Source organism: Hevea brasiliensis, chromosome 10 (assembly GCF_030052815.1).
Source record: "Hevea brasiliensis isolate MT/VB/25A 57/8 chromosome 10, ASM3005281v1, whole genome shotgun sequence".
NCBI classification, from domain to species: Eukaryota; Viridiplantae; Streptophyta; class Magnoliopsida; order Malpighiales; family Euphorbiaceae; genus Hevea; species Hevea brasiliensis.
In genome coordinates this window covers 1,119,892-1,391,770 of record NC_079502.1, presented here as the reverse complement: position 1 = coordinate 1,391,770, position 271,879 = coordinate 1,119,892, and the positions used below count along the sequence as shown (strand labels likewise).

Sequence of the window (271,879 nt, the reverse complement as noted above, 5' to 3'; positions counted from 1 at the left end):
AAACCCGGTGTAATTCCTTTACAGAAGCAACTTCTTTCTGAAATTCTTATGGAAAGAAACATAACAATTTGGGATGCTCATAGTGGAACCTATGAGATTAAAAAGAAGCTGCATCATAGAAGTAGGATTATTATTAATTCTTATAGTTCTTGATGATGCATATCGATTGGACCAGTTAAAATCACTAGCTGGCAGTGGAAGTAGGATCATCATAACAACTAGTGATGGACATTTGTTGTGATGACTGTACTAACATGATTTGTACTAGTGATTTCATTCTAGAGCATTTGCAATGTAGTTTATGTGGCCTTTGTAACTGATGTCTTCTATGCGTTTTGTCTGTGCAGAACTGTGATGGGAAAAAAAATATTTGTATGTTAAATTGGAATATGAAAGTTGGAAAGATATAGAAAAAGAAAGTGGAAAGAAGTTAACTAATAAAAGAAATTGATGCATTTGTGGTTTCAACACACGGTTTTGATTTTTGAGTGGCCTAATTCAGATCACAAGAGCTTGTCCACACTCCAATGTACATTTCTTGAATATTATATTATTGATCTGGGAAACTCAGAAAATTTAATCAGGACGCTGGACTTTAAAAAGGTCCCAAATCTTTAGGAGTTGATTCTTGAAGGATGTAGAAGACTGCAAGAAGTTCATCAGTCTATTGGAGTTCTGAAAAGGCTTTCCCAGAGCCCGAAGAACTGTCAAACCCTTGTAGCTCTTCCAAGCAGCATGTGTAATTGAAGTCCCTTAAGATTCTTATTTTGCATGGCTGCTCAAAACTTGAGAAACTGCCTAGGAGGCTAGGCGATATAACATGTTTGGAAGAGTTTGATGCATCTGAAATTGGTACAAGAAAAACCATTAGGATTTTCTTCTGCCTTGATGGCTGTTGCCATGGAATAAGAACATCTCATTGCTTTTGCCTTATCTTCTGTGATGGCTTTACCCTTCTTGAAAGAACTTAATCTAAGTTACTGTAATCTACCAGAAGGAGCAATTCCCAGGAACCTTAGTGGCTTCCCCTCATGGAAACATCTAAAACTAAGTGGAAATGATTTTGTAAGCTTACCTTTAAGCATCTGTCACCTTTCTCAACTTCAGTGTCTTGAACTATCTAATTGGAAGAGGCTTCAGTCATTGCCAGATCTTCCATCAAATATTCTAGGTCCGTTTTTGAGAAATTGCACTTCTCTGGAAAATCTTCCAAATGTGTGTGAAAAGCACAACATGAAGAGTTTTTTACTAGAGTTTCCAAATTGCTCCAAATTGAATGATCATCAAGGGAAAATCAGTATGGCATTTGCATGGCTGAAAAGTTACCTGCTTTCTTTTCTGAAAGTTTGGCTGCTAATACAATATGATAAATTTGCACAAGCCAGGACAGTTTGAAAAAAGTTGTCATAAGGTTTCTCTTTCCCTCTGTATTCCTTTCCTTTATATCTTTGTTAAATTTCCGTATACTAAAACTTTATCGGTAATAACTTTGGTGCAGAAAGGCATTAATTTATGAGACATTTGTGTTACTCTCTGACTTCATATTGCACTTACCTGGAAATGAAATTCCTAAATGGTTCAACTATAAGAGTGTCAAGAGTCCATTGAGAATACGCCTACTTCAATGTGAAAAGTGATGGAACATTGCAGGTTTTTTGGTTTGTGTTGTCATTTCAGGAGACGTATTTTGTATTGAAACGGTTTGTGATTTTACATAGTGAAAACAGGAAGGTCTTGAGCAGCTCCTATCAAGTCAAAGTCCTTGGAAATACATTTCTTTCATCGGACCATCTTTGCCTCTTCTTTGTTACCAATGGCAGAATATATCCTTATGAGCAATGTAGTCCAATTGAAGTGCTGCTAACTTTTGATGAAGCTGAAATCAATGTGTGGAATGCACATTGTACATGAGAAACCAATAGAGGAGTTAATCCAATTCAACAAACCTTTAGAAAATTTGGGTCTCTGTCAGTATGTTGATGAAAATATTCCAAGCCATGAAGGCAGTTCTGACAGTGGAGAACAAGAAAACATGGACGAGGTTAACCTAGGAGAGGAAGATAGTGTGGAGGAAGAGAGAGGAATTTTAACAACACTTGATTACAGTACAAACTCAGCTGCAATATAATATCCTACTTTGTTACATAAAAACTTATGATCTATATAGGGTTGATTTAATGTTCTCTGTTATCCCATTATTTAGTAATTATATGATTCATAACTTCAATTTAATGTTAATAGAGTTGTCTCTCTGCTGAAATTGATGAAATTTAAATTTTGCTGAAGTCGTTTGATGTGTTTGTTGAAAATGAGTGGAGAAATTATTTTGATGTTATGTGTTCTGATGGAAGGAGCGGCTCTCCATGTTTTTAACATTAAATTTAGAAAGTTTGTGTGAGTGTTTGGTGTGTGTTTGTTTACTTGAAGAAGGCACCCTTTCCCTATAAAAAGGAGAGTGATTTGTAGAGAAAGTAAGAGAGAGGGTGTTGAGTAAGTGTGTGGAGAACTGAGAGAAAATGAAGAATAAGGGAAAAAGAAATCTTTGTTATGTGTTTGTATTTTCTATTTGTTTTATTAATAAAGTTTATGTTTTCTTTCAATTTTCAATCTCTTTTGTTGTGATAATGTGAAAATTTTGATTTGTCTTTCATGAAAAATATTTTCTTCTCCTTTATTCTTTTTTAACGTGGTATCAAAGCTTGAGCCTCCATTTTTCAACACTCTCTTAGCATATAGATTTCTAGTTGAAGCTTTTGCCATAACATACGTACATTTTCTGGTAGGAAAAAGGGTGTGCATTAGAATTTTTATGTCCATAAAGGACGTCAATTAAGAGATGTAATGTGACTGGCTTTTGGGCAGTGATGTGCTCCATTATTTTTGAATTAGATATAACTAGTTGGTTGAGTTTTACTACATGTTAAGCAAGGCTTCTACTTCACTAAATCATTCATTGATTTTGATGGTATGTATGTGCTCTTCTTGAAGACTATTCTTAGTATCATGAGACTCATAGCTTGACTAGTGTTGCATATCATTCATCATTTATTGCTTTTAACTTCACAGTTTATCGTCTCTCTCCCAGTAAACTTGTGCTTTTCCTTGATCTTTACTTGGATATTAAATTGGTTCTTTTAGTCCGTATGATTAACACAGCTCTTGAAGATTATTCTTTAATATCATGAGACTTGTAGCTTATTGTTTTTATCTTCACTGTTTATCCTCTCTTTTGCTCTCTCTGAATGCACTTATGCTTTGCTTTGATCTTTACTTGGATATTAGATTTACATTTTTAGTCTATGATTAACACAGCTCTTGAAGATAATTTTTTTGAGACTTATTATAGCTTGACTATTGTCATGTATCATACATTATTTACCGCTTTTATCAGAGTAGGGAACTTATATAAGAACACAATTTTTTATATCGTATAATGAAAGTGCAGAAGATTGAAAGAAATGAAAACGCAGCTGGCTGTGAAACCAGCAAAAGCAAGAAGTGGTTACTTGCAGCATTGAATGTTGGAGACAAGCAATCAAGTGAGAATCTGAGGGCATTTAATGCTATTTTGTGTTGATAGTGAAGGGTCTTATAATCGTACTATTATATTAGATCCAACTAGTACTATTAATAAGTTAATAAATTTACCAATCCACGGCAAAATTATACTGTAATAGGGCATATAATGCTAAATTTGTATTCATAAGCTGACAATTGAAAGCTAAAATGATGTAGATTGTGTTGATTGTGAAGGTTCCAATTGTCGATTAATATTTTCAAAAGATTTCAGGCAATAAATTTAGATATATGTAAATCTAATAGTATGACTAATATCTCATGCAATAAATTCATCTGTCTGTTTCATGACTAAGACAGCAGCATGAGCAGAATCGTATTTTGAACACTATGGCATTAAAGCACCAAAGCAGGGATAGCATGAGAATTGCACTGTGAACTCAGGCACTGTGGAAAAAAAAGTGCTCAAGTGCACTAGTTTTAATGTCTTAGCATAGATATTTAAGGATTTCTTTTGTATTGCAAATGCATATATATAGCTGATTATAGTTTAATGATCGAGAAAAATAATTATTGCTTTTGTAAGTTTTTATTTTTAGTTTATTTGGCTTAAATAAATATAACGTAAATATTACTAATTCTATTTGGGATGTTTGGTTTCGGTTTCAAATCGATTTTAGTTAAGAATTAAAATCAAAATTAAACATTTAGTTCTTTGACTTTTAATAACTAGACTTGAAATTAAATTTCAGTTTTAGTTTCAGTTCAATTTTAAACAATTTCGATATAGTTTCGGTTTTAGTTTTGGTTCTATTTTGACTTTCATTTTGGTTATAATTTTATTTAAATATCAATTTTCATACTTAAAACTACAATATTATTTTGTTCATTTTAAAATAAAAAATACAATTTTAAATTTCTAATATGAAAAAATAATAAAATAATAATATTAACAATAAAATAATAATATTAATATAAAAAATATATTCTTTAATAAAAAGATTTTACTATCTTTTACATATTTCTTAATTATATAGTCTTTAACTAAATAATATATATATATATATATATATATATATATATATATATATATATATATAACACTAAAGGTTAAAAAGTATATTATATAACTTATAGGTGATTTAATCATGTAATTAAGTATTATAAGATGATTTAATGTATTTGAGACTAAATTATTTTTAAAAGTTAGGAAAAATAAGAAATAATATTAAATTTTATGTACTTATAATTAAAGATAAATTAAGTTATATATATATATATATACAATCTTAATTACATAAAAATATATTTAATTTTATTAAAATTATAGCATATATCTCATATATATATATATATATATATATATATATATATATATATATATAATCAGTTTTTAGGCACAGTCCTGGTTCGATTACGATAAAGTTCTGGTTTAATTTTTGCTAAAAAATAAAAATCGATTAAAAACAATAAACATAGGTTTCAGTTTAATCCTACAGTAATTTAATTTTATGATAATGATTCTTTTTCAATTTTGATATAGTTTGATTTTGTTCTTGGTTTGAAACTCAAAAATCATGCACAACCATAATTTTTATAATTAAATATAAAAAAATATTAAATCATTGGTAGAATCTTTAAAAAAATATTAAATGTTGGTTGAATCTTACTTATTTGAAAAAGTATTTGTATGGTTAATACTTATTAGAAATATAAGTTAGAAAAGGGAAATTTTTGTATTGACTTATTTATTATAAACTTAATATATAAAAAATTTATAGATAAATCTCAAATATTTATATTTTTAATTTATAATAAATTAAATTTAAGAAAAACAATTCATTGAAATAATATTTTAAAGGTAGTAAAAAGAACTTGACTGGTTGATCAACACTAGTTTTGGTTTTTGAAAATATTTGTGGGCTAATGTATATCACAATAGGAGTTTGTCCACACTCCACTGTCAAGTCCCTCACATGAAGCCCTATATTCCTCTGACAAGTTAGAGAGAGAAATTTCCTGTCTTTTTTGTTTCTTGGGAGCTTTCCCTTGCCGAGTTAGTGGCTTCCTTTGCCCTATCCGGGCAGGGGTGGCCTCCTCCTCCTGCTGTCCGGTAGTGTGTCTTCATTCCACCTACGGGTGGGATATAAATAGAGTTTTGGTTGTTTAGTTGGTTGCAGATCTAAGCTTCTATGAGAGGGATTTGTTATTTTGATCTCTGCTTATGTTTGTTTCTTCCTAGCGTTTTACTTTACACGCCAATCACTCTTGAGTTGCGGGTTGGTCTGCTGGGTTGTGGTTTCTGTGCTATTGCTGGTGCTAGGTTTCCTATATGATTTTCGGTTCTTGGTGCTGAGTTTAGGGAGGGTCTGATTTTCTTTGGTTGGTGGAAAGTCTAGAAGAAGCTAAAGTGCTCTGTTTCGCCCCCTCTTTTTGGTTCCCTGGCACCTTATGACTCCATGCGTACGTTAGATATCTGAGGCTCAATACTCGGCTCACTGTTATCTAGGTTTGGTTTTTGAGGTCCTATGTTTCCTGCTACGATGTTAGTCTTACATGGACCTGCTGCACTACTCATGTTTAGGGATCCCCAGAGTTAGTCCAATGAAGTAATGTTAGGGATTGCATGTTCTGCTATTTGGTTGTCTTCTGCCATAGCTAACGCTGGAGAATCGGTATGGACATGGGTGTTAATTAGGCCTTTTGGTTTATCAGTTATGAGCTGGAACTGCATGGGAGCTTGGGCTTCACTAGTTTATTGCCTGCTGGTTCAGGCTTGTTTCAGTCTCTGAACTGGGCTTAACCCATATAATATTTTATTCTTAATGAAGTATTTATATTTTTCCAACAGAAAAAAAAAAAAAGTCCCTCACACACACTGTATCTCTGTCTTTCTTCACATTTCTATTCATCACCCTCCTAGACTTTTTTTTTTTTTAATTCCTTATTTTTTTTCCTTTTTAATTCTTTAAGAGATTGTTTGATAAAATTAATTCTTATGGCTTTCTATGAAAAAAGTTATTTGAAAATAAAAAAAAAAAATTCAATTCCATTCTCACCAAATTATATTTTTTAAATGAAATTTTTTAAATTAAAAAAAAATTAAAAACATTTATCTATAAGATTTTCAAACATAAAAAATTTAAAAAAAATCAATTAAATTAAATTCTTATAAAATTTTAATTTGGAAAAAATTTTTTATATAATTTAATTATAAATTTATATTTATTATATTTGGTTAATTACTTACATCTAATTAATGGATATTAAATTAGAATGGATGAAAATTTGACTTATATTTAATTAAAATGAATTTTAATATTTAGTAACTAAACATAAAATTTTATTTATAAATAAATTTTATCAATGAAATGAGAAACCAAAAATACATAAAAATGTTTATTGATTGTCTATTAACTCTTCATTAAGTTTAACAGTAGAACTGAACACTTCTTATAAGAATTCTTTAAATAATAAAAGTAAATAATAATAATAAAATTTAATTAATTGCAATATAAATAGAAACGATAGTTCAAGAAAAGATTTTTGTGATAATTCTAAGATTTGATTCTCCCATTTCATTTTATTAAGAATTAGGCTTATCATAGGACTGGACTCCTCTTTGTCAGGTATAAAGTTCCAATCTTCATTGGAGCTAAGCTAATTGTACCAAAAACAATTTTCTTTAAAATAAAAAATAAAAATTATAGTGCAGGTTAATTAGCTTCTTTGGGCGAGGCAATATCAATAAATGCCTTAACGTACATCACTGCTGTTGAAGTAAAAGTCGTCTTCAAGGCGAAAAGCGAGCTAACAGCATAAAAGCGATGGGAGGATAAGACAGTGAGAAGAAGCGAGTGTGACAAAGCAGCCATTTCTCACCACCTCGCCGGAAAGAGTACGTCCCAAGAATCTCTTCTCTTTCTTTCCGTTTATTTCCTTTTTTTTTTTTTTTAACTAAATAATTAACCATTCTTTTTATTAAAATATCTTTTTCTTATCCTTGCTTCATATATATGCAATCTCTCTCTCTCTCTCTCTCTCTCTCTCAATTCGACTTTTTCTCTCATTTTCCCAAAATAATGACACTCTTCATTTCTGGTCTTCGTCTTCTAATTTCTGTGCTTCTGCTATAAATTTAGTTCTTTTTTTTTTTTTTTTAAAGTTGATGGCAATTTTATGATCAGCTTTACTTGTTCTGTTTTGAGATTCTAGTTTTCTTGAGCAAAATTTGTCTAATGATTAATTTCTTGTTTGCTTTGGCAAGAAAGGAAACTGTTGTATTTTTTTTTTTGTTTTTTTTATCGATGCTTCTTCTTGTATTTTCGTGTTTCTGCTTACGATGTGGCTGGCTAATTTTCACTTTCGTTTGCAGAAATAGTGGCAATAAATTAAGAAATTAGAACTGCTTTGGTTTCGGTATCAGTTCAAACAATAATAATAATAATAATAATAATTACAAATAATGATTAAAAATTATCGGTAAATTAGTTGACTCTGCCACCGTGTGGACCAGTTTACCTGTTTTGGAAAATTATTTCCCAGCACACATAAAATTGAATTTTTCTTTATTTTTCTTCTTCTTCTTCTTCTTCTTCTTCTTCTTCTTCTTCTTCTTCTTCTTCTTCTTCTCGTTTGCAATGGGAATATGATGTCTTTCTTAGTTTCAGAGGCGAAGACTCTCGAAATAATTTTACAAGCCATTTGTATAAAGAGTTATGTCGAAAAGGAATCATTACCTTCAAGGATGACAAAAAGCTTCCAAAAGGGCAGCCTGTTCCCCAAGAACTTCCTAAAGCAATCGAATGCTCTAGAATTTTAGTCATAATTTTTTCAAAAAATTATGCTTCTTCCACTTGGTGCTTGGATGAACTTGTAAAAATATTTGAATGCAAGAAAGGTGGGAGACAGACTGTTTTGCCTATTTTCTATGATGTAACTCCATTTGAGGTGCGAAAACAGAATGGAAAATTTGGACAACCCTTTGCTGAGTACCTTCTCAATGAGAACATTGAGAAGGTTCAACAATGGAGAGTGCATTAAAAGGGGTGGCCAATCTCGCTGGATGGGATTTAAAAGACAGGTCAGAATAATTTCTTTTTTTTCATAAATTTAGATATTACTAGCTTTTCTTTTTCAAATGTACATTATATAAATTCGTTATTTAATATTTTATATATATTTTTAACAATTTTTATAAAATATAATATAATATAATATAATAATTTTTTATTTTTCATTTAAGTTAATTAAAATAAAAATATATCAATAAAAATAAAAAATTATAAAGTTAAAATTCATTATGAAAAATTTATTATCATTATAATATAATTTTATAATTATCAGTATTCTATAAATATATAAATTTATGTATTTATTATTTGTTAGTTCATATATTTTTGTATTAAATTTTTTCAATAAGGAAGTATTGAATTTATTAAATTTAATCAACTTTTAGTATTTTATAATTTTTATAAAACATATATAATTAGCGTGAAAAATTTAAACTTTTTGTCATACTCTTTAAGAGTTTATATATATAATAGTAAAATAAATTTAATTTGGTATAATTTCATATAATGTTAATTTTTTTTATTTTTAATTATTTTCAATTTATTTTTTTAATTTAGTTTGATAAAATTTATTGTACACACTCATATCAATAAGTATTAATATTATTAATTTTTATTTTATATATAAAATTTTACATAATTTTATATTTTTAATGATATAGAGAAAAATTTTAAAAATAAGATTGTTAAATATATTAACACAAATAAATTATTTATAAAAATAATAAATTAATAAGTAAAATTTTCTATTTATATAGCTTGCTATAATTATTTTAAAGATAGTGCCATCTCGCTTCGAACTAATATTTTGATTATCTCTATTTTATTATTATTAGTTTTTCAATAAAATTATTTCCAACTTTTAGTAAATAGCTATATTTTTATATAAAAATTATCTCCTAATTATATTTTGGTACAATAGTAGAATTTCAAAGATAGATGACAAATATGAGTATATCGAAAATTTAACTATAAGTAAAGATAATTGAAAAATTAAAGTTATAATATCAAAATTATGAGATATGTTTTTTAAAAATGGCATGCATTTTTTAATATTTGTTAGATTAATGAAAAATGATGTTATTTTAAAATTTTAATTTTTTTGAAATGTATGTATTTTATATTATAAATTTATGTAAAGCAATATCTATTTTTGGGAAAGAATTATTTTATAACAAAATATATCAGATTAATAAAAACAAAGTTACACTTTATAAAAATTTAAACATATAGAATTTTTAAAAATAATATAATAAAATATTATTTTTAATTAATAATAATGCTATAATTCAATTCATTATAAATAATTTAATATATTTTTATTATATTGATTAAAAAATTATATTTATATATTTTTGAAATAATATTATTTTCTCATCAATTTAATATATTTTCTTGGATCCACAAAAAATAAATATCAATTTATATGAATTGTGAGATAAAATATAAAAATTTTATAAAATTTAAATTATTTTTTAATAAAGTAATTTTATCATACTATAAGCGAAGTAATCATGAAAATTATTATTAATAATATATATATATATATATATATATATATATATATATATATATATATATATATATATATAGGAAGAATTAAATAAGATATTTTAATTAATTATACTATAAATTAATTAAAAAATTATTATTATAATAAGTGAAAATTTATTTAAATTAAATAAAATAAAAAAGAAATTTTAATTAGAAATTAATTTAATAATAATAATAATAATAATAATAATAATAATAATAATAATAATTTATCTTTATTTAAAATGTGTCACGACCCAACCTATAGGCCGGACCGGCACTAGGACCTGGGCCAGCCTAAAGCCTCCGAGGCCCGTAGTAAGCCTAACTATTCACTTAACCCAACTCTAAGGCCCATTTGAGCCCAATTTCAAGAAATCAACCGGACAGAGTCCGACCATAAAATGGACCTTTCAACGGGGAGTTTTTGACTCATCCGACCTGTAAACACAATAAATACTCAATTGGGGAGCTCAACTCACCCTCCACATACTCATTAGCATAAAAATAAATGGGAGCTTAGCTCCCTCATCAAATCCATCAAACATGCATAGAATATTAAGTTTACAGGTCCAAAATAATAATTTAGTTTACAGACCCATATCAAATAAACATTTCTAACACATGCAGAAATTCTAAGATTTAACAAGTTTATGCAAACGTTAATAATCGACCTGCGAGGAAGAAAGCAGGTTAATCTCAAAAATATCCTCCTGTGGCCTGAAAAAAAATATTGAACAGGAGTGAGCGTTCGAGTAAAATATCAATTTTAACCATAATCTCTATAACTATCTAGAACTAGTGCACTCTGTAGAGTGAAATGCAACATCAATAACATTTTCACATCATAACATCAGAAAGGTAATTTGGAGCACTCACACACCCAGTGATATCAATCATAATATATGGGAGCTGATCCCTTATACAGCTCTCTTAAATCCAACCTGGTGCCAGCGAAGAACTCAAGCCGGACTTTCGCTTAATAAACCAAATCGGGGGTCCCAGCGAAGAACTCAAGCCGTGACTACCCCCCGAAGGATCGGGTCCCAGCGAAGATCTCAAGCCGTGACTACCCGTCCTATCCATAGTCCACACCACATCACACGCACGCCAACGCACGCACACTGCTCCAAATTACCACAGCAACATACATGGCACTTTCACAGTTATGAATGCAACATAAATCGTGCCTAAAGTTTATCTACATAGATATATGCATATAAGTGATGCATGGGCATGCTTGAACATATAATAATAGTGAAATTACAATTAAAATTAATATTTTACTCACAGACATGACAACGGTCACTGTGGCGGCTGGGCGGAGGAAGAAGGCTATCCCGGCTCACCTGACAATTACATTACAATTATTTAATACAATTGACTCAATACAAATCATGAAAAGACCAAATACGTCCTAAGTCGTGCCGAAAATCCGGCAGAGTCTCCCCTATACCTAGGACCTACCCAACCTGTAAAATGGCTCAAAACACACTTCTATATTCACAATCCATATATCCACAACTCAAGCACATCACACAGCCCCTCCTGGGCCCATCAAATCAGTCATCCATCACAATATGTAAAATTTCAATTTAGTCCTTATAATTGATCATTTTTGCAAAAACTGCCCAAATAAGCTCTAAAAATTCTAAAACTTTGCCCCGCAGTCCTTAGCAATATTACTAGGCTATTGCAAAAAGAATCATAATTTTCTGAGCTACCATGAATATTTTATGGATTTTTAATCCTATTTAAGCACTAGAAAATTACGAAAAAGCAAGGTTCAGGTTTACCTATGCCGATTTCGACTTCGAGGACGCGCTCGGGACGTCTGACAATGGTGGGGTAGCCAAAACCTCGTTCCAATTCGGAGAATTTTCCGGTAGCCGATCTGTCTGCCCAGAGATTCACAGACCCGGACAACTGTCGAATTTCCGTGAATTGAAGATACCTACACGAAGCCCACAACACAGGGGTTAGAACATAAATTTTATGAAATTTTCTAAGCTCAATTAATGCTCGGAAAAACACTGCGAAGTTCCATGGGACCCACTGAAAAACGGTGTCGGAAAAATTCAAAATTTATGTCGCCGCGAAGCTCTCGACGAGTGGAGCGCTCTGGTACTCTCGGTTTTCTCGTGGGATTCACGGTTTGCGAGAAATCTAGCCCGAAAGTCAAAATGGGCTAAAACTTCCCGGGCAAAAATTGGACAAACCGCTCGATGGATTTCGGTGTTCTTGGTGTCTATGGAAAGCTCTCGACGAGTAGATGAGTTTAGACACAAGACCCAGTCCGATTGGTGGCCGGATCGGCCGGATTTTGGTCGGGAAGACGAACGGTCATGCGCGCGAGGGAGGGACGTTCGCTCGCGTTTTCCAGCCGTTTGGGCGTGGCCGGTGGCTGGGGCTGCACGAGTCGGCCGTGGGAGGCGAGGCGGTGGCGGCGCCGCAAGGGGAGGAGGGAGGAGAGAGAAAAGAGAGAGAGAAGGGAAGGAGGTCGGACGCGCGCGGGAGGAAGAATGAAGAAAAAGAAAAGGCCGGTTCGATTCGGCCGGTCCGATTCAGGATATAAAATTTTGAATATTTACTCTGCCTCGGGATCGAAAACGAGGTCCAAAAATTCCGAAAAAAATTCCAGAAAACTCAGAAAAATTCGTAGATTCCAAATATATTTTTAGTTTTGCCACGTGGTCTTTAAATTAATTTTTAAAAATCATCAAAGTTTATTTTTTCGAAAAATCGAACCCGATTTTCGAAATCCGAAATATCTAAAAAAATTTTCTAAAATTTAAATAAAATTAAAATACCAATAATGCTCATAAAATAATAAAATTTAAAAATCTTGGGGTGTTACATTCTTCCCCCCTTACAGAAAATTCGTCCTCGAATTTTACACAAGGCAGAATAAAGCACATGATTATACATTGAACAGATAAGGGTAATTGCTACGCATGTCCCGTTCTAACTCCCAAGTGCACTCTTCCACTGACTGGTTCCTCCACAAAACCTTAACCATAGAGATCTGTTTTGATCTTAGCTGTCTCACTTGATAGTCCACTATGGCTATAGGTTGCTCCTCAAATGTCAAATTCTCTTTTAGCTCTATTACATCTGGCTGTAGTACATGAGAAGGATCTGGAATGTATTTCCTGAGCATGGAGATGTGAAATACAGGATGAACGTGAGAAAGGTTGGGTGGTAGCTCTAACCGGTAGGCAACTGCTCCAACTCTATCCGTAACCTCAAAAGGTCCGATATACCGAGGTGCCAACTTGCCCTTCTTTCCAAATCTCATGACTCCCTTCATCGGAGAAACCTTCAGAATACATAGTCGCCTCGCAAACTCCACATCCCTCCGTGCTGGGTGCATAACTCTTACGCCTCTTGAAAAAGTTTTCAATCATTCCCTGATTAAAGGAACTATTTCTGAAGTGTACTGCACTAGGTCTACATCATGCACCTTCGCTTCTCCCATTTCCATCCAATACAAAGGAGACCTACACTTTCTTCCATATAGTGCCTCATAGGGTGCCATCCCTATGCTGGAATTGTAACTGTTGTTGTAGGCAAACTCCACCAAAGCTAGCTGATCATCCCATTGACCTCCAAAATCCAAAACACTCATGCGAAGCATGTCTTCCAGTGTTTGTATTGTCCTTTCGGACTGTCCGTCTGTCTGAGGGTGGAAAGCCGTACTAAAGTTCAACTGTGTGCCAAGTGCCTCCTGCAACTTCCTCCAAAACTGAGAAGTGAACTGGGGCCCTCTGTCAGATATTATGGAAGCCGGAACTCCATGCAATCTGACTATTTCTCGAATGTAGAGTCGGACGTACCGTGCCACAGAATATGTACTCTTCACAGGCAAGAAGTGAGCTGATTTGGTTAGACGGTCTACAATTACCCATATCGAATCATATCCTCGCGTGGTACGAGGCAACCCAGTCACAAAATCCATAGTGATTATTTCCCACTTCCATTCTGGGATAGGGAGCTCTTGCAGATTCCCTAACGGTCTCTGGTGTTCAAACTTCACCTTCTGACAAGTCAAGCACCTGGACACGAAGTCTGCTATGTCTCTCTTCATGCCATTCCACCAATAACTATCTTTCACATCATGGTACATCTTGGTGGAGCCTGAGTGGACATTGTACAGTGTATAGTGTGCCTCTTGCATGATTTCATTTATGAGATTGTCCACATCGGGCACACATATCCTAGAACCTTGCATAAGGGCGCCATCATTGGCAAACCCGAACTCACTACCTTCACCTTGCTGTACTCTTTCTATGATCTTCATCAATTGTTGGTCTCTGTGCTGGGAAACTCTAACTCTGTCCCGCAAGTCTGGCCTCACTGAAAAATGAGCCAATAATACCCCCTCATCTGAAAGATCTAGGATTAAACCTTGATCCATCAACTCATGTACTTCCTGAATCAATGGTCTTTTCTCTGCTGAGATGTGCGCCAAACTGCCAGAAGATTTTCTGCTCAAAGCATCTGCTACCACATTGGCCTTCCCAGGGTGGTACTGGATGGTGCAATCATAGTCTTTCAGAAGCTCCATCCATCTCCTCTGTCTCAAGTTTAAGTCCCTCTGTTGGAAGATGTACTTCAAACTCTTGTGGTCGGTTTATATCTCGCACACTTCACCATATAGGTAGTGTCTCCAGATTTTTAGTGCAAAGACTACAGCCGCCATTTCCAAATCATGGGTGGGGTAGTTCTGTTCATGCCTCTTCAGCTGCCTTGAAGCATAAGCCACTACTTTTCCATTCTGCATCAAAATACACCCTAGGGCAACTCTGGAGGCGTCACAGTACACGGTGTATCCTTCACCACTCATAGGTAGTGTCAACACAGGGGCAGTGGTTAGACACTCCTTAAGCTTCTGAAAACTCTTCTCACAGTCATCTGTCCAAATGAATGGAACATTCTTCTGAGTTAACTTAGTTAGGGGAGCTGCTATCCTGGAAAAGTCCTGCACAAAACGCCTATAGTAGCCAGCTAGGCCCAGAAAACTTCGCACCTCAGTGACTGTTGTAGGCCTAAGCCAATCAGTTACAACTTCAATTTTCTTGGGATCCACTTGAATGCCTTCACTAGAAACCACGTGTCCCAAGAATGAGATGCTTTCTAGCCAGAATTCACATTTTGAAAATTTGGCATACAGCTGGTGCTCCCTCAAAGTCTGCAACACCATTCTCAAGTGCCACACGTGTTCCTCCTCGGTCCGAGAGTATACCAAAATGTCATCTATGAATACGATGACAAAACGGTCCAAAAATGGCTTGAACACCCTGTTCATCAAGTCCATGAAGGCTGCTGGTGCATTAGTGAGTCCAAAAGACATCACCAAGAACTCATAATGACCATATCTTATCCTGAATGTCGTTTTGGACACGTCCTCATTCCTGATTCTCAACTGATGGTAGCCTGATCGAAGGTCTATCTTGGAAAAGAATCTAGCCCCTTGGAGCTGATCAAACAGATCGTCGATCCGAGAAAGTGGATACTTGTTCTTCACGGTCACCTTGTTCAGCTGTCTATAGTCAATGCACAACCTCAATGACCCATCCTTCTTTCTCATAAATAGAACAGGAGCACCCCAAGGTGAAGTGCTCGGAAGTATGAAACCTTTGTCCAACAGCTCCTGTAGTTGCTCTTTTAACTCTTTCAATTCTGCTGGGGCCATCCTGTAAGGTGGCATTGATATGGGGTTTATACCCGGAACAACATCAATGCAGAACTCTATTCCCCTTTCCGGTGGCAACCCTGGAAGCTCTTCAGGGAAGACATCCATGAATTCTCTGACAACATGAACATTTTCCATGTTGGCACCTTCTACAGATGTATCTCTCACCAATGCCAAATACCCTTGGCATCCACGCCTCAATATTTTTCTAGCACTAATTGCTGACACCAAATTATATGGAGCCACGCTCCTGTCACCATCAAATCTAAACTCTTCCACACCAGGTATGTGGAAATGCACCTTTTTGTTCCTGCAGTCTAAAGTGGCATAATGAGTTGCCAACCAATCCATCCCCAAGATTACATCGAAATCCATCACTGGTAGAGGAACCAAGTCTGCTGGGAGGATCTTTCCATCCACTACTACTGGGCTACCCGGAAAAATCATATCTACATCTATGTTGTCACTAAGTGGGGTAGCTACCGACAAAGGACATTCTAAGGTTGTAGGGTTTCTACCCAACCTCATGGCAAACACAGGGGAGACAAATGAGTGCGTAGCACCCGGATCTATTAAAACATGAGCCTCATAGGAACAGACCAGAAGAATACTTGCCACAACTGCATTTGAAGCTTGAGCATCCTGGTGGGTTAGGGTAAAAACCCGAGCTTGACCCCTACCCTGAGTGGCAGAACCCTGATACTGACTTCTACCTCCTGATCTGCCTCCAAATCCACGTCCCCCTTGTCCTCGGCCCTGTTGGCCACTAAACTGACTGCCTGCCATGCTGGAAGCAACCGGATACAGCTGGCGAGGAACATTTACAACAAAACCCTGTGACCCCATCTGTGGCTCACTGAACACGGGGCGTTCCCTAGTAAAGTGACCTGGTTGGCCACACCTGAAGCATACTCCTGAACCCATCAAACAAGGTCCTGAATGTTCTCTTCCACACTATGCATAAGGTGCCAAGGAGGATCTGAACTGGACCAGGCTTTGTACCTGAGCTGTGACCACTTCTTTGGATCCGTATCTGAGTGCGAACCCTCGAGGTTTGTGTCTAAAACCACTCTTCTTGTTCCTACTTTTCCTCTGTAATTACTCGCCACCACATGCAGGGTACCCATTTGGGGAACACCGGTAGAACCCTCTGCTCTGTTTTTCTTTGCTCTTCCGCTGTCATCCACAGCATAGCTAATCTCAATCTGTCTGGCTCGATCAACCACCACATCAAAAGACTGATCAGACATCATGGCCAAGTTCGCATACCTTCTGTCAAGCCCCTTTAAGAGCCTCTTCACCTTCATATTTTCTATAGCTACTGCTGTAGGGGCATACCTGCTCAATTCCAGAAATTCTGTAGCATATTCATCCACAGACCTGCCATTCTGTCTTAAGGCCTCAAAGACCCACTGCTTTTGATCTCTGAAACTTTTTGGTACAAACCGATTGATGAACAGTTCCACAAACTGAGTCCACGACAAACCCTCCATCCGAGGTAATATGTAGTCATTCATCCATTGTCTTAGCATAGGCCCCATGACATGCTGCACACACTTAATAAGTCTTCTATCACCAATCGTAATTACTGCTACGCTGCAGGAATCCAAAAACCGATATGCATCGTCTGACACATCATAAGTACCAGGCACCAACTTCTTGAAATTGATTATCTGTTTGTGAGGTTCTCCTCTTGGTGCGGTGGACTGATGCTACTGTGGAGGGTGGACCATATACTGCGCCATCATGTCGATGGTTCTCTGCAACCCAGCTAGAGTAGCTGCCATGGGGTCCATGGGACCCTGTGCCATAAAAGACCGATCTTGAACTGTTGGTAGCTGCTCTTCTACTTGAGCAGCTCTAGGCCTCCTACCCCGCCTCCTCGGGGCAGGCACCTCATCTTGTGCTGATACCTCGTCAAGCACATCTGGCTCTGGTGCAGTGGCAGCTCTCCTGCTTCTACGCATTTTCCTGAAATTCAGGAGCATTAGCCCACAATATTCAAAACAACATGTTACACAGCTCTATAGACTCATATTTATACATAATTATGTGAAGCAGAAACTAGAAGCAAAGAAGACAATGCAAGACGAATATGGACCCTATTTTCTGCATGTGACTCCTAGTAGACTCTTCCCAACACTTTAGACAAACAATCCCTAAGAATCTGGAGCCTAAGCTCTGATACCACCTTTGTCACAACCCAACCTATGGGCCGGACTGGCACTAGGACCTGGGCCAGCCTAAAGCCTCCGAGGCCCGTAGTAAGCCTAACTATTCACTTAACCCAACTCTAAGGCCCATTTGAGCCCAATTTCAAGAAATCAACCGGACAGAGTCCGACCATAAAATGGACCTTTCAACGGGGAGTTTTTGACTCATCCGACCTGTAAACACAATAAATACTCAATTGGGGAGCTCAACTCACCCTCCACATACTCATTAGCATAAAAATAAATGGGAGCTCAGCTCCCTCATTAAATCCATCAAACATGCATAGAATATTAAGTTTACAAGTCCAAAATAATAATTTAGTTTACAGACTCATATCAAATAAACATTTCTAACACATGCGAAAATTCTAAGATTTAACAAGTTTATGCAAACGTTAATAATCGACCTGCGAGGAAGAAAGCAGGTTAATCTCAAAAATATCCTCCTGTGGCCTGAAAAAAAATATTGAACAGGAGTGAGCGTTCGAGTAAAATATCAATTTTAACCATAATCTCTATAACTATCTAGAACTAGTGCACCCTGTAGAGTGAAATGCAACATCAATAACATTTTCACATCATAACATCAGAAAGGTAATTTGGAGCACTCACATACCCAGTGATATCAATCATAATATATGGGAGCTGATCCCTTATACAGCTCTCTTAAATCCAACCTGGTGTTAGCGAAGAACTCAAGCCGGACTTTCGCTTAATAAACCAAATCGGGGGTCCCAGCGAAGAACTCAAGCCGTGACTACCCCCCGAAAGATCGGGTCCCAGCGAAGATCTCAAGCCGTGACTACCCGTCCTATCCATAGTCCACACCACATCACACGCACGCCAACGCACGCACACTGCTCCAAATTACCACAGCAACATACATGGCACTTTCACAGTTATGAATGCAACATAAATCGTGCCTAAAGTTTATCTACGTAGATATATGCATATAAGTGATGCATGGGCATGCTTGAACATATAATAATAGTGAAATTACAATTAAAATTAATATTTTACTCACAGACATGACAACGGTCACTGTGGCGGCTGGGCGGAGGAAGAAGGCTGTCCCCGCTCACCTGACAATTACATTACAATTATTTAATACAATTGACTCAATACAAATATGAAAAGACCAAATACGTCCTAAGTCGTACCGAAAATCTGGCAGAGTCTCCCCTATACCTAGGACCTACCCAACCTGCAAAATGGCTCAAAACACACTTCTATATTCACAATCCATATATCCACAACTCAAGCACATCACACAGCCCCTCCTGGGCCTATCAAATCAGTCATCCATCACAATATGTAAAATTTTAATTTAGTCCTTATAATTGATCATTTTTGCAAAAACTGCCCAAATAAGCTCTAAAAATTCTAAAACTTTGCCCCGCGGTCCTTAACAATATTACTAGGCTATTGCAAAAAGAATCATAATTTTCTGAGCTACCATGAATATTTTATGGATTTTTAATCCTATTTAAGCACTAAAAAATTACGAAAAAGCAAGGTTCAGGTTTACCTATGCCGATTTCGACTTCGAGGACGCGCTCGGGACGTCTGACAATGGTGGGGTAGCCAAAACCTCGTTCCAATTCGGAGACTTTTCCGGTAGCCGATCTGTCTGCCCAGAGATTCACAGACCCGGACAACTGTCGAATTTCCACGAATTAAAGATACCTACACGAAGCCCACAACACAGGGGTTAGAACATAAATTTTATGAAATTTTCTAAGCTCAATTAATGCTCGGAAAAAACACTGCGAAGTTCTGTGGGACCCACTAAAAAACGGTGTCGGAAAAATTCAAAATTTATGTCGCCGCGAAGCTCTCGACGAGTGGAGCGCTCTGGTACTCTCGGTTTTCTCGTGGGATTCACGGTTTGGGAGAAATCTAGCCCGAAAGTCAAAATGGGCTAAAACTTCCCGGGCAAAAATTGGACAAACCGCTCGATGGATTTCGGTGTTCTTGGTGTCTATGGAAAGCTCTCGATGAGTAGATGAGTTTAGACACAGGATCCGGTCCGATTGGTGGCCGGATCGGCCAGATTTTGGCCGGGAAGATGAACGGTCATGCGCGCGAGGGAGGGACGTTCGCTCGCGTTTTCCGGCCGTTTGGGGCAGCGGCCGGTGGGCTGGGACGGCTAGGTCGTGGCCGTGAGCTTGGGAGGCAGGCGGTGGCGGCGCGCAAGGGAGGAGGAGAGAGAAAAGAGAGAGAGAAGGGGAGGAGGTCGGACGCGCGCGGGAGGAAGAATGAAGAAAAAGAAAAGGCCGGTCCGATTCGACCGGTCCGGTTCGATTCGGCCGGTTCGATTCAGGATACAAAATTTTGAATTTTTACTCTGCCTCGGTACAGAAAACGAGGTCCAAAAATTCCGAAAAAAATTCCAGAAAACTCAGAAAAATTCGTAGATTCCAAATATATTTTTAGTTTTGCCACGTGGTCTTTAAATTAATTTTTAAAAATCATCAAAGTTTATATTTTCGAAAAATCGAACCCGATTTTCAAAATCTAAAAAGTCTCAAAAAATTTCTTAAAATTTAAATAAAATTAAAATACCAATAATGCTCATAAAATAATAAAATTTAAAAATCTTGGGGTGTTACAAAATGTAGTTAAAATTTAAATTAAAAAATAAAAATTATACCTATAAATAACGTGGGATTATGATAGTTGGGATATACAAGTTGGAAATATATTGAAAAAGAAGTTGAGTAATATAAGAAATTGATGCATTTGTGGTTTCAACGCTCGGTTTTGTTTTTCGAATGGACTCTCATTCAGATCACAAGATCTTTTCCCCACGCCCTCCCTCTCCACATTTCCATAATTGCAAATTGGGAACAATATATTCATTCAGACCACAGCTGCAATTAAAATAATAAAAATATATAATAGTATTCAACTAATTGCAATATGAAACAGAAACAACAGTCAAACTGAGAACCTGCAACAGAAAGCCCCCACTGTTTCTCCATGCGTGCAGTTGAAAATGACTTTTACATTGGAGTATATGCCCAAACCGCAGAAAAGAAAATAGCTTCTTGCTTTTTTTTTTCATCTTTTCGTGCATATCTAGCTATAATAATGGCTTCTTGCGTTGCTCTTCCATGGAAATATGATGTCTTCCTCAGCTTCAGAGGGGAAGACACCCGCAAGAATTTTACTAGCCATCTTTTTGCTGCACTATCTCAGAAAGGAGTTACCGCGTTCAAGGATGATCGAGAACTTGAGGAAGGGAAAACCCTCTCTCAAGAACTCATTAATGTCATACAAGAATCGAAAATTTCAATTGTTATTTTCTCAAGCAATTATGCTTCTTCCACCTGTTGCTTGGATCAACTTGTGGAGATCTTTCAATCCATGAAAACCAAGGGACACTTGGTGTTTCCAGGTTTCCACGGTGTGGATCCTTCTGAGGTGTGAAAACAGAGTGGGAGATTTGGAGCATCATTTGCTAAGCATCAACAACTTTTTAAACAAAACATTGGCAAGGTGCAAGAGTCGAGAGTTGCAGCCACCCAACTGGCCAATCTCAGTGGATGGGATTCGCAAGACAGGTCAGAAAAGTTTTATTTTTTAGATGATTTTTTTTTTGTTTCTTTTAATAATGACTAATTATTCTTGTAAAATTCAGTTAAATAGGTTTTAGATTACTTAAATCTGCTTGGATGCCATTGTTTTCTCTTACCATTCATGTCATTTTTTGGATTTATTTTCCTAGATATAAAGGGTAGGTGAAAAAATGAGTGAAAATTAATTTTGGCAATATATATGGTTTTTCAACTTGATGTGCTAAATGCTAATTAAATATGGAATAATCACTAATTCATCCAGAATCTATAATCACATCTAAAGTGCTACTTTTGTTGTACCAAATTCTATATTGTCTTGTCTTTATGTGAACCATGGAAGTATTAGTTACTTTACAGGCATGAGTCAGAGCTTGTTCAAGAAATTGTTGAGGAAGTACTGAAAATTTTGAGAAAATCAAACCATAGATTCTCAAGTGCAGCTAAGAATTTTTTTGGAATGAGTTCACGTCTCAAGGAAATGAATTTGCATTTAGTTGAAGGGCAGTTGGATGATGTTCGTTTTGTGGGGATTTGTTGTATGGGTGGTAGAGGGAAGACAACAATTGCTAGAGCTATCTGTGCGCACCTATCTTGTCAATTTGAAGGTAGTTGCTTTCTTGCAAATATTAGAGAAGTTCAGGAGAAACACGGCTTATTTCCTTTGCAGGAGCAACTTCTTTCTGAAATCCTTACGGAAAGAAACGCAACAATTTGGGATGCTCATAATGGAACCTATGAGATCATAAAAAAGCTGCATCATGGAAGGGTCCTTATAGTTCTTGATGATGTAAATCGATTGGACCAGTTAAAATCATTAGCTAGTCTGCCTGATTGGTTTGGCAGTGGAAGTACGATCATCAAAACAACTAGACACGAACATTTGTTGCTGTGCCGTGGAGTACTAAAAATATACAAAGTAGAAGGATTACATCGTGATCAAGCCCTTCATCTCTTTTCCTTGAGAGCTTTTACAAGTGATTATCCTGCAGATGACTATCTGGAGCTATCCAACCACTTTGTGAATTATGCTAATGGCCTTCCATTAGCTCTTGATGTTCTTGGTTCCTTCTTATTTGGTAGATCTATAAATAAGTGGAAAAGTGCATTGGATAAGCTAAAGGAAATTCCCAACAAAGAAATTTTGGATAAACTTTATATAAGTTTTGATGGATTAGAGGAATTAGAGAAGAAAATATTCCTAGATATTGCTTGTTTTTCCAAAGGGGAGGATAAAGATTATGTGATTAAAGTATTGGAAAGTTGTGGCTTTTGCCCAGATATTGGGATAAGAGTTCTCCTTGACAAATCTCGTGTAACCATTTCAAATGATAGAATATGGATGCATGATTTACTTCAAGAAATGCGGCAAGAAATTGTGCGACGATCATGCTATGAAGAACTAGGAAAGCGAAGTAGATTATGGCTTTATAAGGATGTCTATCATATCCTATTGAATAACTCGGTAAATAATTTACTTTTATGCATAATGTATTTGTGAATCTCTTTATGGTTTCTTAGTTAGATTCTTTTCTTCTTAGTCTTCACTATTATATATTGCCTTTTAATGTTTAGGGAACAAAACAAATTGAAGGCATCGTCCTAGATTCTTGTGAACAAGAAGATGAACATCTAAGTGCTAAAGCCTTCATGAAGATGAAAAAGCTCAGGTTGCTTGTACTAAAAATTTACACTTTCATAGGACCTTGAGTATCTTTCCAATAAGTTAAGATATCTTGACTAGGATAGGTATCCTTTCAAATCTCTTCCATCTACTTTCTAGCCAAATGAACTTGTTAAGATGCATATGCACTATAGTTGCATCAAAGAATTATGGAAGGGAATAAAAGTATGTTCATTCTTTCATGTTTATTTCTTTAAATTCATAGTAGAATGTCCTTGTTGCTACATGTTTGAGCTTCAAACATTTTACTTTAAGTTATATATGTCCTTACAGCCTTTGAAGACATTGAAGGTGATTGATCTTAGTTACTTTGTTAACTTGATCAAGACCATGGATTTTGAAAGGTGCCAAACCTTGAAAAGCTGAATCTTGAAGGTTGCGTAAGGCTATTTGAGGTACATAAATCTGTTGGAGGTTTGAAAAGGCTAGTCTTTTTGAATTTAAAGGACTGCAAAGGTCTTATTTTGCAAGATTGCTTAAAACTTGACAAATTGCCTGAAAGGTTAGGGGATATGACAGGCTTGAAGAAACTTAAAATTGATGGAATTGCTAAAAGACAACTTCCATATGGTAAACTATGGGATTTTCTTCTGCCTTCATGGTTATTGCCAAGGAAAAATCCAAATTTGATGGCTTTTATGCCTTCTTTGTCAGTCCTATGCTCTTTGAGAACATTAGATTTAAGCTACTGCAATATGAAAGGAGGACTTCCTAATGGTTTGAGCTGCTTTCCATTGTTGCAGACATTAAATCTAAATGAAAATGATTTTGTTAGCATACCTACATGCATTAATCAACTTTCTAAACTTAAAGATCTACGGTTTATTAATTGCAAGAGGTTCCAATCATTGCCAAGTCTTCTATCAAGCATTTTATATCTTAGTACAGATGGTTGCTCTTCCCTGGTGTCGACACCATATTTTGGCCGATCCCCGAAATCAATAAACTTTGAAACCGATCCCCTGCACTGAGTCTCCCTTTGCCAGCCAATCACATTTCCGATCTCTCCTCAAAAGGAATCGAATCAATACTAAGTCCCCATATCATTTAAAGCCTCACCGATCTCTCAAACCAATTGTCAAGTCTCCTGACCAGTCAATTACATTTCCGATCTCTCTTGTCAAACGAAATTGAACCAACATTAGGCCTTCATGCCACCAGTCTTATTGCCGATCTCCCTTTTAAAAGTTTGGGGATAATCTTCTGATGAAGTTAAGGTTCCAATCCGTTTAATGATGATTCCGATCTTAAGTGTTCAAATCAAGTTCCCAATTTTAATCAAGTCTCGTTTAGCGTTTGTTCTCAGCCGATCTCATGCTTACAATGTTTTCCGACCTTTTACACTTGGATTAATAATCACTTTTAGTTGTTGTAATATGTTCAGACAATCAAGTGCTTATGCAATTCAGATACTTTCCGATCCCATCCATTCATTGAACAAAAAGGGAATTTCATTTCATTTCAAATTAAAATTTATACAAGTCATTCGGCTGGAGGATCACCCCCAGCCTATTCTACATTTTGTTCGCTTTCTCTCTCACCTTCAGCCTCCTCCTCGCTATCCTCTTCATCTTGGGGAGCCAGGTCCACCATCCAGGAGAAGTCCTCCTCGGGATAACGCTTCCTGAGCTCGGCCAAGAGATCCCCATGAGCGTTCACATAAGCACCGGCCTCCCTTGTCACTGCCTCTTCTTCTTTTACTTTAAGCTCCTCAGTGAGGCGAGCGACTTCAGCAGCTCGGAGCCCCTGAACCTCTTCAAGAACATGAGCCTGCTCGGCCAGTTTATCCTCGTAGAATTTCATCCGCCCCTCAAGATATGTAGTTTTGAGCGGACGAAAGTTGAGATCGGAGGGAAGCAGCTTCCTGACCCACCTTCTCGACATCCTGCCTCAAGTGGTGAGCCTTCTCCCGGATAATATGTTGATTCACCAGACTCTCCACGTTCAGGCTCATAGTTTGTGTCAGGATATCGTCGAGGCTGTTCGGGGTTAGCCTATCCCGATCCTCCCGAAGGCAGATGGAGGACCCCAAGACCTTGGCAAAACCCAGATTCTCTCGAACCGTGCGGTTCTTCTCCAGCCAGTGGATCAGGATTTGGGCGCGGCGGGAAAGGGTCCTCACAGGTGGTTGGGAAGGACCCCCTTCCGCACTCGAAGCAACTGGAGGGGGTGGTAGCGGCTCTTCTGGACGAGGAGGAGACCGGACCACTTCTATGTCGGGGATCTGCTGTCCCGAGGGTTGAGACGAGCCTCCTTACATCTCCCCGGGATCATGCCTGGGCGTCCGAAGCAGCTCGGAACGCTTCATTGTAGGAACGGAAGCGTGAAAAATACAAGATTATACCATTGAATTCAAAAAATTTCGCCTAGGGTCACATGCACCATGCAAGATTTATTTTTATCTATTTGATTTCAATGATAAACAACATATTAAAACTCTTTTAATATGTTTTTGGATCTGTATTTGCCATTTAAGATTTTAAAATTAATCAGATTAATTTTAGAACCCTAGATTAAATCAAGAACGATTACACTAACCTCTTGATGCACTGCAGCGTGTCTGCGCCTTTGAGATTCGTCTTCAGGACACCAAATGTTATCCCTCTAGCTTGTCCACACCAAGAACACCTATGGCAGCCCTTGAACAGCCTCTAAAGCTTTTTCTATTAATTAGAAATTCAAGTTCTGCCTTTTAAGAGATTAGAGATGTAAACAGGACACTAGAAACAATTTCTAGTGTTCTTAATTCAAGAGATTGATGGCTAATCTCTTTGAATTGATGAGAGATGAAGAGAAATGGCTGGAGAGGCTCAAAGTGGCGTGACAAATGAGAGGAGAGGCTGCTGGTTATTTTTTCTTTTCATAACCACACTTAAATAGCTAGGTTAACACATTAAACCCTAGCCACATGTCACCTTTTGATTAGCTCTAGGTTTAAGTGACCCAATCACATTGTGCCAAGTGTCAAACCTATATTTAATCTTGATTTTAATCATCTTACATGATTAAAAACATTTGCAAGCTTATGTGTAATCCTATGTGTCACCATCTCATGGTGCCACGTGTCACTGTAATGAAATGACCAAAATGCCCCTGTGTCTTAATTTTGAGTTCTTAACCCAAAATAATTATTTTCTTCTTCTAATTAATTTATATCAAATATAAATTAATTAATTAATCTCTATTAATTAATTTCTCATCAATTAAATTCATATTTAAACACTTTAAATATAAATTTAATTTATACTACACATCCAATAATCTATATTTGGTTTCAAGTCATGCTAGGGACTTTGCAATTTAATTGCAAACCAAACCTATTTAATTAATCAATTAAACTCTTTAATTAATTAATTAAATCATATTTAAATAGGTGATAACTTGTGTATGTGTGTGACTTACTAGGCTCATCACTAATTGGCAATGAGACATGATATCAACTCTTAATATCATCAGAACTCTTTCTTACCATAAATGATTTCTATAAATCATTTTATGAACCTCATAGACTATGGTTAACACCTAGCATATCATGACATGTCAAACAAATTAGTAATAATATTTACATTAAATGAACCTATAATCATATGTTACCATGCACTAGAATCTCTCTGTTAAAAAATCCCAACTCAATCTGGAGTCATGGTTTATGTCAAACTCCATTTGCTATGAATATTATGTTCTCTTTTAATTCCAGTTCTTGATTAAAAGATTTTTCTCATTAGAAACTCTTTTACGAATAAATCTATCTGTCTGGCCAGAACTTGAAACATCAAGAACAATTAAATGAACATAGGATTTTATCTTTATTTACTTAGAGGAACAGATTCCATCTTGATCAACACCTACCTCCATATATAACTAGCGAGAGCCAACACATGCCCATATACCCATACATAGTACAAGTATGAAAGCGATATCAAACTCAAACTACCTATATACAAGATAAGCTGTGCTATCTCAGTCTAAAGATTATATGCATCGATATGATTTATGACAAAACATTGACAAGAGTAAACTCCATGTGCTTGTCATAAGTGTCACAGTTGACCTACTTATCATTTATAAGTGTCTATCATGTTTGTCATATGGCATGAGACTCACCATTCCATCTTATTTATATCTCATATAAATAACTTGGGAACAAATATGAATACAATCTTTCTGGATAAGTCATGTCCTTATTATGAAGTATCCTCGATTGTGAACCTATTTATGATACTTTGTGCTAGAAATATTGTCACTCATATTCTTAACAACTTAAGAATAATATTTCTAACAAAATATCAATGGACCTTTTCTATTACACATAAATATATTATATAAACAGAAAAGTGGAAATGCCATTTATTAATTAAATATGTACAAGATACATACTAAATGATATGCTCTAGGGCATACTACTAACATTCATCTCCCGTACCTTTCGGGAGACCTCTCTCTTCCGCTTCCGGCTTTCCTTAGAAGCCTCGCCGCTTGCCATACCTGCACAGAGAAAAAGTCAGTGAGATCGCTAAGGCCCAAAGATCAGAGATATAGAAAGTACCGAAGCCGAGGTCAGAGAGCTGAAGCCCGCGTTCTTGGTCGGTGACCAGCTGCATAGTCCAATGATGCAGTTCGGCTGTCACTGCATCTAAACAAGAAAATTTCTGTCTGGCCGCCTGATCTTTCAGTTCCATCACCATTAGGCCCTCTTCTCTATTCAGGGTGATGCGCTTTGGAATTAACGGGCCCTGATGCAGCCAGCTGCGTGGGAAACCCTCAAAGCCATTCGGAATTTTGCTCCTCAGAATAAAGAAGCGATTCTTCCAATTCTTCAGGGAGGAGGGCATATCGGTAAAAAGCCTACAATGTGGCTTCGCCTGGAAGAACCAATACTCGTCGTCCTTTCGACGAGTTAGCCTATGTAGTTTGGCGAACACCTTAGTTGCAGGACTGAGTCCTTTGGCTCAGCAAAGGCCTCTGAAGGCTACTAGGATCCGCTATGAGTTCGGGTGAACTTGGGCTATGCACACTTGGTGAAATTTTAGAACTTTCTTGAAGAAGTCGTCAAGAGGGAACCGCAGCCCAGCTTTTAATTGCTCTTCGTATACCATGATCATATCATTCTCTTCGAAGAAGTGATTGGCTCGAAGATCGCCGTGACACTTAATGAGTTCGTATGAATTGGGCTGAATGTTATACTCTTGGCTGAACGACTGCAGGTCGGTTTCTTGAAGAATTGATGGCAGCTCGTCCATGGGGAGGTTTTCTCTCCCTGAAGAATGTGTTTGCCTCGAGGGTGCTGCTTGACTGCGGGCTGGAACAGAAGTCCTAGGAGGTTCAGATCGCCCGCTTGTTCCGACTACCTCTACCTCTTCTGACGACCACGAGACCTGAACGGAAGGGGGGCTTGCCGCTCTCTGACCCTCGGCGCCGCTTATTTTTAAAGAAAAGAGGAAATTTAAACTAAAAGAAAGATCAAAACCCTTACCGGAGTGTGATCGGTGTCGGAAGAACTTGAAAAAACGAGAGGATTTTGGAATCGCTCGCGAAAGGCTGAAAATGACATAAGGGGACAACTGGCGGACTCATCCCCTATTTATACTAGTTTGAGCATTTAATGCTCACGGTGTCCAAAGCGACGCATCGGTTAGCGGGATTTGCCAGTTTTTTCTGACACGTCTCACGAATATTCCAGAAATTCCATAATAAGGAGAGATCGGCTAGTTAGAGATCGGTGAATTAAGGCAGATGTTTGGAAGTGCGGATCGGTTAAGGACTGTTCAGTTAGGAACCGGATCGGATAAACACATCAGAGATCGGAAAATAATCAATGCAATAATAATAAAATGATAGTTATCAAAACAAAATCTTATTTTTGAAAAGTCGGATTACATCATTTGGGCGATCTCTAGAGATCGGATTACATTAAAAGTCGGATTACATCATTTGGGCGATCTCTAGAGATCGGATTACATTAAAGGTCTGATTACTTTACTGGGGCGATCTTTAGAGATCAGTGGAACATCCTATCTAATAAAGGCCTATGTCAAAGCCTAGTCTCGTGGCTGAACCAAAAGATTTGTCCGGCCATAGACAGCGGATAGACGTACAGCTCGGATGGGGTGATTATGACTCTCATGAGGATGGAGAGTCATCTCCGTTGTCATCGATCAGAACCGAGCTGTAGTCGGGACGCCCAATGTGGTGAGGAGCCAAATGAACTTCAAGGGGCAGTCACCGATGTTAAGAGGAATATTAGCAGTCTTCTCGCCCGAAATCAGTTCGCCGATTATATCGGTCGAACGATTCGAGATCGACACGATCGAGGTCCTCAATCCAGGTCGGCAAATTAGTCCGGTTCTCTCATTGTCATCAAATGAGGTTATCATAATTCTCCGATCATTGGGATCGTAAATTTTCAGTCGAGGAATAAAGAGGAAAATCGAAAAAAGATCAAAAGCAACTATCATGGCCGGGATTATTGCCGGAGCAGTTAGAACAGGAAAAGTGAGAAAGAGGAGAAAATCATATGCGGAGGGGTTTCCCGTTGAAGGTATATATATATAGGGAAAGTCTGAGCATTTATTGCAAGCAGAAAACGAAGCGGATGCCTCGGAAATCGAAGGAATAAATGCTTTGACTGAATCGGACCGGATAAAGGAGAAGACCGGAGTAGGAGAGGTCGGAAGAGGGGAGCCCGGCATGAGAGATCGGAAAAGGATCGTGTTAGAAAGATCGGAAGGGAGGGGAGGTCGGAAAACAAAGGGAATAAGACAACTTCCGCTAACTGTCGTCATAATCAGAGCCGAGGTAGTTAAAGCGTTGTAGACGAAATCTCCACTGCACGCCTCAGAATCGCCCACATTACTGACAGGTGCCAGAGTATGTCATGACAATGCTGTACATCCCAATCTCCACCGTTGATCTTGCTTGTAAAGACAAGTCCAGAGCCCTTGGATCAAAGAACAAGACGACAAGACCGGCGGTCTTTATTCTCAGCCTTCGGATCGCCCTTGACAAGAAAATTCTGGGCTGTCAGATTAGAAAGGAGAAAGGACAAATATGCAGAAAAGGATCTCGGTCGTTCGTTTTGATTCTCTTTAATTCCCAACCATCAGATCGTGTCCTTTAAAATCCAAACCTTCCATTCCCTCAAAGGGAATCCTGACCCTTCATTGGGAGCACACGTTCCCTATAAATACTTGCATGAAAAAAACTGTTGAAGAAAAAAAGAAAAAAAGGGTGATGATTATAGTGGAAAGACTCTGAAAATTGATTCAGTCTTGCTACTCTGCTATTTTTAAGCTAGAAAGACTTTAAAAATCAGTTTTCTAAAGTATTTTCTTTGAAGAAATATTGGACACTGAAACTCTTGATTTTCAGTTTGTTCATTGCTCTGCGATACCCTTTCTTAAGTTTCAATTCTGTTTTCACCACCTTTATATCCACTTTTATTTTCTGAAGCTCAATCTCATTCATTATCATTCCGATTTGATTACATGCTAACTAGGCATTCGTCATTTCAAGGCAAGCATTAGTCTCCAGACTATTAGCCCGAAACTTTGCAACATTCGTGACTCCATAGTTAGTTCAATAGGTTCAACTTCCTGCAGGTAAGTGTCTGAACCGTTCCCTCATCCAGTGTTTGCTTTTATTTTCTTTTTACGCTCGTAATTTTTGTTAAAGTTTGTTTTATGTTAGAAGGTCCCACGTGGGTGGTTATTCTCGAGTTTATCTTTGATATCAGTTCATGTTATTTATTTGTTCTTGGACTTTTAGTATTATCTCCTAATGTAGGTGTTCTGTTTACGGGTAACGTACAAGTAGTTTGATAAAACGTTGGTAACAGTGTCTTAACAAAAGAGTTTTTTTAAATAAACGTTCGGATAATAAATCAGAGAGTTATGAAGGCGAACCACTAGACTAGCTCGAGAATATGACTGGGTAAGGTGGGAGGAGGTCGAAGTAAAATCGAGTTTCGAAATAGCAAATGAAATAGGGCAAATGTTGCCTGCCGAAAGGTATTTGTAAGGCGATCACATAGGAGGTTGGTAAAATTCAGTCTGGTATCCCCTATCTAGTCACGAGGTACCAATGAGTTAAAAGAAGTCTTATTCAGGTCCCTGGCATCTTTGAATGCCGGAACCCTTAGTCTTAGACTCTTATGATGTGTAGATGTAATCAGATTTCAAGAGGTCGGAAAAGTCCTTATCCGACTCCCATTCAAGTAAAAGAGATCGGAGGAGAGTTCTTATCCGATTCTCAATCCAAAGAACTTCAATAAATATTTAAAGGAGATCGGAGGAGAGTTCTTATCCGATTCTCAATCCAAAATTTAAAAGAGATCGGAGGAGAGTTCTTATCCGATTCTCAATCCAAAAAAACTTTAATAAAATTTAAAAGAGATCAGAGGAGAGTTCTTATCCGATTCTCAATCCAAAATTTAAAAAAAATCGGAGGAGAGTTCTTATCCGATTCTCAATCTAAAAAACTTTAATAAATATTTAAAAGAGATCGGATGAGAGTTCTTATCCGATTCTCAATCCAAAAATTCTAATAAATATCTAAAAGAGATCGGAGGAGAGTTCTTATCCGATCTCCAATCAAAATTTTAATCTAAAAAGAGATCGGAGGAGAGTTCTTATCCGATTCTCAAATCGAATTTTAACACATACGCAAAACAATCCCATAAATGAAAAATCGCTACGCGACATCAATTCACTAAGGTCGTCTCATTTACTTGTGTATCTGGGTAATCCGAATTAGTGAAAAATCAAATATTCTCTTTTATCAAAAGGATTAACATCTCCGTTCGAACCTCCTAACTATTGATTTTAATTTATAAAGAGCTTAAAGTTAAATCTGCTCACCCTCATTGAGGGACGAGGTGGGGTGCCTAACACCTTCCCCACCCGTTTACGGACCCCGAACCTAGAATCTCTGTTTTTGAAGTGGTTTCATTTTAACTTATTTTCACAAATGGTTTCCTTTAATTTCCCTCAAAATTAAAGTGGCGATTCCTCACTCTTTCCCACTTCGGTGAGTGTTCGTCCAGGCGACCGCAAAACACCTTGCGACACCTGGGAACTTCGCTACCCAAAACCATCAGTAGACATTACAAACTAGAAAACCTTTGCTTTGCTACTTGTGAAAAACTTCAGTCATTGCCAGTGCTTTCGTTAAGCGATGTTCATCTAACAGTTGATGGTTTAATTGCACAGGAAACTTTCCTGAATTCATTTGAGAAAGATGATTCAAAACATTCATCATTAACTTTCGTAAGTAACTTATAGTTGGTTGAGATTCAAGGCAAAAATTGTACTGCTTTTGCAAGGCTGACAAGTTACCTACATTTCCTACTAAAGCATAGCTCTGAGGTCTCCGTCCATGGGCATACCAAGCACTCTTCTCTTCTTATAAATTCTTCAGACATAAATACCATTGACAAATGATTTTCTTTTCCTTTATATAGGGATTCTTTAATCCAAGCTCACATATATCAATGCATTTAGCTAGAAGTGAAGTTCTAGACTGGTTCAACTATTAGGGAATGGGGACATCATTAGATATGCAGCTGCCTCCACATCGGTTTAGTAATAAGTGGATGGGATTTTCTATTTGTGTAGCTTTCATTGGGGCCTCCTATTCTTTTTGTCAGATTTATGACCTAAAATTCTAGTTGATTTGGAAGACCCTTTCCTAATTTGAGTGGAAGAAATATTTCTCAATAGGATGGAAGAATATTTTCTATATAGAATATAACTCTTATTTTAATATTATTCCTAAATTGAGTGGGATTGCTAATCAGATTAGGAATTAACACTATAAATAGGAGAATGGTGGAAAGGTTATTTGGCTTTGCCCATAGACAGTAGCTTTGCCCATTGAAGAGAATGGCTTCGCCCATAGGGAGTGGCATTACCCATTGAAGAGAATGACTTCACCCATAAGAAGTAGTTTTGCCCGTGGAGAGTGACTTTGCCCATGGAGAGAGGTTATCACCCATTGTAGAGAGGATTTTTGCCAATTGTTGAGGATTTAGTTTTGCCCATTGATGAGGGACACTTACCCATAGCAATGAAGAGAGGCTTCAGCCTAAGGTGGAGAAAGGGCATAGAATTTGAGAGGAAAGGATTCTTGTCCATTGATGAGAGGGCTCTTGCCCATGTAGTTGAAGACACTCTTTGTGATATAGAAGTTGTAATAGTAAATATATTGAGTTATGTCTAGAGGAGACTGAAAGGACTAACTAATATATTTACTATGAGCAGTTATGCAGTGTGGGTTATCTTGGGTGTAATTGGGTTTATGAGTAGTATAGTTTGAGCTTATAATTGATAATTTATTATTTGAAGATAGTGGAAAATGGCATGTCCATGAATATAACTCTATGTTGAGAGGGTGAATCATGTAAATATTATTATTTTGTGTGTTTATTTTATTTCTTTATAGTTTACACGCTTTCGCAGTACACAACAATTGGTATCAGAGTATGAAGATGATCTTGGTGAGTTTGGTTGAAGGTGGAGCTGCCGCAACATATGGAAAGTCGTACATGCAAAATTGGTGATAGTGGAGAGCTGAAGTTAAAGTGGAGCCCTTGATGCAAAATCAAGAAAGTTGATGATGCGAAAATTTTCTGAAGTTAGAAATAGGCTATGTCGTAAAAAGGTTTTAGTCATTCTTGATGATGTTGGTGAATTGGAGAAATTAGAATTATTAATCGAAAAAAGGATAACATTTGTTTGGTGTTGGAAGTAGAATTATCATAACAACAAGGGATGAACATCTGTTGAACCAAGATGGAGTAGATGAAAAAAATAAGGTTGATGAGTTGAATTATGATGATGCCCTTCAACATTTTTGTTCATAAGCCTTCAAGAATAATCATTACTTAAATATGCAGAGCTTTCTAACAACGTTGTAAAATATGCCAGTGGTCCCCCTTTAGCACTTATTGTTTTATGTTCCTCTATGGTAAATCTATAAGGGGATGGAGTAGCACATTCAATAGACTGAAAGAAATTCCAAATGGAAAAATTCTGAGCCAGCTGCTTCAACTAAGTTATGATGCACATGATGAAATATTGCAAAACATTTTTTGTGATATTGCATGTTTCTTAAAGGGAGTGAAGGAAGATCATATAATAAAAGTGTTAGAATGTTGTGGGTTCTTTCCAAATAGTGGAATTAGAGAGCTTGTTGATATATCTTTATGTCTATTTCACATGGACACATGCAAATGCAAGATTTGGTTCAACAAATAGGTCAAGAAATTGTTCGTCGAGAATCTTGTGATGAGCTGGGACAATGTAGCAGGATATGGATTTTGTCAAGATGTCTATCAAATCCAAATAAAGGAAATGGTAACTCATAAGTTCCGAATATATACTTTGCTCAAAAAGCTGCCAATTTGAGGGATCTATTTTGTGTTTACTTCTTATTGTTTGTATTCTGACCTTTAAATATTAGGAAACAAAACAAGTTAAAGCTATAGTCCTGCATTCATAGGAACAAGAATAAGAACATCCGAGTGCTGAAGTGTTCTCAAATACGAAAGAGCTAAGATTTCTCATACTTCGAAATTTATCTCTTTCTCAGGACATTGAATATTTTCCAATGAATTAAGGTATTTGGAATGGTATGGATATTCCTTCAAATCTTTACCATTAAAATTTCAACCCGTTGAACTTGTTGCAGTCCACATGCAATGTAGCAGTATTGAACAACTATGAAAGAGACTAATAAAAGTACAATTTCTTGAATTTAATTGTTAACTATAGTGCTATTAATTTTATGGTTTCAACATTCTAATAATTCATTCTTTTGACAGCCGGTGAAGTTCATGAAGATTATTGATCTGAGTAACTCAGAAAATTTAGTTAGGACACTGGACTTCAGAGATGTCCCAAATCTTGAGTTGATTCTTAAAGGATGTATAAGACTGCAAGAAGTTCATCAGTCTATTGAAGTTCTGAAAAGGCACTGTCAAAACCTTATAGCTCTTCCGACAAGCATGTGTAATTTGAAGTCCCTTAATATTCTTATAACTTGAGAAACTGCCTGAGATGGTAGGCGATATAACATGTTTGGAAGATTTTGATGCATCTGGAATTGGTATAAGAGAAAAAAAAAGTGATTTACTTCTGCCTTCATGGCTGATGCCGTGGAACCAAAAAATCCCATTGCTTTGGCCTTCCCTTCTGTGACAACTTTTACCCTTTTTGAGAGAACTTAAAGTTACTGTAAATTACCAGAAGGAGCAATTCCCAGGGACATTAGTGGCTTCCCCTCATTGGAACATCTAAATCTAAATGGAAATGATTTTGTAAGCTTGCCTTCAAGCATCTGTCACCTTTCTCGACTTGAGTGTCTTGAGCTGTCTAGTTGCAAGAGGCTGCAGTCATTGCCAGATCTTCCATTAAAAATTCAAGATATGTATTCGGGAAATTGTACTTCTATGGTAAGTCTTCCAGATGTGTGTGAAGAGCACAACGTGAAGAGTTTTCTACTAGAGTTTCCAAATTGCTCCAAATTGAATGATTATCAAGGGAAAATCTGTAATGCATTTACATGGCCGAAAAGTTACTTGCTTTCTTTTCTGAAAGTTAGACAGCTAATGGGGATACGAGAAATTTGCCCAAGCCAGCATCAGTTTGAAAAAATTTGTCATAAGGTCTCTCTCTCTCTGTTTTACTTTCCTTTTAACTTGAGGAAAATTTTTGTGTACTAAAACATTATAGGTAATAACTTCGGTGCGGAAAGGCATTAATTTACGAGACACTTGTTGTCACTCGCTGACTTCAGAATGCACTTATCTGGAAGTGAAATTCCTGCATGGTTCAGCTATCAGAGTGTGAAGAGTCCATTGTGAAAAGTGGTGGAACATTACGGGTTTTGTTGTTTGTGTTGTCATTTCTGGAGGCATATAACCCCATCGACCAATTTGTGAATTTACAGTCTAACGTAAAAACAGGGAGCTCTGGAGCACCTCCTATAATGTCGAAGTCCCTGGAAATACGTTTCAGTCATCGGACCATATTTGCCTCTTTTGTTAACAATGGCATTATGAGGAATTTAGTCCAACTAAGTTGTTGCTAACTTTTGAGGATTATAAAACCAAGAAGTGCGGGATACGCATTGTACATGAGAAAGAAATAGAATAGTTAATCCAATTCAACAAACCTCTAGAAAATTTGGGTCTCTGTCAGTATGTTGACGAAAATGGTCCAAGCCATGAAAGCAGTACTGTCATCGGAGAGGAAGAAAACATGGACCACGGGAAGAAAGCGTGGAGGAAGAGGAAGATGAATGTTTATCAGCACTCGGTTACAGTACAGGCTGAGGTTCATTTTCCATCTCTCTGTAGTCTGCCGCAAAGTTACACCAATGATCCTACTTTGTCCCATAAGAACTTGGGATCAATGAAATGAAAAGGGTTGATTTTTTTTTTTTTTCTCTCTCCTTTAACCCATTACTGTGAACCGAGTTTTTACATGGAAATTCAAACTTGAGACGTCACGCTATTAAAAATGACTCTAATAAAAATATCATTTGTTTAATATTGAGAGAAGTTAAGCGGCTTAACATGGATAATGTGGATAGGAATAAGGAGTTCCGTAGTGGAAAGCACAATTCCTAAGCATATCCCATTTAGATAGATACCTAGCAGTTTATCCACTTGATATTGGAAGAACCTTCCTGCTCATTCTGGGGCCCTAATCCTCTGCTACCACCTCTACTGCCTGCCTACACTTAAAGTCCCATCAGAACACACGCATCAATCTTCTTTTCCTGGAAAATCCCATGTAAAATGGAATAAAACTTTAATATATATATATATATATATGTATATATATATATATATATGTATGTATCTTCATTACAATTATTCATATACACTTGTTATTCAATAAAATTCCAAGGCTAAATTGTTATTGATTTGCAGTTTGTGTATATAGACTCGGTCGCAGATGATTGTGAGCTACCAGTCATGGTGGAATATATGGCGGTTCGGTACAACAAGTTCAATCCAAAGCTAAATAAATACGTGGCAATTGCTTTCATAAATAAAATCAAACTGTCATATTCTCTTTATTACTCCTAAGGCCCCTCCATTTCCCTTTTTTTTTTTTTAATTTTCTTGCCCTGATCTCTTATTTTACTTATTATCCAACCCCTTTTTTTTTTTCCTTTGGCTAAAAATTTAATGACAAAAATAAAAAAGAGATAGATGAAATTAAATTGTGATTTTAATATTAAATTAATAAAATTAATAATTTCAATCTAAATAATATATAATTTATAAATTAATAGAAATTTATATATATATAAAAACTTGATAAATAAATTAAAATAATATATAATTTAAAAATATTCATGTATAGGAGCCTATTTAAAGAAAGAAATAAATAACAAACGAAATAAATGAAAAAAATCATTAGCACAAGTGCTAAAATGCAAATTCCAATCCACACTCAGTCTTCACATAATTACAAGTATCAGATCAAGGCACGCAGTTCAAACGCTGCAAAGCTTCCAACTTAACTGCCACTTCTTAACCTGTAAGACCCGAAACCCGTTTCACTAAAAGGGTGGAGCCAATCATGGTCGGAGGCTTCTCTTTCTGTCCCTGCTTTGGAAGTCAGAGTACCGTCGATACTGATGTCGACCGCGACCCTGTCCTTCTGGTGTCTGGAATCGGTGGGTCCATCCTGCATTCGAAGTCGAAGAGGAATACGTTCGGGTTTGAGACCCGGGTATGGGTCCGAATTCTCTTAGCTGAGTATGAGTTCAAGAAGAGAATCTGGTCTCTCTATAATCCCAACACAGGTCTTTCTTTCTTCTTCTCTTCCTTCTCACCTTGCATTTACCATTTGTGAGTATACTTATGCACGTGTGCCAGTAGTTAAGTTTTCTGCTGAATTTGGTTTTGTTATGCGGTGGCATTTTTTTGGTATCTCTGATTTCGTTGCTCTGGGAGAGTGTACGAGAGGAAAAAGAATTGGTTTCATGTAAAAATGGGTTGGGTTTATGGATTTTGGTTGCTGGAAGCAAAGAACTTAAAAGTGCCAAAAAGGTGGGTAAAAGAGGTTGGATATTATGCACTGATGTTGTTGCAGTAATATTTATAATTAGCAAAACCCTTTTTTTGTTCAAAAAAGTTTGAATCTTCTGTGAATTTCCCAGATATGTTTTATGTAATGAATACAAGTAGCAGTTTAAATTTTCATTTTGTAATGTTTTCTCAGTTAAAATGTCATTTTCTAGTTATGAATGTGATACCCTTCTATTCAGTCTCTTCTCTTGGGAGGAAGAATTTGGAGACAGTCTTAGCATGAAGCGTGTTCTTTAGAGTTGAATCTGCTCATATCTAATTTAAACAGACTAGTTTGGTAGATACAGTACTGTTTGATTATTAGATGATTTAATTCTGAACTTACTGGCTACATGGTAAGAGGCTTGTCTGTTAAATATATTCCTCTTTAAGTTTCTCCATTTTCTTGTTTCGTGTTTCATGGCAATTTAGTCTTTTAAATCTATTCCTCTGAAGTTTCTCCATTTTCTTTCTCCACAGGTTATACAGAAGTATTGGATGATGGCACTGAACTTGAGGTCCCTGATGATGATTATGGGCTTTATGCAATTGATATTTTAGATCCATCATTGGTAAGATCGATATTGTTGGCAAACATTGTCCTCGACTTAGCAATTACTCAAATTGTTTTTTGTTAAATAAATTTCTTTCTTCTTTGAACTTGATGTCTGTGTTTGGTCTGTGCATTTCAACACATATTCCATTTTGTGTGATATGAATCTATGATTAGATTTTAAACCATATGATTGATCTATGTAAAACAAGCCTAGCCTTGTTGACAATTGGTGCATCAAGAGAGGTCCTGCTAATTGTAGTACATTCATCAAGTAAAATGGAATTTCTTTGTTCTTGTTCTTCTTATTGCTTGTTATCACTGTAGATTGATGAGTCCAGATAATAAATTGAAATTAAATTGCAGAACCAATTGCCCAATTCCCCATAACAATTTAAAATTATTCACATGTTATTGTGTACCATATAGCTTTCTGATTAACATAAATTCTCTTTTTGCCTCCGCATGCATATTCTCTATGTGTTTTGACAGTGTCAGTAATACATAGCCTGTCAATGAACTGGAAGCAAATCAGGTCCTTGTCCATCCTGGGGAATTTTCATGATCATATGAATAAATATATTGAACTTAACCAATTACAAGACAGTCACTGTTGAACCTTTATCGAAATAATGCAGTTGCTATCTGCTGCTGTAATGCTTGTTAGTTCTTGAGATCTTGGAAGTGGTTCACTTTATACTGCCAAAACATGCTGGTGCAAGTTCTATTATTATTTATTCGAACTGTATCATTCTTTGTGTATTCTGTATTTGCCATTATCTTTTTTATTACTCCATCCCAAAACAGTATATATTTTTCCCATTGTATGTTGCTGATATTACATTCCTTGATGTTTCAGTTTGTTAAACTTTTCCATTTGACAGAGGTGTATCATTTCCATGATATGATTAAGATGCTCATTAAATGTGGATATAAGAAGGGAACCACCTTGTTTGGATATGGATATGATTTTCGGCAAAGCAATAGGTAAGCTATTTACCATTCATTTCAATACATGCATGAGTTGTTTTGTTTTCTGTATTTAATCATGTGATTATATCTTTACTGAAGTTCAAAAGAATGTCATTCTGTCTGACTAATATTGAAGGTTCTTGCATATTATCTGTACTTAATGTGAGGACCTTGAAACTTTTATTGTTGGCAGAATTGACAAATTAATGGAAGGTCTTAAATCAAAGCTGGAAACTGCTTATGAAGCTTCTGGGAATAGAAAAATAAATATAATTTCACATTCAATGGGGGGACTGCTGGTGTCATGTTTCATGTTGCTTCATGCAGATGTACGCATACTCTTTTCTTGGTGACTGGAGCAATTTCAAATTTCATGGAACACCATGGACAAAAGTATAATCCCTTCATTTTTCCACAACTACATCATCATTGAATTTAACTTGTTCATTTGCAGGTGTTTTCAAAGTTTGTTAACAAATGGATCTGTATTGCATGCCCTTTCCAAGGTACTATGAATTACATCATGTTTTTATGATCAATAAATGTGCATTAAACAGAGATATTGGTTGCCTAAAAATATTTTTCCCATATTAACATTTGTTTGAGAAATGTTCTTACTTCTTAGTTGTTCATAAGACCTTGTCCTGTTGTTAATCAAACATTCTGCAGTTGTTGCTTGTGGTCATTGATGAATATCAGATGATGCTATCTTATTCAAAAGAGGTAGGAGCTAACTTGCTTTGAAATGTAACATGAAATAATTAATTGTTTGGAAAAGGATTAAAAAGAAGAAGGGTAAAAGAGCTGCGAATTAGACACAATTAAAATGAAAGCTCTTGGGAATGATGGGTTGCATGTATATTTTTCTGGCTCTGTCAATAAATGATACTCTAATCAAACAATGCCCATATAATTATCCTCTTCTTTGGGTTCATTTCTTCATTACCAAATAAATAATTTTAACCATGCGGTTTCTCTGTTGAAAATGAGGATGAAAATGTACAGCAAGGTTAAGGATAGGATCACGTTGAACTTATATACCTCAATGACATTTGTTTATAAGGCAATTAAACTAGAATAATCATGAATAGCCTCTAGTATTTCTGTAAATTTCACTTATCTTTTCTTGTGACTTGAATTGTTGAGATCTCTCTATTTTCAGAATTTGTAATCTGTTGCCTAGAAATTCAAAATTGGCTTGCCCATGTGTACACAATGACTTGGTAACTCTATATAGATGATTCCAGTATCTGGTGGTAATTTATTAACATTGAAACTACCTGACTAAATTGTAGGCAAGGTGAATCAGATTTACCCCAATAATTTAATTACAGGTTTTATTGTTATAATTTTGAATTTTTCCCACTCTCATTTTCTTTGTCATATCTTGTTAAATCAAATTTTCGTTATGATTTTATGTGCTAACAGGTGCACCAGGATGCATCAATGATTCCCTGTTAACTGGGTTGCAATTTGTTGAGGGTTTTGAGAGTTACTTTTTTGTATCTAGATGGACAATGCACCAGCTGGTAATTTCACTTTTCTGAATTACAATCTCATAAATTAAATTTTTATCATATGCTCATATATATAGTGATATAATATTGTGATGTTATAGTGTGAAAACTTCATACTGGTATATGCTTTTCCTTTTGCATATAGTTGGTTGAGTGCCCATCAATCTATGAAATGTTGGCAAATCCGAATTTTAAGTGGGAAAGGCAACCACAAATTCAAGTTTGGCGGGAGCAATCAGATGATGGAGAAAATTCTGTCAAGTTGGAATCCTATGGCCCACTTGACAGTATCACTTTCTTTCAGGAAGCTTTGAGGAATAATGAGGTAACACTTTTGATCTTAAGTCCCATGAAATTTCTGCAAAAATTCTTAGAATTGTTCATCTCATTATATGGTTGTGTTTTGGGGTTTTCAGTAAATTATATAGTTAATGTCAACATTTCCATAACTTCTTCTAGTTGATGCACGGATAAATTAAAGAATAAGCTACAGCTAATTAAACTTTAACTTTTACTCTATAACCCCGAATGAAGGAAAGGACAAAAATCCATTGAAGAATTTGAGGACACAAAAGTGTTCTTTTTATTGAAAAGTGTTTTTTGATCAGATGTTTTAACTAATTTAGGCAAGAAAAATGAAACAAGGGTTACAGGGGGTTTGGGGATGGGAGGGTTGTTCTTATGTAGGTAGTTTAACTACTAGTTTGGAGTTTATCCCCTATCTAAGGTAAATAGCTATATTGGAAGTATTCTTGTGGTAAAATAATAACTCTGCAGCTACCACTGGAGATGCTCTTTTGTGTTTCTCTGGTGCAGGAACATGATCTATCCATGTATGCAATTACACTGTACGGGAAGTGTATTCTAGTGGTAAATGGTAATACCATAACCAATGTAGGTCCCACAAGGGTGCTATTTGTATTTCTCTAATTGGATAATTTTAGTACTGAAACATGAGCTTTCATATCACGCATTATAAGCCATTGTTATAGTAGTTTTCCTTCCCTTGTTACCATGCTCTATAATAATCTTCTTCTTCATGCCCCTAGTACACAAACAGTCTTTGTAATGATGCTCCTGTGACCATTGATTTATTCCTATCAGTATCAGTGGTGGCTCTTCCTGTGTTTATCTTGTTGTAAATTTAAGTTACTGTTTCCAGCATTAAATGGTGAAATGTACCAAACCAAAAAGAAAAAAAGTAAAAAAGGGAGAAGGATAAGAAAACATTTATATCTGAGCTTTTGGTTTCACATTCTGTCTGCATATTTAGTCTGTAATTTGCATTTCTTATTAAAATGCCACCTAAATTGATTATGTTCTCCCTTCTGTTGCAGCTAAATTATTATGGAAATGCAGTTTCTCTGCCCTTCAATTTTTACATCCTCAGATGGGCTGCTGGTACTCGCCAGATTCTAAATGATGTGCAACTGCCAAAAGGAGTTTCCTTCTATAACATTTTTGGGACATCATATGATACACCTTTTGATGTTCGGTATGTAAGAGAATTGATTTGTGGGCTGACTGAGTTAGAGGTTAATTGATGTGAAAAATCTGGCAGACATCTAAATGATTTCCTGTAGTATATACTTGTCTAAAGTGTTTGGAAAAAACACATCATGGAAGTGTTAAGAACCTTTGAGATCACAGTTCATTTTGCCAAGTTCAATGAAATGTGTTTATCTGGTTGTACTTCTCGTATGCATGTATCGTAAGAGTTTGTGATAACTAAATAAACACTTGGTTTAACTTTTTAATTTGACCAAGAGCTTAGATAGTCTATGGTTGAAATTTCTAACAAAACTAAGATACATGGTACTGAATCTGTGGTCTGCCATAGATGCATATACAAATCCTTCATTGAATGATTCATCTCTTTCACAGGAAATAAGTAAACAACATGTGACATGATTATGGAAGAATCTGAAATTCATTTTATCAACAGAGGATGGCATTCATATGATCTATATCCTGTTCTTGAACATTTTGGTTAGATATGCCATGAAAATGTTCTCTACTATGATCCATAACTTTTTCCTATTCTTCAATTTTTTGGTTAAATATGCCATGAAAAATTTTCTCCACTGAAACTGGTCTGATATGTCCACATCTAATGCAGATACGGTACAGAGATGTCTCCAGTCAAAGATTTGTCCGAAGTCTGCCACACTATGGTGAGTGCTTGATTTACTTACGATTACATGATGCTGCTAAAAGTCATCCTACATAAGATTACCATTTCAGCCTTGTTTCTGACTGCCTAGGTCTAGTGGCTTGTTATAACAGTTCTAGATATTGTTATCATTGTAATTCAAACTTAGTTATTAATGTAATTCTCCCAAAACTCTCAGCCTCAGTATTCTTACGTGGATGGGGATGGAACAATTCCTGCAGAATCAGCTAAGGTGTTTCCTTTAACCTTTCACTTCAATTTTTATTCAACCTAAACATTATGCAAGCTTGATTCTTTGATGATTTTGGAATTGTCTTCATTGGCTGTTAAATTGTGAAACATTCAAATGTTTACTTAATAATTGGTCAATAGTACTCAGACCAAAGATGCTTGAAGTTAGCATTTACTTATTTATTTCGCTCAGATGAGAGGGCAAAGTCCTTATCGACTCTAAGACATATTCTAAACCATGATAATCCTAGATACAGCAGTGATCAACCAAGCTCTGATATGATGGTATCTGCAGAATGCATCTTCGCTCTGCATATTGCAAGCATTATTATGGATCAATGGCTTTTATATTACACGGCTTAGATTCCAAATGATGTTTCTATTGCACAGGCGGATGGATTTGAAGCAGTTGAGAGAGTAGGAGTTGCAGCTACTCACCGTGGGCTGCTACAAGACAAGACAGTATTTCAACTTATCCAGAAATGGTTGGGAGTTGATCAGAAGCTTCATAAGCATTCAAGGACGTCCAGAGTAATCGATGCTTCTTCAGTTCCACAGGTTAAAGCATGAATATGTTTTCTGCTTGAATATGTGCTGATTGTAGCATTGAAACCTGGAAAAGGAAAAGGAGAAAAGAAAGGCCGGAATCCTGAATTCCGAAATTGCAGTGTGGTGTAAATACGATTTTGATTGCAAGACTATATGTTGTAAAGTTTGGAAAAAGATTTGTTGTTCATAAAGTACATCAAGAAAATGCTGAAACTAGTTAATAGGTTTAAAGAATCTATACACGCTAGCGAGTAAGTTGACTGTGTAATCTATGTTATTGTAGCACACGTTGATTGAGATGAGATGCGGTATTTGGGCCGTGATTGTAAATTGTTGCAATTAATAAGTACTTAATGGGATTTAAGCTACTGTTAGTTTTATATCGGGAAACACAAACATGGTTACGTGCATTCACCGCGATGTGTATGGAAGTAGGCCTATACAATGCTATACATCTTATGCCTATAGCCTGCCCAGACCAATGTATGTATCAAAGCAAAGTTTACATTATCAAGGTAAATGTGGAAGAAGCCCCTTAACTCACACCTAACAATATGAACCTACTTATTTATATGTACATATGATAAAGAGAAAGAGGATCAACTTAGGGTACCTGTACTCTTAAATCAAAGAAATCCATATTTTTTTTCCCCATTTATCTTCGTATGTAGGTTTTTCAAAGCAAAGAGATGTATAGAGAGAGAGAGAGAGTGAGCAAAGTCCAAGTCAAAATGGTTTGAATCCCAAACAGTTTCTAACCCTACTTAGGGTTTTGGGCTAAAACAAAGAACAACCCCAAAAAAGAGACGAGAATGAGCATTCCTAGGGCTTGTTAGCTTATGAGAGGATTTTATTTCAGAAAGGAGAGACAGTCACAGACACGCATGAGGCTTCCATTATTTTAATTTTTAATTCACCACCAATCACCACAAATAAGCCAAAATCTTTCTCTTCCAGCATTGGCTTCACCCTTGTTAGAAGAAAGAATACAAGTAATGAAGGAAAGGATTGTGTATTTGTACGTGTCTTATTTACAGAGATATTACATCAATTTATACATGAGAATATAAGCTAATTTAGACAAGAATAATAATTATTGTAATTATGCTACACAAATCTCCTGTAATCATGCTAATTACTGTAATTATGCTACCACCCCCCCTCAAACTCAAGGTGGTAGCACAGGTGCCAACTTGAGTTTGCTTAAGAGATCCTAAAAGCGAGCGGGAGGATGCATTTTGGTAAATATATCAGTGGTTTGGCTGACAGAGGAGACGGAATCAAACATATGGTGCCATGAGCAACATGATGACGTACAAAATGATAATTGTCGCAACATAAGACAGGAATCCTTCTCTTAGTTAAACTTCTTTTATTTCTTTGAAAATAAGTGGCGCCGAGGGTCAGAGAGCGGCGAGCCCCCCTTTCGTCCATATCTCTTGGACGTTAGACGAAGTTGAGGTGGTCAGGCCAAGTGGGCGACCTGAGCCCCCTACGATCTCTGTTCAGCCCACGATCAAGCGGCACAATCAAGATGGACACCTTCCTCTGGGAGAGAAAATCTTCCTGTGGGCGAGTTGCCATCAGTCCTCCAAGAAACCGATCTGCAATTCATTAGTCAAGAGTATAACCTTCGGACCGACTCGTACGAGCTTATCAGATGCCATGGCAATCTCCAAGCCGATCACTTCTTTGAAGAAAATGATGTGATTATGGTGTATGAAGAGCAATTAAAAGCCAGGCTTCAATTTCCCCTTGACGACTTCTTTAAGGACGTTCTGAAGTTCCACCACGTATGTATAGCCTAAGTACATCCGAACTCATGGCGAATTCTGGTAGCTTTTAGAGGCTTATGTCGGGCCAAGAAGCTCGAGCCTACAGCGAAGATTTTTGCTGAGCTGCATAGGCTTACTCATCGAAAGGACGATGAGTATTGGTTCTTCCAAGCCAAACCGCACTGTGGGCTTTTTACCGATCTCCCCTTTTCACTGAAGAATTGGAAGAATCACTTCTTATGTTGAGGAGCAAGATTCCTAACGATTTTGAAGGTTTCCCACATAGCTGGCAATATCTGGGCCCATCAATTCCAAATAAGATTGCCCTGAGTAGGGACGAGGGTGCCATGGTAATGGAATTGAAGGATTAGGCAGCCACTCACCAGTATTCGTGCTTATACGCTGTTATGGCCGAACTGAGATGGTGGCTAATGCGGATGATTGCCAATGAAGACTATGAACTGCAGCTCTCTGACCTCAGACCCGAGACCGGTATAACCTAAATCTTTAGTCTCCTGATTTAGGTAATCTCACTAACTGTTTTTCTGTGCAGAAATGGCTGGAGACGAAGGCACAAAGGAGAACCGCAAGCGAAAAAGAGAAGTCTCCCGGAAGGTACGAAAAATGAAGATTGCTGCGGCATCACAGATGCCAAGGCGAGATTCGGGAGAAGTGCTGGGAGACTCATCCCGACCTTCGGGACAACCGGTCCCAGAAGTAGAGGTAGCTCCTTCTCCCCCTTGACAAGAAGAGCCACCACCTCCACCTGTTCCTTCAAGTGCGGAAGGGGGGGTCTTCCCAACCTACTGTGAGGACCCTTTCTCGTGGTGCCCAAGTCCTCATTCATTCTCTGGAGAAGAATCGATCCGTTCGGGAGAATCAGGGCTTGGCCAAAGTTCTGGGTGCTACCATATGCCTCTAGGAGGACCAGAACAGGCTGACCTCGAATAGCATTGACGATCTCCTGGCTCAGACGATGAGTTTGAGCGTAGAGAGCCTAGTGAATCAGCACATAATCAAGGAAAAGGCTCATCTTCTGAGGCAGGAGATTCTGAAAGCGGTCTAGGACACAGCTTTCGCCCGAGCCCAACTTTCATCCGCCCAAGACTATATTACTGAAATCAAAGGTCGGATGAAATCCTATGAGGATAAGCTGGCTGAACAGGCTCGTGAACTTGGGGAAGCTCGGTCACTCCGAACTGCCGATGTTGCTCGCCTTACTGAGGAGCTCAAAGCGAAGGAATAAGAGGCTGTGACGAGGGAAGCTGGTGCTTATGTGAATGCACACAACGATCTTCTGGCCGAGCTCGAGAGATGTTATCCTGGGGAAGACTTCTCCTGGATGGTGGATCTTGCTCCCAGAGACGAAGAGGGGAGCGAGGAGGAAACCGAAAGAGAGAGAGAGAATGAGCAAAATGTTAATGTATAATAGGCTGAGGGTGACCCTCCAACCGAATGACTTGTACTTTTATTTTGAGATGAAATGAAATCCCTTTTGCTCAATTTCTTGATGAGATCAGAAAGTATCCAAATTGTATGAGTGCTTGATTATTTGAACATATTAGAACATCAATCTTAAAAGCGATTATTAATCTAAGTATAAGAGGTTGGAAAAATATTGTAAGCATGAGATCGGCCTAAGCCGGGACCAAACACCGGGTAGAACTTTAGATCATTAAAATTGGTAAGGCTTGATTTGAATTCTTAAGATCGGAATCACCATTAAGTCGGACTGAAACCTTAACTTTGTTTTAAGGAATGTCTAAGACATATAAGTGAGGAACCCGATCTTAGTGTTAGTTAAACGACTTTCAACTATATTTGTAAAGAAGAGATCGGAAATGAGACTGGATGGCATGGAGACCTGATATTGGTTTGATCTCCTTTGACAAGAGATCGAAAAGCAATCGACTAGATGCGGGATCGGTTTATTTCCTGATCGAGTCACTTGTGATCGAAGAATGTCTGCTGGGGGTCCATTTTCAAAGCCTATTGACTTCGGTGATCGGCCAAAATATGGTGTCGACAATAATCAATTTCGATATGTTTGGTACACTCATGAAATACATCATTATGAGAAATCTGTATGGCACTTCTATTATCACAATGAAGCATTGTGGCAGAAGAATAGAATAATGAGTGACACCTAAATCAGTTAATAACCACCGTAACCAAAGTAATTCAGATGTAGCATCAGCAAGAGCACGATATTCAGATTCTGTGCTAGAACGTGCAACAACAGTTTGCTTTTTGCTATGCCAAGAGATAAGAGAATTACCCAAGAAGAAATAATAACAAGTTGTAGAGAGACGATCTGTCAAATCACCAGCCCAATCAACATCAGAGTAGTCAGATAATACTAGGGAGGAGGTAGTGGAAAAGTGCAAACTATGAAAAAGAGTGCCTTTGATATAACAAAGGATTCGAAGTACTGCAGAGAAATGAGTTAAGCGAGGAGTAGACATAAATTGGCTGACTAGATGAACAGCATATGAAATTTCAGGTCGAGTAACTGTGAGATAAACAAGACTCCCGACAAGCTGTCGATATAAAGTAGGATCATCAAGAAGAGTGCCATCAAGAGGTGTAAGTTTGCAATTAATGTAACACCCCTAAGTTCGGTAGTGCGTTCTGCTGTTCCGGTGACCAGCGCTGTCCGGACAGCTAGGATGCCTAGAACTACACTTCAATATGAGTGAGGAGACATAAAATAATGAAATACAAGAAAAGAAAATACAAGAAAAACAAAGGAAAAATAATAGCAAAGAAATGTGATCAAGTTAAGTGAGCCGAGAAACCTAGCGATGGGTGACCGCACCGGGAAGTCACGGCGTGGACCGTTGACTAGCCCTGGACTGCGGAGAACCCTGGAAAACATTTTTAGGACTTAAATAGACCCTTATTGAAGAATAAATATCATTAGAAAGATCAAAGAAAAATTAAATAATTAGTACAAAGAAAAGTGAGAAATCGAAAAACAGACAAAATCCGGTGTTACCGAAAAATCAGGGATGCAACCCGAACAGGGACATTATGGTCATTTGACATCCCGAATTGTCTTTTGACCTAAATGTCTACTAAAAATAAATAATATTACACTTAGAAAATAAAAAGAAAAATTAAATTGGGGGTACCTAATACAAATAGCCAAGAATGGAGTGAGAAATGTGTAAATAACACATTTAAGCTTATTATATGATTTATTTGGAGTTAGTGGACCATTAAGGGATTAATTAAACACTAAATGAGACTGATGTAAGTCCACTAACCAGCTGAACTTCATCTTCCTCAAGGTTCTCTCAACATTGCCGAAATGGAAGATTTGGGAAGCCACCATTGACGTTTCATGCAAGCTCTCTTAACTCTCCATTTTCAACTCCAATCTCTTAGGTTTCTTCATGAAAGTTTGTCTACTCATCACAAGGAAGAGTTTGATACTAAATTTGAGAAGTTTAAGCAAGGTTTAACAAGCTCCAAACATAAGGTAAGTTCATATTTTTGAAGATAGCTTTGTTAAGTTTTGTGTGCATGTTATGGGTATTAGATTTGTGAAGAAAATTTTTGAGTTTGAAGAGTTATTGTTGTGTTCATTTTGGACAGCCATGTAGTCATGTATTTGATGAGATAATTGTGCATATATTTGATGGGAAATGATGTTGGTTATGATGATTTAATAACTTAGTGAATTGCTTCACATGTATATGGTGAATTTTGCACTTGGAATGGGATTTAATGAATTGTAGGACTTTGGTGTTGAAGGACAATTTCGGCAGCCTTGAAACTCTTGGATAAGTGTATGTTTTCATGAAGATATGGGCAGAATTGTGGCATTAAGGATTGAAGGACATGTGTATGAAATTGTTGTGTAAAGTGTATGTAAAAACTAGTGATGTTTATGTGTATGTGTAATGGTATTTGAACTTTGGGAATTAGAGTTATATTTGGTATGTTGAGGATAATTGTAATCTGCCCAAAGTGATGTTAATGTAAAGTAATATATAGTTTTGGTAATGTACCAAAACAGATTTGGTAGGGAAGTAAACATATTGCAAGGTAAATGTGTGTAATTGATGTGTGTTAAGCAAAGTAACCAAGGGCAGTGTACATTTTAGCCAATAAGTTTAAATGTGTAACCTCAATTGGTATGAGACCAATTGGAGGTGGAACTAGGCACAAAATGTGCCAACTTTCATTGAGAAAACATACCAAAATTCTGCTTGCAAGGTGACCTAAGAAAATGACCAATTCGGATTAGGTGCAATTAGGACCTGAAAAATGACCAATTGGGCAGCAGTGAGTGTTTAGGCCATAACTCACTCAAAACAGGTCCAATTGATCTGAAATTTTAACCATGAATAGCTAAGACCCATACCTACAAGTCTTATGAAGACACCAAAGCCCAGAAATGACCATAAGCAAGTCAAACAACTTGCATAAGTTCGGGTCCAAAAACTGGCCGAACCAGAGTTGACCAAATTGACCAAAAATTGACCTAATTTGATACCATTTGACCAGCAATAGTATAATGACCATAACTCGGTCTACTTAACTCGGAATGACCTAAAATTTTGCACCGCAGTCCATAAGACCTAGATCTACAAGTTTTTAGTTTTGACCGAAACCCGAAAATTGAGGGAACTAGGCCGTCCGGCTAGGTCAAACCAGTATCTCGAAATCCAGCAATTTGCAATGAAATGCAAGAAAATGCACTAAACCAGGAAATGAGTTTGGTAACACGTACCAACCCTAAAACCCTATCGAATATGACATATTAATGACACTAAGACCTAATTTACCTAGAAAATATCGAGGGTCGATATATGGGTTGATTAAGCAAATAAAGGTATCCAGTGAATTGTTTATCGAACATTATCGTTAGAGACAGTTTAATTTAGTACTGAAACACTTCAAATTGTGTTTCTCAGTTACTAAAGACTCAGGGAAAGAGAAGGAAACACTGAGTCCAGACCAGGAGACAGTCATCAGAGGTTTGTGCACAACGGCTATTTCTTTTGAATTTTTCAATTGAAATGAATTATGACTATTGTATATTATTATTTTAAATTGTGTTTGTGCACAATATTTATTTCTTTTGAATTATTTTCAATTGAAATAAATTATGACTACTTGTATATAATTGTTTTAAATTGTGGAAATGTACTTGAATGGATATTTATTGCTTGAAAAGCATTGTAAATGATTTGAAACTGTGAGAAACTGTTTGAATGGTATTTGATGGATACTTATTGATTGAAAAACACTGTAAATGGTTTTTGTAGAAATTGAAGTGAATTACGAATTGTGTTGCCATTTTGTGAATGAAATTATAACTTTGGAAATTTATTGGATTCTTACGGATCATTTGAATAAAATGTTTGGAATTATTTTGATTCACAATTGGCATGACACTGTTACTATGTTCCTCCTCCATTAATGGGGTGAGTGTGATATATTCCTCCCTCTTTGACTTATCAGTCTGGGTGAGTATGATTATGTTCCTCCCTCTTTGACTTCCCAGTCTGAGGTGAGTGTGGATGAGTATTCATTATATAGCTAGCTCCCTCCCTCATTGATTTCGATTATTGGGGTGAGTATGTCTTGTCGTGGTGTACAACACGGCATATATGGAAAAATTTGTGTCATGACCTAAATTGTGTTATTGATTGGCAACATTATATTATTCAGTTATTTGATCGAATTGTGTTATTGATTTGCAGAATGGTATTATTCAGTTATTTGATCAAATTGTGTCATTGATTGGAAAAACTGTGTTATTCAGTAATTTGATCAAATTGTGTATGAATTGGCAATACGGTATTCTTAAACTATTTGACTAAATTGTGTTATTATAAATTTTGATAATTTGTGAATTGGAGTTTAAATTCTTGTTGACAATTACTGTCTTGAATTTAACTATGATTTTAAGTATCCACTATTGATATGATTTATGAATTGTGATTTAAAATTGTATTTGGTTAATGTTGTGCACCACTGAGACATTGTCTCAGCGATAGCTTTTTATTGCTGTCGCAGGTAGAGAGAGAGACAGGGCAGCAGACTAGGCTGCTAGTACATCCAGCGAGGGATTACCTGGTATAATGAGTATACCAATATTTTGCATTTTGTACTGTAATGTATGACACTGTATGTACATTTTGTTTTTGGTTTTGAGCAGTTGTAAATTCAAATAGTACCTTGAAGTTGTAAATTAATTATGAGTTATTTGACTTGTAAAAATTGTATTATATTTCCTTATCTCAGACATTTGAAAAATTTCTATGGAATTGAGTTGAGAAATGTGTTGTATTGAGAAAAATGTTGGAGTTGAGATTTGGAAAATAATTGAAGTGCTTCTTACAGGTTTTCTGAAGAACTGTTTTATCCAAAATACAGATGGCATTCTGTCAAGATTTTTTTTTTTACTGAAATTCCAAATAAATCAAATGAGTTAGTTGTTTCCCTTCAGTTCACCAAAGTCTTTAACACCTGTAAATAGTGCTCACCATCAGAAAAGAAGTAAGAAAAGTTTTTAAAATCCCTTGTAGTGTATTTAATGGGTTATCAGTAGACGGAGTTGGTAATTCATTAGGTATACTACGGGATCATGTTATGCCTTACAGAGGGGTAGGGTGTGACATGTTTTAGTGGTATCAGAGCAAAGTTTTTAAATTCTGTTTTCACTTGTTACTTGAATATTCTTTCTTCACAAGATAACAAGCTCAATATCATTGTTTGATACATACAAGACATTACATTATAAAAATGCACTAACGGAGGAAATCTCCTTGTATTATTGTACAGAGGTCTAAAATCCTCGAATTGACTATGGAAGAGGATGGTCGTCATCGATCAATCTATAGAGGCCGAGGTGCAAGGATGCCCCACCTACATAACGTCGATGGTTCAAAGAAGACCTGCGATACCGCAGATTCTGCTCGATTCGCTCGGCCAGCTGCAATGTTCCAACAAATGGATGGTAATGTGCCTACTCAAGCCCCAATACAAACTCGGTGGTACAACCACGATCTTACGCTAGACAATATGACAAATTGATGAAATATGGGGCTACAGAGTTCAAGGGGATGATAGATCCTCTAGAGGCGAGCAGTGGTTAGAAAGGATGGATAGGGTATTCAAGAAACTGCACGCATGCAGGAGCTCGATTTGAATACTCAGATCTTTGCTACTGTGGGGATGCTTATGATCGGTGGAAAACCATTCCCACACCGTAGAACTGCAGATTAATATGGAATGACTTTCTCAGGGAATTGCAGAAATATGTCCCCGATGCTTATGTGGACCGAAGCCGCAAGAGTTCCTAAGTCCAAACAGAGGAGCAGATCGGTCGAGTATGAAAGAGAATTTTTCACTGAGCCATTATGCAAGAAGTCTATTTTCTACCAGCAGGAGAGATGCAAGAGGTTTGAAATCGGCTTGAAGCCCATGTCGATTACAAGTAGTCGGCTTCAAACACACTAACTTCTCTCGAACTTATTTCTCAAGCTCTAGAGTTAGAAAGAATTGAGTCAAGTTGCTCTGAAAAAGAAATCGAGAAGACAGAAAAAGAGGGAAATTCAAGAGAATGAGTTCTAGTGGTCTTATTGGAAAGAGGAAAAACTTTGGGGATACAACAGAGATAGTAAGAAGTCCATTAGAGATAGATCTTCCGGATGAAGCCACCCGATCGATCAAAGAAACTCAACGTAAAACCTAAATGCGCTGTCAGATCGACTTTGTGAAAGTTGTGGTAAACCACATAGTGGGGTATGTTATAGAGCCGTAGGAGCATGTTTTTACTGTGGAGAGACTGGCCATTTTGCTAGGGATTGTGTAAATCCAGGTCGTTCTGGATCATTTACTACACCAAAGGGATCAACCCAAGTTTCTACCCCAAATAGTTCACCATCAGTTAGTAGAGGCAAAGGTAGAGGTAGGGGTAGTACACCTAGAAGTCAGAGTACTATGAATCAGCCAGAACAGGGTGATGCTCCAGCTGGAGTATACGATATACGGCAGAGAGAAGAGGCTTAGACTTTTGATATTATTACTGGTACTTTCTCAATTAGTGACTACGATATATATATGTATTGTTTGCCCTGGAACCTGCATACTTTTATGCTAGTGTTAGAACTATATGTTCTGTTATTATTCCTTTACAAGGGAATAAATTTTGATGCATTAGTGATTAGTCCTTAAGATAAGGATTGTGATAATAAGTGAAATTAGTTTTGAAAGAGTTTATCGGCGAAAAGTATTTCCTGACACACCATAAGTTATAAAGCTAATTGGCGAGCCTATTTAATGTAAAGCAAGAGGACGTAAAGGTAAGATGCAGTAATGGAATTGCTCTAGATGAGGGCAAGGAGGTTACTGTTAGAAATTGCTAATGGATATTGTAATCAAAATAAGATTCGAATATCAGTGAATTCGAAATGGATAAAAGATAGGAAAGTTTGATCTATTGGGATGTATCGTAGTAACTATGCAATGTTCTTGATGTTTATACTGTAAGCTGCAGATTACAGTACTAACTTGAGATTATTGTGTAGAGCTACGTACTACCCGATAGTACACCTAGATGAGAATAGTTGCCAACGGCATCTGTTTTGGTATAGTTATGCCATGACAGAATTTAATTGTTAGAAATAAGTTTGAAAATCCTACTTAGGGATCTAAAACTCAAGAGTTAGAATATCGAAAGGTTATAGTTCAGTACAAAAGGAAGTAAGTTATAGAATATTGACAGATAAAAAGAGTTATGGAAGTAGAGATTTGAACAGTTGATTCATATATAACAAAGAAATATTACGAATGTGAGGAAGACTGTGGACTAGAATGGTCAGAGGACCAATGACTGATGAATGATTCTAACATGACCTCAAGGGTCATTCAAGAAGGAACGTGAACCGAAATATTAGACAACACAATAGTAAGAGGAGATTAGTATTATACAAACAAATTAAACGTGGTATTAGATTGTTAAAAGTCTTATACAAATTTGAGGAAAAGAAGATTATACGATCATATAGACAGGAGAAAATAAACGTATGACTATTGTAAGATAGCTATTGGGTAAAATTTCGTGGACGAAATTTATTTAAGGGGGGGAGAATTGTAACACCCCTAAGTTCTAGAGTGCTCTCATTGCTCGGTGACCACTGTCCTGGACAGACTAGGATGCCTAGAACTATACTTCAATATGAGTGAGGAGACATAAAATAATGAAATACAAGAAAAGAAAATACAAGAAAAACAAAGGAAAAATAATAGCAAAGAAATGTGATCAAGTTAAGCGAGCCGGGAAACCTAGCGATGGTGATCAGACAGGAAGTCACGGCGTGGACCGTTGACTAGCCTCGGATCATGGAGAACCCTGGAAAACATTTTTAGGACTTAAATAGACCCTTATTGAAGAATAAATATCATTAGAAAGATCAAAGAAAAATTAAATAATTAGTATAAAGAAAAGTGAGAAATCGAAAAACAGACAAAATCCGGTGTTACTGAAAAATCGGGGATGCAACCCGAACAGGGGCATTATGGTCATTTGACATCCCGAATTGTCTTTTGACCTAAATGTCCACTAAAAATAAATAATATTACACTTAGAAAATAAAAAGAAAAATTAAATTGGGGGTACCTAATACAAATAGCCAAGAATGGGTGAGAAATGTGTAAATAACACATTTAAGCTTATTATATGATTTATTTGGAGTTAGTGGACCATTAAGGGATTAATTAAACACTAAATGGGACTGATATAAGTCCAGTAACCAGCTGAACTTCATCTTCCTCAAGGTTCTCTCAACATTGTCGAAATGGAAGATTTGGGAAGCCACCATTGACGTTTCATGCAAGCTCTCTTAACTCTCCATTTTCAACTCCAATCTCATAGGTTCCTTCATGAAAGTTTGTCTACTCATCACAAGGAAGAGTTTGATACTAAATTTGAGAAGTTTAAGCAAGGTTTAACAAGCTCCAAACATAAGGTAAGTTCATATTTTTGAAGATAGCTTTGTTAAGTTTTGTGTGCATGTTATGGGTATTAGATTTGTGAAGAAAATTTTTGAGTTTGAAGAGTTATTGTTGTGTTCATTTTGGACAGCCATGTAGTCATGTATTTGATGAGATAATTGTGCATATATTTGATGGGAAATGATGTTGGTTATGATGATTTAATAACTTAGTGAATTGCTTCACATGTATATGGTGAATTTTGCACTTGGAATGGGATTTAATGAATTGTAGGACTTTGATGTTGAAGGACAATTTCGGCAGCCTTGAAACTCTTGGATAAGTGTATGTTTTCATGAAGATATGGGCAGAATTGTGGCATTAAGGATTGAAGGACATGTGTATGAAATTGTTGTGTAAAGTGTATGTAAAAACTAGTGATGTTTATGTGTATGTGTAATGGTATTTGAACTTTGGGAATTAGAGTTATATTTGGTATGTTGAGGATAATTGTAATCTGTCCAAAGTGATGTTAATGTAAAGTAATATATAGTTTTGGTAATGTACCAAAACAGATTTGGTAGGGAAGTAAACATATTGCAAGGTAAATGTGTGTAATTAATGTGTGTTAAGCAAAGTAACCAAGGGCAGTGTACATTTTAGCCAATAAGTTTAAATGTGTAACCTCAATTGGTATGAGACCAATTGGAGGTGGAACTAGGCACAAAATGTGCCAACTTTCATTGAGAAAACATACCAAAATTCTGCTTGCAAGGTGACCTAAGAAAATGACCAATTCGGATTAGGTGCAATTAGGACCTGAAAAATGACCAATTGGGCAGCAGTGAGTGTTTAGGCCATAACTCACTCAAAACAGGTCCAATTGACCTGAAATTTTAACCATGAATAGCTAAGACCCATACCTACAAGTATTATGAAGACACCAAAGCCCAGAAATGACCATAAGCAAGTCAAACAACTTGCACAAGTTTGGGTCCAAAAACTGGCCGAACCAGAGTTGACCAAATTGACCAAAAATTGACCTAATTTGATACCATTTGACTAGCAATAGTATAATGACCATAACTCGGTCTACTTAACTCGGAATGACCTAAAATTTTGCACCGCGGTCCATAAGACCTAGATTTACAAGTTTGTAGTTTTGACCGAAATCCGAAAACCGAGGGAACTAGGCCGTCCGGCTAGGTCAAACCAGTATCCCGAAATCCAGCAATTTGCAATGAAATGCAAGAAAATGCACTAAACCAGGAAATGAGTTTGGTAACACGTACCAACCCTAAAACCCTATCGAATATGATATATTAATGACACTAAGACCTAATTTACCTAGAAAACATCGAGGGTCGATATATGGGTTGATTAAGCAAATAAAGGTATCCAGTGAATTGTTTATCAAACATTATCGTTAGAGACAGTTTAATTTAGTACTGAAACACTTCAAATTGTGTTTCTCAGTTACTAAAGACTCAGGGAAAGAGAAGGAAACACTGAGTCGGACCAGAGAGATCATCAGAGGTTTGTGCACAACGGCTATTTCTTTTGAATTTTTCAATTGAAATGAATTATGACTATTGTACATTATTATTTTAAATTGTGTTTGTGCACAATATTTATTTCTTTTGAATTATTTTCAATTGAAATAAATTATGACTACTTGTATATAATTGTTTTAAATTGTGGAAATGTACTTGAATGGATATTTATTGCTTGAAAAGCATTGTAAATGATTTGAAACTGTGAGAAACTGTTTGAATGGTATTTGATGGATACTTATTGATTGAAAAACACTGTAAATGGTTTTTATGGAAATTGAAGTGAATTACGAATTGTGTTGCCATTTTGTGAATGAAATTATAACTTTGGAAATTTATTGGATTCTTACGGATCATTTGAATAAAATGTTTGGAATTGTTTTGATTCACAATTGGCATGACACTGTTACTATGTTCCTCCTCCATTAATGGGGTGAGTGTGATATATTCCTCCCTCTTTGACTTATCAGTTTGGGGTGAGTATGATTATGTTCCTCCCTCTTTGACTTCCCAGTCTGAGGTGAGTGTGGATGAGTATTCATTATATAGCTAGCTCCTTCCCTCATTGATTTCGATTATTGGGGTGAGTATGTCTTGTCGTGGTGTACAACACGGCATATATGAAAAAATTTGTGTCATGACCTAAATTGTGTTATTGATTGGCAACATTATATTATTCAGTTATTTGATCGAATTGTGTTATTGATTTGCAGAATGGTATTATTCAGTTATTTGATCAAATTGTGTCATTGATTGGAAAAACTGTGTTATTCAGTAATTTGATCAAATTGTGTATGAATTGGCAATACGGTATTCTTAAACTATTTGACTAAATTGTGTTATTATGAATTTTGATAATTTGTGAATTGGAGTTTAAATTCTTGTTGACAATTACTGTCTTGAATTTAACTATGATTTTAAGTATCCACTATTGATATGATTTATGAATTGTGATTTAAAATTGTATTTGGTTAATGTTGTGCACCACTGAGACATTGTCTCGTGATAGCTTTATTCTTTGTCGCAGTAGAGAGAGACAGGCGTGACTAGGTGCTAGTACATCCAAATGAGGATTATCTGGTATAATGAGTATACTAATATTTTGCATTTTGTACTGTAATGTATGACACTGTATGTACATTTTGTTTTTGGTTTTGAGCAGTTGTAAATTCAAATAGTACCTTGAAGTTGTAAATTAATTATGAGTTATTTGACTTGTAAAAATTATATTATATTTCCTTATCTCAGACATTTGAAAAATTTCTATGGAATTGAGTTGAGAAATGTGTTGTATTGAGAAAAATGTTGGAGTTGAGATTTGGAAAATAATTGAAGTGCTTCTTACAGGTTTTCTGAAGAACTGTTTTATCCAAAATACAGATGGCATTCTGCCAAGATTTTTTTTTTACTGAAATTCCAAATAAATCAAATGAGTTAGTTGTTTCCCTTCAGTTCACCAAAGTCTTTAACACCTGTAAATAGTGCTCACTACTGTAAAAGAAGTAAGAAAAGTTTTTAAAATCCCTTGTAGTGTATTTAATGGGTTATCAGTAGACGGAGTTGGTAATTCATTAGGTATACTACGGGATCATGTTATGCCTTACAGAGGGGTAGGGTGTGACAATTAAGCTCCAATGGGGTTGATACTGTTTTGCTATCAGTGATGCTTGCTTGAGAAAGTAAGTCGGATACATACTTGGCTTGAGATAGATAATAGCCATCAGAATTTTGAGAAACTTCAAAACCCAAAAAATAGCTGAGAGAACCTAGGTCTTTCATTTCAAAATGCTAATTGAGATAATGTTGTAACTCCGAAATATCAGATGAATCATCTCCTGTTATTATCATATCATCAACATAAAGCAACAGAAGAACAATACCACTGTCAGTTCGGCGAGTGAATAATGCAGAATCATGTGGACTAGAGAGAAAACCAAGTTGAGCAAGAGTGGAACTAAATTTGGCAAACCAGGACCTGGGAGCTTGTTTTAATCCATATAAGGCTCACCGAAGTTTACAAACCTTATGATGAGAATGATAACTAGGAGGAGGATGCATATAAACCTCTTCTGTTAAATCACCATGAAGAAAAGCATTTTTGACATCCATCTGGAAAAGTTTCCATTTACGAACTGCAGTAATAGCTAAGAGACTGCAAATAGATGTTAATTGGGCCACTGGAGCAAAAGTTTCTTCATAGTCGATACCATACTCTTGAGTGTACCCTTTGGCTACTAAGCGAGCTTTGTAGCATTCAGTAGTTCCATCAGAACGGGTCTTGATTTTGTAAATCCATTTGCAACCAATAGGGGTCTTGTTTGGTGGAAGATTAACTAAATCCCAAGTATGAGTTTTCTCTAAAGCACAAGTTAAATCGGTCATAGCTTGCTGCCAAAGAGGGTCAGTACTTACCTCACGATAAGAACGAGGCTCATTAAGGGTTGCAATAGTAGAGTAACAGTGAAAATCAGAAAGATAATGAGGAGTTTCTCTTACACAGGTAGAACAACGAAGAGTAGTGCTAGGAGGAGATGCAGGCGTAGGTACTGGATCAACAACTGGTACAGATTCAACAGGGGCAGGTGTAGTTGGGCTAATATTGAGCACATCACAATCACCTGAATCAGGACTTGGAAACAGCTCTTTGGAAGAGTCAGTGAAAAATAGAGAGTCAGTATTGACAGAGCAATGAAATTTGGAAAGAGAAGAGAACATAGTATTGTCCCCAAAGGTAACATGACGAGAGATGCGTAACTTATTAGAAACAGGATCCCAACAACGATACCCTTTGTGTTCAATACCATAACCAAGAAAAAAACATAGACGAGCAAGGGGTTCTAATTTGGTATGTTCATGAGGTTGTAAAAAAACAAAAGAAACACATCCAAAAGGTTTAAGGATGGAATAGTCAGGAGGTTGTCCAAATAACTTTTCAAAAGGAGATAAATTATGAAGAACCAAGGTAGAAAGATAGTTAATAATATAAATAGCATGAAGAGCTGCTTCTCCCCAAAATTTTTCTGGACATGAGGCAGAAAGAAGAAGAGTACATACAAAATCAAGAATATGGCGATGCTTGCTTTCGGCTCACCCATTCTGTTGAGAGGTGTGAGGACAAGAATGTTGAACAACGGTGCCTTATTAACTAAGAAACTGAAGTAAAGAAGAATCCCGATATTCCATGGCATTGTCTGTTCGGAGAATTTTAATGTCACAAGAGAACTGAGTTTTAATTATTTTTGCAAATGTGATGTAAATTTGTGATAACTCAGATCGATGTTTCAAAAAATATATCCAAGTAAACCAAGAATAATCATCAATAAATATCACAAAATAACGAAAACCATTTATTGAAGAAATAGGAGAAGGACCCCAAATGTCAGAATGAATTAAACCAAAAGGAGTGTCTAAAGTAGTATTATTATGAGAAAAAGATAATGCAGGTTGTTTTGCAAGCTGACAATTTAAACAATTAAATGACTCAAACTTAGTAGATCCTAATAATCCACGAGAAATTAAAGGTTGAATTTTACTGGCAGAAGCATGATCAAGACGAAGATGCCATTGGTGAATGGAGAAATTAAGGATTGTAGCTGCAGACACAAATCTCTGAGGAAGATGTAAAGATGCAAGCTCAAATAATCGACCCACTCTGCGACCCTCCCCAAGAATCTGTCCCGTTTGTGGATCCTGTACCTGGACACCATAGGGAGAAAAAATAACATTTAGTCCTTTTTCACACAACTGACCAACAGAAATAAGATTGAGTGCCAAATTAGGGATATAATAAGTGTCAGGGAGATGAAGATTTGAGGTAGACACATGACCAGTATGTGTGATGTTCATTTTAGTACCATTTGCAGTATGGATTGGTGGTAAGGAAGATACAGGTTTTGCAGAGGATAAGAATTTAAGATTAGTTGTCATATGATTACAACATGCAGAGTTAAAAAGCCAATCAGAATTACCTGAAGTGGCAGACATGGCAGCAGGAGAATTAGAAGAGATAACCTGTTTGAATAATGCCTCAAGATCACTCATGGTGATGGCAGTAGAACCCTCGATGTGACAGCAAAGATGTGAGAGGAAGATCCAGGCTTTGAGACATTCTTGAATTTAGAATGCCCTCCTTTTGGTCTTGGAGGGCGTATGGGACAATGTTCAAGAATATGACCATAACCATGACAATATTTGCATTCTATAGTAGGACAATATGCAAAAGCATAACCAGTTTGATTACAATTCTTACAGAGTTGATTGCCAGATTTCTGATGTGAGGATCGAGTAGCTGTAAGAGCAGTTTCAAATTGAGGAGTTTTATCCAAACTGAGACGAGTCTCTTAAAAAATAATCTCTTGAACAGTAGTATCCAATGATGGGAGTGGATTTCGATGTAGCAGGGACGCTCGAACGACCTCATATTCTGATCAAAGAGCTATTAGAACTTGAATGAGATGAAGATGATCTTCACTGATTTTGGCCTGAGATATTTGATTCCAAATGGGTTGGACCTGGGCAAGAAAATCATTCACAGATTGACCTGCTTCTTGTTTCAGATTATGAAGAGTAGTCCACAACTGATAATAGTGGGCAAGTCCAGTGATCTGATATCAATTAGCCAAAAAATCCCAGATTTCTTTTGCAGAGTCATAATTAGCAAATTGGATATGGATGGATGAGACTGAGGTATTGCGAAACCAAGTGATGATCTGATGATTTTTACTATCCCAATCCTCAAGACGGTTAGCAAATTTTGCATCAGTTTCATCGTTCTCTCTTGTCGGCGTAGTGATAACTCCGGTAACAATACGCCAAAGCTTGCGACCTATCAAAAAACTTTTCATTACTTGCACCCAAAGATTATAGTTGGAACCAGTCAAAACTGTTGCAATAGGTTTTGAAATATCAGATTTCTCCATTGATAACAAGATGATGAGAAGAAAAAAAATGGTATAATAACAGGAATGAAAGAATGAACCAGAACAGGTTGTAGAGAGATAAGAGAGACCCTATAAACTAGAAATAAAAGTTTTACGGCTCTGATATCATGTTAGAAGAAAGAATACAAGTAATGAAGGAAAGAATTGTGTATTTGTCTGTGTTTTATTTACAGAGATATTACATATATTTATGCATGAGAATATGAGCTAATTTAGACAAGATTAATAATTATTATAATTATACTACACAAATCTCCTATAATCATACTAATTACTGTAATTATGCTAACAATCCTTATTTATTATGGTTAGAATTTCATATATATACATTTTGAATTTTACAAATCCTAAAAAAATAATGTTGTTAACAAGTGGTATTAAAACCATGAAAATTTTTCAAATTCAATAGCAGGATCCCACGTATAAAAATGGCTGAAGCAAGTCTATAAAATTCAAGAACACCCCTCATGCAAAATCATATTTTGAAGAAGAAAAATTAAAATGGAGGACTAAGCATGGGTTGAATCCATTTAAACTTTAATAAAGTTCAGTTTTGTTGAAAATCCATTGTTTCTTTTGAGCGAGAGGGGGTTTATATATAGAGGTATGCAAAAGAAAAATGCATGGATAAGAGTGCAAGCAGCTGCAGAAAGTGAGAAGGGGATTGGCAAAATTGAAGTAGAGGGTAATTCTTTCCACGGAGGCACGGGTGATCCTCCGCTGATTTCTCCAATGCAAAATCCCAGCTCCCTTCCCACTCCCACGCCTTCTCTTTCATTATATATATATGTATAAAGCCTTTCCCTTGGCTTTTGAGCTATATATATATAATCCTATGTGCATGTGTAGCCACAAAAGTAGACGAATATGTATCTTCCCAATATATATATAAAATAAAAAGTAATCCATTTGAAATCTTCATGATTCATTCTGCTGGCAGATAGAGTTTCAACACCAAGTTGTGACAATTAAACTGTCCTACACTCAATCATATTGCATGTGTTTGCATGTAGCAGATTATAAAAATGTGGTTATTTTGTCATATGTGGAGAGGGTGGCAATCATCATCAAAGTCCTATGTGATAAACTTGAAACTCCTTACTCAATTAATTAATTTAATTTGGAGCCATATTTTATGCTTTAAAATATTTTAAAAAAATTAAAATCCTAATTTTCTAAAAAATTAAAATAATCTGTTAATATAATGGAAAATGCTATATATACTTTTTTTTTTTTAAAAATTCTAACAAATGTTTTTTTTTTTTTATAAAAGGAAAAAGTAATTAATTTTATATATATTTATATCTCCCAATTGATTAGATTGTAGGTGCGATGATTTACCTCGCTTTGGTTTGGTTCGGGGGATATAGCTTAGTTAGTTGATATAATACTTGGTATTTTTTATTTAAAAAAAATGAGGAGGTTGAGCCCATGACGCAAGAAGTTGGGCCCAGAGAGACAGAGAGAAGTCCAGTTACACATGGAGCCCATGCTTTTCCCTTCAGTCCTTCTGATTTCTGATTTTGTGGGGTTCACTCTCCCACGTGACTGCTGCCTCTCTACCCCATGCATTAATATATATATATGCATAAAATGCCTCATCAATGCGTGATTCTGTGTCTAGCTCATGCCACTTTTGACTCTTAGAGTACTAAATACATTACCACCGTAAAAGTTATTTAAGAAAAAAAATTTAATTTTGATGAGTAAAAATTAATTTAAAAATATTTTTAACCATAAATAATTAAATAAAATTTAAGTTATTAAAATCTCATCATTCAAATTAATGAATTTTATTAAAATCATTTTTAAAATTATAAAATTTAAAGTTTCTTAATCTAAACTAAATGATGAGTGAATATATATATATGGGTGCTAATGTAAAACTCAAAATCACTGGAGAAGGCATGAAGAACACATGGCATTCTATTTTCCCAATAATCTCAACACATGGCATTCATTCAACGTTTATCTTGTCCTTATAATAATTAATAAAAACAACCCAATTGATTACTATTTTACTCTATTGCCAAAACTAGGGCACATATACAGTGATAAGGGGTGGTAGGAAATGCAAAGGGCAACCCTAAAAGAGGGCTACATGGGCTTGGGTTGGGCATGGTTATTTTTACAGTGGGACGTGCAGGCTTTTATTACTATAATATTAACATCTTTTGTTTTTACCTTTTAATTTGATTCCTTTCTTGACGGTCAAACTTACACTGTTATTTTTGCACCCTTCAAGATCATCTTATACCGACAGACTCTCTGCTCCCTGGCTTCTTATTATATATTAAAACCAACATGTACATGCATCTGATTATTTCTTTATTTTATTAATTATTAAAATATTATATATTTAAATATTTATTTATTATATGAAGAGAGGGAGAGAAGAAGTTGACAAAAGCATTGACAAGTGAGATAAGTATCTGAGAATTCCATTTGGATCCTTGGAAATTAGATTCTCCTCTAATCTGTGGCTCTATCTCAAGAAATTAAAATCAACAAAGAAAAATGAAAAGAAATAACCACAAAGGACCCAGAAGACAGGGGTTGTGTCCTCTTATAAGGTTGCAGGAAGCTTACCCATCTTATTTTAAGTAGGGTTTTTCATTTTAATTTCACTTTCTATTACTATATTAATGAGAAATAATAAGAATAACTAATACTAGTTGCATTAAAGAAATATAGAAAAATTGTCAGTCATGCATGAATTATTGTTATGTGCATATAGACTCCCGTTTCTAGCGGGGGAGCAGTTTGATGATTAGGACTAGCAGATAATAGTAAAGAAATGGTAGCATGGATTGATGGAATGTGAGAAAGTTATGGGTGTTTGTAGGCAGAGGCAGAGAGAGAGAGAGACAGAGGGGTCTCTGAGGTTGGTAAAGGAAGTGGTAGGAGCAGATTACAGTGACACGAAATGACTGGTGTCCAACTGGGCATGAATAAATGGGTATGGAGAGAACGGGTACGTGTGGGTTTGTTGTCAGATACTACTTACAGGTGTTCTACAGCAAAGCAATACATAGATCATATATGGATGATGAGTTCATTAAGCTTTTAGAAGATGGAGCAAAGGTCAAGATAAATTAATTAATTGGTTAGTTATGGACTATTGCTTTCAATCCATACATTCATTCACCTTCACCTTCCAATTCAAATATCCGATTCAAATATGCAATGAAAGGATCAAGTTCTTACCAATAGAAATCCATTTTATTTTATTTTTATTTATGCTTTAATTAAATAATAGATCATCTATGAGTGTTCAAAGGGTTTGGTTTTAAGTCTACGAAACCACATGCTTTATAGGTTATGAACCCTAATATAGCTATGCTCTCTTCTTAAAATAACTTTAACCATATTAAAGGCAGGCTTTCATGATAAGTTCAACTTGCCTAATTTTGGATTGCAATCTAGATTACCCTTTAAACTATATATTTTACAATTCTACATTGCAAATTATGTATTCCTCGTGCACCTTTCTGTTATTTTATGCTTATTAAGCGCAGTATCAATAATAATAAAGTGCCTCAGTATAGTTCTCAGTTAAAATTTCAATGGGAACTAAATGGATTAAGTGCCGATCATCCTTCTAAAGGGTATTTTGTTTCTTTCTCATTTGTAAATATTTATTTAATTAACTGCATGCAAAAGTACACTTATGTCCACAAGGCCAGAATACATAAGAGTGCGAAAGATTCAAGTTTGCCCTTCACCAAGGGTGGGGTGCACCATTTATGGTTTTTCAGGTATATATATCTATATCTATATATATATATATATAGAGAGAGAGAGAGAGAGATTATATGAAAATATCTTCATTTGTTATTGGAAGATGTGATTAATTTCTCTTTCAAAAAAATTTTTTTTGACCTTTCCTCTTCTTTCTCTTTCTTTACTCAACTCTACTCATGGTGGGTTCTCTCGATTCTTTGAGTTCTTTCTCTACTTCATGCATGAAGTAGTTCCTCATCTTCCTGTGGCTATCACTTTCACATAAGAAACCCAAAAGTGTGGACGTTCTTTTGTCCTTCAATTTATAGCATCCATGAACAACTGGTTGGGCTTCTCTCTTTCCCCTCAAGAACTCCCATCACAATCTAATCATCATCAAGATCACTCTCAAAACACTTCCTCTCTTTTAGGCTTCCAGTCAGATGAAATCTCAGGCAGCGATGTCTCTGGCGAGTGCTTCGATCTCACTTCTGACTCAAGTGCTCCTTCTTTCAACCTCCCTGCCACTTTTGGTATTTTTGAAGGTTTCAGAAACAATCAATCTCAAGGTTTGTACCCAGAAAACTGATATCTTCTCATATTTTACCTGGAAGACAAAAGATTTAAAACCCTAACCCCCTCCTTATTTAGTTCTTAGAAATTGCGTGAGGTTATTTAAAAAGAAAATATCAGATTGTAAATGACTTGTCTTCTCTTGCATCTTTGAATGGTTCAAAGTGTTTTTTTTTTTTTTTCCCTTTCTCTCAGTAAGTCTCTGAACTTGGAATCTTTAAGCAATAAAAACATGTTCTTTTTGTTTTCTTATCTTCGTTTTCCTTTTTCTCTTTGCCTTTTCCTTCGTAGATTGGAATATGAAGGCTTTAGGCATGAACCCAGATGCTGCCTACAAAACAAACTCAGACCTCGCTATGTTCATGGGTACTTCACGCAGTAGCCAAAACCTTGATCAGAATCAAGAACCCAAGTTGGAAAATTTCCTTGGCGGCTACTCCTTTGCCAATCACGAACACAAGATTCCTGCAGGTTGTAATGCTATGTACAAGTTCCAAAAATGCTCTTTGCAACAGGCTACGCCAAATGATAGAATAAGCATTGGAGAAGATAACAATAGTATCAATACTGGTAGTAATAGTAGTTCTATTGGGTTGTCCATGATCAAGACTTGGCTAAGGAACCAGCCTGCACCGACACAACAACAAGAGCACAAGAACAATGGCGGTGGTGCGCAAAGTTTGTCCCTTTCTGTGAGTACTGGGTCACAATCAGGCTCGCCTTTGCCACTTCTCACAGCAAATACTGGCGAAAGCAACAGTAATGGTGGAGATCATCACAGTTCTACTTCTTCTGATAACAAGCAGCAGCAGCAGCAAAAGACAACAATAGGTCTCGATAGCCAAACCGCTGCTATTGAGGCAGTTCCCAGGAAATCTATTGATACTTTTGGCCAAAGAACATCTATTTATCGTGGTGTAACCAGGTATCTCTTAGTAACCCACAAATCTTCTTCGCCTCTAAACATGAAAAGATCCCATTTTTTAGTAGTTTGTTTCCTTTTATTGTTACATTTTAGTCGTTGATAAGTGAGAATGATTTTAGGGTTTTGTTTTTTGCAGACATAGATGGACAGGCAGATATGAGGCTCATCTGTGGGATAATAGTTGCAGAAGAGAAGGACAAACTCGAAAGGGAAGACAAGGTATATATATATATATATATATATATATATATATATATATAATTAATAAACTCCATTTGCATACATGTAGATTCTATAGAAATGAAAAAAAAATCATTAATTTTTTCTGCCCCTTTTTTATTAATCCTTCATTTATTTTTATATTAACTTGTATTTCCCTTTTGGATGTTCACATATCTTGATGTGGGGCTTGCCAAATCTCATTGCAGTTTATTTGGGTAAGGATCTTTTTATCATTATTCTTTCCTCCTTTGAAAAAATTTAATAACTAAGCTTCTAAATGATCTTTATTTTATCTAATTGAAATACATTTTTGCCTTGATTTTCATAGGTGGATATGATAAAGAAGAAAAGGCAGCAAGAGCATATGATTTAGCAGCACTGAAATACTGGGGCACCACTACCACGACAAATTTCCCTGTGAGTTTCTACTTTTCTTCACTTTTTAGGGAATTTTGAATCGTTAACGGCACTTTTTTCTTTTATTATTATTGTTATTTTAAAATTTGTCAGGGAAAATAACAGTAAGAATTGTATAAACTTGCCGATGTAGGCGTTTTCATTGACATGCAGTTCTTTATGTGAAACATTAGTGGAGAGGTGTTTTGGAGTATTATATTGAAAACCCACTTAATTTATGCTCTTGTGCTCCCCAATAGCATCCCAATAACTAGGATTGTGTGTCCTAATGGAGACGTAATTGTTGCATTTTTATATGCAATAGTTTCACCGATACAAATGTTTATACAATTGATATTGGAACTTGTTTTGTAAATAAATTGCAGATTAGCAACTATGAAAATGAGCTAGAAGAAATGAAGCACATGACCAGGCAGGAATATATTGCGTCCCTTCGAAGGTACTTGCAAATGCCGTCATCTTCTTCCTACATTCAATTCACCAACTCAATTTCATAATAAGCCTATAATTCAACAATATTAGAATTATCTTATAATTATAAGATTTTAAGTTTGAATTTTATTTGAAATTAAATAATAAAAATAAAAGGAAAATTTCACTCATGGAATGTTTATATATCTCAACGCAGGAAGAGCAGTGGCTTTTCTCGGGGTGCATCCATCTATCGAGGTGTTACTAGGTAATTATATTTTGGTGGAGAATATATAACTATTTTTCTTCAATTTCTACCTCTTTTATTTTGTATTATTTTTATGGAGTTGATTTTTGGGTAGTAGTAATTAAGGGCAATAATTTTGTATTACATGCAGTTGTGTGTATCGAGTATGTTCTATAATTTTCTAAAATTTAAACTTTTCTTTCCAATGTTAAAAAGAAAAAGGAAAACTATACTTCAATTAAATTAACTTTGCATATTACCTTTTGTTTTCCCTATAAATTGACATTGGTGTTGGAAAGTAAAAACTAATTGATGGTTTTTCTTGGTGATTTTTCTTTCCATGTAAGACACCATCAGCATGGAAGATGGCAAGCAAGGATTGGAAGAGTTGCTGGGAACAAAGATCTTTACTTGGGAACTTTCAGTAAGTTACTTGCTTTGTATATTAATAAAAAAGGCAAAAATGGCTTCGAATAAAGTATATTTGAATTGAGAATCACAATTTTTTTTATTTTTTATTTTTTTTTAAATTTAACGGTCTCATGGAGGAGTTTGATCCTGCTTGAATTTTGTAGGCACCCAAGAGGAAGCAGCAGAAGCTTATGACATTGCAGCCATAAAATTCCGTGGATTGAATGCAGTGACCAACTTCGACATGAGCAGATATGATGTAAACAGCATCCTGGAGAGCAGCACATTACCCATTGGAGGAGCAGCTAAGCGGTTGAAAGATGCAGAGCAGGCAGAAATGACAATAGATTCACACACAACAGAAAATGACAATATGAGTTCTCAGCTTACAGATGGAATCAGCAGCTATGGCATAGCACAACATCCCTGGCCTACTGTTGCATTTCAACAATCTCATCATCAACCTTTTAGCATGCACTATCCTTATGGGCAAAGGCTTTGGTGCAAGCAAGAACAAGACACTGAAGCCAATAACCATAGCTTTCATCATCATCAACTTCAATTGGGAAACACTCATAATTTCTTTCAGCCTTCCGTTTTGCATAACCTGATGAGCATCGATTCTTCTTCAATGGAACATAGCTCAGGGTCTAATTCAGTTATGTACAGCAGTGTAGTAGGAGATGGTAATAGTGGAGGCAATGGAAGCAATCAGGGAATGGGTTATGGAAGTTCCTATGCAATCCCAATGGTTACAACAGTTATAGGTAGTAATGATGAGGAACAAAATCAAGGGAATGGTTTTGGAGAAGTGAAGGTTCTTGGGTATGAAAATATATTGGGGTCATCAGATCCTTACCGTGGTAGAAACTTGTATTATTTTTCACAGCAATCAGCAGGAGGAGGTGTGGTGAAGGGAATAAGTGCATTTGATCAGGGGTCAGCATGCAACAATTGGGTTCCAACAGCAGTTCCTACACTTGGGCCAAGGTCAAGCAATATGGCCGTCTGCCATGGTGCTTCAACTTTTACAGTGTGGAGTGACACATAATAAGATATTTGATGATTGATGATGGTGATCAGATAGCTAGATGTGGGTAAAGGAAATGGGATTCTTGTATACACAACTGATTTTCCTACTTTTTAATTTTGATAATGCTCTTTTCTTCCTTATATATTCACTAATGGGGACCTAAGGAAGATGGGCTTTTCTTTTCTTTGGGTTCTTTGATATCTAACATTGGCAGGAACAGAATTTTATGATGAATGGGTCTAAGTTCAGCAATAGCAAGTAAGAGGTTAAAAATTCGCAGTTGCTATGAATTTTGGGAACTTCAGATGGATATAGATCCTCGGAATATTATTTTTACACCAGACTCTGTAATTTTGCTCAATAACATATAGTTGCTATACAAAGAATGGGATTTTCTCCTCTTCTTCTTCTTCTTCTTCTTTTTTTTTTTTTTTTTTTTTTAATTTAATGTGAGGCGTGTGTGTGTGTGCGCGCAGTAAATCACATGCAACGCATATCAATCAGCAGTTCAGGTTGTACATTGCGTCATCCTTTACTTCACTTATCATTTCCATATAACAGATTCATTATCAATTATTGATAGAACCTCGGGCATGACTCTGATTCTACAGCAACTTAAGAAGAACATTCTTCAAGATATATTTAACAAGGTACTGGTAGGTTGCTAAAGTTGGATGAATCATATCCCAAAACAGGAACTTCGAAGGATCTTTACATGATGGTGCAAGTGGTTCGCACAGCAAGATAGCACTCTCACAGCACCCTTTCTTCGTTTCCACAAAACCTGCATATAAATATTAATTAATGCACTCTTCCAAAGTCTCATAATTAATTAATTCTCAAGCGCAGATGACACGACTAATATATTTTGACCGTTTATTCATATGAATTTCATGTGTATTAAATAATAAGACTTACATGAATCAATGATCTAAACACATTGTTTGATGATAATACTACTCTTAATTATATTTAACATTAATGATTAATTAATCTTTGATCTAAACTTACCATATTTGTTGGGATGAGTAACCATGTCCATTATAGTCTCATACAAGTCGTAATATATAATTTTGGAGACAGGAAGAGTTGTCTGAATTCGAGCAAATAGCTTGACAAGTTCTTGATCGTAAACTTGAGAATCTCTATTCTGATCGTCCAAACGTCGTTGCCCTTCTAAGGGATTCAGATCAAGTCTTACAAACTTCCATTGAATGGGCAGGCTCCCAAGTGGAGGAAGCCCACTTACAGCCATCCGGCGGCAACCCAATTCCTACAATTCCTGAAAATGCACAGTATTACAGAATCAATAAACATGTCAGCAATCAAATCACTTTCAATCAACTGAATCACTGTTTTTATGATGTTTTAACAATTAAGAATAAGTTCCCATTTTTTAAGATATATTAACTATTAAAGTAAATATATAGAAAAAAAAAGCAAATATATATGAAAAAAGAGGTTCTGTTGTAATATTTCTTACCTTAATAAAGGTCTGAAGCCTATCATTTAATAAGAAGTCTCGGTACCCTGTTACATTGAACTGAGGCCTTCTTCTAGGGATGTCATAAAAACTAAAAAGCCAGCAGTTAGAATCACAAAAGCACCCTTAATAATCTCCATGGCCTTCACTTCTCCAACAATTCCCTTAAGCTTCTCTATATAAACCTAAAACAATTCAATTTACTTGGAAACTGAGATAACATTGGACAAAATAGTTGTTGAATCATCAAATGCAGACCCAGATGATGCAAAATTTAACACCAGTAATCAAGTCATGCTTCGACAGTGTTGGATCCAAGAGTGGAGGAACAGTATCTTTGATACCAAGAATAGAAGCCAACATGCCAGGAATGAGTTTCCCATTTGAAAACCTCCCAGTAGGAAGGTGGCCTGGATAATCTTGACCATAGGGAAGATACTCGGCCTTTATAATTGTGTTGATATAGCTGTTGTTGCCTGTATCTTTGAAGGAGTCAACAAATAAGAGGATGACTGGGAATTCTGGCAAACAATTGCAAGTGCAGAAGAACAATATTGTCCAGACAAGAAACAAGTTGATGGGGGCAGTCATTTTTAGTTAAACCAGATGAAATTGAGGTAAGGGAATGAGCAAATCAAGTTACTAATTCCTTCTCTGCACTTATACTTACGTAATTCACAATCCTCGTAGGGACCATGTATAGTTGGGAAAAAGGGATTTTTACTGTACAGGTGTACTGTACAACGTAATATACGAGAAAATGGTGGTGTTGAAGAAAATAACGGGAAAGGGGTGAGTTCGGCTGACGTGTGTGAATCGGTGTCAAAACGCTATTCAAAATAGCGTGCTGGTTCGGACGCCAATCAAAATGACGTGCAAAGCCCTCTGCACCTCCTGCGCTCGGTCATGTCGAAGGGAGCTGGGGACGTTGATGAAAATAGCGTTCGTGGTGGGACGCTATTAGTCCCTCACACTGGGGTTCGGCTTGCAACAGAGTGGACACTAGTTTTAATGTAGACGCTAGTTTTAATGGCGTCTAGAGCATCGGTGCACAAAGTGGACGCTAGTTTTAATTGCGTCCAGAGCATCCCTCCGCACCTTAATTCATTTCCACCGGCTCTCATTTACAGCTCTCAACTCCCATTCACAGCTCTCTCTCAAGTCCCATTTACAGCTCTCAACTCCCATTTTTTCCCTTGTCTCATCCCTCTCATCTCTCTCGTCTCATCTCTCTCAGCTCTGTTGGTGGTGGACGTAGTGGAGCAGCTTCCAGTGGACTAGTAAAGAAGGGAGAACGGCACTTGTGTAGTAACTAAGGCAGAATAGTGTGGCTTGAAAAAGGTTTTAGTGGAAAGTTTGTAAAATTAATTACTGTTAAAAAAAAGGTATGTATTGTGAAGATTTTTTTTTATATTATTATAATTTAAATTATAATACTAACCCTAAATCAATTACAATATCTAAATTATATATTATTATAATTTATAATTTAATTGCTTTTAATACTTAAATATATTAATTGCTATCAAGAAAATAAACTATCCATAATCAAAACAAGAATAAAAATTAATATTACATGCAAATTAATTTAAAGGATAATCAATTTTGTTTACTATTTTTTTCTGTCTCTTGTAACTCAAATTTCATATATTTTAAATAAAAAATTTTTATTTAATTTCTTATTTTTTTTACATTATATTACGTAAATATTAATGCTACAAATTTTATTTTATTTCTTATTTTTATGTATATTACTTATTATTTTGTGAAAATATAATTTCACTATTTTATTTTTTTTACCTGTACAAATTAATATATATTTTCAAATAATTATAATATAAATTTTCATTAACAAATGCAATTAAAATTTTATACTTATATATTTTTAATCTATAAAACTAATATAATTTTAAAAATACAAAATTAATATATTTTAAAAAATAAAACAAAAAATACATCATTATTTTTATTTATAAAGAAAAACATTATAATATTAAATTTTGTAGAAGCACGCCATTATGAATGGCGTTTTGCATTGAATGCTATTTTTGATAGTGTTTTTGCAAATGGCGACGCCATTTTGAATGATTTTTTTGTGTTTTTGTGCATTGCAATATTCTCAATTCTTTGTATGCTATTATTGTTAGCGTTTTGGCTCCTGGACGCTATTGTTGTTAGTGTTTTGACATAAATGCTATTATTATTAGTGTTTTAGTGTTGGTACGCTATTTTAATTAACGTCTTTGTTTCAATTGACTAAATTCCGCCCCATTTCCTGTAATTTAATTCAATCACATATTTTTTCATAAATTTACTTTTTTCATTCACACTTGTATGGAAAAATTCCCTGGGAAAAATGTATCAAAGTAGGATTAAGTTAGCTAGCTTCAACCTTAGGTCATAAATATAGATTATTTAAAGCCTTAAAATTTGGTACACATGGACAGGGCGAACCAGAAAATTTTCACTAGTGCCGTTAAGGGTGTGCATTGGCTTAATCGAACAAAATAAAATTAAAATTTTTTGTTAATTTATTTTTTAATTGATTCCAAAATGTTAATCGTATCAAACTAAAATTGAGAAAAAAAATCAATTTTAATCAAAACATGAAATATTCAATTAATTATCGATTGAAATTGAAATAATAAAAAAAAATATAATATATATTTTATATATTAAACTCCGCTTAAGTAGTTTGCACTTAGCCGGTCCCAAGCCCGGATAAAGGAGAAGGGTTGCGGTAGGTGACAACCAGCGTAAAAATTTCGTCACACCTTATGATATGGATTCAAAAGATATAAACGTTAGGGCGTCCTCTACTAACGACGCGCTACATCAGAGCCCGGGTGTAGTGATAAATATGCAAGGGTGTAGGGCGTTCACCAAAAGCGACGCGCCATGCCGGCGCCCGGGTGTGGTGTTAAGTGAGTAAGGGTTCCCACATCATGGACGGGTGTGGATAAAGAAGTTAGTCCATAGGACAGATAGTAGAACAAATAGTGGAACAGAACACAAGATAGACATAGAAAACAATAGAAGATATCATAGAAGGAAACCAATTAGGAAGGAGCAGGATAGGAGGAGGATTAGGGTTGGTACTTGGAATGTTGGATCACTTACAGGAAAATTAATGGAGCTTGTGGATACCTTGGAAAGGAGAAGGGTGAATATTGCTTGCATTCAGGAGACTAAATGGGTAGGAGAGAAAAGTAAGGAAGTGGGTAATTCAGGGTACAAACTGTGGTTTACCGGAAAGGAGAGAAACAAGAACGGAGTTGTCACGACCCAACCTATGGGCCGGACCTGCACTAGGACCTGGGCCAGCTTAAAGCCCCGAGGCCCGTAATAAGCCTAACTATTCCTCAAATCCATAACCAGGCCCACAATTTAAGCCCAATATGCGCATAAAATAATTTAAATTACACTGTTAAAATTATATTTCGGGCCAACTTAACCCAGAAATTATCAGAAATAAAAATTTGGGGAGCCCAGCTCAACCTTGTTACCTCATTTATAACCATTTAAAACTCATAAATTTTTTTTTTCTTTTCATTTATTAATACGAAAACTTGAATTCATACAGTCCCTGACAGGCTTAATGCTACTACTAGCACATGCGGAGTCCTAAATTACAAATTTAGAGAATAATAATATAATTAAGTAGTCTTTTCATAACCTGAGAGAAAAGGGACAGGTTATTAAAAAAAATGTCTCCTCCTGTAGCCTGAAAAAAAATATGTTGAACAGGAGTGAGCGTTCGACTCAGAGAGTAAAATATCAATTTTAACCATAATCTCTATAACTATCTAAAGCTAATGCACCCTATAGAGTGAAATACAACATCAACAACAATTGCACATCATAACATCAAAAAGGTAATTTGGAGCACTCACACACCCTGTAATATCAATCATAATATATGGGAGCTGATCCCCTATACAGCTCTGTAACACCCCCGTTGCATAGCCTGGTATATTTCACTGTTCCGGTGACCGGTGTCGGTCCGGACAATTAATGGGATTAGGGCCACACTTAAGACAATTTGAGAAGCCATAAACACAAATAATTAGTAATGGTTAATTAGTTAACTATAAATAAGAAAAACGGAACATAAGAGGTTAAACGAGCCGAGAGTCACAGCGATGAGTGACCTCCTGAACGCATCACAAGTCGTTTTAAACTCAAATTTCGAACCATAAAAAGTGACGCTGCGGTCCTTAGGACCCTTATGAACACAGTGGAAAAGAGAAAATCACGAAAAAGAACTGTTAAGTCAGTCAAATAATTAGGTCAGGGAGCCGGAAGAAATATTGGATTATTTGCAAACCGGGATGAATAGGCGAGGGGCAATTTGGTCAATTGACCCCGAGAGCTGACTCCTGACCTAACTGTCGAATAAAATCGGAGAAAAGAAAATTTCGGAATCGAGAATTAAATTAAAGAACTAATAGAAAAAAAAAAAAAAGAAGATGGAAAAGTCAAAGTGATGACATCATGCATGATGTCATAAAGGCTTAATTGATTTATTTTATTAATTTGGGAATTTTGGTCTTCCTAAGACATAAAAGAAAAGAAAAGAAAAGAAAAGAAAAAAAAATATAATAAAGTCATCTTCTTCATCAAAAACGTGATTCTCTCTCCCTCACCCTCTCCCTCACCCAAAACCTCCATTAAAGCTCATTTTGAGCTTGATCAAATCCCTAATTCCACCATAGAAAAATTAGCCACCATAGTTAAAGCTTATCTAGGCAACTTGAGAAGAGGATTGAGCAAGAAAGAAAGAAGGAAATTTTGAAGGAAAGGAGGAAGAAAATTGCTACACAATGGTTAGTATGCTAAACTCTTCATTTATCCATTCAAATGCACATGTGATGGTTGAAAGTGAGTTTAGAACTTGATTAAATGAAACAAACATGGGAGAATGACCATTGCTGAAATTTGGCCTGGTTGGGAGGAGTATGGTTTGCATGAATATGATGCAATTGAATGAGTTTAGAAACTTTACATAGTTAAATGATTAACATTTAAACCATTAGAACTGGTTAAAGGCATGAAAATGATGAGTTAGGGTTTATGAACCAAAAATTGGAGAAATACATAAATGGCATGTTTAACCTATTGTGAAATGAAATAATGGTCAATTATGACCAAATAAGTTGTGTGGGAATTGTTGGAATAAAAATCAAATTCGTAGGTCAATGGTCATGCTGCTGGCAGCATGACCAAACCCACTTTGAAGGACCAAAACTCAAATTTTACAAGTCCAATTGATATGCCACCAATTGGAGATGAAAATAGACATAAAAGAGCACAATTTTCATTAAGGAACCATGGCCAAAAACTGACCAAAACTTGGTGAAACAATTGACCAAAGTGGATTGATTGCAGGCTGCCACTGTACTAAACTGACCAAATGAACAGTAACTGTTCATTTGGTCATAACTCGAGTTAGACAGGTCAAATTGAGCTGAAATTTGGCCAGGGGTTAGAGGGAATATAGATCTAAAACTTTCATGAAGAACACCAACCCAAATTAGGCCATTAACCCTTTCAAAATCATTGAGCAAAATTAAATTACTGTACTGCAACTCTGCAGATTTTCAGTTGAGCAGCAATGTTTGGATAGCTATAACTCCCTCTAGAAAACTCGGATTTAGGCGATTCTTGAACCGATGGAAACGTAAGACATAGTAAAACATTTCATATGAAGAAAGTGAGACCAAATTATGAACTTAACTTGATCAAATTATTGACCAAAGTTGGACCAAAATCTGCTAGAACCCAAAAGTGCAGCATGAACAATGCACGTAAACAGTAAACTTATTTTGGCCATAACTTGAGCTACAAAACTCCGATTGAGGTGATCAAAAAATGAGAATACACTTAAGACAATAAGGAACATTTTCTATGAAGGAAGTTTTGTCAGATTCCAACAGTAGATCGACCAATGGAATAGTGCAACTTCGGAGAACCAAAACCGAAAATTGGCAATTTTGCCAAAATGACCTAAGCTTTAAACAAATGACCAAAACCAACAAGTTTGGTGACCAAAATGTGGTATGTGGGTGAAATTGGAGTTCCCATACCTATTAAGCCTTAGAAAGTCAATAATTTGACTTGAATAGTGCAGTGAATAGTAACCCGAAGCACAAAATTTCGAAAACGTCGAATTTAACACGTTAGAGCTAGGTAAATGTGAAGTTAAGTTTATTTTGGATTTATTTTAAGTTTTAGTACTGAAACATTGGAAAATTTCGTGTTTCAGTGGAAAAGAATACCGGGACAGAACCCGAGGAGTCGAGTCAAGGCCAACAAAGACTGCTTGAGGTTTGTGCACAACATATACTTTTATAATCATCTTTTGCATATCGTTTTGAATAATGTGAAATATTGGATTATGACATTCTTATGATGTTTGATCTAAATTGTTGAAAGTTATTATGTATATTTGAAAAGACAATATTTAGCAAATTATTAAGATAAGTTTTGAAACCACAGTGTCATGACCACATATTTGAACACCTCACTAGCACGACTAGTGGGGGTAATTAGTTTCGAATTTTGATTCCTTCTCTGGAGAAGTGTTGAGGTGTGCCAGTAGAAGAGGATGTGAATGGATATCCATATATTTGAGCTAGCTAGCCTTGTGATATGATTTCTCTTTAGCCTCTGGCTATCGAGATTCATGTGATTTCTCTTAGCCTCTGGCTATTGAGATTCTATTTGTTTCGAATGGCATGATCTAACTGTGGGTTTTATGAAATGTGTTTTGATACTTTGAAATGAACTTGGTTTACATGTAAAATCTCACAATGCATGATTGTATTTAATTTTCATGTTTAGCTAAATTTTTGAATGAATGTGCTTTAAGTTTTGCATAAAGATTATTTTAGTATATTGTGCACCACTGAGTCCTAATACTCAGCGATAGCTTTTATTGCTGTCGCAGATACAGAGACTAGAGGAGCAGCAGACTGAGCTGCTGAGGTGTGTGAAGTCATTAGCTTGAAGCCTTCGGGTATAATTTATACCCTAACTGTAAATACTTCTTTTGATGTATATATTGCACATAAATGTATGGACATGTAAAAATGGGTCTTGAGCAGCTTGTACACAAATTTGTATGAAGTTTGTAATAAAGTTTAGTTTGTGTTTCTTTTGATATAAATTTGTAAGGTTGTGTATAAATTGTTTTATTTTTAATGAAATATGAATGATATTGATTGACAGTATTTTGAGAATTATTGAACTTGTGAATCTTGAGAAATTGATTGAGTTTGATTGTGAAACTGAAGTAGTGGTTGAGAAAAACTTTTAGAAGTGCTTTTTACAGGTATTCGAAGAACGGTTTTCTCAAAATACAGAGGAAACTCTGTCAAAATTTTTATAAAATTTGCGGAAAACTAAAATGGCCAAAAATATTAATTAGTTTTAATTTCAACTAAATGTTTTAAACACTTATTAGAAATGCTCACCACTTATCAAAAATAGGAAAATTGTTTTAAAATCCCTTGTAGGGTACTTAATGAGTTATCGGTAGGTGAAGTGCGGTAGTTCATTAGGTATTCTACGGGATCATGTGATGCCTTACAGAGGGGTAAGGTGTGACATGTTTTAGTGGTATCAGAGCAAGTTTTTGAATTATGTTTTCAATTGTGAATTTGTGTCTTTTCTTTGTTAAGTACAACTGCTCAATGTCCATAATTGTTACATACAGTGCATTACATCATGAATATGAACTAACGGAGGGAAATCTCCTTGTGTTAATTGTTCAGGAGATACCCTAACTTCAGCCTGAAATGGAAGAAGGGGATCGCTCAGTTAAGCAGTCTGTTGAAGCTGAGGCACAAGGGGAAGCCCCAGCTTTACCGAATGTCAGTGGGTCAGTAGCACCAGCCCCGCAAATGTCGCAGTTCCCTGCACAGTTTGCACAGCAGATGGCGGCAATGTTTCAACAAATGGCCGGGGGTATGCCTGTTCAAGCTCCACCCCAACCACCTGTGGCACAACCACTGCCTCCAGCCAGACAGTATGACAAGTTATTGAAGTATGGGGCTGCAGAATTTAAGGGTACAGTAGACCCACTTGAGGCAGAGCAATGGCTTGAAAGAATGGACAGAGTATTTAAGAAGCCGTGACCGCCAAGATGAATTGAAGCTTGAGTATTCTGTGTCTCTATTGCAAGGGGATGCGTATGACTGGTGGAAGACCATCCCCCACAGCTTGGCTGAACCATCAGTGCTAACCTGGGATGACTTCATTAGAGAGTTCAGACAGAAATACATCCCAGACGCATATGTTGATTAGAAATTGCAAGAATTTTTGAGTTTGAAACAAGGGAACCGATCAGTGGCGGAGTATGAGAGGGAGTTCTCCCGCCTGAGTCACTATGCGGAGAGTCTCCTTACTACCAGTAAGGCAAGATGCAAGAGATTTGAGACGGGTTTGAAGCCCAGCATAAGGATGCAAGTTGTGGGATTTCGACACAGCAACTTCTCAGAGCTTATGTCTCAAGCACTTGAATTGGAGAGAGTTGAAGCAGAAGCAAACCCAGTGAAGGAAAAAGCTGAAAAATCAGAAAAAGACAAGGGGGAAAAATTAGTTGAACAGAGTTCTGGTGCTACCTCTGGAAAGAAAAAGAAGTTTAGTGGACCCAGCAGGGGTCGAGGTGGAAGATTTGGTAGGGGCTGATTCTCTGGACAGAGACCCCCTAGGTCTGGTCAGCAGTCGAGCAGGGGTTCACATTTTGCCCGCCCCTGTGAGACTTGTGGTAAGATTCATGGGGGGGAATGTTATTGGGCCACTGGAGCCTGTTTTAACTGTGGAGGCAAGGGCCATATAGCTAAAGACTGTACTAGTGCTCCGAGATATGGTCCAGCTCCTACTACTGCCGAGGGATCTATTCGCAGTCCCGCTCCTGCAGGTTCTGATCATTTGGCAGAGGAAGAGGCAGAGGTAGAGGCACTACTTCAGGCAGTCAGGGCACAGTTGGTCAATCAGCACAAGGAAGTGCTTCAACCATAATCTACGCAATGAAACAGCGAGAAGAGGCTGAGACTTCTGATGTGGTAGCTGGTACATTCTTTATCTCTGATCAAGAAGTATTTGTATTGTTTGATCCGGGTTCAACCCATTCATATGTTAGTGCTAGCATAGTCGCTTCACTTGTCGCTCCATGTGTGCAAATGGGTTTTGAAGTGCTAGTAACTAGTTCGTTAGGACAAGAGGTCCGGTCAACAGAATTTATAGAGATCATCCTTTGGTGATCCAAGGACATGTTTTCTGTCGACTTGATTAAGATGCCCTTCAGAGAGTATGATATTATCTTAGGCATGGATTGGTTAGCTGTGCATCATGCTATGATTGATCAGAGATCAAGATCACTTTTGGTCTCCTTTGTACGGTGATGTGGTCATACACGGAGAGGCATTTATCGCCATCAAACATCATTTCGCCGCACTAGCCGTAAAGATGATCGTAAAGGGTGTGAAGCATACTTGGCACATGTGATAGACACCCAAGTGGGGAGTCCAAAGACTAAGGGACATCCCTATCAGATGTGATTTTCGGATGTGTTTCGATGAATTGCCGTGATTACCTCCAAAGAGAGGTGCGATTGAAATTGATGTTATGCTCGGTGTGGATCCAATCTCCATAACGCCATATAGAATGGCACCGCAGAATTGAAAGAGTTGAAAGTGCGGTTGCAAGAATTGCTTGACAAGGGCTTTATCCGCCTCTAATGTGTCACCTTGGGGAGCGCCGGTGTTGTTTGTAAAGAAGAAAGATGGCACTCTCCGCTGTGTATTGATTATCGGCAGTTGAATAAGGTGACAATAAAGAATAGATACCCATTGCCCCGCATTGATGACTTGTTTGATCAGTTGAGGGGTGCAGCTGTGTTCTCCAAAATTGACCTGAGATCAGGTTATTATCAGCTGAAAGTACAAGAGCAGAGTATTTCTAAACCGCCTCGTAACCCGCTATGGCCATTATGAGTTTTTGGTTATGCCATTCACTTAACTAATGCTCCTACTGCTTTTATGGATCCGATGAACACTATCTTCGCACCATACCTCGACCAATTTGTTGTGGTATTCATAGATGATATATTGGTCTATTCAAGAATGCGAAGAGCATGATAGACATCTGCGGATTGTATCTGCAGACTTTGAGGGAGAAATGACTATATGCCAAATTGTCGAAGTGTGAATTTTGGTGAAGGAAATATCTTTCTTAGGGCATGTAGTATCGTAAGAGGGCATCAAGGTAGATCCAAGTAAGATTGAAGTCGTCCCACTGGAGGCCACCTAAATGTCACAGAGATTCGTAGTTTTCTGGGTTTAGCTGGATACTACCGTAGATTTGTGAAGGGATTTTCCATGTTGGCATCTCCATTGACCAAGCTGCTTAGAAAAGATGTGAAATTTCAGTGGACGGATAAATGCCAACAGAGTTTTGATGAATTGAAGAGATGTTTGACTGAAGCTCCAGTCCTAACTTTACCCACACCGGGTAAAGAATATACAGTTTACAGCGATGCTTCTCACAACGGGTTAGGTTGTGTGTTGATGCAAGATCGAAATGTCATTGCCTATGCATCACGCCAGCTAAAACCGCATGAGAGGAATTATCCGACACATGATTTGGAGCTTGCAGCCATTGTGTTTGCTCTTAAGATCTGGAGACACTATTTGTATAGGGAAAAGTGTTACATCTACACAGATCATAAGAGTTTAAAGTATTTGGGCACCCAGAAAGAGCTAAATTTGAGACAAAGGAGATGGTTAGAGTTGATAAAAGACTATGATTGTCTGATAGACTATCAGCCAGGGAAAGCTAATGTTGTGGCTGATGCCTTAAGTCGCAAGACTATGGCAAGTCTACGAGTTACTCCTTTGTCTTTGGTACATAAGTTGAGATCATTACATGCCAGTTTAGAGATTAATGATGAGGGGCAGACAGCAGTTGCATGGCATGTACAGCCAGTGTTGATTGATCAGATAAGAATGGCCGCTCGTAATGATCGAAGTATCGGTTGATGGAAGAAGTTCGACAGGCAAGAAACCGAATTCTCAATCGAGATGATGGTTTCATCGTTACACCAGGCGTAATATGTGTTCCTAATGATGTTGATTTGAGGCATCATTTTGAAGGAAGCACATGAGTCTCCTTTTGCCATGCACCGGTGGCACAAAAATGTATAGGGGCTAAAGGAGCATTACTGGTGGATGGGTATGAAGAGAGATGTGGCGGAGTTTGTGTCCAAATGCCTAACTTGTCAGCAAGTAAAGGCAGAACATCAAATACCCACTGGGTTGTTACATCCACTACCAATACCAGAGTGGAAATGGGAGAGAATAACGATGGATTTTGTGATGGGACTTCGAGGACACGAAAAGTCATGATGCGCTTTGGGTCGTTGTTGTGATCGACTAAATCGCTCATTTTCGCCATCCGGATGGACTACCATTTAGAAAGATTGGCCAAGTTATACATCGATGAGATTGTGAGATTGCATGGAGTGCCAGTATCTATCGTGTCAGACAGAGATCCTAGGTTCACTTCTAGATTCTGGGGTAGTCTTCAGAGAGCCCTAGGAACTAGATTGAACTTTAGTACTGCATTCCACCCACAGACAGATGGCCAGTCTGAGAGGGTAATTCAGATTTTGGAGGACATGCTACGGGCTTGTGTGATTGAGTTTGAGGGTAGTTGGGATACACACTTGCCTTTGATTGAGTTTGCTTACAACAACAGCTACCAATCAAGCATTGGGATGCCTCCATATGAAGCTTTGTATGGCAGGAAATGTAGAACCCCGTTGTGTTGGGATGACGTGGGTGAAAGAAAAATGATTGGACCCGAAATTGTTCAACAGACTGAAGAGAAAATCAAGGTGATCAGGGGTCGACTTAAAACTGCATCGATCACAAAAGTCCTATGTTGATTTGAAAAGAAGGGAAATTGAGTATGCAGTTGTTGAGAGAGTTTTAATCAAGGGTTCTCCTTGGAAGAGGATTATGAGATTCGGCAGAATGGTGAAACTAAGTCCTCGTTTTATCGGGCCATATGAGGTTCTGGAAAGAGTGGGTCCTTTGGCATATCGGTTGGCACTACCTCCAGAGTTGGAGAAGATACATAATGTCTTCCATGTGTCCATGTTGAGGAGGTACCGATCAGACCCATCTCATGTACTACCAGTAGAAGAAATAGAAGTGAATCCAGACCTCACATATGAAGAAGAACCCATAAAGATTCTGGCTTATGAGGTGAAGCAAAGAACGGAATAAGCGATACCGTTGGTAAAAGTGTCGTGGAACCATCATTCGGGACAAGAAGCTACTTGTAAACGAGAGGAGGACATAAGGAGACAACACCCTCAGCTGTTCAGAGATTGATACCAGGTAAAAATTTCTAGACGAAATTTATTTAAGGGGGGGAGAATTGTAACACCCGTTGCATAGCACAGTATATTTCACTGCTCCAGAATCAGTATCGGTCAGGATAATTAATGGGATTAGGGCCACACTTAAGACAATTTGAGAAGCCATAAACACAAATAATTAGTAATGTTTAATTAGTTAACTATAAATAAGAAAACGGAACATAAGAGGTTAAACGAGCCGAGAGTCACGTGATGAGTGAACTCCTGAACGATCATGAAGTCGCTTTTAAACTCAAATTTCAACCGTAAAAGTGACGCCGCGGTCCTTAGGACCCTTATGAACACAAGTGGAAAAGAGAAAATCACGAAAAAGAATCATAAGTCACCAAATAATTAGGTCGTGGAGCCTAAGAAATATTGGATTATTTGCAAACCGGATGAGCAAAGTAGGGCAATTTGGTCAATTGACCCCGAGAGCTGACTCCTGACCTAACTGTCGAATAAAATCGGAGAAAAGAAAATTTCGGAATCGAGAATTAAATTAAAGAACTAATAGAAAAATAAATAAAAAAAAAAAGAAAGAAGATGGAAAAGTCAAAGTGATGACATCATGCATGATGTCATAAAGGCTTAATTGATTTATTTTATTAATTTGGGAATTTTGGTCTTCCTAAGACATAAAAGAAAAGAAAAGAAAAGAAAAAAAAATAATAAAGTCATCTTCTTCATCAAAAACGTGATTCTCTCTCCCTCACCCTCTCCCTCACCCAAAACCTCCATTAAAGCTCATTTTGAGCTTGATCAAATCCCTAATTCCACCATAGAAAAATTAGCCACCATAGTTAAAGCTTATCTAGGCAACTTGAGAAGAGGATTGAGCAAGAAAAAAAGAAGGAAAATTTGAAGGAAATGAGGAAGAAAATTGCTACACAAAGGTTAGTATGCTAAACTCTTCATTTATCCATTCAAATGCACATGTGATGGTTGAAAGTGAGCTTAGAACTTGATTAAATGAAACAAACATGGGAGAATGACCATTGCTGAAATTTGGCCTGGTTGGGAGGAGTATGGTTTGCATGAATATGATGCAATTGAATGAGTTTAGAAACTTTACATAGTTAAATGATTAACATTTAAACCATTAGAACTAGTTAAAGGCATGAAAATGATGAGTTAGGGTTTATGAACCAAAAATTGGAGAAATACATAAATGGCATGTTTAACCTATTGTGAAATGAAATAATGGTCAATTATGACCAAATAAGTTGTGTGGGAATTATTGGAATAAAAATCAAATTCGTAGGTCAATGGTCATGCTGCTGGCAGCATGACCAAACCCACTTTGAAGGACCAAAACTCAAATTTTACAAGTCCAATTGATATGCCACCAATTGGAGATGAAAATAGACATAAAAGAGCACAATTTTCATTGAGGAATCATGGCCAAAAACTGACCAAAACTTGGTGAAACAATTGACCAAAGTGGATTGATTGCAGGCTGCCATCAAGATTAAACTGACCAAATGAACAGTAACTGTTCATTTGGTCATAACTCAAGTTAGACAGGTCAAATTGACCTGAAATTTGGCCAGGGGTTAGAGGGCATATAGATCTAAAACTTTCATGAAGAACACCAACCCAAATTAGGCCATTAACCCTTTCAAAATCATTGAGCAAAATTAAATTACTGTACTGCAACTCTGCAGATTTTCAGTTGAGCAGCAATGTTTGGATAGCTATAACTCCCTCTAGAAAACTCGGATTTAGGCGATTCTTAAACCGATGGAAACGTAAGACATAGTACAACATTTCATATGAAGAAAGTGAGACCAAATTATGAACTTAACTTGATCAAATTATTGATCAAAGTTGGACCAAAATCTGCCAGAACCCAAAAGTGCAACATGAACAGTGCACGTAAACAGTAAATTTATTTTGGCCATAAATTGAGCTACAAAACTCCGATTGAGGTGATCCAAAAATGAGAATACACTTAAGACAATAAGGAACATTTTCTATGAAGGAAGTTTTATCAGATTCCAACAGTAGATCGACCAATGGAATAGTGCAACTTCGGAGAACCAAAACCGAAAATTGGCAATTTTGCCAAAATGACCTAAGCTTTAAACAAATGACCAAAACCAACAAGTTTGGTGACCAAAATGTGGTATGTGGGTGAAGTTGGAGTTCCCATACCTATTAAGCCTTAGAAAGTCAATAATTTGACTTGAATAGTGCAGTGAATAGTAACCCAAAACACAAAATTTCGAGAACGTCGAATTTAACACATTAGAGCTAGGTAAATGTGAAGTTAAGTTTATTTTGGATTTATTTTAAGTTTTAGTACTGAAACATTGGAAAATTTCGTGTTTCAGTGGAAAAGAATACCGGGACAGAACCCGAGGAGTCGAGTCAAGGCCAACAGGCGACTCGTTTGAGGTTTGTGCACAACATATACTTTTATAATCATCTTTTGCATATCGTTTTGAATAATGTGAAATATTGGATTATGACATTCTTATGATGTTTGATCTAAATTGTTGAAAGTTATTATGTATATTTGAAAAGACAATATTTAGCAAATTATTAAGATAGGTTTTGAAACCACAGTGTCATGACCACATATTTGAACACCTCACTAGCACGACTAGTGGGGGTAATTAGTTTCGAATTTTGATTCCTTCTCTGGAGAAGTGTTGAGGTGTGCCAGTAGAAGAGGATGTGAATGGATATCCATATATTTGAGCTAGCTAGCCTTGTGATATGATTTCTCTTTAGCCTCTGGCTATCGAGATTCATGTGATTTCTCTTAGCCTCTGGCTATTGAGATTCTATTTGTTTCGAATGGCATGATCTAACTGTGGGTTTTATGAAATGTGTTTTGATACTTTGAAATGAACTTGGTTTACATGTAAAATCTCACAATGCATGATTGTATTTAATTTTCATGTTTAGCTAAATTTTTGAATGAATGTGCTTTAAGTTTTGCATAAAGATTATTTTAGTATATTGTGCACCACTGAGTCCTAGTACTCAGCGATAGCTTTTATTGCTGTCGCAGATACAGAGACTAGAGGAGCAGCAGACTGAGCTGCTGAGGTGTGTGAAGTCATCAGCTTGAAGCCTTCGGGTATAATTTATACCCTAACTGTAAATACTTCTTTTGATGTATATATTGCACATAAATGTATGGACATGTAAAAATGGGTCTTGAGCAGCTTGTACACAAATTTGTATGAAGTTTGTAATAAAGTTTAGTTTGTGTTTCTTTTGATATAAATTTGTAAGGTTGTGTATAAATTGTTTTGTTTTTAATGAAATATGAATGATATTGATTGACAGTATTTTGAGAATTATTGAACTTGTGAATCTTGAGAAATTGATTGAGTTTGATTGTGAAACTATAGTAGTGGTTGAGAAAAACTTTTAGAAGTGCTTTTTACAGGTATTCAAAGAACGGTTTTCTCAAAATATAGAGGAAACTCTGTCAAAATTTTTATAAAATTTGCGGAAAACTAAAATGACCAAAAATATTAATTAGTTTTAATTTCAACTAAATGTTTTAAACACTTATTAGAAATGCTCACCACTTATCAAAAATAGGAAAATTGTTTTAAAATCCGTTGTAGGGTACTTAATGAGTTATCGGTAGGTGAAATGCGGTAGTTCATTAGGTATTCTACGGGATCATGTGATGCCTTACAGAGGGGTAAGGTGTGACAAGCTCTCTTAAATCCAACCTGGTGCCAGCGAAGAACTCAAGCCGGACTTTCGCTTAATAAACCAAATCGGGGGTCCCAGCGAAGAACTCAAGCTGTGACTACCCCCCGAAGGATCGGGTCCCAGCGAAGAACTCAAGCCGTGACTACCCATCCTATCCATAGTCCACACCACATCACACGCACGCCAACACACGCACACTGCTCCAAATTACCACAACAACATACATGGCACTTTCACAATTATGAATGCAACATAAATCATGCCTAAAGTTTATCTACATAGATATATGCATATAAGTGATGCATGGGCATGCTTGAACATATAATAATAGTGAAATTACAATTAAAATTAATATTTTACTCACAGTACACCGATGACTATTGTGGCTGCTGGATGCAGGAAAATAGCTGACCTCGATCACCTAATAATTAAATTATAAATTTATTAGTACTAAGTTAAGACAAAACTCTAAAGAGGCAATAGATAGCCTAATTCATGCCCGAAATTCGGCAGAGTTTCCCCTATACCTGGGACCTACCCAACCTGCAAAAAGGCTCAAATAACACTTCTAAATTCTCAATTTCCACAACCACATCTCATCAATATCTCATGGCCCCTCCTGGGCCCTCCAAATCAGACAATACTCAAAATCTCAAAAATTACGTTTTAGTCCCTATAATTGACATTTTTCAAAAATCCACTTAAACAAACTCTAAAAATTCTAAAATTTTGCCCCGCGGTCCTTAATAATATTATAAGGCTATTGCAAAATGAATTGAAATTTTCTAATCACCCATGAATATTTTATTCAAGAATTTTACTCGATTCTATAAGATTCCAACATCTAACATATTCTTAATTCGACCTAACTAAATATTTACATATTTAAACCTCCATCCTCAAGCTTCAACCAATTATATAAAATTTAATTATCTTAATTTCAAATAATCTTATATGCCCATATGCTAAAAATCTAACTAAAATCCATCTATATTTTTCAAAAATATTCTACAATCACTCAAAAATTCAACAAACACCATAGAATATCTCCAAATAATTTTACTTTCATCATATATTTTTCTTAGAATTTTTCTCCAATTTTTCCTGTTTAAGAAACACTGTATTTATGCTCCACAGACAGAGAAATAATAAAAATTATCTTACCCGAAGTTTATCTGTGTCTCAAAAATTCCAAAAATTTATGAGGAAGCCTCTGGAAGTTGAATCATCTCCATAGCCCACCGGAGCCACCGCCGGAACCACCGCGCACGGTGGCCGGCCGCCGGCGACATTTGCCGGATCTGATCATACCACCATGTTCCTCTCCTCTTCCTCAGTCCATATGTGGTCTCGGATCGTCGATCCAACGGTCGGATCGTCGTAGATCTGACGAAAAAGCTTGAAAAACCCAAAACTTCTCTCCTCCATATCTCACTCATCCGACCTCCATTTGCTTCAAAATTGGTGTCAAAAGAAAGCTCTCGGAACAAGCTTTCCAACGCCACCGGAATCGCCTCGATCGGACGTCGGACGAAGCGATCGCTGAAAGCCGCGCCATCAGGCGCGTTTTCTCTCTCTTCTCCCTCTCTTGCCGCCATTTCTGGTGGTCTGGCCGTCGCCGGAGGGTCGCCGGCCTCTTGGGGAACTGCTTGGGACGTCGCCGGCTGGTCACCGGAGAAAGGAAGAAGAAGAAGAGAGGGAAGGAGAGGGAAAGAAGAGAAATGGGGGGGGGGGGTTTCCTCCCGATTTTTGAAACTTTTTTTTTTTTTTTTTTTCAAAAATGTTGGCAGTGACAGTGGAAACCCACTGTCACACGCCAACGTCACTTTCACCTTTTTTTTTTTTTAAGGGTTGTTACAGGAGTGGGTATAATCATAGACAGAACATTGAAAGACGTAGTAGTAGCTGTGAAAAGAGTAGGAGATAGAATTATACTAGTAAAGCTCGTACTAGAAGGAGAAACAATAAATATAGTTAGTGCTTATGCCCCACAAATAGGACTAGACAGTGAGAGTAAACAAAGGTTTTGGGAAGATATGGATGATTTAATGCAATGCATACCGAATGAAGAGAATGTTTTCATTGGTGGAGATTTGAATGGACATGTAGGAAGTGATAGGCAAGGTTATGAGAATGTTCATAGAGGTTTTGGTTTTGGCAGTCGAAATGAGGAGGGACAAAGCATCCTGGATTTTGCTATGGCATACGACCTAATACTAGCAAATACCTACTTTATAAAAAGAGAGTCACATTTAGTGACTTTCAAAAGTGGGCAACATAGAAGCCAAATCGACTTCCTCTTAACCAGGAAGACAAATAGAGCTCTATGCAAGGATTGCAAGGTCATTCCAGGAGAGGCTTTAACAAGTCAACATAGGTTGGTGGTCTTGGATGTCAAGTTTAGGAACAATTCAAGTAAGGTCAGAAGAAATAGCGTAGCTCGAATAAAGTGGTGGGAGTTCAAAGGAGTAAAGCAAGTGAAGTTCAAAAATGAGCTTCTCGAGTCCGAAGTATGGAAGCTAGATATGGAGGCTAATGATATGTGGATACAGATGGCATCAAAGATTAGAGAAGTAGCTAGAAAAGTACTTGGAGAGTCTAAAGGACATGGACCACCCTCAAAAGAGAGATGGTGGTGGAATGAGGAAGTACAAAAGGCAGTGAAGAGAAAAAGGGAATGGTATAAGAAATTACCTAAATGTGATAATAATGAGGCATATGAACAGTACAAGATAGCAAAGAAAGAGGCAAAAAAGGCAGTTAGTCAAGCAAGAGCACAGGCCTTTGAAAAGTTATATGAGAAACTTGGAACTAAAGAAGGGGAGAAAGATATTTATAGATTAGCAAGGAGTAGAGAAAGGAAATGTCAAGATCTCAATCAAGTTAGGTGCATTAAGGATAAAGAAGGAAAAGTGTTAGTGAAAGATGAGGACATTAAAGAAAGATGGAGAAATTATTTTAATGATCTCTATAATAATAGTCAAAATGAAAATAGCGTGAATATAGATTATAGAACAATAGAAAAGAATGTAAATTATACTAGAAGGATTAGATCTTAGAAGTAAAGGAAGCACTTAAGAGAATGAAAGTGGGTAAAGCCTGTGGACCCGATGAAATACCAATTGAAGTGTGGAAGTATTTGGGAGATATGGGAGTGGCATGGTTAACTAAACTATTTAATAAGATTCTAAACTCAAAGAAAATGCCTGATGAATGGAAGAAGAGTATTTTAGTACCTATTTTTAAAAATAAGGGAGACATACAGAGTTGCTCAAACTATAGGGGAATTAAACTCATGAGCCATACTATGAAGTTGTGGAGCATCGACTACGTCATGATACTTCTATCTCTCTTAATCAATTTGGTTTTATGCCCGATCGTTCAACTATGGAAGCGATCTTTCTCATTAGAAGCTTGATGGAGAAATATAGAGATGTGAAGTGTAACACCCTCCCTGTTTCGTACATTCTACTATTCCGGTGATCGGTGTCAGTCCGGACAGCTAGAATGTCTGAAAAAATATTTAAACTAAAGTGAGGAACTATAATTAACTCAAATATTAATAAGAAAAATTTAGGAAAAATTTTAGAAATAAAATACAACCAAGTTAAATGAGCCGGTGCCCTAGCGATGGGTAACCTAGTGAGAAGTTGCGATTCTCGCAACTAGGAGCCCTAGACCCGGGGGAAAAATTATAAAATAATTTTTGGGACTCCAGAGAAGGGTCACTGAGGTTCCTATGGCATTAGAATTCCAAGAAAATATTTAGAAAAAATTTTCAATCGGTACAGACAATTTTGGCCCGTTAAGCCAAACGGAGGGCATTTTGGTCATTTCGCCTTCAGAGGTGATTTTTGGCCGACTTGTCCAGTTAAGTAAATAATTATTATGACATAAAATGTGAATAAATATCACTAAAAATTGAATTGAAAATGAGTAAAAAAGAAAAGAAAAAAAATGAATTAAATGAGAATTTATGACATCACATGATGTCATTAGTGTGCCTTCACCCACTCAAGTGTTGACACATGGCATAAATGTGTTTAAAAGAGACAAATGGGCTGAAAATTGAGAGAAAAAAAAATCAGATATCTATTTCTTCTTCTTCCTTGCCGTGAACCATTCTTCCCTAACCTCCATGGACAAGCTTTTTCAAGCTTGATTTTCCCTAGCTTCCACACCCTAAAAGCCCTAGTTGTCTTCACAAAAAATTCACCCCACACCTTGAGGAAGCTTTGGGCAGCAAAATTTTAAAGAAAAATTAAAGTTTTGGTTGGCTTAGATTTGAGCTAAAAGAGGTTAGTGACCAAAACCTTAAATTTCAATTCAATTTCATGTTTAAGCACTATATTGGTGATTAAATGACAAAGAAACTTAATGAAAGACATTGGTATGCCATCCCTTATTTTTGGCAGCCATGGTTAGGGTTTGATGGTGTTGAATTTAATGAAGTTAAAAGGGTATTAGGGCTGCCCACAATATGTATTTGCTAAGTAGATTGATGAAATAAAGTGAAAATGCATGATTTTGAAATTGTTGAGTTAGGGTTTGGGTTGAAGAATGAGATTTGATCTTGTGATGATGGAAGTAGGTTTTAATGGTCAATTAGTGACCATTTGTTTTGGTTTTAACCAGAAATGAAGTGAATTGGGTTGTGGGATTTGAGGTTGGAGTGGCTGCCTTGTGTAACCTGTAGGTTTGGCTATGAGTCCAGCCTGTTTGGACAGCCATAACTTGAATTGTAGAGGTTCAATTGGTGTTTGGCCAATTGGACATGAAACTAGACACATAATGGCACAACTTTGATGAAGAAACCATGCCCAGAAAACCAAACCAACTTGACCAAAAGTTTGCCCTAATCCGGGTGACCTGTAATCTGCCTGGGCAAAATGACCAAATGAACAGTGTTTGGTCATTTGGCCATAACTCAATGTAGAAAGGTCCAATTGACCTAAAATTATACCAGCAACAAGGTGACATATAGACCAACAACTTTCATGAGGAAACCTGACCCAAATTATGACCATAACCTAGTCAAATTGCCAACCAAACTTGAGTCACTAAATCTGGCAGAACCAGTTTTGCCCAGAAATTTGGAATCTGTCCAATCCGGCCAGTTATGGTATTTAGGCCATAACTTGAGCTACAAAACTCCAAATGGAGTGATTCAAAAAAAGAAATTCATCTAGACAAAATAAGGAACAACTTTCATGTTTATCACTTTTCCAAATTTCCACTGCAAATATGACTAATGGAATAGTAAAAACAAAGCATGAAAACTGAAATTTTTATCTAATTATCATTAAGCTTAGAGATGGTATTGGCAACCAATACCAATAAGTTTTAAATGCAAAATGTGGTTTATTGATGATAATTAAACTAATTTACCTATTATCAATGCAAAAGTCAACATTTTGGTTGACTAGTGAAATGAATAGTAGTCATAAAAATTTCAATTTCAAAGAATTACACAAATAAAAAGTGTTAAATGCCCTAGTAGGCCTAATGTGATTGGTTGGATAGTTTGGCATGCCAATAGGGTTCATTAGCGATCTTGCATATGGCTTTATGCCATTCTGTATTTCATGGCTTCCCATGCCATTCTGTAACATAATAGCCTTTGGCTATGATAATGAGTTATTATACTCGGGTTTAATCCTCGATAATTATCACAGCTTATTAGCTGTTCTGTTGCACACCGGGAGATATAATGTGACCGATGGTGTGATAGTCTGAGGTACTTAGTACCCAGTACCAGTTTACCCGTTTATCCAGTCCAGTCAACTAGTATAGGTTACTCGGGCAGTATTAATAAATTTTACCAAACTTTAATCGAATAATATTGCAATAAATATTTGAAATTTAGTCCACTCAAAAATGTAAATATACATTTTGCACACATATCTTATTTTATTTTATTTTATTTTATTTTATATTGTCACCACTAAGCAGAATTGCTTAGCGCATCGCTTTTGCAACGCGCAGGTACTGGAGACATAGCGGGAGAGTCTAGTAGGCCTCATACAGGGTGAGCCTTCATATCTGCACTCAGAGTTCAGAGTCACCTCACATTGCAGTGCATTTGGTAGGACATTAGGCCATTTTGATATTTTGATATGTTGACATTTGGTATTTTGTAACCTTCTGTAATGTATATTATAAGTTCATGTAATTATGTTTTGATGTAAGTATCTATGGAATATGTTCAGTAATAAATTGAGCATTTTTCATTGAGTGGATTGTGTTTTGAATTGAATTAAAATTTTGAGATACTGAAGTGAATTGAGAAATTGTTGAGAATATATTGGAGGTTGATTGAAAATAATGTGATGATATTATTGGGAGTATTTTTAACAGGTTCAGAAGAACTGTTTGTCCAATTTATAGCCGGCACTCTGCCGGATTTTCTATAAAATTTGCGGAAAAATTTAGATTTATCAGAAATTATAAATAAATGAATTAAAAGGGATTAATTGAAATTGAAACATGAATTGGTGTTCCGACACACTGAGTGGTATAACTTGCTCGGCTACACTGTAGACGGGTAAGGGGTGTCACATGAAGAAAGATCTACACATGGTTTTTATTGATTTGGAGAAGGCTTATGATAGTGTTCCAAGAGAGGTCTTATGGAATGTGTTAGAACAAAAGAGGGTATCTATTAGGTACATACAAGTATTGAAAGATATGTATGAAGGAGCAACTACTATTGTGCGCACAGTGGGAGGGGACACAAGAGATTTTCCGATCTCAATTGGATTACACCAAGGATCAGCCATAAGCCCTTACCTTTTTACATTAGTTTTAGATGAACTGACGAAACATATACAAGAGAGTATTCCTTGGTGTATGATATTTGCGGATGATATTGTTCTGATAGATGAGACACGAGAAGGAGTCAATAGGAAGCTAGAACTTTGGAGAAGTACTCTAGAGTCAAAGGGTTTTAAGTTAAGTAGAACGAACACAGAATACATGCATTGCAAGTTTAGTGAAGGCCAAGCTGGTAATAGGGAAGGAGTTAGTTTGAATGGAGTGGTATTGTTCCAAAGTAATCACTTTAAATATCTAGGCTCAGTCCTTCAAGTAGATGGGGGATGTGAGGAGGATGTTAGTCACAGGATTAAAGTCGGATGGTTGAAGTGGAGACGTGCCACGGGAGTTTTATGTGATCGTAAGATTCCCAATAAATTAAAAGGAAAATTTTACCGTACAGCCATACGACCGGCTATGTTATATGGTAGTGAGTGTTGGGCACTGAAAGAGTCGTATGCATCTAAGTTAAGAGTTGCAGAGATGAGAATGTTAAGGTGGATGAGTGGCCATACTAGACTAAATAAAGTCCGTAATGAAAGTATTAGAGAAAAGGTAGGAGTGGTGCCAATTGAAGATAAGTTGAGAGAAGGGAGATTAAGGTGGTTTGGTGATGTGAAGCGTAGACATACGGAGGCTCCAGTTAGACAAGTAGAGCACATTAGGTTAGAGGATAGAAAGAAAAAAAGGGGTAGACCTAAATTGACTTGGAGGAGAGTAGTACAACATGACTTAGAAGTATTACACATTTCTGAGGATTTAACCCAAAATCGTTCAGAGTGGAAAAAGCGGATCCATATAGCCGACCCCAAATTTTTGGGATAAAGGCTTAGTTGAGTTGAGTTGAGTATATATTTTATATATTAATTATTAATGAAAATATATTTATACTTATTATTGATGATGCCCTTATCGTTTATTATAATTTATTTAATCCTTATAATTTTATTTTAATTGATTTATCTGATTTCTATTTGAATTTAAATTTAAAATTTCATAATTTTTAAGACTATTGTAATCACTAAGTTATAAATTAAAATTTATTATATAGCGAAGGATTATTAATATTAAATAATTTTATTTGTTTTATTTACACAATTATTTTTTCTTTATAAGAGGAGATATTTTTTAAGGTAGTAGCGCATTAAGGAAAAAAAAAAATCTAGAGACTAATTTCAAACAACCAGTAATACAGACATTTATTTCATTATATAATTTTTCCTAATGCCAAAATGACAACAAAAGTCTGGATATAACCGAAGAGACTACGCCAAAAAGATCGCACAGGGTCCATACTATAGACCATAAATTTTTTTTTTAATTTAATTTATTTTTTTTCTTGAATATTGTGATGAAATAAATTTTTTGATATTTTTAAAGAAATTAATCAATCAAACTAAATTATGATTTGGATTAAATCGCGATTTTAATCTGGTTCAATCTAAGATTTAAAAAGAAGGGATTGAAATTCAGTCTTCAAATGGATTTCAATTCGATTCAAGTCTATAAATCATTAACGAATTCTGATCTTAAAATTTAACTGACAGTCAGATTTCAAATCTGACCGAACGGTGAGAAAAGTGATATAGGTGGAAAAACGAAGGCAGCAGATGACCACCATCAAATAAATAGCAATAAATGAAGAGATTAAAAATTAGATTCAGAGATTTAGTTGACAATAAACGAGCAGGCCATGGACGTATTAGTTAGACAAATTACCTGGTTAGTCCTTCATTTTATTTATTATTTTTTTTTCCAACCAATGAAATCAAATCACATGCATGCATAAAGTTGTATATATATATAAACTTAGATAACATAAATACTTACTTAAACAAGTTAAAAATTTTAGTAGTTTTTATTTTAATTTTATTTGATAATTAATATTCATCGGTTCTTAAAAATTTTAATTAGACAAAATTTTTAATTTTAAATAAAAAGTAGTAGTTATTAAATTGATTTATAAAATTTAACACTTTAATTATTTTCAACACATGGTAACAACAAAACAAAGTCTAGAAGTGTGAAATGAAATCCTCTTTAAAAATGACTAATTGGAGACTTTCAAATCCCACATCGAAACAAAATGATGAGGAGCACACAGACGGTGATTATAAATAAGGAAAATGAAGGATGGGTAAAGCATATCTTTCTCGGCCTTTTGGCAAAGATCTAGTGTAGTATCTGTTCTAATCAGTTTAATATCTGATATTAAATTAATATATAATATTAAATTAAATTAATTTTCTAAGGTTGTAGTTGTGGATCAACATAAATGCCGGTTCAAAACATCTTATATATCTGTTGAATGTCTGAATCCAACCAACTACATAAAGTGGAATCTGTGTCTGCGTGCACACCGTGCAATGAACGCTAACAGCAACAGAGGCAATGAATCAATCAAATGTCAGAGGTAATAACATTAGAAGCATGATTATTGATATTTGATCAATTTAACTATGTAAAACCGACTCGTAAAACTGAAATACCAGCATCCTATAAAATGAAAACCGAACTGAACCTAAAGAAAACCCAGATGTTGGATGCAATGAGGAAGAGTTCAACTACCTAATTTAAAGGCATCCACAAAGAGTCCTAAGCACACTCCTGCTTTCCAATAGTTCACCAACACCACAAAAGACTGCAACCTTCCAGCGGATAAAGAAGAGGGCTTTCTGCACATTAACATACCAATCCCTTCTGTGGCGGCAACCACAACACCTGCAAGCAATACATCCCAGTCACCTGTCTGTCCAATAATTGTAGCAAGTGCATTTGCAGTGTAGAAACCCAATAGAAGGAGAAATATCTTCATGGGGAAGTTCTTTCTTGCCGAATTCAGCTTCTGTAGTGGCGGACTGTCACCATCAAAATTCTCTTCTCCACTATTTCCAGATAACCCCCTATGTCCAAGGCAAATGGTCTTCTCAATTGAAACCTGTTTCAGAGCGGTAGAATCAGTGGCATGATGCAAATTTGCATGATTTCACAAGGATGCTAAACGAAACATCTTATAACAGGTTTGCAACTCTGGATGAACTCAAAGTAGATGCCCTTGGACAATGTGTACCTCTTTCTGAGAAGAGGAGCAGACTTTATGCCAACCTTTGATTTATGTACGCTAAAATTGGGCTCATTGCTCCAGTTCTGCATTGCACACATTGTGAGAGTTGTACATTGTAACACCCCAAAATTTTAAATTTTATGAGCATTTTTGGTATTTTAATTTTATTTAAATTTTAGGAATTTTTTTGAGATTTTTCGGATTTTAAAAATTGGGTTCGATTTTCCGAAAATATAAACTTTAATGAATTTTAAAAATTAATTTAAAGACCACGTGGCAAAACTAAAAATATATTTGGAGTCTACGTATTTTTCTGAATTTTCTGGAATTTTTTCGGAATTTTTGGACCTCGTTTTCGGTCCCGAGGCAGAGTAAAAAAATTCAAAATTTTGCATTTCGAATCGAACCGGTCGAATCGAACCGGACCGGATCGGACCGGTCGAATCGGACCGGTGTTCTTCCCTTTTTTTTCCTCCCGCGCACGACGTTTCCTCTCCCTTTTCTCTCTCCTCCCCTCCGGCCACCGCCTCCTGCGTCCCCACCTCGCGGTCGCCTCCCGGTATCCCGGTAGGCCGGCCCCAAGCGGAAAGCAGCGCGAACGCCCCTCCCCTGCGCGCGCGGCGTTTCGGCTTCTCCGGCCAAAATCCGGCCGATCCGGCCACCAATTGGACCGGGTCTTGTGTCAAAAATCATCTACTCGGCGAGAGCTTTCCATAGACACCAAGAACGCCGAAATCCATCGAGCGGTTTGTCCAATTTTTGCTCGGGAAGTTTTTAGCCCATTTCGACTTTTGGGCTAGATTTCTCAAAAACCGTGAATCCCACGAGAAAACCGAGGCTACCAGCACGCTCCACTCGTCGAGAGCTTCGCAACGACATAAATTTCGAATTTTTTCGACACCGTTTTTCGGTGGGTCCCACGGAACTTCGCAGTATTTTTCCGAGCATTAAATGAGCTTAGAAAATTCTGAAAAATTTATGTGCTAACTCCCGTGTTATGGGCTTCGTGTAGGTATCCTCAATTCGCGGAAATTCGACAGTTGACCAGGTATGTGAGTTTCCGGCCAGACAGACCCATTACCGGAAAAGTCTCTGAATTGGACCGAGGCTTTGGCTACCCCCCCATTGTCAGACGTCCTGAGTGCGTCCCAGAAGTCGGAATCGGCAAAGGTAAACCCGAACCTTGCTTTTTCGTAATTTTCTAGTGCTTAAATAGGATTAAAAATCCATAAAATATTCATGGTAGCTTAGAAAATTACGATTCTTTTTGCAATAGCTTAGTAATATTGCTAAGGACCGCGGGGCAAAGTTTTATAATTTTTAGAGCTTGTTTGGGCAGTTTTTGCAAAAATGATCAATAATAAGGACTAATTGAAATTTTGCGTATTGTGATAGATGACTGATTTGATGGGCCCAGGAGGGGCTGTGTGATATGATTGAACTGTGGATATATGGATTGTGAATATAGAAGTGTGTTTTGAACCATTTTGCAGGTTGGGTAGGTCCTAGGTATAGGGGAGACTCTGTAACAACCCAGAAAATAAAAAAAAAAAAAATCAAAATCAAAATCAAAAACGGGAGGAGGAAGCCCCCCCCCCCCCCCCCAATTTTCTTCTCTCCCTTTCCTTCCCTCTCTTCTTCTTCTTCCTTTCTCCGGTGACCGGCCGGCGACCCTCCGGCGACCACCAGGACCACCAGAAACGGCAGCAAGAGAGGGAGAGGAGAGAGAAAACGCGCGCGATGGGCGGCTTTCCGGCGATTCGGCTTCATCCGACGTCCGATCGAGGCGATTCAGTTTGCGTTGGATATGTTGTTCCGAGAGCTTTCTTTTGATACCAATTTTGAAGCAAATGGAGGTCGGATGAGTGAGATATGGAGGAGAGAAGTTTCGGGTTTTTCAAGCTTTTTCGTCAGATCTACGACGATCCAACCGTTGGATCGACGATCCGAGACCACATATGGACTGAGGAAGAGGAGAGGAACATGGTGGTATGATCAGACCCGGCAAATGTCGCCGGCGACCGGCGGCCGGCCACCGTGCGTGGTGGTGCCGGCGGTGGCTTCGGTGAGCTATGGAGATGGTTCAACATCCAGAGGCTTCCTCATAAATTTTTGGAATTTTTGAGACACAGATAAACTTCGGGTAAGACAATTTTCATTATTTCTCATGCATGGAGCATAAATACGGTGTTTCTTAAACAGAAAAATCTGAGAAAAATTCTAAGAAAAATATATGATGAAAGTAAAATTATTTGGAGATATTCTATGGTGTTTGTTGAATTTTTGAGTGATTGTAGAATATTTTTGAAAAATATAGATAGATTTTAGTTAGATTTTAGCATATGGGCATATAAGATTATTTGAAATTAAGATAATTAAATTTTATATAATTGGTTGAAGCTTGAGGATGGAAGTTTAAATATGTAAATATTTAATTGGGTTGGATTAAGAATACGTTAGATGTTGGAAACTTATGGAATCGAGTAAAATTCTTGAATAAAATAATCATGGGTGATTAGAAAATTATAATTCCTTTTGCAATAGCCTTATAATATTATTAAAGACCGCGGGGCAAAATTTTAAAATTTTTAGAGCTTGTTTGAGTGGGTTTTTGAAAAATATCAATTATAGGGACTAAAACGTAATTTTTAAGATTTTGAGTATAGTCTGATTTGGAGGGGCCATGTGATATTAATGAGATGTGATTGTGGAAATTGAGAATTTAGAAGTGTTATTTGAGCCTCTTTGCAGGTTGGGTAGGTCCCAGGTATAGGGGAAACTCTGCCGGATTTTCGGCATGAATTAGGCTGTCTATTGCCTCTTTAGAGTTTTATTTTGAGTTAGTACTAATAAATTTATAATTTAATTATTAGGTGATCGAGATCAACTATTTTCCTGCATCCAGCAGCCACAATAGTCGATGGTGTACTGTGAGTAAAATATTAATTTTAATTGTAATTTCGATATTATTATATATTCAAGCATGCCCATGCATCACTTATATGCATATATTTATGTAGTTAAACTCTAGGCACGATTTATGTTGCATTCATAACTGTTGATGTGCCATGGATGTTGTTGTGGTAATTTGGAGCAGTGTGCGTGCGTTGGCGTGTGTGTGATGTGGTGTGGACTATGGATAGGACGGGGTAGTCGCGACTTGAGTAATTCGCTGGGACCCGATCCTTCGAGGGGTAGTCACGGCTTGAGTAATTCGCTGGGACCCTCGATTTGGTTATTAAGTGGAAGTCCGAGCTGAGTAATTCGCTGGCACCAGGTTGGATTTAAGAGAGCTGTATAGGGGATCAGCTCCCATATGTTATGATTGATACTACAGGGTGTGTGAGTGCTCCAAATTACCTTTTTGATGTTATGATGTGAAAATGTTGTTGATGTTGCATTTCACTCTACAGGGTGCATTAGTTCTAGATAGTTATAGAGATTATGGTTAAAATTGATATTTTACTCTATGAGTCGAATGCTCACTCCTGTTCAAAAATTTTTACAGGCCACAGGAGGATATTTTTTGAGGTTAACCTGCTTTCTCCCTCGCAGGTCAATTATTACTGTTTGTATAAACTTGTTAAATCTTAGAATTTCCGCATGTGTTAGAAATGTTTATTTGATTTGGGTCTGTAAACTAAATTATTATTTTGGGACCTGTAAACTTAATATGCTATGCATGTTTGATGGATTGGATGAGGGAGCTGAGCTCCCATTTATTATTATGTTGATGAGTATGTGGAGGGTGAGCTGAGCTCCCCAATTGACTATATATTGTGTTTACAGGTCGGGTGAGTCAAAAACTCCCCGTTGGTAAGTCCATTTTATGGCCGGACTCTGTCCGTTTGTTTTCTTGAAATTGGGCCCAAATGGGCCTTAGAGTTGGGTTAATGAACAGTTAGGCTTACTACGGGCCTCGGGGGCTTTAGGCTGGCCCAGGTCCTAGTGCCGGTCCGGCCCATAGGTTGGGTCGTGACAGATGTGGTATCAGAGCTTAGGCTCCAGATTCCTAGGGAATGTTGTCTAAAGTGTTGGGAAGAGTCTACTAGGAGTCACATGAGGAAATATAGGGTCCACATTCGTCTTGCATTGTCATCTTTGCTTCTAGTTTCTGCTCCATATGTTATGTATAAATATGAGTCTATAGAGCTGTGTAATGAGCAGTTTTGAATTTTTGTGGGCTAATGTTGCTAAATTTCAGGAAAATGCGTAGAAGCAGGAGAGCTGCCACTGCACCAGAACCAGATGTGCCCGACGAGGTGTCGGCACAGGATGAGGCGCCTGCCCCGAGGAGGCGGGGTAGGAGGCCTAGAGCTGCTCAAGTAGAGGAGCAGCCACCCCCAGTACAGGATCAGTCCTTTATGGCACAGGGTCCCATGGACCCCATGGCAGCTACTCTAGCTGGTCTGCAGAAAACCATCGACATGATGGCGCAGTATATGGTCCACCCTCCACAGCAGCAGCAGTCCACCGCATCAAGAGGGGAACCTTACAAACAGATCATAAATTTCAAGAAGTTGGTGCCTGGTACTTATGATGTGTCAGACGATGCATATCGGTTTTTGGATTCCTGCAGACAGGCAGGAACAGAATTACAGTTGACTGATAGAAGACTGATAGAGTGTATGCAACATGTCATGGGGCCTATGCCTAGACAATGGATGAATGACTATGTGTTACCCCGGATGGAGGGCTTGACATGGGCTCAGTTTGTGGAACTTTTTATCAATCGGTTTGTGCCAGAAAGCTTCAGAGATCAGAAGCAGTGGGCCTTTGAGGCCTTAAGACAGAATGGTAGGTCTGTAGATGAATATGCTACAGAATTTCTGGAATTGAGCAGATATGCCCCTACAGCAGTATCTACAGAGACTATGAAGGTGAAAAGATTCCTAAAGGGGCTTGACAGGAGGTATGCAAACCTGGCCATGATGTCTGGTCAGTCTTTTGATGTGGTGGTTGATCGAGCCAGACAGATTGAGATTAGCTATGCTGTGGATGACAGCGGAAGAGCAAAGAAAAACAGAGCAGAGGGTTCTTCAGGTGTTCCCCAAATGGGTACTCCGGATAGTAGTGGCCAGAGTAATTACAGAGGAAAGGGTAGGAGCAAGAGAAGTGGTTTTAGACACAGACCACGAGGATCTGCACTGTGCGGATCCGGCGGTGGTCACGATTAGCCTGGTGCAGTTCAGGATCCTCCTTGGCACCTTGTGCACAGTGTGGAAGAGGACATTCAGGACCTTGTTTGATGGGATCAGGAGTATGCTTCAGATGTGGCCAACCAGGTCACTTTGCTAGGGAATGCCCCATGTTCAGCGAGCCACAGATGGGGTCACAGGGTTCTGTTGTGAATGTTCCTCGACAATTGTATCCGAGTGCTTCCAACATGGCAGGCAGTCAGTTCAGTGGCCAACAGGGCCAAGGACAAGGGGGACGTGGATTTGGAGGCAGATTAGGAGGTAGAAGTCAGTATCAGGGTTCTGCCACTCAGGGTAGGGGTCAAGCTCGAGTTTTCACACTGACCCACCAGGATGCTCAAGCTTTAAATGCAGTTGTGGTAGGTATTCTTCTGGTCTGTTCTTATGAGGCTCGTGTTTTGATAGATCCGGGTGCTACGCACTCATTTGTCTCCCCTGTGTTTGCCATGAGGTTGGGTAGAAACCCTACAACTTTAAAATGCCCTTTGTCGGTAGCCACCCCACTTAGTGACAACATAGATGTAGATATGGTTTTTCCGGGTAGCCCAGTAGTAGTGGATGGAAAGATCCTCCCAGCAGACTTGGTTCCTCTACCAGTAATGGATTTTGATGTAATCCTGGGGATGGATTGGTTGTCAACTCACTATGCCACTTTAGACTGCAGGAACAAAAGGGTGTATTTCCACATACCTGGTGTGGAAGAGTTTAGCTTTGATGGTGACAGGAGCGTGGCTCCATATAATTTGGTGTCAGCAATTAGTGCTAGAAAAATGTTGAGGCGTGGATGCCAAGGGTATTTGGCATTGGTGAGAGATACATCTATAGAAGGTGTCAGCATGGAAAATGTTCCTGTTGTCAGAGAATTTATGGATGTCTTCCTGCAGGAGCTTCTGTGGTTGCCACCAGGAAGGGAAATAGAGTTTTGTATTGATGTTGTGCCGGGTACAAATCCCATATCCATGCCACCTTACAGGATGGCACCAGCAGAATTGAAAGAGCTGAAGGAGCAACTACAGGAGCTTTTGGATAAGGGTTTCATACGTCCGAGCACTGCACTCGGGTGCTCTGCTCTATTCGTGAGAAAGAAGGATGGGTCATTGAGGTTGTGTATCGACTACGCATACCGAACAAGGTGATCGTGAAGAACAAGTATCCACTTCCTCGGATCGATGATTTGTTTGATCACCCAAGGAGCTAGATTCTTTTCCAAGATAGACTGCGATCGTGCTACCATCAATTGAGAATCAGAATGAGGACGTGTCCAAAACGGCTTTCGTGACAAGATATGGTCATTATGAGTTCTTGGTGATGTCTTTTGGACTCACTAATGCACCAAAGAAATTTCATGGACTTGATGAACAGGTGTTCAAGCCATTTTTGGACCGCTTTGTCATCGTATTCATAGATGACATTTTGGTGTACTCTCGGACCGAGGAAGAACACGTGTGGCACTTGAGGAGGGTGTTGCGACGTTGAGGAGCACCACTATATGCCAAATTTTCAAAATGTGAATTTTGGCTAGAAAGCATCTCATTCTTGGGACACGTGATTTCTAGTGACGGCATTCAAGTGGATCCCAAGAAAATTGAAGTCAGAATCGATTGGCTTAGGCCTACAAATACCACCGAGGTGCGAAGTTTTTAGGTTTAGTGGCTACTATAGGCGTTTTGTGCAAGATTTCTCCAGATAGCGGCTCCTAACTAAGTTGACCAGAAGAATGTTCCATTCATTTGGACAGATGATCGTGAGGTGAGTTTCGTAAGCTTAAGGAGTGTCTAACCACCGCTCGTGTTGACACTACACCGTGAGTGGTGAATGATACACCGTGTATTGTGATGCCTCCAGAGTTGGCCTAGGTGTGTCTTGATGCAGAATGGAAAGGTAGTGACTTATGCTTCAAGGCAGCTGAAGAGGCATGAGCAGAACTACCCCACCCATGATTTGAAAATGGCGGCTGTAATCTTTGCACTAAAGATCTGGAGACACGATCGGGACGGTGCAGTGTGCGAGATATACACCGACCACAAGAGCTTGAAGTACATCTTCCAACAGAGGGATTTAAACTTGAGACAGAGGAGATGGATGGAGCTTCTGAAAGACTATGATTGCACCATCCAGTACCACCCTGGAAAGGCCAATGTTGTGGCAGATGCCTTGAGTAGAAAATCTTCCGCGCTTTGGCACATTTCAGTAGAGAAGAGACCATTGATTCAGGAGGTACATGAGCTGATGGATCAAGGTTTAATCCTAAATCTTTCAGATGAGGGGGTATTGTTGGCTCACTTTTCAGTGAGGCCAGACTTGAGGGACAGAGTTAGAGTTTCCCAGCACAGAGACCAACAACTGATGAAGATTATAGAAAGAGTACAGCAAGGTGAAGGTGGTGAGTTTGGATTTGCCAATGATGGCGCCCTAGTGCAAGGTTCTAGGATATGTGTGCCCGATGTGGACAACCTCAGGAATGAAATCATGCGAGAGGCACACTACACACTGTACAGTGTCCACCCAGGTTCCACCAAAATGTACCATAATGTGAAAGATAGCTACTAGTGGAATGGCATGAAGAGAGACATAGCAGACTTTGTGTCCAAGTGCTTGACTTGTCAGAAGGTGAAGTTTGAACACCAGAGACCGTCAGGGAAGCTGCAAGAGCTCCCTATCCCAGAATGGAAGTGGGAAATGATCACTATGGATTTTGTGACTGGGTTGCCTCGTACCACGTGAGGATATGATTCGATATGAGTAATTGTAGACCGCTTGACCAAATCAGCTCACTTCTTACTCAGAAGACTACATACTCTGTGGCACAGTATGCCCGGCTCTACATTCGAGAAATAGTCAGATTGCATGGAGTTCCAGCTTCCATAATATCTGACAGAGGGCCCCAGTTCACTTCTCGATTTTGGAGAAAGTTGTAAGAGGCACTTGGCACACAGTTGAACTTCAGTACGGCTTTCCACCCTCGCATGCACTGACAAATTGAAGGACAATCCAAACATCGAAGACATGCTTCGCATGAGTGTCTTGGATTTTGGAGGTCAATGGGATGAGCACTAGCTTTGGTGGAGTTTGCCTACACAATGCTTATCACTCCAAAGATAGGGATGGCACCCTATGAGGCATTATATGGGAGAAAGTGTAGGTCTCTCCGTGTTGGACAGAAATGGGGAAGCGAAGGTGCATGATGTAGACCTAGTGCAAGACACTTGCAGGTAGTTCCTTTAATCAGGAACGATCAAAACAAATTTTCAGATGGCGTAAGAGTTATGCGGACCCTGCGAAGGGATGTGGAGTTTGCAAAGGCGACTATGTATTTCTCAAGGTTTCTCCAATGAAGGGAGTCATGAGATTTGGAAAGAAGGGCAAGTTGGCACCTCGATATCTCGGACCTTTTGAGGTTACTGATAGAGTTGGAGCAGCTTGCTCACGGCTGGAGCTACCACCCAACCTTTCTCACGTTCATCCGTGTTTCACATCTCCATGCTCAGAAATACATTCCCGACCCTTCTCGTGCACTGCAAATGATGTGATAGAGCTAAAAGAGAACTTGACATTTGAGGAGCAGCCTGTAGCCATAGTGGACTACCAAGTGAGACAGTTGAGATCAAAACAGATCCCTATGGTTAAGGTTTTGTGGAGGAGTCAGTCAGTGGAAGAGTGCACCTGGGAGTCAGAACGGGACATGCGTAGCAAGTACCCTTATCTGTTCAATGTGTAATCATGTGCTTTATTCTGCCTTGTGTAAAAATTCGAGGACGAATTTTCTGTAAGGGGGGAAGAATGTAACACCCCAAAATTTTAAATTTTATGAGCATTTTTGGTATTTTAATTTTATTTAAATTTTAGGAATTTTTTTGAGATTTTTCGGATTTTAAAAATCGGGTTCGATTTTCCGAAAATATAAACTTTAATGAATTTTAAAAATTAATTTAAAGACCACGTGGCAAAACTAAAAATAAATTTGGAGTCTACGTATTTTTCTGAGTTTTCTGAAATTTTTGAAATTTTGGACCTCGCTTTTGGCCCCGAGGCGAGTAAAAATTCAAAATTTTGTATTCGAATCGAACCACCGAATCGAATCCGGATCGATCGGACCGAATCGACCGGACCGTCTTCTTCCCTTTTTCTTCCTCCGCGACGTTCCTCTCCCTTTTCTCTCTTTCTCTCCTCCTCCCCCGGCCGCCCACCTCCCTGCGTCCCCACTCGCCGGCCGCCTCCCACTGCCCCACTGACCGGCCGCCCCATACGGCGTGAAACGCGCGCGAATGCCCCTCCTCGCGCTGGTGGCTTCTCCGCCAAAATCGCCGACCGCCACCAATTGGACCGGGTCTTGTGTCAAAAATCATCTACTCGGCGAGAGCTTTCCATAGACACCAAGAACGCCGAAATCCATCGAGCGGTTTGACCAATTTTTGCTCGGGAAGTTTTTAGCCCATTTCGACTTTTGGGCTAGATTTCTCGAAAACCGTGAATCCCACGAGAAAACCGAGGCTACAAGCACGCTCCACTCGTCGAGAGCTTCGCAACGACATAAAGTTTGAATTTTTCCGACACCGCTTTTTCTGGGTCCCACTAACCGCAATGTTTTTCCGAGCATTAAATGAGCTTAGAAAATTCTGAAAAATTTATGTGCTAACCCCCGTGTTATAGGCTTCGTGTAGGTATCCTCAATTCGCGGAAATTCGACAGTTGACCGGGTCTGTGAATTTCCTACGCATGCACTGCACGAAAAGTCTCGAATTGGACCGAGGTTTTGGCTACCCCGTTGTCGACGCCCCGAAAAGGCCCTCAAGTCGAATCGCAAAGGTAAACCCGAACCTTGCTTTTTCGTAATTTTCTAGTGCTTAAATAGGATTAAAAATCCATAAAATATTCGTGGTAGCTTAGAAAATTACGATTCTTTTTGCAATAGCTTAGTAATATTGCTAAGGACCGCGGGGCAAAGTTTTATAATTTTTAGAGCTTGTTTGGGCAGTTTTTGCAAAAATGATCAATAATAAGGACTAAATTGAAATTTTGCGTATTGTGATAGATGACTGATTTGATGGGCCCAGGAGGGGCTGTGTGATATGATTGAACTGTGGATATATGGATTGTGAATATAGAAGTGTGTTTTGAACCATTTTGCAGGTTGGGTAGGTCCTAGGTATAGGGGAGACTGTCGGATTTTCGGCACGACTTAGGACGTATTGGTCTTTTTCTTTGTTTGTATTGAGTCAAATTTATTAAATGATTGTAATAAAATTGTCGTGAGTCGATGACCTTTCTTCCTCCGCCCAGCCGCCACAGTGATTGTCGTCAAGTCTGTGAGTAAAATATTAATTTTAATTGTAATTTCGATATTATTATATGTTCAAGCATGCCCATGCATCACTTATATGCATATATTTATGTAGTTAAACTCTATGCACGATTTATGTTGCATTCATAACTGTTGATGTGCCATGGATGTTGTTGTGGTAATTTGGAGCAAAGGTGCGTTGGGCGTGCGTGTGATGTGGTGTGGACTATGGATAGGACGGTAGTCGCGCTTGAGTAATTGGGACCCGATCCTTCGAGGGGTAGTCACGCTTGAGTAATTCGGGACCTCGATTTGGTTATTAAGTGGAAGTCCGAAATGAGTGGCACCAGTTGGATTTAAGAGAGTCGATAGGGATCACCCCATATGTTATGATTGATACTACAGGGTGTGTGAGTGTTCCAAATTAACTTTTTGATGTTATGATGTGAAAATGTTGTTGATGTTGCATTTCACTCTACAGGGTGTATTAGTTCTAGATAGTTATAGAGATTATGGTTAAAATTGATATTTTACTCTCTGAGTCGAACGCTCACTCCTGTTCAAAAATTTTTATAGGCCACAGGAGGATATTTTTTTTGAGGTTAACCTGCTTTCTCCCTCGCAGGTCAATTATTACTGTTTGTATAAACTTGTTAAATCTTAGAATTTCCGCATGTGTTAGAAATGTTTATTTGATTTGGGTCTGTAAACTAAATTATTATTTTGGGATCTGTAAACTTAATATGCTATGCATGTTTGATGGATTGGATGAGGGAGCTGAGCTCCCATTTATTATTATGTTGATGAGTATGTGGAGAGTGAGCTGAGCTCCCCAATTGACTATATATTGTGTTTATAGGTCGGGTGAGTCGAAAACTCCCTGTTGGTAAGTCCATTTTATGGCCGGACTCTGTCCGTTTGTTTTCTTGAAATTGGGCCCAAATGGGCCTTAGAGTTGGGTTAATGAACAGTTAGGCTTACTACGCCCTGGGGCTTTAGGTCGCCTGTGTCCTAGTTTGGTCCGGCCCATAGGTTGGGTCGTGACATACATGACTTTGCAGAGATTTCACTCTCCATTACAAACAAACCAGACCTCAGCATCCTCAGTCCCACTTGACAGGCCATGAACTATAAGCAGAAATTTTAACAATGCATTAGAATTTAGAACTATCTATAATGCAAAGCATTTCTCAAACCTGCAATTTGACAAGTGCTCTTTCCTCACTGCTTGCTCAAATTGCAGACCACTAATCATGTCCTTTTATACATTTTAAGTCCAGGCAAAGACATCGACATCTCTCGCAGACAAGGGCGAAGCTAGAAATTTGTTTTGAGGGGCAAAAATAAATATTAAAAAAAATAAACGAAATCTTAATAAAAATATAGAGATCAAATTAAATTATAAAATATTAAGAGATTAAAATTAAATAATACAAAAAATATTAATGAAATTTACATAAAAGTGCAGACGCTAAAACAAAGATAAAAATATTAAGGGGTAAAATGTAGGTTTTTATAAAGAAAAAATAAAATAAAATTTACAGATAAAAGTTTAATTTTAAAAATTTTGGTGGAAAACAATTTTTCCTTTAAATACCCTAAAATTTATAGGTTTTTTTTGTTAAGAGTATGTTTGGGAAGGGAGGAAACTAAGAGGGAAAAGAAAATGTGAGGGGAAAATAAATTTATTTTTTATTCTTTTATTTTGATTGAGTAGAAAATAAAGGAGGAGGAAAAATATTAGAAGGAAAATAAAAATATTTTATCTTTTTCTTATTTTTCTCTAAAATGGAGAAAAACATTTAAAAATATTATTTAATATTTTTTTTTAATTTAAAGGTAAAATTACAATTTTATTATTTATTTTTCTTTCTCAATTTAAACAAAGAGAAAGAAAAATAATTTTTATTTTCCTTCCTTATTTTTTTATTTTTATTTCTCTTCCCTTTTTATTTTCATTCTCCCTTTCCAAGCATAGTGCAAGGGTTTTCTTTTTTTTTTTTGGGGGGAGGGGAGGGGGGAGGAGTGCCCCTAATGTAAAAGCTAGTTCCGGCCCTGCTCACAAACCTTGAATGCCGTACATATCTGAGGACAGAATTGTCTATAGCTCTCTAAAAGGACCAAGATAATTCACCATTGAAATAGAAAAGTTTCTTCCTTTTTTTCTTGATTGGTAGAATATCAAGCCTGGAAATGGTACACATCTCTCTCTCTCTCTCTCTCTCTCTCTCTCTCTATATATATATATATATATAATTCATTGCCCTTTACTCGATATTTTTAGGGATTCAATCTATAAATAATTAGAGCTAATAAAGTGTAAAATTAACCTACAAGTATATAAACACAGAAATTCAGAAACATGAATCGCTAACCTGCAATGAGAGTGCAGTTTCAGTCTTTCCAGCTTTCCCGTAGCTTGTTGCTACTCTGCTACTTGTGAGATGGAAGACGGAAAGGAAGAACAACAGAGGCACAAAAACCAAGAGCAAGGAGGGCAGTAAAAGTAACAAAGGAAAAAACCAAAAAGAAGAACAGAAAGGATTGCTAATCTCGCCATCCCAGGTGGCACGATGGTAAAGGACAAAGTTTCTCACTCTACATGCCTGCCTGCAGAGAATCAAAGCCTACATATCTATAGCTTATGACTGGTGGTACTGCTTAGCTAGTTCTTTATTTATTTTTCACTTAACTGGCCGATGGGCTTAGTTTCATTGCTTGGGGACATGGGTATTCTAGTTTTGATGCTGTTTATGCCTCCTCGCCTCTGTACCCATCACTTCACTTGCTGCACAACAGGAATACAGAGAAGAAGAAACAGAGAAATTGGTTTCCTCACAAGCCAAACAATGGGGTGAAAGGTTGATAGAAGTGAAAGGCAGCCCAGAATCAGTGATATGGGTGGTTCAGCTCTCTGATCTCCATTTCAGTGTCCACTACCCTGATAGAGCCCTTGACTTCAAGAAGATTGTGGTCCTTGCTCTTCAAATGATCAATCCTTCTCTCGTTCTCATCACTGGTAATCTCACAGGTTTTTTTTTTTTTGGGGTGGGGGTAAATGTTCATGTGTTCTTGCTAAGTCGTTGTGCTGAATGTTGGGAGTTGATTTATTGAAAATACAAGCATATGAATTGTGGGTTTATTTAGGATACTGTTTGTACTGTACATTGATGAATTTGTACTTGGTCAAGAAATGATTTGTGAATCAAGATTTAAAGTTTCGAGAAAAAAAAATTAAGATTTAAAGTGAGATAAGGGAAAATTCGAGATATTAATGCTATTTCAAAAGCCATTACTGGTCCAAAACTCCAAATGATGATCGAGTGAATTTAAAGATTCCTCTTTTTAGTCATACCTTTATCTCCATAACACCCAAAAAAAGAAAAGGCCTTTATCTCCATATACTATTTCTTGGAGCCATATATCTTGGGAAGCGGTTATCTCGTGCAAATTTGCTTGATTTGGTTGGGATGCAGACTTAGGACCTATTGACATGTATCCGTTTAACTTTGTCTACTGGAATTACGCCAGTTACTTTGGTACAAAAATCAATGGAACTTTTATTAAGGATTAAAAAAACCAAGCAATAATTTCAGAATGATACATAGGTTTACTTTTGAGTTTTCAACGCATAATCTTCATTATTTCAAAATAAAGAGAGAGTGAATTCATATTGAAGGTATTTAACTAGTTCGCTGAAAATTCTTTTTATGCGAGTTTTATGTGCCCAGGAGAAACTAGCTGCATGCAGCAGTTCATTTCCTAGTACGCAGAAGTGGTTCTTAAAATTTCAGTTTCTTTATTTCTTTTCTACCGATTCCAATGGACTCCCTGCTTCCTTTCTGTGAATTATAATCATGGTTCCAGTGCTGCAAGATCTCACTACTGATCTCCTTGTCACTTATGGAGAATCAGTCTTTCATTTTTAATGGAAGTAGAAAGATGCCACTAAGAGAAGAATCTGATTTTTCCCCCTTCGATTAATTTCATGTTTGTTTATATGGAAGTATGCCAAATATATGATGTTCTTACTTTTGAAATGCCTTTTCAGATCCTAGTGACGATTGGATGGATCTCCTCAAAATACAATTTTCGTCTCTTTTCCAGATGGGAAAAGCAATGGCTTGTTAATAATGAAACAAAACGAAGATGAGTGGCTAGAATACCAAAATATAATGGAAGATGTTGTGAAAAGAAGCGGACTTGACAAGAACATATTCTATGATCTCAAAGGAAATCATGATAGTTTTGGAGTACCAGTTGTTGGTGGTTCATTTGATTTCTTTTTGAAATACAGCATTAATGGGCAGTTAGGAAGAAGGGGAAATGTCAACTGTGTCACAGCTGAGGTCAGTCACTTCCTCTGGAATTGGTTTATATTTATAAATAATCACTTTCATGCATGACGTCTACCAGTCAAATTTGAAGTCATAATTTATTAATTAAACAGCTAGAATCCTTTGTCTGAAGTTTAATTTCATCCAACTTGTTATTTATTTTGTTTTGGCAACTTAAAATTTCCTTTTCATCTTGGTAATTGCTTACATTATTTGTTCCCAAATTTCATAACAATGCCAATCATCTAATATTGGTTTTTCATGATCTCAATACTATCCGTGGTTACTTTAATATTTTTGTCACCCTCATCCAAACTTAAATCCCAAAAAAAAAAAAAAATGAAATGAATATTTTCACATCTCATTTTAGGTCACCATTGTGCAACTATTTCTTTCTTTCTTTAGCTTCACTTTGTTATGTTTGTCTAACCAATGGAATGAATTAAGAGCATCATTTAAGTCATTGAGTGATCTCATTTCTATCAGGCATTTATATCCACTTTGGGAAACCTTCTATCAAATGAACTTTCAAACACTACACTGACTGTTTGCACATCATTGAACTTCAATATTATGAAACTATGCGTAGAAATGCAGTTTTGTCCTTTCGCTCAATGGTAAGCATAAAACTTCATTTACTCTCTCTCTCAACTTTGTCCCTTGATATGCTGTCTTCCAGACTGGTGAGCGCAAACATCTTTTTGTTGGGTTGGACACTACGATGCCTGTTGGTTTACGGGGCCCAACTAATCTTTTTGAGCATCCTACTGACCAACTAGTAACTCAAATAGATTCTCAGCTATTGCAATGGGATTCTCAATCAAATAAACCTGTTACTAAGATTTCCTTTGGACATTTTCCACTCTCATTCTCAGCATCTTCACATTCTGGGAAGAGCCTGAAAAATATTTTTCTTAATCATTCCATATCAGCTTATCTTTGTGGTCATCTTCATACTAGTTTTGGTAAGAATTTGAAACGGCACCACCAGTCAAGGCAAAACTTCTTGTCCTTACAGAAGTTTTTCTAGTTAAATATACAACAAATACCTTCTGGAAGTACTAATAACTGTTCATTTGGAGCTCCACCACCTGAGGAGTTCTAGGAGTGGGAGAGGGGTGACTGGAGGAAGAGTAGAGCCATGCGGATTATGGCTATCGACAGAGGACATGTTTCATATTTGGACGTTGATTTCAAGTCAGGACCCAAAAAAACTATTGTATTGCCCACATTTCCACTAGATTCTCGCTTCGTGTCAACATTTTCATGGCATCAAAAGTATGAATGTCAACATATGGTCCCTTCATCTTATGAGACAGTCAGGGCACTTTGAGTTTTCTGTTTCTCCAATTGTGTCTGTTGTGGCCAGGACCTATGATGTAAGACCTGGAACTTTGAACATTGTAATGGAAACACCCATGACGAAGCTTGTGGGAGATACGCCCAGGGGAGACTTTTATGAAGCTACTTGGAACAACAAAGCCTTTGATGATCCATCTCCTAATAGATTTTGGCTACAAATGGAAGCAATTGAAATAATGGGAAGATCAACTTTGACTGGACTTAGGCCATTGTCAGTATATGGTTTAACTGCTAGGATCTCATGGACATGGAAGGAATTTTTAGTCATTGTTAATGGGCTGCCTCGTATTACCCAATACTCTGGTCTGTTATATGTTCAACGTTTTCCATTCTGCTTATTCCAAGGGTTCTCTTATTTTCAAAGAAGCAGTACTCTTACAAGTCTTTTATTGTTGAAAAAGGATTATTAAATGGTATAGCATGGGCTTTACAGGACCTTTGCAGGCTTCTCATTGCATGGTTTGGTATTTTAGGATATTTAATCTACCTTCTATTATGTCCCTGGTTTGTTGGGCAAGCTTTTCACTGATGGTGGGGATATGGGGTACATGACCTACATGGGATGGGTAGCAAGATCATCCAATAACAACAAAACACATGAATATATTGGATCTCCTGATATAATGGTGGTTGTCCTTCCCCACCTCTTAGTGGTTTTGCCTGTTATTTTGGTTGCTGGTGCATTATCTACTTAAAGAGGTATGTTCAAGGAACATTTGCTCTCACTTTCAGGGAAGAAAGAAGATGATGATTCTAGTCAGATGAATAAGAAATCTAAAATTTTTGGTAAACAAGGAGATAGAAGACCGAAATTTTATTTTGGTCATAGGTTGATTCGGAAAGTTCTGTTGGTGCTTTGCTTGGGAATCTGTTGTAAGCATTTTATGGTAAGTTTCAATTCCTAATCAAGTTAGTGTGAAAAATATGGCTATGTGAATTGTGACGTATATACATTATTTCTTATCAAAATTGCACACACAGTGTTGGTGGGTGGTTTACTTTTATGATTTTAACAGTCAGTTTGAACTTTGAAGTGGTGAACTACTAAAACTTCTATCAGTGATGGTACTGTAACACTCTCCCCAGCACGAGTCCTATATTTATGAGAAAATAAGATGAGATAAATTGACCCAGCATCTCTCTTACCTCTCTCTTGCCCAAGGGACAATAGCTTGAACTTCATTGGTTGGGCATATGATTATTAGGAACTGGAATTAGGAAAATCTTGAATGGCAAGGTAGAACAATGGATGAAATCAGAATTGGGGTTTTATTGAAGCTTGTAATGTACATTAGTTCGATGATAAGCATGAGGGAAAAAACTAAAAGCAGGAAAGAAATAAATACTGGTCATGCATGAGTTCAGTAGGTTTTAAGGCATCACACGCTTAAGAGCGCCTCTCACTTTCTAGGATTGAAACCAAGTTAGTTGTATAAAATTGACACCCTGCATTGAGAATTAAAAAAAAAATGTAGGATATATTGAGACACTGGTAATTAAGTTATCTTGAATAAACAAAATAGGATAATTTAGATTTTAGAAGTAATGTCTCAATCCACTGACATATTTGGAAAGGACCACATTGTTTTGTTTCAAAAACTTCATATGATATGGTATCTGATAATTTTTAGAGGACGTTGGAAAAGAAATTTGCCCTGATGACTTTTACTATTTGAGTCCATGTTTGTGGGGACTACATATGTTCATTGGATTTGATTCTTACCATTCTCTGTTTTGAATCAGTTGTGTTTCTTGCAGAATTGCAGAGCCCTCAAGAAAGCTTTTGAGATGAACCTGTTCCATTTTCCGGTATTTAGCCTTGCAATTCCATTGCTGTTGGCTTACACAGCCTACAAAACCACAAGGATTCAATGAGCGTGAGCCTTGATCTACACCTTCAAGCTTTATTTTCTAATTTTGGAAAGCGATTGTGAAATTTGAAGAAACTTGATTACATCATTCAACACAACTCTGTTTGAAGTTATCTGAAATGGTGAACTATTGCTGCTCTAAGCCATATATTATAGCAAAATGAATTCAAGTACAAGAAACGCTTCTCTAACATGATTGTTGCTTGGCTGAACTTAAAACCAATGCTCAGGAAAAAAATAAAAAATCAATACATAGAGTTCCAGTTTTTGTTGAAGTGGTAGGCTGGTAGCAATAGTTGATGTAGGTTGAAAACAAAGGAGATATCTGCTCAAATCTGAAAACTACAATGAGAGTGTCCACTCTTGAAAAAGAATTGACGGTGATAGTATTTATAGCACTGTTTTTCAGCTCTCTTTTACTTTTTGTTCTTTAAAAACATTTTGCATTAAAAACTCAAGGTGCCGAATTGCACTAGCTATGTTCTTGAATTACTTGCTCTTAACAGCAAGTGTTGAGTTGTTGATTTGGTGGTAGCATTAGATCTACACCATGTTGTTCACTCAGATCTGGGATTGTTTATGATCTACCAAACCTGATAGCAGATGTCAAACTTATGGACAGTAGGGCAAATATTTCAGTCAAATTGCTTGATTTTAATAGCAAACACATTCCAAGTTTTCTTTTTTTTTTTTTAAATTTCATCCTATGCTTTTTAATTTCATTAATTTGTTAACAACGTTCGCTGAACGGAATCTTGGGGATCCTGGAAGTATTCCATTATTGAGCTGCCTCTAAATTATATATATATATAGAGGAAGGGACCCAAGTGATTTTACAACAGCATAACATGATAATCTAGGTAGCAGTTTTAAAAACTATTTCAATATTATTAAGCTAAAGCTAATTACAATTGAGGCTAACAATCACAACACGCATAAAGAACCCTCAGAAATAATGGAGTACATTCTTGGGCTAAGTTTGAAAGCTAAGGTTAGAGAAGAATAACAGGAAAGCTCAAGGAAGATGGTTAACCAATAAAAAGATAGCGTGCAGGGAGTAACAATTTCAGCTTGTTGCTTATTTTCATACATCTTGCTTTCGGTGGAAGTCATCAAGAGAAGATGACTTTGCTTTAATGCTTTTGAGAGGAAGCGTCTAACAATTAATTCTTGTGCTACCCACAAGGGTCTAACAAGCTGCATACTTCTCTGCAAATTTCTTTTTCATTTTTCCTTTTGGTTGAAAAACAGGTCCATTTGGTGAAAATTCTTGGAAGTTACTAAAAGTTAACAAGAAGAAAGCAAATCAGTTTCCTGCTAGTTTCTAAGCTACAACGGCGATTCTCATTTTTTTTTTCTCTCTTTATCTTTCTCTGCTCAGGGAAATTACACTATAATCTTCCTTCACCACTAGTATATAAACCCTTAGCTAAATGAACCCAAGCATTGTATACAAAACCATTGAATATGACTTCTTCTTCTTCCTTTTATCCAGTAAAAAACATGATGTCTAAAGACTTGAAAGAGGGGAGGAGATCGAGCCAGCAATCTTCACTGCAACTGAAGACCAATAATTCAGTAATTATATTCTCCAAAGATTATGCAGATTCTCCGTGGTGCTTGGTTGAACTTGCGAAGATCTTGCAGTGCAAGGACAAACAACTATAGAAAGCAATTCCTGTGTTCTACCATGTTGATTGTTGGTTTTAAGATGAAGAAAAACATAGGCTAAAAACAAAAATGTATTGAGAAAGGAAAGTCACATTATTTCATTCATGAAAGCATGTATTTCTACATAAAAACTTTACTGAAAATGCATGAAAAAAAGGAGAAACAACTAGTTCCCATAAATCTCATATTTGATTTTCCTAAATACTTGGCTTAAGACATTCTTTTTTTACAATAAATGAGACATTTTCCAACACTCCTCCATGCATCTTTTGCTGCAGTTTTGAATTCATCATCACGCATCTTCATTTTCTAGCTTCTAGTTTAACAATTTTTTTTTTCTGCATTTTAAAAACTTGCAGGTCTTTTTTGATGGTGGTGTTGCATTTTTGAGAAATGTTAGTCTCTTTATTTTCTTCATCATCTTCTTCTTCTTTTTTTTTTGTTTTTTTTTTTGTTTAAATGCAATTGAAAGACTTGCTGGTCCCTTGTTACTTTGCCACTTTTGGCTTAATTTTGTTTTGTTGGAGGTGCTTAGCCACGTCCTCTGACTGGATTTTTTTTTTTTTAATTATTAGAGTAGTCCTTTTTGTTCTCCTCCTTTCTTATATTGGCTTGGTGTTGTGTTTTCCTTCAGATGTGGACCGAACAATAAGAGCCTCCATGGCTGTCTTGACTCAATCCTGCCTTTTACTTGTGTCTATTTTGTTAAGCATTCATCCACAACTCTTCATCCCTTTTTTTTTCATCTTTAATCTCTCGCAAATTCACAGGCCCCCTTAAGAAATAAGCCTTAATACCACTTTGCTGGTTTTAAGATGAAGAAAATTAGAGGCCAAAAACAAGAAACGTATTGAGAGAGGGTAAAGTCTCATTATTTCATTCATGAAAGCATGTATTTGTACATAAAAGCTTAATCGAAAATGTATGAAAAAAGAAGATAAACATGCTACAATTTTGAATTGAAAAACATAAATAATTCCTAAAAATCTTATATTTGATTTTCCAGGACTTGGTCTAAGGCATATTTTTTTACAGCAAATGAGGCATCTTCCAACAGTGATCCAACAGATGTAGAAATCCAAACCTCAAGCTTTGGAGAGGCATTAGCTAACCACAAGAAAGATTTAAAGGAGAATTCAGACAAGGTGAAAAAGTGGAGAACTGCATTGAGCAAAGCAACCAATTTTTGTGGGGAGGTTGTGACTGAGATTAGGTAATTACTTTTACAATTCTGCTAATACAAATTAGTTAATTTCTGAGTTGGAACTTTTTTCTTAATCTGATATTAATTCTAAAAATTCGTACACAAATTTTGCTCAATCCACATTTAGTACTAAACTTACTATAGTTTGTTCTTCATATACTGTTACTATAGGACTGAGTTTGCACTTGTTCAAGATGTTGTTAACAACATTTTGAAATGTATGAAGCATTTATACCCAAATGAAGTGCAAATTTTGGTTGACCTATCTTCATGAACCAAACAGATTGAGTCATTATTATGTGTTGGGCTAGCTGATGACGTTGGCATTGTTGAAATATAGGGAATGGGGGGGCATAGGAAAAACAACTCTTGCCAAAGAAGTATTCTGAAAAATTTCTTCTCACTTTGAAGGGTACTGCTTTCTACCAAATGTTAGAGAAATATCATCAAAAGCTAAATTAGAAAAATGATGTTCTTGTTGAAATATTTGGTGAAGGAAATAACAATTCGAGACCGATGCTAGGAATGCACCAGCTTGTGTAGATGATTTTGAACAAAAAAAATTTTTAGAGAGGACTTGTTTTGATATGGAAAGTAGAATTATTATAAGAAGTAGAGACAAAAATGTGTTTCAATATGGAGTTTGATGGAAAATATGAGGTTTCAGCATTAACTGATGATGAAGCTCTTCAGCTTTTTAGCATATATGCCTTTAAACAAATCCATGACCAGGGAAATGATAAGGAGCTATCAAGAAATATTATAAGTTATGCTGAAAGGAAGCCCTCAAATCTTAAAATTTTGGGTTTGCAAAGTATTGTATACTGAGAAGATGATGATGGTGATGTTGAATGGATTGGTAATTATCACATTGGTCCTCTCGCAGTGGGCTTTACCAACATGAGTTGGAAAGCTAAGGTTAGAGAATCCAAGGAGGAAGAAGGTAACCCCTGCATCATTATTATCTTACTGTTTTTTCAACCTTTTTTTCTTTCGGTGGAAGCCATCGGGAAAAAGTATATAACGCTTTCGAGAGGAAAGTGACAAAAATTACCCACAAGCTGCACGTTTCTCTTAAAAAGTTAAAGATTTTGGTCAAAAATTTCTCCCCAAGTGGCTCTGTCTGAGACACCATCACTCATCTTGTCTTTTTGTCCTTTCCGCTATCAACGGGAGAAATTATGCGCCCATCAAATTAGAATTTGACCAATTTTATTTAAATTTAAAATTAAATCGAAATCAGACTTAAATCAATTGATTTGTATGGGCATAAATTAGTTTTAAACCGAATGGAAATTTAAATAAAATCATCTAGGTTCGAATCAAAATTAATTTCTTTTTTTTTTTAAATGAAAATGAATTATAAAGATTAGATTTGATAATCGAATTGAACTTGTTTAAAAACAAAAATTAAACTAAATCAAATTAAAATTGAAATTAGAATAACTTACCGCTTCATCTCGATTCTTTGAACCATTAAATCAGAACCGACCCGTAACAAGCCGGCAGCCACCCCTACCCATAATGGCTAATTTATTTTTTAAGAATGTTCAAATCAGCTCAAAGTGATTTTTGGCACAAATTAATTTATAACTAAATGATTAAGTACAAATAAACTTATTTTTAAACAAAAAAATTAAAACAATAATTTTATTAATAAAATATTAATTTCATATTTTAAAATATTTCAAAATCATTTATTACTTGTAATTAAAATAAAAAGTTAAGAACCTACCGCTTACCCAAAAATTCAGATCAATGGAAATTCTTCTTCCATGGCTGCAAATTCTTCTTCTTCTTCTTCTTCTTCTTCGCTCAACTCTAGCTCGTACGACTTCATTTCTTCGTTTTCTCATCGCCGGCTAATCTGCGTAATGCTTTATTCGATGTCTGGGCTGCTGGGTTTTTAGTATTATCCAATTGTAGCATCTCCCAAATTAATTCCCCGTGATTGAGGAATTTTTGCTCACCATCAACGCAAGAGAATTCAGTATCTCCTTAAAGCCATCCTATGATCCATCTTTTGCTTTTGTGAATGCCATAGAAGTCTTCCCTGCTGCAGAAATTGATATAAATAGTTAGTGTTATAAAAGTTATCCCATATCAAAATAGTTATATATGTTCATTAAAAGGCATCAAAAGAAATTTTTCATTACTAACAATTGTATCTTTTATAAGAGACGTATATGAATTGATGTAATTATTCTATTTTTAAGAGGTGTAAGTGAATGGATATAAATTTTCTAAGAGATATGAAGTGAGTCATTATATTATAAGTAAACAGATATGATTATTCTAATAAATACAAGGTGAACTTTTATATCTGTTTAAAAGAGGTGTAAATGCTTTATAGCAATAGTTTTTTGAATAGAAATATAATTTATCTCTTTCTCTTCTATCTCTTCTCTTCACTTCTACTAACAATCAACACTATTATTTTTTAATTCGTTCTTGGGAGAATTCTAGAATTGCTGTATAGAATTTTATTTTGGCTTTGTTATCCTGGAGAGATCTGCTTAAATTACCCGGCAGCAACATAATGGGGGCATAATTCTCTTAAGGAGAGTGATTAGAAACCTATTGCTATTGTTATTATTATTTTTCTAACAGAAATTTCATACCTGGTAAAGCAACTCCCGCTGACACATTCTATGGCCAATTCAGATGGCTGTAACAACTATCGAGCTGTCCTTCCCGATAGTACTGGTGAAAGTGCATGAACCTAAGCTTCTCGCTTGACCAAGGGTGTGAGTTCCTACTTTAGGCTCTCGAAGGTTAAAATGTGGAGTGGGTTCATCTCTCTCGACTAGTTTAGGCTTTGCTTTGGAAAGGGTGATCGACATCACAACTGCGGGAAGCAAGGGTAACTATTGTGGCTTGCTCTCTCAGGCTTTAAGTCTGATAAGGATCAATGTTGGAGGTCCAAAATTCACAGAAGAAAATGATACAATGTGGAGAAATTGGATATTAGAGGATGTGACTAGTGATCCACTCGAAGGTATTTGATGAAAGAGAAGTTAGCATTGAAGGGAACTTTTGCGAACAGAACCCAATATGGGTTTGTATTATTGATATTTGTTCTGGGTTGAATGATTTTGCAGAAGAAACTATCAGCAATTGGTCTCATAGACTTCTCAAGACCTGGCGACGAAGCTCAGACTAACACTCCTTCAATCACAGAGTAGTAACATGAGTGACAGAAGAATAGAAGAAAGGAAGAATAAAGAAAGAGAGGAGATTCGAGGAAGAAGAACGAAGAGAGAGAGAGAGACTAAATGGTTGTATTATTGATCAAGTAATCTCCAATCCAAGATTTGTATAATATTTATACTTGCTAGTACATTGAGTTTATTCTCTACATTTAGTTACGGTAACAAGTGCTAACTTCAGTAACAAATTACAAACTAACTCCTTAACTGTTCCCTCCTAAAATACAGCTTAGCAAGATCCTCTTGACTTGTTGACTTCTCCCTCTTTTTGAGTTACTGTCAAAACATTACCCCCCTCCGCAACAACATTCTTATCCTCAAGAATGATTTGAGGAAATTGTTGTAAAATAAAATTCTTATCCTCCTAAGTAGATTCTTGAATTGACAAGGAATCCCATTGCACCAACACTTGCTCCACCTCTTTGCCAACCTTTTGAATAGTCCTCTTATTCAAAATTGCCACAGGAACTATCCATAGCCCTTGTTTGCTGAACTTAGGTACGGAACTATGAAGAAATTGATATGCTCCCACCTTCTTCTTCAATAGTGACGCATGAAAAACATCATGTATGGAGGAATCCGCAGGTAATTTCAATTTATAAGCAACTGATCCAATTCTCTGCAAAACTAAAAAATGGACCATAATACTTGGGAGACAATTTCACACATTTCTTAACTGCCATTGAGAGTTGTTTATGACGTTGCAACTTCAGAAACACCCAATCCCCAACATTAAACTCTCTCTCAGTTCTCTTTAAATTAGCATACTGTTTCATTCGATTTTGAGCAATCAACAAATTTTCTCTCAACGCATCTGCCAATTGCTGTTTTTCTACTAGTAAATCCTCCACTTTGGCTACTGAAATTGCAGCAGGTTATACTATATTAAAAATGGGTGGTGGATATCTGTATAAGACCTAGAAAGGAGACATTTGATGCTAGAATGAAAGCTAGAGTTGTACCATCATTTAGCTAAACTTATCCATGAACTCCATTTATAAGGATGCTGAAAAGTCATGCATCTAAGGTAATTTTCCAAGCATCTATTGAGTCTTTCAGTCTGGCCATCTGACTGAGGATGGTAGGCTGTACTCATGTGCAATTTAGTTCCCAAAGCCTTAAACAATTGTTGCCAGAAAAGACTGGTGAAGACCTTATCTTTATCACTCACTATGTTTGTAGGAACCCCATGCAACTTTAAAATGTTATCCAAGAATATCTTGGCTATTTTCTCAGCTGAATAAGGATGTGCAAGGGCCATAAAGTGAGCAAATTTAGTGAACTTGTCAACAACTACCATGATGACATCCTTGCCTTCAGATTTAGGTAACTGTTCTATAAAATCCATCGAAATACATGACCATGCATGAGATGGGGTGGATAGTGGCTGTAATAACCCAGGGTAGGGTAATGATTCTCCTTTGCATCGTTAACATACGTCACAACTCATAATCCATCTCTCAACCTGCTGCAACATTTTAGGCTAATAGAACAATTGAGATAACCTATGATAAGTCACCTTGATACCTGAATGTCCCCCAACTGGAGAATCATGAGCAGTAGAAATAAGTCTCTGTTGGAGCTCAAAAGAGTCACCAATATATACCTTACCCTTGTATCGTAGCAACCCTGCTTTTATTGATAATGTGGCTTAGAATGAGGATCTATTGTAAGTGCCATAATAAGGGCTTGAGCCAATTGATCACCCATATAGCTATTACTGACTTTTTACTGCCATACTGATACCACAACAGAAATGGCTTGCAATTCTCCCTGTTGATTAGTCAAGGCATACATAGATAAGGCATCAGTAGCCTTGTTTTCATGCCCAGACCTATAATTAATTGAATAATCCAATCCCAGCAACTTCGTTATGCCTTTTTGCTGCACAAAAGTATGAAGCCTTTGCTATAACAAAAACTTAAGACTCTTATGGTCAGTATTAATAATAAAATGAGCATTTTCCAAATAATGTCTCAATTTAGTCACCGCCATAATTACAACTAAGAGTTCTTTCTCATATATGGATAACCCTTGGTTTTACTCCCAAGTACTTGCTCAAATATGCAATTGGACTCCCATTAGCATCAGTCTCCAAAACAAACGGTTGGGTGAAATTAGGCAATGCCAAAACTGGGGCAGAAGACATTAGTTGCTTCAATTCATTAAAAGCTCCCTCAACTTCTTCATTCCAACAAAAAGAATTTTTCTTCAATAAATTTGTCAATGGTTTAGTAACAACCCCATAACCTTTGACAAATTTTCTATAATATCCCGTAAGACCCAAAAAACCCCTCAAGGACCTCAATGAGGTAGGCCTAGGCCATTTAATCATAGCTTTAATCTTCTTAGGGTCAGTATGCACCCCTACCCCACTGATAATATGTCCTAAATACTCTACTTCCCTTACTGCAAAAGAGCATTTAAATTTCTTGGCAAAGAGTTGTTGTTGTCCCAATATGTCAAAAACTAAGGAAAGATGTTCCAAATGATCCTGAAATGATTTACTATAGACAAGTATTGGTTGCGTACTCCACAAGTATACGGGTCGTTCAAGTAATAAAGAAAAGATATCATCTCACAGAGATTTGTTATTTGAGTACCAAACTATAAACGTCATAATTATTTGGGCTATCGATAATGTGTTCCAAAAGTAAAGTAAGAAATGCAGCAAAATAAATTGGAAAAGTAAGGAAATTATAATGAATTAAGCAATTAAAATTCTAAGCACTATACTAATTTACTAAAATTTTAGCAATTAATTAAAGATTTAATTAATTAATGGTAAAAATTGATTCCAGAGTTGAGGTTCATGAAGTAAATTTCATTGGGATTTAGATAGGCAAAGCCAAAATTAAGGAAAATACAATTTTGAATGAAGTTGATTCTGATTTACTTTAATTTCTCTTTCAAGTAAACTAAAGAGTGTTTTAAAGGAAACTAAACCCCATTCTCATGCGATGTTTAATTACCTAAAACCCTTTAAGCACTTCAATCAACTTGAAATTCCTCTTAACCCACTAGTTTATTTCTAACACTAGGTGATTAAGTTCATTATCTTGATTATCTATCATAGATTTTCACCTCTCGTTCCTTCAATCTAAGATTAAGGACAAAACCCAAAGGGTACCAATAATGGGTATGTAAATAAGCACACAAGATAAGAATCAAAACTTATATGTATTAAAATTTGGCTAAAACCAGTCCAAATCCACAGATAAAACTTAAATCATTACACCTAACTCTGAAATCTTAAGTATCTACTCACTCATGCTTGTATTTACAAGTAGAAAATATGAAATAGAGCAAGAAAACATGAAAATAAAACTAAAAATAAAAGAATCCAGAAGAAGAGAATCTAAATCTCTGAAAATGGAAGCTGGAAAACGTCACTCTGCAGGTGTTCTTCCTCAAAAAATGGCGTGGTTCCCTCTTTCCTTTTTCTTTTGATTTTTTTCTCTCTTTCTCCTTATGGTAAAAATAAGAATATGATGCTTATATATCCCCTCAAGGTTTGCCCTAAAAATGGTCTCTAAAGGGATAAAGACAAAATGTATAAAAGGTGTGAAAAGAGAAAAGTTTTTCATGTCAGCAAATCTGCCAGCGCCATCCCATATGTCTCATGTTGATTTAAGTTGTTTTCCACATGCCTCATGTTGATTCGGAGGATGAGCCTTTAGATTCTGCACGACCAGCTACACGGGGCATGTTGAAGCCCTTGAAACTTTCGGCGTGTTTTGTTCTAAAATCTCTGTTTACACGACCCAGTGTGAATTTACATGCCTCATGTGGATTCCTGCTGGCTGACTCTTATCTTCACACGACCCTCAACACGGGGCATGTTAAAGCCCTTGAAAGTCTTGGCTAGATTTCTTCTTTAAGCAATTTTTCTTCATTTTTCACACCACTTTAGGCTTCCAAATCACTTTGAATTTCTTCTATATTGACCTTTTTGCCTTTAAACCTTATTAAAACCTATCAAAAACATTAAAATTCCAAAAATCAAATATAATGAAACTAAAATTAACAAATTAACTAAAATAAGCATTAAAAGCATAAAATTACTAAACTAAAAAGGCAAAAGGGTTGCAAAACTACCCTAAAATACTTATATAAAACGAGTTTATCAAATTTCCCAAAACTCAAATCTTTGCTTGTCCTCAAGCAAATTAAAAACAATTATATGCAATTGGGGTCCCTTTTTCTTAGATCCATGAAAATCACTCATTCAAGCTTTCAAATTTACCTCTAGCCACCAACAAACCATATACTCACCTTCAAGATATAAGGAATTCAATTCTCACCAAAGTTATCACTGCTTAGCCTTGGGTCAATTATTCATTCCATTAAACCCAAACCAATTAATTACATAGAGAAATCATGCTAAAATAGGCTCTAAAACAATCCATAAACTAAAGCGTCTCAAATGATGATGGAAATAGTTTAAATGGATGAATAATGTGCCAATCCCATAGGCAAACTAACTAATCCAATCTCCACTAATGTAGCAAAACACAATCAAGAGATCAAAAGGACTTTTAATGGATGTAATGGGGCTAAGGGGTAATAATGTGGCTAACAAAAAAAGGTAAAAGGGAAGCAAAACATGAAAATAATTAAATTGTTAAAAAGATTAAGATACACTTTTCTTTTATTATTTTTTTTATTTTTTATTTTTTATTTTTTTATTTTTATTTTTTTTAAGAATCAAATGGGAGGAAGAACTTTACAATAAATCACTGATGTGGTCCAACCGCAAGTGCACGAGTCGTACAAGTAATATAGAAAAGATATCGTTCCCACGAGGAGTTGTGTTAATGATCGAATTTTTGATATGAAAATTGACTAATTTGAACTATTTTTGAAATTAAAGCAATAAATTGATAGATATTGAAATATGAAATCTATATGTGTAAAATTAATAATCTATTCAACAATGTAATGATTTAACTAAATTTGTATCAAATTAAAATAAGCAAATTGAAATTTGGCAAGATTTAAAATGGCAAACAATTAAATTCAATTAGAAATTAACAATAATAAAAAGAGGCGATTCCGGAGTTCGGGAGTTCATATTCAAGCTATTTTGGGATTTTTAAATTGGTTACCCAATCTTATAGAATTTACGGATTTTAAGGAGATTAATTCTTAAATCCTTTGAACACTCTTTCGAGTGCGACAAAGAGTGCCTTAATCAATCTAATCCTACTTTCGTGGAGTTAAAATTAATCAAGACCCATTAAGTTCCTTAATTAATCTGTAAATCCTCTTAATTCTTAGTCTATTTCTAGATCTAAGCTAATTAAGTCCAATTTCTTGATTATCTATCACAAGGTTTTCTCCTTTTGGTACTTCAACCATGGATTAAGAACAATACTTAATGGGATCCTACACTAAGCATGTCATTGAGCACACAAGAAATGAATAAAACTTCATTAAAATCACAAAATATGGATTACCCAATCAAAATTCACAAAATATCTCAAATATTATATCCCAACTCCAGAATCTAATGAAAACTACTCACTATCTATAATACTTACAATAAATTCTAAGTAAATATGGAAATAAATCTTAAATCTAAGCTAAGAACTAAGAAACCCAACACAAGAAAGGTAGGAAATAGGGAAGAAAGGAAGAAAACTCCAAATCTGGTCTAAAAATGTAGAGGTGACGTTTTTTGCTCTATTTTCTGACTCTTCCCCTGCTGCTGCTCCTTTTTGTCCCCTCCTCCCTTTCTAAAATGAGATAATGGCATATTTATATCTTTTTCTGACAAGTAGCCCTAAAATGGTGTATTTGAGGTGTAGTTTACATGAGGGAATCTTCTGCCAGCTCATTATGAAGACTCTATGAAACTGCATAAGTGGACTGCATAAGTTATGCAGACCCTTATGCAGTTTCCGGCAGGTTTTGGGCCCTCTGTGTGAAGCTACATAAGCAAGGAGTAAGTCTGCATAAGTCATGCAGTGACTTATGCAGATTTGGGCAGGAATGGAAAAATTGCTTCTTCTCCCTGTGCAGAACTGCACCACTTATGCGGCAAGTTATGCGCAATTTGGCAACTGCATACTTTAACTTTCAAACTTGTTTTTTATATCTTTGGCTGTAGAAATCACTCCTCATTAGTAAAATTTCTTTTTTAGTCCCTTAAAATATCATTTTTCCTACAGAACAAAGTAAAATTACAAATTAATCCAAAAATTGACAATCATGAAAAACTATCTAAATAACTAATAAAATTAGCTAAAAGTGACTAACAAATAAATAAAATGGCTATAAAATTAAACCTAAATGACTATGCAAAATACATGTATCAATCACCAATGCTAGCATGCAATTTTTGCAACTCTTTTAGGGATTACATAAATAACATTGAATTTTGCATTGCAATTGTCCCTTTTTAATCCACTCCCAAACTCATTTCTTTGTATACTTGGGTGGTAAATAATAATTTTTTTTTCGCAATATGATATGATTGCTAGCTAATTTTACGTTAGTACTTCTCCCACTTGATTGTTATATACCTTTTTATTTTATTTTATTTATTTATTTATTTAAATCTATCTTTTAAACAAATTATTCTCACAAAGGACGGTAAGTGTTTAGGTTTATGGCTAGGTAAATTATGGGTGCCAAGGAAATAAAGGGTATAAATGAAAGCTTAAATTGGTTTCAAAGGGAAATTTTAAAATGAGGTTAGTTAAGGCTAAAAATGTGGGTTTAAAATTCGAAGAATGCCTTAATCATTTCTCTTTTTAAGTGAATGCTAAAATTTCGCCTTGAAAGGTCTAGAAGGCTTATTCTAGGATTAGTGAGACACAATTAGTTATTTCTTACTTTAGAGTTTTCTTTAAGCACTCAAAACTCAATATAATTAATTGGGTGGCCCTTGGCTAAGAAGATATAAACCTAGATATGAATCTTATAGCCTTATACCAATACGGAACTTTCAATCCATCAAACCTATCTAGAGGCAAGCTCAATTGCTTTTCAAAATGATTCTCAATCTTCTAAGAATTGGGTAAAAATTTATTTATTTATATATTTTTTTATATATGCATGATTCCTAAAATGAATGTAAAAATTAAATAAAAATAAAAATAAAAAAAATGAAATAAAAACTATACATAATCTATATAATATCTATATGCAAGTGTATATATTTACATGGTGTAGGTGTATGGTATATGCGAACTAAGTAACTAAGTATAAATGAAATGCAATGAAATGCAATTTAAGTAATGTAAATAAAAAGGATTAAAAATTTTGCAAAAATTTTGCCCTCCCCCAAACTCAAATTAGACATTGTCCTCAATGTTTAAAATAAATGCAAAGATGGACAAACAGTGAATAAACTAATCAGCTCATACAGTAGGTACAATTGGGAATTAAAGCTAAATAAGAACAATTAATTCAAAATTAAGCTCAAAATAATATGAACAATGTAGCTCGAAGAAAATATGTGCAAAAGTATCCTAATTATATCAAATTAAATAGAAGTGAGTGAGGTGAAAAAAAAGGAAAAGTGAATTGGAAAATTTTAGATTTTAGGTTTTTAGGTGAACATGTGTGCTGATTAAGTAACATGAGGCATGTTGAAGTAAAGGTAAATTGGCATGCCCTGTGCTGAATGCTGATCAACTGACACTGAGTACCAGCATGGGGCATGTCATGCCCCTTGAAAATTTTGGTGGGTTTCAAAAATTTTGTAATTTTAAGCAATTCAAATAGCTCACATGATAGCATAACCCTTAATATGAGGCATGTCATACTCAATGCTATCAGACCTGATATAAAACTCAAGATTTCACTCCAAAAACCCAAAATTCTAAAAATACTCTACCAAAGAACAACCAAATCAGTATGAATTATTTTTCAAAACACTTCAAAATATATCTCAACCATAGTTCACATCTCAAAACACAAAAGTTTAACTCAATATCATGTATTGTCAACCCATATACTCATACCATCAAAGCATATTCAATATATTCAATAAAAGTCAAGAAAGTACTGTTCACATGAAAAAAATATGTAGCAAACTCAATCTTTAATGCATGCTTAACGCTCAAAATAACAAAAATCAATACCTTGACACTTTATATTAAATTTCCACCAAATTAACACTTCAAAACACATATATCAATTAAACTTCCTAATTTCATCAAAGTATATTGAACCTAATAGCAATTTGGCATTAAAAGAAAATACTGTTCACAATGAGATAAAAGCGCAGAATACTTCCCTAAACAGTAGTTACCCTTCCTTCTTGTAGCATGTTACTAACTCCAAATTATAACAATCATCCCTTCAAGATTAACAAATTTAAAATAAGCTGAATTGGCCAAACTAACACATATAAACATAGCTAAAATACTGAAATAAGTCAAAATTAAATACAAACATGTTAAGCATCATTGCACAATCCTAGAGCAAAATTTAATCCTTATCATCAATTTCTCTCAACTAAATTTTCTGATTTCATTCTAGCTCAAGCAACACATCATCATGGCAAAAAAAATTTACTGTTTACCAACAAATTAAAAAAAACACAGAAAACTTCCCTTAAATCAGCAACATGGTTTTTTTTGCAGCAATTTCCAAAATATCCATTCTTTGCATTTTGCCTACAAACTAAAAATTAGAAAAATATCAAAATTTGAGTTATAAGGGATGAAATAAGAATAAGAAAATTAACAAACTACTAAAAATAAACTTGGGTTGCCTCCCAAGAAGTGCTAATTTAAGGTCATTAGCTTGACCCCTTTTCAGTTCATGGTGGTTGGAATTGGAAAATGTTGTCTCCCTTCTCAACAGGTGATGCAATAAAATTGTACTTCAACTTTTTCACATTGACTATGAAAACACCTATTGCTTTGTTTAGAATCCTAACCATACCTTGCAAATTACTCTTACAAACTTGATATGAACCTTCTGCTTTGAGTTGTTTAGATGGAGCCTTAAGTTTTACTCTTGGAGTTTCATTCTTATCAAAAGGAAGTGGCAAAGGAGACTTTTTCTTTCGCACTGTATGCTGATTACACTGAGAATGAAGAGTAATTTGACTTCCTTCCAACTTAATATCTTCCATTCCAGTATCATTTTCTATAACATCCACCCTATAGCAAGAATTTACCACAGCCGATTCCTTGGAATCTTGGAATAAATTAAATTATATTTCCTCTTCTCCCACTTTCAACTTTAATTTCCCATTCTTTACATCTATATTAGCTCCTGCAGTAGCCAAAAATGTTCTTCCAAGTATGATGGGTGTTCTTACATCCTCCTCCATCTCTAGAACCGCAAAATCCACAGGAATAAAAAATTTTCCAACCTTCAATGGCATATTCTCAAAAATTCCCACTGGATATTTGATAGATCTATTAGCTAGTTGCAAAGAAATGGTGGTGGGCTTCAAATCTCCTACCTTTAACTTTTCACAAATGGAGAGTGGCATCAAACTTACACTAGCTCCAAGATCACACAATGCCTTTTCAATACTTATCTCTCCAATGTGACATGGAATAGAGAAACTTTATGGATCTTTAAGCTTAGGGGGAAGCTTATTCTGCAATATAGCACTGCATTCTTCAGTAAGTGCAACAATTTCATAATCCTCTAATTTTTTCTTGTTTGACAAGATTTCCTTTAGGAACTTAGCATATGAGGGCATTTGAGAAATTGCATCTGTAAATGGAATTTTGATGTATAACTTCTTCAAAACTTTCAAAAATTTCCTAAACTGCTTATCTAGCTTTGCTTTCTGAAACCTCTGAGGATATGACAATGGTGGCTTGTATGGTGGTGGAGGCACATACTTTTCCTCTTCTTCTTTTTCAACTTCCTTCTTCTTGTTTGCTTCCTCATTAACTTCATCATGATTCAAAATAGATTCATTTTTGTCTTCATCTTCTTTCTTCTTTTCCTTTTCTACCTCATCTTTCTTTTCATTTCCCAAAATTTTCCCACTCCTTAGGATCACTGCCTTGCAATGTTCTCTAGGATTCTCTGGTTGACTTGGAAGTTTTCCTTGTGCTTGGCTAGAAGCACTTGCTTGTTGAGGTATTTGGTTTTCCAACATCCTGTTATGAGTGGCAAGCTAGTCTATCCTTGAAGTTAATTATTGAATCATTTCTCCTTATTTTTGTTGAGCAGTTAAGAAATTCTCCATCATAGAGTTAAAAATTGAATCTTGGTCTGAAGACTGAACTGGTGGTTGTGGAATAGGTGCATTTTGATTCCTTTGTAGTAGAAATCCAGGTGGTACTCTTTTTTGCTGAAAATTCTGCTGTTGTTGCTGAAAATTAGGAGGTTGTTGATAATTCTGTTGCTACCCTTATCGACCTCCCTAAGAAAAGTTAGGGTGGTTCCTCCATACTGGATTATATGTAGCAGAAAAAGGATTACCAACTGGTTTCTGATTGTAATTCCCAACAAAATCAACTTGCTCATTTCCAAACTCTTGCCCATAGGAAGGAAAATCATTGATACAATGCATATTTCCTGCACCAACATCTTCTGTATGACTAGATCCTCCAATTGATGAGTCAATCTTCATGCTTAACTTATCCATTTTTCTCATCAAAGCATCAAATTTGGCATTGAACATACTCATGGCATCTAATTCATATACACCAGCTGGAGGCTTCTTCATTTCATTTCTTTCACAGCTCCATTGATAATTATTGTAAGCAATTTTATCCAATGCTGAATAAGCTTCATCTTCTGACTTCTCCATAAGATCACCTCCTAAAGATGCACCAATTATACTTATAATTGCTGGAGAAACACCATTGTAGAAATGTTGAACTAGCATCCATTTAGGTATTCCATGATGTGGACATCTCCTTTGAAGATCCTTATATCTGTTCCAAGCTTCATAGAGACTCTCATCATTCCTTGGTCTGAAAGAAGTTAATTCATTTCTCAATTTTACAGTCTTGCTAGGAGGAAAGTATTGAGCTAAGAAAGCTTGTGACAACTCATCCCAAGTAGTTATTGAGCCTAGAGGTAATGAATGCAACCACTCCCTAGCACGATCCTTCAAAGAAAAAGGAAATAATCTCAGCCGGATGGCATCATCTGACACTCCATTTATCTTCAGCATGTCACTAATCTCAAGAAAATGTGCAAGGTGCACATGTGGACTCTTAGTAGGACCTCCCCCAAACTGTGATTGTTACAAAGTGAGGGCTTCAACTCAAAGTTGTTTGCTTCCACTCTAGGCCTTGTAATACTCGGTCTAAAATCTCCAAAACTAGGAAAAGCATGATCCTTAATTGATCGGTTGTTGTTGTTTTCCATAGCTTCTATCACTTGTTGCTCTTGATGTTGCTCTTGCTGTCTTTGAATTCTGAGTTCAGCTTTTCTTTTTTTAGACTTTGCTCTTAAAGCTTTAGCTGTCTTTTCAATCTCAGGATCAAAAATTAAATCAATTTCTGCACTTTTTGTTCTTCTTATATAAAAGATATGTACCTGAAAAATCAAAACAGCAAAATTTCAAAGTATAATGATAAAGAAAAGAAATTAAAATCAAAAATAAAATGCCCAAATTAACCAAACAATCAATCGTCTAATATCAAACAAAACAAATCCCCGACAACAGCCCAAAAACTTGGTTGCGTACTCCGCAAGTATACGGGTCGTTCAAGTAGTAAAGAAATATATCGTCCCACAGAGATTTGTTGTTTGAGTACCAAACTATAAAAGTCACGATTATTTAGGCTATCGATAATGTGTTCCAAAAGTAAAGTAACAAATGCAGCAAAATAAATTGAAAAAGGAAATTATAATGAATTAAGCAATTAAAATTTTAAGCACTATATTAATTTACTAAAATTTCAGCAAGTAATTAAAGATTTAATTAATTAATGGTAAAAATTGATTCCAGAGTTGAGGTTCATGAAGTAAATTTCATTGGGATTTGGATAGGCAAAGCCAAAATTAAGGGAAATACAATTTTGAAGGAAGTTGATTCTGATTTCTTTTAATTTCTCTTTCAAGTAAACTAAAGAGTGTTTTAAAGGAAACTAAACCCCATTCTCATGCGATGTTTAATTACCCAAAACCCTTTAAGCACTTAAATCAACTTGAAATTCCTCTTAACCCACTAGTTTGTTTCTAACACTAGGTGATTAAGTTCATTATCTTGATTATCTATCATAGATTTTCACCTCTCGGCCCTTCAATCTAAGATTAAGAATAAAACCCAAAGGGTACCAACAATGAGTACGCAAATAAGCATACAAGATAAGAATCAAAATTTATATATATTAACATCTGGCTAAAATCAGTCCAAATCCACAGATAAAACTTAAATCATTACACTCATCTCTGAAATCTTAAGTATCTACTCACTCATGCTTGTATTTACAAGTAGAAAATATGAAATAGAGCAAGAAAACATGAAAATAAAACTAAAAATAAAAGAACCCATAAGAAGAGAATCTAAATCTCTGAAAATGGAAGCTGGAAAACGTCACTCTACATGTGTTCTTTCTCCAAAAATGGCGTGGTTCCCTCTTTCCTTTCTCTTTTGATTTTTTTTCTCTCTTTCTCCTTATGGTAAAAATGAGAATATGATGCTTATATATCCTCTCAAGGTTTGCCCTAAAAATGGTCTCTAAAGGGATAAAGACAAAATGTGTAAAAGGTGTGAAAAGAGAACGTTTTTCCATGTCAGCAAATCTGCCAGCGCCATCCCACATGCCTCATGTTGATTTAAGTTGTTTTCCACATGCCTCATGTTAATTCGGAGGAGGAGCCTTTAGATTCTGCACGACCAGCTACACAGGGCATGTTGAAGCCCTTGAAACTTTCGGCGTGTTTTGTTCCGAAATCTCTATTTACACGACCCAGTGTGAATTTACATGCCTCATGTGGATTCTTGCTGGCTGACTCTTATCTTCACACGACCCTCAACACGGGGCATGTTGAAGCCCTTGAAAGTCTCGGCTGGACTTCTTCTTTAAGCGATTTCTCTTTATTTTTCACACCACTTTAGGCTTCCAAATCACTTTGAATTTCTTCTATATGGACCTTTTTGCCTTTAAACCTTATTAAAACCTATCAAAAACATTAAAATTTCAAAAATCAAATATAATGAAACTAAAATTAACATAACTAAAATAAGCATTAAAAGCATAAAATTACTAAACTAAAAAGGCAAAAGGGATGCAAAACTACTCTAAAATACTTATATAAAATGAGTTTATCAAGTATATCATCAAAGAAAACAAGAACAAATTTTCTCAAATAAGGAGCAAAGATATGGTTCATCCAGGCTTGGAATGTAGCTGGGGCATTGGTCAACCCAAAAGGCATAACTTTAAATTCATAGTGGCCCTGGTGTGTTCGAAATGCAGTTTTAGGGATGTCTAACTCAGCCATCCTAATTTGGTGATACTCAGCCTTCAAATCAATTTTGGAAAAAATGGTGGCACCACACAATTCATCCAACAAGTCATCTATAATTAGAATTGGAAATTTGTTTTTAATGGTGGCGTCATTAAGTTGTTTATATAGTCTATGCAGAACCTCTAAGTGTTATCTTTCTTTTTAACTAACAAAACAGGAAAGGCAAAAGGACTGTGGCTAGGTTGAATGACACCTATTTGTAACATCTCTTTCACTTGCTTCTCAATTTCATTTTTTTGAAAATGGTTGTATGCATAAGGTCTGAGATTTACAGGTTTGGAGTTAGGTTTGAGTTGGATAGAATGGCTATAATCCCTAAGGTGGTAATTGTGTAGGGTCTTTAAACAAGTCTGCATAGTTGTTTAATCAAAATTGTAGTTCAGGTGGAACATCACTCTTAGATTCAACATGTTCATCATTGACAACAACAGCATGCAAAGAAAATAAATGAGTGAACATACTAGAAAGTCCCTTCCTGAACAATTTCTATAATTGCCTCCCTGTCATCAGTTTTAATGAACCTTCCTCAGTCACCCCAATAAGGTCAATTTGCTTCCCTTCCTTTTGAAATGAAACTTTTAGGTTTTGGAAATCGAAAGTGATTGGACTATAAGACCTCTTCCAATCCACTCCCAGTACTATGTTATAACCACCCAAATCCAACAATCTTATGTTGAAAAAGAAGGAATGATCCTGCATATTCCAAGAAAACCCAACACACTTGAATCTACTGACCATCTTGTGACCATTTGCTACTGTCACAGAAAGTGGAGGGGCTTTTACCATCCTACATCCCAACTCTTTAGCAATTTTATAATCTAGGAAACTATGTGTGCTTCCACTGTCAATTAATATGACAATTGACTGCTTGTCTACCTTCCCTCTAATCTTCAACGTATTTGGGGAAATACTGCCATTTAAGGCATGCATGGAGATCTCAACCTCCTCTCCCCCACGTTCATAGTCCTCCTCTCCCCTTATATTCCCCACTTCTTCCAATCCCTCTTCATCAGCCTGCAATGCTAATATTTGTTGAGTCTTACATTGATGACTAGGGTAATATCTGTCTCCACATTTAAAACAACTATTATTACCCTTTTTCAAGTCAAAATTAATAGACCTTGAGGGTGGTTTCTCCAATTCAGCAACAAGGATTGGTTTAGAGAAAGAAGAACTTGGGTTCGTAGTAGAGAAATTTAGATGTGGGAAGGAATTTCTAAACTGAGCATTTCTTATGTTGTAGGAATTGAAGTATGGTCTAATATAAGGCTTTCGTTTTCTCAAAATAGCCTTAATGGATTGCTCTTGCAATTTTGCTTGTTCAAAGGCTTGCAATAATGATTCAGGTCTGAACATTTTAATTACAAGTCTCAATTCCTCACTCAACTTGCTGATGAAACTAGAGATAAACTAAGCTTCGGATAAACACAGATTATACTTCAACATTAAAGCCTTAAGCTCCTCAAACTTCTCCTGATAATCCAATACTGAACCTTCCTGATTTAACTTGTTTAATTCCTCAACTACATCAGTTACAGTCAACTCCCCAAATCTCTTGCTTAACTCTTCCGTAAATTCACTGCAAAATGCAGTTGGTTTACTGGCTTACCAACCTTTGAACCAAATGTCAGCTTTTTCCCCCAAAAATAAAGATGCTACCTCAACTTTTTGTTCCTCACTCACATCATAAACTTGGAAATATTTCTGGCATTTTCTTACCCATCCTCTCGGATTACTACCATCAAATTGGGGAACATCTACCTTCAATTTCATCGCAGAATTCCTCAAATTACAAGAACTCTTATGCCCCTGAGAACTATTACCAGAATCCCCATTTTCTTTCCCCTTCGGTAGCAGTAAGATCCCTTCCTTCATTACTATTTGCTTCAATTTCAATAGGATTAACCCTAGTTCCATTCACATTAGATTTAGTTTTAAGGAGCACAGGCTCCTTACTTTTACCTTGCAATGCCTTCATCAATTCCATCATTTGACTCATCATCTCCTCCATTCTATGGCTCATCATTTCTTCCATTCTATGCAGCCCTATACTCAAATCTTGGATTTTCTGATTCCGTGATTGCATTTGCTCCTCCAGATTCTGCAATTTAGGGTTTTCAGTCACCATATTCTGCTTAGCCTTCCTCGCTAGCTTGATCAACTCAGCTATAGTGGGATCTTGAGAGACCTCAGGATCTTGATGCTCTAATACCAAAATGTCAGAAATTGATCTCATAGACTTCTCAAGACCTGACGGTGGAGCTCAGACTAACACTCCTTCAATCACAGAGTAGCAACATGAGTGACAGAAGAATAGAAGAAAGGAAGAATAAAGAAAGAAAGGAAGATTCGAGGAAGAAGAAGAGAGAGAGAGAGAGAGTAAATGGTTGTATTATTGATCAGATAATCTCTAATCCAAGATTTATACAGTATTTATACTTGCTAGTACATTGAGTTTTTTCTCTACATTTAGTTACGGTAACAAGTGCTAACTTCAGTAACAAATTACAAACTAACTCCTTAATTGTTCCCTCCTAAAATACAACTAACTCCCTAACTGTTCTCTCCTAAAATACAGCTCAGCAAAGATCCTCTTGACTTGTTAACTTCTCCCTCTTCTTGAGTTATTGTCACAACAGAAACTATGTTTTTATTATTTGATTTTGAAGGTTGTTGAGGTTGCGTCATGATATTGTTGATTTTGATTACTAGGTTTGTGTTGTGGAATATGCTTGTGTTCTGGAATTTGCTTTGCTGCTTTTTTTTTTTTTTTAATTTTAATTAAATTTGTAAATAATTTTTAGTATTTAAAATTATTTTAAAAAAAATATTTGATTACATAATATTAATTTGAGCTTAAATGCTGGATTAATTATATAAAAAAGATTAGATTAGACTTATTTAGATTTGATGAAAAAATAAAGATTTTATTTGAACTTATTCCTTTTATCTTGCATAGATGGTGTTGATAGTCCAACGTACAGACAAAATGCAACTTGTTTTATGCAGTGGAAATTACACCAGAATCTAACTACGCCACTAATATGTAACGCAAAAGCAACCTTCTCTTAGCTAAATGAACCCAGTCTTGTATACAAAACAATTGAACATGACATCATCATTTTCTTCTTCTTCTTCTTCTTCTTCTTCTTCTTCTTCTTCTTTGTATCATGTAAAACATGATGTGTTCCTCAGTTTTAGAGGTGCAGATACACGTACCAATTTTATTGGCCATCTCTATGGTGATTTGCATCGTCTAGGCATTAGCACTTTTATAGACAATACACTTGAAAGAGGGGAAGAGATCGAGCCAGCGATCTTGAAAGCAATTGAAGACTCTAATATTTCTGTTGTTATTTTCTCAAAAAATTATGCAGATTCTCCGTGGTGCTTGGATGAACTTGTGAAGATCTTGGAGTGCAAGGACAAACAAGGACAGAAGGTAATTCCTGTATTCTACCATATAGATCCAACAGATGTACGCAATCAAACTGCGAGTTTTGGAAAAGCATTAGCTAAGCACGAGCAAGATTTCAAGGATAATTCGGATAAGGTGCAAAAGTGGAGAATTGCATTGAGCAAAGCAGCCAATATTTCTGGGGAGGTTTTGACTGAGACCAGGTAATTTTCTTTGCAATTATGATAATACTAATAACTTAATTTGTCATCTGAGTTGAACTTTTTCTTAATCTGATTTGCATATTTATCAAGTATAATTATTTGTTTAATCCATATTTAGTACTTATACTCACTATAGCTTGTTATTCACACTGTTACTAGGAACGAGTTTGAAGTTGTTCAAGATATTGCAAACAGCATTTTGAAATTTATGAAGCATTTTTACCCAAATGAAGTGCAAAATCTAGTTGGCCTAGCTTCACGAATCAATCAAATTGAGTCATTGTTATGTGTTGGGCTAGATGATGAGATCCGTGTTGTTGGAATATGGGGAATGGGAGGCATAGGTAAAACAACTCTTGCCAGAGAAGTATTTAAAAAAATCTCTTCTCATTTTGAAGTTTGTTGCTTTTTAGAAAATGATAGAAAAAAATCATCAAAAGCTAAATTGGAAAATAAGCTTCTTGTTGCAATATTTGGTGAAGGAAGTTACAATTCAAGATGGATGCTAAGAGCGCACCAACTTCGCAATAAAAAGGTTCTTGTTGTACTTGACGATGTAGATGATTTTGACCAAATAGAATTTTTAGAGAGCACTTGTTTTGGTATGGGAAGTAGAATCATTGCAACAAGTAGAGACAAAAATGTGTTTGAAGATAGAGTTCACGGAATATATGAGGTTCCTGCATTAATTGATCATGAAGCACTTCAGCTTTTTAGCATATATGCCTTTAAACAAATCCATCCCAAAGGAGATCATATGGAGCTATCAAGTACTGTTGTCAGTTATGCCGGAGGAAACCCTTTAGCTCTTAAAATTTTGGGTTCATTTCTGCGTGGCAAGAACAAAGGAGAATGGGAAAGTGCACTAAAGAAACTTAAGAAGGTTCCTCACAAGAAAATACAAGATGTATTGAAAATAAGTTATGATGGGCTTGATTTTGAGGAACAACAAACATTTCTTCACGTTGCTTGCTTCTTTAAAGGGGAACCACTACGTCATGTAGAACGACTTCTAAATGCTTGTGATATTCATGCCCAAATTGCCATAAGAGTACTTAATGATAAGTCTTTGATTACCATATCAAATAGTTGTGTGCATATCCATGACTTGCTACAAGAAATGGGTAGAGATATTGTTCGTCAAGAATGTATGAAAGAGCCAGGTAAACGTAGCAGGCTATGGAATCATGAGGATATTTATCATGTATTAACAAAAAATAAGGTAAGAGCAATTACTTTTTTGCATTTTTTTTGTTAGCATTTATATTATAATTAGAGTTTTAATGACATTTGGACGATTTCTAAAAGCTTTAATTTTCTGTTTTTGATTAGGGGACTAAAGCAGTTGAAGGCATATTTCTAGATAAATCAAAATTAAATACACTATATTTGGCTCCCACCATCTTTTCTAAAATGAATCAAATAAAATATCTCAAATTTCATTATTCAAATGTTAATGTGGACAACGTTTGGAGTTGTGATGAACTCATCAAATATGTTCCCAATGATGTGCACTTTCCTGAGGGTCTTGCATCTCTTCCAGAGGAACTAAGGTTTTTGCAATGGCATTTTTATCCTTTGAAGTGTTTGCCATCACAATTTCATACGGAGAAACTCGTGGAGCTTAACATGTCTGGTAGCCATGTTAGAAGTCTTTGGAATGGAGTGCAGGTAATGATACAAATTATTTTGATATTTATTTATTTACTTATTGTGTTTAGTGAAGTGATTCGTTTTCTTATATTGTTGTTATAGCAGAATCTTGCAAATTTGAAAGTTATCAAACTACGTCACTGTAGAAGCTTGATTGAAATGCCTAACCTTAGTGGGGCAAAGAATTTGGAGACTCTAGACTGTCGAGGGTGTACAAGTTTGGTTGAGATTTGCCCATCTATTGGATGTCTCCAAAAGCTTCAATCATTAGAATTGTCATATTGTAGAAATATAACAAGTTTGCCAAGTACCAAAGGTTTGACATCTTTTGAAACACTTATTCTCTCTTACTGCTCAAAAATAAAAAGGTTTCCAGAGATTCCAGAGAGTATAGAAACCTTACGAATGAAGGGAACAGCAATAGAAGAAATACCCTCATCAATTGGTTTGCTCTCTCGACTTAAGGTACTAAGTTTGCGTGACTGCAAAAACCTTAAGATTCTCCCAAACACATTTTTCCAATTGGGACATCTTGATAACCTTTCTATATGTGGGCCATATGTCAATCCATTAGTGCTTATAAGTAAACTTGCTTCCTTTTCGTCCTTGACTAAATTATCTCTACAAGGAAGCAAGTTTGAGACCTTACCTTCAAGCATTAAGCTTGTTTTGGGGCTTCGAGAACTCTACTTGAATTATTGCACAAGGCTTCAATCTTTGCCACATCTTCCACTGTATTTGGTTGTTCTGAATGCGTCTTATTGCACATCTTTGCGAGCAGTTTCAAACTCACTAATGGCACTCACACAAGATTGGGGATTTTTTTATTTTGTGAATTGCGGAAGTTTGAATCAGCAGGAACATAGAAACATTCTAAGACTTGTGCGACACAGAATATTACATGTGGCACATGTAACAATCAAACAAGGTCAGGTATGTATATATTTATACTCTCTCTCTCTCTTTAACTCTTTCCATCTTGCTATCTCTAATTTGAATTATTTATATGGTGCTAGGATGTTTATAGCAGCGACAAATTTTTGGCAGAGCAATTGACCTTCATTCTTCCTGGAAATAAAATCCCAAATTGGATCCAACATCAAAGTGAAGGAGATTCAATTACTGTTCCTCTACCTTCAGATTGGTACCACAATTTCTTGGGTTTTGCACTGAGTGCGGTTTTTAAATTGGGCCATACAACAAATCCTAGGTGGATGAAATTGGAATGCCAGTTGAATTCCAACTGTGGCGAAAGCTATTGTATATCTGCAAAGTTTGACTATTGGGAATCAGATGGATTTCGACCGACAGAGCAATTGTTTGTGTCCTACAGTAACAAGTTTTGTATCAATCTTGAGGATAAAGGAGGCAGCGTGCCATGTTATAATGAGGCATTATTTAAGTTTCTGGTTGTAGACGAGTATGGCAATTCTTTGGCTTCTTCCTTGCTGAAGTGTGGGGTCCAACTACTCCATGATGGTGATGAATCAAGTGAGGACCCAAGTCACAACTGTTCTTTTGATGATGATGAGGTTGATAAATCCAGTCAAGTGGCACATTCAACTTTGTTCAGGAAGAAGAGGAAGAAGAGGAAGCTGCAGATGAAACTAGTAGGTAAGATGAAGAGGAAGTGGTTGATGAATCCGGTGACATGTGCAGCTACATTGAGGAAGAAGAGGAAGATGATGAAATAAGTAGTAGGTCAGATGATGAGGATGAAACCAGTGAAGAGGAAGAAGATAAGGTATGATTATGATAAAGAGGAAGAAGAGAAAGCTGCAAATGAAATAAATAGGAGAGATCAAGAGGATAAGGAGTCCAGCGACACGTTCAGCTTAATGAGTAATAAATTTTATCAATTTCTTATGTTGATCCACTTTGTGACATCAGACACTCTTTTCTCTACGTATAAGATTCAGCAGATTTTATTACAAACTGATGTGATCGTGCAATACTTCATTGTAGTTTCATATTTTTTCTACTTTAATTCTGAAAAAAATAAAATAAACAACTCTAGTGAACTCATCTCGACAAGGCCAAGCTCGGCTCGTTTGTACAGAACTGAGCCTCCGACAGTGTCATCAGCAGTTCTTGAAAATGATACCTTACTTTTCCGTGTTCTACCTCCTAAAAAGAGAAAATATTGTGCACTATGAAAACGTGTAAATTGTAAAGAAATAAATTAAACACATAAAATATCAATATTTTTAGGTGATTCACTCTCTCAACATAGGGCTACATCCACGGGCATGTCATTTTTCACTATCAACAATAATAAATTATGATTACAAGCTCATAGCTATACTACTCATCAACCCAATTAAACAAGAGAAATAAATTATCATTATAAGCTCATAGTTATACTACCCATCAACCCAATTATACCTAAGAGAATCAATACTACATCAAACTGCTCATAGTAAATATATTAGTTAGTCCCTCTTAGTCTCCTCTATACATAACCAATATAATTACTATTACAACATTACACCACAAAGGGTGTTTTCAACTATATGGATAAGAGCGCTCTCACCAATAGACAAGAATCATTTCCTCTTAAATTCTATATCCTTTCTCCTCTTAGGCTGAAGCCTCTCTTCACTGCAATGGGCTATTCAGTGCAATGGGCTAGTGCCCCTCATCAATGGGCAGAGCCAAATCCTCAGCAATTAGCAAAACCCTCTCTACAATGGACGACAGCCTCACTTCATGCACTGAAAGCCACTCTCTTCAATGGGCAAAAGTCAAATAACATTTTTTATCATTTTCCTATTTATAGTGTTAATTCCCTCAATCAATCCTTATCTAATTAGGAGTTCCACTCAATTTAGTAATAACACTAAAATAAGATTTCTACTCATTATAGAAAATATTCTTCTATCCTATTGATAAATATTTCTCTAAATCCCATTAAAATTTTGAGTCATAATTCTAACAGAAAAGAACATCGTCATTAAGCTGAAAATAACATATATGTTCGTGTTGGGCCTCATGCACACCTGTGCTTTTGGAAATATTTTTAATCTAGGAAGATAGGGGTCCTAATAATAAATAAGGGTATGTTTGGCTGTTGTTGCCATTTTAATTACAAAATTACTGTTTTCATTTTTGAAAAGCAGTTTACTGTTTGGTATAATAAAATAGAAAATTGCTATCAAGTTAAAAGCTGATTAATAAAAATCAATAACAATAATATATTTATAAATTATATTTTCAATTTGCTTGTCCTTTAATTCCTGCTCATTAAATTTCTCATCAATCTTGTTGTCTTTCACGCTCAATTCTTCGGAGCTTTCTTCAAATTCTAAAATCCCAGTGCCAAAATTTGAATGCATGTTCTTAATTAATTTGCCCCCTTCTTCAAGTTGTTGAATTCCTCTTTCAACTTCAATTCACTGAATAGTTGTTCACATGTCCACGTTGCCTCTCTTTCACTTCAGTCTCCCCGGAAATTCTTCGAAATTGAATTCTTTAATCTCACTCCTGATTCCTTTCTAGACTCTCTCTCTCTCTATTGGTCCAAGTTGAAATGAAATACTAAATTTTTATTAACAAATCAATTAAAATTATTTTTATTTTTAAAATTTAATTTATAAAAAGTAAAATATATTTTTTTATTTTAATTTTAGTAGTAAATTTTTTTTTTCTCAATTTTGACAAAAAAATAAATTAATAATAAAAAAGATGAACCTTAAAATAAATAAATAGCATACAAACCATGAAACCTCCACAAAAAACACTCTCTGGCTCCTCCACCAAAAATTAAATGTATTTTTTTTTCTTTTCAAATTTATGTTAAAAAAATGTTTTCATGTATTATAATGATTTTTCTTATATTTGTATTTTTTTTTTCACTTGTATAAAGTTTTTTCTATTTTGTAAGTCAATAAATGACTTGTATTTACAGTAATTTAACGATATATAATATTTAAGAAGTAATTAAAATTTACTGTTGCAATTTTATTTTTTTCCAAATTTTTGAGAGAATTTTTTTTTTCCCATTTGTTAAAAAATTCTAACTGATTCAGTTTGGAACTGATATCATTGAATTAGATCCAATCTAGCCTTGATCAATCGTCTTGAGCTAGAACTTCTTAGAACCAGTCTGTCTGATTGCACTATATCTCAACCCTAAACTATCAATATTATTATATAAATTGACATTAATTATTAAATATTATTTTTCAAATTTTAATTATAAAATATAGATTGATTCTTTGCTTGTAACGATATGAATGGATATTTTCTTCTTGTTCTTTTCCCCCTCTCCTTTCCTTTCCTTTCTTCTAAAGGCGGGTGACATTGTAGGAATTGACGAATTGTCACTTCAATCAATATAAGATCGTAGTGCTTTCAGACAAAAAGAATTTTCAAATTTGACATCTTCAAAGATGCTTTGTTAATATAAATGTATTTTTTTAAAGTTTTAATTATTTGTTTTTTATGGTCTCTAAGTTTTTTCAATTGATATTAAATGCCTCAAGCTGAGTTTTTTGGTTTGATATTTGTTGGAATTAGGAAATTTTCCTAATTTTATTTAACACAAGAATTCTAATTTTTCAGAAAAAAAAAAATTGAACTGAATATATTAGCAAATCAATGCACTACAATAAATTTAAACTTTAACAACACTTTCACTTTTTTAACATCATTTTATACATTTAATATTAAAGTAATAAATAATATCAAGTTAATATATAAAAGTAATAAATAATTTATAAAATATCATACATAATAGCACTATAACTTTGTGTAAAAATTTTTTTAAAAATTTTGAGTTACGAAATTTATGCACGTCATTGAATGTTCGCTAATAATTTTTATTAATAATATATTTTAAATTTTTAATAGTATATAAAGCATGTTATTAAAATATAAATTTATGGTTTTGACAATTATCATATGCCTTAGTATCACTATAAGATATAGAATTATATTTAGCATATTTGCTCCTGTTAGAGAGATGCCAATAGTTTAATTATTACAGTAGAAAAGACTGCTATAGAAAGATGAAGCCGCCACTACAATTTTAATACAGTATGGATATGATTTTGATATCTATTTTGATATATCGGCATATCCTTAGATGTCAAGAGCCAATTATCGATATTTTTATATATGTGAGGAATGATTAGAAACTAGGAAGAATTTAATTTGAGATTGATATGGAGATTTTAGAATTTGTATAGCATGCATGTTGAAATTTATCATCTACTTTATTCAGCTTGTTCAAAAAATTTTATTATTGATATGTATTGTAAATGCTAACTCACTGAACTTTTCACCAGAAGCTCACCACCTCCCAACTCACCAGTTTTGCGGGGGTGATATAATATGGATGTTCAGTATCAGTTTGATGGTTTTAGATGCTCCAATTGGCTAAACTCCACAGTCCTAGGAAGTAAAAGAAGAATGATTTTCAGTAGGGATAAGGGTGTTACAAAGAAGAATAATTTTCAGTAAGGATAAGGGTGTTACAAATTAGTGCCTGATCAATTTTTCCTTTGTCCTTTTCAATAACTTATTGATAGTTTCTAAGCCACGATTGCAACAATGTTTTTTCTTTTCTTCTCCGCCGAGGCAAATTACACCAGAATATCTTCTTCACCAGCAATATATAAACCATATAAACTTCTCTTAGCTAAATGAACACAGTATTGTACACAAAACCATCCAATATGGCTTCTTCTTCTTCTTCTTCTTCTTCTAAACATGATGTGTTCCTTAGTTTTAGAGGTAAAGCTACCCGATACAATTTTACTAGCCATGTCTACGGTAATTTGTGTGAAAAAGGAATTAGGACATTTATGGATGATAGACTTGAAAGAGGGGAAGAGATTGAGCCAGCAATCATAAAAGCAATTAAAGAGGCTGAAGTTTCAGTTATTATTTTCTCAAACAATTATGCTGATTCTCCATGGTGCTTGGATGAACTTGTGATGATCTTGAAGTGCAGGGACGAACAACTACAGGACGTAATTCCTGTATTCTACCATGTTGATCCAGATGATGTAAGGGAACAAAAAAATAGTTTTGGCGAGGCATTAGCTAAGCACAAGCGGCATTTCCAGGGCAATCCTGATAAGGTGCAAAAGTGGAGAACTGCATTGACAAAAGCCGCCAATATTGACGGGAAGGATTTGACTGAGGCCACGTAATTACCTTTATAATTCTGATAATACTATTAACTTTATTTATCTAGTGTGATTATTTGTTTAATCTGTGCTTAGTAATTAAACTTACTATAGTTTTTTCTTCATACACTGTTGCTAGGAACGAGTATAAACTTCTTCAAGTTATTGTCAATGACGTTTTGGGTCATACGAATCATTTATACCAAAGTGAAGAGAAAAATCTAGTCCCCCAATGGTGTGGCGAATCCGCAAGTATACGGGTCGTCTCAAGTAATAAAGTGATGAATCAAGCATCGTTCCCACGAGGATTTGCTGTTTGATTACTAAACTATGAATGAAGCGATTATTTGGGCTAATGATTAATGAATATATGGTAAATGTAAATGAGCAAGGTAAATTGATTAATCTAATTGAAATGGGTAAAGAGCAAACAAATAAATTCTAATTCTAGCTCGTAATTAAACTAAAATTAACAATGGGTAATTTAAGCAAAAGTCTAATTATGGTAAAAGTGATTCCAGAGTTGGAGGTTTATGCATAAATTAATTAGGATTTGTCTTAGGCATTCCAATTTTTAAAAGAAAATAGAGTTTGAAGGAAATTGATTCTAAATCCCTTTGATATCTTTTTCAAGCAAATCAAAGCGTATTCTAAAATAACCAAACCTACTTTCGTATGTATTTGATTATTTTAAAACCCATTAAGTTTTGTAACCAATAATTAATTCCTCTTAAAGTCCTAGTTTATTTCTAAATCTAGGTGATTTTAAGTTTCAATCCTTGATTAACTATCAATGACTTTCACCTTTCAGTCCTTCAATCAAAGATTAACACAATACCCAATGGGTACCAACATTAGGCAAGTAAATCAAGCACACAAGGAAGGAATCAAAACTCATATTTATGTAAAATAAGGAAATACCCAATCCAAATCCACAAATTAATCTAAGACATACTTCCTAACTCTGAAATCTAAAGAAATTACTCACTCATAATGGTATTTACAAGAAATATTGATGGAAAAGTAAAGAAAAACATGATAAGAGGACTGAAATAGAAAAACCCAGATGGAAGAACCAAGGTCTCTAGTTTCTGGAGCTCCAAAACTCGTGCAGCAGCTCCTCCTCCAAGAGAAAATGGCGCCTCCTCTCTCTTTCTATTAAATTTTCTTTCCTTTTTGTTTTTCCTCCCCTTCCTCTTATGGCAAAAATAAGGAAAATGATGAATTTATATGGTCCCTAAAAGTTGCCCTAAAAGTAAAATAAAAGACAAGGAGTGGATAGGAAATGAGGTGTAAAATTATGCAAGTCAGCAGCACTATTTACGTTCTGGGCATTCTGCTTAGGGTTCGGCCTAACCCTGAGCAGCTTCTTAGCAAATTTAGCCTCTGGTCGCACTGTCTGCTTAAGGTTAAGCAGACCTTCAGCAAATCTCGGCAGACTTAGAGTAAAATAGACTTTTCTGCTCATGCTTGACTTGTGCTGCACCTTAAGCACTGCCGCTTTACCCTAAGCATGACCTTAAGCAAAGTCTCAAGCAAATTTCGGCTAGTTTGCTCTTTCAAGGCTTGATTTCTTCAACTTTCCTCCATGCTTAAAGAACTTCAAATCTCTTCAAATTATTTCCTATTGCACTCATTGATCTTCGATTTGCCACAAAATCCTATAAAAAACAACAAAATTACTAAAATCAAATATAAAGTATCTAAAGTTAACAAATAAGCTAAAATAAAGCTAAAAACATAAAATCTACTAAAATATAAGGGCAAAATAGATGCAAAACTACCCTAAAATGCCTATATGAAATGAGTGTAACAAATTCCCCCAAACTCAAACCTTTGCTTGTCCTCAAGCAAATTAAAAACAATTAATGCAATTTGGGGTACCTTATCTTAAATTTATGAAAATTACTTATCCAAACTCTCAAGCTTACCTTTAGCCACCAACAAACCATATACCCACTTTCAAGATGCAAAGAGTTTAATCTTTACCAAAGTTATCACCGCTTAGCCTTGGGTCAATTATCCATATCATCAAGCCCATACCAATCAATCACAAAGAATAATCATGCCTAAATAGACTATAGGGTAATCCATAAACTAAAGTGTCTCAAATAATGATGGAAGTAAATGGATGGATTTAATGATATCCCAATCCCATAGGCAATTCTCCTATTCCAATCTCCACTAATGTAGCAAAACACCATCAAAAGATCAAAAGGACTTTCAAGGATCGTAATGGGGCTAAGGGGGTGATAATGTGGCTAACAAGAAAAGGATAAAGGTAACAAAATATGAGAATAATCAAATTATTAAAAGATCAAGATACACAAAATATATATATTTTTTTTAAAATCAATTGGGAGAAGGAGCTTTACAACTATTCACCAATGCTAGCATATAATTTTGAAGCTTTTGGAGGGACTACATAAATGACATTGACTTTGAATTATAATTATCCCTTTCAATTCACCCCCAAACTCATTTTTTTGTGTACTTGGGTGGTGAATTACTTTACATACCATAATTGAATTTGCTAGCCCCTTTTTTTTTTTTAGTCACTTCTCCTAACTAATTATTATTATTATTATTTTTTTTTTTAATTGTATCTATCACTCAAAGGATTATCTCATAGAGGGTAGGTAAGTGTTTGGATTTATGGCTAGGTATTAATGTGGGTTCCAAAGGAATAAGAGGGATAAATGTAGGCTCAAATTGGTTCCAAAGGGAAATTTTTAAGTGAGGTTGGCTAAGGCTAAAATGTGGGTTTAAAATTCAAAGAATGCCTAGATCATTTCTTTTTCAAGTGCATGCTATGATTTCGCCTTGAAAGGTTTAGAAAGATTGTTCTAGGATTGGTGAGACATCAATTAGATACTTCTCACCCTAGAGTTTTCTCTAAGCACTCAAAGTCAATGCAATTGATTGGGTGGCCCTTGGCTAAGAAGATATAAACTAAAGCAAGAATCTAATAACTTTGCACCTATCTAGAACTTTCAATCCATCAAACCCTTCTAAAAGTAAGCTCAATTGCTCTTCAAAGCAACTCTCAATCCTCTAAGGACAAGGTAAAAATTTATTTTTATGATATGCATGATCCTAAAATGAATGCATAAATCAAATTAAAACTAAGTGTAATCTATATGAAAACTATATGCAAATGTATGTGTATGGGTATAGACATGTGTGTGGTATATGTATAAGTGTATGGATTATCTATATATGGATGAATGAAATGCAATAAATGAATGAATGAAAATTTTAAAAATTTTGCAGAAATTTTGCCCTCACCCCCAAACTCAAATGAAACATTGTCCTCAATGTCTAAAATGGATGCAAAGATGGGCAAAATTGTGTGAACTAATCAATTAATGAAATATATACAATTGGGGATTAAATCAATATAAGCTCAAGTATTTCAAAATTAACTCAAACTGATATTAACAATGAAGCTTTAGAGAAAAAAATGTGAAAAAGTATTCCAAATGTATGAGTTTACACTGCTTAAGATGTTGTTTAATCTGCTGCGTAGGGTAAAGCGAAAGCATAAGAATTGGTAACATACCATAAGCTTAAATGGTGTAAGGGTAAGCTGTTACCTCCAACTGATGTGGAACAGGTGCGGCTCAAAGAAAATTTGTGCAACTCATCAATGTCAACAAAATTAGGATTGAAGAAAAGATAAAGTGCAAAAATAATGTGCAAGAAAATGAAAGAGTGTAAAGAAATAAAATCTAATAGTTAAATCAAAAATTAAACCAAAAAGCATTCACAGAGTATCTATGTCCATATCAGAAGATAAAATAAAATAAAGTAAACTAAAGGAAAGAAGTGCAGGTAGAATCATAAAAACTAATTACCAAAGTATTACAACCATGACCAAAGTTTGAAAATTAAAATAAACAAATTACAAAAATAAACCTAAAACAGAAATTAGAACTATTGCTACTGATCAAGCTTTGCTGTCAAGGCTTTGCTGCTGAACTAGGGTGTGCTTCATGTTCTGTAGTAGGTTCATTGTGATCCGAAGCTTCAGAAGCAGTTTCCAAGTTTTCTGTTAAGTCTTTCATTTCTTGAAACATGGCTTGGCCCCAATGATATAAATTGTTGTAGGATTAGGCCAGTTTGTTGTAAAGCTCCAGCATTTGAAGTTGATGTTGCTTCTGTTTCTTTTTAAGAGATAAAAGTCTCTTTTTAAGTTTCTTTTCTAGCTTCTTCTTTTGGTTAACCTGCTCCTGACCCATGGTTTCAATTTTGATTTCTAAGCTCTTCAAGGTAGCAAGAATTTCTGTGGTGTCAGGTGAGGAAACAGATGGTTGGACAGTGAAACTTGTTATTCTGGATTCCAAGGATCTTAAGATGGATAAAATGTCTGCTGAAAACTGTGGGGTAGAGGTTGGTTGTGGTTCTGCTGGTGCAAAAGTGGTGGGGTCTGCATGCAGTGGTATCGTGGATGTCATTGTAATGCAGTATAGGTATGGCCTACTTTCTCACAAACATCCATATGCAAGAACATTGTGTCTATATATGATTCCCGTAAACCGGCAAAGAATTTATATAGACTATCATCAAAGCTAAATGAGTTTGCTATAGCAGTTATATACCCCCCAAAAACAATACTACCTTTAGTATGCTTTGTGACAATTTGGTGCCAATGAGTAGCTATGAAATGGGCTGTGCTTACTTGTTTTCTCTCCTTCATGCACCACAAGAGAAACAAATCCTCAAAGACCTACAATCATATCTGTGTCCCCTTCCTAAAACAGTGTAAGTAATGAACCTATGGAGGTATTTCAATACATGGTCAACTATCCTAGAGGCTTTTGCAGTCCTCTGTCTATAATAACCTCCAAAAGGTGCAATATCGTTCCAGAATTGAACAGGGTCATAAACAGTTTGTTGCCACTCCATGTTTTTATATCCTGAATCCTGAAAACCAAAAATTGCATTCATAGCAGCCATGTCTAATTCCCTATCAATTCCAGCACATCGAAAATATATCATATCTTTATGTTCAGGCACTGTTGGTTTGAAACTCAACCTTAGGGAACTCAAAAATTCGAGGGTTAGATCCTTGTACACTGGTTCCCTAATTTTAGCAAAGTCAGTCCAGCTAACAGCATTCAAATAGGCAAATACATAGTCATAAATGCCTAATTCTTTCAAAATCTGCTCATCCATATACTTGTTTGCCAAAATAGTTTTAGAAACTAATTTCTCATAGACCTTTTTCATATCCATATCCCTAAAAGCCCAAGGTAATGGAGAAATTACCTCTTCTATAGTATCTGCAGATGACGCAGGTGCTGGAGAGTGTAAGGGAGACTGAGTTATTAGTGATTGGGTCACTTGTGCTGGAGTTTGTGAGGAAGACCTGGTCCTTTTGCTAACTGGTTCAGAGGACGGCTGAGGTGGAGAATTCAGGTCGAAAGGAACAGAGGGTACTCATTTCCGTTTTCCGACAGGGGTTTTCTTACGTTTACTTGCAGCCTTTTTTGTTTTGCCTTGGGTTTTCGTTTGAGTAGGCACAGGTTCAGGCGCTGGTTCTGGGGAATGGGAGTCGGGAATTGGTGTTTCATTTTGTGGCTCGGATTGCGGCGAGAGGGGAGTCGACGGAATGAGAGGTGGTATTTGGCTTGGGGGTGGTGGCGGTGACTGAGGTGGTGGCGATTGAGGTAATGGCGGCGTTTGTGGTGGCGGTGACTGAGGTAATGGCGGACTGGGGCTGGGGTTAGGGTTTGTGGGTAATGAGGATGGAATACCCATTTTTGATTTGACAGAATGTCGAAGTCCACTGAGTTTGGGTTTGTGGGAAGACCACATTTTAGTTCTTACCATTTTAATGGAAAGGAAGAAACCTTTCGGCTTCCTGTAAAAATTGCCGGAAGAAATGGCGTGAGAAAGGAGTCGATGAGGTTTATCGGGAGTGTGGGCGAAGCTTTTGGAAAATTGGCGGAAGTGCTGGGCCTTTTAAAATGTGGGGTAGACATGTGGTATTCTGGGCCATGCTTAGGGTTAGGCATAAGGTTCAGCAGAATTTGCTTAAGACTCTGCTTGACAAGCAATGTCATCAGCAAGTTTCGGCAGGTTTTGAGAAAAATTGTGGTTTTGCTTACCAAAAACAGTCCAAAAGCTATGGAATGCTATCATGACCCTCAGCAATTACCAAATACACACAAACACCATAAAATTGAGGGATTTAAGTTCATCATCTCTTAGCACTCATCAAACACCATATATTTTCATTTACCTCATGCAAGCATTTTTTTCAATTTAGGCATCTATTTTGACTACCTTTGTACACATTTAATGAAATGGTCTCCTTTCTTTACTTATACCAAAAGCACATTTTCAGCAGCATTTTGGACAAGTTCCAATCAACCAAGAATTGCAGAAAAAATGTAGAAATTGACCTTTTTAACAGCATGAACAGTAGCATATACAGTAACCAAAATCTGCAGAATTCAAAAATTAGCAGCAATTCCAAACAAAAGCATGCAAATTCCTATCAGACTACAAAATTATATATACACTAAAAAGTGAAACTTAACAAACATTATTTTTGCACTTCAATAAAGCTCTCATCAGTCCTAAATATCAAAATTGATCCTCATTCAAGTTGCATTTCACAGAATTTACACAAAACACAAAATCAAACATGTGCTATCAAGTAGATTGCAATATCAGCAATTTAGCACAAGTTTAAAGGTATTACTGTTCACAGGCACTGCATAAAGTGCAGAATTTTGCTTATACTTGCTTCTTTTCAATTCTTTGTTTTTGCCACTAAGTGTAAACTTGCCCCATCTTCATGAATGACCTACAGAAGATAAACAAATGTCACTTTTGAGATTAATGGGGGTGAAAACTGAAATGAAATTAAATGGAAATTAATTAACTATAAAAGGATACGCTTGGGTTGCCTCCCAAGAAGCGCTTGTTTAAGGTCTTAAGCTTGACCTTCCACTCCAATTCTCCTAAGTATCCTCGATCGAGAACCAAGCCATGAAACCTCTACAAACTTTTGCGTGGGTTCTCCAACAATATAATGTTTTAATCTCTGCCCATTAACTTTGAAAGTCCCTGAGGTCTCATTGCCTATCTCAACAGCTTCATAGGGGTATACTTTTATAACAGTGTAGGGCCCTGACCATCTTGACTTCAATTTTCCTGGAAATAACCTTAACCTAGAGTTATATAGGAGAACAATATCACCTTCTTGAAATTCTTTCCTCCTAATATGCTTATCATGCCATCTCTTAGTTCTTTCCTTGTAAAGCTTGGCATTTTCATAAGCATCCAATCTAAGCTCCTCAAGTTCATTTAGTTGCAGCATTCTTTTTTCTCCTGCAGTTTTTAAGTCAAAGTTCAGTGTCCTTATGGCCCAATATGCTCTATGCTCTAACTCCAAAGGTAAATGACAAGCCTTCCCATAAACCAATCTAAATGGGGTAGTTCCGATAGGGGTTTTAAAAGCTGTTCTATAGGCCCAAAGAGCATTATCTAACTTTAGTGACCAATCTTTCCTCGAACAATTCACTGTTTTCTCAAGAATTCTTTTCAGCTCTCTATTAGAGATCTCCACTTGACCACTAGTTTGTGGATGGTAGGGTGTTGCAACCTTATGCTTCACTCCATATTTTTGCAATAATCTTTCAAATTGATGGTTGCAAAAATGAGAACCTCCATCACTTATAATGGCACGTGGAGTTCCAAATCTTGTAAAAATGAACTTTTTAAGGAATTTAATCACAACTCTTACATCATTAGTTGGAGATGGTATAGCTTCAACCCATTTGCTTACATAATCTACTCCAACTAAAATGTATTTGTGTCCCAAGGACGATGGAAAAGGTCCCATGAAATCAATACCCCACACATCAAATAGTTCCACTTCCAATATATTTTGGAGGGGCATTTCATCTCTCTTTGAGATATTACCCATCCTTTGACACCTATCACATGCATTTACAAACTTCCTCACATCCTTAAACATGTGTGGCCAAAAGAACCCTGCTTGAAGAACTTTTTCTGCAGTCTTTGTCACACTCATATGACCCCCATAAAGTGAAGAATGGCAATCTTTGATAACATTCCCTATCTCCTCATCAGCTAAACATCTTCTAATCAGCCCATCTCCACATCTCTTGAATAAAAATGGTTCCTCCCAATCATAATCCTTCACATCAAAAAGAAATTTCTTCTTTTGCTGCCATGTTAAATCAGGTGGAAGGATTCCACACACTAGATAGTTCACAAAATCTGCATACCAAGGTGTTTTTGAATTCATGATTAATAACAGCTTGCTCATCAGAAAATAATCATCTATTGGGGGTTCTTTTCCCAGATTGTCTCCTTGTTCTTGCCTCAATCTAGATAGATGATCTGCTACCACATTTTCTACTCCTTTCTTATCTTTAATTTCCAAGTCAAACTCTTGAAGGAGTAGCACCCACCTTATCAATCTAGGTTTAGCCTCTTTTTTCTGAAGGAGATACTTGATAGCTGCATGATCTGTGTATACTATGACCTTAGATCCCACAAGATAGGACCTGAATTTATCTACTGCAAATACTACTGCCAAAAACTCTTTCTCTGTAGTAGAGTAATTTATTTGAGCATCATCTAAGGTCCTACTTGCATAATATATTGCATACACCTTCTTATCTCTCCTTTGTCCCAAAACAGCCCCAATAGCATAATTACTAGCATCGCACATTAACTCAAAAGGTAATGACCAATCGGGTGGCTGCATAATAGGAGCAGATATCAAAGCTTCCTTTATCCTGCAAAAAGCATTCATACAATTAGTATCAAAATTAAATTCTACATCTTTACTCAATAAATTGGTAAGAGGTTTAGAAATCTTAGAGAAATCCTTGATGAATCTCCTATAAAATCCAGCATGCCCCAAGAAACTCCTCACTCCCTTCACAGATGTTGGGGGTGGCATTTTCTCAATAATTTCTATCTTTGATTTATCCACCTCAATACCCTTGTTTGACACAAGATGTCCCAAAACAATTCCTTCTTGTACCATAAAGTGGCACTTTTCCCAATTCAAAACTAAATTGAACTCTTCACATCTCTGCAAAACCTTAGACAAGTTAGATAAGCATTCATCAAAAGATTTACCATACACAGAAAAATCATCCATGAACACTTCCATAATTTCCTCAATCATGTCAGAAAATATGGACATCATACATCATTGAAATGTAGCAGGGGCATTACATAGTCCAAATGGCATCCTTCGATATGCAAAGGTACCATAAGGACATGTGAAGGTAGTTTTATCCTGATCATCTGGGTGAATAGGGATCTAAAAGAACCATGAATAGCCATCCAAATAGCAAAAATAAGAATGATGAGCTAGTCTCTCAAGCATTTGATCTATAAATGGTAATGGAAAATGGTCCTTTCTAGTTGCCTTATTCAATTTCCTATAGTCTATACACATTCTCCATCCAGTTACAGTTCTTGTAGGTATTAGTTCATCATTTTCATTTTTCACCACTGTGATGCCCCCTTTCTTAGGTACAACATGAACTGGACTTACCCAATTACTGTCAGAAACATGGTAAATGATACCTGCATCAAGCAATTTCAAGATCTCCTTTTTCACAACCTCTTTCATGTTTGGATTCAATCTCCTTTGTGATTCTCGAGAGGCTTTATGGTCATTTTCCAACAAAATTCTATGCATGCACACAGAAGGATGTATTCCTTTAATATCATCAATGGTATAACCAATTATCCTTCTATGCTTCCTAAGAACTCTCAATAATTTTTCAACCTCACAATCAGTCAATTTAGCATTAACAATCACAGGATATGTAGAATTTTGCCCTAGAAAAGCATACCTGAGATTTGTTGGAAGAGGTTTCAACTCTACCTTAGGTGCTTCACTTTTCTCAAGCTTTGATGATGAAGTTGTTTCTTGCTTCAAGTCCCCAATTTTTTCAATATCAGCCATAGGCAATGGTGGATTTCCTTCCAAAATTGTAGCATATTCTGCAGCTTCTTCAATTTCATCCCCTTTTTTGATGTTATGAACCAAACAAGCTTCTAAGGGATCTTTAGGATGTTGCTTCTTAAGCACTTCTTTAACCTCTTCATCTATCACATCAACTCTCAAGCATGAGTTTGAATCATCTTTCTTTTTCATTGCTTGAAACAAATTGAATTCTACTTTCTCTTCCCCAACTTCTAATGTAAGCCTCCCATTTTTTACATCTATCACAGCTCAAAGAAGAGCAAGGAAAGGTCTACCAAGAATAATAGGAATGTGTACATCCTCCTCCATCTCCAATACCACAAAATCCTTTGGTATGAAAAATTTCCCAACTTTCAGAGGAACATTCTCAACTATTCCAATTGGAAATTTAATAGATCTATCTCGCTAATCAGTAGTGATATGGTAGTAGGCTTCATTTCTCCAATCTTCACTTTCTCATAGATAGACAATGGCATCAGACTAACACTGGCTCCAAGATCGCATAAAGCCTTATCTATACTGATATCCCCAATGTGACATGGTATGGAGAAACTCCCAGGATCTTTCAGTTTGGGTGGAAGCTTATTTTGCAAAATAGCACTGCTTTCTTCCGTGAGAGCTACAGTCTCAAATTCCTCCAATTTCTTCTTGTTAGATAAAATCTCCTTCAAAAATTTGGCATAAGAAGGCATTTGTGCTAAAGCATCAGTGAAAGGAATAGTCACATGCAAAGACTTCAATACCTCCAAAAACTTCCCAAATTGTTTATCTAATTTTGCTTTCTGAAACCTTTGTGGGAATGGTAAAGGTGGCATGTAGGCTTTAGGTGCAACATATTTAGGTTCTTCCTCTTTGCTCTCCCTCTCCTTACTTCCTTTTTCTTCAATTGAATTTTCTTTCTCAGTTTCAATTCTAACTTCAACTTCAGTTTGTTCATCTCCTTCTCTGCTTTTCTTTTCTTCAACTTCCTCTTCAATCTTTTTATCTCCATTCTTCAATATTTTTCCACTTCTCAATGTAATAGCCTTGCAATGCTCCCTTGAATTTTCTGGTTGGCTAGGAAGCTTCCCAAATGCTTTGTTACTTGAAGAGCTAGCTTGTTAAGCTATTTGATTCTCTAACATCTTGTTGTGTGTTGCCATTTGATCCACTTTAGATGCTAATTGAGAAATCATTTCTTGTTGACTTTGATGGCTCACAAGTAGAGTTTCAATCATAGATTCCAATCTAGCTGTCTTGTCTAGTTGTGCTTGTTGTGGTAGAGGTGGAGCAGGTGCATTTTGAGGTTTAGAAATTCGTGAGGAGGACCTCTATTCTCACTGAAAGTTCGATTTTGTTGATATCCGTAAGGTTCTTGAAAATTCTGATTTTGCCCTTGTCTACCTCCCAAGAGAAATTTGGGTGGTTTCTCCATCTTTGGATCATAAGTTGCAGAAAATGGGTTACCACTGGTCTTTGATTGTAGTTCTCCACATAATCCACTTGCTCACTTGAAAAATCTTGATTAAGTGCAGAAAAAATCACTGCACAATTGACATTTGCAGCCCAATTTCTAGTGAATTACTAGAACCTCCGGCTGAAGAATCTACTTTCATACTTAACTTGTCCATCTTCCTTGTCAAAGCATCAAACTTAGCATTAATCATATTCATGGCATCAAGCTCAAACATACCAGCTGGTTTCTTGATCTCATTCCTCTCACAACTCCATTGGTAGTTGTTATAAGCAATTTTATCAAGAGCGGAAAAAGCTTCATCTTCAGATTTCTCCATAAGGTCACCTCCAGAAGATGCATCAATTGTACTCCTAATAGCTGGTGAAACTCCATTGTAAAAGTGTTGAACAAGCATCCACTTAGGAATCCCATGATGTGGACATCTCCTTTGCAAATCCTTGTACCTCTCCCATGCTTCATACAAGCTCTCATCATCTCTAGGTTTAAAAGAAGTCAGCTCATTTCTTAGCTTAGCTGTCTTGCTTGGTGGAAAATATTGAGCCAAAAATGCTTGAGAAAGTTCATCCCATGTTGTGATAGAACCCGGTGGCAAAGAATGTAACCACTCTCTAGCTCGGTCCTTCAGAGAAAAAGGAAATAATCTGAGTCGAATTGCATCATCAGAAACTCCATTTATCTTCAACATATCACTGATCTCAAGAAAGTGTGCCAGATGCACATGTGGACTTTCACTTGGATTTCCTTCAAATTGTGCTTGTTGTACCATTTGACAGAGTGCAGGCTTCAGTTCAAAATTATTAGCTTCTACCCTTGGTCTTGTGATACTTGGCATGAAATCTCCAATGTTAGGATAGGCATGATCCTTCACAGAGCGGTTGTTATTGTTGTTGTTGTTGTTGTCAGCCATTTCTTCTTGTAATTGCTCTTGCTCTTGTGCTCTTTCTTGTTGTTGTTGAGCTTTAATTTCAGCTTTTCTCCTCTTAGATTCTGCTCTTAAAGCTTTTGCTGTCTTCTCTATTTCTGGGTCAAAGAATAGATTGATTTCTTCACTTTTTGTCCTTCTCATAAAATAAAGCACCTGGAAAACAAAAATAAACAAATTCTCAAAGTAAAATGGTAAAAAGAAATAAAATAAAATGCCCAAATTAACCAAACAAACAATTGTTCAATATCAAACAAAAATCAAATCCCCGGCAACGGTGCCAAAAACTTGGTGTGGCGAATCCGCAAGTATACGGGTCGTCTCAAGTAATAAAGTGATGAATCAAGTATCGTTCCCACGAGGATTTGCTGTTTGATTACTAAACTATGAATGAAGCGATTATTTGGGCTAATGATTAATGAATATATGGTAAATGTAAATGAGCAAGGTAAATTGATTAATCTAATTGAAATGGGTAAAGAGCAAACAAATAAATTCTAATTCTAGCTCGCAATTAAACTAAAATTAACAATGGGTAATTTAAGCAAAAGTCTAATTATGGTAAAAGTGATTCCAGAGTTGGGGGTTTATGCATAAATTAATTGAGATTTGTCTTGGGCATTCCAATTTTTAAAAGAAAATAGAGTTTGAAGGAAATTGATTCTAAATCCCTTTGATATCTTTTTCAAGCAAATCAAAGCGTATTCTAAAATAACCAAACCTACTTTCGTATGTATTTGATTATTTTAAAATCCATTAAGTTTTGTAACCAATAATTAATTCCTCTTAAAGTCCTAGTTTATTTCTAAATCTAGGTGATTTTAAGTTCCAATCCTTGATTAACTATCAATGACTTTCACCTTTCGGTCCTTCAATCAAAGATTAACACAATACCCAATGGGTACCAACATTAGGCAAGTAAATCAAGCACACAAGGAAGGAATCAAAACTCATATTTATGTAAAATAAGGAAATACCCAATCCAAATCCACAAATTAATCTAAGACATACTTTCCAACTCTGAAATCTAAAGAAATTACTCACTCATAATGGTATTTACAAGAAATATTGATGGAAAAGTAAAGAAAAATATGATAAGAGGACTGAAATAGAAAAACCCAGATGGAAGAACCAAGGTCTCTAGTTTCTGGAGCTCCAAAACTCGTGCAGCAGCTCCTCCTCCAAGAGAAAATGGCGCCTCCTCTCTCTTTCTATTAAATTTTCTTTCCTTTTTGTTTTTCCTCCCCTTCCTCTTATGGAAAAAATAAGGAAAATGATGAATTTATATGGTCCCTAAAAGTTGCCCTAAAAGTAAAATAAAAGACAAGGAGTGGATAGGAAATGAGGTGTAAAATTATCCAAGTCAGCAGCACTATTTACGTTCTGGGCATTCTGCTTAGGGTTCGGCCTAACCCTGAGCAGCTTCTTAGCAAATTTAGCCTCTGGTCGCACTGTCTGCTTAAGGTTAAGCAGACCTTCAGCAAATCTCGGCAGACTTAGAGTAAAATAGACTTTTCTGCTCATGCTTGACTTGTGCTGCACCTTAACCGCCGCTTTACCCTAAGCATGACCTTAAGCAAAGTCTCAAGCAAATTTCGGCTAGTTTGCTCTTTCAAGGCTTGATTTCTTCAACTTTCCTCCATGCTTAAAGAACTTCAAATCTCTTCAAATTATTTCCTATTGCACTCATTGATCTTCGATTTGCCACAAAATCCTATAAAAAACAACAAAATTACTAAAATCAAATATAAAGTATCTAAAGTTAACAAATAAGCTAAAATAAAGCTAAAAACATAAAATCTACTAAAATATAAGGGCAAAATAGATGCAAAACTACCCTAAAATGCCTATATGAAATGAGTGTAACACCCAACCATCACAAATCAGCTGGATTGAGTCATTATTATGTGTTGGGCTCGATGATGAGGTTCGCTTTGTTGGAATATGGGGAATGGGGGGCATAGGTAAAACAACTCTTGCCAAAGAAGTATCAGGAAGAATCTCTTCTCACTTTAAGGGGAACTGCTGCTTTCTAGAAAATGTTAGAGAAATATCATCAAGACATGAATTAGAAAAAAAAAAACTTCTTTTTGAATTATTTGGTAGAAAAAACAAAAATTTGAGATTGCAGCATCTTTGCTCTAAAAAGGTTCTTGTTGTATTTGATGATGTAGATGATTTTAAAAAAATAGAATTTTAAAAAATAGTCTTTGGTTTTATATTTGCTGGAATTAGGATGATTTGCCTGGTTAAATTTTCCTAATTTTACTTAATACAAGAATTCTAATTTTTTTTAAAAAAATTACAAATTATTTTATACTTTGGTTTTTTTTATTCTTTGATGCCATCCCAAATTTATACTGAGAATCTCGTGGAGCTTAACATAACTGGGAGCAGTGTTATAACACTTTGGAATGGAGAAGAGGAAAAATTACAAATTATTATTCTATTTTATTATTTCTATGGTGTACATAGAATTTATTTTATTTTTTGGTAAAAGTATTTTATGTTCTTTTATTGTTGTTGTAGCAGAATCTTGCAAATTTGAAAGCAATCAAACTGTGTTTCTGTGGAAAATTGATTGAAATGCGAGAAATTATATGCTGACCCGGCTATACCAACTAGGATTTCCTAGTTGGTATGGCAACCCAATCAAACTTTAACATGTGTATTATTTAAATTAAAATTAAAAAAAAGTTATCAAAATTTAATTGGACACGTGAAAACATTAAAAATAATAAATTATATTTTAAGCAGTTAAAAAATCATCAAAGTTCACGTTTTAAATTTTTCACTACAATTAAAAGTTTACACAGTTAAAGAATTATTAAAATTTTCACTACAATTAGAAGTTCTTTAAAAAAAAACTACAGTATCAAAGAGCACCAAAAGAGAAAATCTAAAAGAACAAATAAAAAAATAGCTACGTTTTTTTACTGCTAGAACAATTTTCTATTTTTTTTACATAGAAATAAAAACTATACAAATTTCTTTTTTTTTATATACAAATACAAAATATATAAATTTCTTTTTTTTTTTACATAGAAATACAAAATATACAAATTTCTTTTTGGTAAAAAGCTGCCGAATAAGCTAGTCAAGATAAGTTGCTCGCTTTGTGGTTTGAACACATGGAATTTAATCTTTTGTATCGTCTCTCTTACATTTTCTTTTGCATTTTAGCACTAAAAACAACAAGTTGATGCACTTTACAACTCCTTTATTGCTTTATGCTTTAAATTAAAATCAAGTTCATTTTTTTATTTTTACGTCATATCTCATTTCTCTTCTTTTGAACTACAAGGCGAATGTAAAACACTAAAACTAATAGTATTATATAGCATTGTAACTTAAATAAATAAAATGCCCTATCTCCAATGTAAATGCAATAAAATCACAATTAATTCTCATACAAGCAAGTACAATATGTAAACTATAACAATAATAAATACCTGTTGAATAAATGATAAAACCCATAATCCTTCAACGATAAATGCACACTTTTTAATAAATAAAATGTCTAACATCCTACACTAAAGAAAGTAATATGATGCTTGGGAAAAACTTCTCTTCCACCAACTAGAATGCTGCCTGTAAAAACATATTAAAAAAAAAAACAATAAGGCAATAATAATAATAATAATAATAATAATAATAATAATAATAATAATAATAATAATAATAATAATAATAAAGTGATAATTTATTTACCATGGAATCTACACTCTTCAAGCAAATGAAAAATTCATTGTTTCTTTTGGATATTAGAATTCGATCCCTATAAAATAATGATAATAATTAATTTACTTAAAATTGGATATTCTGATTGTATTGAAATAAATATAAACTATTTGCACTTTTACTTTACTTGATCTAAATGTGATGTTGATTCCATGGCTTGTAACATGCATGTATATGGCACATTATTATTAATGTTGCAATTAACTCTGTGTGCCTTCAAAACAAATGTCATACTTTTTGTTAGTATACAAATCAATTTATGAATCATCTTAACAATAAATAAAAGTGTTTAACTAGTTATACCTGAAATGGCATAGTAGTAGCCATTTGTGTTTGCATAGGCAATTGAAATGGCATAGACAAATACATTTGAGATGGAAAACTATTCATTCTATTTTGAATTGACATGGCCGTGTGGGTTGGCATTCTTTCAAATTGCTTGCACATAGGCTTGGTATGTTGTTGGAAATCATGTTGACTAAAATATTCTATGCCCATATTTGTAGGAACAATACAGGCATACTGTGAAGATCTCTCACTGCCAATTTGTGAAGACTCTTTAACATTTGATTGCATGATTTTTCCTACATTACACAATGAACAATTAAGAAAAAATTATATGCAACATTTTAATTTTAAAAATATTAAATATATTAAATACCTGAATTTTTTGATTCTTTTCTGGCTTTGGTCTTTCTCTTTTCAAAATGACCCTTTAATCTTGCATTTGAAACACCTTTCCGCTTAACTCGTGGAGGATCTAAAATAGGATCACTCTCATCATCTTCATTAAATGAATCAATAATCTGATTCTCTGTTGTTGCATCATTTTCACTTAATTGAAGTCTTGTTAGCTCCCTGTTAATATCAATGTCCAATTTCCGAAGTGCATCTCGACAAAATTGTCTAGTAGCTTCATTTCCTTGGCTTCTCATTATAATATCATAAGAAAGCTTCATCAAATTATTATGAAAAATGGTTGCAGTCTCCTCATCATTTGCATGAGATTCTCCTTGCACATATTCAATCATCCTTTTCTTTGCATCTTTAGTCCATCTCCTTAAAATATAATTATCTGGTATCTTGGTCACATTCTTGACAATAAAAATTTTTAATGCATGTGAGCACAATAATCCCATAGACTGAAATTTCTTACAGGTGCAACTAATATCCATAGTAGAAGCATTAAAATGCACAGTTCTTGTCCTTGAGTTTCCCCACTCTCCCACTACTTCAAAAGAGTAAACATTATCATGACAAGCAATTTCTGACCAATTTGTTGCAATCCCATTAAGCAACTCATTCTGAAATAACTTGAAAATTTTGTTAGTATAAACCTTTGCTGCATGATTCAAAATGCCACTATTCCTAATGGCAAGAGAAGGCAAACCTTTTTTACAATTATAATCTTCACTTGCTTCTTCAGAACGCCACCTTGCCACTACATCCTCAAATGAAAGCACAAATTTTGTAAGTGAAATTGATTTGTTTGCAATACCATTCAATACATTATTTGTGCTTTCACTTCTTTGAGATGATTTAAATCCACCTGAAAATACATCATTATTCAAAGCCATACACCACTTTTCACGAATTTTATATAAATTATTTAACCATTTATGGTTTCTAAGACCACTAAATTCATCTATCATTTTATCCCATGTTGCTTGGAATTCAGCCTCTGTTTCACAACCTTGTAAACATTTATAGAAAAGCCTACGAAATTCAGGATTTGAATTGTAACTACCCAAATGAGAAGGAGCATTCTTTGAAATATGCCATAAACATAACTGATGTCTAGTATTAGGAAACACTTTAGCAATGACATTGGATATTGCTTGATCTTGATCAGTGATGATTGTTTTTGGTGCTTTCCCTCCCATTGATTCTAAGAATGAGGTAAATAGCCATATAAAGGAATCTGTAGTTTCATCTAGCAAGAATGCACAACCAAACATGCAATTTTGCCAATGGTGATTAACCACAACAAATGGCGCACAAATTAAATTATATCTATTTGTGCGATAAGTGGTGTCAAAAACAACCACATCACCAAAACAATCATAATCAATTCTTGATCTCCCATCTCGCCAAAAAAAATTTGTCATTCTATTCTCCTGATCAACTTGAACTGTGTACACATACATCGCATCACCACTCATTCTATGTTTGAAATGATTTATTAAACTTTGAGAATCACCTGCTTCAATCAAAACCATCTTTTGCTTATTAACATAGTTATAGCAATCTCTTTTGGTGAAACCAACACACTCACTTCCCCCAACTTCTTTAGACAAATAAGCATAAGCATGCTTGGTACTTATGCCTGCATTGATCATTGAGTTTATGACACTGGCTTTGGAAGCAGTTCACTCCCTATTAGACCTCAAGAGATGAATTTCACTAGGTGATGCAAGTTCATGGTTATGGTCTGATATAAACTTTGTGACCTTCCACATGCCATCTACAATTGTAAAACGGACCATAGCTTGACAACCAGTTCTTGTTTCAAATCTATTACGGTATCTTGTTTCACAAAGTTTAACTTCTTTACTAAAACCTTCACTTGAACAATAATACTCCTTTTGTGAAATATCCCTTGTGCCAACATGATATCTAGTGGTTCCTTTCCTAATACTAAAACCAACTCCAATAGCATAATCATTATATAGCTTATATGCCTCACCTTCATTGCAAACCACTGTGTTCATCAGAGCGTTGATATCTTTTTCACTTCGACTAATATATGGAGTCTCATTGTCAACATCCATATTTTTCAGTGCTTCATCATCTTCAAGGGATATAACTATAATAAAAAATTACAATACATCAATATAATAATTAAAAAATTGAATATTTAAGCAATTTATTATAATACAAAATGACAATTTAAAATAACTTTTTAATTATACCTTTTTCATAATTGTTGGAATCTGTCATTGTACCAATTTCTCCTATTCAATATCACAACCTTTTTCCAATTTCAATTTTAACAATAAATAATCCTGCAAATTGAGCACATTCACATTTAAAGCCATTGCAATATAAACAAAAGGATTTACTTTTTTTTTTTATGTGCTTGTTTAACATTATCTATAAACTTGAAATTAGAAAGCAGCAATAAAGATAAAAATAAAAATAAAAACTAAAAAAAATAAAATTGTTCTAGCAACTTATTCAACTAAATAAATAAAAAAAATGTATACTTTTTGCAATTGTCATTAGAAAATACCAAAAAAATAAAAAAAAAATAGCTAGAAACTTATTCCGGCAAGCAATACAGTATTGATTTAAAAAAATTGAAATTACAAATAATTGTAACATGAACAATCTAATAAGAAATAAAAAATTATAGAAATTTGTGACCATAAGTACTAATAAAATTTAAAAAAGAAAACAAAGAAAGTAAACTTATTCGGCAGCTTTTCACCAAAAAGAAATTTGCATATTTTGTATTTCTATGTAAAAAAAAATAAAAAATTATTCTAGCAGTAAAAAACGTACCTATTTTTTTATTTGTTCTTTTAGATTTTCTCTTTGATCCTCTTTAGTCTTTGATACTGCAGTTTTTTTTTAAAGAACTTTTAATTGTAGTGAAAATTTTGATAATTCTTTAACTATGTAAACTTCTAATTGTAGTGGGAAATTTAAAACATGAACTTTGATGATTCTTTAACTGTATAAAATATAATTTATTATTTTTAATGTTTTTACGTGTCCAATTATAACTTTTTTTTTTAATTTTAATTTAAATAATACACATGTTAAAGTTTGATTGGATTGCCATACCAATTAGGAAATCCTAGTTGGTATAGCCGGGTCAGCATATAATTTCTCTTGAAATGCCTAGCCTTTGTAAGGCAACGAATCTGGAGACTATAGATTGTCGGGAGACTATAGATTGTCGGGAGTGTATACGTTTGAAGACGGTTTGTCCCTCTATTGGAATCTCCAGAAGCTTAATGACTTAAGTTTGAGATCTTGTAAAATGATTGGGAGTTTGCCACGTATTGAGGGTTGACATCTCTTGAACGCTTTGATCTCTCTTATTGCTCAAAAATAAAGGAGATTCCGGAAATTCCAAAGAGTATAAAAGTTCTAGATCTGTATTCACCTGCAATAAAAGAAATACCCTCATCAATTGGGTTGCAATCTCAACTAGAGATACTGCATTAGGCTGGCTCCAAAAGCCTTAGGAATCTCCCTGATGCAATTTTCCAATTGGAACATCTTATTGACCTTTCTATAGATGGGTTATATGTCAATCCTTCAGTGCTTGAAGATAAACTTTCTTTCTTGACGTCCTTGACTAGATTATCTCTAAGTAAAAGTGAGTTTGAAAGCATACCTTCAAGCATTCAACAAGTTTCTGGGCTTCGAGTATTTGACTTGGAGTCCTGCGCAAGGCTTCAATCTTTGCAACATCTTCCACCGTCTTTGGTAGTTCTAAAGGCATCTTGTTGTACATCTTTGAGAGCAGTTTCAAACTCAATAATGGAACTTTCAGAAGGTTGGGGATATTTTGATTTTATGAGTTGCACAAGTTTGAATCAGCATGAACGTTGAAATATTCTAAGACATATGCAACGCAGAATATTACATGTAGCACTTGCAACAATTAAGCAATGTCAGGTATGTATATGTTTATACTCCCTCTCTCCTTGACTCATCTTCATATCTCCATCTCTAATTTTGAATTATATGTATGGTGCTAGGAATTTTATAGCAATGCCAAACATGTGGGAAAGGAATTGACAGTCATGCTTCCTGGAAATAAAATCCCATAATGGGTCCGAAATCAAAGGTTTGGAGATTCAATTACTGTTCCTCTGTCTTCAAATTGGTATGACAATTTCTTGGGTTTCGCTCTGAGTGCTAGTTTTAAATTTAAACATGCCTACGATCATAGGTTCATGATATTGGATTGCGAATTCAAGTCCAACTTTGGCAATAGCCCTTGTGTTATTGGTGGGTATGAAGAGTATTGGGATGGTGGTATAATTCAACCGATAAAGCATGTGTTTTTGTCCTACAATAACGAGTTTTGTATCCAAGTTGAGGACATAGGAGGCAGCATGCAGCGTTATAATGAGGTAACATTTCAATTTATCTTTGAGGATGACCATGGCGATTCCCTGGTTAAGAAGTGTGGGGTCCAACTACTCTACGATTGTCATACTGAACATGAATCAAGTAAGGATGAAGATGATGTTGATGAATCCAGCGGCACATGCAGCCTCATTGAGGAAGAAGAGGATGAAGATGATCTTGATGAATCTAGCGACACATGTAGCTTCAGTTGAAAAGAGAAGAAAAAGTTTTTTCTTTTTTCTTGAATCATTGTGTACAATCCGTGTATATAGTGTACAAAAGAGCTACAATTTAGGAGACTAATTAGCTCTAAATCAGGAAAAATAATATATCAGTCCTAAAACAGGAAATTAAGAATATATCATAGTTGTACAATCTCTAGATACAAGGAGATTTATAGGAGAGATTTGTGGGAGAAAATCTCAACACTCCTCCTCAAGTTGGTGCATAGATATCATACATACCCAACTTGCCAAGGCATTTGGAGAACACTTGATTTGAGGCTGCTTTAGTAAGGATATCAAACAATTGATCCTCAGATCGAATCTTTGGTAACTCCACAACTTTCCCATCTAATTTTTCCTATATGAAGAATTTGTCTACCTCCACATGTTTTGTTCAATCATGTTGAACCAGATTATGGGCAATATCACATGCAACTTTATTATCACAATACAATCGAATTGGTTGTTCAAATGGATAACCCAAATCTTCCAAAAGGAATCTCAGCCATAACATTTCACAAAGTCCAAGTGCCATACCTTTAAATTCAACTTCGGCGCTTGAGCGGGCAACAACGTTTTGTTTCTTACTCCTCCATGTAACAAGATTACCATCCACAAATGTAAAGTAACCAGACGTCAAGCACCGATCATCTCTTGCTTCAGCCCAATCAACATTTGTGTACACATCTATGCCTTGATAATCTATATTCTTAGTGAACAATATACCTTTTCCAGGAGCAGACTTTAAATATCTCAAGATGCGCATAATAGCATTCATATGTTGTTCTCCAGGATTATGCATAAACTGACTAACAACACTTAATGCATATGTAAGATATGGTCTTGTGTGTGCTAAGTACATCAGCCTCCCTATAAGCCTTTGATATCTCCCTTTGTCAACTGGTACTTGATCTGATTCAATACATAACTTCAAGCCTTCCTCCATTGGCGTATCAGTTGGTTTGCACGTTGACATACCAATGTCTTGTAATAAGTCTAATGCATACTTTCTTTGAGAAAGAAAAATTCCTTTCTTGGATCTAGATACCTCAATCCCGAGAAAATATTTTAATGAACCAAAGTCTTTCATTTCGAATTCTCTAGACAAGTACTCCTACAGTGCTTTTCTTTCCTCTGGATCATTCCCTGTAACCACCATGTCATCCACCTAAACAATGAGTGCAGTGATTTTCCCTTGTTGTTTCTTTAAAAATAATGTGTGATCTGAATTGCTTTGACTGTATCCAAATGTTATCATTGACTTTGTGAATCTTCTAAACCATGCTCGTGGAGATTGCTTCAACCCATACAACGATTTTTTCAATCTGCACACCTTTTGACTATATCTTTTTGGCACCATATTTCCTAGTGGAAGCTCCATGTAAACTTCCTCAAATAATTCTCCATGTAGAAATGCATTCTTCACATCAAATTATTGTAATGGCCAATCTAGTTTAGCAGCTAAAGACAACAACACCCGAACAATATTAATTTTAGCCATCGGTGCAAATGTCTCTGTGTAATCAATCCCATAGGTCTGGGTATACCCTTTTGCCACCAATCTTGCTTTGAATCGTTCTATTGTGCCATCTGCTTTATACTTTATAGTGTAAATCCATCGACACCCTACTGGCTTCTTCCCTGTTGGACAATCAACCAGGTTCCAAGTTTCATTTTTTTGCAAAGAGTTCATTTCCTCATTCATAGCTACTTTCCACCTCGGATCAGCTAAGGCTTCCTGCACATTGTTAGGAATAGCTATAGTAGATAATTTATTTACAAATGACTGATTTGATTTTGACAGAGTGTGGTTAGACACATAATGACTCATGGGGTATTTAACTTTACTAGAAAGTTTAGGTTCTTATGTAGGTTTAGGGAAACCTCTAGTGAAATGCTCTGGCAGTTGCTTCTTTGGTGGTTCATGATGTTCTTAACTAGGAGCATCCTCAGTAAACGATTAGTGTGGTATATTGGTGTGTAACTCAGGTTCTTCAATTGATGGACTTACATCTACTACTTCAATTTCTCCTTCGGCTTCTAAGTGTTCATCACCTGCTTCAATTTCTCCTTTGGCTTCCAAGTGTTCATCATGACCTAAAGATGCTCCACTGTCATCACTTTGTCCAACATCATCATTTTCTTCATTTATCTTATAATTACACTCTATAAGATCATAATATAGAGTCTTAATTTCCTTAGGATTCTCCCCCTTAAATTTAGACTCATAGGAAAAATGCATTGAGTCTTCATGGAAAACCACATCCATCATTATAAACATTCGTTGAGTTGGGGGATGATAACACCTATAACCTTTTTGATGCACAGCATAACCAAGAAAAACACACTGTAGAGCTCATGGGTCTAAATTACTGCATTGATGCTTATGAAGATGCATAAACGCTACACATCCAAAGACATGAGGAAGTAAATTTGGGACAGAAGGGGCAGTCACAACATCAGTAAATGCTTGGAATGGTGTCTGAAAGTCAATGGAACATGATGGGGTCCGATTGATTGAATATGCTGCAAAAGAAAGTGCTTCACCCTAGTAGGATAATGGCATATGAGTTTCAATTAACAATGCACGAACAACCTCCAATAGATGGCAATTTTTTCGCTCTACAACTCCATTTTGTTGGGGTGTATTTGGACAAGTTATTTGATTGATAATTCCCTATGCTTCAAAATACTGTTGAAGTTCTAAGTTTTGATATTCTCCTCCATTGTCACTACGAAGAACTTGAATTTATGCATTATACTGAGTTTTAACCATTGTATGAAACTTTTGAAATAACATATTTACTTCACTTTTGGATTTCATTAACCAAAACCAAGTCATTCTGGTACAATCATCAATGAAAGTGACAAACCAACGTGAACCACCCAAAGTTGGAATTTTAGATGGACCCCACACATCTGAATGAATCACCAGAAAAGGAAGATGACTCTTATTTAAAATCAACAGAAATGAAATTTGATGACTTTTTGCAAGTTCAAAAACATCACAACGAAAACTAAAAACATCAAATTTTCCAAACAAACTAAGAAATAATTTTTTTAGATAGCCAAAGCATGCATGTCCCAATCGTCGATGCCATAGCCATATTTCATATTATTATTCTCACCCTTAGAGCTGTCCACCCTCAAAACTTGATGTAACTTGTCAAAACTCTTTGATGTCAAAACTCTTTGATGTCAAGTCCAGGTAATATAATTTTCCTCGCCTAATACCACAACCAATCGTCTACTTTGTTTGGATGTCCTTAAAAACACAAGTGTCAGGCCAAAAAATTACAATAGAAGATTAGGCTTTAGTTATTTGAGAAACAGATAAAAGGTTCTATTCTAAAGATGGGACAACCAAAACAGAATCTAGATTTAAATGATTGGTGAGGATTAAAGATCCTTCCCCAATAATTGAGGCCTCATTACCATTGGCAGTGGAGATGAGTTTTTGTGAGGATGGTCTAAGATGTGTAACTTATCTAGAATCAAATGTCATATGATTTGTAGCACCAAAATCAATTATCAATGTACTATTAACAATAGGGATGGAAACTTTTAAGACCTTACCAGTACCATTTGCAGTAGTTACCAATGCTGAATCGTGTCTAACACCATCATCATCTGTATTTGTTTCAATGACAGTAGCTGTTGGTGTCCTCTTGAGGTTCCTTTTTCTAGCTACGCGATTATGATCCCACCATTCTGGGTATCCCACAAGTTCATAGCAACGATCTTTAGTATGACCAGGCTGATCACAATGGGTACATTTATAGGTAGATTTTTTAGCTCTCTTGGTTATCTTTGGTTGGTTTTGAGTCACCATCGCTACAGCTTCAGAACTTTCTAACTAGCCTTTCAATGTTTTATGGCGTACTGCTTCTCGTCGAATTAAAGCATAACAATCTTCCAAACCTGGAACAGGTTCCTTTCGCAGAATCTCTCCACGAACCTGTTCAAAATCACCATCTAGTCCAGCAAGAAATATATGTACCCTTAGTCATTCAATGGACTTCTAATATGCTATCAGGTCATCAGGATCTTTCATGACCACCTTATCTCGATGGTCCAATTCTCGAAAAATTTCAGTTAACTCTCCGTAGTATTCGAAGAGAGACTTTCCACTTTACTTGGCAATGAAAGCCTTTTGGTTGAAAACAAAGACCTACAATTCATCACTTCCATCGTAGAAAGCTTTTGACAGAGCACTCCAGATTTCATGAGCAGTAGACAAGCGTAGGTATCGCTTCATAATTTTTAGTGTCATGGACATCAATAACCACCTTTTCACTTTTTGATTTTCAGCATATCACTTCTCATATCCATCATCTGATTCTGTGGGTTGCTTCATCTTACCACGTATATATGAGAGTTTCTCCCTTTCAGCAATGTGCATTTCCTTCAGCTGCGACCAGATATCATAATTTGATTCAATAAGAATGATTCCTACATTAAAAACACCTTCAAATTGAACAATAATAGGATTTGGTTTTGTTCCTGAAGATTCAATGTTTTTTTCATTCATTTTGTCAAACAGGAAAAAAAAAATTCAAGATTCAGAAGAGGTAGGCTCTGATACCAAGTTGAAAAGAGAAGAAAAAGTTTTTTCTTATTTCTTGAATCACTGTGTCCAATCAGTGTATATAGTGTATAAAAGAGCTACAATTTAAGAGACTAATTAGCTCTAAATCAAGGGAAAAAATATATCAGTCCTAAAATAAGAAACTAAGAATATATCATAGCTGTACAATCTCTAGATACAAGGAGATTTATAGGAGAGATTTGTGGGAGAAAATCTCAACAACTTCATTGAGGAAGAAGAGGATGAACATGATGTTGATGAGTGTTATACTCATTTCATATAGGCATTTTAGAGTAGTTTTGCATCCATTTTGCCCTTATATTTTAGTATATTTTATATTTTTAGCTTTATTTTAGCTTATTTGTTAACTTTAGATACTTTATATTTGATTTTTATAATTTTGTTGTTTTTGATAGGATTTTGTGGCAAATTGAGGATCAATGAGTGCATTAGGAAGTGATTTGAAGAAATTTGGAATTCTTTAAGCATGGAGGAAAGTTGAAGAAATCAAGCCTTGAAAGAGCAAACCAGCCAAAATTTGCTTGAGACTTTGCTTAAGATCCTGCTCAGGGTAAAGCAGCAGTGCTTAAGGTGTAGCACAAGTCAAGCATGAGCAGAAAAGTCTATTTTACTCTAAGTCTGCCGAGATTTGCTGAAGGTCTACTTAACCTTAAGCGCATGACAGGCACTGTGAAATTTGCTAAGAAGCTGCTTAGGGTTGAGCCGAACCCTAAGCAGACTGCCCAGAACGTGAATAGTGCTGCTGACTTGGATAATTTTACACCTCATTTCCTATCCACTCCTTGGCTCCTATTTACTTTTAGGGCAACTTTTTGGGACGATATAAATTCATCATTTCCGTATTTTTGCCACAGGAGGAAAGGAAGGAAAAAAAAAGGAAAGAAAATAGAATAGAGAGAGGAGGAGACGCCATTTCTTTTGGAGAGGAGCTGCTGCAACCATTTTTGGAGCTCCAGAAACCAGAGTTTTGGGTTCTCCTACCTGGGTTTTTCTATTTTAGTCCTCTTATCATGTTTTTCTTTATTTTTCCATCAATCTTTCTTGTAAATACCATCATGAGTGAGTAAACTCTTTAGATTTCAGAGTTGGAAAATATGTTTTAGATTAATTTGTGGATTTGGATTGGGTATTTCCTTATTTTACATAAATATGAGTTTTGATTCCTTCCTTGTGTGCTTGATTTACTTGCCTAATGTTGGTACCCATTGGGTACTGTGTTAGAAGGACCGAAAGGTGAAAGTCATTGATAGATAATCAAGGATTGGAACTTAAAATCACCTAGATTTAGAAATAAACTAGGATTTTAAGAGGAATTAATGATTGGTTACAAAACTTAATGGGTTTTAAAGTAATCAAATAACATACGAAAGTAGGTTTGGTTTGGTTATTTTAAAACACACTTTGGTTTGCTTGAAAAAGATATCAACGGAATTTTGAATTAATTTCCTTCAAACTCTATTTTTCCTTAAAAATTGGAATGCCCAAGACAAAACCCAATTAATTTATGCATAAACCCCCAACTCTGGAATCACTTTTAACATAATTAGACTTTCATTTAAATTACCCATTGTTAATTTAGTTTAATTGCGAACTAGAATTAGAATTTATTTGTTTGCTCTTTACCCATTTCAATTAGATTAATCAATTTACCTTGCTTATTTACATTTACCATTTATCCATTAATCATTAGCCCAAATAATCGCTTCATTCATAGTTTGGTACTCAAACAGCAAATCCTCATGGGAACGATACTTGATTCATCACTTTATTACTTGAGACGACCCGTATACTTGCGGATAAACCACATCAAGTTTTTGGCGCCGTTGCCGGGGATTTGATTTTTTGTTTGATATTGAACAATTGTTTGTTTGGTTAATTTGGGCATTTTATTTTATTTTCTTTTTACCAATTTACTTTGAGAATTTGTTTATTTTATTTTTCAGGTACTTTATTTTATGAGAAGGACAAAAAGTGAAGAAATCAATTTATTCTTTGACCCAGAAATAGAAAAGACAGCAAAGCTTTAAGAGCAGAATCTAAGAGGAGAAAAGCTGAAATTAAAGCTCAACAACAACAAGAAAGAGCACAAGAGCAAGAGCAATTACAAGAAGAAATGGCAAACAACAATAACAACTGCTCTGTGAAGGATCATGCTTATCCTAATATTGGAGATTTCATGCCAAGTATCACAAGACCAAGAGTAGAAGCTAATAATTTTGAACTGAAGCCTGCACTCTGTCAGATGGTACAACAGTCACAATTTGGAGGAAATCCAAGTGAAAGTCCACATGTGCATCTAGCACACTTTCTTGAGATAAGTGATATGTTGAAGATAAATGGAGTTTTTGATGATGCAATTCGACTCAGATTATTTCCTTTTTCTCTAAAGGACCGAGCTAGAGAGTGGTTACATTCTTTGCCATCGGGTTCTATCATAACATGGGATGAACTTTCTCAAGCATTTTTAGCTCAATATTTTCCACCAAGCAAGACAGCTAAGCTAAGAAATGAGCTGACTTCTTTCAAACCTAGAGATGATGAGAGCTTGTATGAAGCATGGGAGAGGTACAAGGATTTGCAAAGGAGATGTCCACATCATGGGATTCCTAAGTGGATGCTTGTTCAACACTTTTACAATGGAGTTTCACCAGCTATTAGAAGTACAATTGATGCATCTTCTGGAGGTGATCTTATGGAGATAAAAAGATTGAAGAGAAAATTGAAGAAAAGAAAAACAGAGAAGGAGATGAACAAACTGAAGTTGAAGTTAGGATTGGAGCTGAGAAAGAAAATTCAGTGGAAGAAAAAGGAAGTAAGGAGAGGGAGAGTAAAGAGGAAGAACCTAAATATGTTGCACCTAAAGCCTACATGCCACCTTTACCATTCCCACAAAGGTTTCAGAAAGCGAAATTGGATAAACAATTTGGGAAGTTCTTGGAAGTATTGAAGTCTTTGCATGTGACTATTCCTTTCATTGATGCCTTAGCACAAATGCCTTCATATGCTAAATTTTTGAAGGAAATTTTATCTAACAAGAAGAAATTGGAGGAATTTGAGACTATAGCTCTTACAGAAGAAAGCAGTGCTATTTTGCAAAATAAGCTTCCACCCAAACTGAAAGATCCTGGAAGTTTTTCCATACCATGTCACATTGGCGATATCAGTATAGATAAGGCTTTATGTGATCTTGGAGCCAGTGTTAGTCTGATGCCATTGTCTATCTATGAGAAAGTGAAGATTGGAGAAATGAAGCCTACTACCATTTCACTACAGTTAGCAGATAGGTCTATTAAATTTCCAATTGGGGTAATTGAGAATGTTCCTTTGAAAGTTGGAAAATTTTTCATACCAGTGGATTTTGTGGTATTAGAGATGGAGGAGGATGTACACATTCCTATTATTCTTGGTAGACCTTTCCTTGCTACTGCTGGAGTTGTGATTGATGTAAAAAATGGGAGGCTTACATTAGAAGTTGGGGAAGAGAAAGTTGAATTTAATTTGTTTCAAGCAATGAAAAAGAAACATGATTCAAACTCATGCTTGAGAGTTGATGTGATAGATGAAGAGGTCAGAGAAGTGCTTAAAAAGCAACATCCTAAAGATCCCTTAGAAGCTTGTTTGGTTCATAACATCAAAAAAGGGGATGAGATTGAGAAAGCTACAGAATATGCTACAATTTTGGAAGGAAATTCACCTTTACCTATGGCTGATATTGAAAAGATTGGGGACTTGAAGCAAGATACAACTTCATCATCAAAGCTTGAAAAAAGTGAAGCACCGAAGGTAAAGTTAAAACCTCTTCCAACAAATCTCAGCTATGCTTTTCTAGGCCAAAATTCTACATATCCTGTGATTGTTAGTGCTAAATTGAATGATTGTGAGGTTGAAAAATTATTGAGAATTCTTAGGAAGCATAGAAGGATAATTGGTTATACCATTGATGATATTAAAGGAATACATCCTTCTGTGTGCTTGCATAGAATTTTGTTGGAAAATAACCATAAAGCCTCTCGAGAATCACAGAGGAGATTGAATCCAAATATGAAAGAGGTTGTGAAAAAGGAAATCTTGAAGTTGCTTGAAGCAGATATTATTTACCCTGTTTCTGACAGCAATTGGGTAAGTCCAGTTCATGTTGTACCCAAGAAAGGGGGCATCACAATAGTGAAAAATGAAAATGATGAACTAATACCTACAAGGACTGTAACTGGATGGAGAATGTGTATAGACTATAGGAAATTGAATAATGCAACTAGAAAGGACCATTTTCCATTACCATTTATAGATCAAATGCTTGAGAGACTAGCTCATCATTCTTATTTTTGCTATTTGGATGGCTATTCAGGGTTCTTTCAGATCCCTATTCACCCAGATGATCAGGATAAAACTACCTTCACATGTCCTTATGGTACCTTTGCATATCGAAGGATGCCATTTGGACTATGTAATGCCCCTGCTACATTTCAAAGATGTATGATGTCCATATTTTCTGACATGATTGAGGGTATTATGGAAGTGTTCGTGGATGATTTTTCATTGTATGGTAAATCTTTCGATGAATGCTTATCTAACTTGTCTAAGGTTTTACAGAGATGTGAAGAGTTCAATTTAGTTTTGAATTGGGAAAAGTGCCATTTTATGGTACAAGAAGGAATTGTTTTGGGACATCTTGTGTCAAACAGGGGTATTGAGGTGGATAAAGCAAAAGTAGAAATTATTGAGAAAATGCCACCCCCAACATCCGTGAAGGGAGTGAGGAGTTTCTTGGGGCATGCTGGATTTTACAGGAGATTCATCAAGGATTTCTCTAAGATTTCTAAGCCTCTTACCAATTTGTTGAGTAAAGATGTAGAATTTAATTTTGATACTAATTGTATGAATGCTTTTTGCAGGATAAAAGAAGCTTTGATATCTGCTCCTATTATGCAGCCACCCGATTGGTCATTACCTTTCGAGTTAATGTGCGATGCTAGTGATTATGCCATTGGGGCTGTTTTGGGACAAAGGAGAGATAAGAAGGTGTATGCAATATACTATGCAAGTAGGACCTTAGATGATGCTCAAATAAACTACTCTACTACAGAAAAAGAGTTTTTGGCAGTGGTATTTGCAGTAGACAAATTCAGGTCCTATCTTGTGGGGTCAAAGGTAATAGTGTACACGGACCATGTGAAGGAACGGAAGCGTGAAAAACACAAGATTATACCATTGAATTCAAAAATTTTCACCTAGGGTCACAAGCACCATGCAAGATTTATTTTTATCTATTTGATTTCAATGATAAACAACATATTAAAACTCTTTTAATATGTTTTTGGATCTGTATTTGCCATTTAAGATTTTAAAATTAATCAGATTAATTTTAGAACCCTAGATTAAATCAAGAACGATTACACTAACCTCTTGATGTGCCGCAATGTTCGCGCTTTGAGATTCGTCTTGAGACACGGATGTTGTCCCTCTAGCTTGTCCACACCAAGAACACCTATGGCAGCCCTTGAACAGCTTCTAAAGCCTTTTCTATTAATTAGAAATTCAAGTTCTGCCTTTTAAGAGATTAGAGATAAACAGACACTAGAAACAATTTCTAGTGTTCTTAATTCAAGAGATTGATGGCTAATCTCTTTGAATTGATGAGAGATGAAGAGAAATAGCTGGAGAGGCTCAAAGTGGCGTGACATATGAGAGGAGAGGCTGCTGGTTGTGTTTTCTTTTCATAACCCCACTTAAATAGCTAGGTTAACACATTAAACCCTAGCCACATGTCACCTTTTGATTAGCTCTAGGTTTAAGTGACCCAATCACATTGTGCCAAGTGTCAAACCTATATTTAATCTTGATTTTAATCATCTTACATGATTAAAAATATTTGGCAAGCTTATGTGTTATGCCATGTGTCACCATCTCATGGTGCCACGTGTCACACCGCAAAATGACCAAAATGCCCTGTCTTAATTTTGAGTTCTTAACCCAAAATAATTATTTTCTTCTTCTAATTAATTTATATCAAATATAAATTAATTAATTAATCTCTATTAATTAATTTCTCATCAATTAAATTCATATTTAAACACTTTAAATATAAATTTAATTTATACTACACATCCAATAATCTAGATTTGGTTTCAAGTCATGCTAGGGACTTTGCAATTTTATTGCAAACCAAATCTATTTAACTAATCAATTAAACTCTTTAATTAATTAATTAAATCATATTTAAATAGGTGATAACTTGTGTATGTGTGTGACTTACTAGGCTCATCACTAATTGGCAATGAGACATGATATCAACTCTTAATATCATCGAACTCTTTCTTACCATAAATGATTTCTCTAAATCATTTTATGAACCTCATAGACCATGGTTAACACCTAGCATAGCATGCCATGGCCACCCAATTAGTAATAAGATTTACCTTAAATGAACCTATAATCATATGTTACCATGCACTAGAATCTCTCTACATACAAAATCCCAACTCAAGCCGGAGTCATGGTTTATGTCAAACTCCATTTGCTATGAATATTATGTTCTCTTTTAATTCCAGTTCTTGATTAAAAGATTTTTCATCGTAAACTCTTTTCGAATAAATCTATCTGTCTGGCCAGAACTTGAAACATCAAGAACAATTAAATGAACATAGGATTTTAACTCTATTTACTTAGAGGAACAGATTCCTTCTTGATCAACACCTACCTCCATATATAACTAGCAGAGCCAACACATGCCCATATACCCATACATAGTACAAGTATGAAAGCAGATCAAACTCAAACTACCTATATACAAGATAAGCTGTGCTATCTCAGTCTAAAGATTATATGCATCGATATGATTTATGACAAAACATTGACAAGAGTAAACTCCATGTGCTTGTCATAAGTGTCACCGTTCGCCTACTTATCATTTATAAGTGCCTATCATGTTTGTTATATGGCATGAGACTCACCATTCCATCTTATTTATATCTCATATAAATAACTTGGGAACAAACATGAATACAATCTTTCTGGATAAGTCATGTCCTTATTATGAAGTATCCTCGATTGTGAACCTATTTATGATACTTTGTGCTAGAAATATTGTCACTCATATTCTTAACAACTTAAGAATAATATTTCTAACAAAATATCAATGGACCTTTTCTATTACACATAAATATATTATGTAAACGGAAAAGTGGAAATGCCTTTATTATTAAAAATATGTACAAGATACATACTAAATGATATGCTCTAGGGCATACTACTAACAATCTCCCACTAGCACTAGAGCCATTCATTGCAATATCTTAGACCTATCTTCTCAAGATGTCGGTCTAACTGAGTCTGTGACATAGGCTTAGTGAATGGATCAGCTGGATTTTCAGCTGATGCTATTTTCTGCATGGCTACATCGCCTCGCCCAACTATTTCTCTGATAATGTGGTAACGCCTTTCTATGTGTTTGGATTTCTGGTGAGACCTTGGTTCCTTAGCTCAGATGATCGCTCCATTGTTGTCACAGTGTAATGGAACCACCGACTCAATGGAAGGAACTACTGTAAGTTCTCACGAACTTTTTATCCAAATGACTTCTTTGCAAAGATTCGATGCAAAGAATATACTCACCTCGATGAGTGGAATCTGCAATCGTGCTCGCTTGGAACTCTTCCAACCGATCGCACCTCCATTACAAATGAACACATATCCAGAGGTAGACTTTCTATCATCGATATCTGATTGGAAATCAGAATCAGTATAACCATCCAATTGCAAGTCTCCACCTCCATAAATCAAGAATAAATCCTTAGTTCTTCTTAAGTACTTAAGAATATTCTTGACAGCTATCCAGTGTTCCAAACCTGGATTGGATTGATACCTGCTAGTCAAACTAACAGCATATGCGATATCCGGCCTAGTACACAACATTGCATACATTAAACTTCCAATAGCCGAAGCATATGGAATCCTGGCCATCTTATCTCTTTCTTCGGGTGTCTTTGGAGACATCTCTTTAGAAAGGTGGATACCATGTCTCACTGGTAACAATCCTCTCTTGGAATCAAGCATGTTAAACCTCTTTAACACCTTTTCCAAGTATAGACTTTGGGATAAACCAATTATTCTTTTCGCTCTATCTCTATAGATACGAATCCCAAGAATATAGGTTGCCTCCCCTAAGTCTTTCATGGAGAATGTATTTGACAACCATACCTTTATAGTCGTCAACATACCTGTATCATTACCCATCAACAGTATGTCATCCACATATAAGACAAGGAAAGTGATAGCACTGTCACTAACCTTCTTATATACACATGGCTCATCCTCATTTTTGATAAAACCAAAAGATTTAATGGCTTCATCAAAACGGATGTTCCAACTCCTCGAAGCTTGTTTCAACCCATAAATGGATCGCTTTAGCTTGCATACCTTGGAACCATCTTGGGATTCAAATCCCTTAGGTTGTTCCATGAAAATGTTTTCTTCAATGTATCCATTGAGAAAAGTTGTTTTGACATCCATCTGCCAAATCTCATAATCATAGTATGCAGCTATTGCTAATAAAATCCTAATTGATTTAAGCATGGCAACAGGCGAGAAAGTCTCCTCATAGTCTATTCCTTGCCTTTGGCGAAACCCTTTCGCTACTAGCCTTGCCTTATAGGTCTCTACCTTTCCATCAGAACCAATTTTCTTCTTGAAAACCCATTTGTTCCCTATAGGTACAATACCTTCAGGTGGGTCAACAAGATCCCAAACTTGATTCTTATACATGGAATCAATCTCGGATTTCATAGCATCAATCCATTTTGAAGAGTCTATATCTGATATAGCTTCTTCATAGGTAAGTGGATCATCTCCATGATCTACTTCTTCATGAGTAGACAACTCTTGTTCTTCTTCATGAAGAAAACCATATCTCACTGTTGGGTGAGATACCACGGTTGTTCTACGAGGAACAATTTGTAGATGTTTCATCAACGGGTATAGGTTGACTAGATGGATCTATATCCATCCGATGCTTGGTTGGTCGAATTCTCCAATTCTAACTCTATTTGCCTTCCTTTGCCTCCTTCTTGAACAAACTGTTGTTCAAGAAATGTGGCATCTCTACTTATCACAACCTTTTGTGAAGTAGGCAAATAAAAATAATATCCAAAACTATCTTTTGGATATCCAACAAATCGACCTTTTTCTGATCTGGTCTCCAATTTATCAGTGTTCAGCTTTTTGATATAAGCTCGACAACCCCAAATCTTAACATGCTTAAGACTTGGTTTTCTTCCATGCCATATCTCATAAGGTGTGGAAGAAACTGATTTTGATGGAATCCTATTCAGAATATATAAAGCTGATTCTAATGCAAATCCCCAAAAGGAGATTGGCATATCAGTAGAGCTCATCATACTACGTACCACATCCAATAGGGTACGATTTCTCCTTTCAGATACACCATTCAGCTGTGGCGTTCCTGGAGGAGTCAGCTGAGAAACAATGCCATGCTCTCTCAAGTATTCATCAAATTCAGTACTCAAATATTCACCTCTACGATCTGATCGAAGAGCTTTAATATTTTTTCCTGTTTGATTTTCTACTTCAGATTTAAATTCTTTGAACTTTTCAAAGGATTCATGTTTGTATTTCATCAAATACAAATACCCAAACCTTGATTTATCATCAGTAAAGGTAATAAAATAATGAAAGCCCCTAATGCTCAAAATCTCAGGTACATCCAATATTGACTTATCTTGCATTAGTTAAGTTGATCCCATTGAGCCAGTAATTATGCAAATAATTTTAATGTCCTCAGGTACATCCAATATTGGCCACCAAACCATTTACATATTTACAACATCTCATGCTTAACAATTATTCTTAAGAAAATCTCTTAAATTAATTGCATCTCATGCAACTATTTAAAATTTCTTAAAATAATTGCCCCAATGGAGGGCTTATGTTATAATTACTTTAATTATAGCATTTCCAACTTAATCATTTGTTTGGAAGATTTTATAGCCATCCTAATTACTATTAAGGTCTCACTTTGCACATTATCCATTTAGCATGCATATATCATATAATTGCATACATTCCCATACATCTCATGCATTCATGGATAAGCAGTAAATATGGTATGATCATGGACTTTCTAAGGGATTCAATTCTGAGCCACCAAGAATTGAATCAGGGCATTCCTAGGTGCATTTCATTCATTCATTTTACAAGAGTTGCTGAAGGAGTACATAATCAACACTTGATATTGAATTCCTCCCACTGGTCCCACCAATGCTCTTGACCTCCTTGAACTTCTTGCAATCCAATATTACATAGTAATCCTTGGCATACCAAGGCGAATTTACAAGAACTTAAATAAATGAAATTACAACCCAAAAATATTACAAACTTAATAATACATGCCCAAAATAAATTAAAATAAATTAATTAATTTACAATCCCAAAGAAACATAAAAGAAATAAATCCAATCACATTGGTCTTTTATAGTCCATGATCATCCATCATGCATATCACTATTTAACAATTAAATAAAACATACATTCTTAAATTAAATTGAATATCTCATATTCAACTTAAAATTCCAGATTTGAATATGATTCAAATAAATTTAAAAATTCAGATTTGAATCTCATTCAAACAAATTTAAAAATTCAGATTTGAATCACATTCAAACAACTTCAAAATTCAGATTTGAATCACATTCAAACATTTTTTAAAAAATCAGATTTGAATCACATTCAAATATTTTTTAAAAATCAGATCTGAATTTTATTGAATCAATTTTAAAAAATCAGATTTAAATATGATTCAAACAACTTTAAAAATTCAGATTTGAATCTCATTCAAACAACTTTTAAAATTCAGATTTGAATCACATTCAAACATTTTTTAAAATTCTGATTTGAATCATAATTTAATTGTGTGATTAAAACAACTAATTAAACACTTTAATTAGTCAAAGAATAGGCCTTAGATCATACAACAATTGCAGAATTAAAAGCCAAACCTTGAATCACCCATGGAACCATTGTTGCCGCCACCAATGGTGGCTTCTCCATGTGTGACGCCACATCTCATGATCCAACCAGCAATGAATCTCTTGATCTCATGATCAAACACACAATTAAATTATATAATCAACAATCTAAATGGCAAATATAGTGGCTCTGATACCAATTGAAGGAACGGAAGCGTGAAAAACACAAGATTATACCATTGAATTCAAAAATTTTCACCTAGGGTCACAAGCACCATGCAAGATTTATTTTTATCTATTTGATTTCAATGATAAACAACATATTAAAACTCTTTTAATATGTTTTTGGATCTGTATTTGCCATTTAAGATTTTAAAATTAATCAGATTAATTTTAGAACCCTAGATTAAATCAAGAACGATTACACTAACCTCTTGATGTGCCGCAAATGTTCTGCGCTTTGAGATTCGTCTTGAGACACCGGATGTTGTCCTCTAGCTTGTCCACACCAAGAACACCTATGGCAGCCCTTGAACAGCTTCTAAAGCCTTTTCTATTAATTAGAAATTCAAGTTCTGCCTTTTAAGAGATTAGAGATGTAACAGGACACTCGAAACAATTTCTAGTGTTCTTAATTCAAGAGATTGATGGCTAATCTCTTTGAATTGATGAGAGATGAAGAGAAATAGCTGGAGAGGCTCAAAGTGGCGTGACATATGAGAGGAGAGGCTGCTGGTTGTGTTTTCTTTTCATAACCCCACTTAAATAGCTAGGTTAACACATTAAACCCTAGCCACATGTCACCTTTTGATTAGCTCTAGGTTTAAGTGACCCAATCACATTGTGCCAAGTGTCAAACCTATATTTAATCTTGATTTTAATCATCTTACATGATTAAAAATATTTGGCAAGCTTATGTGTTATGCCATGTGTCACCATCTCATGGTGCCACGTGTCACACCGCAAAATGACCAAAATGCCCTCGTGTCTTAATTTTGAGTTCTTAACCCAAAATAATTATTTTCTTCTTCTAATTAATTTATATCAAATATAAATTAATTAATTAATCTCTATTAATTAATTTCTCATCAATTAAATTCATATTTAAACACTTTAAATATAAATTTAATTTATACTACACATCCAATAATCTAGATTTGGTTTCAAGTCATGCTAGGGACTTTGCAATTTTATTGCAAACCAAATCTATTTAATTAATCAATTAAACTCTTTAATTAATTAATTAAATCATATTTAAATAGGTGATAACTTGTGTATGTGTGTGACTTACTAGGCTCATCACTAATTGGCAATGAGACATGATATCAACTCTTAATATCATCGAACTCTTTCTTACCATAAATGATTTCTCTAAATCATTTTATGAACCTCATAGACCATGGTTAACACCTAGCATAGCATGCCATGGCCACCCAATTAGTAATAAGATTTACCTTAAATGAACCTATAATCATATGTTACCATGCACTAGAATCTCTCATTACAAAATCCCAACTCAAGCCGGAGTCATGGTTTATGTCAAACTCCATTTGCTATGAATATTATGTTCTCTTTTAATTCCAGTTCTTGATTAAAAGATTTTTCTCATCGAAACTCTTTTCGAATAAATCTATCTGTCTGGCCAGAACTTGAAACATCAAGAACAATTAAATGAACATAGGATTTTAACTCTATTTACTTAGAGGAACAGATTCCTTCTTGATCAACACCTACCTCCATATATAACTAGCGGAGCCAACACATGCCCATATACCCATACATAGTACAAGTATGAAAGCGATATCAAACTCAAACTACCTATATACAAGATAACTGTGCTATCTCGTGTCTAAAGATTATATGCATCGATATGATTTATGACAAAACATTGACAAGAGTAAACTCCATGTGCTTGTCATAAGTGTCACTGGTTCGGCCTACTTATCATTTATAAGTGCCTATCATGTTTGTTATATGGCATGAGACTCACCATTCCATCTTATTTATATCTCATATAAATAACTTGGGAACAAACATGAATACAATCTTTCTGGATAAGTCATGTCCTTATTATGAAGTATCCTCGATTGTGAACCTATTTATGATACTTTGTGCTAGAAATATTGTCACTCATATTCTTAACAACTTAAGAATAATATTTCTAACAAAATATCAATGGACCTTTTCTATTACACATAAATATATTATGTAAACGGAAAAGTGGAAATGCCTTTTATTATTAAAAATATGTACAAGATACATACTAAATGATATGCTCTAGGGCATACTACTAACACCATGCAGCTATCAAGTACCTCCTTCAGAAAAAAGAGGCCAAACCTAGATTGATAAGGTGGGTGCTACTCCTTCAAGAGTTTGACTTGGAAATTAAAGACAAGAAAGGAGTAGAAAATGTGGTAGCAGATCATCTGTCTAGATTAAGGCAAGAACAAGGAGAAAATTTGGGAAAAGAGCCCCCAATAGATGATTATTTTCCTGATGAGCAACTGTTGTTAATCATGAATGCAAAAGCCTCTTGGTATGCAGATTTTGTGAACTATCTAGTGTGTGGAATCCTTCCACCTGACCTAACATGGTAGCAAAAGAAAAGATTTCTTTTTGATGTAAAGGATTATGATTGGGAAGAGCCATTTTTGTTCAAGAGATGTGGAGATGGGCTGATTAGAAGATGTTTGGCTAATGAGGAGATAGGGAATGTTATTAAAGATTGCCATTCTTCACTTTATGGGGGTCATATGAGTGTGATAAAGACTGCAGAAAAAGTTCTTCAAGCAGGATTCTTTTGGCCACACATGTTTAAAGATGTAAGGAAGTTTGTAAATGCATGTGATAGGTGTCAAAGGATGGGTAATATCTCGAAGAGAGATGAAATGCCCCTCCAAAATATATTGGAAGTGGAACTATTTGATGTGTGGGGCATTGATTTCATGGGACCTTTTCCATCGTCCTTGGGACACAAATACATTTTAGTTGGAGTAGATTATGTGAGCAAATGGGTTGAAGCTATACCATCTCCAACTAATGATGTTAGAGTTATGATTAAATTCCTTAAAAAGTTCATTTTCATAAAATTTGGAACTCCACGTGCCATTATAAGTGATAGAGGTTCTCATTTTTGCAACCATCAATTTGAAAGATTATTACAAAAATATGGAGTGAAGCATAAGGTTGCAACACCCTACCATCCACAAACTAGTGGTCAAGTGGAGATCTCAAATAGAGAGTTGAAAAGAATTCTTGAGAAAACAGTGAATAGTTCAAGGAAAGATTGGTCACTAAAGTTAGATGATGCTTTTTGGGCCTATATAACAGCTTTTAAAACTCATATCGGCACCACCCCATTTAGATTGGTTTATGGGAAAGCTTGTCATTTACCTTTGGAGTTGGAACATAGAGCATATTGGGCTATAAGGACACTGAATTTTGACTTAAAAACTGCAGGAGAAAAAAGAATGCTGCAACTAAATGAACTTGAGGAGCTTAGATTGGATGCTTATGAAAATGCCAAGCTTTACAAGGAAAGAACTAAGAGATGGCATGATAAGCATATTAGGAGGAAAGAATTTCAGGAAGGGGATGTTGTTCTTCTATACAACTCTAGGTTAAGGTTATTTCCCGGAAAATTAAAGTCAAGATGGTCAGGGCCCTACACTGTTATAAAGGTATACCCCTATGGAGCTGTTGAGATAGGCAATGAAACCTCAGGGACTTTCAAAGTTAATGGGCAGAGATTAAAGCACTATATTGTTGGAGAACCCACACAAAAGGTTGTAGAGGTTTCATGGCTTAGTTCTCCAATCAGGGATATTTAGGAGATTTGGAGTGGAAGGTCAAGCTTAAGACCTTAAACAAGCGCTTCTTGGGAGACCTTAAACAAGCGCTTCTTGGGAGGCAACCCAAGCGTATCCTTTTATAGTTTATTAATTTTTCATTTCTTTTCATTTTCAGTTTCAGTTTTCACCCTCATTAAACTCAAAAGTGACATTTGTTTATCTTTTGTAGGTCATTCATGAAGATTGGGCAAATTAACACTTGTAGCAAAAAAAAAAAAAAGAAAGAATTGAAAGAGAGCAAGCAATAAGCAAAATTCTGCACCTTATCCAGTGCCTGTGAACAGTAACACCTTTAAACTTGTGTTAAATTACTAATATTGCAATCTACTTGATAGCACATGTTTGATTTTGTGTCTTGTGTAAATTCTGTGAAATGCAACTTGAATGAGGATCAATTTTGATATTTAGGACTGATGTGAGCTTTATTGAAGTGCAAAAATAGTGTTTGTTAAGTTTTACCTTTTAGTGTATATATAATTTTGTAGTCTGATAGGAATTTACATGTTTTTGTTTGAATTGCTGCTAGTTTTTACAGTCTGCAGATTTTTGTTACTGTTCATGCTACTGTTCATACTGCTTAAAAGGTCAATTTCTATGTCTTTTCTGCAATTCTTGAATGTTTGGAACTTGTCTCAAATGCTGCTGAAAATGTACTTTTGGTATAAGTTTAGAAAGGAGACCATTTCATTAAGTGTGCAAAAAGGTAGTAACAATTGGTGCTTAAAATGAACAATGATTGCAAAAAGCTAAATGAACATGTGCTATGCTTACTAAGTTTATGAGAGATGATGAGCTAAAATTCTTCAATTTTATGGTGTTTGTGTGTATTTGGTAATTGCTGAGGGTCACGATAGCATTCCATAGCTTTTGGACTGTTTTTGGTAAGTAAAATCACAATTTTTCCCAAAACCTGCTGAAACTTGCTGATGATGTTGCTTGCCAAGCAGAGTCCTAAGCAAATTCTGCTGAATTTTATGCTTAACCCCAAGCATGGCCCAAATTACCAGATGTCTGCTCCACATTTTAAAAAGCCCAAAACTTTCACCATTTTTATAAAACCTTCACCCAAACTCCCGATAAGCCATAACTCTCATTCTGCCGACTCCCATCCCGCACCATTTTTTCCGGCAATTTTTACGGAAAGCTGAAAAGTTTCTTTCTTTTCATTAAATGGTGAGAACTAAAATGTGGTCTACCCACAAACCCAAACCCAGCAGATTTCGACATTCTGTCAAATCGAAAATGGGTATCCCATCCTCTCTACCCACAAACCCTAACCCCAGCCCCAGTCCGCCGCTCCCTCAGTCACCACCACCGCAAACGCCGCCGTTACCTCAATCGCCACCACCTCAATCACCGCCACTACCCCCAGGCCAAACACCACCTCTCATTCCGCCGACCCCCCTTTCGCCACAAACTGAACCTCAAAATGAAACACCCATTTTCGACACTCAGTCCCCAGAACCAATGCCTGAACCTGAGCCTACTCAAACGAAGTCTAAAGGTAAAACTAAAAAGGATGCAGGTAGACCCAAGAAAACCCCTGTCGGAAAACGAAAAAGAGTACCCTTTGTTCCTTTCGACCTAAACTCTCCACCTCAACCTTCCTCTGAACCAGTCAGCAAAAGGACTAGGTCCTCCTCGCAAATTCCACCACCAGCGGTCCAAACACCTGTATCTCAGTCACCCTTAAACTCTCCAGCAGCACCTGTGTCATCTGTCGATAATATAGAGGAGGTAATTTCTCCATTACCTTGGGCTTTTAAGGATATGGATATGAAAAATGCTTATGAGAGATTAGCTTCTAAACCTATTTTGGCAAACAAATATATGGATGAGCAGATTTTAAAAGAGCTAGGCATTTATGACTCTGTATTTGCCTATTTAGATGCTATCAGCTGGACTAAATTTGCTAGAATTAGGGAACCAGTGTACAAGGATTTGACCCTGGAATTTTTGAGTTCCTTAAGGCTGAATTTCAAACCAACAGTACCTGAGCATAAGGATGTGATATATTTTCGATGTGATGGCATTGATAGGGAGTTAGACATGGATGCTATGAATGCAATTTTTGGTTTTCAAGATTCAGGCTATAAAAATATTGAGTGGCAGCAAACTGTTTATGACCCTGTTCAATTCTGGAAAGATATTGCACCTTTTGGGGGTTATTATAGACAGAGGACTGCAAAAGCCTCTAGGATAGTTGATCATGTGCTGAAATACCTCCATAGGTTCATTTCTTACACTGTTTTAGGAAGGGGACACAGTAATAGTATTGTGGGTGCTGGAGACTTATTTTTCTTGTGGTGCATGAAGGAGAGAAAACAAGTAAGCACAGCCCATTTCATAGCTACTCATTGGCACCAAATTGTCACAAAGCATACCAAAGGTAGTATAGTTTTTGGGGGGTATATAACTGCTATAGCAAACTCATTTAGCTTTGATGCTAGTCTATATAAGCTGCTGCCAGTTTCTGGTGAATCATATATAGACAGCACAATATTGCTACACATGGATGTTTGTGAGAAAGTAGGCTATACCTATACTCTGTTACAGCAGCATCCTGAAGCCACTAGTACTACAGACCCCACTACCTTTGCACCAGCAGAACCCCAACCAACCACTACCCCACAGTTTTTCGCAGACATTTTGTCCCTCTTAAGATCCTTGGAATCCAGAATAGCAAGTTTCACTGTCCAACCATCTGTTCCTTCACCTGACACCACAGATATCCTTGCTACCTTGAAAAGCTTAGAAGTCAAAATTGATACCATGGGTTAGCAGCAGGTTAACCAAAAGAAGAAGCTAGAAAAGAAACTTAAAAAGAGATTTTTATCTCTTAAAAAGAAACAGAAGCAGCAACAACTTCAAATGTTGGAGCTCTACAACAAATTGGCCCAATCTTATAACAATTTATATCATTGGGGCCAAGACATGCTTCAAGAAATGAAAGACCTCACAGAAAATTTGAAAACTGCTTCTGAAGCTTCGGATCACAATGAACCTACTGCAGAACCTGAAGCAGACCCTGGTGCAGCAACAAAGCCTTGACAGCAGAGCTTGATCAGTAGCAATAGTTTTAATTTCTGTTTTAGGTTTATTTTGTAATCTGTTTATTTTAATTTTCAAACTTTAGTAATAGTTGTAATACTTTGGTAATTAGTTTTTATGATTATACTTGCACTTCTTTCCTTTAGTTTACTTTATTTTATTTTATTCTCTGCTATGGACATAGTTACTATGTGAATGCTTTTTGGTTTAATTCTTGATTTAACTGTTAGATCTTATTTCTTTACACTTTTTCATCTTCTTGCACATTATTTTTGCACTTTATCTTTTTCTTCAATCCTAATTTTGTTGACATTGATGAGTTGCGCAATTTTCTTTGAGCCGTATCTGTTTCACATCATTTGGAGGTAACAACTTACTCTTTTACTATTTATGCTTATGGTATGTTGCCAATGCTTATGCTTTCGCTTTACCTTACGCAGCAGGTTAAGCAACATCTTAAGCAGTGTAAATTCATACATTTGGGATACTTTTTCACATTTTTCTCTCTAAAGCTTCATTGTTAATATCATTTTGAGCTAATTTTGGAACTCATGAGCTTATATTGATTTAATCCCCAATTGTATAAATTTCATTAATTGAGTAGTTCACACAATTTTGCCCATCTTTGCATTCATTTTAAACATTGAGGACAATGTTTCATTTGAGTTTGCGGGTGAGGGCAAAATTTTTGCAAAATTTTTAAAATTTTCATTCATTCATTTATTGCATTTCATTCATCCATATATAGATAATCCATACACTTATACATATACCACACACATGTCTATACTTATATACATACATTTGCATATAGTTTTCATATAGATTACACTTAGTTTTAATTCGATTTATGCATTCATTTTAGGATCATACATATCATAAAAATAAATTTTTACCTTATCCTTAAAGGATTGAGAGTTGCTTTGAAGAGCAATTAAGCTTACTTTTAGAAGGGTTTGATGGATTGAAAGTTCTAGATAGGTGCAAAGTTATTAGATTCTTGCTTTAGTTTATATCTTCTTAGCCAAGGGCCACCCAATCAATTGCATTGACTTTGAGTGCCTAGAGAAAACTCTAAGGTGAGAAGTAGCTAATTGATGTCTCACCAATCCTAGAACAATCTTCCTAAACCTTTCAAGGCGAAATCATAGCATACACTTGAAAAAGAAATGATCTAGGCATTCTTTGAAATTTAAACCCATATTTTAGCCTTAGCCAACCTCACTTAAAAATTTCCCTTTGGAACCAATTTGAGCCTACATTTATCCCTCTTATTCCTTGGGAACCCACATTACTACCTAGCCATAAACCCAAACACTTATCTACCCTCCATGAGAATAATTCTTTGAGTGATAGATACAATTAAATAATAATAATAATAATAATAATAATAATAATAATAATAATAATAATAATAATTAGTTGGGAGAAGTGACTAAAAAAAAAAAATTAGCAAATTCAATTATGGTATGTAAAGTAATTCACCACCCAAGTACACAAAGAAATGAGTTTGGGGGTGAATTGAAAGGGACAATTGTAATTCAAAGTCAATATTATTTATATAGTCCCTCTAAAAGCTTCAAAATTTTATGCTAGCATTGATGAATAGTTGTAAAGTTCCTTCTCCCATTTGAAAAAAAAAAAATTGTGTCTTAATCTTTTAATAATTTGATTATTCTCATATTTTGTTACCTTTATCCTTTTCTTGTTAGCCACATTATCACCCCCTTGGCCACATTACAACCCTTGAAAGTCCTTTTGATCTTTTGATGGTGTTTTGCTACATTAGTGGAGATTGGAATAGGAGAATTGCCTATGGGATTGGGATATCATTAATCCATTCATTTACTTCCATCATTATTTGAGATACTTTAGTTTATGGATTACCTGATAGTCTATTTAGGCATGATTATTTTTTGCGATTGATTGGTTTGGGCTTGATAATATGGATAATTGACCCAAGGCTAAATGGTGATAACTTTGGTAAAAATTGAATTCTTTGCATCTTGAAAGTTGGTATATGGTTTGTTGGTGGCTAAAAGTAAGTTTGAGAGTTTGGATAAGTAATTTTCATAAATTTAAGGTAAGGTACCCCAAATTGCATTAATTGTTTTTAATTTGCTTGAGGACAAGCAAAGGTTTGAGTTTGGGGGAATTTATTATACTCATTTCATATAGGCATTTTAAGGTAGTTTTGCATCCATTTTGCCCTTATATTTTAGCATATTTTATGTTTTTAGCTTTATTTTAGCTTATTTGTTAACTTTAGATACTTTATATTTGATTTTTATAATTTTGTTGTTTTTGATAGGATTTTGTGGCAAATTGAGGATCAATGAGTGCATTAGGAAGTGATTTGAAGAAATTTGGAATTCTTTAAGCATGGAGGAAAGTTGAAGAAATCAAGCCTTGAAAGAGCAAACCAGCCGAAATTTGCTTGAGACTTTGCTTAAGATCCTGCTCAGGGTAAAGCGGCAGTGCTTAAGGTGCAGCACAAGTCAAGCATGAGCAGAAAAGTCTATTTTACTCTAAGTGTGCCGAGATTTGCTGAAGTTCTGCTTAACCTTAAGCAGACAGTGCGACCAGAAGCTGAAATTTGCTAAGAAGCTGCTTAGGGTTGAGCCGAACCCTAAGCAGACTGCCCAGAACGTGAATAGTGCTGCTGACTTGGATAATTTTACACCTCATTTCCTATCCACTCCTTGGCTCCTATTTACTTTTAGGGCAACTTTTTGGGACGATATAAATTCATCATTTCCGTATTTTTGCCACAGGAGGAAAGGAAGGAAAAAAAAAAGGAAAGAAAATAGAATAGAGAGAGGAGGAGACGCCATTTCTTTTGGAGAGGAGCTGCTACAACCATTTTTGGAGCTCCAGAAACCAGAGTTTTGGGTTCTCCTACCTGGGTTTTTCTATTTTAATCCTCTTATCATGTTTTTCTTTACTTTTCCATCAATCTTTCTTGTAAATACCATCATGAGTGAGTAAACTCTTTAGATTTCAGAGTTGGAAAATATGTTTTAGATTAATTTGTGGATTTGGATTGAGTATTTCCTTATTTTACATAGATATGAGTTTTGATTCCTTCCTTGTATGCTTGATTTACTTGCCTAATGTTAGTACCCATTGGGTGTTGTGTTAGAAGGACCGAAAGGTGAAAGTTATTGATAGATAATCAAGGATTGGAACTTAAAATCACCTAGATTTAGAAATAAACTAGGATTTTAAGAGGAATTAATGATTGGTTACAAAACTTAATGGGTTTTAAAGTAATCAAATAACATACGAAAGTAGGTTTGGTTATTTTAGAACACACTTTGGTTTGCTTGAAAAAGATATCAAAGGAATTTTGAATTAATTTCCTTCAAACTCTATTTTTCCTTAAAAATTGGAATGCCCAAGACAAATCCCAATTAATTTATGCATAAACTCTAAACTCTGGAATCACTTTTAACATAATTAGAATTTCATTTAAATTACCCATTGTTAATTTAGTTTAATTGCGAACTAGAATTAGAATTTATTTGTTTGCTCTTTACCCATTTCAATTAGATTAATCAATTTACCTTGCTTATTTACATTTACCATTTATCCATTAATCATTAGCCCAAATAATCGCTTCATTCATAGTTTGGTACTCAAACAGCAAATCCTCGTGGGAACGATACTTGATTCATCACTTTATTACTTGAGACGACCCGTATACTTGCAGATAAGCCACATCAATGAGTCGAGCGAAACATGCAACTTCATTGAGGGAGAAGAGGAATATTGAGATGAAATTAGTATTTCTAATTTGAGGAAGAAGAGAAAGATGATGAAATAAGCAGTAGGTCAAATCATGAGGATAAGGTTGATGCGAGGCTGTTCAAGAGTGCTGCTACATGTATTTTGTTGAGAATCTTCTTTGCTGTTGCTTTGGTTTTGTGGTTAAGTTCTTGCTTTGTTTTCTGATTTACTCATCTTTGTTGTTTTGTTTCCTTTGTGGTCATGGTGCACTAGACTCGGGTTTGTTGTTTGGCTTTTCAAGTTTTTTCACTTAACATGATATATTTTAAGTTGGGTGTACTTGGTTTGGCTGAGATAACTGAATGTTCCCATGTTAAGTTTTTCCTAGATTTAATTGTTAATAATATTTTGCTTATTAAAAAAATGAGGATGAGATTGATGAAACCAGTGAAGAGGAAGAAAATGAGGTCTGATTATGATAAAGAGAAGAAGAGAAAGTTGCAAATGAAATAAAAAGTAGGTGAGATTGAGAGGATAAGGAGTCCAGCGACACATTCAGCTTAATGGGTAATAAATTTTAACAATTTCTTTAGTAAATGGTTCTCGTGTTGATCCACTTTGTAACATCAAACACTCTTCTCTTTGTACAAGATTCAGCGGATTTTATTACAAACTGATGTAATGGTGTAATACTTCATTGTAATTTCATATTTATTCCACTTCAATTCTGAAGAGAAGAATAATTATTTTTCTGCTTTATGTGGACACTTGATTTTTAATTTTCTTCCACTTGGTTGCTTTTATTTATTGTATAAGTGGAGATTGGAAGAAAGATAGGAAGCACTGAGCTTAATACTTTAGAATTCAATTTTGTCGGCTTTCCTAATTTAATTGCGATCGAAATTCTAGTTTATAATAACATTTTTTATTATTATTATTTTCGTTCAATGTGTTATTTATCTTTTATCATCTCATTTTGCTCCTTTCCTTTAAAAAAATTTTAAAAAAAAAATACTTCATTAATTATTTGAAATTTCATAATTTTTAATGGGATGTGTTGCCATGTTTGTAAGTTTTTATGTGTATTAAGCAGCACGCATGGGAATGGACAAGGTCAAGCTTGGCTCGTTTTTACACTGCTGTGCCTCAAGCAGTCTATTTTATATCGTTCCATAAACTTCTTGTTTTCCAATTCCATGCCACTTACTCACACCGTGCTTCAATTTGCTTCTCCTTTACTTCCAGCTCTCATCAATCTTCTCGTCTTTCACGTTCAATTCTTCGTAGATTTTCTCAAATTTCTTTTCCTTCACTTCAAATTCTAAAATCCTTGTGCCAAAATTCTCATCTTTGAATGCATGTTCTTAATTAATTTGCCCCCTTCTTCAAGTTGTTCAATTCCTCTTTCAACCTCAATTCATTGAATAACTGTTCTACGTACATTGCTTCTCTTTCACTTCAATCTCTCTGGAAATTCTTCTAAATTCAGCTGCCTTCTTCTCAATTGAATATGAAAGTATTTTAATTTTATTAAAAATAAAAGTTTTATATTTTTTAAAAGTAAAAATGTTTTTATTTTCTTTAAAGTAAAAAATAAAAAATAAAAAATTCATTAGAATTATTTGACTATATTAAAACATTTTCTCAAAAAAAAAATAAATGAAATTTATTTAATTTATAAAAAGTAAAATATAATTTTTTATTTTAATTTTAGTAGCAATTTTTTTCTCAATTTTGACCAACAAATTAAATTAATAATAAAAGTGATGAATCTTAAAACAAATAAATAGCATACAAACCATGAAACCTCCACAAAAAACCACTTTTTGGCTCCTTGCAAACACTAAGTTGGAGATAAAGCTACAGTATTTTTAGTAATTTGATTCTTAAATTTTATGATTATTTACTCAATCCAAGTAAAATAAATTACACTTTTGATAGAAATTAAGCAAAATCAAATGGTGACTAAATAATTTTAATTTTTTTTTTCTTTACAAACAACTTTCAAGGAAGCATATTTTTTAGAACATAATGGTGACCACAAGAGGGTCTAACTGCATGAATACTTTTGTGAAAATTTATTTTTCTTTTTCCGTTTCCTTTTCCTTTTGGTGGAAAACAGACCCATTATGACCCTTGAATGAACAGTTGAAAATTCTAAGCTACAACTGTATCTGCAACGGCAATTACACCAATCATCCTTCGCAACACCATATAAAACATATGCAACCTTCCCTTAGCTAAGTGAACCCATTCTTGCATGCAAAACAATTGAATATGCCTTCTTCTTCTTCTTCTTCTTCTTCTTCTTCTTCTTCTTCTTCCATGTATTCAGTAAAACATGATGTGTTCCTTAGTTTTAGAGGTTCAGATACCCGTAACACTTTTACTAGCCATCTCTATGGTGCTTTGCATCGTCTAGGCATTAACACTTTTACAGACAATAGACTCGAAAGAGGGGAGGAGATTGAGCCAGCAATCTTGAAAGCAATTGAAGACTCTAATATTTCAGTTGTTATTTTCTCAAAAAATTATGCAGATTCTCCATGGTGCTTGGATGAACTTGTGAAGATCTTGGAGTGTAAGGACAAACAAGGACAAAATTTAATTCCTGTATTCTATCATATTGATCCAACAGATGTAAACAGCCAATCCGGAAGCTTTGGAGAGGCATTAGCTAAGCACGAGCAAGATTTCAAGGATAATTCGGACAAGGTGCGAAAGTGGAGAACTGCATTGAGCAGAGCAGCCAATATTTGCGGGGAGGTTTTGACTGAGACTAGGTAATTACATTTACAATTCTGATAATACTAATAACTTAATTTTCTATCTGAGTTGAACTTTTTTCTTAGTCTGATTCGCTTATTTATCTAGTGCAATTATTTGTTTAATCCGTGTTTAGCACTTACACTTACTAAATTTTGTTCTTCCTATTGTTAGTAGGACCGAGTTTGCACTTGTTCAAGAAGTTGTAAACAACATCTTGAAATGTATGAAGCGTTTATACCCAAATGAAGCACAAAATCTAATTGGCCTACCTTCACGAATCAAACATATTGAGTCATTATTATGTATTGGGCTAGATGATGAGGTTCGCATTGTTGGAATATGGGGAATGGGAGGCATAGGTAAAACAACTCTAGCCAGAGAAGTATTTAGAAGAATCTCTTGTCACTTTGAAGGGTACTGCTTTTTAGAAAATGTTAGAGAAATATCATCAAAAGGTAAATTGGAAAATGAGCTTCTTGTTGAAATATTTGGTGAAGGAGATACCTATTCAAGATCGATGCTAGGAATGCACCAGCTTCGCTGTAAAAAGGTTCTTGTTGTACTTGATGATGTAGATGATTTTGAACGAGTAGAATTTTTAGAGGGTACTTATTTTGGTATGGGAAGCAGAATCATTATAACAAGTAGAGACAAAAATGTATTTCAAGATACAATTCATGGAATATATGAGGTTCCTGCATTAATTGGACATGAAGCTCTTCAGCTTTTTAGCATATGTGCCTTTAAACAAATCCATCCCAAGGGAGATCATATGGAGCTATCAAGTAAAGCTGTAAGTTATGCTGGAGGAAACCCCTTAGCTCTTAAAATCTTGGGTTTGTTTTTACGTGGCAAGAAGAAAGAGGAATGGGAAAGTGCACTAAAGAAACTTGAGAGGGCTCCTTACAAGAAAATACAAGATGTATTGAGAATAAGTTATGATGGGCTTGATCTTGAGGAGCAGCAAACATTTCTTCATGTCGCTTGCTTCTTTAAAGGGAAACCACTATGTTACATAGAACGTCTACTAAATGGTTGTGATATTCATGTCCAAATTGCCTTAAGAGTGTTGAATGATAAGTCTTTGATTACCATATCAAATAGGCGCGTGCAGATGCATGACTTGCTACAAGCAATGGGTAGGGATATTGTTCGTCAGGAATGTATAAAAGAGCCAGGTAAACGCAGCAGGTTGTGGAATCATGAGGATATTTATCATGTATTAACAAAAAACACTGTGAGTGCAATTTGATTTTTCCACATCTTTTTTAAGCATTTGTATTATTGAGGCTTACAGACATTTAAAAGAATTCTAGAAGGTTGAAATTTTTTTTGCTCTTGGTTAGGGGACTGATGCAGTTGAAGGAATATTTGCAGATCTATCAAAATTAGATACAATATGTTTGGCTCCGACAATTTTTTCTAGAATGAATCAAATAAAATTTCTCAATTTTTACCATTCAAACGTTGATGTAGACAACTTTTGGGATTATGATGAATTCATCAAATATGTTCCCAATAATGTACACTTTCCCAAGGATCTTGCATCTCTTCCAAAAGAGCTAAGGTATTTGCAGTGGCATTTTTATCCTTTGGATTGTTTGCCATCACAGTTTCACACCGAGAAACTCGTGGAGCTTAACATGTCTGGTAGCCATGTTAGCAGACTTTGGAATGGAGTGCAGGTAAAGTTACAAATAATTTTCTATTTAATTATTTATATGGTGTACATAATGTTTATTTTTATTTTGAGTAGTAAAGTATTTTATATTCTTGTATTGTTGTTGTAGCAGAATCTTGCAAATTTGAAAGCTATCAAACTGTGTTACTGTACACACTTGATTGAAATGCCTAATGTTACTGGGGCAAAGAATCTGGAGACTATAGATTGTCGAGGGTGTATAAGTTTGGTTGAGGTTTGTCCTTCTATTGGACATCTCCAAAAACTTCGTGAATTACATTTGTCAGATTGTAGAAAGATTACGAGCATGCCAAGTACTAAAGGTTTGACATCTTTTGAAAAACTTGATCTCTCATTGTGCTTAAAATTTAAAAAGTTACCAGAAATTCCAAAGAGTATAAAAGATCTAAGCCTGAGCTTTACGGCAATAGAAGAAATACCCTCATCTATTTGTTTGCTCTCTCGATTAGAGATACTAAGTTTGCCTTACTGCAACAACCTTGAGAATCTCCCAAATACTTTTTTCCAATTGGGACTTCTTCATAACCTTTCTATACGCTTGCCATCCGTCAATCCTTCGGTGCTTATAAATAAACTTCCATCCCTTACATCCTTAACCATATTATCTCTAAAAGAAAGCGAGTTTGAGAGCATACCTTCAAGCATCAAGCCTCTTTCGAGGCTTCGTGAGCTGAACTTGGGTTTCTGCACAAGGGTTCAATTTTTGCCACAGCTTCCACCATCTTTGATAGTTCTAAAAGCACCTTATTGCACATCTTTGCGAGCAGCTTCAAACTCGATAATAGCACTCACACAAGGTTGGGGATTTTTTGATTTCATGAATTGTGCTAGTTTGAATCAACATGAATGTAGAAACATTCTAAGACATATACGACACAGAATATTACTTGTAGCGCATGCAACGATCACACAACGTCAGGTATGTGTATATTTATACTCTCTCTCTCTCTCTCTCTCTCTCTCTCTCTCCTTCTTGCCATCTCTAATTTTGAATTGTATGCATGGAACTAGGAATTTTATAGCAATGACAGGCTTTTGGGAAAGCAAGTGACCGCCATCCTTCCTGGAAATAAAATCCCAAAGTGGATCCAATATCAAAGCATAGGAGATTCAATTACTGTTCCTCTATCTTCAAATTGGTATCACAATTTCTTGGGTTTCACACTGAGTGCTATTTTTAAATTGAACCATACCTCAGATTTTATATGGACGACACTGGAATGCCAATTCAAGTCCAATTATGGCGAAAGCTATTGTATTAGTACTGGGTTTGAGTATTGGGATGATGGCAAAATTCAACCGACAAAACAAGTGTTTGTGTCCTACAATAACAAGTTTTGTATCCATGTTGAGGACATAGGAGGCAGCATGCACTCTTATAAGGAGGTATCATTTCACTTTATCGTTGAAGATGACTATGGCCATTCCATGGTTAAAAAGTGTGGGGTCCAACTACTCTACGATGGTGATACTGATCCTGAATCAAATGAGAATGAAGATGATGTTGATGAATCCGGCGACACATGCAGCTTCATTGAGCAAGAAGAGGAAGCTGAGGTTGATGAAACTAGTGAAATGTTGAGCTTCACTGAGGAAGAAGATGAAATAATTAGTTGGTCTGATAATGATAAAGAGGATGAAGCCACTGAGGAAGAAGAGGAAGCTGTAGATGAAACAATAAGTAGTTCTAATGAGGTTGATGAATCAAGTCTAGCGACACGTTCAGCATCATTGAGGAAGAAGAGGAAGCTGATAGAAATAAGTAGTTCTGATAATGATTATTTTTCTGCTTAATGAGGTTGATGAACCCAATGAAAAACTTCAGCTTCGCTAAGGAATCAAATTAACTGAATTTTTTTTTATCATACTATTGATATCTATTTTAATATAAATATATATCAAGCCTTTTTATTTTTTGCATTCTTTTTTTTTAATTTTTATTAATTTTAGCGTTGTTTTCCATATTTTTCTTTTTCTTTTATTTTTTTTCTTTTTGGGTGCATTTTTTTCCTCTCTTCGCTTCACTGACAATCTAAATTTGAGTTTTTTTTTTTTTTTTTTCCTTTAACAGTTCTTTGTGTTCTTGATCATAAGGTCTTAATCCACCCACAAATTTGTAAAGTCCTCCTAATGGCCAATACCACTCGAGTCCATGTTTGCGGGGACTACATTAGAAAAATAATAATAAAAGCACATTGATTAATGTCCAGTGGATTTGATTCTCACCATTCTTTGTTATGAATCAGTTGTGTTTCTGGCAGTATTGCAGAGCCCTTATGAAAGCTTATGAGATGAACCGGTTGTTTCATTTTCCAGGATATAGCCTTGCAATTCCGTTGGCATTGGCTTATATGGCCTACAAAAGTTTAACTATTGCTGCGCTGGGCTGGGCTATATTAATTTATAGTGAAATGAACTCAAAGTGCAAGAAACACTTGCTAACGCGATTGTTGTTTATAGTGGTCGCTATAGCTGATGTAGGTTGAGTACAATGGAGATATCTTCTATAATCTGAAGACTAGAATGAGAGTATGCACTCTTGAAAAAGAGTTAATGGTGATACTATTTATAAGCTCTATTTTTCTTTCTGTTCTTTAAAAGCATTTTGCATAAAAAGCCAAGGTGCTAAATTACTGTGGGTATGTTGAGTTGTTGATTTGGTGGTAGCAGGAGATCTACACCATGGATGTTGTAATACTCAGCCCATTAACCCAATTTATGAGAGCCCATGACACAAGTGATGAAGCCCATGTCTTGTAGCTTTGAGAAATCTCTGGACTAATAATAATAATAATAAGAGGAAAGAAACTTAATGAGCTCCCCTCCCTTTTGTAAGCAGAAAAACAAAAATACTCAACACCTCAAGTTTCATCCTCATTTCTTCATTCACATCCTTTCTTTTATATAATCAACCATAAACCCTAACTCAAAACTATCTTCCACTCATAAAAGCTAATAATTTCTTTCAAGTCAATAAATTCTTCTTCTCTTCCTCTCAATTTCTCAAGTTTAATTTGATATTCTATTGTTCTATGATAATTTTTATGACATAAGACTAATAGGGAGATGAATTTTATTTTGGAATAATAGGTGTATGTGGGCTAATAGAGATGTGAAATTTCTAACTATAAGGTAGGTGCTCTTTAATAGGTTGAATTAAAAGATGGTGTTTTTATAGGAAGAGATGAATTTAAGTTGGCATAGTAAGGATTAAATTTAATTTCAATTAGAGAATATAACCCATGAATGAATAAATTTGGAATGGATGGTCAAGCTACTAATGGTTGAGTATATTAAATTTTAACTAGAATTATGCAAGAAATTTAGCATATTGTGTACATAAGAGATAGAGTTAAACATTATATCTCTAGTATTATTGGAAGTTATAAGCTAGTGGAAAATTTTAAGTGTTATTAGAAATAGGAAAATTTGTAAGTGGAGAGGTGGATTTAAGTTTTATATCTTAATTGCTAGGTGGATAATGAAGTGTTTAATGTATGGTGTGATTATTGTGGAACTATTAATGGAGATTATTTGTATTTAAACTAGAAAGAATTTTGATATAATAAGGAAAAGGAATTTTAGCATGAAATCCTAAAGGAAAAGAAAAACATGTTGAATGGAGGAGGAGAAATAAATAGAGAAAATGTGGAATATATTACACTATTTGTGTAGATTTTGAAAAGGCGTTTTAAAGTTATTTGTAATGTGTTATAGCTTGTTGAGAATTAGTTGAATTGTTGAAATTTTGGGGAACGTTTGAGTTATGCCGAAGTACTGCTGGCTTTCTTTTAAAATTTTCGTACATAAATCATATATTTTATATCCACAATTTTAGCCTAGGATTTAAAGTCCTTTCTTGATGTATTGTTTTTTTTTTTTTTTTTTTTTTTTTTTTTACTTTAAAAGATGATCTAGCTCCTGTAATAGATACTAAGGGGGCTCCAGCAGTCTAGGCCTCAGTCTGTCTTCAGTGTAGGTGAATGGATAAATATATAACACTGATATTTTATTAAATGTAAATTATTTATATTATTATTTCTAAGTATGAAAATGGGAACAAAGAATGGTAATTTTATATTTTATTATTAAATAAAATGAGATTTACAATTACAACTGAATAAATGGCCAAATACACTCAATATATGCACCGAATAGATAACACATTCATAATTGGTGATTTATTTTTAGCTCAGCTTATATTGATACTGTCTTTGGGATAACGCTTGATATACACATACTCTTTGGAGCGTATATCAAGTGGTAGCCCTTTAGGGGTAGCTCTTTACATGTGTATGATCAGTATTTTTATTGTTCTTGGGTTATTTTTGTATCATTATAAAGGCCAAGATACCAGCATTGCTCTCACGCTGCTAGAGTTTATTATTGCGCCTGAGATGCCAGCATTATCTATATGAAGTATATTGCGAGTGTATGAGGATATTGCAGATTTTATGATTTTAATATATTTATTTCAGCAATATTGATACAGCATGAATTCTATTTTAGCCCAGCTACATGATTTAGATTAAATGATATTTATTCAGTTGACTTGTTTTAACATAGCAGAATTAATACTATTAAGTACCAAAACCTTATATGTTCCCCTTTGTTATTTATTTATCCGCTCACTGAGTAGTTGTACTCACCCTCTTAATTTTTAATATTTCAGATTCCTTTTGCTTACTCCACCACTAGCAGCCTCTCTTTCAGTGTTGTCCTCTCTTCCACTTCACCAACTATAGAGTCTAGTGAAGGTCGAGCCAATATGTTTCTTTTGGGATATTTATTTTGTTTTAATTTATTGTATATATGTAAAGACAGCTGGAAGCTCTGATCTGCAAATATTTTATTTTGATCCTCACAAAGAGGATATATGAATATTTGTGTATCTAAATATGTTTGATGGGCATAGAGCCATATTTTATATATCAAATGTATTTTAACAGGTTCTATGGTTTCTTTTAGCTATAGATTTAGAAAAAAACTCTGTCAGTTTTTTAGGTTACATCAGTCCCTATAGGTTAGGGACGAGTGTGACATTTTGTGGTATCAGAGCTTAAGTTTATAGATTCTATAGGCCCTTCTACTTCTAGTGTTAGTATTATTAATTATATATGTCGATATCCTATTTCTTATCTTTGTTTTATAGGACAATGCCGCCCAAGGCAGTTGGTAGGAGAGGCCGTGGTGTCAACCGTGGCCGTGTTGCTCATAGAATTAGATTATCAGATGCTGGCCAGCCTTGTAGGGATGCTGCAATCCCACCTCTGCCTCCAAATGAGGTGGTAGATCATGATGAGTTACATGAGGGCGGAGATGAGCATGGTTCACTTCTCATGGCAGTGCATCAGCTGCATATGTAACTCCAGCACCACCACATCCACCAACACCTACAGTAGCACCACCTGTTCCACCAACAGCTATACCTCTCATACCACCTATAGTCCCAACTACTTCTTTCTAACTGAACCTTGATTTGGGTGCATTTGTGGCACAAGTGGTTACTGCAGCTATTACAGCCAAACCCAGAGATCCGTGAAGGTGGTAGAACGAGCCAGACATTTGGGTGCATATGATTTTGATGGTTCTTTAGATGCAGATATTGCAGAAAAATGGTTAAGGATGATAATAAATGTGTTTGATCTGATGAAGCTAGCTAATGTAGACAGAGTGAATAATGTGCATGGATTATTACAAGGAAGGGCAGATAGCTAGGTTGATGACATACGCTGTAGACATGGAGTTGACTTGACTTGGGATAGATTTGTATTTGAGATTCGATAGGAATATCTGACAGAGTTATAAGAAAGGGAAGCAATATGCCTTTTTCAAATTGATACAAGGGAGTCTTATAGTAAGGGAATATGTTGATCGGTTCGAGGATTTGTATTACTTTGTTTGTGATATCTTACCTTCTGAGGAGGCTAAGTGTGACCGATTTAGATAGGGATTGCATGTTGAGATCAAAGCATCCACAACTTGGTTTAGGGGCAGCAACTTCCGTGAATTAGTAGAAGCTGCTTTAAATGTTGAAAAGGTAAAGCAAGAAGAGAAAGAATATGAGCAAAAGATAAGTAAGAAACATGGCCAGAGTTCCTCACAAGGCTTCAAGGAAAGATCAGCTAAGAGAGGGGGTAGTTCATTTCAGCCTAGAGCTGAGTTTAACGGAAGTGGCAGGGTTTCATACTTGAGCACAGGTCAATAGATTGCTGATGCGTCCCTACCGCAAGTGCACGGGTCGTACAAGTAGTATAGAAAAATATCGATCCCACGAGGAGTCGTGTTAATGATTGAATTTTTGATATAAAAGTTGACTAAATCGAAGTATCTATGAAATTAAAGAAGTGAATTGATGAGTAATGGAGCGTAAAATCTATATGTGCAAAATCAATATTCTATTTAACAATGTATTGCATTAAACTAAAATTGCATCAAATTGAAATAAGCAAGTTCAAATATGGCAATATTGAAAATGGCAATCAATTAAATTCAATTGAAAATTAACAATGGTAAAAAGGCGATTCCGGAGTTCGGGATTTCATATTCGAGCTATTTTGGGATTTAAATCGGTTATCCAATTTTATGAAACTTATGGGTTTTAAGGAGATTAATTCTTAAATCCTTTGAATTCCCTTTCGAGTGAGACAAAAAGTGCCTTAATCAAACTAATCCTACTTTCGTGGAGTTAGAATTAATTAAGACCCATTAAGTTCTTTAATTAATCTGTGAATCCTCTTAATCCTTAGCCTATTTCTAGGTCTAAGTTAATTAAGTCCAATTTCTTGATTATCTATCACAAGATCTTCTCCTTTCGTTCCTTAAACCATCGATTAAGAACATCACTTAATGGGATCCTACACTAAGCATGTCATTAAGCATACAAGAAATGAATAAAACTCATTAAGACCACAAAATATGGATTACCCAATCAAAATCCACAAAATATCTCAAATATTACAACCCTTACTCCAGAATCAAAAGTAAACTACTCACTATCCATAATGCTTACAAGATATGATGAGTTTAAATGGAAATAAAGCTTTAATCTAAGCTAAGAAGTAAGAAATTAAACACTAGAAATGTAGAAAAATGTAAGGGAAGAAAGAAATCTGCAAATCTTGGTTGAGAATGGTGTGGAAGGTGAAAGTGACTCCTCAAATTCTGCCTCTCTTCTCCTCTTCTTCTTTGCTCCTTGTCCCCCTCTAAAATGGGAAAATGGGACTATTTATAGCATTTTTCTGACATGGAGCCCTAAAATAGTATGTTCTAGGAGGAATTGATTGAGGGAATCTTACTTGACTCATTAATGAACTCTTATGGGATCAGATAAGTGGATCGCATAAGTTATGCAGTCCCTTATGCGATTTTCGGTTCTGAGTCACTTATGCGAAACTGCATGACTTGGTGCATAGGTTATGCACAATTCCGTGAAGGTGCATAAGGGAGGCGAGAATGTGCATAAGTTATGCTGTCTCCTTATGCACATTTCGGCTGGTTCTGGAACAGTGATCTTTCTCCTTATGCAGATCTGCATAGCTTATGCGGCAAGTTATGCACAATTTGGTCAATGCATATTTCAGCTTGAAAACTTGTTTTTGACATCTTTGGCTGTAGAAGACACTCCTCAATGGTAAAATTCTCTTCAGTCCTTCAAAAACACCATTTTTCCTACAAAACAAAGTAAAAATTACAAATTAATCCAAAATCGACAATTATGAAAAACTAACTAATTTACTAATGAAATTAGCTAAAGATAACTAATAATAGAATAAAATGGCTATAAAATTAGACCTAAATGACTATGCAAAATGTATGCATCAAATACCCCCAAACTCAAGCTTTTGCTTGTCCTCAAGCAAACTTTAAAATGTGGTGCAAAGTTTTTAGGGGTGCCTTATCCAAAGAGTAATGAAAATAACCAATAGAAGGAACTTAACACACATTCATCCATAACAGGAATCCATATACCCATCCTTCAAAATGCAAAGAATTTAATGCTTATCCAAGTTTTCACCGCTTAGCCATCAAGTCAATTATCATTCAAAATCTCCAAACCAACCAATCAAAAGAGAGGGTCATGCTCAAAAGGAATTCTAGAACAATCAATAGTCAAAGTGTCTCTATATGGAATGATGGAATTGAATGAATGAATGAATAGTTCTCCAATCCCATAGGCAAATTCCACACTCCTATCTCCACTAATGTAGCAAGTACTTTCAAGAGATCAAAGGTCTTTTTATGGATGTAATGGGGCCATGAGATTCAAAAAGAGGCTAAGAAGAAAAATGGGTAAAAAGTATTCAAAGCATGAGAATATGTTGCAATTTTGAAACATAAGGTACACTTTATTATATCTTTTTCTCTTTTCTTTATATATATATATATATATAGGAGAGAGAAATACATAATGAGGATTGTCAAGTGCTAGCATATTTTACAAGACTCATAAAATGGAGGGACATTTTGATACTTTAGACTTGTATTTTGCATTTTCTTTTGATGATTGTCCCTAAAGATGCCACCCCCAAACTCATTTCTTTTAATACTTTGGGTGGATTTCTTTCATTTTGAATGACAATGGTGAAAAGCACATATACTAGCACTTTTACAAGGTGACAAGTATTTCTTCTCCCTTTTATTGTATTTTTTTATTTTATTTTTTTATGTACCTAATATTATGAATAATTATTCTCATGAAAAGGGTTGGAGTGTTTGGTTCATTGGCTAGGTAGTAATAAGGATTTCAAGAAAAATTAGGGATAAAAAGGTTCAAAGGGGTTTGCAAGGGTAAATTTTAATTGGGAAAAAGGGCCAAAGGTTTAAAATGAGAAGGTTTTAAATCAAAGAATGCCTAATCATCTCTCTCTTCAAGTACAAGCTGGTATTTCGCCTTGAAAGGTTTAGAAAATTTGTTCTAGGATTGGTGAGACATCATTTGACTATCTTATATCCAATAACTCCCTCTAAACACTTCCTTCTCCAAATGGCTAGTTGGGTGGCTTTTTGGCTAAGAAGATATAGGCAAGGGATAGACACTTCAAAACCTTGCACCTTTTAGGAAACTTTCAATCCACAAACCCAACTAAAGGGTGAGTCAAATCATTCTCATAGGCACATTTTCAATACTCAAGGGATTTGGCAAAAGATTTTAATGCATGATGCATGATTCCTAAAATGAGTAATGCATTAACTAAATGGAGGGAGTCTATTTGTATTCAATGTGTACAATTTCTAAGTGATGTATAATGTGTGTGTAAATGTGTTATGTATATGTATGTGTGGAAATATATGTAAAATATTTACAATATATGTAAATGAAATGGGATGAGATGTTCCTATACTCAAAATGTGAAAAATAAAGCTAAAAATCAAAATGTGCACCCCCAAACTCAAAATTGGACATTGTCCTCAATGTCTCAAGCAGCAGATAACCAAAACTCAAAGCAAATAATATTGACCAGGAATTGTAAAAATTAAGAGCAAAAAGAAAGAGTTACCTGGTATGAGAATTCAAGATAAAGGGATGCATAAGAAGCTGCACAGGTTGTGCAGAGTTAAGAGCTGTCCAGAACATGTGCATAGGTAAGGTGCATAAGCCATGCGGTGCTGCATAAGAGGCAATATATGTTGCATAGGCTATGCAGGACAGTTGCATAAGGGGAATACAACCTGTGCAGTTCTGCAGAAGTAGCAGAAAGAGTTGCACAGGCTATGCAAAAGTTCTGCATGAGGAAATTCATAGCTGTGCAGTGTATACAAAAGCTGCTGCATGGGAATTGGCAAGGGGAAATGTACAACCAGCAGTAAAAGTATTGAAATATATACAGAGTATGGGCAAATATGTACAAAAGGGCAATAAGTGCAATAAAAATCAAAGAAGACTAATGTAATAGCTATCCAATAAAACTTCAAGAAAAACATAATTTAAAACAAACTAATTCAGAACTAACAAACATAATCCAAAACAAACTATAAATGTTTGAACATATTTACAAAGGAAAAGTCCTACAAGTTGGAACAAAAGTAAAACAAACACTAATCTAGTTCTATTGTCTTGCCCTTGTCCAAGGATGTTGCTAAGGGGCTGGTGGCTGCTGCCGGCTGTCGAAATGATGGTGCTGGAGGAGGTGATGGAGGTGGGGGTGGCATGCCCAAAAAGATCATGAGTTGCTTCACCATCTCCTTCAGTTCTTTCTGTTTGTCCCTGGTTTCCATGACAAGGTCAAATAGTTGATCATGACGATCCTTGAGTGTATCAAGACCAGTGTCAAGCTTCCTATCCACAAAGAATATATCATCACTAAGCCTTTCAAGATAGGTGAATAAGGCTTTAGTGTTGAATGCAGGAGGTGCTGTGGATGAGGAAGGTTCAGCTGTAGGAGGTATGGGCTGAGCAGAGGTAGCTGGAATGTCCTGAGCAGGCTGAGGGGGTGGGGTAGGTGTAGTAGGGTGCTGTGGGACGGATGGGAAAGCTTGGGTTTCTGGTTGTGCAAGGGGCTCGAGCTGCAGTAGGCGGTATCAAAATATGACAAATTGAACCTGCTTTTGGTTAAGTGTGCAGATCAAAATATGAAGTGTCCTCAAGTCTTTGGTATTGAGTGCTCTGCAGGATTAAAACCAAAATGCTTGGCTATGACAGTGATAAGCCCACCCAAAACAATGTCACCTATGGATTTGGTGGCAATATGCAGCACATGCTCACAAAAGAAATAACCGGGAGAAACCTTAACTTTGTGAAATGCACACCATAACATAAAGAGTTCAGATTTTCCTACAGCACCAGAACTAGTCCCTCTGCCCAATATGGTGCTAGCCATTAGCCTATGAATAAACCTAAGTGCAGGGTCAAGTATTTGGGATGTTTTTTATCTTCCAGCAGAGAAAGTTTGAGGTTGGTTTGTTATGATTCTCCAAAATTGGGCAGCATTCCAAATGCCCTTGTTGGCTACCTCTACTCCAGTATGTGGTACTCTAAATAACCCATCAATAGCAAAACCAAAAATGCTATGAAATTGGTCCAATGAAAGCTCTCTATTTTGCCCCAAGCATCTAAATTTCATAATTGGTTTATGGTCGACATCATGCAAGTTGACGGTAGCAGAGAATGAAGAAATAAACTCCAAAACTAGAATTGGATAAACTATCTCTTACTTATGCACAAATTCTGTCCAACCCATACCATCAAGATATGCAACTACATTGTCAAATAAACCAAGAGATTGTAAAGCATCAGCAGATATATACCTAGTGGGTTGTACCTTCCTATCCTTAAGTCGCTTAAAAGCTGCTTTTTGAATCGTATCAGGGAGAGGCCAGGGTAGCTTTGATACAAATGAGGTTGCCGAAATTGTCTTTTTGCTGGAAGAGGGTGTAGAGGCTGGAGCTTTTGGCTTTTTGGGAGGTGGTTCCGACAATGGGGTGGGTGGGTCTTTGCGTTTGGACAGAGGAGGGGCAGAGGACATGGGTCGCACAGATTTTGACCGGATTTTGCGTTTGTATGTGGTTGGGGGAGGTGGTGGGGGTGTCGCTTGTGGAGGAGAATTGGGATTAGGGGGTATCGATGACAATGGAGAGACTTCGAGAGGAGAAGGTGGACGGGAATGGGGAGGGGACTCCATTGCCGATGGAGAAGATGGAAGAGATAAGGGGGAAATGAAAATGTAGGGGGAAATTTAGGGTTTACGTGATGAAAGTGCTAGTGGAGAAAACGGGATAGAGACGGTGAGAATGCCGGAAGGAATGGAGGTTGAAGGACGGTCGTGGGGTGAAGAGGCGGGAAGTGGAGGTGGGGATTTTTGTTTGCCGAAAATGAATTTGAATCGGGTTTGTAAGAGACTGCATAAGGGGAAAATGATTTATGCATAACCTGTGCACTCTTTTATACATGTTTCAGAATGATTTAAACTTCAGAGAAATGGCTTATGCACAAGTGCATAAGTCATGCACTGTCCTTATGCATGTTTCGGCAGGTATTGAAATCTTGGGTTGGTGGTCATGCAGTTGTGCATAAGTCATGCACCTTCCTTATGCAAGTTTCGGTGACCCTTGAAATTTTGAGGAGCGAAGTCATGCGGGAGTGCATAAGTTATGCACTCCCCTTATGCATCTCTCGGCAGAAGTGGTTTTTCAGAAAATCGGGTCATGCAGAAGTGCATAGGTTATGCACTCTGCTCATGCACTGTTCGGCAATTTTTTTGAATTTTGGTTGGTGGTCATGCAGATGTGCATAAGCTATGCACTCTGCTTATGCACTCTTCGGTGGGTTTTGAAATTCAGAATCTTTGGTTATGCAGAAGTGCATAAGCTATGCACATTGCTTATGCAGGTCTCGGCAACTTTTGGAATTTTCTGATTTCTGGTCATACAGAAGTGCATAGGCTATGCACCTTCCTTATGCACCCCTCGGCAAGTTTGGTTTTTCTGGGTTTCTGGTCATGCAGAAGTGCATAAGCTATGCACTCTGCTTATGCACTCTTCGGCAGAATTGGAGTTTTGGATTTTTGGTTATGCAGAAGTGCATAAGCTATGCACATTGCTTATGCACTCTTCGGCAGAGAGAGAAAATGAAGGATTTGAAGTTATGCAAATGTGCATAGGTCATGCACTCTGCTTATGCAAGTTTCTAAAGATGTGAAATTTGACAAAATTAGGCTATGCAGAGTTGCATAAGCTATGCACTCTCCTTATGCACTTGCAATAAAGGTGAAAAATGGCAAGAATTGTGGTTATGCAGGATTGCATAAGCTATGCAGTTGCTTATGCACAATTCAACAAGATTAAGTTTGCAATGGAACATGAATTGCAAGTGTGAAAAATACCCTAGAATGAAGAAATATAATTCCATGAAGCATAAACCATGAGAATTTTCACCAAAACACATCAATATATACAAAGTTCATCAAAAATGCATCACACGAGCATGTAAAAATGGATCCTGCATAAAAGACCTTTGAGAACTATGCCATTTTGACTCAAATTCTGCAAATCAACATTTAGCACATAAAACTCCATAAAATCTGCATAAAGTTGCATCTAACCACAAATGAGAAATGAACTCTCCAAGTTTTGCCAAGAAGATGCAATATTGTCCACCTTGAATTCCACAACCCAAGTAATCTCAAAACTACAAAAATAACCAACTTACCACCATATTAGCATTAAAAACACATATACTTAAAAGTCACACACCCAACCTCACCAAAAACACAAGCCATCTGCTGCAAACACCCTCTTTGCTGCAGAATTTTTTTCTTCCTCTGCAGAAAACCAGTTGCGGCTCCCGCAGTTAAAAAAAAAAATCAGTTCTTGGGAAATTTTGAAGGAAAAAATTTTCAAGTTAAGAATCACTTCCCCATCAGTTTACCAGCCTTTCTTCATTGAATTACATCTACAAGGGACAAGATTTAACAATGTCAAAAATTGAATTTGGGGAGATTTAAGATAAAACAAAATCAATGAAAATGAAAGTAAATTAGCAAAAGCAAAATAAAAGGACTTGGGATGCCTCCCAAGAGGGCTAATTTATAGTCCTTAGCTGGACTCTTCATGAATTTCACTGAAAAGAGGTGAGGGATTGGAGAGCTTATAACAGCTTGCTCCCTTTATTGGGTCTCCAGTTATGTAATGTTTCAATCTATGCCCATTGACCTTAAAATTCCCAGATTTTTCACTCCAAATTTCAATTGCTCCATAAGGGAAAACCTTAGAAATTCTATATGGACCAGTCCACCTTGACTTGAGTTTTCCAGGGAACAATTTTGATCTTGAGTTGAACAACAAAACTAAATCACCTTCTTTGAATTCTTTTTTTCTCAGATGCTTATCATGCCAAACTTTAGTTCTTTCTTTGTAAATACGGGCACTTTCATAAGCATCCATCCTCAATTCCTCAAGCTCATTAAGTTGTAACAACTTTTTCTCACCAGCTTGCTTAAGATCAAAATTCAAGGTCTGAATGGCCCAATATGCTCTATGTTCTAGCTCCACAGGTAAATGACAAGACTTACCATACACCAACCTAAAGGGAGTAGTTCCTATAGGGGTTTTGTAGGCAGTCCTATATGCCCATAAAGCATCATCTAGTTTGGTAGACCAATCTTTCCGAGAATTATTCACTGTTTTCTCCAAAATATGCTTGAGCTCTCTGTTAGAAATTTCAACTTGTCCTGAAGTTTGAGGATGGTATGGGGTAGCTATCTTGTGCACTACACCATACTTCCTCATTAAGCTCTCAAATTGCTTATTACAAAAATGGGAACCCCCATCACTAATTATAGCCCTAGGAGCTCCAAATCTGCTCAAGACAAATTTCTTCAAAAATTTCACTACCACTCTAGCATCATTAGTTGGAGTTGCAATAGCTTCCACCCACTTTGACACATAGTCAACCCCAACTAAGATGTATCTATTACCATATGAAGGAGGGAATGGCCCCATAAAATCTATTCCCCAAACATCAAATAATTCCACTTCAAGAATATTATTTAGGGGCATTTGATCTCTTTTTGACAAATTTCCACTCCTTTGACATTTATCACAATTCAACACAAATTTCCTCACATCCTTAAAAAGATTTGGCCAAAAGAAACCAGCTTGCAAAATTTTACTAGCTGTCTTAGAGATTCCAAAATGACCTCCATAATCAGAAGCATGGCAATGATGCATAATACTCTGTACCTCCTCTTCAGGAATACATCTTCTAATCAGACCATCACAACATCTCCTAAAGAGTAAAGGGTCATCCCATCTATAAAACTTCACCTCATGCAAAAACTTTTTCTTTTGTTGCCATGTCATTCCTAGAGGTAAAACTCCACAAGATAGATAATTCACAAAGTCTGCATACCAAGGTAGTTTAGCAACAAGAAAGAAAAGTTGTTCATCCAAGAAAAACTCATCAATAGGGATTTCATCCAATTCTTCACCATCCAATTTTAACCTACTAAGATTATCAGCAACTACATTTTCAGCTCCTTTCTTATCTCTAATCTCCAAATCAAACTCTTGTAGCATCAGAATCCACCTAATGAGCCTAGGTTTGGCCTCCTTTTTACGGAGCAAATACCTGATGGCTGCATGATCTGAAAATATAACCACCTTTGAGTCAATAATGTAAGGTCTGAACTTTTCCAATGCAAAGACAATTGCCAAAAATTCCTTTTCAGTTGTTGCATAATTTGTTTGAGCCTCATCCAGTGTTCTACTAGCATAATAAATAGCATAAGCCTTTTTGTCCTTTCTTTGACCAAGAACAGCCCCAATTGCATAATTGCTAGCATCACACATAATTTCAAAAGGTAGGCTCCAATCAGGTGGTTGCATGATTGGTGCAGTGATAAGAGCTTGCTTCAACCTGCAAAAGGCATCCAAACACTCTTGGTCAAATACAAATGGTGTGTCATTACTTAACAAATTAGACAAAGGTTTAGCTATTTTAGAAAAATCCTTGATAAAGCGTCTGTAGAACCCGGCGTGTCCTAGGAAACTTCGAATTCCCTTGACATTGGTAGGAGGAGCCATCTTCTCTATCACTTCAACTTTGGCTTTATCAACCTCTATTCCTCTGTTAGACACCAAATGTCCAAGCACTATCCCTTCCTGAACTATGAAATGACACTTTTCCCAGTTTAACACAAGGTCAGTATCTGCACATCGCTGCAAAATTTTAGAAAGGTTAGCCAAGCATATATCAAATGAAGATCCATAAACAGAGAAATCGTCCATAAAAACCTCCATTATGTCTTCAATGAAATCTGAGAAGATTGCCATCATGCACCTTTGAAAAGTGGCTGGTGCATTACATAACCCAAATGGCATCCTTCTATAAGCAAAGGTTCCATATGGACAAGTAAAAGTGGTTTTTTCTTGATCATTTGGATGGATAGGGATTTGAAAAAACACGAATATCCATCTAAATAGCAAAAGTTAGAATGCCGAGCTAGTCTTTCCAACATCTGATCAATGATGGTAAGTGAAAAATGATCTTTTCTAGTGGCAACATTTAATTTTTTGTAATCTATGCACATTCGCCAACTAGTCAGCACATTACGGTGGGAATTAATTCATTATTTTCATTTTTGACAATTGTCATTCCACCCTTTTAGGACAACATGTCTTGGGCTCACCCAAGTACTATCTGAGATAGGGTAAATGATCCCTGCATCAAGCAACTTCAAAATTTCCTTTTTAACAACTTCTTTCATATTTGGGTTCAACCTCCTCTGATGTTCAATATATGGCTTACAATTTTCTTTCAAAATGATTCTATGCATACAAAAGTGTGGGCTTATTCCCTTAATGTCATCTATGGTGTATCCTAAGACTTTCCTAAATTGTCTCAACACTCTTAACAACTTATCAGCCTCTAATGTACTGAAATTTGCATTTACAATTACTGGATAAGTGTTATTGGTGCCAAGAAATTCATACCTGAGCTGAGAAGGAAGTTGCTTAAGTTCTACCTTAGGTGCATCTTCTTCCTTGAATGATGGTTGCTTAGATTCGACTTTTTCCTTTTGTGTGAGTTGAAAAACTGGAGCAGAAATGAATGGTGGACTTCCCTCTAAGTGTTGAGCATATGCAGCTACATGAGGGTTGTCATAGTCTATGCCTCCTCCATGAACCAAAAATTTTTCAAGTGGATCTTCTGGATATTTCTTTCTGAAGTGTTCTTCAACCAGCTCATCAATGATATCAACTCTCAAGCAAGTATCAGCTTCAGAATGATGCTTTTTCATAGTGTTATTAATATTGAAAACCAATTGCTCTTCACCAACCCTAAGAGTTAATTTTTCTCCCTTAACATCAATCAATGCTCTATTTGTAGCTAGAAAGGGTCTTCCCAAGATAATTGGAATATTAAAATCTTCCTCCATGTCCAAGATGACAAAGTCAACGGTATGTAGAACTTCCCAACCTTCAGAGGCACATTCTCCAAAATCCATTCAGTATACTTGATTGATCTTTCAGATAACTGAAGAGAAATGTGGGTTGGCTTTAGATCTCCCATGTTGAGCTTCTCATAGATGGAAAGGGGCATAAGGCTAACACTAGCCCCTAAATCACATAAGGCTTTTGTAGAACAAGACTCTCCAATGTGGCATGGAATTGAAAAACTCCCTAGATCCTTGAGCTTTGGAGGAAGTTTCCTTTGGAGGATAGCACTACATTCTTCTGTCAAAGCTACAGTTTCATCATCTTCAAGTTTCCTCTTGTTTGAGAGAATTTCTTTCAAGAATTTTGCATAAGAGGGCATTTGTGAAAGAGCATCAACAAAAGGCACATTTATGTAAAGTTTCTTCAAAACCTCTAAGAACTTCCCAAATTGCCTATCAAGCTTGGCTTTGTGAAATCTTTGTGGAAAGGGAAGCTGTGGCTTGTAGGGTTCAGGAGGTATATATTTCTCTTCCTTCTCTTCAATTTTCTCTTTACAATTTTCTGCACTCTCTTGTTTTTCACTCTCATCAGTATTTTTCTCATTTTCTCTCTTCTCACTGTTTTCACTCTTCTCATCATTTATAACTTTTCCACTTCTTAAAGTAATAGCTTGACACTGCTCTCTTGGATTTTCTGGTTGACTTGGAAGCTTTCCAAAAGACTTAGCACTTGAGGAGGATGCTTGTTGTGCAATCTGGTTTTCCAGCATTCTGTTGTGTGTTTGCATCTGTTCTAGCCTTGCTTTCACCTCTCTCATCTCCTCATCATGCTTATTTTGGTTAGCAAGTATCTGTTGCAATAAAGCTTGATGGTGGAATTTCGTTCTTCTTTGTTTTGGTGGAGGGTTCATATTTTTCCTGAAAATTAGGCGGTGGTTGCCTTTTTGCGATATGGAACTTGACTCATTGTTGTGGTTGAAAATTCTGATTTTGAACTTGATTTTGCTGATTTCCCCATGAAAAGTTAGGATGATTCCTCCAATTTGGATTGTAAGTTTGAGAATAAGAATTCCCCATTTGTTTGTTTCCATAATTACCAACATATGCTGCTTGTTCTCCATAGTCTACTCCACAGCTGGTAGTTTCCTCTGCATAAGCCACTTGTTGTGAACTTCCAGCTGATGATGATGAACTAACCAACATACTCAAATCTTCCATCTTCTTAGCAAGGACATTTGTAAGTGCATCAAATTTTGCATTAATCATGTTGAATGGATCAAGATCATACATTCCAGCAGCTTGCCTTTTCTGAGTTGGAGCTGGTCCTCTTGGACTACTCCAAAGATGAGTATTCTTTGCAATTTTCTCCAATAGCTCATAAGCTTCATCTTCATGCTTTATAATAAATTCTCCTCCTGTTTGAGCATCAATAATTCCTCTGATTGCAGGAGTGACATTTGTGTAGAAATTCTGATTTATCATCCATTTTGGAATGGCATGATGTGGGCATAATCTCTCTAATTCCTTCCATCTCATCCATGACTCATAGAGAGTTTCATCTTCTCTTGGTCTGAAAGCTGTCATTTGATTCCTCAACTCTTGAGTTTTTCCAGGTGGAAAATATTGTGCAAGAAATGCATCAGTGAGTTGCTCCCAATTTGTAATGGAGTTGTGAGGTAAAGAATCAAGCCAATCCAATGCTCTATCTTTCAAAGAGAATGGGAATAGCTTCAATCTTGCTGCATCATCAGACACTCTAGGTTGTTTTTGCATGTCGCAAATCATAGCAAACTTCTTCAGGTGTGTGTGTGGATTTTCAGAAGGATGTCCTCCAAATTGAGAATTTTGAATCATTTGAAGAACTCCAAAATCCATCTTGTAACTATTTGCATCAATTCTTGGTCTTGCTATGCTCTCTCTCAAATCATCAAAACGTGGAAAAGCATGATCCATCATACTTACCCTAGGCACGTTTACATTAACAACTTCTTCTCCGTGGGCTTCATTTTCATTGTTTTGACCATTTCCAGCATTACCAACACCAATTCTAATTCTTTCATCAGCCATGTCTGCTTCAATTTCAATCTCTCTCAAAGCTTCCTTCCTTTTTCTGGTCTCTTTCTTGTTGGCTTTACAAAATTTCTCAATTTCAGGATTGAACAGTAAGGTTGTGTCACTTGAGCTTCTAGCTCTTCTCATAAAAGATTAAAAGTACCTGAAAAAGAACAAACAAACACAAAAATGAAAAGATAACAAAAATAAAACTATAATCAACTAAAATAATCAAGAATTCAATCTTAAACAAACAACTCCCCGGCAACGGCGCCAAAAACTTGATGCGTCCCTACCGCAAGTGCACGGGTCGTACAAGTAGTATAGAAAAATATCGATCCCACAAGGAGTCGTGTTAATGATTGAATTTTTGATATAAAAGTTGACTAAATCGAAGTATCTATGAAATTAAAGAAGTGAATTGATGAGTAATGGAGCGTAAAATCTATATGTGCAAAATCAATATTCTATTTAACAATGTATTGCATTAAACTAAAATTGCATCAAATTGAAATAAGCAAGTTCAAATATGGCAATATTGAAAATGGCAATCAATTAAATTCAATTGAAAATTAACAATGATAAAAAGGCGATTCCGGAGTTCGGGATTTCATATTCGAGCTATTTTGGGATTTAAATCGGTTATCCAATTTTATGAAACTTATGGGTTTTAAGGAGATTAATTCTTAAATCCTTTGAATTCCCTTTCGAGTGAGACAAAGAGTGCCTTAATCAAACTAATCCTACTTTCGTGGAGTTAGAATTAATTAAGACCCATTAAGTTCTTTAATTAATCTGTGAATCCTCTTAATCCTTAGCCTATTTCTAGGTCTAAGTTAATTAAGTCCAATTTCTTGATTATCTATCACAAGGTCTTCTCCTTTCGATGCTTCAACCATGGATTAAGAACATCACTTAATGGGATCCTACACTAAGCATGTCATTAAGCATACAAGAAATGAATAAAACTCATTAAGACCACAAAATATGGATTACCCAATCAAAATCCACAAAATATCTCAAATATTACAACCCTTACTCCAGAATCAAAAGTAAACTACTCACTATCCATAATGCTTACAAGATATGATGAGTTTAAATGGAAATAAAACTTTAATCTAAGCTAAGAAGTAAGAAATTAAACACTAGAAATGTAGAAAAATTTAAGGGAAGAAAGAAATCTGCAAATCTTGGTTGAGAATGGTGTGGAAGGTGAAAGTGACTCCTCAAATTCTGCCTCTCTTCTCCTCTTCTTCTTTGCTCCTTGTCCCCCTCTAAAATGGGAAAATGGGACTATTTATAGCATTTTTCTGACATGGAGCCCTAAAATAGTATGTTCTAGGAGGAATTGATTGAGGGAATCTTCTACCAGCTCATTAATGAACTCTTTATGGGACTGCATAAGTGGACTGCATAAGTTATGCAGTCCCTTATGCAGTTTTCGGCTGGTTCTGAGTCACTTATGCGAAACTGCATGACTTGGTGCATAGGTTATGCACAATTCCGTGAAGGTGCATAAGGGAGGCGAGAATGTGCATAAGTTATGCTGTCTCCTTATGCACATTTCGGCTGGTTCTGGAACAGTGATCTTTCTCCTTATGCAGATCTCATAGCTTATGCGGCAAGTTATGCACAATTTGGTCAATGCATATTTCAGCTTGAAAACTTGTTTTTGACATCTTTGGCTGTAGAAGACACTCCTCAATGGCAAAATTCTCTTCAGTCCTTCAAAAACACCATTTTTCCTACAAAACAAAGTAAAAATTACAAATTAATCCAAAATCGACAATTATAAAAAACTAACTAATTTACTAATGAAATTAGCTAAAGATAACTAATAATAGAATAAAATGGCTATAAAATTAGACCTAAATGACTATGCAAAATGTATGCATCAATTGCTAGACCCTAGGCTAGTCAGAGATCAGTGGTACAGCCAATAGGTGGTTCTTTTGGGGCTCAAAAATAGAGACAAGTATAAGGAGACAGTTTTGGGTTAAATCAAAAGAAGAGATCATTTCCATATTATGCTACTTGTGTAAAGCAACACGAAGGGGAATGTAGAAAGCTTGATAAAGGATGTTTTGAGTGTGATGCTCCAGGACACCTTAAAAGAAATTGTCCCTTACTTATGGCCAAAGGCAGTGTTTCTGGGGAAGGTTCAATAGCACCTAGGAGTATGCAGATTGGTACAACACCCCCACGAGGTAGATCTATATCAAATGCTGGATCTTGCATGAGTAGGGCCAATGGGGCTACTTCAACTGCCTAGTCTAGACCTGTAACATAGCCTGGTAGACCCTGCACTCAAGTTAGAGCTTTTACCATGACACAACAGGAGCACGAGCATCTCTAGAAGTTGTGACCGGTATGTTTACCATATTTGGTAGAGATGCACGCATTCTTATAGACCCTAGGTCCACTCATTCTTTTGTGTCACAATCACTTTCTATGCATGCTAATGAAGAGTTAAAATTATTAGATTGTGGACTAGTTGTAGGTACTCTAGTTGGGAATTCTATTGTTTGTGAGCATATGTATAATGACTGTGTGATTAAGGTGGGTGATCATAAGTTGTTAGCAAATCTAATCCCTTTAAATCTTCAATTTTTTGATGCTATCCTGGGCATGGATTGGTTATCCTGCCATTATGCCACAGTTGATTACTTTGAGAAATCTATAGTTTTTTATTATCCTGGGGAGTCTAAGTTTATGTTCTATGGAGAAAGATGTTCTCTTCCTTCTTCTGTGATTTCTGCTATGACTGCCAGGAAGATTCTTAGGAAGGGATGTCAAGTGTACCTAGCACATGTATTTGATACTACCTTAAAAGTGCCTAAGTTGGAGGACATTCCAGTTGTGTGTGAGTTTCCTGAAGTTTTCCCTGATGAACTTTCTAAATTACCTCCTGATAGGGAGATTGAGTTCTCCATTAATTTAAATCCTAGTATAGCTCCCATCTCAATGGCACCATATAGGATGGCTCCAGCAGAACTGAGAGAATTAAAAGTACAATTGCAAAAATTGCTTGATAAGGACTTATAAGGCCTAGTGTATCACCTTGGGGAGCTCTTATTTTATTTGTGAAGAAAAAAGATGGTACTTTGAGGTTGTGCATCAATTATAGGCAGCTAAATTGAGTCACTGTGCGAAATAAGTATCCTTTGCCTCACATTGATGATCTCTTTGACCAACTCCAAGGTGCTAAAGTGTTTTCCAAGATTGATTTGTGATCTGGGTATCATTAATTGAAGATCAAGGAGTCCAATGTATCTAAGGCAACTTTTAGAACCTGTTATGGGCATTATGAGTTTCTTGTTATGCCTTTCAGGTTAACCAATGCATCAACTGTTTTTATGGACCTCATGAACAGAGTGTTCAAACTCTACTTGGATAGCTTTATCATCGTGTTTATTTATGATATTCTGGTGTATTCACAGAATAAGGAAGAACACAAGGAACAATTACAAATTGTATTACAAATATTAAGAAGTAAGCAATTGTATGCCAAGTTAAGTAAGTGTGAGTTTTGGCTTGACAGAGTTGTCTTCTTGGGACATGTTATTTCAGTAGAGGGAGTACTTATTGATCCTAAGAAGATTGAAGCAGTAGTCAAATGGGATCCTCCAACAAATGTTACAGAGGTTAGGAGTTTCTTGGGCTTGTAGGGTACTACCGACATTTTATCCAAGATTTCTCCATCATTCCAGCACCATTGACTAAACTGCTTAGAAAAAATGTAAAGTTTGAATGGACAAAAGAATGCCAAGAGAGTTTTGAAAAGCTTAATGCATGTTTAAATTCAACTCCAGTTCTTATTCTATCGTCGGCAGTAGGCCGATTTATTGTGTATAGTGATGCTTCCCGCAAAGGGTTAGGTTGTGTTCTGATGCAACATGGGAAGGTGATAGCTTATGCTTCCAAACAACTTAGACCACATTAATTGAATTATCCTACCCATGACCTAGAATTAGCTGCAGTGGTTTTTGCTTTAAAAACATGGAGGCATTACCTTTATTATGAGACTTGCTAGATTTATACAAATCATAAGAGCCTGAAGTATCTCTTTACACAGAAAAAATTGAATTTGAGGCAGAGAAGATGGATTGAATTACTTAAGGACTATGATTATACCATTGAATATCATCCAGGCAAGGCTAATGTGGTAGCTGATGCCCTTAGTCGAAAGTCCCTTGGTAATTTAGCATATGTTAAAGTAGTTAGACTTCCTTTATTGTTAGATTTTCGATCTCTAAGAGCAAAGTTAGCAATGGATAATTCAGGGGCATTATTAGCAACTCTCAAGGTTAGGCCAGTATTAGTGGAAAGGGTTAGAGAAGCTCAAAGCCAAGATGAGCACTTGAACAAGATCATCAATGAGGTGAGAAATGACACTTGTACAGATCTTTCACTTAGTGAAGATGGGACTTTAATGTTTGGTGGCAGGTTATCTGTACCTAATGTAGAAAACTTAAGAAGGGAGATTATGGAATAAGCTCACTGTTTTGCCTATTCTATGCATCCGAGTGGCATTAAAATGTATCGGGATCTTAGAGAAAATTATTAGTGGCCAGGTATAAAGAAGAAAATAGCAGAATTTGTCTCAAATGGCATGCCAACAGGTTAAGGCAGAGCATTAGTATCCAGCGGGAAAGTTACTGCCACTTCCTATTCTAGAATGGAAGTGGGAGCATATCACAATGGATTTTGTTTTTGGATTACCTCGTACTCCACATGGGTATGATGCAGTTTGGGTAATAATTGATATATTGACCAAATCATGACACTTTTTGCCTGTCAAGATGGATTCTTCTTTGGATAAGTTAGCAGAGATTTATGTTAATGAAATTATGAGACTCCATGGTACTCCAGTTTCCATTATTTCAGACAGAGATCTAAGGTTTACATCTCGATTTTGGCCTAGTTTACAGAATGCTTTAGGAACTAAAGTGAAGTTTAGTACTTCCATCCACAAACAGACGATCAATCAGAACGAATTATTCAGACTTTGAAAGACATGCTTAGGGCTTGTGTAATGGAGTTTAAGGGAAGTTGGGAGAAGTATGCATATTTGATGAAGTTTGCTAATAATAATAGCTATCATGCTAGTATTAGCATGGCTCCGTATGAGGCATTGTATGGTAGAAGATATAGGACGCCAGTATGTTGGACTGAAGTTGGAGAAAAGAAGCTAGAAGGCCCAGAAATGGTATGGCACACTACTGATAAGATCCAGATGATTAGAAGTAGATTAAAGGTTGTACAAGGTAAGCAAAAGAGTTATACATATTTGAAAAGAAGAGATATTGAGTACAATACTGGTGATAAGGTATTCTTAAAAATCTCTCCTTAGAAGGAAGTTATACGCTTTGGTAAGCATGGAAAGTTAAGTCCTCGATTAATAGGGCCTTATGAAATTATAGAGAGAATCGAACTAGGTGCTTATCATTTAGCTTTACCTCCAGAGTTATCACAAATTCATTACGTTTTCCATGTATCCATGTTAAGAAGATACAGAAGTGATCCCTCTCATATTCTCCATAAGCAACCTATTGAGTTGAGAGAACATTTGATGTATGAGGAAGGACCAGTGGAGATCATTGACAGAGAAAAGTAAGTCTTGAGGAACAAAGTGGTTCCATTAGTTAAGGTTCGTTGGAGCAACCATTCTAGAAAAGAAAGTACTTGGGAGAGAGAAGATGATATGCGAGCTTAGTACCCACACTTGTTTGCTCCACCAGGTATGTAAATTTCGAGGACGAAATTTCTCTTAGGAGGAGAGAATTGTAATACTCAGCCCATTAACCCAATTTATGCGAGCCCATGACACAAGTGATGAAGCCCATGTCTTGTAGCTTTGAGAAATCTCTAGACTAATAATAATAATAATAATAATAATAACAATAATAATAAAAGATGAAAGAAACTTAATGAGCTCCCGTTCCTTTAGTGAGCAAAAAAACAAAAGCACGCAACACCTCAAGTTTCATCCTCCTTTATTCATTCACATCCTTTCTTTTATATAATCAACCATAAACCCTAACTCAAAACTATCTTCCACTCATAAAAGCTAATAATTTCTTCCAAGTAAGTAAATTTTTTTTTTCTTCCTCTCAATTTCTCAAGTTTAATTCAATATTCTATTATTCTATGATAATTTTTATGGCATAAGACTAATAGGGAGATGAATTTTATTTTGAAATAATAGGTATATGTGAGTTAATAGAGATGTGAAATTTCTAACTATTAGGTGGGTGCTCTTTAATAGGTTGAATTAAAAGATGGTGTTTCTAGGGAGAGATGAATTTAAGTTGGCGTATTAAGGATTAAATTTAATTTCAATTAGAGAATATAACCCGTGAATGAATAAATTTGGAATGGATGGTCAAGCTACTAATGGTTTGATAATGGTTGAGTCTATTAAATTTTAACTAGAATTATGCAAGAAATTTAGCATGTTGTGTACACAAGAAATAGAGTTGAATATTATATCTCTAGTATTATTGGAAGTTATAAGCTAGTAGAAAATTTCAAGTATTATTAGAAATAAGAAAATTTGTAAGTGGAGAGGTGGATTTAAGTTTTATATCTTAATTGTTAGGTGAATAATGAAGTGTTTAAAGTATGGTGTGATTATTGTGGAGCTATTAATGGAGATTAATTATATTTAAACTAGAAAGAATTTTGATATAATAAGGGAAAGGAATTATAGCATGAAATACTAAAGGAAAAGAAAAACATGTTGAATGGAGAAGGAGAAATAAATAAAGAAAAGGTAGAATATATTATACTATTTGTGTAGATTTTGGAAAGGCATTTTAAAGTTATTTATGATGTGTTGTGACTTGTTGAGAATTAGTTGAACTGTTAAAATTTTGGAGAACATTCGAGTTATGCCGAAGTGCTGTCGGCTTTCTTTTAAAATTTTCGTATATAAATCATGCATTTTATATCCCTCAATTTTAGCCTAGGATTTAAATTTCTTTCTTAATACACTGTTATTTTTTTTTATATATATAACTTTAGCAGAGAATCCAGCTCCTGTAATAGATACTAAGAGTGCTCCAGCGATTTAGGCCTCAGTCTGTCTTCAGTGCAGGTGAGTGGATAAATATATAACACAGATATTTTATTAAATATAACTTATTTATATTATTATTTCTAAGTATGAAAATGCGAACAGAAAATGATAATTTTATGTTTTATTATTGAATAAAATGAGATTTACAATTACAGATGAATAAATGGCCGAATACACTCAATATATGCACCAAATAGATAACACTTTGATGACGGACGATTTATTTTCAGCTCAGCTTATATTTATACTGTCATTGGGACAACGCTTGATATACACATAGTCTTTGGGGTGTATATCAGGTGGTAACCCTTTTGGGGTAGTTCTGCACATGTGTATGACCAGTATTTTTATTGCTCTTGGGTTATTTTTGTCATTATAGAGCCTAAGATGTCAACATTACTCTCAGGCTGCCAGAGTTTATTATTACGCCTAAGATGCCAACATTATTTACATGAAGTATATTATCAGTGTATGAGGATATTGCAGATTTTATAATTTTAATATATTTATTTCAGCAATATTGATACAACATGAATTCTATTTTAGCTCAGCTACATAATTTAAATCAAATGATATTTATTCAGTTGACTTATTTTAATATAGCAAAATTGATATTATTAAGTATTAAAACCTTATCTGTTCCCCTTTATTATTTATTTATCCGCTCACTGAGTACTTGTATTCACCCTCTTAATTTTTAATATTTCAGATTTCTTTTGCTGACTCCACCACTAGCAGCCTCTCTTTCAGTATTGTCCTCTCTTCCACTTCACAAATTTTAGAGTCTAAGTGGAGGTCGAGCCAATATGTTTCTTTTGGGATATTTATTTTGTTTTAGTTTATTGTACATATGTAAAGACAGTTAGAAACTCTGATATGCAAATATGAATATTCGTGTATCTAAGTATGTTTAATGGGCACAGAGCCATATTTTATATATCAGATGTATTTTAACAAGTTTTATGATTTCTTTTAGCTATAGATTTAGGGAAAACTCTGTTAATTTTTCATATTATATCAGTTCTTATAGGTTAAGAATGGGTGTGACAGATATTATGTACTAAGAATATGGGAACCAAGAAAAATTTCGCAAGAAAATACGAGATTGCTTTTGGGAGGAAGTGGTATACTAATTAATTATACCGTAATATCACCACAATCAAATCAATTGTTATAATGAATTTATTGTAGATAGGTACATTGGTTTCAAGAGATAATTAGATATTTTAATAAAAAATTTTGGATGTTTACAAGAAGGAAGCAAAACAATTTCAAAGCTATCAAGGCAACTCTGTCTTTTCTTTGTAGTCTTTCTCAGCTGAAGAATCTTCCTCCACCACTACATAATACAAATGCAAACTTATCCACCTAATTAATGAACTCAGAATTGTATACAAAACCATTGAATATATCAATTTTATTTATTTATTTACTATTTCATTATGTAATAAGTTGCATATTTTTTTGCAAAAATTCCTTTCTCTTTTTTCATTTTGCTTTCGGTGGAAAGACAGAGTGAACAGAACAGGTGAAAATTCTTGGAAGAAGTTAAGAAGAAGGAACAACCAAATCAATTTCCTACTAGTTTGGAAACTCAGATGGCATCGTCTTATCTTGTGGATTTAAATTTCGAACTGTATTTTAATGTGTGCACCATAATTTTATAACTTTCAAAAAATTTTCTCTGTATTCTTTTGTTTTCTGTCTTTCTTGGCCGAGTGAACAGAATCTACCGTCACCACTGCTCCATAAAACACATGCAGCCTCGCCTCTCTTAGTTAAATCAATCCAGTGTTGTATACAAAGCCATTGAATATGAGTTCTCCGAGTTCTTCCTTTTATCCAGAAAAATATGCTGTGTTCAAGGAATTATATATATTGGCATTTGATATATATTTTTTTTAAATATATATATATATATATATATATATATATTATTTTACATGATCACCTATTCAAATTATTTTCATAAATAATATTTTTTATATTTTAATAAATTTTATAAATTAAATACTAATATGTTGTTGATACATTAAGAGTATAAACTTTTAATTAAAAGGCAAGTCTAATTAAAAAAAAAAAAAAAAAAAACCCTAACTTTGCGTATTTTTAAATTTTATTTGAGTTTTTTTAACGTAGATAAATTTTCAAAGATTATAAAATTAGTATTAGGTTTATCCAATTTACTTAAATTTGTTAATTTTTTTTTAATATCAAATTAGAAAAATGAAGATTTGAACTATCAAGTGAGTAATATAATTTTAACCATTGAACCAATCCATAGTAATCAAATTTTAAATGAAATACTAATTTTTTTTATTAAAAAAATAAAAATTATTTCTAAAATAAAATATTCTATATAAAAATTAATTTTTTATTAAAAATAAAAATTTCATATAATATAAAATTATTTTTATTTTGTTAAAAAATAATTTTCATTATTATTATTTGACAATATTAAAAATTTTCTCAATAGAAATTTAAAAAATGAAATACATTTATTGCAAATGTATTTTTCAAAGTTTGAATTATTTTTATTTATTTTTTGATTTAAACTAATTGGTAAATCAATCGTTAAATTTATTCAATAATCAGTTCAATTTTACATACGCTTGTGCATGAATATGATGATCAGATGGAGATCGTAAATGAGTTGTTTTGCATATATTTCTTTAAACATATTAATTAGACAGTATTAAAAGTAATTTTTAATTAAAATATACATATTTTTGTTATAATAAAGAAAATTATAAAATAATAATTAATATATAGGGTTTTCAAATAGCTTGTTTCACTAGCATCTACAGAAACCTCTATCCCATATACAAATTAATTAGTAGACGCCTTCGATAAAATCGCCTTGCCAAATTTTCCTGTATATTAAACATGTTACCACTTCTCTATAAAAAACATATATGCAACGTCCTTCTCTTAGTTAAACCAATCCAGAGTTGTATACAAAACCATTGAATATGAATTCTCCTTCTTCTTTTTCTTCTTCCTTTTATCCACTAAAACATGCTGTGTTCCTTAGTTTTAAAGGTGCAGATACCCGTAATAATTTTACTAGCCATCTCTATGGTGCTTTGTGTCGCCAAGGAATTGTGACGTTCATAGACAATAGACTTGAAAGAGGAAAGGAGATTGACCCAGCAATCTTGAAAGCAATAGAATACTCTGATATTTCTGTTATTATTTTCTCAAAAAATTATGCACATTCGCCATGGTGCTTGGACGAACTTACAAAGATCTTCGAGTGCAAGGACAAACTAGGACAGAAGGTAATTCCTGTATTTTACCATGTACATCCAACAGATGTAGACACCAAACTGCAAGTTTTGGAGACGCATTTGCTAAGCATGAGCAAGATTTCAAGGACAATCCGGACAAGGCGCGAAAGTGGAGAACTACATTGAGTAGAGCAGCCAATATTTCTGGGGAGGTTTGACTGAGATCAAGTAATTACCTTTACTTTTACAATTCTGATAATACTAATAACTTAATTGATTTATCTAGTGTGATTATTTGTTTAATTTGTGTTTCGTACCTAAACTTTCTATAGTTTGTTCTTCATATACTATTACTAGGACCGAGTTTACACTTGTTCAAGATGTTGCCAACAACATTTTGAAATGTATGAAGTATTTATACCTAAAGGAAGTGCCAAATCTAGTCGGCCTATCATCAAGAATCAAACAGATTGAGTCATTACTATGTGTTGGCCTAGATGATGAGGTTCGCTTTGTTAGAATATGGGGAATGGGAGGCATTGATAAAACGACTCTTGCCAGAGAAGTGTTTAAAAAAATCTCTTATCACTTTGAAGGGTACTGCTTTTTAGAACACGTTAGAGAAATATCATCAAAAACTAAATTAGAAAATGAGCTTCTTGTTGAAATATTTGGTGAAGGAGATAACAATTCAAGATCGATGCTGGGAATGCACCAGCTTCGCTATAAAAAGGTTCTTGTTGTACTTGATGATGTAGATGATTTTGAACAAATAGAATTTTTAGAGAGCACTTCTTTTGGTTTGGGAAGTATAATCATTGTGACAAGTAGAGACAAAAATGCATTTCAAGATGCAGTTCATGGAATGTATGAGGTTCCAACATGAATTGGTCATGAAGCTCTTCAACTTTTTAGCATGTGTGCCTTTAAACAAATGCATCTCAACAGAGATCATATGGAGCTATCAGGTAAAGTTGTAAGTTATGCTGGAGGTGTTAGAAGAAAAAATACAAGTAATGAAGGAAATGATTATGCATTTGTTTGTGTCTTATTTACAAAGATATTACATCTATTTATACATGAGAATATGAGCTAATTTAGACAAGAATGATAATTGCCGTAATTATGCTACACAAATATCCTATAATCATGCTAATTGCTGTAATTATGCTACACAAATCTCCTATAATCATGCTAATTGCCGTAATTATGCTAACACCCCCCTCAAACTCAAGGTGGTAGAACAGGTGCTAACTTGAGTTTGCTTAAGAGATCCTGAAAGTGAGCGGGAAGATGCGTTTTGGTGAATATATCAGCGGTTTGGCTGACAGATGAGACAGGAATCAAACATATGGTGCCATGAGCAACATGATGACGTACAAAATGATAATCAATTTCGATGTGTTTGGTACACTCAAGAAATACATCATTATGAGAAATCTGTATGACACTTCTATTATCGCAATGAAGCATTGTGGCAGAAGAATGAGTGACAACCAAATCAGTTAATAATCACCGTAACCAAAGTAATTCAGATGTAGCATCAGCAAGAGCACGATATTCAGATTTTGTGCTAGAACGTGCAACAACAGTTTGCTTTTTGCTACGCCAAGAGATAAGAGAATTACCCAAGAAGAAACAATAACCAGTTGTAGAGCGACAATCTATCAGATCACCAGCCCAATCAGCGTCAGAGTAGCCAGATAATACTAGGGAGGAGGTAGAGGAAAAGTGCAAACCATAAAAAAGAGTGCCTTTGATATAACGAAGGATTCGAAGTACTGCAGAGAAATGAGTTGAGCGAGGAGCAGACATAAACTGGCTGACCAGATAAATAGCATATGAAATATCAGGTCGAGTAACTGTAAGATAAACAAAACTCCCGACAAGCTGTCGATATAAAGTAGGATCATCAAGAGGAGTGCCATCAAGAAGTGTAAGCTTGCAATTGAGCTCCAATGGGGTTGATACTATTTTGCTATCAGTGATGCCTGCTCGAGAAAGTAAGTCGGATGCATACTTAGCTTGAGATAGATAATAGCCATCAGAATTTTGAGAAACTTCAAGACCCAAAAAATAGCAAAGAGAACCCAGGTTTTTCATTTCAAAATGCTGATTGAGATAATATTATAACTCTGAAATAACAAATGAATCATCTCCTGTTATTATCATATCATCAACATAAAGCAACAGAAGAACAATACCACTGTCAGTTCGGTGAGTGAATAATGCAGAATCATGTGGATTAGAGAGAAAACCAAGTTGAGCAAGAGTGGAACTAAATTTGGCAAACCAGGCCATAGGAGCTTGTTTTAATCCATATAAGGCTCGCCGAAGCTTGCAAACCTTATGAGGAGAATGATAACCAGGAGGAGGATGCATATAAACCTCTTCTGTTAAATCACCATGAAGAAAAGCATTTTTGACATCCATCTGGAAAAGTTTCCATTTATGAACTGCAGCAATAGCTAAGAGACTGCGAATAGATGTTAATTGGGCCACTGGAGCAAAAGTTTCTTCATAGTCGATACCATACTCTTGAGTGTACCCTTTGGCTACTAAGCGAGCTTTGTAGCGTTCAATAGTTCCATCAAAACAGGTGTTGATTTTGTAAATCCATTTGCAACCAATAGGGGTCTTGTTTGGTGGAAGATCAACTAAATCCCAAGTATGAGTTTTCTCTAAAGCCTGAAGTTCGTCAGTCATAGCTTGCTGCCAAAGAGGGTCAGTACTTGCCTCACGATAAGAACGAGGCTCATGAAGGGTTGCAATAGTAGAGTAACAGTGAAAATCAAAAAGATAATGAGGAGTTTCTCTTATACGGGTAGAACGACGAAGATTAGTGCTAGGAGGAGATATAGGAGCAGGTACTGGATCAACAACCGGTGTAGATTCAACAAGGACAGGTGTAGTTGGGCTAATATTGAGCACATCACAATCACCTAGATCAGGATTTGGAAACAGCTCTTTGGAGGAGTCAGTGAAAAATAGAGAGTTAGCATTGACAGAGTGATGAAATTTGGAAAGAGAAGAGAACATAGTATTGTCCCAAAAGATAACATGACGAGAGATGCGTAACTTATTAGAAACAAGATGTCACGACCCAACCTATGGGCCGAACCGGCACTAGGACCTGGGCCAGCCTAAAGCCCCCGAGGCCCGTAGTAAGCCTAACTGTTCATTAACCCAACTCCAAGGCCCATTTGGGCCCAATATCAAGAAAACAAACGGACAGAGTCCGGCCATAAAATGGACTTTCCAACGGGGAGTTTTCGACTCACCCGACCTGTAAACATAATAAATACTCAACTGGGGAGTTCAGCTCACCCTCCACATACTCATATCCTCATAAAAATAAATGGGAGCTCAGCTCCCTCATCCAATCCATCAAACATGCATATCATTATACGTTTACAGGTCCAACATGATAATAATATTACAGACCATAATCAAATAAATACTTCTAACACATGCGAAAATTCTAGGAGTAAATAAAATTACACAAATATTGATAAACCTGCGAAGGAGAAAAGTAGGTTAACCAAAATAAAATCCTCCTGTAGCTTGAAAAAAATATTGAACAGGAGTGAGCGTTCGACTCAGAGAGTAAAATATCAATTTTAACCATAATCTCTATAACTATCTAAAACTAATGCACCCTGTAGAGTGAAATGCAACATCAACATCATTTTCACATCATAACATCAAAAAGGTAATTTGGAGCACTCACGCACCCTGTAGCATCAATCATAACATATGGAGTGATCCCTATACTGACTCTCTTAAATCCAACCTGGTGCCAGCGAAGAACTCAAGCCGGACTTTCGCTTAATAAACCAAATCGAGGGTCCCAGCGAAGAACTCAAGCCGTGATTACCCCTCGAAGGATCGGGTCCCAGCGAAGAACTCAAGCCGTGACTACTCGTCCTATCCATAGTCCACACCACATCACACGCACGCCAACGCACGCTGCTCGCTTCAAATTACCACAACAACATCATGGCACTTTAACAGTTATCAATGCATCATAAATCGTGCCTAGAGTTTAACTACATAAATATATGCATATAAGTGATGCATGGGCATGCTGAACATATAATAATATCGAAATTATAATTAAAATTAATATTTTACTCACAGACTTGACAACGGTCACTGTGGCGGCTGGGCGGAGGAAGAAGGCTGTCCCGGCTCACCTGACAATTACATTACAATTTTTAATATAAATGACTCAATACAAACAAAGAAAAAGACCAATACGTCCTAAGTCGTGCCGAAAATCCAGCAGAGTCTCCCCTATACCTAGGACCTACCCAACCTGCAAAATGGCTCAAAACACACTTCTATATTTACAATCCATATATCCACAGCTCAATCATATCACACAGCCCCTCCTGGGCCCATCAAATCAATCATCCATCACAATATGTAAAATTTCAATTTAGTCCTTATAATTGATCATTTTTTCAAAAACTGCTCAAATAAGCTCTAAAAATTATAAAACTACGCTTGCGGTCCTTAGAAATATTACTAAGCTATTGCAAAAAGAATCGTAATTTTCTAAGCTACCACGAATATTTTATGAATTTTTAATCCTATTTAAGCACTAGAAAATTACGAAAAAGCAAGGTTCGGGTTTACCTTTGCCGATTCCGACTTCGGGAACGCGCTCGGGATGCCTGACAATGGTGGGGTAGCCAAAACCTTGATCCAATTCGGATATTTTTCCGGTAGCTGGTCTGTCTGGCCGGAAATTTACAGATCCGGACAACTGTCGAATTTCCGCGAATTGAGGATACCTACACGAAGCCCAATAATAATATATAAAAATCAGGGGTGTTACATTCTTCCCCCCTTACAGAAAATTTGTCCTCGAATTTTACACAAGGCAGAATAAAGTACATGAGAAGGATCTGGAATGTATTTTCTGAGCATGGAGATATGAAACACGGGATGAACGTGAGAAAGGTTGGGTGGTAGCTCCAACCGGTAGCCAACTGCTCCAACTCTATCCGTAACCTCAAAAGGTCCAATATACCGAGGTGCCAACTTGCCCTTCTTTCCAAATCTCATGACTCCCTTCATTGGAGAAACCTTCAGGAATACATAGTCGCCCACTGCAAACTCCACATCCCTCCGTCAAGTGCATAACTCTTACGCCATCGAAAGCTGTTTTCAATCGTTCCCTGATTAAAGGAACTACCTCTGAAGTGTACTGTACTAGGTCTACATCATGCACCTTCGCTTCCCCTATTTCCGTCCAACACAGAGGAGACCTACACTTCCTTCCATATAGTGCCTCATAGGGTGCCATCCCTATGCTGGAATGGTAACTGTTGTTGTAGGCAAACTCCACCAAAGCTAGCTGCTCATCCCATTGACCTCCAAAATCCAAAACACTCATGCGAAGCATGTCTTCCAGTGTTTGGATTGTCCTTTCAATTTGTCCGTGCATGCGAGGGTGGAAAGCCGTACTGAAGTTCAACTGTGTGCCAAGTGCCTCCTGTAACTTCCTCCAAAACCGAGAAGTGAACTGGGGCCCTCTGTCAAATATTATGGAAGCAGGAACTCCATGCAATCTGATTATTTCTCGAATGTAGAGTCGAGCATACTGTGCAACAGAATATGTGATCTTCACTGGCAAGAAGTGAGCTGATTTAGTTAAGCGGTCTACAATTACCCATATCGAATCATATCCTCGCGTGGTACGAGGCAACCCAGTCACAAAATCCATAGTAATCATTTCCCACTTCCATTCTGGGTTAGAGAGCTCTTGCAGCTTCCCTAACGGTCTCTGGTATTCAAACTTCACCTTCTGACAAGTCAAGCACTTGGACACAAAGTCTGCTATGTCTCTCTTCATGCCATTCCACCAGTAGCTATCTTTCACATCATAGTACATTTTGGTGGAACCTGGGTGGACATTGTACAGTGTATAGTGTGCCTCTCGCATGATTTCATTCCTGAGGTTGTCCACATTGGGCACACATATCCTAGAACCTTGCACTAGGGCGCCATCATTGGCAAATCCAAACTCACCACCTTCACCTTGCTGTACTCTTTCTATGATCTTCATTAATTGTTGGTCTCTGTGTTGGGAAACTCTAACTCTATCTCGTAAGTCTGGCCTCACTGAAAAATGAGCCAACAAGACCCCCTCATCTGAAAGATCTAGGATTAAACCTTGATCCATCAACTCATGTACTTCCTGAATCAACGGTCTCTTCTCTGCTAAAATGTGCGCCAAACTGCCAGAAGATTTTCTGCTTAAAACATCTGCTACTACATTGGCCTTCCTAGGGTGGTACTGGATGGTGCAATCATAGTCTTCCAGAAGCTCCATCCATCTCCTCTGTCTCAAGTTTAAATCCCTCTGTTGGAAGATGTACTTCAAACTCTTATAGTCGGTGTATATCTCGCACACTTCACCATACAGGTAGTGTCTCCAGATTTTTAGTGCAAAGACTACAGCCGCCATTTCCAAATCATGGGTGAGATAGTTCTGCTCATGCCTCTTCAGCTGCCTTGAAGCATAAGCCACTACTTTTCCATTCCGCATCAAAACACACCCTAGGCCAACTCAAGGCGTCACAAGACACCAGTATATCCTTCACCGCTCATAGGTAGTGTTAACACGAGCGATGGTTAGACACTCCTTATCCTCATCATTATAACTGACTCTATCGAGCTCTCTTCCTGTCCTTTGCATCTTATCCACTTCCCTTTTCCTATTTTTGGTATTGTTGGTATCTTTTCAACCTGCTGTACTTATTCCTTAATTTTAGTCTTATCTCATCCTTACACCTTTTCCTTCAAAGATGTCTATCCCATCATCAACTTTAACTTTCTTTTTATTTCTTAGTCTTATCTTGATTACCAGTTTCATTACTTTGAGAATTCTAACCCTAGGATTTACTCCTACCAGCACATTCTTCACCTTATGTAACACTTGTAATTAACCATAGAAAATTTTCCTTGTATCCCCCTTTTTCCAACTTAACTATCAGAACATTATCATTCCCTACCAGCCTTAGTAGGAAATTGCTTATCCTGGATAGATATGAGCCCCAGAACTATAAGTTCCATCTGAACTAACATAGCTGTGGGAAATGTGTGTCATACCTTAATTCTAAATAAGATACTTCACGTGTTTATTCTCCTTAATATAATCACATATACTGCCCACAACTTTCCAAACTTCAACCTCAAATTACCCATTAGCAATAATTTCATCTATTGAAACTCATCCACAATTAGTATTTCCTCCAGCTCATAGTTTAAAATAGTTGCAAGCCTTAGTAGCTAACTCAATTTAACTCCTGTCATTACTCTGTTCGTCCTTTCATACTTAATATTAGGTATGCACTTACTGTCATTCTCATATCAGGAAATTATGTATGAATTTGTGCCTACCAAACTCTCAATAACTAGGTCTCCTTGACTCAGTTTCTGTTCCTTATATAACCTTCTAGAACCAAAAGCACAAGCTAAACTTGAAAAGAAAGAAAATATCCTCTTATATTCAACTACACCCGATTGTCATATTATAACGTTTCACCTAAGTTTCTTGGTCTTTCTCTCCAAATTTCATCATCTCCTAGCACAATTATGCTCTACCTATAAGGTATCATCTGCATGAAACCTTTACCGTACCATTTTCCTTCTTGACATAATATTTTATAAATTATTAACTTTACTTATACTCGACCTATGATTCATATCTATCATCGTTTTTATTGTGCCTTAACTTTTGTTGATTCCTGAAAGATTTCTCTCACTAATAAATTCTTCCAACACTAATTCCACCCTTATCTAGGGTCATTAATTTGATCCCTTAGACTGACTTTTATTCAACTTACTGCTTATTAACTTCTCTTTCTCTACCTATTTAGGTAGTCCGCAATACCATCGCACACCTTCTAACATTTACTCATTATTATTGTATTCCATACCTCCATCACTTTTCTCACTAATGTGGTCCCATTTTGGGTTTTCCATCCTTGTCATTCTCCTTGCCAAGAATAACACTTAGCCTATCCTATATCTTAACTTTGTTCCTTTTATTATGCGCTCTTTAGGTTGTCCTTTCATTTATTTCCTTTGTCTTACCCAAAATAGAACTTGACTATTCTATCCCTGGTTCCATTCTTCTTCCTAACATAATAAATTTGTACTTGCTAACTATATCTTTCAGAGTCTCTATCGCGTTATCATATGTCTGTGCTACTCAAATTTGGTCCTTTGACCACTCTAGCTAGTACTTCCACTAGCATTTAGATTATATTGCATCTGCAATCAATTGTCCAAACTTTCATTCTGCACTTTCTTTATCCATTGGCCTCCTGTGATTTATCTTCGCTAATTTATTACTCTTAACACTATTATAATTAGATTATACTATTGTTTTGAATAATTTGAAATTAGAAAGGAACTCAGCAAATTACAGTCATACTTTTATTGTATGATCTCTATTCTTATCCTTTAGCTTACATAATACTCTTACTACCTCGAGAACTAATTTTGCAGTAATTTTATTATTATTATTATTATTATTATTATTATTATTATTATTATTATTATTATTTTCCATGTTTAATCAACTAGCCAAAACTTAAGATTCCGGGCACCCTAACCTGTCATCCAATTCAAAGGATTTACATCCATCATGATCTGATTATATATGATTCCTATAATGAAACTTGTATCCTCTCCAGGATACCTGAGCCAACTACTCTCTACCACACTCTACAATCCCATCTGGGACACTATTCCATAAGTCATCATTATCAGTAATAACCTTTGATCCATTCTGAAAAGATAGGACTATATCCTAACTTGCTGCAACAAAGGTACTACATCTACCACCTTGCCAGAACCATGTCAAGTTAATGACTCTTTTATCATATCATAGCTCTATAAATCATCAATTCATAGTTTCGACCTTCTCTAGGTAGTAGAGTTGTACTTTATTCCATACTGATACACACAAGGTATATTATTCTCACTCTATAAGTGTCACCTTTACTTTGCAACTAGTCCGAAACCTCTGGTCTGATGGCAACTCTTGATGTAACTCTAGCTCATGCTGGGGTAACTGAGTCACTGACTCTAGTTATCACCCAACTGTGACCTTTCAATATTCTAACTCTAGACTCTTAACCAGGAGTTCCCAACTCCTCTGCAAATATAGAACTCTGTTCTGGCATAACTGTACCAAAACAAAAGCCATCTCAAACACCCTCATTATGGAGCACCACGGGGATGCACGCAGCTCTACACAATAATCTCATGTCGGTACTGTAATCTGCAGCTTACAGAGCAGACATCGAGAACATTATATAGTTACTACGATACGTCCTGACAGACTAGGTCTCCTAATTTCTTATCTCTCCTGAATCTTCTATTATCACAAACTTATTCTGACTGGGTCATCTACTGATGACTGCCAGTAGTGGTATCCTTATCCTTATCTAGGGCAACTGTACTTTTAAGACTCACTTTTATATACTCGTGCCTTACATGAAATGGGCACACCATTTAAACCCATACTGACAAAAATATAACATTTCTTGGAGTACGTATCCTCATGATAGACCTCACATGTCTACTAACTCTATTTCATATTTCTGTGTACTCCACGAAAATCAAGATACTAACTGAGGTAATCTTATATTTCCCGAGGTATAACGTAGAATCTAGAAACAAAGAATTACAGGAAAAGACGAAACAGAATCCTATACTCCGCATGTGACTCCTAGTAGACTCTTCCCAACACTTAGATAATTTTTCCCTATGAATCTGGAGCCTAAGCTCTGATACCACATTTGTCACGACCCAACCTATGGGCCGGACCGGCACTAGGACCTGGGCCAGCCTAAAGCCCCCGAGGCCCGTAGTAAGCCTAACTGTTCATTAACCCAACTCTAAGGTCCATTTGAGCCCAATATTAAGAAAACAAACGGACAGAGTCCGGCCATAAAATGGACTTTCCAATGGGGAGTTTTCGACTCACCCGACCTGTAAACATAATAAATACTCAACTGGGGAGCTCAGCTCACCCTCCACATACTCATATCCTCATAAAAATAAATGGGAGCTCAGCTCCCTCATCCAATCCATCAAACATGCATATCATTATACGTTTACAGGTCCAACATGATAATAATATTACAGACCATAATCAAATAAATACTTCTAACACATGCAGAAATTCTAGGAGTAAATAAAATTACACAAATATTGATAAACAACCTGCTAAGTAGAAAATCAGGTTAACCAAAATAAAATCATAATTTAGCATTAATAAAATATTGAACAGGAGTGAGCGTTCGACTCAGAGAGTAAAATATCAATTTTAACCATAATCTCTATAACTATCTAAAACTAATGCACCATGTAGAGTGAAATGCAACATCAACATCATTTTCACATCATAACATCAAAAAGGTAATTTGGAGCACTCACGCACCCTGTAGCATCAATCATAACATATGGGAGCTGATCCCCTATCTGACTCTCTTAAATCCAACCCGGTGCCGTGAAGAACTCAAGCCGGACTTTCGCTTATAAACCAAATCGAGGGTCCCAGCGAAGAACTCAAGCCGTGACTACCCCTCGAAGGATCGGGTCCCAGCGAAGAACTCAAGCCGTGACTACCCGTCCTATCCATAGTCCACACCACATCACACGCACGCCAACGCACGCACACTGCTTCAAATTACCACAACAACATCATGGCACTTTAACAGTTATCAATGCATCATAAATCGTGCCTAGAGTTTAACTACATAAATATATGCATATAAGTGATGCATTGTCATTCTTGAACATATAATAATATCGAAATTACAATTAAAATTAATATTTTACTCACGACTTGACAACGGTCCTTTGTGGCGGTAGGCGGAGGAAGAAGGTCATCCGCTCACGACAATTACATTACAATTTTTAATATAAATGACTCAATACAAACAAAGAAAAAGACCAATACGTCCTAAGTCGTGCCGAAAATCCGGCAGAGTCTCCCCTATACTTAGGACCTACCCAACCTGCAAAATGGCTCAAAACACACTTCTATATTTACAATCCATATATCCACAGCTCAATCATATCACACAGCCCCTCCTGGGCCCATCAAATCAATCATCCATCACAATATGTAAAATTTCAATTTAGTCCTTATAATTGATCATTTTTTCAAAAACTGCTCAAATAAGCTCTAAAAATTATAAAACTACCTTGTGGTCCTTAGAAATATTACTAAGCTATTACAAAAAGAATCGTAATTTTCTAAGCTACCACGAATATTTTATGGATTTTTAATCCTATTTAAGCACTAGAAAATTACGAAAAAACAAGGTTCGGGTTTACCTTTGCCGATTCCGACTTTGGGAACGCGCTCGGAATGCCTGACAATGGTGGGGTAGCCAAAACCTTGATCCAATTCGGAGATTTTTCCGGTGGTGATCTGGCGTAGGAAATTTCTGAGATCCGGACAACTGTCGAATTTCCGCGAATTGAGGATACCTACACGAAGCCCAATAATAATATATAAAAATCAGGGGTGTTACACAAGATCCCAACAACGATACCCTTTGTGTTCAATACCATAACCAAGAAAATAACATAGACGAGCACGGGGTTCTAATTTGGTATGTTCATGAGGTTGTAAAAGAACAAAAGAAACACATCCAAAAGGTTTAAAAATGGAATAATCAGGAGGTTGTCCAAACAACTTTTCAAAAGGAGATAAATTATGAAGAACCAAGGTAGGAAGACGGTTAATAATATAAACAGCATGAAGAGTTGCTTCTCCCCAAAATTTTTCTAGACATGAGGCAGAAAGAAGAAGAGTACGTACAGAATCAAGAATATAGCGATGCTTGCGTTCGGCTCGCCCATTCTGTTGAGAGGTGTGAGGATAAGAACGTTGAACAACGGTGCCTTGTTGACTAAGAAACTAAAGTAAAGTAGAATTTTAATGTCACAAGAGAACTGAGTTTTAATCATTTTTGCAAATATGATGTAAATTTATGATAACTTAGATCGATGTTTAAAAAAATATATCCAAGTAAACCGAGAATAATCATCAATAAATATCACAAAATAACGAAAATCATTTATTGAAGAAATAGGAGAAGGACCCCAAATGTCAGAATGAATTAAACCAAAAGGAGTGTCTGAAGTAGTATTATTATGAGAAAAAGATAATGCAGGTTGTTTTGCAAGCTGACAATTTAAACAATTAAATAACTCAAACTTAGTAGATCTTAATAATCCACGAGAAATTAAAGGTTGAATTTTACTGGCAGAAGCATGACCAAGACGAAGATGCCATTGGTGAATGGAGGAATTATGGATTGTAGTTGCAGACACAAATCTCTGAGGAAGATGTATAGATGCAAGCTCAAATAATCGACCCACTCTGCGACCCTCCCCAAGAATCTGTCCCATTTGTGAATCCTGTACCTGGACACCATGGGGAGAAAAAATAACATTTAGTCCTTTTTCACACAACTGACCAACAGAAATAAGATTGAGTGTCAAATTAGGGATATAATAGGTGTTAGGGAGATGAAGATTTGAGGTACACACATGACCAGTATGTGTGATGTTCATTTTAGTACCATTTGCAGTATTGATTGGTGGTAAGGAAGATACAGGTTTTGCAGAGGACAAGGATTTAAGATTAGTAGTCATATGTTACAACATGCAGAGTCAAAAAGCCAATAAGAATTACCCAGAGTGGCAGACATGGCAGTAGGAGAATTAGAAGAGATAACTTGTTTGAATAGTACCTCAAAATCACTCATGGTGATGGCAGTAGAACCCTCAGTTGCAACAACAGCAATGACAGAGGAAGATCCAGGCTTTGAGACATTCTTGAATTTAGAATGCCCTCCTTGTGGTCTTGGAGGGCGTGTGGGACAATGTTCAAGAATATAACCGTAACCATGACAATATCTGCATTCTATAGTAGGACAATATGCAAAGGCATGACCAGTTTGATTACAATTCTTACAGAGTTGATTGCCAGATTTCTGATGTGAGGATCGAGTAGTTGCAAGAGCAGTTTCAAATTGAGGAGTTTTATCTAAACTGAGACGAGTCTCTCCAAAAATAATCTCTTGAATAACAGTATCCAATGATGGGAGTGGATTTCGATGTAGCAGGGACGCTTGAACGGTCTCCTATTCTGATCGGAGAGCCATTAAAACTTGAATGAGATGAAGATGATCTTCACTGATTTTGGCCTGAGATATTTGATTCCAAATGAGTTGGACCTGGGTAAGAAAATCATTCACAGATTGACCTGTTTCTTATTTCAGATTATGAAGAGTAGTCCACAACTGATAATAGTGGGCAAGTCCAGTAGTCTGATATCGATTAGCAAAAAAATCCCAGATTTTTTTTGCGGAGTCATAATAAGCAAATTGGATGTGGATGGACGAGACAGAGGTATTGCGAAACCAGGTGATAATCTGATGATTTTTACTATCCCAATCCTCAAGACGGTCAGCAAATTTTGCATCAGTTTCATCATTCTCTCTTGTCGGCGTAGTGATATCTCCGGTAACAATACACCAAAGCTTGCGACCTATCAAAAAACTTTTCATTCCTTGAACCCAAAGATTATAGTTGGAACCAGTCAGAACTGTTGCAATAGGTTTTGAAATATCAGATTTCTCCATTTATAACAAGATTAGGAGAAAAAAAATGGTATAATAACATGAATGAAATAATGAACCAGAACAGGTTGTAGAGAGAGAAGAGAGACTCTAGAAACTAGAAATAAAAGCTTTACGGCTCTGATACCATGTTGGAAGAAAGAATACAAGTAATGAAGGAAAGGATTGTGTATTTATCTGTGTCTTATTTACAGAGATATTACATCTATTTATACATGAGAATATGAGCTAATTTAGACAAGAATAATAATTACTATAATTATGCTACACAAATCTCCTATAATCATGCTAATTGTTGTAATTATGCTACACAAATCTCCTATAATCATACTAATTATTGTAATTATGCTACACAAATCTCCTATAATCATGGTAATTGCTGTAATTATGCTAACAGGAGGAAACCCCTTAGGTCTTAAAATTTTGGGTTTATTTCTGCGTGGCAAGAACAAAGAGGAATGGGAAAGTGCATTGAGAAAACTTAAGGGGGCTCCTCACAAGAAAATAAAAGATGTATTGAGAATAAGTTACGATGGGCTTGATCGCGAGGAACAAAAAATGTTTCTTGACGTTGCTTGCTTCTTTAAAGGGGAACCAATATGTCACATAGAACGTCTGCTAAATGCTTGTGATATTCATGCCCAAATTGCCTTAAGAGTACTTAAAGACAAGTCTTTGATTACCATATCAAATAGCTGTGTGCATAGGCATGACTTGCTGCAAGATATGGGTAGGGATATTGCTCGTCAAGAATGTATAAAAGAGCCGGGTAACCGCAGTAGGTTATGGAATCATGAGGATATTTATCATGTATTGACAAAAAATATTGTAAGTGCAATTTGATTTTTCCACATCTTTTGTTACCATTTATATTAGTATTAGAGTTTTTAAGACATTTGAACAATTTCTAAGAGCTTGAATTTTCCTTTCTTGGTTAGGGGACCGAAGCAGTTGAAGGCTTATTTCTGGATAAATCAAATTTAAATACACTGCATTTGGCTCCCACAATTTTCTCTAATATGAATCAAATAAAATTTCTCAAATTTCATTATTCAAATGTTGACGAAGTCAACCTTTGGAGCAAATATGTTCCCAATGATGATGTGCAATTTCCAAAGGGTCTTGCATCTCTTCCAAAAGAGCTAAAGTATTTGCAATGGCATTTTGATCCGTTGAAGTGTTTGCCATCACAATTTCATGCTAAGAAACTCGTGGAGCTTGATAACTGTGTTACAAGATTTTGGAATGGAGTACAGGTAAAGTTACAATGATTTTTCTATTTAATTATTTATATGTTGTATATAGTGTTTTATTTTTATTTTTATTTTTATTTTTGTTTGAGTAGTAAGATATTTTATGTTCTTGTATTGTTGTTGTAGCAGAATCTTGCAAATTTGAAAGCTATCAAACGCTATAACTGTAGACACTTGACTGAAATGCCAGACCTTAGTGAGGCAAAGAACCTGGAGACTATGATTTGTCAAGGATATGTAAGTTTGGTTAAGGTTTGTCCTTCTATCGGACGCCTTCAAAAGCTTCATTTATTAGATTTGGTATATTGTAGAGAGATTACGAGTTTGCGGAGTACCAAAGGTTTGACATCTTTTGAACTACTTTATCTCTCTCATTGCACAAAAATAAAAAAAAGTTTCCAGAAATTCCAGAGAGTATAAAGTACTAGGACTAAGAAATACAACAACAGAAGAAATACCCTCATCAATACGGTCGCTCTCTAGTCTTGAGAAACTTTCTTTGGCTGGTTGCCTTAACCTTAAGATTCTCCCAAATACACTTTTCCAATTGGGACGTCTTGACGAGCTTTTGATATCTGGGCCATACGTCAATCCATCGGTGCTTATAAATACACTTTCTTCCTTTGTTTCATTGACCATATTATCTCTAGAAGGAAGCGAGATTGAGAGCATACCTTCAAGCATTAACCTTCTCTCAAGGCTTCAAGAACTCCACTTGGTTTGCTGCTTAAGGCTTCTATCTTTGCCACATCTACCACTGTCTTTGGTAGCTGTAAATTCACCTCATTGCACATCTCTGCAAGCAGTTTCAAACTCAATAATGGCACTCACACAAGGTTGGGGATATTTTGTTTTTGTGAATTGCGCAAGTTTGAATCAATATGAACGTAGAAACATTCTAAGACATATGCGACACAGAATATTACTTCTAGCACATGCAACAATCAAACAACGTCAAGTATGTAAATATATATACTCTCTCTCTCTCTCTTTGGCTCTCTCTGCAGCACCATCGCTAATATTGAATTATATGCATGGAGTTAGGAATTTTATACCAATTGCGGACTTTTTGGAAGGCAATTGACCGTCATCCTTCCTGGAAATAAAATCCCAAAGTGGATCCAACATCAAGGCATTGGAGATTCAATTGTTACTCCTCTATCTTCAAATTGGTATCATAACTTCTTGGGTTTTGTGGTGAGTGCTACTTTTAAATTGAACGTCGATGGTTGCATGTGGGTGAATTTGGAATGCAAATTCAAGTCCAATGATGGCGATAACTATTGTAATAGTACAGGCTTTCAGTTTGAGTATTGTGATGATCATATAATTCAATCGACAAAGCATGTGTTCATGTCCTACAATAACGAGTTTTATATCCATGTTGAGGAGAAAGGAGGCAGCATGCCATCTTATAGTGAGGTATCATTTCAATTTATCATTAAAGATGACTGTGGAAATCCTTTTCCTTCTTCCATGGTTATAAAGTGTGGGGTCCAACTACTCTACAATGGTGATACTGATCATGAATCAAGTAAGCATGAAGATGAATCCAGCGACACGTGCAGCTTCATTGAGCAAGAAGAGGAAGCTGATGTTGATAAAACTAGTGAAAAGTTAAGCTTCATCAAGGAAGAAGATGAAATAAGTAGTTGGTCTAATAATGATAAAGAGGATGAAGTCATTCAGGAAGAAGAGGAAGCTTCAGATGAAATAAATAGCAGGTCATATCAAGAGGATAAGGTTGATGAATTTAGTCCAGCAACACATTCAGCTTCATTAAGGAAGAAGAGGAAGCTGATAGAAATAAGTAGTAGTTCTAATTATGATTATTTTTCTGCTTACTATGAGAATGAGGTTGATGAACCCAATGAAAAAGTTCAAATGCTCCAAGGAATCAAATGAAATATGTAGTAGGTCTGATTATTTTAATAAGGATGAAGCCATTGCAACATTTACCTTTCATGGGAAGACCATCTCCACTCTCGCTCTCTTATTAAACTTTATCAATTTCTTTGGTAAATGCTTCCTAAGTTTATCTAATATGTAATATCAAACACTCTTTTAATTTCATCCTATGTTCTGGCACAACTTTTGGGCTTGGCCTTTCTAGTTGACTTCACCAACAAAAAAAAGAAAAAAAAAAATCTTGTCTCTTTCTCGGCTAAGGAAATTACAATGGAATCTTCCTTTACCACTAATATACAAAACAAATGCAACCTTCTCTTAGTTAAATGAACCAAGTACCGTATACAAGATCATTGAATATGATTTCTTCTTCTTCTGCTATCTTGTATTCGGTAAAACATGATGTGTTCCTTGGCTTTAGAAGTGCAGATACCTGCCACACTTTTACTGGCCATCTCTATGGTGATTTATCGTCTTGGCGTTAGCACTTTTATAGACAATAGACTTGAAAGAGGGGAAAAAATGGAGCCAGCAATCTTGAAAGCAATTGATGACTCTAATATTTCAGTTGTTATTTTCTCAAAAAATTATGCAGATGGTGCTCCGATGAACTTGCCAAGATATTCCATTGCAAGGACAAACTAGGCCACAAGGTCACTTAAACCTGCAAATAATCCAAGCAGCTTGCTAGCTACTTAGAGCTTAGCTTAATAAAGGTTTGCTAACCTTTTTGTTAAGACTAATAAGCATATATGAAGGTTTTTGTTTGAACTTAGTTGTAAATGCTCACTTGAACTCATCCATTAGGTTTAATGACCCAAGCTCTGAGTCTATTTCTAACACTCTTGTACAGAAGCAAATTTAGCTAGTTGGTATTGTATCAAGAGCCTAAGATGCAATACAATAATTCCATTTTAGTCGTATTTTCAGCAAATCCACCATTTTCTAGTCAAAAGAGACCATAGATATGAAACTGATTGCAACAAAGAACATAATCGAACACGAAAATAGGCAAACAATGGTGCCAAAACAGCAAAAAGCAAATTGTACATCCAAAGATTGGTGATGAAAGTATGGTTTAAGATCAAAGAAATGTACCTTTCCATTCGAATAGCTAGGGAGTGTGAGATACGAGAAAGAGAGATCTTATCCACGGGGCATGGGCAAATCAGAGAGCCACCTCCAGCCGCTGCTTTACCATGGCTGGAAAACCAATTAAAATGGGTCAGAGTTGCGTGACATCAAGAAGAGTGCTCAAGCACTCAGAAACATCACCTAAAGGTACCCATTTGCAACAAAAGGTCAAAGCTTGACACCATTTGGAGGTGGGTTTGCTATTGGCGAGGTTTTCATGGAGACAGAAGAAATTGACAGACAAAGGACAAGAAAAGGAGGAGAAAAAGGAAGAGCGGCATAGTAGGTAAACTAAAACCGAAAGAAAAGAGAAGAAATAAGTAGTAGGCCAGATGAGGATGAACCCAGAGCCAACATTTACCCCTCATATTAAATTTTATCAATTTCTTTTGTAAGTGTTTCCTAAAATTAAATTTATTCTTTTGAGTTTGGTACATGTAACTCTAGCATTATAAATGCTGAATTGAGTGCAATTAAGGGCCAATTTCGTGTTTCGGGCCCTGAGAGATCTGGAACCGAGGTCCAATCCATTAACGAAGTCCGGATCTACCCGAGAAACGCTTCAACTGTTGAAGTGAACACTGTAGAGTAACTTTTGAATTTGAACTAGCCATTGCAGGCCACAGAGAGATTGCAAATGGAAACGCCACCGTCATCTTCCTGTCCTTCAACGCCTCGCTGGAACGTCGATAGGCCCTTCCTCACTGGCCGTTTCCACCAGGTTTCTATTCTTCCGTTTCTTTTTCCTTTTATTTTCACCTTACAATTTCCTCGGGAAACAAACAATCACACCAATTACAGTGAAAGACGTAGAAATTCCATAAATACTCTCTTTATCTGTCTCTGAGCTCGTCACCTCAAATGCATCATCTTTTATGGAAAGTACATTGCCTGATTTTTATTTTCCCCCACTTCTTTGCTGTCTAAGAAAATGGAGAGAGTTGTTCTTGAGAATGATACCTTATTTTGCTGAAAATTCTTTTGTATGATAACTATTTTTTTTCCCATTTGTATTTAGGAAACAAAAGGAACCTCGAGGCTTGCTGATACAAGGGGACTCTCCTTGGATCCGTTTAGGCATGTATGCTCATGTATTTGGTTCAATGTCTTTTGTCTTAGTTATCTTGTATCATCTCATTTTTGCTATTTTCCTTTTTTTTTTTTTCTAAATCACTTTATTGTTTGAAATTTCATATTTTTAGTGGGATGAGTTACCATGTTTGTAAAAATAAAGGTTTTTTTTCTTGAATATAGTTTTTGTGTATTTAAGCAGCTCGGTAATGGACAAGGCCATTGGTTGCTATGATGCTGCAGTTCAGGTGTTTTTCACAGCTCTCAAATAGTTTTGTTTTTCAGATGTTTTTGTTTTTGTTTTTGTTTTTTTTTTTTTTTTGTGTCCTATATGAGATATAGAAATTTTATATATAAATAACCTGTTAATAATTATTTTGAACTCTCTAAATGTCATTTTTGTTATTATTTGAACATTGCATTGGCGTTTTGCTAATACAAAATAGAAAAATTTATTTTAAAGTTAGGGAAAGCATGCTATAGTGGGAAAGAAAATTCATTTTACTCTCTATTGCATATGGTTGTTTAGAAATTTAAAGATTGCTGGATGAAAAAGCACGCTGTGTTTTCTTGGAAGTAAGTTACTTTTTGTGTCCTCTCAAAGACAATCATAGAGGCGGCAATTACAACTCTTATATCTACTATTTTCACTACTTGGTAGAATGAAAGACATATTTTGAATTGTCTTTGGAAATTTCCTAAGGATAATTGATATTTTGTTTTTCTTGTAAATAGGAACTCATCATCAACGAGCTCCTGTATGCTTTAGTTGGAACTGAAGGACAATATATTTCAATCAAAAGAGTCCATAGAAAGGAGGATGACATTACTTTCCAGGTTGATGCTTCAACGGATTTGGCACTCCAGGTATATATCACTCTACCTCATGAATTTGACAACTTGAAATATTGTGCTTTTTTTAACTTTTTTTGCCTTTCCTTCCTGGTTTGAATACCATTTAGGCATGTTACCATAAGTGGCTGTGTTGTTAATTGCTGGTCTGCTAAGTTGATTGAGAAATTGATACATGTTTAGTATTGTATTTTATTCATTTTTGCTGTAGTTTCCATCAGTTCTGAGGATCAGCATGGCCACAGTGGAGTTATAATTTTGATTTCCTGGTTTTGACTTTTGGAAATGGATGTAAATTTCTATTTTCTAGAATTTTAACTTTTGGATATTTAAATATTTGTCTATGCTTGTATTCTCATAATAAAAATGCACAAAGCATTTTGAATTCCGGATGAGCACTCTTAAACCTATGCTTAATAGTTTATCCATTTAAGAAAGTGAAGAATTTATTCTTCTGTATCATGGATGTCATTGATTTGTGGTTTTACCAACAATCCTTTCAAAATCATTTGAACTGATGAACACGTTATTTCAGTAATTAGCAGATCGGATGTTTCCTTTATGTGAGAGCTATCTATTGATTGACCAGTTTGTTGAGTCACGGTCACAATTCAAGAATGGCGTAGTTAATCATGCATTCGCTGCTGCACTCAGGGCACTTCTTCTAGTAGGTTTTTTGTTCTGTAATTTATGTGAGTATAAAATAATGTTGCATTTTTTTCCAATTTGTCTGTATTTGAAATATTTGCTGCTTCCATTGAATATTTTGCTTTCACTTATGTTCTGTGTGGATGCTGCATGTGCATTTCATTCTAATTTAAGTAGAATATCCACTCCCATCGATATCAATGTGCAATTTAGCCACAAGACAGCAAAATCCTAAGTAAAAATTAATATATATATATATATATATATATATATATATATATATATATATATATATATAAAATAGAGGGTTACATGTAAACCAAAGAAAAAAGAATGCCTTCATATGTTTCAAACTCTAATCAAGCCTAACACCCTCATGTCTAAGCTTCTGTAATGAGTAATTGAATAAAACATCATATATAGATAATCTGGAATTTGCATGTGTTTACTCTATCCTGCTTTCTGGGCTATAAGTGTGTGTTTTTCAGCACAAAACATGGAATTCCATGGCCATTTTAAAGGACTGTTTTGGTGCAGTTCAAAGCTTACATTCTTTGCACAGTAAATATGAGTGTTTTTCCTAAGCCAAACGTTATTGCGACGTCTTCATCAGGATTACCGGGCCATGGTAGCACAGCTTGAACACCAATTTCGACTTGGAAGACTTTCCATACATGGATTGTCGTTTTACTGTCAGGTTTGAGTTTGTCCTACACCTACATGTATCATTTCTTGGATGTTTTCTTAAGAGGTTTTTTCCATGTAATGCAGCCCTTGATGGCTTCCATGCAAGCATTATCTGCTGTGGTAAAGAAGGCTTCAGCAAGTAATTGTACAGGTTCTGCAGTCCTTAACCTCCTACAGAGCCAGGTACAATGTCATATCTGATTTACTTTATTTGTTTAGTCAATAGATTACTGTTTTAACATTTCTGTTCTCTTTGTGAGTTGAACTTTCTTCAGTTCTGTCTCTAACACAGCTTTTGCTACATTCAGTCTAAGGCCATGGCTGGTGATAGTGCAGTGAGATCATTGCTAGAGAAGATGACACAATGTGCAAGCAGTGCTTATCTTGGCATACTAGAGAGGTTAATTGTGCAAGCATGTTATTCAATCTTTAGGCTTTAAAAATGTATGTGAAAAAAAAAAAAATGAACAGGCATATAAATCTAATGATCTTCCTTGCTACTTGACTTTGTTTTTCCCCTGTCCTGTTAACAATACTTGGAATTTAAGAATAAGATTCATTCGTACAAATTAAATTGGAGTTTAGCATCATATTAAACTTCTTGTGTTATCATTATGAAATCCATGATAAAGTTACATTGGGCTCCTTGTATCTGCTTAAAAGATTCAATTTTTTTTCTTTATTTTATTTCATTTCATTTTTTTCTTGTTAGTATGATAGTTAGCTATTTTAGAGGATATCAGTTGCTTCAGGGAAGCTAGGATTCATATTCTGATCATATATATTGTACAGTTGGGAAAAAAAAATATATTTGTGTTTGTGCTGTCACGCCTTTGATTTTGGGAGATAGTCAACTCTAGGAAGATATGGATCCAAATAAATAAATAGGTTCTATGGTTATGTTAAGCATGTTGTTCAGGGTTAATTTCCTTATTTATCACATTATCATGTCCTTATTGTGTCACAGCCATGGGTCTATCTTTGTGTTTCACAGGTTCAAGCCACAATTTAGTAACTTTATATTGGAGTCTGTTGTTTTATTTTAAGTGGCAGTTACTTGTTATGTATTCGGTTTGAAAAGGCAGAATAGATTTTCTAATTTTTCTTCCTATTTTTATACTTGCAGTTTGAGAATCCTCTCTGTTTATTTTTTCCACATGGTGCCACACTTTTGCAGTTACTTTGATTCTCACTCCCATAGTAATGAAATGTATTTTTAGGTGGGTCTACAAAGGAGTCATTGATGATCCTTATGGTGAATTTTTTATTGCTGAGAACAAATATCTTCATGAGGTATATTTACTTTGTTCAAGATGATAGGTGTTTTAAAGTTGCTCAAGATGCTAACTTCGTTCCTTCTATAGGAGAGCCTTACACAGGACTATGATGCTAAGTACTGGAAGTCACGTTATAGCCTTAAAGAAGGAATTCCTAGCTTCTTTGCAAATATTGCTGGAACAATATTGACCACAAGAAAATGCTTAAATTTTATGAGAGAATGTGGGCACAATGTTCAGGTTTGCATGCTATTATGCCCTTGCTTATGGTATCTTAGTTTTCCACCAAGAAAAGCACTCTCCCTCAACACTTGTGTTGATCTTTCCTTGTCCTGGATTGAATTGTTATATTTAGGTCCCTTCCTCAGAAAATTCCAAATTGATGAGCTTTGGCTCAAACAATCAGTATCTTGAATGCATAAAAGCAGCTTACAATATTGCAAGCAGTGAGCTCTTAAATCTCATTAAAAAAAAGGTAACCCCTAGTTTTATACCACTAACAAATTTTCATGCATATTTGTTGAGTATTTTTGTTTTGTTCATGTGACTATCCATGGTAACTGCTCTCCATTTCGCCAAATCTCCTAAGACAATTTTTTTTTTAATTGCAGTATGATCTAATGGGAAAGCTGTGGTCTATAAAGCACTATCCTCTTCTTGATCAGGTACTTCTATTTGTTGATATATGAACTTGGGACTTGAAACCTTCCTTAATATTTTACTGTGCATTGTGGGAAATTAAGTTTTGTCATGTGTTATGCCGAGTCAAATTGCTTTGCTTATGGTTTGAATTCCTTCTATATTAATCAAATTGTACTATTTCAGGATGATTTTTTGGTTCATTTCACAGATATAGCTCAAGATGAGCTTAACAAAAAGCTTGATGAAATTTAAGGGGAGAAGCTTCAGGTTGCACCATATATTTTTTTACTAAAATGAAAAATTACCTGAAGAAAAGATATTCATGCTTTGGATTACAAAATCTGATGTATTCTCTTTGACAATATAGTCTCTTTCAGACCTTGCTTTGCATACCACAGCAGCTGCAGCAGATCCTTGTCATGAGGACTTGACATGTTGTGTGGTAAGCATCTGTTATCCCTTTGCTTTTGTGGGGTGAAAGTACCAATTTGAAATGTCATTGCATTATATCCGAAGCTTTTGCTTTCAGGAAAGATCTTCTTTGCTTAAAACATTGGGCACCCTGAAGGATCTAGAAACAAGGGCTTTTTCTGATAATAATTATATAGCAGAGCCAATGAGCATTACAGAACTTGAGACATTTGCTTTGAGTTACAAGGTAGTTTTCTGGCACAACCTTAAGACTAGTGCAGGTTGGAGGTTCATCTTTGTGTCACTGATGTTTGCCTTCTTCACATCATTTGATGACACGAACTTCAATTTATTTTTTAAAATATATTACTGTCACGACCAAAAATTCTTAACCGTGACCGGCGCATAATTTAAGTATTCTTAAATCATGCAAGCCTTATCAGAGTATCTTGAATGAATATATTGTCATTTACTAATCCCAAAAATAGACAAAATCCAAATAAACAAAATGCTGAATAAACATCATAAATATCCCATAGGTAAACTGCGGAGTCTCTACAGATTTCAAATAAAAACTTAAACTGTTCAATAAACTAAACTAATTATTACCCCGAGAAAACATGAATTCGGGCATACCATGAGAACAAATCAAAGTTGTCCTTCTCCAGAAAATGGACTGAATATTTGGATCAGCTGCAGAATTCTACTGATCTGAAACAGATAACAGACAGAGAAAACGTGGTTTGAGCTAGATGCTCAGTGAATGATAAGTATAGCACACAACAGAATAGGAACAGGCAGACGCTTGATTAATTTTACAATAAATTTTCTATTCAATAAAATCATGCTCATGCTGTCAAAATCATTAATAAAATAACTTCATAAAACATATATATAAAAGAAATTCATTCAATAAAAATTTTATGGTACAGTGCACCAGGGTGATGATACCCCACATCACCAAAGGCCAGATGGTAAGCGCATTACTAGATATTAGATATTCCTTCACATATATCAATGCATATGATACTAATGCAAACCATAAATTGCAATGATGCATGACTCGACAATGCAACCTAATACCGTGATAGTCCATACGGCGGGGCCAGATAACAGAAACAGATACTGAGCACAAGTGCCAATTCAAAATAGAAAATTAATTTGTACAAATTAATCAAAATCAATAAAAATTTCAGATAACAAATAATAACTGATAGTGCAATTTCAATAGTGTATTTCAATAGTTTCAGAGAGTCAATAAGATCAAATCAATCTCAAATCAATTCAGTGTAACACATCGGTAAATTTTATAGTCAAATATCAATCAATATAAATATATTAAAGGCCTGTTCCTGGAATCCTAATGGGTCTAATGCAGAGATAGTTGACAAAATCAATTATTTAATCAAAATCGAAATAAAATTCAATATTAAAATAAAACTCTAGAAAATCATATATAAAATAATTGTTAAAATATTGATTTAAAATTTCATTTAATAACAAACAAACTTAATGCTAAAAAATTTTAAAAGGGACTAAAACGGTGCCATGTACTATAATTACCACTCACCTGGAACCTCAAAAACAATAGTTATTTTCAATGGAAGAGAGACAATTTCAATTGGCTGATTGAATATTCGAATCTCCTACACACCCAAAGTATTCAAGAGAAATATCAAATAACAGTAAAATAAAATGATTTTTAATATATATATATAATATGTAAATTTAAAATTATTGTCTCACAGTAATTATGATTAACCTAATTTAGTACCAATAGTCAAAGAGAATAAAAATAAATTTATAGAGTAATTGTAACGGTTTAAGGAGAGAAAATAAAATCAAATTCACCCATTATTGAACAAAGAACGAGAATTTTTTATTTTGAAAACATAATCAAAGGTGATGAATTGAGAAATAAAAATTTAAGAATTATTTGCGCACATTAGATTATTTTATATATATACGTATAACAATAAATAAAAGATTATGAAAATACCTGTTGAGAGTATTTTGTAGAAAAAGGAGGTGACAAACAGGTTTTGAGAGCAAAGTTTAGCAGAAGAGATGATTAGGGTATATATATATTTCAAGAGTTCTATTAGGTGTAGAATGGGATAAGAGTTATTATTAAACTGGGTTATTCAGATTGTAGATATATATTTAATTTCAAGAATAATATATATATATATCTAAAAATAAATAAGCAGACCATCCAATAAAATATATATATATATATATATATATTTTTATAAATATATTAAATTATTGTTAGCTAATTAAAATAAAATAATAATAAATAATAAATATATATGGGTTTCCACAATTACTTGTTAGGCAATGTTCATTCGATGTTTGGTTTGTGTTTCAGGTTCAATGGCCATTGTTTATAGTTATTTCAAGAAAAGCCCTAACAAAATACCAATTGATTTTCCGCTTTCTTTTCCACTGTAAACATGTGGACCGCCAGCTTTGTGGGGCTTGGCAAGTGCACCAAGTATGGCCTAGAAGCTTATTGATGTAAATTGATAAATTCTACCTGCCCTCTCTTGTGCTTGTAATCCAATCAATATAATTTTGCAGGGAGTTCATGCCCTTAACATGCGGGGGGCTGCTGTCCCTAGATCAGCTTTGCTTTGTCATAGTATGTTGAAATTCATAAATAGCCTTCTACACTATCTAACATTTGAGGCAGGTTTTATTTTATCATCTTAAAGTTTTCTTTAGGCATTATTTTGTCAAGAATTCAAGTACAAGTTTTTGTTGCATCTCTCTTTCTCTCTCTCTTTCTCTCTCTCTCTCTCTCTCTCTCTCTCACACACACACACACACACACTGGTTTTTTTTTTTTTTTTTTTTTTTAACTATCATAAAGACTGCTGTATGTATTTTTGTGATTTTCCGTTGGTACAATTTTGCCCAAAGCCTCAAACCCACCCTTTCTATTTTCACGTGATACATATGTCACATGACAGGTGTCCCTGATTGTCGCAAGGTATTTTGCGGTCGCTTGGACGAACACTCATCGAAGTGGAAAAGAGTGAGAAGTCGCCATTTTAATTGAGGGAAATTAAAGAAAACCATTTGTGAAAATAAATTAAAATGAAACCACTTCAAAAACAGAGATTCTAGGTTCGGGATCCGTAAACGGGTGGGGAAGGTGTTAGGCACCCCACCTTGTCCCAATGAGGGTGAGCAGATTTAACCTTACGCTCTTTATTAAAATCGATAGTTAGGGGGGGGGGGGGTAGGATGAAGATGTTAATCCCTTTGATAAAAGGGAATATTTGATTTTTCACTGATTCGGGTTACCCAGATACATAAATAAATGAGACGACCCTTAGTGAGTTGGTGTTGCGTATCAGTTTTATTTAGGGGGTTACTTTGCGTATTGTGCTGTCTTAGTTTAAATTTGAGAAAATCCGGGTAAAAGCTTTTCCGATCTCTGGGGATACTCTATTTAAAGTTTGAATGATGGATCTCGGATAAGAACTCTCTTCCTGACTTTCATTTCGATGGCGGCCTGTAAACCCATTACACAAGCTTCATATTCTGCGATATTATTGGTACATTCAAACCTTAGCTTGATGGCTATTGGGAAGTGTTTCCCATCGGGTGATACCAGTACTGCCCCAATTCCATTACCAGACAAATTAACAGCTCCGTCGAAATACATTTCCCAAACATCAGCTGGCTCTTTTTCTTCGCTGTCGACTTCATTAACATGCTCATCAGGGAATTCAAAATCCAAGGCTTCATAATCCTGGATTGGGTTTTCTGCTAAAAGATCAGCGATTACGCTACCCTTTACTACCTTCCGGGTTATGTAGACAATGTCATATTGAGAGAGTATGACCTGCCATTTGGCTATCCTTCCCGGCACAAATGGGCTTTCGAATACATATTTAATAGGATCCATCCTAGAGATGAGCCATGTCTTATGATTCAATATGTAGTGTTTAAGTCGATTTGCCGCCCAGGCTAATGCGCAACAAGTTTTCTCTAGGAAAGAGTACCTTGACTCACAATCATTGAACTTCTTACTCAAATAGTAGATGGCTCTTTCCTTTCGACCAGTGTCATCATGCTGCCCCAAAACACATCCTATTGAATTCTGTTGGACAGCCATGTATAGAATTAACGGTCTTCCCGCCATCGGAGGAACCAATATTGGCGGGTTCGACAGGTACTGCTTAATTTTCTCGAAAGCCTCTTGGCAAACTGAATCCCATTGAGCGGTGTCGTTCTTTCGGAGTAGTCTAAAGATAGGCTCAGCCTTAGCAGTGAGGTTGGAAATAAATCTCGAAATGTAGTTCAGCTTTCCCAGAAAATTACGCACCTCCCTTTCTGTCTTTGGGGATGGCATTTCTTGAATAGCTCGAACTTTGTCTGGATCTATTTCTATTCCCTTCTCACTCACTATGAATCCCAACAACTTCCCAGATTTAGCTCCGAACACACATTTGGCAGGGTTCAATTTTAGCTGATACTTCCTGAGTCTCTCGAATACTTTTCTTAGCACCTGCACATGGCTTTCTCCTTCCCTGGATTTGATGATCATATCATCCACGTACACCTCCACTTCTTTGTGCATCATGTCATGGAATAATGTGACCAAAGCACGTTGGTAGGTAGCGCCTGCATTTTTTAAGCCAAATGGCATGACCCAATAACAGAATACCCTCCACTGAGTGACAAAAGCGGTTTTCTCCTTATCCTGTTCATCCATGAGGATTTGATTGTACCTGAACGCTCCATCGATATCTGAACATCTGCCCAATCCTGTGGCATTGTCTACTAGCACGTCTATGTGCGGGAGAGGGAAATCATCCTTCAGGCTTGCTTTATTAAGATCTCTGTAATCAACGCATACCTTGACTCTTCCGTCTTTCTTCATTACCGGGACAATGTTAGCTATCCATTGAGGATATTTGACTACTTCTAGAAACTCAGCATCATACTGCTTTTTGACTTCATCCCTGACTTTGAGTAGCTTGTCAGAGTTCATTCTTCTCAGCTTCTGCTTTACCGAGATCGTTCCGGGAATTAGGGGAATCTTGTGTGTCATAATCTGGGGGTCTAAGCCGGTCATATCGTCATAGCTCCATGAAAATACGTCCAGGAATTCTTTGAGCAGATGACCATATCTTGTAATTCTGCACTCTCCACAACTTTAAGTTCTCTTTTTATTTATTCTGTGCCAAAATTCACGGTGTGCGTTTCATCCTTGTAAGGTACCAGGGAAGGTTCATCCATTTCTTCTACGAGTTCCTCCTCAGAATCACTTGAAGTAATGGCAGTTATGGGGATTTCAAAATTAACCGGAGGAATTTCTGAATCTATTGAATTATTCGGTGTTAATTGATGAATGGTCCTGAAGAAATGAAAGTGGAATAAATTACGAAAATGGCAAAACAAGGAAAAGAGAATTGGATGTAAGAATGCGCTATTAATCCATTAATATTTGCATCATAAGAAAAGGGTCCATTTACAGTATTACACTTGTCACCATGGACAAAATGTTTAAGTGTTCATAACCAAAAGTACTTTACTCGAAATTGAGTACAGGAATGTCCTCTGCCGTCTAGTTGTCCAGTTCTTGCCCTTCAGCTATTGGCGAGACTAGAGCCTCATACAAGGAATCGAGATGGATGACATTAATGGATGGTTCATCGGGTGATTTTTCAGTTTCCGCCGGATTTTCAATAACCGGCTTGGTGAAGACCTCTGCGATTTTCGGGACTACCTTCATTTTCCCGATCTTCTGATCAAATCTCTGATCCCGAAGTATACTTCTCATCCAGAATCGTCCATCTGTGAGAGCATCTTCCTCATAACGCAAGCCGTAACGGCCAACCTTCTGGATGGCTGGTATAGGTTCGACAATCCCTTGCAATGTGGCACCTAACCCCTTGCCCTTTTCATAACCACTCTTTAGCATCATCTTTGCTACCATAGTCGTAGCCCCTTCATCCCTCAGGATAGTTTCTTGCAACCCTAGAGCTTGAAAAGAGCTCTCCAATGATTCCTCAGCTGCTTCCACATAAGGAAGTGATTGCGGCTTGGTGACCAGTATGGCTTCCTCTCCTTTCACAGTGATGATTTTGCCGTCCATAATATATTTGATCTTCTGGTGTAAAGTCGAAGGAACGGCATTTGCTGAATGGATCCAAGGCCTCCCCAGCAACATAGTGTATGTAGGTTCAATGTTCATCACTTGGAACGTGACGTTGAAGGTGCATGCGCCGATTTGGAGTGGCAAGTCAATGTCTCCCAGTACCTCCTTCCTTGTGCCGTCAAAAGCTCTTACCACCATAGCACTTTAACGTATGTTTGACTGGTCAACCGGTAGCCTAGCCAAAGTGGCATTAGGCAAGACGTTGAGTGCAGATCCATTGTCAATGAGGACCTTGGCAACTATGCAACCTTTACACTTTACTGTCACATGCAGAGCCTTAGTATGCTTTAGGCCTGCCGGGTCTATTTCTTCTTCTGAAAAAGTGACAAAGCTGGATGCCTGAATTTGTCCCACTATCTTCTCAAATTGCCCTGGTGTGATGTCGGGGTTTACGAAGGCCTGATCCAGAATTTTCTGCAAGGCTTGACGGTCTCAGAATCAGCGATAATAGTGAAATTCGAATAGGTGTCTTTCTTAACTATTCAACAATGTCGTACTCACTTTGCTTCATTATTTGAAGCAACAACTCCTCCTCTTCGTTTGATCCGGCAGGTTCTCCTCTCTCCACTTTCTCAACCTCCTCTTCTGTATTCTCTTGGGGCTCTCTCATTTTTTCTTTCCCTCTCTTCTTTTCTTTCTCTTCACCCCCATAATATCTCCCACTTCGGGTTATAAATTCAACCTCTTGCTCAAGTGGGGAGGATTTTGTAGTAGCGACGGGCTGGGGGTTTGATTGGGGAGTAGCATTACCAGAAGGTCCAGCGTAAGTCATTTTGAAATGCTCGTGAGGAGCGAAGCACGGTTTAGGAGGTACTGAAGGTGAGGCAAGGCTAGGAGCCGGTGTACTGCTTGATGCTCCTTGGGTGAAGACTTGGAAATTATAGTTCTAAGGTACGGCATGGGTGTTTGTGACAGGGAGCTGAGGCGGGGTTCGGATGATTATTACTGGTGGTGATGATACTGGGGCAGAGAAGGTCATTCTGTGATTAGAGGCATTTTGGCCGAATCGGGCTGCATTTATTCCGCTCTCCATTTTCGACCTTGCTTGGCATCTTAAGACCTTGAGGGACAGTAAGTTCTAGACCTCTTATTTGAATTCCTCACAATTTTGTAGCTCGTGGTCAGCTGCTCCTCTATGATAGGGGCATCCCGCATTATTTTCAGGCTCTGGTATTTGAGGGTAGAGATAACCTTCCCTCACTGCCATTGTAAAGATTTCCTCAAAGTGAGAAGTCAGTTGATCTATCTCCAAAGTTGACCCTTCTGCTTTTGAATCTATCATATTCACACAACTGCTCGTACCGTGATTGGGCAACGGGTTTGAGGTGACATTGGGAAGAGAGTCATTCCCTTCGATTTTTAACCATCTGTTTCTGATTAGGGGGTGTACTCTCCCTCTGAGTGCCCCACAATTATCAGTAGAGTGCCCCTGTGCCCCTCCATGATACTCACACCGGGCACTGGCATCATACCACCAGGGGTATGGTGGCTGAATTGGGTCAAGGGGAATCGGCACTATTTGATTTATACCGACGAGGTATCGGTATATTTCGCTAAGTGGCAGGGGAAGAGGTGGATCAGAATTTCTTGGTGGTCTCGGGTTATTTTGAGGTGGTCTGGGCTGGTAAGTTGTCGAGGGTGGATACTGTGGGCATGGGTGAGGATAATTTGGGAAAGGGGGTGGAATGTTTGCAATGGTTTGGCCATGAGGGAGAGGATATGGCCATTAGTTATTTGGAGGTAATGAAGATTGGGTGTTCTGTCGAGTGATGGAATGCACATCACCCTCTTTCTTCTTGCCAAAACTGGCAGTTTTCTTTACAGGATTCTCAGTCAACTCCTGCAGTCGTCCCATCCTTAAGTTGGCTTCTATCCTCTCGCCAGCTTGGATGATGTCCGAGAAACTATTGGAGGTGTTCTCAATCATCAGATTGAAATTAGGTGCCTTCAACGTCTCAATGAACAGAGAGCATAGTTCATTGTCAGTCACCGGAGGATATTCTTCTGCGGCTTTCTCTCTCCATCTCTGGGCATATTTTTTGAAGCTTTCTCTTTCCCTTTGTATTAGGTTTTGGAGGTCTCTCCTTGTGGGGGCCACGTCACAGTTGAATTTGTATTGTTTCAAGAAAGCGTCAGCCAAAGCTTTCCAGGAGCGTAATTTGCTCCTGTCTAACTGAATACACCACCTTAAGGCTGCCCCGGAGAGACTCTCGTGAAAGAAGTGAACCAAGAGTCTATCGTCTTTCGTCAGGGTAGACATTTTAGCTATATAAGTGGCCAAGTGAATGCGAGGGTCTGAATTCCTGGTATATTTGTCGAAGTCCGGGACCTTGAACTTAGGCGGCACCACCACATTAGACACCAATCTCAGTGACGCCACATCAACTAAACCATACATGTTCAGTCCCTCTATCGCTCTTAATCTCTCTTCTAGAGCGAACAGCTTCTCATTTTCTCTTGTCTTATTTTCCCCTCCTACTGCATGAAATACTCCCCCAGTTGGGAAATGAGGGGCGGAATGAACCAAAGGGATTAGGATTGAAGGGTAAGGCTCTGCATTTGGGACAGTCGGGTAATGGGAGAAAGGTGGATCATTATTCAGGGGGAGCCGGATTGACGGTGATTGTCGGATCCTGGATAGGTGACTGAAAGGTGAAAGAGGTTGAAGCATGATGAGAATCAACCGTTGTAGGAGGTGGGGGAGGTAGTGGTAAGTTAGGCTCTGAAGCAGGCTTATTATAGGACATCTCTCTCATTAGTCTCATGAGCTCTGAGATCTGGTCTTTCAATTCGGACACTTGTCCTTGTAGGTTTTGGACTTGTTCCTTGTCTTCCATTAGCCTTCTTGTTCGTGACCTTGTTAAGTACACTCGTCTGGGTTGAACTGTGTGTCTAGTCAGGCTTGCTTTGTTTGAAGCAATGTTGATGTTCTGTAGGAGGAAAAAAACTTTTTAGTGAATTTTGAATTTTGTTAAAAATTAAAAGGGTCTTGGTTTGGACAAAGAATACGGTGGCATTTGAGAGCCAAGAATGAAATCTGCAGAAGAATAATTACATCAATTTTATCATGGCATCGTTCGATAGTCCGACGGTGAATGACTGGATTGAATGCGCATCCATGATACTTGTCCATTTGGCGCATCCAATTTTTCGCATAACCCTAGCGAGGGGGTTCCTACGGGAGTCACACTATTCATTCACAATTTTGCTAAACAATGGTCCAAAAGTTGTTCCATTAATTGAATAATTTGTACATGGCGTTCTTTACATTAGTCTAGGCTCAAGGAGGTTCTTTATAATATAATGACATTTCCTGAGATATTTATAAAGCATTTCTTCTTGTCTGGCGGGGTTGAATATCCTCAGGGCATACTCGGATTCAGGCAAGAGTTCTTGTTTTCCCTGTGCTATCATTCCCTCCAGCTGGACAACATTTTCTTTTAGCTCTTGATACATAGTAGCTTGTCTTTCTTTTTCCTTCCTTTCTTTAGCGCATTCTCTCAGGATATCATTGATAAGTTGTGCTTGCCCCTTCAGTTCAAGCTTCTTCTTTTTGCTTTCTTGTTTATACTCTTCTATGAGTATCTCTTGGTATTTCATTTTCTCTTGGAGCTTGCCATTCTGTGCTTCTGCTTCTTTTATGCTTGGAGAGAGCTCTTTTCCCTTTCCCATCGTGTTTCTTGCTCTTCAAATCCTATCTTTTCGGTCCTTACGTCTTTCCTGAGCCTTCTTACTTTTCTTTTGAGGATCTGCTGTTGGTCCTCTAACTGTTTTATTTGTTCTTGTAATTGCGAGTTTTCGGTATTCGCCTTTTGTAGAGAGTCGGCCAAACGAGCTCTAGCTTCTTCTGAAAGGATGTTTTGACGGGGGTCGCTGCCTTCGAATTAGGTTGGATCTGCAGTCAAGTGTCCTTGATCCCTGCCAGCCCTCCATTTAAGATAATCGCGCATGACACTCGGACCTTTAGGCAACCTTTCCATCATAGTGATATTTTCCCAGGATTTGTGAGCTACTTTCAATTCTTCTTCATTATCGAGCTCATGATAGAAATGACCTTGGTGGTATTCTTCAATACTGATTGCGGAATGGGTTGAACCAAACTGTCTCATTACTAATGTTGGGATGTAATTTGTGTGTTCGGTCACTCCAATTAGAGACACTGAACAATTACTCCCTCTACTGAACAAAATGGGTTGACCCGACGTCCACAATTTCCTCCAACAGTAGTCATAGCTGTTGAAACTCAGAATCTGTTCTCGCCACTGCAGCTCATCCTTTGGGCTGATTACTAATCTGGTCATCTTTTCGATAAGAGGTTGGCCAAGATACCAAGTTAACCCCTTTGTCTTTACAGTGCACATGTGACTGATGATCCAGAGGTGCAACAATTGAGAACAACATTTGATGGACCCCTTGCCTTGTTGTCGATAGTAAGGGTTAATAAAGTCTCTGCAAGAATTGCCGGTATTGGATTGACCTTTTGCTTTTCTACTGCCCAGAATATCTCCACAACGCTGTAGGTTATAATTCCCGGAGGCCCAGGGAACAATATCAAGCCATAAATCCCCAAAGGAAGTGCCAATGAAGCTTGCTCCCATTGTTTATTATGGATGTATTGATCTAACCACTTCTTAAGGTAAGTCTAATACCATCCATGCATGTTTCCTTTGACAGTTTCCCTTACCTTTGCTTCTTCTGGGGGAATCCCCAACATGTGTGCGAACCGTTTCCAGGTCTGCCTATGTTCAAGGTGTAGGCAGATCCGATTCTGCACCGCATAAGGAGTTTTTAGCAATGCCTGATATTCTTCCAAAGTGGGGGTAGTATCGATATTATTGAAGGAAAACACCCCATACTTGGGATTCCAAACTGACAACATGGCCTTCAATACCGGGACTTGGACTTTGACTCGCATCAAGGGCGCAATCCTTCCATATTTTTCCTCAAATTGTGCCTTGACCTGATCGGGAAGCGACCTCTAACTATTGGATAAACCTTCGAGGCAGGTGCTTTTGACTTCGACTTTGCTCAGATCCAACGGGGGTAACAAGTTGGCATCTGCCCTAATGACATCACTTCGTGGAGGTACTGAACCCTGAGGCGATTCGGACCACGGTTTAGCATGCTGTTCCGGTCTAGGAATTTCTTCTGCCGACTGACTCGAGGATGCCATGTTCAAAATGATGCTTATTCTTTTACAGACCTTAATTCGGTGATGCCTGCAGGGAAAATTTGTTAGCAAGACAAATTTAGGTAATTTTTGAATTATACTGTTGGCAGGGTAACACCTACACATTTATCAAAGTAGGAAAGTGTGTAGGTCCTCCTAACAGTATGATCCAAGATTACTCTTAAAAATAAGAACATAAGAAAACACAAACAAAATAGGGTGAGAGCAAGCATGTTCCTTTTGTCCTAAAATAAGGAGAGTCCTGATACCGGGTAGGTGCTACCTAACTGGATAGTTCTATCTTATGAGGTAGTTTGCTACGGTTTCCAGCTATTGTGATAATTTAGCTCAAGATCTAAATTTCTAAAAGCCACAGGTTTCCAAATTGCCCCCACTGTAAACAGTAGAGCCTCATTCTATCACCATGATACTAACAGGAGAGTTCCACGGGTATCATAGTAAATAGAACAAGTTTCAATCTGAGTAGAAGTCTTCACGGATACTAACAAGGTAAAACCCACGGGTACCGCTACATGACTCCCTCCTATTTCCTAAAAGGGATAAGAAAGCCCGGGTATAGGACTGAAGTGTGTGAGGACATTGTGTGAGTGTTTAGTGTGTGAAGGGACACTTTTACCTCTTCCCAATATGGGGGAGTTTTTCCTTTTTTTTTTAGACGAATAGTGTTGTGATAAGACAATCAAGACAAGCAAAACGGTTAGCGAAAATAACAATAATTAACTTATGGAATTTTGTAAATTAAGCCCACATAACTATAGTTTGAGCATAAAATTAAATCTACTTTTGGACCTCTGAACCGGGGTTAAGGTGAAGGTTTTTAATTCCCCAGTGGAGTCGCCAAGCTGTCGCAAGGTATTTTGCGGTCGCGTGGACGAGCACTCACCGAAGTGGAAAAGAGTGAGGAGTCGCCACTTTAATTTTGAGGGAAATTAAAGAAAATCATTTGTGAAAATAAATTAAAATGAAACCACTTCAAAAACAGAGATTCTAGGTTCGGGGTCCGTAAACGGGTGGGGAAGGTGTTAGGCACCCCACCTCGTTCCTCAATGAGGGTGAGCAGATTTAACCTTATGCTCTTTATTAAAATCGATAGTTAGGGGGGGTAGGATGAAGATGTTAATCCCTTTGATAAAAGTGAATATTTGATTTTTCACTGATTCGGGTTACCCAGATACATAAATAAATGAGACGACCCTTAGTGAGTTGGTGTTGCGTATCAGTTTTATTAAGGGGGTTACTTTGCGTGTTGTGCTGTCTTAGTTTAAATTTGAGAAAATTCGGGTAAAAGCTTTTCCGATCTCTGGGGATACTCTATTTAAAGTTTGAATGATGGATCTCGGATAAGAATTCTCCTCCGATCTCTTTAAATGATTATTAAAAGTTTTGATTGAAGATCGGATAAGAACTCTCCCCCGATCTTTTTTTAATATTTATTAAAACTCTTAATTGAGAATCGAATAAGAATTCTCCTCCGATCTCTTTAAATGATTATTAAAAATTTTGATTAAAGATCGGATAAGAACTCTCCTCCGGTCTTTTTTAAATATTTATTAAAACTTTTAATTGAGAATCGGATAAAAACTCTCCTCCGATCTCTTTAATATTTATTAAAACTTTTAATTGAGAATCGGATAAGAACTCTCCTCCGATCTCTTTAAATATTTATTAAAACTTTTAATTGAGAATCGGATAAGAACTCTCCTCCGATCTCTTTTAATATGCAATTTTAGAGTTTTGATAAAGGATCTCGGATAAGAACTCTCCTCCGATCTCTTATTTGGTTTGGATGAGGATCAAGTAAGAACTCTCTCCCGACCTCTTGAACTTTAATTGTGTTCGTATCGCGCAAGGACCTTAGGCTAAGGTTTCTGGCATCCGAAGACACTGGGAACCCGGATTAAGCTTCTTTTAACTCATCGGTATCTTGTGACTAGATAGGAGAAACCAGACTTAATTTTTACCGATCTCCTATGTGATCGCCTTACCAGTACCTTTTGGCAAGCCATATTTGCTCTATTTAATTTGCTAGTCTGAAATTCGATTTTACTCCGACTCCCCACCTTACCCAGTCACCTTCTTGAGCTAGTCTAGTAGCTCGTCTTTATAATTTTCTCTGATTTATTATCCGAACTTTTATTTAAAGAAATTCTTGTGGTAAGATACAGTTACCAACATTTTATCAAACTACCTATATGCTACCTGAAACCAGAACACCTACATTAAGAGATAATGAAAGACCAAGAATAAATAAATAACATGAACTGATGTATCAAAAGATAAACTTAAGAGAATAACCACCTACGTGGGACCTTCTAACATAAGACAAACTTTAACGAAAATTACAAGCATAAAAAAAAGAAAATAGAGACAAACATTGAATAGGGCAACGGTTCAGACACTCACCTGTAGGAAGTTGAACCTATTGAACTAACTATGGAGTCACGAATGTTGCAGAGTTGCGTGTTAATAATCTGGGGACTAATGTTCGCCTTGGAATGAAGAATACCAAGTTAGAATGTAATCGAATCGGAATGACAATGAATGAGATTGAGCTCGGAAAATAAAAGTGGATATAAAAGTGATGAAAACAGAACTGGAACTAAGAAAGGGTATCACAAAGTAATGAACGAACTAAAAATGGAGAGTTTCAGTATACAATACTTCTTCAAAGAAAATACTTTAGAAAACTAGTTTCTGAAGTTTTTCCTATTTTTGAAAGCTTAAAAATAACAGAGTAGCAAAACTGAATTAAGTTTCAGAGCCTCTCCACTATAGTCACCACCCTTTTCTTCGTTTTTTTCTCAACAATTTTCATGCAGGTATTTATAGGGACCAGGTGCTCCCAATGAAGGGTCAGGATTTTCTTTGAGGGAGATGGAAGGTTTAGATTTTAAAGGACATGATCTGATGCTTGGGAATTAAAGAGAATCAGAATGAACGGCTGAGATCCTTTTCAGAATATTTGTCCTTTCTCTTTTCTAATCTGACGGCTCAAAATTTTCTTGTCAAGGGCGATCTGAGGGCTGGGAATAAAAAGCGCCAGTTTTGTCGCCTTCTTCTTTGATCCAAGGCTCCGGCCTTGTCCTTACAAGTAAGATCAACGGTGGAGATTGAGATGTACAGGACTGTCATGACATACTCTGGCACCTGTCAGTAATGTGGGCGATTCTGCAAATGAGGCGTGCGGTGGAGATTTGATCTCGTCTGCAACGCTTTAACTACCTCGGCTCTGATTATGACGACAGTTATTGGAAGTTTTCTTATTCTCTTTGCTTTCCGATCTCCCCTCCCTTCCGATCTTTCTAATACGATCCTTTTCCGATCTCTCATGCCGGGCCCCTCTCCGATCTTTCCCGCTCCAGAGTCTTCTCCTTTGTCCGGGTTATTCAGTCAAGGCATTTATTCCTTCAGTTTCCGAGGCGTCCGTTTCGTTTTCTGCTAGCAATAAATGCTCAGACCTTCTCTATATATACCTTCAACGGGAAATCCTTCTGCATTTCATTTTCTCCTCTTTCTTTCTCACTTTTCCTGTTCTAGCTACTCCGGCAACAATCCCGGCCATGATAGCTGCTTTTGATCTTTTTCCGGTTGTTCACCTTATTCACCGACTGAAAATTTTCGACCCCGATGATCAGAAAATCACTATGGCCATATTTGATGACAGTGAGAGAACCGGATTAATTTACCGATTCAGATCGAAAATATCGATCGTGTCAATCTCGAGTCGGTCGACCGATATAATCGGCGAACGGATTTCGGGCGAGAAGACTGCTAATTTCCCTCCTATTATTGGTGATAGTCCCTTCGAAGTTCATTTGGCTTCTCACCACATTGGGTGTTCCGACAGCGGCTCCGTTCAGAGCGATAACATTGACGATGACCTCTCTTATCCTCATAAGAGTCATAATCCCCCCATCTGAGCTGTACATCTATCCGATGTCGATGGTCGATCTCCTGATCAAATACATCTTTTGATTCAGCCACGAGACTAGGCTTTGACATAGGCCTTTACTAGATAGGATATATTGCCGATCTCTAGAGATCGCCCAAATGATGTAATCTGACCTCTGATGTAATCCGATCTATAGAGATCGCCCAAATGATGTAATCTGACCTTTTTGGAAATGAAATTTTATTTTGAGAATTATCATTTTATTATTATTACATTGGTTATTTTCCGATCTCTGATATGTTTATCTGATCCGATTCCCAACTGAATAGCCCTTAACCGATCTGTAAAACATCTACCTTAATCTGCCGGTCTTTAATTAGCCGATCCCCCCCTCATTTATTATGGAGTTTCTGGAATATTCGTAAGACGTGTCAGAAAAAACTGGCGAATCTCGCTAACCGATACACCACTTGGGACACTGTGAGCATTAAATGCCCAGACGGATATAAATAAGGGATGGGTCAGCCAGTTGCCCCCTTATGTCATTTTCAGCATCTCGCGAGTGATTTCAAAATTCTCTCGATTTTTCAAGTTCTTCCGACACCGATCACACTCCGGTAAGGGTTTTGATCTTTTTTTTAGTTAAATTTCTCTCTTTTCTTTGAAAATGAGAGGTGCCGAGGGTCAGAGAGCGACGAGCCCCCCCTTCCGTTCATGTTTCATGGTCGTCTGATGAAGTTGAGGTGGTCGGACCAAGCGGGCGATCTGAACCTCCAACATCTTCCGTTCCATCCCGTGGTCAAGTGGGACCCTCGAGGCAAGCATTCTTCAGGGAGAGAAAGCCTTCCTATGGACGAGCTGCCGTCAATCCTTTAAGAAACCGATCTGCAGTCGTTTAGCCAAGAATATAACCTTCAGCCCGATTCATACGAACTTATCAGGTGTCATGGCGATCTCCGAGCTGATCACTTCTTCGAGGAAAATGATATGATCGTGGTATACGAAGAGCAATTAAAAGCCGGGCTGCGGTTTCCTCTTGATGACTTCTTCAAGGAAGTTCTGAAATTCCACCAAGTCTGCATAGCTCAAGTTCACCCGAACTCATGGCGGATCCTGGTAGCCTTCAGAGGTCTCTGCCGAGCTCAGGAAGCGTTATCCCGAGGAGGACTTTTCCTGGATGGTGGACCTAGCTCCCCAAGACGAAGAGGATAGCGAGGAGGAGGCTGAAGGTGATAGAGGGGGTGAACAAAATGTAGAACAGGCTGAGGGTGATCCTCCAGCCGAATGACTTGCATATATTTTAATTTGAAATGAAATGAAGTTCCTTTTTGTTCCATGACTGGATGAGATCGGAAAGTATCTAAGTTGCATAAGCTCCTGATTGTCTGAACATATTAGAATAACTTGAATGCAATTATTAATCTGTATGAGAGATCGGCAAAACATTGTAAGCATGAGATCGGCCTAAACCGAGAACAAACACTGAACGGAACTTTAGATTATTAAAATTGGAAACCTGATCTGAACACTTAAGATCGGAAGCACCATTAAGCCGGATTAAAACCTTAACTTTATTGAACAACTATCTACAATATTTATGAAAGGGGGATCAGATGGCATGAAGACCTAATGTTGGTTCAATTTCGTTTGACAAGGGATCGAATGTGTGATTGACTGACCAGGAAACTTGGTAATTGATTTGAGAAATCGGTAAGGATGGAGACCTGGTACTGGTTTGATTTCTTATAAAAAGAGGTCGGAAATGAATTGAATAACAAGGAGGCTCAGTGCTGGGGGTCGATTTCAAGGTCTATTGATTTCGGGGATCGGCCAAAATATGGTGTCGACACTGATTGACACTTGAAATTAGCCTAATGTGTCTTGGAAATCAAACAAATTTTTGAACCAAAATTGTCCCCGATATTAAGTAACTTAGGTATACAGCTGCTTGACCCCTCAATGTGGATCCTAATAGGAGAAGAATATTTATTTCTGCATAATTATTTCTGATCTGCCAAAGTTCTAAGGCATTAGGCTTGTTGAAGGGTTGGGTTTAAAGCTCTATCGACAAGGGAAAGGAAAAGAAGGAAAGAACTAATGACAATAATCTGATTTCATGAAGGACTCTACCCTTTTTTTTCTTTTTTTATTTAATTTTAAATTTGTCTGTGTTCTTAGAATCTAATTTGGCATGTGTTTTTTTTTTTGATAAAGAATACACTTGTTTTCCCGTTCTTGAACCTAATTGGCACTTGATGGATGAGAAAATGCAGACTGCTAAAAGTATAGATGAGGTATGGCCTTCATCAACTTCTAGGATTTCAACGTATTTGTTGTGCAATACTTGAGCAACTGTTCTCTGTGTGGTGGGAACTTATTTTTGATGAAGAAGTGTGCATTTCTGGAACAAGTTATCCAATACCATGATTTGTTCCTTGATAAATGTCTCAGAGAATGTTTGCTGCTTCTACCGGAACTACTCATGGTCTATTTTTCAATACCCAATCTAGTTACTAGCTAGTTACATTTATTGAATTGGATATAGGCATTGAATCTACTTGTGCATTAAGAAATTCAGAAATGAGTCCGGATAAAGAGTGCAGTGTTGTTAAAGGCGCTCGAGGTGCCCTTGCGAGGTGCCAGGCGAGGCGAGGCGAGGCGAGGCAAGGCGCCACTCTCACGCCTCGCCTGGCACCGCCTGGGTTCCCTTCAAAGAGGCGAGCGCCCCGAAGCAAAGAGGCCCCTTGAGGCGACGCCAAATAAAAGAAAAATTCCTAAGCCACCTGCCTCAGTTCTCACGAGAAAGGAAGATCGGCACTCTCAAGTCTCAACTGTGGCATTCAGCAGCACTTTCAGGTCTCTCTCTCTCTCTCTCTCTCTTCTTCTTCTTCTTCTTCTTCCCCTATTCCTTGCTGCTGCTACGACCTGGGAAACCTTTTTTGTTTTTTCCTTTTCCTCTCCTCCTCTGGTGCTGCTGTATGGGCATTATTCACCAGGGAAACCTTTTTTTTTTTCCCCCTTTTCCTCTCCTCCTCTAATGCTGCTGTATGGGCATTATTCTTCTTCTTCCCTATTTTGTGCTGCAATATGTTTTGTGTACCTTTTTTTTTTCCTTTTCCTCCCCTTCTTATATAATTTTGCTATATGGGTATTAGGTATGCAGTAGTCTTGTTAATTTTCTATTTTGTTCAGTTTTTTTTTAATTTTTTATTTTAATTGTTAATTTATTTACTTTTTTATTCTTTTTATTCTTAATATTTTGTTGTTAATTTGTTAATTAGTTGGTAATTAATTGTTTAAATTATACGGGTAATGTTAATTTGTTAATTTTTTTTACTTTAACTTTGTTAATTTATTAATTTGTTATTATTCTTGTTACTTTAACTTGATATTCTTATTGATTAGTTGTTTAATTTATATGGGTGTTGTTAATTTGTTTACTTTCACTTCGTTAATTTGTTCTTATTTTTGTTAATTTAATTTGATATTCTTGTTAATTAGTTGTTTAACTTTTATAAATATTGTTAATTTGTTGTTATTCTTATTACTTTAACTTGACATTCTTGTTAATTAGTTACTTAATTTATTGTTTAATTTGTTAATATGTTAGAAGTACACACACACATATAATTTAGGTAATTTAGACTATAGCGCCTTGCTTTAAAAAGGCCTCGCCTCGTCTCACCTCTCGCCTAAGGCTATAAGGCCCCCTGTCGCCTTAGTGTCGCCTTTCGCCTTGATAACACTGGAAGAGTGACGTGATGCACAGATAAACTGCACTTCTTTCAGGAACAAATACGTGCTTTATTTATTCTTAAAAATGACAATAATATAAAAAAGGTGAGAGAAACAGAGCGGCCACAGTTGACATTAGAAGAATAAAATCAGGCCTTTTGCGAGGATGTGACCTCTATTTCTGTTGCTTTGTTGAATAAATCACGGAAAGAGAACGATATCTATGGCTCTCTTTTGAGCTCAGTAGCAAATCAGTGGTTCATGTAACAGACTATTCTCTATAGGAATCCAATTTGAGAACAATATCCTGCTATTCCTACCGAGCACATCTCTGCTCTGGCGGCAGCTCTTGGTCTTGTGGATAAACAGGATTTTGTCTCTATTTCCTCCAGATCCTCTGAATAACTTTATTTGGAATCTTCCTGAAGTTTAAGATACTATTCATAATTTGAGATGTAACTTAGGTTTTAATAAAAGGCAAGTACAGAGCTTACCATACTACTGCAACAGATGGAAACCAGCAAATAATCCTTGATGGCAGGAAATCCGCAATTCTTGATTTGTGATTCTCAATTTTTTGGTCCTTGAGGTTTTCTTTTACCAAGTCAAATTTCTGGTTACAGAAGGTGGAGAAGCTGAAATTACTGTGCCTGCAGTGTGCAGCTGCAACTCAGTGGTTGATATCATCTTCTATTGATATTCCAAAGCTAGAGGAACCCTCAGATGTTTCAGTCATATCAGATAAGTTCAAGCAATGGAGATCAAGAAGCCCATCTCAGGCACTAAACAAGACGACTCAGAATAAAACAGTCACAGAGTCTATACTGTAAGTCTGATGAATGTGGATGTGAAATGGACATATGAACATATCGAACTACCTCACACTGGCTGTAATATTTTGCAGCAAATTTGAGAGGGAATTCAATGCTGAGCTTCAGAGTCTGGGTCCAATCTTAAGCAGTAATTCT

At 36.1% G+C, this 271,879-nt stretch overlaps 12 protein-coding genes, 5 long non-coding RNA genes, 4 other non-coding genes and 3 pseudogenes across 37 annotated transcripts; 15 read left to right on the top strand and 9 right to left on the bottom strand.

Annotated features, from left to right (window-relative positions):
• The first annotated feature begins 20,261 nt into the window (after window positions 1-20,261).
• On the top strand, window positions 20,262-36,726 carry LOC131169632 (disease resistance protein RUN1-like). Of its 2 annotated transcripts, XM_058128831.1 has the most exons (3): window positions 21,683-23,072; window positions 23,183-23,686; window positions 35,110-36,726. In XM_058128831.1, exons 1-2 carry the CDS (start codon window positions 22,068-22,070, stop codon window positions 23,315-23,317), a joined length of 1,140 nt encoding a protein of 379 aa, XP_057984814.1. In that variant the 5' UTR covers window positions 21,683-22,067; the 3' UTR covers window positions 23,318-23,686; window positions 35,110-36,726. The 2 variants fall into 2 exon arrangements, 1 of the variants encoding a protein (XP_057984814.1); XR_009140518.1 differs by lacking the exons at window positions 21,683-23,072; window positions 23,183-23,686 and adding an exon at window positions 20,262-21,595.
• Window positions 36,727-37,720: 994 nt separating this feature from the next.
• Window positions 37,721-44,748, top strand: LOC110635449 (phospholipase A(1) LCAT3-like). Its single transcript, XM_058128830.1, has 11 exons — window positions 37,721-38,108; window positions 38,854-38,945; window positions 39,786-39,913; window positions 40,092-40,227; window positions 40,353-40,404; window positions 41,327-41,427; window positions 41,561-41,740; window positions 42,753-42,910; window positions 43,535-43,589; window positions 43,767-43,820; window positions 44,210-44,748. Exons 1-11 carry the CDS (start codon window positions 37,883-37,885, stop codon window positions 44,387-44,389), a joined length of 1,362 nt encoding a protein of 453 aa, XP_057984813.1. The 5' UTR covers window positions 37,721-37,882; the 3' UTR covers window positions 44,390-44,748.
• A 21,645-nt stretch (window positions 44,749-66,393) lies between these two features.
• Window positions 66,394-70,953, top strand: LOC110635436 (AP2-like ethylene-responsive transcription factor BBM2). Its single transcript, XM_021784769.2, has 9 exons — window positions 66,394-66,882; window positions 67,178-67,811; window positions 67,948-68,030; window positions 68,240-68,248; window positions 68,362-68,450; window positions 68,816-68,889; window positions 69,079-69,129; window positions 69,456-69,532; window positions 69,684-70,953. The coding sequence occupies exons 1-9, from the start codon at window positions 66,648-66,650 to the stop codon at window positions 70,568-70,570; spliced, it is 2,139 nt and encodes a 712-aa protein (XP_021640461.2). The 5' UTR covers window positions 66,394-66,647; the 3' UTR covers window positions 70,571-70,953.
• Window positions 70,954-71,157: 204 nt separating this feature from the next.
• LOC110635445 (GDSL esterase/lipase At2g30220-like) lies at window positions 71,158-72,626 on the bottom strand (annotated as a pseudogene).
• A 2,952-nt stretch (window positions 72,627-75,578) lies between these two features.
• LOC131169633 (uncharacterized) lies at window positions 75,579-89,677 on the bottom strand. Its single transcript, XR_009140519.1, has 3 exons — window positions 89,311-89,677; window positions 88,511-88,567; window positions 75,579-75,759 (listed from the first exon to the last, which is right to left on the bottom strand). It is a non-coding gene; the product is annotated as an uncharacterized LOC131169633 (long non-coding RNA).
• Window positions 86,745-87,764, top strand: LOC131169634 (uncharacterized). Its single transcript, XR_009140520.1, has 2 exons — window positions 86,745-86,862; window positions 87,485-87,764. It is a non-coding gene; the product is annotated as an uncharacterized LOC131169634 (long non-coding RNA).
• A 7,426-nt stretch (window positions 89,678-97,103) lies between the features above and the next one.
• On the top strand, window positions 97,104-97,286 carry LOC131169908 (U2 spliceosomal RNA; annotated as a pseudogene).
• Window positions 97,226-98,121, bottom strand: LOC110635439 (ycf20-like protein). Its single transcript, XM_058128771.1, has 2 exons — window positions 98,030-98,121; window positions 97,226-97,946 (listed from the first exon to the last, which is right to left on the bottom strand). Exons 1-2 carry the CDS (start codon window positions 98,119-98,121, stop codon window positions 97,520-97,522), a joined length of 519 nt encoding a protein of 172 aa, XP_057984754.1. The 3' UTR covers window positions 97,226-97,519.
• Window positions 98,122-99,839: 1,718 nt separating this feature from the next.
• On the top strand, window positions 99,840-103,200 carry LOC131169585 (uncharacterized). The gene is made up of 2 exons (XM_058128770.1): window positions 99,840-100,166; window positions 100,897-103,200. The coding sequence occupies exon 2, from the start codon at window positions 102,211-102,213 to the stop codon at window positions 103,198-103,200; it is 990 nt and encodes a 329-aa protein (XP_057984753.1). The 5' UTR covers window positions 99,840-100,166; window positions 100,897-102,210.
• Window positions 103,201-111,213: 8,013 nt separating this feature from the next.
• LOC110635442 (putative metallophosphoesterase At3g03305) lies at window positions 111,214-116,485 on the top strand (annotated as a pseudogene).
• A 770-nt stretch (window positions 116,486-117,255) lies between these two features.
• Window positions 117,256-142,784, top strand: LOC110671563 (disease resistance protein RUN1-like). Of its 5 annotated transcripts, none has more exons than XM_058128829.1 (7): window positions 117,256-118,138; window positions 118,779-118,956; window positions 138,953-139,196; window positions 139,356-140,418; window positions 140,529-140,867; window positions 140,952-141,782; window positions 141,866-142,784. In XM_058128829.1, the coding sequence occupies exons 4-7, from the start codon at window positions 139,405-139,407 to the stop codon at window positions 142,541-142,543; spliced, it is 2,862 nt and encodes a 953-aa protein (XP_057984812.1). In that variant the 5' UTR covers window positions 117,256-118,138; window positions 118,779-118,956; window positions 138,953-139,196; window positions 139,356-139,404; the 3' UTR covers window positions 142,544-142,784. The 5 variants fall into 5 exon arrangements, with proteins under 5 accessions (XP_057984812.1, XP_057984811.1, XP_057984810.1 ...); XM_058128828.1 differs by lacking the exon at window positions 117,256-118,138 and adding an exon at window positions 118,463-118,603; XM_058128827.1 differs by lacking the exons at window positions 117,256-118,138; window positions 118,779-118,956 and having other exon boundaries at window positions 138,670-139,196; window positions 139,356-139,540; window positions 139,679-140,418.
• LOC131169631 (uncharacterized) lies at window positions 118,594-121,017 on the bottom strand. 2 transcript variants are annotated; one of them, XR_009140516.1, is made up of 2 exons: window positions 120,683-121,017; window positions 118,594-118,850 (listed from the first exon to the last, which is right to left on the bottom strand). It is a non-coding gene; the product is annotated as an uncharacterized LOC131169631 (long non-coding RNA). The 2 variants fall into 2 exon arrangements; XR_009140515.1 differs by having other exon boundaries at window positions 120,690-121,017.
• LOC110671574 (uncharacterized) lies at window positions 123,121-124,491 on the bottom strand. The gene is made up of 4 exons (XM_058128769.1): window positions 124,189-124,491; window positions 123,897-124,040; window positions 123,684-123,785; window positions 123,121-123,486 (listed from the first exon to the last, which is right to left on the bottom strand). Exons 1-4 carry the CDS (start codon window positions 124,489-124,491, stop codon window positions 123,121-123,123), a joined length of 915 nt encoding a protein of 304 aa, XP_057984752.1.
• Window positions 132,986-133,092, top strand: LOC131169887 (small nucleolar RNA R71). Its single transcript, XR_009140833.1, has one exon. It is a non-coding gene; the product is annotated as a small nucleolar RNA R71 (small nucleolar RNA).
• A 3,610-nt stretch (window positions 142,785-146,394) lies between the features above and the next one.
• On the top strand, window positions 146,395-147,120 carry LOC110635444 (disease resistance protein RPV1). Its single transcript, XM_058128685.1, has one exon. It carries the CDS (start codon window positions 146,495-146,497, stop codon window positions 147,005-147,007), a length of 513 nt encoding a protein of 170 aa, XP_057984668.1. The 5' UTR covers window positions 146,395-146,494; the 3' UTR covers window positions 147,008-147,120.
• Window positions 147,121-153,357: 6,237 nt separating this feature from the next.
• Window positions 153,358-165,435, bottom strand: LOC110665675 (protein FAR1-RELATED SEQUENCE 5-like). The gene is made up of 4 exons (XM_058128768.1): window positions 163,758-165,435; window positions 163,612-163,680; window positions 162,888-162,946; window positions 153,358-153,435 (listed from the first exon to the last, which is right to left on the bottom strand). Exons 1-4 carry the CDS (start codon window positions 165,433-165,435, stop codon window positions 153,358-153,360), a joined length of 1,884 nt encoding a protein of 627 aa, XP_057984751.1.
• Window positions 158,838-158,944, top strand: LOC131170076 (small nucleolar RNA R71). The gene has a single exon (XR_009141019.1). It is a non-coding gene; the product is annotated as a small nucleolar RNA R71 (small nucleolar RNA).
• A 10,082-nt stretch (window positions 165,436-175,517) lies between the features above and the next one.
• LOC131170148 (small nucleolar RNA R71) lies at window positions 175,518-175,624 on the bottom strand. Its single transcript, XR_009141088.1, has one exon. It is a non-coding gene; the product is annotated as a small nucleolar RNA R71 (small nucleolar RNA).
• A 13,471-nt stretch (window positions 175,625-189,095) lies between these two features.
• Window positions 189,096-190,056, top strand: LOC131169583 (vegetative cell wall protein gp1-like). The gene is made up of 2 exons (XM_058128767.1): window positions 189,096-189,590; window positions 189,937-190,056. Exons 1-2 carry the CDS (start codon window positions 189,096-189,098, stop codon window positions 190,054-190,056), a joined length of 615 nt encoding a protein of 204 aa, XP_057984750.1.
• Window positions 190,057-217,473: 27,417 nt separating this feature from the next.
• On the top strand, window positions 217,474-217,581 carry LOC131169978 (small nucleolar RNA R71). The gene has a single exon (XR_009140922.1). It is a non-coding gene; the product is annotated as a small nucleolar RNA R71 (small nucleolar RNA).
• A 10,756-nt stretch (window positions 217,582-228,337) lies between these two features.
• On the top strand, window positions 228,338-229,230 carry LOC131169582 (TMV resistance protein N-like). Its single transcript, XM_058128766.1, has 2 exons — window positions 228,338-228,395; window positions 228,677-229,230. Exons 1-2 carry the CDS (start codon window positions 228,338-228,340, stop codon window positions 229,228-229,230), a joined length of 612 nt encoding a protein of 203 aa, XP_057984749.1.
• Window positions 229,231-243,553: 14,323 nt separating this feature from the next.
• On the bottom strand, window positions 243,554-246,435 carry LOC110635423 (uncharacterized). Of its 2 annotated transcripts, XR_002491147.2 has the most exons (3): window positions 246,292-246,435; window positions 243,960-244,081; window positions 243,554-243,860 (listed from the first exon to the last, which is right to left on the bottom strand). It is a non-coding gene; the product is annotated as an uncharacterized LOC110635423 (long non-coding RNA). The 2 variants fall into 2 exon arrangements; XR_002491146.2 differs by having other exon boundaries at window positions 243,554-244,081.
• A 486-nt stretch (window positions 246,436-246,921) lies between these two features.
• On the top strand, window positions 246,922-254,572 carry LOC110635421 (gamma-tubulin complex component 2-like). Of its 10 annotated transcripts, XM_058128824.1 has the most exons (15): window positions 247,029-247,048; window positions 247,346-247,408; window positions 247,582-247,646; window positions 248,134-248,265; window positions 249,512-249,595; window positions 249,670-249,768; window positions 249,894-249,985; window positions 250,806-250,878; window positions 250,950-251,102; window positions 251,218-251,337; window positions 251,474-251,527; window positions 251,688-251,771; window positions 251,872-251,946; window positions 252,034-252,162; window positions 254,287-254,572. In XM_058128824.1, the coding sequence occupies exons 3-12, from the start codon at window positions 247,608-247,610 to the stop codon at window positions 251,754-251,756; spliced, it is 915 nt and encodes a 304-aa protein (XP_057984807.1). In that variant the 5' UTR covers window positions 247,029-247,048; window positions 247,346-247,408; window positions 247,582-247,607; the 3' UTR covers window positions 251,757-251,771; window positions 251,872-251,946; window positions 252,034-252,162; window positions 254,287-254,572. The 10 variants fall into 10 exon arrangements, with proteins under 10 accessions (XP_057984806.1, XP_057984802.1, XP_057984799.1 ...); XM_058128823.1 differs by lacking the exon at window positions 247,582-247,646 and having other exon boundaries at window positions 246,922-247,048; window positions 251,713-251,771; XM_058128819.1 differs by lacking the exon at window positions 247,582-247,646 and having other exon boundaries at window positions 246,922-247,048; window positions 252,039-252,162.
• Window positions 252,416-253,627, bottom strand: LOC131169629 (uncharacterized). Its single transcript, XR_009140513.1, has 2 exons — window positions 253,486-253,627; window positions 252,416-252,626 (listed from the first exon to the last, which is right to left on the bottom strand). It is a non-coding gene; the product is annotated as an uncharacterized LOC131169629 (long non-coding RNA).
• Window positions 254,573-271,879: the final 17,307 nt, after the last annotated feature.

Excerpts from the sequence above, each read along its gene's own strand:
- LOC131169632 (XM_058128831.1), top strand. The coding sequence starts at position 22,068 with ATGAGTTCACGTCTCAAGGAAATGAATTTGCATTTAGTTGAAGGGCAG. Across the intron at positions 23,073-23,182 it reads ATATCCTATTGAATAACTCG|GGAACAAAACAAATTGAAGG; the intron begins GTAAATAATTTA and ends TTTAATGTTTAG.
- LOC110635449 (XM_058128830.1), top strand. The coding sequence starts at position 37,883 with ATGGTCGGAGGCTTCTCTTTCTGTCCCTGCTTTGGAAGTCAGAGTACC. Across the intron at positions 38,109-38,853 it reads TCTCTATAATCCCAACACAG|GTTATACAGAAGTATTGGAT; the intron begins GTCTTTCTTTCT and ends CTTTCTCCACAG. Across the intron at positions 40,405-41,326 it reads TATTGCATGCCCTTTCCAAG|GTGCACCAGGATGCATCAAT; the intron begins GTACTATGAATT and ends ATGTGCTAACAG.
- LOC110635436 (XM_021784769.2), top strand. The coding sequence starts at position 66,648 with ATGAACAACTGGTTGGGCTTCTCTCTTTCCCCTCAAGAACTCCCATCA. Across the intron at positions 67,812-67,947 it reads ATTTATCGTGGTGTAACCAG|ACATAGATGGACAGGCAGAT; the intron begins GTATCTCTTAGT and ends TGTTTTTTGCAG. Across the intron at positions 68,451-68,815 it reads CTACCACGACAAATTTCCCT|ATTAGCAACTATGAAAATGA; the intron begins GTGAGTTTCTAC and ends AATAAATTGCAG.
- LOC110635439 (XM_058128771.1), bottom strand. The coding sequence starts at position 98,121 with ATGTGTGCAATGCAGAACTGGAGCAATGAGCCCAATTTTAGCGTACAT. Across the intron at positions 97,947-98,029 it reads GCTCCTCTTCTCAGAAAGAG|AAATCATGCAAATTTGCATC; the intron begins GTACACATTGTC and ends AGCATCCTTGTG.
- LOC131169585 (XM_058128770.1), top strand. The coding sequence starts at position 102,211 with ATGTTGCTAAATTTCAGGAAAATGCGTAGAAGCAGGAGAGCTGCCACT.
- LOC110671574 (XM_058128769.1), bottom strand. The coding sequence starts at position 124,491 with ATGATTAAATGGCCTAGGCCTACCTCATTGAGGTCCTTGAGGGGTTTT. Across the intron at positions 123,786-123,896 it reads CCATTTCTGTTGTGGTATCA|GGTTGCTACGATACAAGGGT; the intron begins GTATGGCAGTAA and ends CAATAAAAGCAG. Across the intron at positions 123,487-123,683 it reads TCCAGTTGGGGGACATTCAG|TTACCTAAATCTGAAGGCAA; the intron begins GTATCAAGGTGA and ends TTTATAGAACAG.
- LOC110671563 (XM_021834052.2), top strand. The coding sequence starts at position 138,685 with ATGACATCATCATTTTCTTCTTCTTCTTCTTCTTCTTCTTCTTCTTCT. Across the intron at positions 139,197-139,355 it reads GAGGTTTTGACTGAGACCAG|GAACGAGTTTGAAGTTGTTC; the intron begins GTAATTTTCTTT and ends CACTGTTACTAG. Across the intron at positions 140,868-140,951 it reads GTCTTTGGAATGGAGTGCAG|CAGAATCTTGCAAATTTGAA; the intron begins GTAATGATACAA and ends TTGTTGTTATAG.
- LOC110635444 (XM_058128685.1), top strand. The coding sequence starts at position 146,495 with ATGAACACAGTATTGTACACAAAACCATCCAATATGGCTTCTTCTTCT.
- LOC110665675 (XM_058128768.1), bottom strand. The coding sequence starts at position 165,435 with ATGATCAATGCAGGCATAAGTACCAAGCATGCTTATGCTTATTTGTCT. Across the intron at positions 163,681-163,757 it reads AAAAGAATCAAAAAATTCAG|GAAAAATCATGCAATCAAAT; the intron begins GTATTTAATATA and ends TGTGTAATGTAG. Across the intron at positions 153,436-162,887 it reads ATCATATTACTTTCTTTAGT|ATTTTGGTTACTGTATATGC; the intron begins GTAGGATGTTAG and ends TGAATTCTGCAG.
- LOC131169583 (XM_058128767.1), top strand. The coding sequence starts at position 189,096 with ATGGGTATCCCATCCTCTCTACCCACAAACCCTAACCCCAGCCCCAGT. Across the intron at positions 189,591-189,936 it reads CTGTCGATAATATAGAGGAG|ATTCAGGCTATAAAAATATT; the intron begins GTAATTTCTCCA and ends TTGGTTTTCAAG.
- LOC131169582 (XM_058128766.1), top strand. The coding sequence starts at position 228,338 with ATGGTGCTTGGACGAACTTACAAAGATCTTCGAGTGCAAGGACAAACT. Across the intron at positions 228,396-228,676 it reads AGGACAAACTAGGACAGAAG|TTTGTTCTTCATATACTATT; the intron begins GTAATTCCTGTA and ends AACTTTCTATAG.
- LOC110635421 (XM_058128819.1), top strand. The coding sequence starts at position 246,965 with ATGGAAACGCCACCGTCATCTTCCTGTCCTTCAACGCCTCGCTGGAAC. Across the intron at positions 248,266-249,511 it reads CAACGGATTTGGCACTCCAG|GATTACCGGGCCATGGTAGC; the intron begins GTATATATCACT and ends CGTCTTCATCAG. Across the intron at positions 249,769-249,893 it reads TTAACCTCCTACAGAGCCAG|TCTAAGGCCATGGCTGGTGA; the intron begins GTACAATGTCAT and ends TGCTACATTCAG.